The sequence below is a fragment of the Sceloporus occidentalis genome, unplaced genomic scaffold, assembly GCF_023333645.1.
Source record: "Sceloporus occidentalis isolate IW3139 unplaced genomic scaffold, rSceOcc1.0.p SCAF_4, whole genome shotgun sequence".
NCBI lineage: Eukaryota > Metazoa > Chordata > Lepidosauria > Squamata > Phrynosomatidae > Sceloporus > Sceloporus occidentalis.
The window spans coordinates 187,837,376-188,125,733 of NW_028316984.1; the positions used below are offsets into that span (position 1 = coordinate 187,837,376).

The 288,358-nt window shown below is 41.5% G+C and overlaps 1 protein-coding gene across 1 annotated transcript; it reads left to right on the plus strand.

Annotated features, from left to right (window-relative positions):
- The first annotated feature begins 1,772 nt into the window (after positions 1–1,772).
- KIF26A (kinesin family member 26A) lies at positions 1,773–238,571 on the plus strand. Its single transcript, XM_089522653.1, has 16 exons — positions 1,773–1,910; positions 14,165–14,428; positions 96,311–96,826; positions 138,976–139,133; positions 181,152–181,335; positions 205,153–205,362; positions 211,447–211,540; positions 214,935–215,197; positions 215,456–215,639; positions 216,983–217,142; positions 218,577–218,739; positions 220,067–223,394; positions 230,621–230,811; positions 231,323–231,343; positions 236,010–236,160; positions 237,950–238,571. The coding sequence occupies exons 1-16, from the start codon at positions 1,773–1,775 to the stop codon at positions 238,126–238,128; spliced, it is 6,204 nt and encodes a 2,067-aa protein (XP_089378779.1). The 3' UTR covers positions 238,129–238,571.
- Positions 238,572–288,358: the final 49,787 nt, after the last annotated feature.

Genomic DNA, 288,358 nt, shown 5'->3' on the forward strand with positions numbered 1-288,358 from the left:
TCTTAGTACACACCTCATCTGGAGTAAATTCCAGAGAACTGGATCAGGTGTCTAATTCAACCTGGCCGCCTCAGAGGCTGAGAGAGTGTGACCTCCCAAGGCCATCCAGTTGGTTTCCATGAATCTTGGATCTGAAACTTGGTTTCCGTGGTTGGAGTGTTGGACTATGACTGTGGGAACCATGTTTCAAATCCCAAGTGGGTCCTGGAAAACCCATTGGGTGACCTGGGGGCAAGTCACATTCTCTCAGCCTCAGAAGGAGGCAGATTTAATTAGAAGTCTGATCAAGTTCTCTGGAATTTATTCCGGACTAGTTGTGTACTACCACACCAGAGACCAGGGTTTGATTTTCAGCTGGGCCATAGAAATCCACTTGGGTAAGTCACACTCTCTCAGCCTCAGAGAGTCAGCTTTGATTGAATCACAGAACTATAGAGTTGGCAGAGGGCCATCCAGTCTCACCCCCTGCCATGCAGAAACTCACAATCTAAGCATCCTCGACAGATTAAAAGTCCGATCCAGTTCTCTGGAATGTACTCCAGGTGAGGTGTGTGTACACTGGAGACCAGGGTCCAATTCCCAGCTCAGCCATGGAAACTCACTCGGGCAAGTGACACACTCTCAGCCTCAAACTCTTCTCTGAACACAACCTGGCCAGAAAAACCTTAGGAGAGGGTAGCCACAAGTCAGAAGCCCAATGGGGTGGTTCCAAGGCCCCCTTTCCCTCCTCTGCTGCATTCACACTGGAGAAAGAACTCGGTTTGACTTTAACTCTGTCTGGCTCAAGGCTATGGAATTCTGGAAGTTGGAGTTTGTTGTGGGCCCACAACAAACTCCAGCTCCCAGAATTCCATAGCCTTGAGCCAGACAGAGTTAAAGCGGTGCCAAACCGGGTTAGTTCTCCAGTGTGGATGCAGCTGATCCTGTTCTCCTTCCTCTGCAGGGCTGGGCTGTCCCTCTCGCCTGATGTCACGGGAGGCAGCTGCGCTCCAAGGCAGAGGAGGAGGAGGAGGAGGAGGAGGGCTTGGCTGGGAAGGCAGAGGAGGAAGGAAGGAAGGAAGGAAGGAAGGAAGGGGGCTGGCAGAGGAAGGCAGGCTGGCCGAGCCTCTCTCCAGTCTCCCTGGCAGGGCAGAGGCTGCTCCTCTCCTGGGCCAAGAGGAAGCGTCGAGGATGCCCAGCCCTGGGCAGGGGTCGGATCTAGGGGGGGCAACTTTGGGAAGGGCGGGGACTGGGCTTGCCCAGGAGAGAGGCTGAAGGAGGCAAAGGAGAAAGAAGGAGAAGGAGAAGAAGATCCTTGGGCATCTTTTTGGCAGAAGATCTTCCCCTTGCTCCTCTGCTTCCCAGCTTGGAAAGTGCTGCCTTTTGTTTCCTGGAGCAAGCCAACTCTCTAGCCCTCCTTTCTTGCCTGCCTCTGCTTCTTTCCTCCAGCAAAGAGAGAGAGAGAGAGAGAGAGAGAGAGAGAGAGAGAGAGAGAAGGAAGCAGGCAAAGGGGGCTGCTGGGCTAAGGGCCCCTTCTCTGATGGCAAAGAGGGCACCTTTCTTGCCTGCTGGAGAGTCTGGATGGGAGGCTGAAGGGAGGAGAAGCCCTCCTGCCCTGGTCCCAGGGACCCACCGAGGCTGGGGGCACTTCCCCAGGCCAAAGGGCGATGGAGGAGTGAGTCCTTGGAGCCCTTGGACCCAGCCTTTGGAGACTGGCTCAGGAGGGGCCCCTCTCTCCCCAGAAGAAGATCGGGCATAGTTTTGAATCGTTTCTGAAACACTTTTTAAAAAGCATGGCTTTGCCCAAACCCAGCGAGGTCCCCCCCGGCGCCCCGCGGAAAAACCCCACGCTCCTGGAGATCGGAGCCCTCTGCCTGGACTCCGAGATCATCTTCGGATTCACCAGCCATCTCCTCCGGAGGAAAGGGAAGGTAAGCAAAGGGAAGAGAAAAGAGGAAGGAAGGGAAGGAAAGGGAGGAAAGGGAAGGAAGGGAAGGGAAGGAAGGAAGGAGGGAAGAGAGGAAAAAGGAAGGAATGAATGAATGAATGAAGGAAGGAAGGAAGGAAGGAAGGAAGGAGAGGAAGGGAAGAGCAGGAAGGGAAGGAAGGAGAAGGAAAGAAAGAGAAGGAAAGGGAGGAATGAAGAAGGGGAAGAGAAGGAAGGGAAGGAATGGATGAATGAAAGAAGGAGAAGGAAGGAAAGAGAAGGAAGAGAAAGAAGGGAGAAATGAATGAAGGAAGGAGAAGGAAGGAAGGAAGGAAGGAAGGAAGGAAGGAAGGAAAAGGAGGGATGGCTAGTAAACAGGCTGGCTGGCTACCAAGGAGGCGACTCAAGTGGAGATAAGGAAGAGACTTTCAGTGGTCTCTTCTTTTTTAAGAGAAGCACATGGAGGGGAAAAACTTCAGCGTCTTGCTAAGGGAAAAGTTGAAGCTTTGAGCGGCCAGCGAAAGCACGGAGCGGTTTCAGCACCAGGGACAGCGCCCGGCTCAATGGTTCTCATGCGTTGACTTGGGTTTGGGAGCCTCCGGGGCAAATCACGCTCTCTCAGCCTCAGAGGGATGGTCAGGGCCAAACTCCCCCCCCCCCCTTTAAGCAAATCTTGCCAAGAAACCCCCCGACCTTCGGGTCTGCCTCCATAAGGCACACAACCTCTGGAGCGTGAGGGTCCCAATCCTGGCTCAACCGCAGAGGGGCGGTCACGGCCAACCCCCCCCACCTCTCAACAAAGAAAGGGATGGCCATAGCCATGGCAATCTGAGGAAGTAGACTGAAGTCTAGGAAAGCTTTTGCTGCCAACTTCTTTCTTTCATTGAGTCTCAGAGGTGCTGCAAGATCTCTCTGCATGCTGATTCTACAGACTAACAGGGCTATGTCTTTGAATTCTAGCAATAGCAATGTCCATTACTACACCTCTTTTCAGTGAAGTAGCGGAGCAGTCACCTGCCTTGACCATGTCTTCCTGCATGGCAGAAGCGGGTCAGACTGGATGACCCTTGAATCCACACCCTGGCTTCCACTCCCCCAAAATCATCTGAAGAAGGGGACTGAAGCCTACCAAAGCTCTTGCTGCCAACTTCTTTCTTCCAGTCAGTCCAAAGAGGCTACAAGGAAGGAAGGATGGAAGGAAGGAAGGAAAGAGAAGGAAGGAAGGATGGAAGGACGGAGAAGGAAGGAAGGAAGGAAGGAAGGAAGGAAGGAAGGAAGGAAGGGAAGATGGAAGGATACCATAGAATCCTATTCTCAATGAGGCTAGGAACCACCACCATTTCCCCCTTTTGCTGGAAGAGCTACTAAGGGGGTAAAGGGTTGTGGGGGGTTGGGCCAGGTGACTCTGGAGAGTAGGGTTCCAATCCTGCCTCAGCCCCTGGGTGAGCTTGGGCAAGTCACATTATCTCAGCATTAGAGGGATGGCCATGGCAAACCCCCTCTGAAGGAATCTGGCCAAGAAAATCCCAGGTGGCCAGGTGTCTGAAAGGACACATCAGTGGAGAAGCCCAAGGGGGTTATTGCCCCACTGTTCCCAGGCCATCACCTAGAGATTCCTGGAGGACTTGTTGGAAGAGAATTGTTTAAAGCAAGTTCTGAGAAACCTGTTTACCATAACGACCATAGTTGAAACTGGTCTGGCTGCTTCATTCCCACACACAAAGGATGTTGAATCTGAATAGCCATTCTCCCATACCAATGGCACGTGTGTGTGTGTGTGTGTGTGTGTGTGTGTGTGTGTCCCTGGCTTCCCCTTCACTAAATGTCTCTCATCGAAAGTCTAGGAAAACTCCTGCTGCCCGCTTCTTCCTTTCATTGAGCCTCAGACGTGCTGCAGGGTGCTTCCTGCATGCTGTTCCTACAGACCAACAAGGCTATATCTTTGGATGTTGTCTGTCTTTGGTGAGAAATGAAGAGTCTGGGCTCCTAATATGACATGCCTGTGCCAGCCTACCTCTCTTTTCCCACCTCCCAGGCCAATTGAAACGATGGAAAGGAGCTGGGGAGAAGGTTGAAAAGGAGGGAAGGATTGGGTCTTCCTGCATGGCAGGGGGTTGCACTTGATGTCCCTTGGGATGTCTTCGATCTGGGATGACTCTTGGACCTTAGGGGCAGCACAAAGCTCTTCTGGATCTCTTGGTCTCAGCTTTTTGCTGGATTTCCTATGGAAAGTTTGCTCAGCTCCCTAGAAAGCTCCAGCCTTGAGCTTCCTTCCGAAGAAACAGCTTTACCCCCAGCCTCAAAGCACCCCCCCCCCCTTTTAGGGTCACCATAAGTCAGAAATGACTTGAAGGCACAACCTCTGTGTGCTTCTTAGCCTTTGCAAGATGGTCACGGCCCCCCTTTCAGTCCTATAGATGCATGATTTAGAGGATGGGGGCACGGGGAGAAAATAACCCTCTGCACATGCTCAGAGACACCTGGGTCTTGAGGGCAGCCTTTTCCCATAATCATAAAAGTTATCGGAATGATGATGAGGGACTGCTGTTGTTTAAAATGTGGGTTTCTTGGCAAGATGATCAAGACCTAGGCTTCCCTTTCAATCCTATAGATACGTGATAACTTTTAGAGGATCGGGGCAAGGGGAAAAATGACCCTCTGCACATGCTCAGAGGCACTGGGGTCTTGAAGGCCACTTTAGGAAGGACTTGGACCCCCATGTCCACCCAAGCGAGACTGAAGCTGCACCCGCACTGCAGAAATAATCTGGTTTGACACAGCTTTATTTCTGCAGTGTAGATGCATCCTTTTTTCTCCCCAGGCAAAAGGGGTCCCACCAAAGATGTTTTAGGAAAGGAGACAAGGAGGAGAGCCAGGGTGTTATCTTGATCTGAGTGCTGGGGCTTCTGGAGACCAGGGTTCAAATCCTGACTTAGCCATGGAAAACCACTGGGAAACTTTAGGCAAGTCACACACTCTCAGCCTCAGCGGATGGCCATGGCTAACCCCTCCCCCTGAGGAAACATGCCAAGAAACCCCCATGATGGGTTGGCCCTAGGGTGGCCATAAGTGGGAAAGGACCTGAAGGCACACAACAACAACAACAACAGGGAAGGACAATGAAGGAAGTGTTTGCCAATTTGGGTGGCAGGAAAAGTTGGGAATGAGGAATTGGTCATAATAGCAGGGTCAGATCTGTCCAGTGGGGATGGTTTGCTACGATTTGGGGCCAGGCTATCCCACCAGGCAAGGCTTTGTCTGTCTGTCTTTAATGGCCAGAAAAGTAACTCACTTTGGGCTCCTTTGCCTGGCTTTTCTTCTTGATCTGGAGCGTTGCAGATTCTCCAGCCGCCGCAAGATGGCGCTCTAGTAAAAGAGACCAGAGAGCCTCTGGCTGCAGAGTGTGTTGCCCAGCTCTTCTTCTCTCTGACTTTTATTTCAGCTCTCTGTTTGTGCCAATTTAGGGGTAAGACCCCCTTGGTTCCCCCCTCCTATGCTCTGCGAAAGGCTATCTTGACATGCAAGTGTTGCAAAAGCTGCAAATAATAATAATAATAATAATAATAATAATAATACTTTTATTTCTTACCCGCCTCTCCTCACGGCTCAAGGCGGGTTACGACATAAACGCAATCATTACATAAAATACACATATTAAGCTGCATCTTTACACAATGTCTATATTACAATACGTAGGACAATAATGGAGAGCCGTAAATATAAAATTCATGATTAAAAACTGCCTGGATAAGCCTGCCGGAAGAGACAGGTCTTCAAATGTTTAGCTGTCAGATCTCTTCTGGGGCAGCCAATGAGAAAGTCCTCTGGGTGACGGCTGCCAGTCAGGTTCTCATTCTCCAAAAAGTGCGGGGTGCAATCCTGAAAGCACTGATTCCTTCTTTGAAGGGCTAAAATGAGACCAGGCTGGTGACTCTTGCTATAGAGTTGCACTTGCAACTGCATGGCACTCCTGCAGTTGCATGGCCCAGTGCCTACAGCATCAAGTTGTTGAGTGATGTAGCTGATGAAACACACAACAGAAGGATGCTTTGCTATCATTTCACACCTCTCTGGGTACAAGTTTTTCCCCTTACCCCCAGTAGGGACATTTGGAGGGTTCATCAGTGTGAGGAGAAATGAAGCATATACAGTATGCAGGACTTGTGTAATAAGTAGCCAGATTTGCAGAAAGTTCAAGACCATGTTCCTGGACAAACAGGCAGGATGACATTAGATACTCATCTGGCATGGTGCAAATGGAAATAAACTGTGGTGCAAGGAAGCTTGTAGTACCTTTGAGACTGTGTGAAAGAAGTTGTAGCATAGCTTTCCTAGATGTTCTGAGGAAGCAGACCTCTTATGGGCGGCCTGCAGCCACATCCATCTTCCCCAGATCAGGGCTGTGGCAACCCCATACCACGGCCCTAATCTGGCTTGTCCAGGGCACAAAAAGCTGCTCCTTTTTGTGCCCTGGAAAGGGCGTGATAGCCTTGGCGCCATGACTTTAAGGCACTCATTTGGTGCTGCATCATGTAAACACAGCGCCAGAGGAGCGCCGTGACACTATGTGCCGTGTGGAGCGGTACGCAGCATCACACCACCATGGAGGTGGAGTCAGGGCATGCATCATATGGACACCTTGCCCTAACTTCACCCCAGGCCAGCCTTAATAGCCGGTCTGCACATCCTCCAAGTCTCCGAAAGCTTATGCTTAGTCTTTTGCACAGATAGTCTCAAAGGTGCTGTGGTTTGTTTGCACAGTTCATCTCAAATCCCCTTTGCATGCTGATCTTCCAGACTAACACAACTATGGTCCAAATCACACTGCAGAAATAATCCACTTTGAGACCTCTTTGACTGCCCTGGCTCAGTGCTACGAAATGTTGGGAACTGTAGTTTTGTGAGGCATTTAGCCTTCCCTGCCAGAGAACTCTGGTGCCACAATAAACTACAATTCCTAGGATGCCCTAGCCCTGAGCCAGGGCAGTTAAAGCGGTCTCTAAGTGGATTAATTCTGCAGTGTGTTTTGGATCTATGTCTCTGAATGATGCAAGGAAGTACTGGATATCTCCTTAGCCTCCTGGATAACTTAGCTTACGCTTTGTAAACCGCTTAGGGAGTGCTTAAGTGCACTGATAAGCAGTATAGAAAGGTACTTGCTATTGCTATTGCTTACACAATAGTCTAAAAAAAGATTATACTTGCCTTTGTTTATTGAACTGGAAGTCATCAAGAGGATTCCAGCTATAGGCAAGTTGTGGGTGGTGGTTGTCAATCTACTATTGAATCACACACACACCATCAAATGTAATGGAAGCAAAGAGGATCAGGTGATGACTTTCAAATGGGGATGCTTTAAAACTATCTTGCATGGCACGGCTAACCCTGTCGCTCCATCTGTGATGCACTACACCACTACAAGTCTCATCATCCTTATCTTGCCTGGTGGGGATGATGAGAGTTGCAGACCAGGTGCCACGCTGGGGTAGTCTAGTCATACTCACTGGGTGGCTGTCAGTTCAGGCCATGTGACCAATCTTATCCTGAATATGCTCAGACTTCCCTTGGTATATTGTTTGAAAGCCTAACTCCCTGCATTCAGAAAATCTGTCAGGCCTTTTCATCTCACTCCCTTCCCACTCCCCTTGGGTGGACTAAAAAACAACACAGTAATTGTATTCAATAGGAAATAGCAGCTGACTAGGCAATTAGTTCCCTATGCTAATTTCTCCAGCTGCCAGGTCAGGGTGCCTCTGTAGAAATCATCTCCATCCATTGATGCATTGCTAAGGGGGACGAGGGAATCAGGCAGATCTCACAGAGTAGGTGTGACAATGGAGAGATGCATGCTGCAAGGAAGGGCCCAGGGCCACATGTGTGTCTCTTTATTTTGAGGCAACCTCCCAGATAGTGGTACACAGCATATCTGATGGGAAGGCCCAGGAATCTCTGGATTCCTTACTTCTAAGGAGGTCTGTGCTTGAAAACAGTGAAAGGCAACTCTGGTGAGTAAAGATGCTCAGGAGGAACCCCCCTTTGGGCCTGAAATTACTGACATGAAGAAGTTAGCAAGGTAATATTGCTGGCATAAACGATCTGGGCCACAATTCTATATCACCATCTATATTGTTAAACTTTACACATACTTAGCTACATAGCAGAGGCCCTACATAACCCTCCTATTGAACTGTGAAGAGGTATACCAGGGTATATGCAAGTGCATCGGCACTCCCTAGCCAGTGTCCACAGAGGCACTGGGAGTGCCCAGTTTGCATTGGCACCTATTGCAAGTTGATCACTTAGGCGCATTACAGACTGCCCAAAACAGGCAGTCTTGTGCCGGTTGCTCCGTGAGGGAGCCACAGCAGCCAAACCGCGCGACTCCCTCACAGAGCAAAAAGAAGCCCCAAAATGGCACTTCTTTCTGCGGCATGGACATGACGCCGTGAGGCGCCAATGATGCACTTGCAGCATCATATGCGCTGTGCAACATGCAGGCGCAGCACGTCCGCTACGTAAAAATGGCAGCCCCCGTGTGGAACGGGCGCCGCCATTTTGTACAGACTCGGTCCGTATTAGGGTTAGGGGCGTCCGGAAGGGACGCCCCTTTCTAACCCTAATACGGACCCAGTCCATACTATTATGCCCGTTTGTAATGGGCCTTAGATCAACTTGCACCACCTGCACTTCCCCTCCCCACTTTTTAAAGAAAGGTGGATCACAAGTTGCACCCTACTTAGTAAATGTCATAGAATCATAGAGTTGGAAGAAACCACAAGGGCCATCCAGTCCAACCCCTTGCCATGCAGGAAATCTAAATCAAAGCATCCCCAACAGGTGGGCATCCAGGCTCTGTTTAAAGACCTCTAAGGAAGGAGACTCCACTACACTCCAAGGGAGTTTGTTCCACTGTCGAACAGCCCTTGTCACAGCAGCCCTTTGAGGAATATGAATGTCACAAAACTGCTCAGTTCTATTTCCTGCGGACAAAAGTCCACTTTTCTAGACACGTCCTATCCTGAATTGCAGCACTCTGTATTGTTTAAAACTAACTTTTCTGACAAGCTTTTCATTCCTGAGGATTTCCTTCGAACAGTTTGAATCCACTGTTTTACCTTGTGGGAGTGTTTGTATCCAACTTGCAGCCAAGGAAAAATGCAACTTCCCCTCTCCACTTTTTAACGAAAGGTTTCAGATCTCTGCACACTTTCCTAGGTGTGTTCCTGGGCAAGCCCCTTGGAAGACTATGAGATGTACTTTCAACCAAACGTGTTTAGGATTATGTTGTTAGTGAGCACAATTGGTGCATAATGGGTTAGATGTAGTCTCTTTACAGTCATGAAGTTCTCTGGGTTTTCTTAGGATGGTTACCATCTCACAGCCTAACCTACCTCATAAGGTTGTTGTGAGGTTAAAAGGCAAGGGGAGAGAAAACTGTGTAAATTTCTTTGAATATTTTGGCCTTAAGTTGCAATAGTTACATATGACTGAACTCAAACCAGGGCCTGACCATGGCCACGCTAGTGGGGGGATTCTAGGAAACATAGTCCAAAAATTAACATTTTTGGTTTGATGTTGTGCTTAAATGAAATTCTTGAATAAGCACATTTGAATATACATCATGAAAAGTATGTTTCTTTCACTAAAGTATTTTCATTTCATTCCAGCCACCTGCTGGAATCAGGGTCCTAACACATATACAGGTGTGATTCCAGATGTTTTCCACTGAAGGTCGCAGTGCTAGCTGTGGCCTCTTTACTATGTTTCTGTCAAGGAATAATGATAGCCATCACTCCAAAATTAAAGCTGTTTTATACAATACAATGGAATAGGCCAATCTGCTATCATGTATACCCCAGAGAGGAAACTAGGTGTCTTCTCATATTGGGAGATTGGTGGGATACAAAACAAGCAAGCAAGCAAAGTAACTAACTAACCGGAGCAAAACCAGAAGGATCACAGTTATATTTATTTAAAGTGTTTCTAGGCTGCTTCTCTCAAAGTCATGCTCTCCTGAAGCAGAATGTTGTTGCTGCTTCTGTGTGCCTTCAAGTTGTTTCTGACTTATGGCAACCCTATCATGGGTTTTCTGATTCTGAGAGTGTGTGACTCACCCAAGGCGTAGTGGGTTTCCATGCCCAAGCTGGGAATCAAACCCTGATCTCCAGAGTCATAGTCTAGTGCTCAAACCACTACACCATGTTGGGTCTCTAAGAAGTATTTGTTGTTGTGTGTCTTCGAGATATTTCCAACTTATGGTGACTCTAAGGTGACCCCATCATAGTGTTTTCTTGGCAAGTTTCTTCAGAGGCTGTTTGCCATTGCCATCCTCTGAGGCTAAGGAGTTTATCACACAAAGGAGATTGGGAGTTTATCCCATGAACATCCTGGAAAAATCACATAATTACGTGAAATGATTTCACATGATGTCGCACAAAACCCACAATTAAAGTAGTCACAAAGAAGTATTAACACACATCTTTTTACTTTTGGGATTTCAGCAACAATGCATTTCTGATATAACTTTATTTGTCCAATTGCGTGTGATAATCATTCGCGCTATTACTCGCCATTTTCGCTTTATTTGTGGAATGCTTTAAATGTGCTTTAATGCTGAAATTAGCTCCAGTGTGATTACCTCCTAAGAGTGTGTAACTTGCTTAAGGTCATCCAATGGGTTTACGTGGCTGAGCAGGGATTCGAACCCTGGTCACCAGATCCATAGTCCAATGCTCAAATCACTACAGCAAGCAGAGAAGAGTAAAATTAGAGCACAGACAATTTGGTTGAACCACACACACACACTTAAGCAGTTGAAATGTGTTATCATCATTACATCCCTAGGAGGAGGCAACATAGAAAGCTTGGCTGAAAGCCTGAACCGAAGAGGCCAAGCTGAATTCATGCAGAAGCTACTTTTAGAGATAAGGAGCCCTCCCTAAGAAGGCCTTGTCTCTTGTATTCACCAACTTGATCGCTCTTACTGGTGGGTGTGAACATGGCCTCCAAACTGGACCTTAAAATACAGTGGGCCCTTAGTATCCACTGGGGTTTGGTTCTCTGTGGATAGCAAAATCCATGGATGCTGAAGTCCCATTAAATACAGTGGCACAGGAAAATGGTGCCCTTTATATAAAATGGCAAAATCAAGATTTGGTTTTTGGCATTTATATCTTTTTAAATGTTTTCAAGCCGTGGATGCTTGAATCCATGGATAAGAAAATCCCTGGATATGGAGGGATGGCTTTACAAGCGTAGGATTTTAATGGCGAGGGTGGCTCTTTGGATGAAAGAACTTGAGTGGAAACTAATGATACAGTTTGGGTGATTTGCAGTAGATCAGCAAGAATTCACTATTTCCTCCTGTTCATCAATAGCAAGCAACCAAAGGAGTACAGTGTGAAACAAGGTAAAAACAACCTGGGGCTGAGGGCATGTCACTTGTCCAAGGTAACCTACTCTGATTCAAACCCTGCTCTCCAGAGTCACAGCCCAATGCTCAAGCCACTACACCACACTACTCCCAAATAAATCTGAAGGTTGGGAAAGGGAAAGGCGGAAAAGGTGGGAGAAGAGATGTTAATTCTCCTTGGGGTTGGCAAGAGGGAAGCCTGCAGCGCCATTGCTTGGAATGCCTGCTTTTCAGCTCCTGACTGCGATGCCTTGGGTTCAAGTCCCTGGTGCAAGCAAAGAGTCTGTAGGTCCAAAACACACTGCAGAGATAATCCAGTTTGAGACCGCTTTAACTGCCCTGGCTCAATGCTGGGCAATTCTGGGAACTGTAGTTTTGTGCGACATTTGAGCCTTCTCTGTCAGAGAACTTTGGTGCCAAAATAAACTAGAGTCCCAGGATCCCCTCGCGCTGAGCCAGGGCAGTTAAAGCGGTCTGAACCCGGATCACTTCTCCAGTGCGGATGCAGCCCCAGTCCGTCCCCTTTCTCCTCCCCTCTCTTCCCCATCTCCTCCCCTTTTGCTCAGCCAAGGACTTTTGATTCCTCCCCCTTTTAAAACTCTCCGACCCACAACTTTCTTAGCCTCCTTCTTTTTTGCCGGGATGGGAGGCAGCATCACCTAGCAGCCTCGGGCCCTGGCCTTCCTCCTTTCTTTTAAGGAGGATCCTCCTCCTCTGCCATGGCCAGCAGCCAGCAAGCGGCATCCAGGCGCCCCGTCTGCACCGCCGAGGAGGGCTCCTTCTCCTCCCTTGGGAGCCTCTTCTTCTAAGCTCACTTTGGCTTGGCTTGGCTTTTTTTTTTGGGGGGGGGGGAGGAGAAGAGAAAGCTGCCCCTGTTCGAGGCTGGGTGCTGCTGACATGCCACCGGGGGTAAGTCTGGGCTTTGGTTTATCTTCATCATCATAATAATAATAATAATAATAATAATAATAATAATAATGGGGGAGTTGAGGCTTTCAAATCGGGGCTCACTCCCTATTTGCAAAAAAAGGGGGGGGGGATCCAGAAGTGGTTACTCCTTGTCCTATTTTGGAGTTAGATATCTACCTACCTACCTACTTCATTGTTTGAACCATTGTTTAATATTGAATTGCATTTTACTGTGGGTGGGTTGGTTTGGGAGGGTTGGGATATAAGGAGGATGACTGTTTTGTTGTGTCTTAAGGGCGTTTTATTCTTGTTGGCCGCCTCGATCTCCTTGAAGAGGCGGGAGGCAAATATTTATTATTATTATTATTATTGTTGTTGTTATTATTAATGTCCCTTCTCTTCCTCCTCCTGCTGGAAAGACCTCTTACCCCTTGATTCCTTACTCCTTCCTCCCCTGTTGATTTGCAAGGCTGGGGTGTGTGTGTGTGTGTACGTATATAATATATATATGGGTCTCTGGTCCAGAGCACACTGCAGGAATAATCCAGTTCGAGACCTCTTCAACTGCCCTGGCTCAGTGCTAGGGAATCCTGGGAATTGTAGTTTCTTGTGGCCCCAGGGCTCCGGCTCGAGGTCTCACAAAACCAAATGCATCTGAGGAAGTAGACTGAAGTCTAGGAAAGCTCCTGCTGCCAACTTCTTTCTTTCAGTCAGTTTCCAAGGGGCTGCAAGAACTCTCCACCTACTCACAAAACTACAGTTCCCAGGGCTGCATCCACACTGGAGAAATAACCCAGTTCTACCCTCCCCCCCTTTGCCTCTTTTTCTGGCTCAAGGCTATGGAATTCTGAGAGTTGGAATTTCTTATGGGCCGAGAGCGTTTGCAAAGTGGGTTTGCCCCAGCCGGTATCCCCTTTGCAGAAGCCGGAGAGTGTGCTTGCACCAGGGGCAGCCCTTCCCCTCCAAGGAGGAGCAGGCTCTGCAAAATGTAACACCTGGGAGGAAAACTCCAAAACCCTCTTTATCAAAGCCAGTGCCTGCTTTCAATCAATATTTAAAGCATGCTTCTTAGTCCTGCTCCTCAGCATGGAGGACACTTTGGGGTTCCTCTTGGGGGAGACGGCGGGGAATGGAGGACAGGTCCTGGGTAAAGGAGGACGTTCAGTCACCCCTGGCCCCGGATCGCACTTGCAGGAGAAGTGGTCCGCTAAGATATGCACAGATGTAGGGTGGGGGACACCTGGCTGAACGAGACAACATGTGAAAAGGATCTAGGAGTCCAAGTAGACCACAAGTTGAACATGAGCCAACAATGTGATGCAGCAGCTAACAAGGCCAATATGATTTTAGGCTGCATCAATAGAAGTATAGTGTCTAGATCAAGGGAAGTAATAGTTCCATTCCATTCTATTCTGCTCTGGTCAGGCCCTACCTGGAATACTGTGTCCAGTTCTGGGCACCACAATTCAAAAAGGATGTTGAGAAACTGGAGTGTGTCCAAAGGAGGGTTACTAAAATGGTGAAAGGTCTGGAAACCATGTCCTATGAGGAACAACTAAGGGAGCTGGGGATGTTTAGCCTGGAGAAGAGAAGGTTGATAGGTGATATGATAGCCCTGTTTAAATATTTGGAGGGATGTCACATTGAGGAGGGAGCAAGCTACTGAAAAAGAGATTCCACTTAAGATTTAGGAAGAACTTGCTGACAGTAAGAGCTGTTGACACTAGAAGACAATCCCTCAATGAGTGGTGGAGTCTCCTTCTTTGGAGATCTTTAAATAGAGGCTGGATGGCCATCTGTGCTTTGTTTGTGATTTCCTGCATGGCAGGGGGTTGGACTGGATGATCCTTGGGGGTCTCTTCCAACTCTATGATTCTATGATTCTAATTGCCAACTCCTGCCTGACCCTCTCTTCTTTCTCTTTCTCTCCTTGGCAGGTAGCAGAAGGGAGGCACTCTCCTCCAGCCCTGGAGCTCCCAGCGAGAAAAAGGCTCCTCCAGCCGTCCCCAGCATTGCTGCCACCTGAGGACCGCTGCTCCAGCCGACCCACCCCAGAAGGTGCCGGTGCCTCCTCCTGCTCCTCCTTGGGACTGGAGCAGACTGGCCAAGGAGGCTGGTGCCAGAGCTGCCAAGCCAAGGTGGTCGAGCTCCAGAGGCAAGCCCTCCAACTGGCCGCTGCCAATGCCGCCCTTGTCCCATCGGTAGGTCTGCCATTGCAATGCCCAGCATCCCCAGCCTGCACAGCGCTTGGCCAAGGTTGAAGGACAGCCACCAGAATCCCCTTCTCCAGTCCCAGTCTAGAAAAGGAACACACTCTCCCTCTTTATCACACTAGGACTGATTTCAACATTAAAGAGCGATTAAAGCCCTTTTAAAGCATCCCGCAAATAAAGCATAAATGGTGAGAAATTGCATGAATGATGATCACATCCAATTGCACAAATAAAGCGATACCAGAAAGGCATTGTCACTGAAATCCCAAAAGTAAAAAGATGCACATCAATGGAGTATATCATACGAAGGAGATGGAGAGTTTATCGCATGAATATCCTGAGAAAATTGTGTAATTATGTGAAACGATTTCACACGACGCCACACAAAACTCGCCATTAAAGTGGTCACAAAGAAGCATTAAGACGCATTTTTTTTACTTTCCATATTTCAGCGACAATGCCTTTCCGATATCACTTATTTGCGCAATTACATGTCATCATCATTCGCACAATTACTTGCCATTTACACTTTATTTGTGGGATGCTTTAAATGTGCTTCAATCTCCCTTTAATGCCAAAATTAGCCCCAGTGTGATAAACTCCCATGCTTCTTTTTGTGACCACTTTGATGGAGGGTTTTGTGCATAATTACGTGTTTTTTGCCCAGGATTTTTTCAGGATAAACTCCCCAATCTCCTTTGTGTGATAAACTCTGCACACAGGGAATTTGGGACTTGCCACCCCCAAAGGAAGCATCACCAGTTCTGTTGTTGGGATTGTGGGAGGTAAAGTCTCAAAAAGTGGCTTCTCCAGTTTGGAGTTTGGATTATGGGAGGTGTAGTTCAAAAAGGGGGCATCCCCAGGTCTGAAGTTGGGAGTACAGGAGATGTGGTCCAAAAAGTGGTCTTCCCCAGTTTGTAGTGAGGATTATGGGAGATGTAGTCCAAAAAGGGATTTCCCCAGATCCATAGTTGGGGTTCTGGCAGTAGTAGTGCAAATAAGGAACCTTCCCAGCACTGCAGTCAGTGTTATGGGTGTGGTAGTCCAAAAAAAAAAAAAAAAAAAAAAAGGACTTTCCCAACTCTGCTGTCAGGATTCTGCCAGATAAGGAACCTCTCTACCTCTGCAGCCAGGATCCTGGGAGTTGTCATCCAAAAGGACCTTCCTTCTCTCTCTATTCAGGATGATGGGAGTTGTACTCTGACCTGAAGGAACTTCCTACAAGGATGTAGTCCGCCTGCCAAATTGTCAGATGAAGTTTATATTTCTTTGAATCGTGAAGCATGTTGAAACCTTCCCCGAATGTTCAAAAGTAACACAGAATAATAGAATCATAGAATCGTAGGCCTGTTACAGACTGCCAAAATAAAGCTGCTTCAGGTCTCTTTGGAGGTATGCTATTTAAATGATGCATGAGTCCTAAGAGTCCAGAGGTCGCGCCAAAGCCACACTCCATTCCTAAGCACTGGAGTGCAGCTTTGGTGCAGCTTCCAGATTCTTAGGATGCATGCATCATTTAAATAGCATACCTCCAAAGAGACCTGAAGCAGCTTTATTTTGGCAGTCTGTAACAGGCCGCAGAGTTGGAAGAGATTGCAAGGGCCATCCAGTACAACCCCATGCCATGCAGGAAATCTAAATCAAAGAATCCCTGACAGATGGCCATCCAGCCTCTGCTTAAAGACCTCCAAAGAAGGAGACTCCACTACACTCCGAGGGAGTTTGTTCCATTGTCGAACAGCCCTTACTGTCAGGAGGTTCATCCTAATGTGGAGGTGGAATTTCCTTTCCTGCAGTTTGCATCCATTGTTGTGCATTCTAGTCTCTGGAGCAGCAGAAAACAAGCTTGCTCCCTCCTCAGTATGACATCCCTTCAAATATTTAAACAGGGCTATCATATCACCTCTTAACCTTCTCTTCTCCAGGCTAAACATCCCCAGCTCCCTAAGGCATTCCTCATAGGGCATGTTTCCATTTTAGTTGGCCTCCTTTGGACTTGCTCCAGTTTCTCCACATCCTTTTTGAATTGTGGTGCCCAAAACTGGACACAAAATTCCAGGTGAGGTCTGACCAAAGCAGAATAGAGTGGCACAATACTTTTTATTTAAAAAGTAACTTTTTAGCTTATAAGTTACATTTTATGGTTTTAAAATTGACTGTTTGAACCGAGATGTGGTTGTGTGGGATGGGACCTGCACAGCACAGGGAATGCCTTGTTACTTTGAGACTTCTATGGTTGCCTTTAAGATCTAGATGTTTACTCCTTGGCAAAAATGCCTTCTTTATAGCCCAGTTCTTGGCATTGGTAGAAAAAACACACCTTCCTCCGTTGTGATTTAGGTCTTGCCATACTTTGTGTACTGTACATTTCCTTGCTATTAGTGTAAAGCTTTCCCTGCTCAGGATGCACTTTAAAGTTCACTGGCTTGTGTTGCAAAGGATGTATATCCCAGAACAATGTTGAGGCTGCCTTTTCCCTTTGGAAATGTTGCTTTCTGTAGCCTTGGGGATGATTCTGTTGCCGCATACATTCCTGCACACAAGATTTCTTTTCATATTGCATTTATTATTGGGCAGAGTGTGTCAGCTAATCAGATGCATGTGTGTGTGTGTTATGTGCCTTCAAGTTGTCTCTGACTTATGGCGGCCCTATCCTGGGGTTTTCTTGGCAAGTTTCTGCAGAGGAGGTTTGCCATTGCATTCCCCTGAGGCTGAGAGTGTGACTTGCCCAAGGTCACCAGTGGGTTCATGGCTGAGCAGGGAATGGAACCCTGGGCTCCAGAGTCAGAGTCCAGTGCTCAAACCACTACTCCATGTCACCTGCACACTATATTGTGGAGCCAAACTCATAGAAATACACTCATATCAACACTGTTATCTTTTGCCAGCTTGGAAAAATAACAACTCAGCTCATATTTGGAAAAACCTGTTGTTCCTTGTGTAGTTTGGTACCTTGCCACCATATGCCTCTGTGAATATTGCACTGTCTCTCTGTTGCTTCTCTTTGATCTCTGCTGTATGTTTATCTGTGCACAGTGCATTTTCTATACCCCCTGCCAGTCAGTAGCCACCTGTATTGCTAGGAATGGCTTGATAATCTGCGCATTGTACAGCGTCTCCCTTATCCGAAATGCTTGGGACCAGAAGTGCTTTGGATTTTGATTTTTTCCCCTGGATTTTGGAACACTTGCATATACATAAACCGTGATTATTTAATTGTAGTTTTAGCATTGGGAAGGCGGGGGGGTTGGGAAGGGATTAATTTTGAATTTTATTGTAATTCAATGTATTTTTTATTGTTGTAACCTGCCTGGATTCCTTGTGATTGGGCGGACTATAAATAAATCAATTATTATTATTATTATTATTATTATTATTATTATTATTATGAGATATTTTGGAGATGGGATGCCAAGTCTAAACACGAAATTCATTTATGTTTTGTATACGTCTTATACACATTTGTTGTTGTTGTGTACCTTGAAGTCATTCCTAATGATGATTGTAACGTGATCCTATCATGGGGTTTTCTTGGAAGGTTTATTCAGGGGGATTTGCCATTGTCTTCATCTGAGGATAAGAGAGTGTGACTTGCCTAAGGTCACCCAGTGTATTTATATGGTCAAGCTTGAACCCTGGTCTCCATAGAAATACAGTGTAATACAGTGTGCTCTTGGTATCTCCTGGAGTTTGGTTCCACGACCCCTTGTGGATACTAAAATCCTTGGATGCTCAAGTCCCATTGAATACAGTGGCATAGCAAAATAATATAATGGAAAAATCAAGGTTTTCCTTTTGGAATTTATATATAAATAAAAATATATAAATATTTTAAAAACTGTGGATAGTTGAATCTGTGGATAAAGCACCCATGGATATGGAGGGCTGACTGTAGTACAACAATTAGCCACTATACCACATAGGCTTATACACATAGCCGGAAGGTAATTTTATACATAATATTTTTAATAATTTTGTACATGAAACAAAATCTGTGTACACTGAAACATCAGAAAACAAAGTGCTCACTATCTCAGCACCCATGCGGACAATTTTGGAGTATTTCAGACTTCAGAATTCTGGATATGGGATGCTCACCCTGTACTCTGCTGTTGTCCATTGCAGTGGTGCACTCACCAAGTTTACTGGCCTTTGGAGAGTTGTACACTCCACAAGATCAGTGGTAAGGAATTATGGGAGCTGTAGTCCAAGGCTAGATGTATACACCCCTGGAAACTGTTTAGTTATATCAGCACATTAAGATGTGCGGAGGTGCCTCTGAGTCACCAGCTGACTTACGACAACCCTATTTATTTCATAAGGTTTTCTTTGGCAAGGTGGTTTTGCTAGTTCCTTCCTGTATTGTTGATATATTGGGCAAGTCACACTTTCTCAGTACCATACTTCTTCTTCTTTTTTTTTTCCCCCCTGGTGCAGCAGGGGATCTGCTGCACATTACTTACTGATTTTCTTGATTGCAGGAGCATGGTATAAATAGCCAAATGTATCTGTGGTTATTGCTGTGCTGCTTTGGTTAGAGAGCTGGGATGGAGCTCAGAAGATATGGGTTCTAGTCCTCACTGGACCATAAACTCTCCCTTGGCACCAGTCTCTTTCTCTCTCAGCCTCATCTACCTCACAGGGTTGTGGTGAGAAGAAACTTGAAGAGGAAGAGAGCCCTTTTTGAGCTTAATGGAGGGAAGGCGGGCTATAGCTATAACTCTTCGATCAATAAAGAATAGCTGCACACTGCAGAGGATCTCTGTGGAGCCCTGAATAAGTGGCAAGTTGTTTCCTGTGCCGAAAAAGGGTCTGCATGCAAATCTATGACTGTCATTTTTCTGTACAGTGGTGCTTGGTGTGTGTTTCTCCATGGTCTGAATATTATCTCTTATGTGGGGAAATTGATTTTAAGTTGGAGAATGCCCATCACTGTGATGAGTATGTTGAGGAATTGTCTGTGATTCCAGTATAGGGAAACATGGTGACCCCCCTCCCATTGTTAGAGTTGTTGGATAGGTTTTGTTCCTCCCCTATAATCTAGTCCTTTCATTTGCTTCTAGGGATTAATACTAGCTGTTCATTTATACTGAATCAACAAAAAGTGGTGAGTCTTTGGAAGGAGGTGGACATGGGTTAAACCACTATCCATGCTATCTGTAGGATTATGGCAGTTGTAGTTTAAAAAAAAAAAACTTTCCCAAGCTGTGATATTGGGGATGGTGGCAAGTGTTCAGGGAAAGATACAATATCTATAAACAAACAAACAAACAAGCTTCATTTATATACAACTTCATACTGCCTAAGCAGTGTCTAAGGCGGGTTATAGACTGCCACTTGGGACGTCCGAAGGACGTCCCATTTTAAAAAAGGGGCGTCTCTTCTAGACGCCCCTGGCTCTAGTACGGACTCTGTCCGTACAATATGGCGCCGGCTGTTCCACACGGCCGGCGCCATCTTTACGTATCGGATGCTGTGCGTCCGAACGTGTTGCGGCGCTAATGACGTTGCGAGTGTGCCAGCGACGCCTCGCGACGTCATTAGGGAGCCGCAGAAAGAAGCTTCATTTTGGAGCTTCGTTTTTGCTCTGCAAGGGAGCTGCGTGGTGTGGCTGCGACGGCTCCCTTACGTGGCAAACGGCGGCGGCGGCAGACCGCCTCAAATCGGCGGTCTATAACCCGCCTAAGTGGTTTACAACTGTAAGCTAATTTGCCCCCAACAACTGTAAGCTAATTAGCCACCTCGGAAGGATGCAAGCCTGAGTCAAGCTTGAGCTCCTTTGCTGGTCATGAACTCACAACCTTGTGGTTTTGAGTGAGTGGCTGCAGCACCAGGATTCCCAAACTGTGCCCTTAATTCTGCCCTTAATTCTGCTCCCAGAATTTTCAGCCATGCTGGCCAATAGTCTGGGATTCTGAGAGCTGAAGTCCAAAATCCCTTAAAGAGCACAGTTTGGGGACCACTGATCTCTAGAATAAAAACTAAATTATCCAATGATACATCAAACAACTTAGTTCTGCTTGTATTGCTGAAAATGACACCAAGAGTTATACAATTTATATCAACCCATTGTTCCATTGCTACAAAGTTGTGCAACTGTGGGTGTCATTTTCAGTAATATAAGAATTGAGTTGTAACATTAATGCTGTTTGGTGTATCTATGAAGTATTTTGGGTAATTAGTTGGTTTTTTCAAACTATAGATACTGTATCTTTCCCTGGGCATTATGTAACATAGTGCATTTAGAGTATTACTTGGAGTATTGCTTTCCAAGGTTTTCTTTGCTGATCAAGGCACGTGGGTATGATATATGCATCCTTATAGTGAGATGACTGTCCGTAGGAAGGGAGTTCCACTGTTCAGCGGCCTCTACCACAAACACGCCATGCTTCTCATGGAGACCAATCTGGTCTCCACATCAGTTGGTCTCTCAATTTCATACAAGCGTTTGTGGCATTTAGAGCGCCTGTAGTTGAGCAGGACACACATTTCATGCTCTTGAATCTCATAAGTGGTGTATGCTAATGATCGTTGAGCAAATTAAAAGTTCTCACTTTGTTCAAATAGCCACTTGGTAAGTCAGTTGTCCTGTTCACATGTTACTCAAGTGTAGGACAGTCATGCAAAGAAGCTGGCATGGCTATGTGTGCCTCTTTTGTCACACCTTCTGTCTTTTGATGTATGTGTCTTTACTTTGAGATCAGTATTTCTACAGACGTGTTCTTATGTGTGAGTAGCTCCTGTCTAGGTTATTTGAAGGACCTTAATTCTCCTATACGAAGCTGTCCATGTTTGGAAAAATGTCTGTCTCGCCACCCTCACAAGTATACAGTATTTGGTGGGAACATGGAACAGCTGCTTTTCAGGGGCTGCCCCCATGCTCTGGAACTCTATTCAGAGAAGTTAGATTTGCCTCATTGGTTATTATCTTTCTACAAGCAAGTGAAAACTTTCTTGTTCTAGCAGGCATTTGAAGACTGATACCTTGAAGGGAACAGGCCTTGTATAATGTGTTTAATTTTTATATAGTTTAATTACTTTTTGAAAAACTTTATATGCTGTGAATATTTAAAGTATGCTTGTTTTAAATGCTTATTTATTTAATTCCTATCCCACGTTTCTCCCATCATGGAATTCAAGCTGGCATACAGCATTTTAAAAAAAATGAGCACAGGTATATATAAAGTAAAGTAACACAACAGGTCAAATAGGATTCCAGCCAATGTGTTTTGAACTTTGACTTTGAATGCTCATCCAAGATGTCTAGTGACCATGCTGGCTAGGAGTGCTATAGTCCAGAAAAAGAATTTTTCCAAGGGCTGTAGTTAACCTTACAAATAATCAGGATAAATTTTTTAGCACTCACTGGTTTCCTAAGAGTTTTGTTGTCATGTTGTAGTGGTTAAAATTCTCTTCCAACACTTGTCAGGTGTCTATCCTCTGATAAGAATAGCTGTAGCAAAGGTATATTGTTTTAGCTGTTTGCTGTCAGAGATTAGCTGATGAGCCCAGGACATGATCTGAAAGCTCACAATACACCAGCCTTGTGGATGTTGAACAGATCTTGAGCTTTGCCCATCCCAAGGTGAGTGGCAGGTACAGCCCAAGATATTTTGCAGCCTGAGGCAGAGCAGTAGGATGATATCAGTGTCAAGTGTTGGCTTACAGTCATTGGGAGACAGTGCATATGCCCTGGATTTTAGTCCAAACAATATCCAAAATGATTAATTCAGCAACTTGGATTCTATGTTTGGACTGAATCTGGGACTGAGAGTCCAGCATAGTATAGTGGTTTTGAGCATGAAACTATGACTGGAGCTCAGGGTTCAATTCTCAACTCAGCCCTGGAAACCCACTAGGTGACCTTGGGTAAGTCACACATTTTTAGCCACAGAAAACCCCATGATAGGTTAGCCTTAGGGTCACCATAAATTGGGAATAACTTGGAGGCACACAACAATAATAAACATCTTGGAGCAGATTCACAGCCCCTTCAACATGGGAGTCACAACCCACCATTGGCTGGTGCCTCTCTCTCATCCAGAGCAAGATGCACAGCACCTATTGCTCCCTTAGTTATTTGGTTAATTTGCTGTCTTTTTATGACACCCCAAAACTGCTTCCTGGGGCAGTCACTTCAGCTTAATGGTGTGTCCCCAGAGGAAGACCATCTGAGGACCAATTTCATTTCTGCCTTTTTAGGCATGGAGTCTCTTGACAACTATTTAAACACAAAAATTGCATGAATATGCGCTGAACCCTTGATATCCGCTGGGGGTTGGTTCCAGGACCTCCTGTGGATACCAAAACATAAGCTGGGTTTCCTCCATAGAGGTAAGAACATTTGCAGAAGAAAAGTAAAACTGCGCAAAAGATATCAGCTTGTTTTTCTAGGACCGGAAATCTTCTACTTAAAGATCTCTGATAAGCTTTCATCCAAACCTACTGATAGTAAAGTTCATGACCCAGCCAAAGTAAAACACTTGCAATCCCCATTGATTTTACACAGAAGAGATGGGCTGTAATGATTTGTAGGATTGTGCTGTAAGCAAATACTTTTAAGAGTCTATCATTGAAATCACTGGTCTTAAAGCTACTCAGCTTCATGTGATTCAGAAGTGTGGAACTTTGAACCCTCCAGATGTTTTTAATTTCAACTCCCAGAAGCCCTATCCAGCATGGCCAGTGGTAAGAGATTGTGGAAGGCGTAGTCTAAATCTTCTGGATGACCAGTTTTTCCATCCCTAAAATCTCATGCCCAGTATCAATAAACAGACTGCATTATATTTTTAATATCCCTGGATTATCATGCCTACAGTTGCCTACATTTGTGATAACACAAATGCCTATATTTGTACAAACAGCAAGACAATTCATATGATTCTCAAGACCCGTATCATCTTGTTTTGAGCAGCAAGAGGACAAAACAAGTCTAAAACCTTTGCTGTCTGCTGTCAAGTGTAAAGCGTGGCTGAGTGCTTTTGGGAATTGCAGAGTGCTTGCACATTGTAAAAATAATACAGTTTGACACCACTTTTAAGTGCTGTAGCTCCATACTATGGAGTCCTGGAATTTGAGAAAGTCTTTAGCGTTCTCTACCAAAGATTGCTGGTGCCTTGCAAAACTCATAATACCAGGATTCTGTAGGATGGAGCCACGGCAGTTAAAGTGGTCTCAAATTGCATTATTTCTATAGTGTAGATGCACATGTAGTGTTAATAATATCTAAGCTCTGAGAAAGCATTTGAAGTTTTCTTCTACAGTTGGAATAACAACAACCCACAACGCAGTGAGAGCAATGATATTGTGTATTGTTTTCTGAACAATACACATTGAGCGATTTGCAAAATTGAGGAGGGGGGAGAAGGAGAGCCTGCAGCGGAAACCAGCTCCTCCCTGACCTTCATTTTCAAAGAGTTCCTGCATGATTGAGTGAAGTTCCCATAGAAGCTAAATATAGTTGCCTTCAGGGGTGGCATTATAATCCAGTGTTAGATGGTGAAGATCAGGTTTCCACATTTTAGAGGTTGATGCAAAGCTTAGTGAGAAGGGAGAACAGGAGAAATAGGGGTTGGGAAATCTTTTCATGGCTCTTCGAATCAGTCTCTTTCTTGTTCTTTTCATGTAAAATGAAGAAAAATGTTCAAGGCAGGGCGGCTAGATTTCCCATTGGCTGGTAGCTGAATAGAAAGTTAATTTCCCATTGTTCTCATAGGGACTAGAATGGCTTTGCAAAGAGCATATGATGCCAAAATGATTCTTCTAAAGAGTGGAGGGCAAGATAGCTTCCTGTTCATGGCAGGTAATGGAGGCCTTTTTTTGTGAACAAGTCGTTGGCTGCATCCATATTGCAGAAATAATCCAGGTTTGACACAGCTTCCATGGCTCAGTGCTATGGAATTCTGGGGACTGTAGTTTGTTGTGGCACCAGAGTTCTGCTTTGGTGCCGCAACAAACTATAGTTCCCAGAATTCCATAGCAATGAGCCATGGTAGTTGGATGATTAGAGTTCCTGCATGGCAGGGCGTCGGACTGGATGGCCCTTGTGATCTCTTCCAACTCTATAATTCTACGTCAAACCAGATTATTGCTGCAGTATGGATGCAGCCCTAGTCATGGAGAACAGAAAGAAGAAGGCTGGGAGTCCATTGGACTTATTTAGGTGCTTAGGTGGAGTGGTCCTTTCCTGTTTGTGTGGTCTCATTTGTGCTGTCTCTGAAGAACACCCTTTCATAAGTACTTGATGAGAAGGGAAATGAATCACCCCTTTTTTCTTGTGGTTTTCTAAAGTGTGCTGAGTAAAGTAATAACTTAATAGCTGCTGCAGGTTGTTCCAAAGATAAGGTTGCAGACCGCTTGCTTTTGAGGAGTCCTGAAGCATTCCAAGATCATTCAGGAGGCCTATGTGAGGTCATGATGAACAACCTGGAAATGGTGAATGCGATTTCAGATAAGTATTTGGAAGCCTCGCTCTCTTGGACCATGGCTTGTTTTCAAGTCACCTCTGACATATGGCACCTCCCTCATAGGGTTTTCCTGGCAAAATTTCTTGAGAGGAAAAAGAGAATATGACTTGCCTAGGGTCAATTAGTGGGTTTCCATGGTTCAGGAGGGATTCACACTCTGGTTTCCTAGAGTCCTAGAACAACACTAAGACCACAACACGATGCTGACTCTCATTGGAAATTTGCTCAAGAGTGGGTTTGCCATTGGTTTCCTCTACAGCTGAAAGGGTGCAACTTGTCTTAGGTCAGACAATGGGTTTCCATAACTGAGCGAGGATTTGAACCTTGGTCTCCTGGAGTCCTAGTCCAACACTCAAACCAATACAACATTGTGGTTCTACATCAGAATTATGGAACTAAAAAAAATAACAGTATATATATATATATATATATATATATATATACTCTTTCTGCTAATCAATAAGCCCTAGGAGAAGCATTTCCTCCCTTAAGAATGGATGGCTATAAAAGCTGGGAAAACAATAAATAATGGTGTCATTAGGAACAACACCAGTACAGAGGAGATGGACATTTTGCCTGTGCAGAAAAGGCCTAAAAGAGACCTACTGGATCATTGAATTATAGAATTATAGAGTTGGAAGAGACCACAAGGGTGGTCTAGTCCAACTCTCTGCCATGGAGGAAGACACAGTCAAAGCACTCCCAACAGATGGCCATCCAGCCTCTGTTTAAAGTCTCCAAGAAGGAGACTCCACCACACATACGGAAGCAGCGTATGCCACTGCTGAACAGCTCTTACCATCAGGAAGTTCTTCCCAGTGTTGAGGTGGATCTCTTTTTCAGTAGTTTGAATCCAAGCATCAGACTGAGTCCTGTATAGGCTAGGATCTTGCTTCCCACTTGTGGTCAGTCTGAGAACATGAAGAAATGAGCAAGGGGGCATGACAGCAACAAACTTCATTCACAGAGGTGAGAAATTTTGTATAGGCAGAATCATACTTAAAAGTCATTGATAAACTGCCATGAATTTGCTGAGCACCTTCTAAAAGGTAACAGAGTCAGTAGCCATTGGCATCGGGTAACCTCCATGTCAGAGGGTGAGTGAATTTGATCTGGGTTTTAGTTTGAAAGGGGACTCGGGCTGTGCAGACCGTCCCTAAAGGGTGGCCTGCAGCTGGCCCTTTTACACCCACATTGGGGCTGTGGCAACTGCACACCACGAGCCTAATTTGGCCTTTGCAGGGCGCAAAAAGAAGCCACAAAAAGTGCAAAGGATGCGATAGCCGCAGTGTTGCGATATTATGATTCTCTTTTGGTGCTGCGTCATGCGGATGCAATGCCAGAGGAGCGCCATGACTGTGCTGTGTGTGCATCATGCCGCCCTGGGAGCGTAGCCAGGGTGTGCGTCATATGGACGCTACACCCTGACTCCACCCCCAACCTAGCCTTTTTCACCGGTGTGCACAACCCCACAGCATCTTGGATAGTTCAGACTGAGTATATCCATGCTGCAGCAGTTTGACACCACTTTAACTGTGCACTAGCTACAGAATCAAATTTAAAAACAAATGAACTAAACCTCACTTGTGAGGTAACTGTAAGGTGCAACCTTAAATGAACTGGCTCAGAGATAAGTCCCACTGAATTCAATGGGATTTGATGCCTGATGTGTTTGCTTTCAACATTACAGTGTATTCTTCTAAATGGGTTGCTGGGGGGAAAAAAAGAAACCATTGTATTCTGTGACATGGGATTGCAGCCTTAGTTTATTTTCCAGTTTAATTGTTTTAGCAAGATATTTGAAGGAGGAGACGGAAATAAAAATGGCTACTTTCCCCTACCAATGACAAAAAAACGAGCAAGGATTCAAATAGGGGATAGTCTTTCATGCTTTCTTTTGGCTTTCTGGTAGGCCAAGTGAGCCCAGGGAAGTCACTGTTTGAACTTAACCCGTATCCTCAAAAGACTTGAGGGGTTTTTTTTTGGGGGGGGGGGCATAATTAAAGGATCTTTCACCACATGTTCAGAAAGGTCTTTGCACCTGGTCATGATGGTGGGTGGGTGCTTTGGGAGATGAAAGAAGGGCAGGTTTCTGCTGCTGATTATCATTATTGACGAAAGAAAGAGATTGTCTTCCTGGAGGATGGCCTTGAATTCAATCTTAGCAGATTAGGTAAATCAAATTATTCATTGATGGCTAAAGATGAGTTTGTGAAAAATAGTAGCCCTGTGCAGTGTTGTGGTTAGTGCATTGTCCTGGGAGATCCCCACCTTCTAGTTCCCACTGGAGCACGAATCCACATAGCATCCGGTCACTGGCTGCATCCGCACTACAGAAATAATGCAGTTTGACACCATTTTAACTGCCATGGATCAATGCTGTTGAATTCTAGGAACTGTAGTTTGTTGTGGCACCAGACCTTGGCAAACTACAGTTAAAGTGGTGTGAAACTGGATTATTTCTGCTGTGCAGATGCAGCCACTGTTAGCCTATGTCATAGGGTTGTGATGAGGATATAATGGGGAGGGCAAGAGCCATGTAAACCAGCTTGGACAAGGGAGGGTGGGGGAAGAGAGGATAAAAATGTAAGCAACTAGGTAATTTGTGATGTTCAGCAGATAAACAAGAAATCTATAGTTTAGTTAAAATAGGGGTAGGTGTCCTTTTTAAAAGAATAAGAATATGCAAGTCCGTTGTTGCCTCTCTTATTTCCAAAGTTAATTTCCGCTGTGCTCAAGAGTAGAACTATACAGATATAAAGGAGACATGACAATTAATGTGGAATCATAGTTCTATAATGGTATGGTGCAAAAAGATTGTGGTCTCCCCTTCTCCCAACAAGCAGAAAAATTATGATGTTCAATGGTGTTGCACTTGTACACCAAGCTGATTTGGGGGTCGAAATGGCATGCAGGTAAGCGTTTTCTGTATTTTCAGTGCCAAAGGAGGCAGAGCTTCAGTGACTCTCAGGCTGCATATACACTGAAGAATTAATGCAGTTTGACACTGCCTTGGCCCAGTGCTATGCAGTTCTGGGATTTGTAGTTTTGTGATCCTTTTCCATCAGATAACTCTGGTGCCACTAGAAAATCCAAATCCAAAGATTCCATAGAATAGAGCCATGACTGTTAAAGAGGTTCAAACTGTTACTTCCACAGCGTGCTATCAACCTCACATTGTCTTTCTGCTCATTCATAATGTTCAGAAACAGAATCAGATTAAACAGTGAAAGTAACTCTTTGGTTGTTTGCTGAATAGATTGCATCTTTAGCCCCAGTATGGTGGGATTTAATTCAAAGGCCAGGTTCCTGTTTTGGCCTTACACTGGCATAAATGCAGTATAATAGCATACTGAAATGGTGTCCCTTATACAAAACAGCAAAGTCACAGTTTGCTTTTTTGAATGTATATCTTTTGGGAATATTTTCAACCAGTGGATGGTTGAATCTGTAGATAAATAATCCGTAGATATGGATGACCAACTATATTTTAACTTTTTGAGATGTTTACAGTAATGTGCTTTTTTATCTTTCTGCATTTGGATTTTTGGAAGCCTAGGTGATCAAACTGGGGCTGTCATATTTTGGTCACATAATGAGAACAGCTGTGACTCATTAGAAAAGGAAATAATGCCAGGAAAGGTGGAGAGAAGTAGAAAGAGAGGAAGATGTTAGATGGATAGGCTCTATTGCAGATGTCACAGGTATGAAGTCACAGGATCTAAGCAGAGCATTGGAGAATAGGGGGTCATGGAGATGTCTCATCCACAGGGTCACCATGAGTCTGGGTCTACTCAAAGGCAGTTAATAACAACAACAAACCATTTTGATTTCCAGTGCTGGGGAAAAGACATCAAATAAACAAAGTTTCATGCTCCCTATAAAAAATTACATAAGGACTCTGTGTGGTCTTGCAAAGAGTGCAATGGAGTATGATTTTTTTTAAAAATAGGCTTCCTTGAGAAGGGTGCATTATGTAGTGTTGGCCTTAGGGGTTGGGCAACATGGACTGGAAGACTAGAAGAGATAGGAGAAAGACTGCAATTAATACAGGCCTCTCAGGCTGGCGGTGGGAGGGTAATTACCGTTGTTCTCTTTCTTTCCCTGGCTAATTTCTGCAGCACCCAAGCTTATTAGAGAGAAGGGAGGGAAACACACAAACCAGTTCAAAAGTCCTGGGGGATGGTGGGGAGGAGTGATCGGTGGAGGGAGAGTATGCAAGAGCATCTGCTCCTGACATCTGAGGTTACTTTGAACCTGTTGAAATATGTGCTGGGCTGCTTTATTGTTCCTGCCAAGTGTTCAGCTACGGTGATCCCAAACTTCTCAGACACGTTAATAGCACAGCTGCAGGAGGAAATATTCACCCGGTGTGACTGCAGATGCTTCTCACACTGGTTTGGCTCTTCCCTTCCAATGGAAACAGAAGAGACTCGAAATCACTTCAGTCGCAGATCCCCTGGGCTTATTTGTTCGCATTTCTTTTTTCTTCTTTTGGCAAACGTTGCCCTGCTGACCAGTGGCTGGAGTTATTGTGTGAGTCTGAATTAGAAAAACCACATGGAGGGCTGGTCTGTCGTGACTTCTGACTCATGATTAACTGGTTGTATGGCATCTCTGTATGGCAGTTGAATATCTGCTGTGGTCTCTTCATTGATACTTTGCTGGTGGGGTTCTTAGGTCTACTCAGAAACATTTTCCCCTCTCAGTTCAGGGCAAACCCCCCGGCTGCTCTGCCTTTTGTATTTGATCAGCTGGGTGGTGATCCTGTGCTGCTTTATGCCATATGCAACTTACTATGTTTTGGGACCTGCAACAGCCACTAGCAGTTTATATGCAGAGCTTAGAAAAGTATCATTTTTGGACTTTAGTTCCCAGAATCTGCCTAAGCACTGATCATAGGGTGCTAGAAGAGGCAAGACTGACCGCTGGTGGACCTGAAAATGCACCAGAACCCAGAAGTCAAGGAAATAATTAATTGGGCCAGTGGCCTAAATACCCTAAAGGCACCAGATCCCATCTGATCTTGAAAGCTAAGCTGGGTCTGCCCTGGCTAGTACTTGGATGGGAAACTGTCAATGAATACCAGGTGCTGTAGGTTATGGTCTCCCTAATAGAGTCTATCCAACTGACGGTCTTCCTCTCTTTCTACTGCCTTCCACCTTTCATTGCCTTTTCTTATGATTCATTTTTCCGCATGAAGTGGCCAGAGTACAATAGCCTTGGTATCATCATCTTGGGTTCCATGGGGAGCTCTGATTTGATCTGTTCAAGGACACATTTGTCTTCTTGGCTATCCATGGTATCCTTGGCACTCTTCTCCTTCACTACATTATGATTGTTTTTCGTGCACATAAATTGATCTTAGCCTAAATATAAACATATTTTAACCATGTTTTATTGTTTAATTTTATACTTGGGAGGGATAGTGGGGCAGGGGTCTTGTGGGGCTTGTTGTTTTTATTGTTGTGTATTGTGCAGACTTTGTTGTTACCTGCCTTGATCCCCAAAACTGAAGAGGTAGGAAATAAATAAATAAATAAATAAATAAATAAATAAATAAATATTATTATAAATACAGCTCAAGAATTTGGCTGTAGCTAGTGTACCGGTAGTTGAGAAAATTAATTAATTACAATGAGATACATAACAAAATCGGCTTCATGGAGACTAGCTCAAAAAAGGCATTGTTAGTGTAGGCCAGTGGTACTCAGAGTGGTGGTCCCTGGCATATTGGAAAAGAAAAGATCCTCCCACATCAAATAACTTACAGAACCCTGGGGTAGACCAGTTGAAATCTGATAGTCTCAAGTTATACACGATCAACTTAAATCTTAACTGATTTCAGTGGGGTCTGCTCAAAATATGTGAATGTGTGCAATTGTATGATGGTCTTTAATACACTATAATATGGTAAGCACTCTTCCTGTATGTAAGTAAAAGGGATAATGGATGGTTAAAGATTATGCCCTCTTCCTAAAATGGATGAATAAAGTGTATTTCCCAGTGTTTGAGCCCCATGACCCCTTGTAGTTTTATTGGGTGTGTGTCTGAAAGCAGGGACGTAGCCAAGGGGGGGGGATCTTGGGGTCTGGACCCCCCCCTTCCATTAGAAAAATGAATGGTGTGTGCTGCTGCGCCACTGCACCCAAGCCCCATTATAATGGTGGCACTTAGTCTGGACCCCCCCCTCCTAAAATCCTGGCTACGTCCCTGCTGAAAGGGAGAAGTGCTTCTCCTAGAAGTCTCCTGGACTGGCACTTCATCTTTTGAATGGCTTATTTTTTTGGCACACAAAATCTCCCAGTGGTCATACTGGCTGATTCTGAGAGTTGTATTCCTGCAAAGTAACTTTTCCACTGTGAAGCCGAAGGATTTCACGGTTGGCGTCCATAGTTTTTTGTGGGTTTTCTGGGCCATGCGGCTGCATTCTGGAAGAATTTATTTGTGATGTTTCAGAGAAGATGCAGGTGAAACGTCAGAAATAAATTCTTCCAGAGCATGGCCACATAGCCCAGAAAACGGTAACTTTTCCACGTTCTGTCATAAAATGCTGTCCAACAAGAACAAGAGAATGCAAGTCACAAAGAAACAAAAGCCACATTGGCAAGCCTGTTTGGAGGAGCTATTATGATAAGTGTAAGATAAGAATGATGTCCATTAAAGTTGGTGCAGTGGACCTTTGGTGTTTGCTGGGGTTTGGTTCTGGAACCCACAGTGGATGTGGATGCTCAAATCCCATTACATACAAGGGCATAGCAAAATGATGTCTTTTATATAAAATGTCAAGTCTAAGGTTTGCTTTTTGGAATTTATATATTTTAAAAATATTTTCAAGGTGTGAATGGTTGACTGTATGGATAAGGAATCTATGGATAAGGAGGACTGACTGTATTGAAGAGAAGTGTCTTCAAGACTCACCTGAATTCCTATACTGAAGTAGTAAGGCAACAGACCTTTTGACTTTTAGAACTTCCTTCTGAATAGATGTGCTTGAGCATGATTGCACAGAAAACCAGTGTAGCATGATTCTTGCTTCAATATTGTTGCCAGAGGCAGCCTTCCTCAATCTGGTGCCCTCCAGAAATTTGAGTATACAGTTCCCATCATCATTGAACATTGACTTATTTGGGTGGGCTGATGGGAGCTGTAGTCCAAAGTTTCTGGAGGGCACCAGGTTGAAGAAAGGTATTTTCTTCAAAGGGCTTCTTTTTATGAAATGTTGGGGCTCGACAGACCGCCCTGAAAAGGTGGGCTGGAGGCACTCATTTTTGCCCCTGAGGGATGCTGCAGCAGTCAAACTGCCTAGCCTCCTTCTGCACCAAATGCCATGAGTGTGCCATTGGCGTACTGTCGTGCATTGATGATGCAAGCACGGCGCCATGATGTGCGGGTGCTGCACTGCACCTGCATCATCATGGTGTCCCCATGTGGATGGGAGGCTGCCATGATGGCACTGCTGCTGCGCACTAGGGCTCGGGACCATGTGGTTGCTCCGCAATCCTGAGCTCTAAAATCAGCTCCAGACTGCAACTTTTTGGCAGTGTGTACCAGGCTGTTTTTTACTTCTGAGTTTCTCATGTTCCTCACATCCTGTCCAGATTTGAAATGAACTGTGCTTTAAAACTAGAAATTGGGGGGGAAAGAATCTTGTTTGTATTTCAGCTCCCAGTGGCTCTGATGTTCGAGGGATTCTGAGAGTTATAAGTCTAGAAAAGTAACTTTTTCAAGCTTTGTTTCAAACCAGGACTTTTGATCAGTGTTCTTGGATTTTAATAAATGTATCTCAACATCACCATATGCCTGTATTTGAACAGAATTGATTAAACAGAAGAGTAGACAGCAGGAGGTAAAATGATCAATTTTCATTTAGCTTTCAGCACAATTTTCATTTAGCTTTTTGGCCTAATACTGTTTGGATGCGATGTGAGAACCACTTTGAACAAACATGTAACATGATCTCTCTGTTGAGTTTTAGTAATGACTGATGGGAAGTGTGTAAACCATGAAAACAAAACCTTCATTTCAGAGGTTCAAAGGATTATATGTAACTAGGTTTCCTGCTTTACCAGGATACTCAATTTGTTATGATGCATTTCCATGCTGGCGTTAATGCCAGTCGAAGATCACCATGAACTGATGGAGGTTGAGTATTGATTGCTACTCATTACATGGAAAATGCAGCTTTAATTCCAACCCAGGTCATTAAATGCACAATCTTCAACTCACTTTGTCTTCTCTTTGGCATTTTGAGTACTCACAATTTGAGTTAATATTTTGCTCTGTGCTCCTTGCCTCCTTGAAGAGCAGCATGTTTTAGGGCTGCTTTTCACCGATTCAGATTCTGTGTGAGTAGAGAGAAATTGACTGAAGACATATAGTGATGTTTGTTTATTTGTAAATATACGAGTTGAGTTCAGACTTAACTGTAAATGACTTTTTATTAGCTCAACGTCTTTGCCTTATTACACAAAATCAAACTGCATCCTTTTGCAGGGACGTAGCTAGGATTTTAGGAAGGGGGGGGGGGGTCCAGACTAAGTGCCACCATTACAATGGGGCTTGAGTGCGGTGGTGCAGCAGCACACACCATTCATTTTTCTAATGGAAGGGGGGGTCCAGACCCCAAGAACCCCCTCTTGGCTACGTCCCTGCTTTTGTCTGTTTTAGTCTTTGTCAACTCTCTTATGTCTTAAGGAGTGATGCACTGTGAGGAGTTACATAAGTGGGAAAAGTTGTTGTTAGTTGCTGTGAAATTAGCTTTGACTTATGGTGACCCTATGAATGAGAAATGTTCAAGGCATGCTGTATCAACAGCCCTACTCAGGTCTTGCAAAGAGCTTGGCCAAGGCTGCCTAGAGTGATGGGGATTGTAGTCCTGAACTTTAAGCCTATTTTGCTGTGCATTGAACAACATTCGAGAAAGCACTGTACATGAGAATAAGTGTGTGTGTGTGTATATATAGGTCTGAAGATGATTGCAGATTCAAGGTTCATAAGAATCCTGTTAGATTCCTGTTGTTTTACATTAGGGTGGGAATCATGCATTCCTCCAGTTGTTGATGGATGGTGATTCTCAGAAGTCCTAGACAGCATAGGCAAAGGGGAAGAACCAATTGGTAACCAGAAGGCACACATAAAGACCCATTGCTGAGACTACCGTTGGCCCTTCACATTTGCAGCTTTGACTGCAGATATGATTATTTATGGATTTGATTAATATGTTAATCAAGGTACTCCAGTATGACTTTATGGCCAACTTCCACCAGAGGTTCTTCTAGAGGACCTAGAGATTACTAGAGAAAATATATTAATTAAATTTATACGTTCTCCAGCACAATTCTGTGGGCAACTTTCAGTGGAAGTTGACCATAGACTTGCTCTAGAGATTCCTAGAGAAGCTTTTCTCAGATAAAAAAAATACAGTCAACCCTCAGTATCTGTGGACTTAACATCCACGGATTCAACCATCCATGGATGGTAAGCCCACATTGTCCCTTAGGAACAGCCCCTGTTGAAACCCCATTGTCCCTAATGGTGGCATGGCCGCATAAATGCATTGCCATTGGTGACAACGGAAATCAAACATCTGCAGATGTTGGTTTCTGCAGTGGGGGTTGCAGAACGGATCCCCCGCTGATACCAAGGACCAACTGTAGTGTTTTTTTATTTGCAGTTTTTCCATTTTCAAGGGAGTCCTGTGTACCTAATCCCAGCTAATGTGGAGGTCCCACTGTACTTATTGGTTTGGCTGATCTCTGCTCTTGCTTCCTCCTTAAGAAAGATCATGTGGATGGTGCTCAGCCTGAATTGTTGGATGGGAATCATGTCCCAGGTTAAGGACACAAAAGAAAGAATATTGTGCCCAGCCTTTCTTCAGTAGGCTTGTCACAGGGTTTTTTTGCCTTCTGTACAGCTGAATGGCAATGAATTTCAGTGCGCTGCTGTGCTTTTGTGGATTTTTCTAAGGAGAAGCAATTTATAATACATCCAGGATCTTGGCAATCTGTTGGGAGAACCATTTCCTCCAGCAATTTACCTACGAGATAAAGTAAAAACCATGCATTATTGATACCCATGTTCTGCATATTGCAGATATTTCTCCCAATGTTGTTAATTTTTTATTTGCAGCTTTTGAAGGAACACAGGAAGGAAAGATGAATGGAGGGGATACGTGGGTGGGGGAAAGTAGGATATGTATATAAATGTGGATTTTGCATAATTTTGATGGGTATGGTGGATGATGGATAGGTGGCTTTTAATTATATTTAAGTGGTTAGTCTTTTGCATTGGGGAAGACCTGCCCCTCAAGTCTTGAAAAAAGGCAGTACAGTCAGCCTTTCACGTTTGCGGCTTTGACTTTTGCAGATTTGATTAATGTTTTCTCTAAGAATCTCTAAGGTCTATCAATGCAACTCTGCTGGAAGTTGACCATAGAATTGCATTGGAGGATCTAGATATGTAGGTCCTCCAACATGATTCTGTTGTCATCCTCCAGCAAATGCTAACTACAGGGTTGTTTTGGAGGAGGAACTAGAGATTCCTAGAGAGGTGTTCTCTCAAGTAAAATGAAAAAAAATTATTTATGCTTTCCCCATGTTCATGGGGGTCCTGTGCCCCTAGCCCCAGCAAATGTGGGGAGGCCCACTATCATTTTTTTAAAATGCGTTTTGATTGAACTGGTTGGCATTCTGTATGGTTGTTAAATGCTTTCAACCTATTATAAGGTTGCCAGTTCAAGATCATCCCAAGCCCTGAAGTTTCCAGCCCCAAACTTGAGACCTAAGGCCTTTGGTGATGTCATTAAGCATTATGCAGTACAGACCAACCAGAGTTGCTCACAGCTTGTCATTCATATACACACTACAGAATATATTTTCCAGTTTGGATATTAAAATAGAACTCTTAGCTAAAGGGGATGTTCCCAGTTCTAGGTGAAATGAAAACATTTAATTCCTTCTTACTGATTTAGAGAGATAGAATAAGGAACCTTTAATCTAGACTACTTGCTCCTAGACAGGTAGATGCGGAGTGGAGGGGGAGCCCTGGCACTACAATGACTGGGGCAGAGAGGAGGAAGTTAACCAAGTAAAAAGAGATCACTTTGAGAGTTTTTGGAAGTTGCAGCAATAAATCGAGCAAGTGTTGCAAAGTATAGCAAACTGGTGATCTCCTACCTGAGCTGAAGATTTGCATAGACCTTTTTAAATACTGTAAATACTGTGGCCTAATTAATATTATCCCATTTGTATATGTGCAATAGTTTGCATTACTTTAAATTCTTCTATCTGGTTTTAAATGCTCTTGTTTTAAATCATGGATGATTTCATATGTGTTTACTTTTTTAAAGTTGTTGGCATTGTTTTCAACTTTTCTAAACTGATTTCACTGTATGCCATCCTGAGATCTTTGGGTATAGGTCAGGATATAATTTGAAAATTAACAAACAGAGTGATGGATGGCAGATTAAGATTTAGCTCAGTGAAAAAGCAGATCCAGTTTCTGTCTCTGTTTGCAACCTGAAAGAATGCCTGCCAGCCAGTGTTGACCATACCTGCCAGCTGTCTCAATTTCAGTTGGACATTCCTGATCAATCTGCTATCATCCTACTTTTTAAGCTGCTTTTAACATGTCCTAGCAACTCCTTGTTGTTGTGGCTATTGTATGCCTTCAAGTTGTTTCTGATTTATGATGACCCCAAGGCAAGCCTATCATGGAATTTTCTTGGCAAGATTTCTTCAGGGACAGTTTGCCTTTGCCTTCCTTTGAGGCTGAAAGAGTGTGACTTGCCCAAGGCTACTCAGTGGATTTCCATGGCAGTGTGGGGATTCGAACCGAGGTTTCCAGATATTGTCCAGTGCTCACACTACTACTCTGCTGCCTCTCAACCACTCCTAGTTTGTGTATTTTCATTATTTTCACTTCTATCATTTACACCATTTTCTGATGTTGTTTGATTATGTGTGTCTCATTTTTGGCTTTGAAATCATTGTGAATATCGTGTCAGTAGTACTGGTCTAGATGGATCAAGGATCTGAATATAGTTGGCCCTCCATTTTTGTGGGGGATCCGTTATGGAACCCCGGCGAAAACGGAGGTTCATGCTGATTCAAGCCCCATATGCTTGAATGGCGTGCGCAGCCTGGGCAAATAACGGAGGCTGCCCCTCTGCGTATATTCAAGGGCATGGATATCGGATCTGCAAGGATAAAAATGAGGAGGACCATGTATACTGCCTTGAGTTACTTGCAGGGAAGGCAATTAATAAATGCTACTATGAGGCCTACTAATCCCATCATTAACACCACCATTAATAAAAATGTCCCTTTCTGTTGAAACTGAAAGAAATGGCTTAGTTAAATAAATCCAGTAATAACACAATCATCTGGATTTTGCTCCAATTACTTTTGATTTTCTACCAGTGAAATTGGCAAGGGAGGCCAGCCCACAGATTGTCTGTATTCCATAGCGATCCTCACATGTGTGTTTTTGTGCCAGCCATATGTCTCATTTCGGCTGACTGTTCCAAAATAATGTTCATACTGATTTTTAATACATTTTTTTTGCATTGGATAAAGATCACGGTAATTATGACGAACAATATGCGGCTGGTAAACAACGACATGTTGTAGTGTTGTAATGCCAAGTGGAGGAGCTTTAAAACAAAATGATTTAAATCGGTGATTGAAGAGTTGGTTCACACATAACATTCATTGGTAGTGATTGTTCATCGTTCACTGCTTTCTTGCTGTGGCTGGTGGATGCAATCTTTTACATTTGCAAGGTCACATACCTAGCCATTTTGCCACAAATTATTAAAGGAAGGCTTATTTCTCAAACTCACTTCATGCTAACCAGTGATGAGAGCCTATAAGTAGCCTGTAGTAAGATCCCTCTATTTCTCTCTTCAAAATCTATGCGTAGGTCACCATTTATGAAGCTTGGGTCTTTGGTGAATTAGAACTACATCACAGAAATGGAAATGAAACATATTGCTATCCTTTTCTGTCTAATGAAGTGCTTCCTTTGGCTTTGAGGAGGTGAATCTTTCAAAAGTATATAATGCCAAGCCAATACAGTGTAGTGGAGTCTCCTTGTTTGGAGGTTTTTAAACAGAGGCTGGATGGCCATCTGTCCGGGGTGTTTTGGCTGTGTCTTCCTGCATGGCAGGGAGTTGGACTAGATGGCCTTTTTGGTCTCTTACAACTCTAACTCCAACTCTTCTTTCTTTCACTTAGTCTCAAAGATGCTACAAGTCTCCTTGTAGCATCTCTCTACATACTCTTCCAACTCTAGTATTCTATGATTACATAATGGAAGACCTTTGAATTTTCTTCTCATATAATCTGCCCTGTATACTCAGGTCCTCTGGTGGACGTTTACTCCAGTCATCCAGGGCTAGCAACTGTCTGCTGAAGGGCTTTTCTTCAGCTGCCCCTAGACTGTGGAATGACCTGCCCAAAGAGATTCGACAGCTGAATGCACTGTCCAAATTTAAAACAACATTGAAGACCAGTCTCTTCTAGCTGGCTTATCCAGATGATTTTTAAAATTTACATTTTAAGTGATAATAAAGAACACATAATAAGAATTTATTTCATTCTCTTTGTATAATATCTATCATTCTATCCTTCCTAAGCTACCTATGCTTGGTGTTTATACATATTGTTTGGACTGTTCCTTACTTATATATGAATGATTTTTTATTCTATCTTGAATATATGGATCAAACAAAATTCCTAAGAAATATACAATATTTTCTCTTACTTAAGCCTGAAAACCAATAATTGACAATTCTCCCCACATGGTACTTAGATATTTCAACACCAATTCCCAATTATCCACAAATTTTGCTAAGCTTTTGTATTTCATAAGAATGTCAGTTTGTCTAGTTTCGTCCATTTCTAATAATTTTAATGACCAATCTTCTACTGAAGGGATTGAACTTTGTTTCTGTTTCTGAGCTATTAAGATTCTAGCTGCAGATGTCATATAATACAGTATCCTAGCATTTTTATTTTCTATTTCTTCATCTATCATGCCTAATAGTTATAATTCTGGTTTCATTTGTAATGACAAGTTTAGGATTTCTTGAATCACTTGATGTATGGAGCTCCAGTATTTCCTAATTTTTATAAATGACCACCATTGATGATATAGTATTCCTTTTTCTTTTCTTCTTCAGACCCAACCAATAGACAATATAAATGCAATTGTTAATCTCAATTAGAGTAGACCCACTGAACAAATAGCACTTGTGTAAATGCTGTTGGTTCAGTGAGTTTACTCTGGTTGAATACCAACAATTGGACTTAAGCCATTGTCATTAAAGTTACTGGATTTTTTGGCTGAGCTCCTACATCATACTTACATAGTGTACATCTACACGCATGTTGCATTGGACCACCCTTTGGATGAATATGGACATTGTGCGCTGTGTATCTGCTGGTTTGCTTGCCTATTGTGCCCCATTGTGCAATGGGAAACACACAGTAATTGTTTCTGCAATCCCAGTGATTAAAGTGATACATTGAAGACTGTAACAAATGGTTACACATCATCCAAGACCATTTCATGAGGCCATATTCTGTAATGAGTAACAGAGCAAAGGCTACTAGTGTTACTTGAATCTTGTTGGTTAACTAGAGTAGACCCATTGAATCATATGCTGAATGGTGAGTCAGTACTTCGGTAAATTCCATTGTTTCAGTGGCTCTACTGTATTTGGGACTAGCAATAGGATTTAGATTCATGTGAAATGTTTACACATCTGAAACTTTGCTTATGCAACCATGAACTGTTGAATAATGGCTACAGATGTGAAACCGCATGTGGAAGAAAACTTTCCAGTACTATAGCACCAACAAGATTATGCCTATGATGTTACTTCTTGTATTCTTGGCTAGGTTGGTTATGCTTGGTGTTTGTATTATTTCTGCAGTGGAGATGCAGCCCAAACCTGTTAGGAAGAGAAAGAGATGGACAGGTATATCTCTTCATGAAGCAAACAACAGTGGTGTGGGAAAGTGTTTGACTGAGGCCTCCTCACTGGTGTAAGGTCAAATCTCTCTCTTTCCCCCATCACGTCTAGTTTCTTTCTTTTCACAGCCAGTTTCTACTCGCCTTTCTTCTTCTCCAAATTCTTTCAATCTTCTCACTATGATTTTTGCCTCTCAGTCCATCTTTCACCCTCTGGTCTCTTTATCGCCTCCTTGCAACAGAACGTGAAGCAGTAGACTGCCATGTGTCAGTATTTGAACTTTGCGATATATCTCTCCCACCATTTCATGAGGCCATATTCTGTAATGAGTAACAGAGCAAAGGCTACTAGTATTACTTACATCACAAAAAGAGTGAGTTGATCCTTCATTACAGTTGCAATGTCCTTCCTTCATTATTGGGTGGGGAAAGACTGAATTCCAGTAGGCCCTTGGTTTATGCTGGGTTTGGTTCTGGGGCGTCCTGTGGATACCAACATTCATGGATGTTCAAGTCTATTAAATACAATGGATAGTAAAATGATATCCCTTATATAAAATAGCAAATCAAGGGTTGCTTTTTAGATTTTATGTATATACATTGAATATTTTCAAGCTGTGGATGCTTGAAGCTGTGGATCAAGAATCTGTGGATATGGAAGACTGACTGTACAAGCAACACTCCCCCCCCCCCCTAAAATGTAAAAGAATCCAGATAAGACAAATATAGTAACAGTGAAAAAATAACATAAAGAGTAAATCATTCACATAGTTGGAACGCAATAAAACATGTGCCGCAATTCTTGTTCCAAAATGTCAATGAGATGGATCTGCTTTTGTACTTTAGATGTATGCCATGAAATACATATTATTATTATTATTATTATTATTATTATTATTATTATTATTGCTGCTTCTTTCAGCCTGGAAGTTTCTCCATAAGCATCCTGTTGCCAATGAAAGGCAGTAAGCACATCAGTGGGAACTCTCCAGACAAAACAATTGTCAGACAGTGTGACAGGAATTTTATTCTTAGCAGCAAAGGCTGAAACAATATCTCAATTGTTGCTTGCCTGGGCTGAGGCGCTACCATATTTATAATACCCAGCGCTTGGGGTTTGATGTCCATTTTAATGTTTTGTTTGTTTGTTTCTGGGCCAAAGGAGTGACCCTTTGCCCCTCTTGGAAAGCAGCCCAAGGCATCTACTTTGTACTTATGCAAGCTGGACTCCCAGCTTCCTTTTTTGTGCTTAGCATAGTGAATGAGAGGGGGAAAGAGAAGCTTCTTATTAATGGAATATGATGAATCTAGGAAGCTGGCTTATGCCAGGTGTGATTACCAGTTCATTTGTTCCTTCATCCCTTCACATGATGATGGTGATCATGATGATGATTAAAATATATCTTTGCGGTTGTGTGCCTTGGTTCCAACTTACAATCACGCTAAGGAGAACCTATCATGGTTTTTTTTTTAAAGCCAGATTTGTTCAGAGGGGATTTTCCTTTGCTTTCCCCTGAGGCTGAGAGAGTGTAACATGTCCAAGGTCACCCAGTGGGTTTCCTTGGCTAAGCAGAACCCTATAGTAGATCAAGCCTGAACTATCCCTGCAAACCAGGGTGACTAAATTGAGACTTTCATACTTTGTCCACTTCATGAGGAACAATGAATCATTAGAAAAGGCAATGATGCTAGGAGGGATGGAAGGGAGTAGAAAGAGAGGAAGACCACATGCCAGATGGTTGGACTTGATAAGAGAGAACATAGGCCTGAGCCTGCAGGATTTTTTTTTCCATTGTCATCTTTATTTCTTGTTCATACTCAGTTTACATAAATTTTCTTCTTATTTGTAATCTTTTACATTTGTATCAACATACAGTTCCAATACTTTTTAAATTTATACATTTTATAAGATAGGGAAGAAAAAACACAAAATAGAAAAGGAAAAAAAAAAGATCCCCTGAGTTCCCATGACAAAAAAAAACAAACAAAAACCTAGTTTAAACTTAAGTTGTTCCAATTATTTACATAACTACTACCCAGCTTTTTGAGCCTGCAGGATTTGAGCAGAAAGGTTGAAGATGACATCTTGGAAATGTCTCATCCACAGGGTTGCCATGAGTCAACGTCAAGTCGAAAGTTAACAAGAATACGAACAGGGATGTCACAGCTGAGAAGGCCCTTTTCCATGTCCTCAGTGTATTGACCTCCTTGGTGGGAAACAAAGGAAACCCTCCAACCCCCCCCCCCCTCTATATTGGGAGGAGGTCAAGTATCAATGTTGAAATGTTGTTTGATTCCAAATCTGATCAGTCCCAAACACCATGGCTAGTGGTCAGAGATGATGGAAGTTGTAGTCCAGCAGCATTTAAGAAATTCATCACTCTGGATTTTTCTGACTATCAGCAGCTCTTCTGAGTCTGAGGCAAAGCTCTTCCCTGCCACTGGATCCTTTTGACAGAAAATGTCAGGCACTGAACAGGGGGACCTTTTGCATGCAGACCATGTGCTCTGTCACTGAGCTGTGGTTCCATCATTTTATACAAAAGAGACAAAAACCTATGAATAACAGTTACTGAAAATGCAAAACTAATTTCTCCCTAGAGATTGACAAGAGTATTTACACTCCTGGAACAATAGGCTTGATTTTGATTGCCTATGACAGTAAATGCAACGGTGCGGTAATTTTATTTTTTAGATTCTTGAGCAATTATTACATACTTTAAGCCACAGACGTGGGATGAGAAACAATAGATTTATGTGTGTGTGTTTGTGTGTCTGGCTGTGTATCTAAAGTACCGAGTTATGATTTTATTGAAAATAATTAAACTATGCTATAAGAAATAGAACCTGTTGTCCCTTCCTTTTTTTTTAGGTTTTTTTCCATTTTAGACTTCTGCAAATATTGAGGTTAACTTGGTTTCTTTGCAGAGCAATCTTAGCTGTAGTGCTAGCTGCATACACTAGTTGAGTTTTATTATTGGAAAGAAGGATAAGTACCTTAAGTCTTTGACAGTTGAAAGCCAAAAGCCCAACAAAAATGACCTTTTCGCTTATATTTGTGTTAAAGTTTATCAGAATTAAACACCAGTCTTATCACAGTACCATATCATGATCCCTTGGAGAGTTCACCCATGACCCCAGGGGAGGATGGCACCATGATTTGCTCCTTTCATCCTTCTCTATATGCATGTGCAGCACATATCAGTAGTAATGGCTATGGCCAACATATTTCAGTGGAAGTAAGACCAAGAGCTAGCGTGAAGTAATGATTTGATTACAATTTTGAAGATCAGGGTTTGATTCTCCACAGGGCGGTAGAAACCTGCTGGCTAACCTTGGACAAGTGACACACTCTCAGCCACAGTAAATCCTGTGATAGGTTTGCCTTAGGGTCACTATAAGTCAGAAACATTTTGAAGGCAACAACAACAACATAAAGAACTGAGATGTAGATATTTCACAGACCCAATACATTGAGACTGGCATCCTGTTAATGACATATGAATGTGTAAGTTGCACTACATATATGGGGTGAATTATTCAGTATTGTTGTTGTTCATAGAGTTGGAAGAGACACCAAGGGCCATCCAGTCCAACCCCCTGCCATGCAGGAACACAGAATCAAAGCACTCCTGGCAGAAGGCCATCCAGTCTCTGTTTAAAAGCTTCTAAAGAAGAAGACTCCACTCCACTTGTATGCAGTGTATTCCACTGTCAAACAGCTCTTACTGTCAGGATGTTGTGGAAAGTGTTGTGGAAAGTGTACTCAGTTGCATGAGATCTCAGCATTACACGTTTTTGTGATTCTCCGGCCATTCCTTTCCTGCCAAGAGGAGCCAGCAATAGTGGAGCAGTGTAGAATTTTATGATGTCATGATAGGAGATTTATTGAGGCAGATAGTCCTTGAGGCCTGTGAAGGTTTCCATTGGTACCTAAGTTGGACTTTTTCAGCCAGACGCAGATGAACCTACACAGAGCCGGCCTTTCCATTAGGTATGGCAAGGCACTTGCTGCTGCCAGGAAACATTTACCTTGGTTTTTCCAAATGTGGCACTGGTGGACTCTGGACAGCTGTGCTATCCACTTTCTTGTTGGCATTACCACAGAGGAGAAATGGCCAGTAAGTGGCTCTCCAATGTCAGCTTCAATGTCAGCTGTGACCCATATGGTTTGCTCTGAAGCTTCTTCAAAGGTATTCTGAGTGATCTCTGAGGGCATCATGCCTACAATTCCTGGCTCTGAGTAAGTGCCCCTTGAACAAGGTATTTGAGCCTAGCCAAATACATTATTATTTATAATAATAATGCAGGTTGAATCTCCCTATATGGAATTCTGAAATCTGAAATAGTCTAAAACTTTCTCCATGAGTGGCTGAGATAGTGACACCTTTGCTTTCTTATGGCTCAGTATACAAAACTTTTGTTTCATGCACAAAAATTGTATAGCTTGCTATCCACGAAAGATGGAGACACACAAAGTCTGTAAATCAGGAGGGATGATTGGTATTCTGAAATCTAAAAAAACCTTGAGCTTTAAAGCATTTCTGATCCCAGGTATTTCAGATGAGGGAGATTTGACCTGTGATAACAACAACAATAACACAACAACAACAACAACAACAACACAAAACCAATGCATTTTGTACAGAAACAATGTGTTTCGATGAAAGAAAATCTTCATGATATTTTTGCAATAAAATCAAATCCTTTTGGATTCTGGCCCAGTTGAGGGGGCAGGGATTTTGATAATGGTTTCTTCTTACATGTGACGATGGGAGAAGTCAAATTTTATATCCTTAAAAGTAGCATGTCAGATTTGAGTGCAGGGCTGTGGAGTCAGCATGCCAATTCTTTGACACTGACTCCTTTGTTTTTCTGCTCTCCCATTGTAATTCTGACTCATTTATAAATGGCAAATATATATTAATTAGCAATAACTAATTTGCTGTATTAAAATGGTAGCATGAAATGTTTCAGCACTATCATGTAGATCATCAGCTATTTAGATTGATAAGACATAAATATATATTCATTTGATTAAGTGATAGTTGTGTTGCTTCAGCTAAAAGTTGAGTTTTGAAAGGTGATGAGAACAGCGACTTTCATCCTGTTTGAAGGAGCTTTAAGATTCTTGGTTCTGCTCCAAAATCTATAAAGGATTAAAGTTCAGTGGCCCTGTAGCCAGTGTGGTGTAATGGTTCAAGTGCTGGACGAGGACCTTGGACACCAGGGTTCAAATCCCCACCTGGCCATGGAAAACCACTTGGGTGACCTTGGGCAAGTCATATTCATAGCTTTAGAGGAAGGGCAAGGCAAAAACTCTTCTGAATAAATCGTGCCAAGAAACCCCTGTAATAGGTGCAGCATAAGTTGGAAACAACTTGAAGGCACACAGCAATTATGGAGCCCTATCCCAGTTACAAGCTGTCAGCCCTACTCATACAACTGTGTGCCTGTCAGTGGAGACATTCCATGGCACATATATAGACTGAAATGGACGATTCTTTTGTGATTTTGCTTTACCCTTCTGCATGCTGGAGTTATTGTACTGTACAAATGTTTGAGTGCCAGTGAGGATAGACAATGTAAACTAATGTTCATCAGGCCTGGGCCTAATAAGACTATTGTGCTGTTTCTGACATTAAGAAGGTACAGTAGACTCTTGGTATCTCCTGGGGTTTGGTTCCAGGACCCCTCATGGATAACAAAATCTGTGGATGCTCAAGTCCCATTAAATACAGTGGCATAGTAAAATAGTGTCCCTTATATAAAACAGCAATATCAAGGTTTGCTTTTGGGAATTTATATTTTAAAAAGTGTTTTCAGGCCATGGATGGTTGAATCCATCGATAAAGAATCCTTGTATACAAAGGGACAACTGTACATGATTTTTTTGTTGACTGTGTTTCGGGGTGCTCCATTGTCTCGGTGGGGAACACCTCCACACAAAATGCTAGGTTGAGGTGCTCACTCCTGCTTGACAGAGCTGAAGTAGCCAGAAAGTTAGTGATACAAGCAGTGCTCTGTATTGACAGGTGTGGATAACAACGACAACAAAAATACAGGACCTCAAGTCCCATCAAAGTCAATGGATGCTGACATGCATGTGATCACACTGGCGTGACTGCATGCATGTGCTGCCATTGATGATAATGGGATGGGGGGCTGACTCTGTTGTGGTAGTTCTAAAGAGTTTTAAAGCATAAAATGTCAATATATATCCTTTCGAGGCTAGAGAAACCCCTCCCTTCCAAATGATGATGCCAGTTGCTCACCTCTGACCTAAGCAACAATGAAACTTGAGGATTCCAGTTTCTTCCTCCCCTTCATTTTCCCTTTCCAAGCAAGTATGGACCATGACCTACCAGTGCTATGGATGATGGTGCCAGCAATCCCCTGTGGTTATCAGTTCACAGTAGTGGTAATATACCATTTGGGAAGTGACTTCTGATAATCACATTTAAGAAGAAGCCTTCAGTTGCTTGTGGTTTTGTGTCTCTTGTGTCTTCAAAGAACCAGTTTATTAAAGGAGGTTATTTAAGAGAGTACACCAAAAGAGAGGCATCTTTGGGGAATTTGATTCTAAACTGCTTTTGTTACATGCAGCCTCAAGTGGGTCTTGTTACATGAAAGTCTTTTTGGATTGTTAATCTGGTGCTGAAAGGCTCAAAGTAAGGGTGTAACAGCTTTTCAGAGGGAGTGAGAGAGGCTATTGTGTGAAGGAATGGGAAGTGTTGGGTAGATTTTTTTAAAACTAAAAAAAAAATCAGTACCGATGATGCTGGTTGTTGGAGTATGGTTACCATAGGGTTGCCATCCCTGGGGACCTCCAAACTGGGAAAAATGTAGGACAAGGTTTAAAAATGTAGGACCTTTTTTAAAATTTCCTGGCCAGGAAATTAAAAAAAAAAGGTCCTACATTTTTAAACCTTGTTCAAGGCCTCGCTGGGGCCTGGGTGACAGCGTCCTCCAAGCCCATGCCAGGCCTGGGAGGACTCCACGATCGCGGAGCCCCATCCAGGGCCTGGCTAGGGCTTGGGAGGCAGCGTCCCCCAAGCCCATGCCAGGCCTGGGAGGACTCCGCGATCGCGGAGCCCCATCCAGGGCCTGGCATGGGCTTGGGAAGCAGCGTCCCCCAAGCCCATGCCAGGCGATCGCGGAGCCCCATCCAGGGCCTAGCTAGGGCTTGGGAGGCAGCGTCCCCCAAGCCCATGCCAGGCCTCGGAGGACTCCGCGATCGCGGAGCCCCATCCAGGGCCTCGCTAGGGGGGGAATCCCGGGGGAATCCCCCGCCTCCCCGCGCGCCTGCGCCACCTTCCCCCACCTCCTCTCCCCCTCCCCGCGCGGAGGAGGTGCTGCCTCCGTCCACCTTCGCCTCCTCCGCGCTGCCTGGGGGAGAGGGGGCGGAGGAGGAGGGTGGCGCGGGCGCGCGGGGAGGCGCTGCCTCCAAGCTTCGCCTCCTGCGCCCCAGGCAGGCCTCGCTGCCCTCCTCTTCCTCCCCGAGGAAGAGGAGGAGGGCAGCGAGGCCTGCCTGGGGCGCAGCAACCCAGGCTGCAACCGGGGGGCTCCCGGTTTTGGGGCTGCACCCGTGCCGGGAGGGGCTCGGGGCCCCCAAAATCAGGAAATTCCCGGTTGCAGTCGGGTTATGGCAAGCCTAGGTTACCATCAAGTCACATCAGTTGTCTCATAGGGAAGAATGCTTGAACATACTTATCTGAGAAAAGGAAGGCGTAGCAGTTCTGAGAAAGATTTCCAGGCCTCTCATGTCAGATATGATACTCCTGGAAGTAGGGTGGTTCAGAATGGAAGAAGGCAAGTGATGGATCAGTGCAACAGTTGTGGGCACACACATTTGTCTTGATCCAGGGTAATTTCCCCATCTGACTTTGCTCTTTGCTGCATGAATAGGGAGAGAGAGCTAGAACCCCTCTTTGACTGGCCCTTGAAATGATCTAGCAAAATTGGACCACCAAGGCTCTTATGTAATTGGGCCTCCTCAGGTATCATCAGCCAGAAGTGAACTAAATGATCAAATCAAAAGAAGTGCTAAGGCAAGTACTGACACCGAGCCTTTCCAGGAATTAATACAGGCTGCCTGCAGTCTATCCTATACTTGGAAGTAATCTACACTGAACACATGTGCACATGGTGCTTGTAGGAGTCTTCATATTTTAAGAGGTCTCAATAAAAATGGATGGGAAAAGTAATTTGCCTTTCTCCTGCAAGTTGGCAAACTTTAATAACAATCTGCCTGCCTTTACGAAGTCTGCCATCTTAAAAACAGTTCTGGGTTCACTATTTGCTAGGATCTGGGGGAAAATCTCTTTGGAGAAAAGCCCAAAGTGCACAAAGATACAAAATGTGTGATAGATTTCCCTTTGTCTGTTGGAAAATATTTCTAGAAACTTCTGTTTTTCATGATTTGTTACAATTAATTAATTACAGTCTTTCCTCCATATTCACAGATTTAACCATCCACACCTAGACAATATTTTTTGTTTTTGTGTATGTGTATATATGCAATTCCAGAAGATCCAGCATGGTGTAGTGGTTTGAGTGTTGGGCTACGGCTCTGGAAACGAGGGTTCGATTCCCAACTTGGCCATGAAACCCACTGGGTGACCTTGGACAAGTCACATGTTCTCAGCCTTAGGGAAAGGCAATGATAAACCTCCTCTGAAAATCTTGCCAAGAAAACCCCAGGATAGGTTTGCCTTAGGGTTGCTATAAATTGGAAATTACTTGAAGGCACACAACATCAACATAATTTCCAAAAAAGCAAACCTTGATATTACCATTTTGTATAAGGGACACTATTTTAGTAATGGGATTTAAGCTTTCATGGAGTTTGGTATCCTAGATCCAAACTCCAGTGGATATTATGGGCCCACTGTAATACCCAGCCTTTCTCCCAAATGGGATGCTAAGTGGTTCACACCATGAATTAAAATATTAAACCTATTAATGAGAAAGTTAAAACCCTCTCCAAATAAGCTACCATATTAATCAATCAATACAATATTGACTCATTTTAAAGTGATTTTTAAACTATCACCCACTTCATTGGTGCATGTATAACTGATGGGATATGTCAAAATCAAAGGAAACCCTAATGATGTGTAAGAAAAAGATGTCAAAATCAATAGCAAAAGAGGAAGAATGCACTTCAGGTGGACTATTTCAAACAAGCAAGCTAAGGCCTTGAATTTTCAAGACTTGAGCACAAGTTACAGTAGTTGATGATGAGGGCTTTTTGAAGTCTCTCATTTCATACAGTTGCCATAACTAGAAGTTGATGTAATGGCAAATACCAACAACAAGTCCACTGCATGGTTGCTTATGTGTTTTTGTTGTTATTGAGAAGGTTGGTATTCTCTTCTTCTACTTGCAATGACCAAAGCCTTTTAGGACTCACTGTTTTACGTTGATAGACCCCTGCTCCATAGCCATTCAGTGGCTGGTAGATAACCGAGAAGTGTCTGGCTATATTGCCATAGCGAGACACCGAATGATGACATCATTTGCTGAGACCTACCTCACAGGTGATGCCATTGCTCTGCATCTGGGACTGGGGACAGAGCCAGATGCTCCTCTGGTCCTCTCACTTCAGCAGCTACTGAATGACCACAGAATATCTAATCAGCTGTGTTTCGGTTGGCAAAACCAAACACGTGGTTAGTGTGTGTCTTCTTTCCATGCTGTTTGGTAAATGAATGGATGATCCAGATCCTGGAAGATATGCGCATTGCAGTTTCAGGTATTATGCAGAAGCATGGAAAAAAGGTGTGTAAATTAGTTGTCTGTGTCTGGGTAATAAGCTGTGTACTGTAGAACATCAACACATAGGATTGCAAGAAATCTTCAGAATCATGTAATCTGATCACCTAATCAGGTGCTTCAACCTGAGATCATAAAGCCTATAGAACATATAAGTACATTCAGTAGCAATTATTTTGAAATGAATTCTGTTGAGCCTGGGGAGCGTTTCTTGGGAAAACTGGATAACTTTTCTTACAATTGTGGAAGTCTCCAAATCTGAACCTTCTGAGACTTGAATCCATTGTTTCTTGATCTTCATGTATAGGTTTTAGTCTCTATCCTACCATTTTTTAGTATTCTTGGTGATATACTATGATTTTTTGCCCTTTCTGTAATTTAAGCACGTCTGCTTCAGCCTTTAGCCTTCACTCTGAGATCCTCTGTTCATCTCTGGCATCGTGCTCTTTAAGTAAATACGTGGCACCCAGAATTCTGCTCTGTATGTCAGTTGAGACTTGAGCAGTGCAGAATTCACAGAGTGTAGGTTCTGAGGTCAAGACCCAGTTATCCTCCCAGGTATCAGCTGAATGCACTTCAATTTTTCTTCTTCCTCTTTCCAATGAGAGGAAAACAAGAAAAATGTGAAGCTAGACTCACTCACCGAGTGCTTAAAGAATATCCTCTGAATGTGCTTTGTACACTCTCGCTACCTGATTTGTCTCCCTTTCTCAAATCCCCAGTACAAAAGTGAGTTGCATAGGGTGGGAGAGTACCTTATATTAATTTTCTTTCATCTCACATGGTGCTTGTTAACAGGTATTAGGATTTTGGAACGGGGCTGCTTGGTAAATGCTGCTTGGTAAATGAATGGATTGGACCTGTGGGTTGGCTGTTGTCTTCCCTGGTTTAGAACATTTTGCATCAGTTCCTTCTTTTAATGCAATCCAAAATAACATAAATATTTTAAACTGGAATTGTGTCATATACTGTTTTATAGCCAGTGTGTGATCTGTCCTGGTTTTTATGGTCACTGCATCTGGTGAAATGGTGCATATGGGCCCTAGCCCTGCAAAGATTGGAAATTGCTGATGTCTGTCAATGGAAGCAGCATGGCCCCACTGTCCCAAATGGTATCCCATTTTGGGGAAAAGGCAGGATATAAATCCAATAAATAATGAAAATAATAAGTGACTTTTGGTCTGTCTTTGGGGCAAAAGATTTAATGACTTTGTGTGAGGCACAAGCGGGCTTCTCAGATGAGTGCAGTCTTGACAGAGGTCACGAGTTCTGGTTCAATTGGGTGAATTGTATAGCAGCATGAGGAAAGTTGGTTATTTTGGTGATTGTGCTCTGAATCTTTTGATATGTAGAAAAACTCCCTAGGGAGCAATTTTTCAAAAATCTGCTGGAATATGTCTTAGTTAGGTGCAGCACCTTCAGGTGTGTTTTGTTCGTTCCATGTATTGCTGTGAAAGAAGCGTCAATTATTATCTTGTAATATTTTCAAGAGCAAGGTGAGTACACATACTCCAGTTGACAAACTGTGTCTGTAGTAAGATTAGAAGATGTGTTTAGGATTAGCAATGAGTGCAAATACATAATTAAAAAATGGAAACTGCTTGCATCTTCAGTTAGTGGGTTGAAAACAGAAAACAGTCTAACACAGTAAAGTGAGGAAGAACAGAACGTATGTTCTACATTTTAAACAAGAAGAATCTCTCTTGAAATGCAAGCATTACAGAAGCAATTGAGTTATTTGCCTGGGACTTTAGTTACTGACTGAACAATCTAGCAGTGCACTGCCTATTGCTGTGCAAATGACATGCTTCATGTCTTTCTATTTAAGACTTAGGGAGATGGGTAAGTTTAGCTTGGAGAAGAGGATGGAGCAAGCTTGTTTTCTGCTGCTCCACAGACTAGAACATGAAACAATGGATGCAAGGTACAGGAAAAGATATTCCACCTCAACATTAGGAGGAACTTCTTGGCAGTAAGAGCTGTTCAACAGTGGAACAAGCTCCCTCAGAGAGTGGTGGAGTCTCCTTCTTTGGAGGTCTTTAAACAGAAGCTGGATGGCCATCTGTCGGGGATGCTTTGATTGTGATTTCCTGCATGACAGGGGTTGGAATGGATGACCCTTGGGGTATCTTCCAACTCTATGATTCTATGAGATCATTATTGATTATGGATGTATCTAGTTCAACATTTATTCCCTTTCTGTCTGGGAACCTGGGAATTGTAGTTCTGTGGGTACACCACTGAGAAGGCTCTTTCCTGTGTCTTCATCAGGTAAGCCTGTGATGCTCGCAGAACTCAGAAAAAGCCTTTCCTGTGGATGTTAAAACTCTGGCATGCTCATATAGAAAGATATACTCTTTCGGATAGCCTGGAGCTAAGCCCTATAGGACACAGACTATGCTATTCCAGTAAAAACTTTCAAGGCTAACAAATGCGATACACACGCACACATACACACTTTCTGGAGCAGATAATTAAACAAAGAGTCTGTGAACATCTAGATGGCAATTCCATAATCACAAAAACTCAACATGGGTTTCAGAGAATCAAGTCATGCCAGACAAATCTACTCTCTTTCTTTGATAAAATTACCAGCTTGGTAGATGAAGGGAATGCTGTGGATATAGTATATCTTGATTTCAGTAAGGCCTTTGACAAAGTTTCCCATGACATTCTTGCAAACAAGCTTGTAAAATGTGGGCTAGATAAAGTAACTGTTAAATGGATCTGTAATTGGTTGACCGGCCGAACCCAAAGGGTGCTCAACAATGGCTCCTTTTCTTCCTGGAGAGAAGTGACCAGTGGGGTCCCACAGGGCTCTGTCCTGGGCCCAGTGCTATTCAACATCTTTATCAATGACCTGGATGACAGAATTGGGAGCATACTTATCAAATTTGCAGATGACACCAAATTAGGAGGAATAGCTAATACCCCAGAGGACAGGATCAAGATCCAAAATGACCTGAATAGACTAGAAAGCTGGGCCAAAGCTAACAAAATGAAATTCAACACGGAGAAATGTAAGGTATTGCACTCAGGGCGGAAAAATAAAATGCACAGATATAGGATGGGTGACACCTGGCTGAATGAAACTACATGTGAAAGGGATCTAGGAGTCCAAGTAGACCACAAGTTGAACATGAGTGAACAGTGTGATGCGGCAGCTAAAAAGGCCAATGCAATTTTAGGCTGCATCAATAAAAGTATAGTGTCTAGATCAAGAGAAGTAATAGTGCCATAGTATTCTGCTTTGGTCAGGCCCCACCTAGAATATTGTGTCCAGTTCTGGGTGCCACAATTCAGAAAGGACATTGAGAAACTGGAGCGTGTCCAAAGGAGGGCGACAAAAATGGTGAAGGGTCTGGAAACCATGCCCTATGAGGAACGACTTAGGGAGCTGGGGATGTTTAGCCTGGAGAAAAGAAGGTTAAGAGGTGATATGATAGCCCTGTTTAAATATTTGAAAGGATGTCATGTTGAAGAGGGAGCAAGCTTGTTTTCTGCTGCTCCAGAGAACAGGACCCGGAACAATGGATGCAAGCTACAGGAAAAGAGACTCCACCTCAACATTAGGAGGAACTTCCTGACAGTAAGGGCTGTTCGACAGTGGAATGCACTTCCTCGGAAGGTGATAGAGTCTCCTTCCTTGGAGGTCTTTAAACAGAGGCTGGATGGCCATCTGTCAGGGAAGCTTTGATTTGGATTTCCTGCATGGCAGGGGGTTGGACTGGATGGCCCTAGTGGTCTCTTCCAACTCTACGATTCTATGATTCAAGGCAGTGCTCCTGTCCTGGGATTCCACACTCTCATCCTGAAGACTGGAGAAGAGGGACTAGACCCTATGACACTAAGCCAGTTCCTTTAATTTGGGAACTCTTTAAGGCAGAATAAGATCATGGTACCTGCATGGTTAATATTTCTTCTCTCTCTATGCTCCAAGAGAATGCTGCTTTACGTGCATCATCTTAAATCCAGTGTTTGTTATATAGTTTGAGCACTTCATCCCCAATGGCCATTATAAAGTTGCCATATGCCTAAAAATATGCTCGGCACAACTGTGACGGTTTGGGCTGTGCATTCGTTTTCCCTTTTATTGCGTGATCCTTAGTTGCAAATAAAAATCCTTCCTCTGCACTGGCTTGAAGGCTATTCGGGTACATATGGCTTGTTATAAAATGAGGGGAGAACTTTTGACGTGTTTAAAACATTGTGCTAGGTTTTATTGGAGTTTTTCATTTGGGTTTTGGAGGTTTTGTTTGTATTTTTTGGGCAAAACACTCAAATGTAACATGCTGTCATTTTTGTCATGATCAGTCCATTAAAGCTGGATATCTTCCTCTTTGGTCGGACTTATGAGCGCATAAAACTGAAGCAGATGTCAGACCAATAACCAGGTGCATGCTGTGACATTCTGGCTGCTTTTGTAATTGTGAGGGAGGTTGGGTAAAGCACTTTGGAGTAACTTCTGTCACTTGTTCTGTTCAGGCTGCTGAATATGACTCACTGTGGACATAATGCAACCAGTTTTTTTTGTTACAGATAATCAGAGCATGTAAAGTTACTTTAAAAATAATTAAATTACATTTCCATGCCCCAGAAAAGTAGTTAGTTGTGATTTTTCTTTTTTTAAAAAGCAATTCATTAATTCTCTGATGATGCCAGCCACAGATACTGGCGAAACGTCAAGGAGAAACTCTTCTAGAACATGGCCACTGAGCCCCAAAAACCCACAAAAAACTATGGATGTCGGCCATGAAAGCCTTTGACTTCAAATTCATTAATTTCTTGGTATTAAGCGGTAATGCTCAGAAGAAACAAATTACAACTAATGTAGTTATCTGTAACAAGTGTAACTTTTCTTATTAGGTAGAGTTACTTTAGAAGGTGCTATTTAAGGACATTATTAAAGACATTTTGACAGGAATTTTTTGAGTTATATGCCATGCTGTTATTAATTCTTACTTTCTGGAAAAAAGTAATGTGTAATTCAGTGAACTGCCTTTTCTAATAGTGTTAGAATTCATGCCAGTGGTTGCGTTTTTAAATATTACAATGAGTAATGGGAATAAACTACTTGGAAAAAGCAATTTTCCAAGCTGTGTTCAAAAGTAATTAATTTCTTGTAGCTATTTCATTTTTCTTTGTGTTGATTCTATGCTGGTTTGCAAGGATGTGATTGCTATGGTTGATCATTGCTGTCTTCCCATTCCTCCAAGAGCCAATCCAAGAGCCAGATAGAAATAATTTTGATAGGTTATGATGAATGTGCCTTCAAGTTGTTTCTGACTTATGTTGACACTAAGGCAAACCTATCGAGGGGTTTTCTTCACAAGCTTTGTTCAGATGAGGTTTGCCATTGCCTTCCCCTGAGGCTGAGAGCGTGTGGCTTTCCCAAGGTCATCCAGTGGGCTTCTTGGTTGAGCTGAGATTTGAATCCTGGTCTCCAGAGTCATAGTCCAACACTCAAAATTATGAACTATGCCATGCTGGCTCTATATGATGAGTGACAAGGGAGCAGATTCTTGGCTGATGGTGGAGTTGTAGGAAGCAGATAATTCTGAGCATGTGGATGAGAAGGCCTTCTGGATCTGCAGTCAAGATTTTGGCCTCTGGAGGAGGAGGTTGCCTGGGCAGTCACTAGCAAACACGTTAGCTGTAGGTGTTCAAAGGGAAGCCAAGGAATGGTAGGTGAAAAGGCAAGGTGAAACTAAATATTCAGCTTCCTTGAAGCCCAGTAGCTTGGATCTAGATCAGGTGTGGACAACTGTAGGAGGCCCGGAGATCTTGGGGGAGGGGGGCAGCATTTCCCCCACACCCCTGGAGGAAAAAAAGCATCAAATGTTTGCCCTTAAATGTGTTCTAGTAGCCAAGGGGGGCATTTTAGCTATTCTATTTTAGCCTCCTCTGCCATTTTAGGTCCAAGAGAGATTTTTTTCAACATCATGAAGTGGCTAGGATCACTTCCTGGACATGGACGGCATTTTAATTATATTTTTTTGCCACCTTGGGCCTTTTAAATTTTTTTTTTAAAGGAATTGAACAGGATAATGGCAGTAACCCAGAACTCATTGGAAGTGCTCAGGAGTGGCATGAACTTTTGAGTCCCTAGCAATAGGAATTGGATGACACTTACTCTTGAAGTTTGTTGAATTGGAATTCAGGTAGAGCCATTTGTGTCTTTCAGAATTGCTTCTCCCGTCAGAGCTCCTATTTTTGAAACCTTTCAAAAAAATTTGATGTGTGCATCATGCCTGCCATGGTGAGCATTATGTATTTCCATTGAATTCACATTCTTATTTCCAGTTGGTTTTCACGGTATTGTTGAGACTCTGAAACCTCTGATGCGCTGCAATCTCAGATCACCCGTGTTTGCACCCAAGTGGATGTTTATGAAGACGTAAGGTTGCCAAATGATTTAAAATCAATGAGGAGGCCCACATAGCCATGTAATTTCTGTGTCGTGCTGCCATTTAATGCGACCAGTGTTCAGTTGCCTCTAGCAGCGCTGAGTGCTTGGCAGTGATTGGGATGGTGATTAAAAAGCACTGACTTTTTAATATTGGATGCTTCAGGGTGAAGAGGAGTCACTTTCGTTAATGGCTTTTGCTCTAGGAGGACAGAAGTGGATTAAAGCAGTGCCTTCAAGGACATGGAATTGGCTGGAGTGTCAGTGCATGAAAATATTTTGATCCCGTTGTAGCCCATAGCTGCTAGTTCCTGTTGTTATTTCCAGTTTGATTGAGTACCCAGCCTGTTCATTGCAGGAGTGGTATGAGGACTGGGCGGGATGGGAAGTAACTCTCCAAAATACATGTCCCAGAGGAGAGCAAAAAATGTGATTAGAGTGGTGCACTGGGAGTGTATTTTGTTTTTCAAAAAATGATTTCCCCCTTTTGGTTTGTAGACTCGATCAGTCATGTGTACTTTCCACACTTTGCCCAATGGAATATTGGGTGGCCCCAAAGGAAGTCCTCTCAATAAATCAAATTTGTGATTGGAAAAAATATTACACATATAACACGCGCACCATTCACTTCTGGGTTATTAACTGGTATGCAGGATTGGAATTTCCTTTGCTGGATGATAACTTAACCATCCCTCATTTTTGTTTTTCTTTTTCTCTTGGCAGCATGTGTGAGCAGACAATATTCTTTCCTGGTTCTGTTGTTAACACAGGAAGAAGCATCGGGTCAATTTAATTACACCCAACTTGCCGTGTGTTTTTGAATGAGAAGGAAATACCTTTTTTAAAAAAGTGCCAAAGAAAATGAAAAGAAAAAATAAGGAAAGGAAGAAAGTTTTTGTTTAGAATCCTGATGTCACTGCAGTGGTGATTCTGACAAGTTTACAGCCTCACAAGAAGGACCCAAACTCATCTGTCAATATTTTACATCACTTGGCTATGTTAGTGCAAATGTTACCACAGCAGTGGCAGCAACATCTGGCTTGCTGGTAAATTTGGCAGTTGATTTGATGGCTCAGGGGATGCCCTTGGGTGACTCTATTGAGGCGGTTCCACAACTGTGCTAGACATCTGCCCCCAGCTCACCCCACCCTGCATTATTCCTTCTTTATCCCTTTCTACCCTCTTCTCTTTCTCTGTGTCTTTCTCTCTCCTTTTTAAAAAAACTCTGCACCATGCATTTTGACCTGATAAATGGTTTTATCACTCTTGCAGAAATAACAATAGACTTTACTAGACAGAATTAAAGGGAAACAAAAATCTGAAAAGGCACCTGAAAGTATAAAAGCCACAGCAGAATGACCTCTTTTCAGTTGTAACCCCAAACCATGGTTTTATCTGCACATGAATTAGACTCATGTCTTTATGCACTCTTCATTCCTGTGCAGGTGCTGAAACTCTGAGCTAATTTTTTTTTTACTTTGTGAAAACTTTGCTTCCTAGATGGGTCTACAGCTCCAGCATTGGCTTACTTCTTAACTTTGCTGAGCTCTGTTAATGTGGTCTTTTTTTTTGGTTCTAGAGTTTCATCAAAATATGGTTTGTCAACTCATAGCATGCCTGGTTTTTTTGTTGTTGATAAAACATGATCTGCCAAGAAACCAACACTGTTAGTGGGGGGGGGACGACAGTTTTTAGAGGTGGGAGCATGCAGCTTGTTTATGTAATAATGGCATTATGTTGTGTTTGAACCCGCACAGTTTTGTCTGCGAGAACCTGTGCTTCTTTGAACTTAGGGCTAGCCATCTTATCAGGAATCCTAGCTTTGCTTCTGAAATCTTCACATGCTGTGTGTAGAGATAAATGAGAATTTATTTGGTGCAGTTTTGATAAGAATATTCCAAAATTTGCACCACAGATTGTGATTGTAAATTTGATGGAAACAATTTAAGATTAAAAATAAATGGATATGGGGGAAAGTGGAATTGACAGATTTCAACCATCTAGACATCTAGGTTGTAACCATCTACTTAGCTCTTGAAAGTCTGTGTTGGATTAGGTTTGAGTCACTTTCCAAAATTTGCAAATTACTTTATAAATATGACAGAAAGAAGCTGGTTTTTTTAACAAATGAGGAAGAAAGTGAAACTGTAAAACAAATTCACCCCTGATTCAGGATTCCTGACTGTAACCATAGCAGCTTATGTGCAAGAAACATAGATCTGCATGTAATTTAATAATATTCACACATTTCTTTATACATCTGGTGGAAAGAACCTGGGAATGAAAACTATTTAGAAATGGGGAAATGTGAATGCATCCTTAATTCCTAATTCTGTTTATGTGTGAGTACCTTATACAACTTTTCTTTACAAGAAGGATTGTGTTTAGTGAAGAATATTCCAGTTTTCTTGTTCCCTCTGCTTTCTAGGCACAAAATCTTTCTCTCTTGATTGAACACTTTGAGAGGGCATGGAGATGATCCTATTAGGATAATGTACATATGAATAAACAATTCAGGTGAAGTACCATAGATTTTTTTTATCTGAAGAGGAATCAATGGCTTCAGCCCCCTTTACATTTAAATATCTTTCAAATGGGGTTTGGATGTGAAGCTTTGCTTTGCTGTAAGTCCAGAGCGGCCTTGTATCCATGTCTAGTCTCCTGCATGCAAATGTTGTCATGGTCATTCCTTTTCAGAGAAATGTGCTCAGGCCAGATATTTTACAAAAAAGTAACTCTGGGTTTATATACCTTATCATAAAGGATCTTCCGTATAGTATTCTTGCACTGTCACATTCATTCAGTAAAGTCTTTCAGTTAGTAGAGTCCTCATTCAGTAGAGTCTTCCACCATCTTCCCCTTCATTTAGTAGAGTCCACCTTGCTTTGACTGCACCAGTACAAATTAGAAGGACACATACACTTTCTCACACATTTCTCTATCATCTTTCTTATACCACCATCATTGAAAAACCTGGTTCATCTCTGCAGCCAAGAGGCATACCTGGCAGGCAGAGAAACTCTGTTTTTGGCTAAAAGAATGCCTTTGAACTTAAGCCTGTCTGCAGATACTCTTCCCTCTCCTAGACTTTAATCCATTTTATAATTCCAGTAGAATAGACCCGTTAAAGCAATAGAAATTCTGTACATCAACAGTTATGTAAATTCTGTGTATGTCATGAGCCTACTTTAGATAGAACTAACAGCTGGATGATTCGGGAGAGCAGGGTTTGAATCCCGGCTTGGCTATGTAAACTCACTGGGTGACCCTAGGCAAGTCACTCTCTCAGGCTCATAGGATAGCAGTGGCAAGAAACCTGCCAAGAAAACCCTATGCTAGGTTCACCTTAGGGTCAATATAAGTCATAAATGACTTGATGGCACACAACGACACCAAAGACAGCTGGATTTAAGCAAGGGTGGCTGGCCCTCCAGCTGTTGTTGAGCTTCAACTCCAGCGTTCTTCTCTATTGGTTTTGTTAGCTAGGCATGATAGAAGTTGGAGTTCCTCAACACCTGAAGGGCTGCACAGTTCCCACCCCTGATATGGGTTATAATTCCTTATCTTCTAGAAAATCTTTCTAGGCATCATAAAACACAAAGCTTTTTCTCTCTCAGAAGAGCTCCTGCATATGTTTTGTGTCTTGATGGCTGAAGGAACAATCACCCTATTTTAGGCTTACTATGGGAATGCTTTGAAGGCCTGGGTATTTGATTTCTTAGACAGGAAGCCTGTCCATTGTCTTGCCAGCAGTGCACATGGCCCATCCATTTGTGATTGGCAATGTGTGTGTGTCTTCAAGTCGCCTGTGGATTTATGGTGACCCTATGAATTTCAGAGGGTTTTCGTAGGCAAAGAATATTCACAGGTGGTTTTGCGAGTTTTGCTGTGTGGCCTACAGCACCTGGCAGTCTCCCATCCAAGTATTAACTATGGCTAAACCTGATTAGCATCCAAGATAAGACAGGATTTGGTGCCTTCAAAGCATCATAGGTTAGCGTTTGATGGCATGCATGTGAACTATCCCTGATTCCCAGGGTTTGGTCCTAATACATCTGCCCACAGGACTTGTCCTACTATTGTATATAGCCAGAAGGAATGGACAGACCACCTTTTAACAAACTCCATGGCTAATTGCAAATGTACGAAGTGATATACCTCCTTTTTTTCCAACTAAGAAGTGGTTTTAAGATTCTAGACACAAGTGAAGCGATTTTTCTAGCTGTCAGACTGAATCATTCCCGTGTTAGTGAGCTACATTAAATGTACATGCTGCTCTCCTTAAAAATATATATGAATATTTGCCTATAACAGCGGGAAGATACTTTAAGGAGTGGCTCTTAGAGTGATTTATTGCACAGTTGAGACAACATAATCTAGTGCAGCAAAAACCCATTTGCAAAGTAGGTGGAAATTTCTATTTTAATTCAGCCCGACATCTGAATTCTGTACATACTTTACTGCATAAGATCCTTATAAAAAATCAATAGGCAGTCCAAATAAAACCAGCAGTGTTTGCCATTATAATCTCAGGGTGTTTGATCTTGAAAGCTGGAATGCATTTTCCCCTAAGACATCTCTATTGCCTATGACCATTTTTAGATGAACATTTATTTATTAAAATCAAATAATTGCATAGTTGGGCCTCAATCCAACTGAAATTAGTAAGGACCAAGGCTTGAAATCTTTGGCAAACATACCCGGGAGGGGTTCTAATGAACACTTTGTTTGTTTGTTGTTGTTATTTGTCATCAAGTTAATTGTGACTTATGGCAAACCCCCATTGTCAGCACCCCTGCTCAGGTCTTGCACACTCAGGGCTGTGGCTTCCTTGATTTGAATCAATCCACTTGTACTGTGGTCTCCCTCTTTGCCTTCTGCCTTCCACTTCATTTAGCTTTATCTTCTTTTTCAGTGATTCTCATTATCTCATGATATGTCCAAAGTACAACAGCCTCAATTTCATTATCTTCACTTCTAAGGAGAGTTCAGGCTTGATTTGCTCTAGGACCCATCTGTAGAACTCTTCTGCAGTATCACATTTCAAATGAGTTGATTTCCTTCTTGTCCACTTTCTTCACTGTCCAGCTTTTACAACTATACATAGTAATCAGAAATACTGTGGCCTGGATGTTTCTGAATTTGGGTATTTAATGATATATCTTTACATTTGCGAATCTTACATAGTTTCTTCATAGCTTCCTTTCCGAATCATAGTCAACTTCTGATTTATTACTAGGGTTTCCATTTTGATTAATGACAGAGATAAGGTGTAAGATTTTTTTTAATTATTTCATTGTCTTCATAACCTAATTTATAGTTAGGTAGTGATGCTTACTTCTGTGTAAAATTGTTTAGGATAGTACTACATCTCATGGGCCTAAATACCCTAATGGCACCAGATCCTGTTTGCTCATGGAAGCTAAGCAGGGTCAGCCTTCGTTAGTATTTGGATGAGGGAATGCCAATGAATACCAGATGCAGTAGACTATATTTAAGAGGAAGGAACTGGCAAAACCTTCACTTGAATATTCCGTCCCTAAACCCCCCCTATAAAATGTATAGGCTTGCCATAAGCTAACAGAAACACACATCAGAGGTTATTGTGTTTGGGACATATCATGAGATGACACAACTCATTGGAAATGATTATAATGCTGAGGAAAATAGAAGTCAGTAGGAAAAGAGGAAGACCACATTACAAATGAATTCACCCAATAAAGCCTAGTGTTTGTATGACCTGAGCTAGGATGCTGATGATAGCGTTGCCATAAGTCACAGTAACTCTCATACATATGATCCCCATGTCAAAGCCAACTTGTATGGGAGGTGGCCTATGTATACCAGGTGCTGTAGGCTATATCTCAGAGGAGGGAAATGAAAACCACATCAGAGTATTCCCTCCCTAAAAAAAAAAAACCCCTGTGAGATGTATGGGGTTGCCTTAAGGACAGGCAGCTTGAAAACAGACAGACAGACAGACACACGTCTCATAGAAAGCAGTGGAGTGTATTTATTGATGAAATTTGTTATCCTCTAGCATGGTAAGAGATGAACAAGTTTGATTTGTCATGTCAGTGGAGTTGTGAATCTGCTGTCTTTTAGTCCGAAGTTCAAAGGAACTATCCAAGATGCCTATTCTAAAAAGAGATTCAGCATCTTGGATGACTCCTTTAAGGTCAGACTTAAACCTGGTGTGGATTCATTGCTCCTCCATCTGAGCTATCAGCCATTGCTGTAGCTGACTTCCTTATTGGTGAGAGAAGATGCCCCTTATGTTCAGGACATATGTAATTTTATTTGAATATAACATTAACAGCAGCTCTCACGGCATAATTGCATTCTGAGGAGCAAATGATTTTTTTATTAACACCATAAAATTAGCCAATATGATTTTTTAAAAAGGCCTTTTAGCCAATATTTCAGTTTCTCCTTCAGCTTTTTACGGGAGGGGGCATTTTGATTACTCACACCACCTGCTCTGTGTATGTTGTGTGTGTGTGTGTATGTGTGTATTTTAAAGAATGATGCAGGCAGAGATGGAAAATGTGCTTTATTGGAAAGATATCTCTTCCTCCCCCCCTCGCTGCTTGTGAGCTTCAAGCAAAATATCTCAAGAGTCAAGCTGAGCAATGTGTTTACTCTGCAAATTCTTCACAAAGATACCACAAACTCCAGCAGTGAGAGTAGAGCCCTGCCAAATGGGTTCATTTTCCTCATTCCAGCATATAGGGGTCAATGTGATCAGTACCTCCCAGTAAGTGACTTTTCCATTTGTTTTGGAAACTGTTCTGTTGGCAACCAAACCCTTTCCAATGTTTTCCCGGAGCCTCTCCTTGATAGATGATGACATTCAAAGCAATATCCTGTGCAGATCAACACACAGAGAAAGCCCCGTCCCTATCACCCTTCTCCATTCTCAGAGTCAATGCAGGACCTAGCTTATTTGAGAACTTTGGTGCTTAAGTGTAGAACTTGGGAAGATGCTTTTAGGGAAAATGCAATATAATGATGTGGTTAAATACCTTTCAGATAAGGTAGGCAGAGTGCTGCTCACAGGTCCCTTAAGCGCATCTCTTGGACAACCCAGAAGTCTGCCAAAGTTCCCAGACCCTCAAAACATTTTGAAAATTTTAGGGGCCAATTTTTGGGCCATGTTTTGCCCCCCAAACTGGCCAAAATCATTAAGAAATGCAGTGGTTTGGTTCCTCTAATCCCATCCTAGCCCACCCAAACAAAAAGAGAGAGAGAGAGAGAGAGAAAAGAGAAAAAGGGGGAGGAATGGTCCAAAATGTTAGCTGAAAGTGATGCTGCATTACCTTATGCTCAATTAAATGCACTGGTGTGACCCACCAGGTGGGCCAAGAAGGAAAGCTGCCCCATCTCTTGTGAAGTTGCCCAGTCTTGCTTCAAGAGATGTTGTGCTACTCAAAGTGGTGTTCTGTGGACTGGTGCCAATCCATGAGCTTTGAAAGAAAAAGTTGTAGTTAATGGGCACAACTAGGGTGCTGATCCATGACACGTTGTTGATTCAGGGATTCTGGGAGTTTTAGTCCATCAAAATGTCTTTTCTGAAATCTGGTTAACACACCTAGATTGCATCTATATCACAGGCTAAGCTTGTTGAGCCCTGGTCAGCATCTGGATGATAAATTTCCTAAGAACCCCACACATGTTCTCTTGAGAGTCTGAGTACATTAGATAAAGTGCTGCCAAATTTTCACAATGTAAATTGTCCCTTAAGGTAGGTCCAAAACACAATGCAGAAATAATCGAGTCTGAGACAGCTTTAACTTCCCTGGCTCAATGCTAGGGAGTCCTGGGAACTACAGTTTTGTGAGACATCTAGCCTTGTCTGTCAGAGAGCTCTGGTGCCACAGTAAATTACAATTCCCAGGTTTCCCTAGCACTGAGCCAGGGCAGTTAAAGCAGTCTCTAACTGGGTTATTTTTGCAGCATGCTTTGGACAGTACAGTTGGCCCTCCTTATCCATGGATTTTTTATTCATGGATTCAAGCATTCACAGCTTGAAAATATTCAAAAGAGACATAAATTTCAAATAGCAAACCTTGATTTTCCATTTTATATAAGGGGTACCATTTTATTCTGCCATTATATTTAATGGAACTTGAGTATCCATATATTTTGTTATCCACAAGGGATCGTGGAACCAAAACCCAGTGGATAACAAGGTCCCAGAATCCCAGACCACTGACCAAAATGCCTGAAGGAGAAGAGTTTGGAAATCAATGAGTTAACATGAGAATAATGCAGTTCTAAATCACATATTGTGGTAGAATCAACAAAAGCTGATTATGCCAGCCCCAACGTTTCAAAATGCACACGTTTCTTCATCAGGCAAAGAAGGTAAAAAGCATGCAGCGGAAAGTCAGTGGTGGGGAAACGATGCTGTTACTGTATTGTAGTGTCCATGGTGGGTTTTTCACCTCTTTTTTAAATGCAAAAAGAATTCTCAGTCTGTCATATTGACAGTGAAATTAGCATGCTGGATGTGTGTAAAAGATGTAAAATTAGCACCGTAGAAGCAGGTAAGTGACATGCATCCAGAATGGGAATGGGAGTCAAAATGGGCATAGAGAAAAGTTACCCTTTGTACTGTGAATAATGTTTTACAGCTTGAGAGAGGAACAGAAAATGGGTGGCCCACCTCTGCATCTGTGTAGTTTCTTCCCCTTTGTGTCATTTGAGGGCTCATTTATTACAGGAAGTCATAAAATGGGCATGTGAAAGGTATGTTAATACCTTTTCCCTTTTTAGGTGCATTTTAGAGACTTGAGAGAGGACCCCTCTGAGTTCTGTGAATGGAACTAATTTAGGAAATGAGCCTCAGCTTTCTTCCAGGATTTTGAGCTTCCTGTGCATGCTGGCTTTAGGCCTGTTGTTTTTTTGGTGGTGGAAAAGCAAAGGAGAGGGCTGCCCCAGGCCTTACACATGTGCACAGCAGGAGTAGGGGGCCATCAACCTTGAGAAGAGGTTATTTTACTCATACAGAGAAAATAAGGGAGATGAGCTCTAGATAAACTTTAGCTACCAGGCATCTCAGATGCTTAACAGAGGCCTTGGTGATCCGGTTTCTTATAGAACTGAAAACATCACTGGAGTCTTATCAGTTTTAGTGAGGGTAGAGTTCAGGGACGTAGCCATGATAGTCTGGAATATCAGCATGCAGAGGGATCTTGGAGCACCTTTGAGACTAGTTGAGCAAATGTTGTAGCATTAGCTTTTGTAGACTTGGTTTACTTCCTTAGATTTTGTAGACCAAGTCAATGAAAGCTTATGCTACAACATCTTTTGATCAGTTAGTCTCAAAGGTGCTACAAGATCCCTTTGCATACAGTTATATTGAGGGATATGCCAGCAGAGGCAAAGTATATATACACCCAACTTTTTCCAGGCAAAGCATTCTCTGAAGATGCCAGCCATCGATGCTGGTGAAACGTTAGGAAGAAAATTTTCTAGAACATGGCCACATAGCCCGAAAAGCCCATAAAAAAACCATGGATGCCGGCCATGAAAGCCTTAGACTTCACATTGGCTCTGGATTTTTTAGGGCCCTAGCAGAATATGCTCTGGCAAGTCTCTCCTCTATTGGTGGGTCTTTTGTGATTTTACATGGTGTTGAATGATGGAGTACTATCATTTCAGTTTCCCCCAGTGGCCCAGAATAATTTTCTTAGGGGGCGTTGGAAAATGAAGTGAAAATGCTAGAAAGCTGCATTATTTTGAGTCAGACAATTGGTCCATATAGAGCAGCATTGCCAAATCCAACAGGCAATGGATCTCCAAGGTTTCAAGCAGAATTCTTCCTAGCCCTACTTGGCAATCTCTAGTATTTCCTGATGGTTCCCCATCCCAGTATTAATGAGGCCCAATCCTTGCTTAGTTTCTGAAATCAGACCAGATTGACGACATTCATGGTGGCAGCTAGTTGCTGCTTGATGCTGTTCAGAGCAATGTTGTTATTTTAAAAAATGCTAAAGGGGTTTCAGGATAGGGGTTGGTGAAGGTCCATGCCAGCATCCTAGGCCTCCAGCATCTGCTCAGGTATGCCATGTGTGAGTGCCTCCTCTGTGGATGGGAGCTGTCAGGCATAGAAAGTTGTTTTATATGGATTCAGAGTATCCATATTTAGCTTAGTGTACAAAGTTTGGTGTTGGTTCTTCAGATTTTCAGTGTTTTTCTCAACCATAGCTGGAGATTCTGGTGATTCAGCTTGAGACACTTTGCATGCAGATTCTGTGTTCTGCTATTGCAATGCAGGCATACCTCAGTTAACAAAGACTCTGACAAACAGGTTCCTTTCTACTGTCTTCTTTATAATAATAATAATAATAATAATAATAATAAAATGTTATTTCTATACCGCTATTCCAGCGATCACAGCGGTTTACATCAAAGAGTAAGACAATTGAAACATTAGCATGAAATAATACAAAGTTAATAATTAAGAACAGTTAAAAAAAAAAAAACCTAACAACACCCTATACAAGTGGCTGTGTAGAATGGAATACACAAAAACATTGCCATGGGGAAAAGAATGACCACAAGGCTCATGGGGGGAAAGCCTGGCGGAACAAAAAAGTCTTCAAGGTCTTCTTGAAAGCATCGAGGGAGGTGGAAGTACGGAGCTCATTGGGGAGGGAGTTCCAGAGCTGAGGGGCTGAAATAGAGAAAGCCCTCTGAGCTGATACATATCGAGCGTCTGGAACTCTTAAAAGATGTCTTTCACCCGACCTGAGAGTGTGGGGCGGATTGTATGGGGAGAGGCGGTCCTCCAAGTACCCTGGGCCCAAGCCATTTAGGGCTTTATAGGTGATAACCAACACCTTGTATTCGGCCCGGAAGCGAATAGGCAGCCAATGGAGATCTTTTAGGACTGATGTTATATGGTTGGCCCTGGAACATCCAGTAACCAGCCGAGCAGCCATATTCTGCACTAATTGAAGCTTCCGGGTTTGGTACAAGGGTTGCCCTATGTAAAGCGCATTACAGAAATCTAATCGAGAGGTTACCAGAGCATGTATAACGGTTTCAAGGTCCCCCCGGCCAAGGAAGGGTCGCAGTTGGCGTATCAGCCGAAGCTGATAACAGGTGCTCCTGACCGCCGCATCCACCTGAGCAGTAAGGTGAAGCGACGAGTCCAGAAGCACCCCCAAACTGCGAACAGAGTCCTTCACAGGAAGCGTGACCCCATTTAGGACAGGTGGAAAAATTTCCTTACCTGGGCCAGGGGAACCAATCACCAGTACTTCCGTTTTCTCTGGATTCAGGCTGAATCTTTATGCCCAGCTAGTGCTACTTTTTCTCCTCATCCTCTGACTAACTGGGATTTTTTAGCAGCAACATTAGGAGGATGGTGAAGGGGATCTGGAGAAACACAGTCTTTCATTACTGCAGTGCACCTGCATTGAATAATGCAATAAAGCTTGACCTGGGAAATGGTGAGATTCTAATTCAGCCAATCTTATTCTAGTCGCATGGGCCTGCCTAAAACAGACAATTAAAGAGCAGCTGCCTTACTAATCATCCGTGAATAGCAAAGAAAAGGAGAAAGCAGATAAGCTTGCCTCAGCAGTTACCTCCAACATGTTAAAAAAGCAATGGTCCATACATTTGACTACCACAATGGAAATAAGAAAAGTGATTTTAAACAAATTATCCTGAATGCATTTTGGTAGAAACTTTCAAGTGGTCTCTAGACACTTAGAAACTAGAAGACCCTAGAAAATTCATGAGGTCACCATAAGTCGACACACAACTTAAAGGCAGACACACACACACAAAAACAAAGAACACCAGTCTCCAAAGCAATGTGTTTTGGCCATTGTCTGCCTGTTAAACTCTTGTTTTTTAAAAAGCAGATTTCAGTAATGCTACTTTTTTTGGATTACAGATTACATTTCTAGAATCTGCCAACTAACATGGTCACTATATTTTCAGAATCCTCCAGTGGTCAAGCTAGCTGGAGTGATTCTGAAAGTAGTAATATCCATCTTGGCTGGGAAGTTACACAAGTTGAAGTTAAAAAAAAGAACAGTGTTTCTAAGTTCTGAAGTAAAAGTGACCAAGTCCAGATCAATTCCACTCTTTAACAGACCTTTCTGGGAGTATATGTGTCATTTTTAGATTACAGCTGTCACAAACCCCAGCTTGCATGACCATTGATGGCCATGTTGGCTAGGGGCTCTGTGAATTCTAGCCCTAAAGTAATGTTTCTGTCTTCTGATAGCATTTATGGTGTGAAATTACAGCATTCGAAGTGAACCAGCTGAGTGTTCTCCCATCCCCAGCCTTGCAGAAGAAAGCAACCTTAAATTAGAAAATCTTGAGACTTCTTATTTAAAATTCTGCCTTCTGAGGGAACTGTCTCGGAGAATGTTACTAAAATGCAAATTTAGAGGGAAGCATTTGAAAACACAGCAGGCGAGGTTTAAATGCGGAGATGGCTTTATCATTAAATTTCCAAATGGGTATGCCATAAATGACAGTACTGTGATACTGATAAAGTAATATAAATGGTTATTGCAAAAAATATTGCTGTATTTCTCTACTCTCTCTCTCTCTCTGTCTCTCTGTCTCTGTCTCTCTCTCTCTCTCTCTCTCTCTCTCTCTGTGTGTGTGTGTGTGTGTGTGTGTGTGTGTAACCAGTAGTGTAAAAAGTTACAGGAAGTGAAGGAACAGGGAAAGGGAAAATAATGCAAGGATTACTTAAAACCAACAATAAATGTACAAATTAAAACTCATAAAATTTCCAACTAGTTTTGGTGTGCAGTTTATAGAACACGTGGAATGCTAAAATTGATTCAAATTAAGGTGGGGGATAACATTTTGCAAATGCAAAGTAAAATATCTATTTAATTAGGTCGTAAAGAAAGGAGATTAAAAGTAATATTTTGTAGATAGTAATTACTTTTTGTTGTTGTTGAGCAGTCTCGGGTTCTGCATTTCGCTTTACATTTCAACATGATAACTGATCTCTTTGGGGTTCTGGGCTTTGTTTGTGTCTCTTTAATTACTTTAAAACCACAGCCACTGCCTCGATTTTGTTTTCCTTCCCCTAAATAAACTTTACAATGGCTTTGCTGAAATTCCCTGCCTGTTGAGTGAGTGGGAGGGTGGGGGACAATTCAGAAAGATTAGCTCCCCATCCACCCCCAGCATGGCTTGAGGTTACAAAGTGAAGTCATCAGAAGGGGGACTCGACAGCAAGATAAGAGGAAAGGATGTTATAGCAATCAAGTTACTGACAGGCGTCTGAGATGTAAAGATACCACCTTGCTCTCATTTCCTGCTTCCAGCGCAGTTCACATTCCAGTAGCAGGGCTCAGGGTGTTTTTTTTCCTCCCTGTTTTTTTTTTTTTTACAATGAGACATATAACTTCAAAACTTTACAGGAGACCACCAAAGTACATGAAAGCCTTTGGGAAGCTTTTGAGTAACTGAAACACATCACAACGGGGTTGAATTACCAGCTTGACATTAAAAAAGAGTAAGTAAGAAAGAAAGACGAAGAAGAACTCCGCCAAAACAAAGCACATTTCATAGCAAGGCTGTGGGAGGTGACATTCAGAAATCTCTGATCAACCGGTGAACTTGTACAAATGTTTTGATCCCATTTTGGTTTGCCTTGTACCTTGGATTTCAAGAAGCGAGAGAAGGAAAGTATGCAAACTTGGACTTGTTCACATTACAAGTACAAGGACTCCTTGGTCCAGCTGAAAATGTAACATTTTAAGATTGGTTTTTTGTTGTTGGTCTTTGCTATCAAGTCAACTTTGACTTATGGAGACCCTAAGAATGAGAGACCTCCAAGACCACCTTCATCAGCTCAGGCTCAGTCTGGCAAACTCAAGGCTGTGGTTTCCTTGATTTTGAGAGAAAGGCAGGATATCAATCCCATAAACAAACAAACAAACAAACAATTGAATCAATCCACCTGTACTGTAGTCTTTTGATTTCCCTACTTTCCCAGTGAGTCCTTTTGTTTCATGATATGCCCAAAGCATGACAACTTCAGTTTAACCATCTTGGCTTCTAATGAGAGTTTAGGCTTGATTTGCTCTAAGGCACATTCATTTAAAAAACTAGTTGATTGTGTCTGTAGAACTCTTTTCCAGCACTATGTTTTAAATGATTTTCTACTTGTCAGATTTATTTTCTAGCTTTCATAACCAGGCCTGTCCTGGATGATTCTGAATTTCATGTGTATTCATACTTTGTTTTAGCATGTGTTTAGTTACCCTGAATGAAGATCACTGTTCTTGGATAGGTGCATTTCAGTAGTGACCAGGGTCAAGGACAAAATGGTAGGATTTAAGTCAATACATTTTTTTTGTCTTAAGGCTCTTAGTGCTAGTAACTAAGCTTTAGCAAAGGCATTTCAGACTTTTAGAATGGGTGTGTTTGGAGGGGGCAGGGGTGAACTGTGCAAAAGCTGGGAAACCACCAAACATTAGGAAAGGGAGTATGGTCTTCTGGGAATCCCAAATATTTTTCAAGAAGGGCTGCAGCCTCTCCTAGTTTGTTCTTAATATCTTTTGCCATCTCGACAACACTGATGTTGCTTGGCTACACATGTGTTGTTTTTCATCTGTGAAAAGTTACAACCAGGATATGTGAAAAGAAGAAGATTTGGGACGGTTATTGTGTTATTTTCTCCTTGACCATAGAGATTAGGGATGAGAAACATGCAGCCTTTCAGATGTAGTTGCAGTATATCTTGCCATAGGCTATGCTGTTTGGTTTTGCTGGGAGTTACAATCCAACAATATCTGGGAGGCCATGTGATCTGAAACCTTGTGTAGGTAATGGACTAAATCCACTTATTATTCCAAGACAGAGGAAACCTATTAAGTCATTGAAAACTTGATAAATCGACACTTGTGTAAATGCATTTGCTTTCACCAAAACTACTCTGCAGATTGTCTGCATTGTCTAAGGGATGTTGAGACAACTCTGCTTGTGCAGATGAAATCCAGTGGAAAAGTGGATTTGAGCTTGGGACAAGCTTATTTTGAGGTCTGGTTGCAATATGTATTGTTAACAGTAATGTCTTATTATGCTAGACTGCAGAGGTGTTTTGCATGTGTTTCTATAGGATCTAATATAGGACAGAGATGAAGGCTAATAGATGTGGCCAGTGGTCTACAATAACTGGTTCTGCATCTGCAGAAGGCTTCTTAGTGGTTCTGTGAGCAATGGCTGAACAGGTGAACTCCACTGCAAACAGAAGGAAAGAACAGTGATTTTATATATTTTTGGTATATGATTCAGATTCTGTTTCTCCTTTGTATACAGATTTTTATGGCTTTTAAATCCCTCACCCATGCATTTACTGGATCTTCTTAAAGCAGTGAAGGGCATGAATTTATAGCATCATTTACTTTTAGACACATAACTCATATTCTTGGTCTCTTGGGAAAATTGGCAAATGCCTTTTGATGCCACTTGTGTGATGCATTTGGTAATCTTTTTTTAAAAGCAAACCATTAATCCTCCTCTTTCCCTGATTGCCCAGAATTGCCTCTGGTTTTGCTGATCGCTCTACTCTGTTTTCTGTCAAGGAATAGATAGCGGGAAGCAGGCTGCCTCTTTCAAAGTGTTTATCAATACAGAGGATGATCATGGATACTACAGCATGCCATGTTAGGTAGAAACTAATTTGTAAGCAGTCCAGAACAAAACCAGATAGACAATTAAGTTTAAAATTAATTTACCATTGATCTTTCCTGCAAAGGAGAGAGATACTTTTGTGTGTGCATATGCCATAACAATTTGGGAGGGAAATTAGACTTGAATTACTCTTAACATTTTAGAGAAATAGACTTAGTTTTCTAAAATGTTTATCATTTTAATGATTTAAGTGAGTCTACTTAGGGATGTGCAGTACTCCCATCCCAGAGAATTCATAGGTCCAGAGGAAGCTAGTTGCTGTCTCGGTACATAGAAATCCATGGGATTTAAATTAGTTGCAACCAGCTTTTCTTATTTATTTCTCTATAATGTGAATTAATTTCTTTGGACAGGAAACAGAGAAGGAATTCTGTCACCACATCTTACACAATGTGCCCAGAGCAATGAATTTCTGCAGAAAATCTGGAGGCTGAGAGATCATACATTCCTCTATGGGTTTCATGATTTCCCAATTGTTAGAATAAATGTGCACATTTATTGACAATTGTGGTTGCACTTCATTTTTTTAAAAAAAATTCTACTGGTTTATTTAATGTTGTTAATGCTTTTATGTATTTTCATCTTCACGCACAATCATGCTGTGTATGGAGTTGCGCTGTATCAACATGAATTTTACAGCAGTGGTGATTCACAGAGGAGCCCCACAGGCTTACAGATGAACAAAGACCCGTGTGCATCTTCATTTTCTCTCTGTGTTTTTTCTGCCTACCAAGTTATGGGATAACTGGATATAGAAATGGAGACTGAAGTCTTTATCTAACAGCAGAGGTACTATTTTGACAGACCTGCACAGTTCATGACCTATGAAAACAAATTCTGATCTGCTGCCTTGCATTCTGATAACTGCATAAGAGGAGTCATTGTGGGTTGTACCCAAGAGCCATCAAACCCATTGTTCTGTTCCCATAGTGGCCATACAGGTGGCTCTGGGAAGGGTGGATTTGATTAAAATCACTACTCAGAAAGCCTCAATTTGATCATGTGATCTCCCCCCTCAAAAAGGCACCTTTCCTTGCTATAAGCTTAATGCATATTTTATACAATCAAGTGTTATTGAAGACTTATTTTTGCTGGTATAATTTTAATATTTACAATTGGATGAAGGTTTCATTTTTGGAATGAAGCTTCCTTCCAATCCATCTTTCATATTCTTAATAGTCCCTCTATTTTTGGAGTATCAGGTTGGAACTAAACTTGGAGACTTATCAGACTCTCTGGTGGGCTGCCATGTGTTGCTCACAGGGTACATACGACTTGCTAAGTCACAGATTGTACACAATGTGGTCTAGTCTTGCTCATACAGAACTAGCAACAACAAGACTTTTAAACCCAGAATTTTAAAAGTATATGTATGTATTTACTAGCTTTCTGTGCTGATGGCAGCACTGTAGGAAAGAGCCCGTGCTGATGATAGCGTTGCTGCTGGTAGGGTTTCCTAAACTAGACAGAATATTGCTAATGAGCCAGAATAAATGTGCCAAACAGCTGCTGAATTGCAGTAGTGGGAGGTGCCACTGGTGGAGGGTCCCTCAAAGACAATCCTGGTGGCACTTTAGTTAACTTTTCCTATTGCTGTGCAGAAGAAAAGCTGTGCAACCCCCTTTTTAATTCCTTTAATTTGAATGCAAAGGGGTTTTGTAGCAACTTTGAGACTAACTGAAAGAAAAGTTGATAGTACTAGGAATCAATAAACCAACAGGAACAGATGGCATACCAATAAAAGTCCAAAATATCTAGAGAACCAAAGGTTGAAAACAACTGCAAACATGACATGGCCCTGAGTTTGTAAGACCTGACTGAAGACCTGAAGAAGGAATGTTGATGACTGGGGCTCTTGGAGGTCTCTTGTTCATAGGGTTGCCATAAATTGAATCTGACAGTGGAAAATATCAAAAGAAGAAAACTTTTGACAGCACCTTGAACAAACAAATGTCTTCTTTTATTTTCTTGTCCTAAACCCAGGAGCAGCTGTGCTGAGCATAAGAGCATATGAGAAGTCCCAAAATGTATATTACAATAATACCTTCAATAGGACAAATCAAGAGAGATTTTTGTGCCTTTCTAGTTTGCCAAAGAGTGGTGTTACCACAATATGGAATTTGGCATTCTCCAGCCAATTGTGTAACATTACCCATAATGCGGTCCCTTTCTATTGATGGGGAAATTTATTGTTGTTTCTCTCCCCCGACCCATTCTAAAGGGGTTGAGCTAATGATCAAATTAGTTTGATCCAAGTATGTCAGAATGTCTGCTTGGGAAATTTCACACTTGGAAGTAGTTTAGCTGCAGGGGGATGGATGGTGCTGTTTCTGTGTTTTTAAGATCTGTCAATTTGTCTCTTCTGACTTGATCACCTTGCCTGGTGGTCCAGATGGCTCCTTTAAGACCTTTTGGTGCTGGCGTGTGACTGATTTTTCTTATGCAATTTGTTACCTCGCTTATCAGTGACTAATGATCCAATTAAAATATACATGCTACAGTTTGTCAATTATATTTTAGTGATACTTATAGGAAAGGTTTTTTCTCCCTAATTTTGACTAGATACTGTGAGAGGATAATGAAAAAACAACAATGCTGTTCTATGTAAAATATAGCTAACATTTATTTACAAGGCTCCCATGGTTTTCTCAAGACACAGCAGTGTGCCCATCACCGGAATTTGAAGGGACAAACCAATCTAGCTGAAGTTGACCAGATTCCAGTGGGGAGTATTTTAACTATGTGCTTTTAGTCCATGCCATTAGTTTCAGTGGGACGTAAGTGGTGAAAAAGTTGGCACGGCTGTGACCTTGTTTACAACAGTTGCCAGCAGCCTTGAAATCACCTTTACTGTTTGTTTTATTTCAGGCAGCATTGTTTGCCTGGGAGGCCAGCGCTAAAGACCACAACAAACCAAGTTGGAAGAAAGGCTACAACTTTTATTAGCAACAGCAAACCAGAACAGAAGGGTTGGCACAAAGCATAAGGTCAGGATCTGAAGCATCGAATAACCCCACGGTTAATCGATAAGCAGCATACCTGGTGACCGCTAGGCATTGGGATGACCTAGGGGCTAAGGAATGCCATCTGGCCGCCATCACACCAGGCGCTCTCTCGTTCTCAAAGCCCCTAGTCACCGGGAGGCTTAACCATGTTGTGGGCCCTGCAATGGCCACAACGCATGCCCTGCTCGCCCCTGGATACCTCTTGACTCCCAAACCAGTGCTCCATAGCCCTGATATCCAAACCAACCAGATCCTGGCCAATGCTTCCACCCCAAGTTGTGACATTAAACCCACTAACCCTAGGGAGGGCGGGTGGGAGAGCCGAGCAGCAAATGGCTGCGGGGTCTGGCCGCACGGCCCTTAAATAGGCCAAGGCCCTGCCTCCTCGCCCAATGGTGAGGCTCCTCCTCCAGGGCAGCTCCAACCAATGAGCTGCCCTGGAGGACCGAAGCCTCACCATCGAGTCCTCCTCCGCTCCCTACCAGAGAGGCGTGGGCAGAAGGGGCGGGCCCTTCTGCCCAGCGCCACCAATCAGGGCGGAGGGCAGCCCCAACCAGGAAGTTGGGGCCCGGGAGCCGTGCCGGCTCCTGGCAGCAAAGCGGCCAGCCCATGCAGTCGGGCTGCAGCGTTTTTTATCCCTGTTGAAGCTTTTATCTTGCTATTATCTTGGTTTTGTCTTAGGCAGCTTGTTGCAGTGTGCATTTTACATCTTTAATGTATCTGTATACTGGCAGGAGGATTTAGATTGTTGGAAATGTAGCTTAAGCAGATAGCAGACAAATAATCAAGCAAATGGCTCATGTTATTCTTCATGTTCCCTCTGAATGCCCCCTCTGTGCTTCCACAAGTAAACCATTAGGGACTTGCTAGAAGAGTTGAAACTTACATATTGGTCATCATAGATTCTTCTCTTGAGGAAATTTTAGGTTCCTGTGTACATACCCTGGGGCCCATTCACACCATAGAGTTATAGAGTTATTATTCCACTTTAACTGCTATGGTTCTGTCCCATAACATCCTAGGAATGGCAATTTGGGAAAGGGCATTTAGCTCAGCCATACCACTCCAGTGCCTCACCAAACTACAAGCCCCAGGATTTCTTAGAATGGAACCATGGCTGTTAATGTGGAATCATAGTGCTATAACTGTGTAATGTGAATGGGCCTCCAGGCTGAAACCGCATTGAGGCACTGTGCATAATTTAAAAAGCAGACCTTGTTGCTTACTGCCAGCACCAGTAAACCTGTTGGGGCCACACTCATGTTGAAGGGAGGGTCCTGGTGTAGAAAGTTGCCAGAATTTTCTTCTCTTGGATCTTTTCAAAGCTGTAGCAAGTTCTAACCTTAGCAGAATTCTAAATTTCAGTTTACTGTTTGAGCTCTAGTGTTTTGCTGGGGAGGTGGAGATACCTCAGATTTTATAAGTAAGGTAAGTAGCAGCAGTACTGCATGTGAAATGGGAAAGCAGCGGTTAAGGCTTGGCCCTGTGCTATAGCCAACCACACAAACTCTCCTCTTTCTGCCCAGATAGGTAATCAACAGTACAGCACATCTGCACCATATGTGGATTCAAGTTCACATGGATGGCGAGCCCTGGCCCTCTTAATAGCATGCACCCCTGGGAGTGCGCCACCATTAAAATCAATGGGACTTGAGGTCCCGTGGTATTTCCCTTACGCAGGGGGATCCAGAATGGATCCCTCCATAAAACACAGGTCCATTGTAATTAGTTTTAGTTATACACTGCAGAGTTTAAAATGTAATACTTTGCCTCTACTTGTTGCACTGGTTGTAACTATTCTATTACCTTCAGATTGTAAAGAAAATGACATAAAACTTGATTCAAAATGCCTCTAAAATTACATTTGTGAAGTAACTTCCGAAAATAACTAAAATTCCTACTTATTGTCTCAGCGAAGTAACAATCTGATTCATCATTGCGTTCAAAGATAACTTGGTTGCAACCTCTTAATTCCTACTTACAGACAGTACCGTTATTTATTACTTCTAAGCTTTCTTCCTACTTATTCCTACTAGTAACTGAAGAACTTGGAAATGTTAGTTTATGACTGTCATTCCCAGAATTCTTCAGCCAGTTTATCCATAATACACACAAATATCAATTCCACCCAAATCTATTGACTTTTATTCTGATTGCTTTCTAAGATTCCTGAATCCTGTAGTCAGCATGACCACCAAGTTGGCTAGGTAGGGGATTATGGAAGCTGTATCTCAGAAAAGTAACATTTTCACTCCTTGCAGTCTGGCTGCCAGTCCTATAGATTAACTATCCATGTTCAAATTTAAATCTGGCTGGAACAACCATTCTGTCTGAAATACAGCAAATCCACCGATCAATCATATGGATGACTGGTTTTCTTTTTCTGTACTGACTGAAAAGAGAAGGCCTGTCACACAGTGGTAGATTTATAGACCTTTATCAAAACCACATCTGCATGCAGTTCAGATGGGCATGCGTGTGAACCGTTTTGGCTGGGTGTGCATTCAAGTGCATTTTGAATGGGCATCCTGATTTGCAGCAGTGTAGAAATATTGTTAGTAATTGTATGGCTGCAGACAAGGAGCACTGTGATAATGTGGCATTCTCTCCAGCCATTGCACTGTATCCAATATAGTGATCAAAATCCTTCTGTTGCGTGTCCTACAGTACAATTTCTCTGCTCACTCAGGAGTAAAGCCTATTGAGTTCAGTGATACTCCCAAATAATGGCCCATCATGTTACAGTCATGATAGTCTGATCCTGTACATCTCTAATAAGAAATAATCCCCTTGTGCTGTGTGCAGCCTGGCCATCTGGACCAGGAAATTCTGAGAGTTAATAGTTCAAAAATAAAACTTTCCCAAGCTTATGGGCCTAATTCCCCAGAAACAGGAACATCATCAAAGAGCAGTGGGCTGCTATCTTATTAGTGACTAAGGCTCTGTGCAGACTGGGGTGGAGTCAGAGTGTAGCGTCCACATGATGCACACCCCCAACTCTGCCCCCACATGCCATCACAGTGCTCTTCTGGGGCTGTGTCTGCACAATGTAGTGTCGAAGGAGTGCCATAAAGCTGCGGCACTGTGGGTATTGCGCCCTTTGCAGGGCACAAAGAGGAACTGCGGCGCCTTTTTGTGCCCTCAAAATGCTAGATTGGGGCCACGGTCCCAATCTGGCTAAAAGGCGCCTGGAGGACGCCCCTTCAGGGCTGTCTGCACAGCCCCTAAGTTCCCTTTCCATATGTTCTGCACTTTTTGGCGCATGGTGCAATCAGCTAAAGGAAACAGAATTCAGCATGCAGTGCCATAGTGCATGTGGTGCAAAGGGCATTAGGCACTGAGATGTGCAGTGTTCACTGTGTTTTGCAGGTCTGTGCAATTGGTTTATCCAAACCTTCAACCCCAATTCCTCTCTGTTCCTGCTGTCCAACTCTTGACCCCTTCATTTATGGCAAATACATGTTAATTAATCATATGTAATTAATTCACTGTAGTAAAATGTTTTGCGTGTTGTATGTCTTTAAGTCATTTCCAACTTATATCAACCTTAAGGCAAATCTGTCCTGAGGTTGTCTTGGCAAGATTTATTCAGAGGACTTTTTGCCATTGCTTTCCCCTGATGCTGAGAGCATGTGACTTGCCCAGGTCACCCAATGGGTTTTATGACCAAGCTTGGAATTCAGTCCTGGTCTCCAGAGCTGTAGACCAACACTCAAACTACTATGCTGTGCTGGCTGTCATAGTAAAATGATAGCATAAGACATTTCATCACCACCACATGAATCATATTTGTATCAAATACTTACCATCATGTGAATCAAATGTGATCAGTTATAACATAGATTTGATTAAAGTTTGGGTTGGAGCCAGTATATTTCTACTGAGTCCGATTCCATGATTCTGACTCTACAGCCCTGGTATATTCTACATTTATATGTGCTTTGCACATTGCAGTTGTGCATTTCACATTTTATTTTTTTTTAGTTTTATTATATTCAGTTGTGCAGTGTTGTAGTTCACTGATGAACAATCACCACATAACTGTGAATGAAAACTGAACTGTCTCCTTAACACAAGGTCATAGCTTTGTGGTTTTTTTAAAAAAAATTATTACATTTTCCAAAACAAAACACACACGATACAGTACTTATGCAGATCATCTAACAAAGCACAAATACAACAAATATCAACAAAGAACAAAAAACCACTTATGTTTTACAACGTAAATTTTAAAAAATAAAACACACATCATGCAGTACTTACACAGATCATCTAACTACATAGATACAACAAATCTCGACAAGCAAAGAACTGAAATCACATAGGATTGTATTCCTTTACTTTCATTCATTGAGATGTGGTTTTTAAATGTTGAGCTGTTTCCTGGCAGTGTGCTAGGTGTCCCTTGTCTGGTTTTTTTCCCCTTTGTCAGGAAGGTAGTTTTGGTAGAAAGCTTTCTTCTTTCCCCCAGCCACCCACACCTTCCCTGGCCCTCCTAGCACCTTTAGTAGCATTTGGTTGAGGCCCTTTTAGTGCCTTCCTTGTGTAAAACGAGAGGGTGTAACTTCCATGCAAGACTGTATGGAAGGAAGACTATTAAAGTGAAGATTCAGTGGGGGCAGGAGGGTAGGAAGCTTATGTGTGGAGGGTAGGGCAGGATAATAAAATCCCTTTAACAGGGCTGGCTTTACGTTTTTAAGTAACATTTAATGTTTCTAACAGTAACTTGTGTTTCCTTCACGCCCATCCATTAGCCAGGTGTTTTTGTTACACAGAGTGGGAAAATAAAAGTAATCGCACCTCACAGCTGGGGCCTCGATGGGAAGAATGTAGGGTATGGTGGTGGGAGGGGAGGGAAGAGAAATAGTTGGGGAATGTTTCTATGCTCACAGAGGTTTTCTTACTATTTTTCAGAGTTTAAAGGAGTTTTGCTTCTTCTTAAGTAAACTTGATGGCCTTTTGGTGCCTTCGCACACACAGTGCTGCCTACATGCTTCTCTTGTGAATATCTAGGGTTGGCTAGTTGGCTAGTTTTGGAAGAAAAACAATTGTTGGATGTTAGTGTGATGCTTTTAGCTTCTTTTCTGAAATGTTGCTGTACGGCGGTAAGTAAAGATGGGCCTTCATAGAATCATGGAGTTGAAAGAGACTCCAAGGGCCATCCAGTCCAAACCCCTGCCCTGCAGGAACATAGAATCAAAGCATCCCCAACAGATGGCCATCCAGCTTCTGTTTAAAAACCTCCAAAGAAGGAGACACCACTGCTCTCAAAGGGAGTGTGTTCTACTGTTGAACATCTCTTACATTCAGGAAGTTTTTACCTTCAGGAAGTTGAGGTGGAATCTCTTTTTCTGTAGTTTGAATCCATTGCTCTGGGGCCTAGTCTCCGGGTTTTATTTCTTTCACAGAAATGTTGATACTTGAGGCAAAAATAACACTGAAAGAAAATGATAACTTCCTACACCACAAAAAAGAAGAGCAGTTTAACATGTTTCAGCAAAAGTTTTGTCCAAAACTAACAATATGCATGTGTGAAATGAAGCAGCCAAGTAAGTCTTGCAAAAGTAAACAAAAACATTTGTAAGGAGTCTTCTAGAGACTGCTGAAAAGATTGTTCCAAAATGCATCCAGTGACGATTTTTTTTCTTTCACCAGTCTCCACCTATCTTATGATTTCCATTTTGGTGGCTAAATATATAGATCTTTGCTCTTTTCTAAAAAGAAAATGAAAAAGAAAAAGAAAACCTACTTGGGACTAGTAAGTGAGGCTTACTTATTCTCCCCCCTTTGCATTTCATGCATGCTTAATAAGGGATTCTGGAGGGAGCTGCTGTTTACATGTTGTTGGCAGTCACACACACAACTGCAGTAGGATTGGCTACAGTTGAATCCCTTGTTTATTCACCTAAAGCTTCATTGCATTGTTTACCACAGACATTCTACTGCAAACACAGAAAATCTGGGCTTCTCCAGTCCTCCTTCACCATGGTCCCAATGCTGATGCTGTTAAAAACCTCCCAGCTAAAGAAAGAGAATGAAGAAATGGGGGGCTGGGAAGGCATAACAAGACTTTGTGAAAAAGGGGCTTCTTTGTCAGAGGCTTTGCTAACTGAGGCATGCCCAGTCCCAGTGTGATTTTCTTTCCTGAATCCACAATCGTTGCTCAATCAGCATTTTGTATCCCTAACCTCATACAGCTCTCACTCGCTGAGGTTTTGGACACTTTCCCCTTAGTTTTCCTCCCAAAAAACTATTTTAAAAATATTTTTGCAGTTATGAGAGCCAGTGTGGCTTAGTGGTTTGAATGTTGGACAACCAGTATCTGGAGACCAGGGTTTTATTCATGGCTGAGCCATGAAACCCACTGGGTGACCTTAGGCAGGTCACCCTCTCTCAGCCTCAGGGGATAGCAATGGCAAATCTCCTCTGAACAAACCTTGCCAAGAAAACCCCATGATAGAGTTGCCTTAGGGTTGCCTTAAGTCAGAAACAACTTGAAGGCACACAACAGCAACAACAAGACCTTGAGTCATCCTCATGTCTCCTGATACCTTTCTGTTGTGCATGGATAATATTTTGGCTATGTATTCAACAGCACTTACAGCTAGAATATCAGAAGTAGAACACATTATGAACTTCTAGCCTGAAGTGGCAGAGCCTCAAATCTGTGAGACTGAAATGTTGGGGTTGGACTACATGCTCTTTCAGGGTTTTTTTTTTTTAATTTGTTTTTACCTGAATGCTGGAGAATTCTGGAATCACTTCTAGTGATACCATTAACATTCATAGGAAAGAGTAGTCACTCTCGCTTATGTTCCACCTATGGAGATTATCACCCTGGGAAAAGGATGTTCCGTTCTTATCACACAAAGGACTTTCATACAACATCATGCTTATCCTGACATTGAAGTGCAATTGACCACTATCGCGCGAAAGACTGACAACGTAGCACTGATCCTGTCATTGTCCTGTCAGTGAGGTGGAATTGTCTCATCATTTCCCTTCATTTTTCAGTAACAGAATAACCTGTTAATAATACTGACAGGACAAATCCATTTTGCTGACAGGATAATCACTGGAGAAGTGCAATGTGTATGATATTTTTTTTGCTCAATCGCAATAAGGAAGGGATAGGAATGGGAGAGATCTGCTTCGCTGCCATTCCTGTCCTCCGTCTGATCATCTCCTATGAGTTGCAGAATAGGTGCCAATAGCTTCTAGTTTGGGTCTGTTTTGCAGAAGTCCCATTGCTGGGTGTGGCTGTATTTCTAGATCAAATTGCTCTTTCGAAATAAGAACTGGAAGACGTGTTCCTCTAAGCAGGAAATAAAAACTAAGGGCAGTCATCTCAAGCATCTAACAAGAGCAGGTGCAACAAATATTCTGCATGCCTGCCTATTGCAAGATCAGACTGACTCTTGCTTAATCTTCTGCAGACACATTGGCCCTGATCCAGCTGTTGCTGCAGTTTGTTCTGCTTTCACTCTCATTGGATGCATTTGTCAAATGAGCACTGTGACACGTGTTTAGTGTTCTCCCTTGCCTGGGCCAAATACCACAGGTTTCCCCTAGAGCTGTGGACATGGAGAAATATGTCCTATGGGCTACACTTTTGTCCCTCGACACTTGGTTGTATTCCACAATCCTCCAAAGCACCTACAGCCCTATTTTTTTTTTTTGAAGAGGGGCCTGTCACACAGCCTGGAGAAAACCATCATGCAAAGTGGTGCTATAAACCCATCTACTACATATCCTTCTATTCACAGCCATAAGGTTTTAGGGAAAGTGTGGTTCAGGTGCAAAGTCTACAGCTGGTCAGATTCCAAGCTTGTGTGGTCAGTTTAGAGCCAGTGGCTAAAGATTTTCCTCCCCTGCCCTAAAGAAGAATGTTTGGTGCATGTACTTCATGTTGCGATCCATACTGCTGAAATAATCTAGTTTGACACCACTTTAACTCCCATTGCTCAGTCCTATGGAATTCTTGGAATTATAGTTTGTTGTGGCACCAGAGCTCTCTGGCAGAGAAGGCTAAATAGCTCACAAAACTACAGTTTACAAAATTCTGTAGTACTGAGCCAGGGCAATTAAAGTGATGTCAAACTGGATTATTTTTGCAGTCTGGATGCAGTCCATGTCTGAAATTCACTTCCTCTCCTGTCTCTTCTGTGAACCTCTTTCATTCCTTTTCCTGTGTAGCCAGCATTTAGTCGATGGAGGCTAAACATGGGTTTGTGATAACAGCTTCATATGAATGAATTAATTAGTATCTGCTTTCTGTAGATATATTTTGGGAGTAGTTTACGGAGGAAATTGCTACTGATGGGATCTCCCGGTGTTTCTATTTTTAGTTAAAAACAGCTGAGAGAGTAGCAGAAAGATCAGGGGATTAGAGCAGTGGCGTTTTCTTAATCTCCTCCACCCCTAGCACCCAAGATGGCATTTACCCCCTGAGGAAAATGTTCAGGTGGCTGTCAAAATGGGAGCCCCACATGAGTGATTATAACTAAAAAAAGATACTTGGGCTACCCATTGGGTCTTCTGTGCATTGCATTATTTGTTTGTTTGTTTGTTGTTGTTGTTGTTGTGAGCCTTCAAGTTGTTTCCAAATTGTGGCAACTCTCACGCAAACCTCTCAGGGGGCTTTCGTGGCAAGATTTGTTCAGAGGAGGTTTGCAACGCAGTCAGCTGTGTGGAATGATAATAACAACAACAACTTATTTATTTATAGCTCACCCAATCATGAGGAATCCGGCCAGGTTACAACAGTAAAAATACATAGAACACAATAAAATCCAAATTTAGTCCCTGAATGATGGGAGTTACAGTTCAATATTTTCTGGAAAGTGCTACTGTTGCTATTGGGTAGTCTGGTTTTTACTTGTCATTTTATGAAGTGGATTCAGGTGATTCTCATGGATTATCATTGTTTTTACAGTGCCCTTATAAGATGATGGAAGTGAGAGGAGTGAGTGTGAGAGATAGAGTTAAAGGAATACAGGTTGAGTCTCCCTTATCCAAAATGCTTGGGACTAGAAGAGTCTGGGCTTTTGGAGTTTTTCAGATTTTGCGGTATTTGCATACACATAGAGGGTTGGATGGACATGTTTCAGGAGTGCTTTAATTGTGTATTCCTGCATGGCGGGATGTTGAACTAGTTGGCCCTTCTGGTCTCTTCCAACTCTTAAGATTCTAAGATACTGAAGATGGGACCTAAATCTAAACATGAAATTAATTTATGTTTCATACATGTTATCTTTACACATATACGTTGAAGGTAATTTTATGCACAGTATTTTAAACAATTTTGTGTATGAAACAAAGTTTGTGTACATTGAGCCAGGAGATTATCAAATGAGGGACGTCTTGTCTCTGTCCCATCATATTCCTGCCATTTGTGCACGATTGCGGGTAGGCCTTTCAGATGGGATTCGCGCTTATCCCATCCAGGACAGCGATCACATGACAGGCTTTCATATGAGTCTTGCAGATCCCATTATTATCCCTCATTAACCTGTCATTAAAGTGACATTGGCCAACATTTTGCATTAACGGAAGTTTGTGCTAATGCATTGCCGCTTTAATGACAGGTTTATAGTGGGATCAGCACTACAGTTAGAAAGCCTTTTGCACCATCAGAGTCATGGATGGGTTAAGGACGGGGGAGCGATCCAGTCTGTATCCCATTCCCGTGTGAAAATCAGCCACTTGTGTGGACAATTTTGGATTTTGGAGTACAGTGGGCCCTTGGTATCTGCTAGTGTTTGGTTCCAGGACCCTCTGTGGACAACAAGATTTGTGGATGCTCAAGTCCCATTAAATATGGTGGCATAGTAAATAGTGTCCCTTATATAAAATGGCAAAATGAAGGTTTGCTTTTGGGAATCTATACAGTTTAAAAAATGTTTTCAAACCATAGATGCTTGAATCTGTGGATTAAAAATCCGTGGATATAGAGAGCTGACTGTATTTCAGAATTTTGGATAAGAGAGATGCAACCTGTGATGAATTCCCAGTATTTTGCATTTGAAGGGGAGGTGTAGTGAGATTTTGTAGTCCCATTCGGTCTTTCATATCCTCTGGAGGGATCTTCTCGAAGTGCTATATTCTCCTGATATCTGCTCAGCAGTCATTCAGAGAAGGGACTTAGTAGTGGCACAAATTGTGTGAAATGCTCTTCTATTAGGATTTTGATGTGATCGATTTAATCTTAATTTTTGAGACAGATTAAAACTACTTAAGCCAGTTTTCCTTGTTGATTCTGACGTGACATTTTTTCCACTCAGACTTCATAAAGATTATGTATGTTGTTGTGTGCCTTCAAGACATTTCTGACTTATGGCAACCCTATCATGGGGTTTTCTTGGCAAGGTTTGTTTAGAGTGGATTTACTTTTTCCTTCCACTGAAGCTGAGAGCATGTGACTTGCCTGTGGTCACCCAGTGGGTTTCATGGCTGAGTGGGGAATCGAACCCTGGTCTCCAGAGTCATAGCCCAGCACTCAAAGCATCATGTCACACTGGCTCATTTTTTGTATACTTGAGTATATTTAATGGTTTATTGATATATTCCACTTTGAAATTCTTTAATCTAAGCATAATATAAATATTTGTAAATAATGCAGATGCAGGGAGAAGGAAGGGCAGAATTTTGCCCTTCCCAGTAGGTTCAGGCAAAACCAAACTGCTGCAGCCTCTCCTAGCTTTGGTGGTCTTCCTCATTAATAGCTTTTGCCATTTTGACTGCACTCTGGTGTTGGTTGTCTCAGTTTTCATCTGTGCTGAAATGTTGAAGGGTATGCTCTGATCAAAATAAGTTGACAGAGGGAATGTAAACCTAAAAGAGAGCCAGCATGCTGTAATGGTTTGAGTGTTGGACTAGGACTCTAGGAAGTCAGCATTTGAATCCCTGCTCAGCCCTGGTAAGCTAATGGGTGATCTTGGACAAGTCACACTCTCTCAACCCAAGAGAAAGGTAGTGGCAAAACATCTCTGAATAAATCTTGCCATGAAAACCCATGAAAACCCTGAGACTGTTGGGGGCAAATTAGCTTACTTGCTGTTCACCGCTATGATCGTTGGAATAGCGGTATATAAATAAAACAAATTATTATTATTATATGATGACTGTACATTTTTCATCCCTGTGCTATTCATACCAGGTGAGCAGAGGAGTAGAAAATACATGGGTATACTAGCAGTGGCTTCCATGTTAATAGGATGTTGAGTCTACTCTGTGATTATTCTGAGCTCTATCCCCAAAATACAGGGTGACCAGATGTCCTCATTTTCCAGGACATGCCCTACATTTGAACCATCTGTCCAGGAGGAATTTCAAAATGTCCTCCATTTTGAGCATGACTAAGAAGCATGAATTAGCAATAGCAGCTTCATTTATACATTGCTTCACACTGCACTAAGCAGTCTCTAAGTGGTTTATAACTGTAAGCTGATTGCCCCCAACAAGCTGGATACTCATTTTAGCGACCTCAAAAGGATGCAAGGCTGAGTTGACCCGGAGCCCCTGGCTGGGATTGGATGCAAAACCTTGTGGTTTGTGAGTGGGTGGCTGCAGTACAGACATTTAATCACTGTGCCACCAAGGTTCCTAATTTACATTTATATGAGTGTTTTTAGCTTTTATTTCATAATGTCCTACATTTTTCTTGGTCACTCTGCCAAAACAGGCACCTTAAGAACTCTTTTAAGGTTCAGTCAAAAGCCAATGTGGCAAAGTGTTGGACTGTGACTCTGGAGACCAGCTCGGCCATGCAAACCTTGGGCATGTTACACTTTCTCAGCCTCAGAGGATGGCAATGTCAAACCCCACTCTGAAGAAACTTGCCAAGAAAACCCCCACAATCGTTTCTCCTTAGGGTTGCCAGAAGTTGGAATCGACTTGAAGGTACACAGCAGCAACAACAACTAAAACTCAGAGTGCATTCACCAGCCCCACTGCTTTGAAAACTCCTATGCCTCGTATTTAATTTTATTTTTCAGGTTTGAAAGATCATTCCATGGCACATGCTCACTGTTTACTGCTGGAAGTGATCCTTAACTGAAAGTGAGGAATATGTAACACTGAGAATCAGTGGAGGGAGAAAAAGAGGGGTGGAAACAAAGCTTTAGACGTATGTCCTAATTAAAAGTGGAAAGAAGGTGGGCTTTTTAATGGGATATTTGGTTCCATCCTGGAGAGCATTTACAGTTTGGCATTGAAGCAAGCAAGGATTCGGAGTTGTTTGTGTGTCTCTCTGTGTATGTTTTGAGAAGGTTGCTAATTTGGGAGGACGGTTTAAATGCAGTCTTAATTCAGAGAGGTGAGTTGCTTTGCATTAGCAGTAAGTGAAATTTAAACATCCCCTTCCCTCCCTCCTTTCTTAGAATTAGACACACAAACTCTCAGCTGAACTGTGATCTCCCATTTAAAACCTTAATTGTCTAAAGAACTCCATGTGAAAGCCCTTGAAATTGTCTGGATTGGTTACAGGGCATTAGGATTAAATGCAGATTTACAACTGAGCCAGATTTAATCTTTGGCTTTAATCCACATGATACTCCCATTTGGGAAATCAAGACTAAGTGTGTTTTTGGAGATAGGCCTCTGCCTTTGCAAAATGAGGGATTCAGAGGGGATATGGTGCCAAAGATTACGCAAAGAGAAATCTGTGGAACTCTGAAACAAACGGAAAAGACACAGGACCCTTGTTCAGTGGAAATCAAAATAAGGTGACACTTAAATCATTTGCACATGGCAGCACCTCGGATGACTACTGCACAGTCCAGTTGCATTTCTCATCAAATCAATTGTAGCATAAGGATGTGCGGGTGGAAAATGTGTAGGTTCCACAAATTATTGAAACAGACTTGAGAAAAGGTCTTTTTTTAAAAAAGGGGGATTGAAAGTACAGTCAGCCCTCCACATTTGTGACTTAATTTTTGCAAATTTGATTATTTGCAGATTTAATTAATAAATTTTCTCTAAGAATCTCTAGGTCCCCCAGCACAACTCTGCTGGAAATTGACTATAGAGTTGTGCTGGAGAACTTAGAGATTACTAGAGAAAACACTTCTCTAGGCATTTGTAGGTCCTCCAGCTTGATTTTAGGGTCAACTTCTGTAAATGTTGGCCATAGAGTTGGGCTAGAGAACCTAGAGATTCCTAGAGAGGTGTTCTCTCAGGTGAAAAACATAGTGTTTTTTATTTGCATTTTTTCTACTTTCATGGGGGTCCTTTGTCCCTAACACTAGCAAATGTGGAGGGCCCACGACTTTGGGAGCTGGGGATGTTTAGCCTGGAGAAAAGATGGCTGCCCAAATCCCCCGGGCTGGCCATGTTGCCACCGGGGGCCAGGTGCCATTCTGGGCCTTGGCGCACCCCAGCATGCCTTGCGGGGGCGCGCTGGCTCCTGATTGGTGGCCGGTGAGGGAAGGGGAGGGACTTCCGCCTCCTGCGCGGTTGCTCTGGGAGGTGGAGGCCCCTCTCTGTGGTCGCCCCGGTCCTCCAGGGCAGCCATTGGATGGCTGCTCCCGGGGGCGGGGTGACTCCCTTCCCGGCCCCCACCGGCAGAAGCAGCCTATAAATAGGCCACGTGGCATCCAGGGCAGCGCCATTTGCAGCTTGGCTCTGCTATGGAGCAGAGCCGAGTATTCAGGGAGGCGAGCACAGGGGGCTTGACCCCCGCTCCCTGCTTCAGGCCGAGGGTCTCCGGCCTAAATGACGAGACTACGGCCATGGTTCGGCCTTCGTTAGTTGTGTCGTTTTCCAGCTCCAGCGACTCGGCTTCATTGTCAACCTCAAGCTTGGATGACAATGCGATCATCAGCACAGGAGGGACCAGAAAACAGAAGTGACGCAGAAAGGAGCGCAAGGCGAATAAAAGACGTTGGTGGGCTTGTTCCCCCCAACTGTTCAACCTGCTCAAACTGCGGCCGGCTTTTCCTTACCCTCTGGCAGAGATTGCTTTTGGATCAACCATGCTTTGGCCCCTGGATTGCCGCGTTGGGCTATCAAGTGTCGTAAATGGCAACCCGGTCTTCAGGGGGTTTGGGTTGACCAGCAAGCGGAAAGATTGCCAGTTTGTGCACCTGGATCTCATCTTCCTTGAAAAACCCAAAAGCTTATTCTCAGGGGCTGTTTTGTTGACATTTTTGATTTGGTCCCACCTTCGGGCTTTGAGTCTTTAGCGGTCATTTCCTCCCAAAGGAATAGGAAAGGCCCCCTGGCTCCTCCGGTTGAACGTAATTTTGATAATTGGCTGGAGTGCTTCACCATTTTCAGGGCTGTCATCGCTATGGCCTTCCCTGAGCAAGCCTGGCAGCTCGATAGCCATTTGCTTCACGTTCTTAGGGCTAGAGATTTTGCTGGTGATTCGGCTGCTATTGCTTACGATACTGCTTTTCGTCAGCATGCATCCCAAAACTCTAAGGAGTGCTGGGACCAACTTCACGCAGAAATTTGGCTCCTCGAAGTTGGCACCCAGGCTGCCTTGCGAGCCTCTTCCCCTGGCGTTGCTTCCCCTGAGCATATGGGCCTTTTTTGCCGGGATTTCAATGTTGGAAGGTGTTCCCGCAACCAGTGCAGGTTTGACCATATTTCTGCATCATGCAAGGGCCCTCATGCTAAGTTGTCCTGCTCTTTTCTCCCTTCTCCTCCTCCAACTCGGGTTAAAACTCCCATCAATCTGTCAGTGGGAGCTTGCCTTGCTCCTAAATAACCGTGCCTGGGGGCCTTCTGCTAGGTTTTGCCTTGGCTCTGTTTTCCAGGACCTAAATGCCTTTGTTCAAGTTTCCGTTTAGCATACCCCACATAGTGTTCATTGTCTCTGGGTCGCTGCCTTTGCTGGCAGTCATGCCTTACGGCCCCTTCCCACTTGGATAGCGTGGACTTTTCTAGCTGTTATTGTTTGCAACATGCTTCAATCTGCGATGCCGTTCAACAAGAGTTTATGTTGTTTTGCTGGTCACTATTAGTGTCTTTTGCATCATTGCACTTTGCTTGCTCAGCTGGTCAGGCAGCTCTTCGCTGGTTCATTTGCTTGCTGCGTTGTGTGCGTGGGTAGGGTTGGCGGTAGGCGTTTCTGTGAAACTGCCTTTTGTGGCGGCAGCAGAGGTTCTGGATCTGGTAGGCATGGTCTATAAGGTTGCTTAGCACTGTATCGGTAGTCCCTATGGGACACGGGAGCGATTAGGGCATGCGTTGTGGCCATTGCAGGGGCCATAACGTCACACCGCTTCCCAGTGACTAGGGCCTTGATTTAAAATGCAATCAGCTGGTTGCATGGTTCCAAGAGGGCTTTACATTAGCCCCTAGCTCATCCCGATGCCTTGCGATATTTGACATGCCATTATCTTACAACGGCGGGTTGTACGATGATCCAGACCTCTTGCTTTGGGCCAACCCTACCTTTGGTTGCTGGTTTGCGTAAATAAAGTTGTTGCCTTTCCTCCACATGTGGCTACTGTTATATTTGTGGTGCCGCCCTCACAGGCAAGAGAAGGTTGAGAGGTGATATGATAGCCCTGTTTAAATATTTGAAGGGATGTCATATTGAGGAGGGAGCAAGCTTGTTTTCTGCTGCTCCAGAGACTAGGACCCAGAACAACGGATGCAAGCTACAGCAAAGGAGATTCCACCTCAACATTAGGAGGAACTTCCTGAGAGTAAGGGCTGTCCGACAGTGGAACACACTCCCTCAGAGTGTAGTGGAATCTCCCTCCTTGGAGGTCTTTAAACAGAGGCTAGATGGCCATCTGTCGGAGATGCTTTGATTTGGATTTCCTGCATGGCAGAATGGGGTTGGACTGGATGGCCCTTGTGGTCTCTTCCAACTCTATGATTCTATGATTCTAGTTTGAAACTAACCTCCCTCCCTCCCTTCTTATCACACTTTTCTCCCAGTATGGGACCTAACGCAACTCACAATATAAGTTAAAAGCATAATAAAAAAATGTTAAGAAGGTATTAAATAAAGTATTATGTTAAAACCATTTTATTTAAAATAATTAATAGCAATAGCAATAGCATTTACATTTATATACCACTTAATAGTGAATTCAGCATTTTCTAAGTGGTTTACAATCTGTAAGCCAATTGCCCACTACAAGGTGGGTACTCATTTTACCGACTTACAAAAGGATGGAAAGCTGAGTCAACGTTAGAGCCCTGGGATCAGACATAACAATGTTGTATTTGCAGTACTGGCATTTAATCAATGTGCCATCAGGGATCCTTTAAGTTAAAAAGTTAAAATATTTAATAAGAATAAAAATACAGTATACCCAACTTAAAGACTTTCTGCAGTGGTCAGTTAATAGTCAAAAGGCCTGGGTAACTGATTTGGAAGGGACAGCCGCAATTAATCCTCTGTCATCCCATATTTTAAACTGCTTTTAAAGTATCCTGGTTTCTCTTTCCTCCCTGACTTTTCCTTTATGTCCTCAGCTTACTTCATTTGGTGCAAACTGAGTTCAGAGTGCCCTTCCTTGTAGTCTTAGGCAAAAACAAACTGCTGCAGCCTTTCCTAACTTGTGTGTTCTTCCTCATTAATAACATTTGCCATCTTCACTGTATTCTGATTTTGTTTGGCCACAAGTGTCCCAGTTTTCATCTGTGAAATACTGGAGGAAATGGCTGCCCATGGGATGAAATTTCATAGTCTGGGGGCAGGGATCAAGAAATAATAATAACCTAAAATTAAAGGGTTTAAATTTGGACTCCCTACTCTTACTGACGGAGCATGAGTGCTTTAAGACAATTAAAGATTGTTTTCTGAGATGGGAACATAAAGAAATTTATTCTACCTCTCCCAGAGTTTGCTCCCCTTTTGTGTTTGGCATTCCCCCCAGTTGTGGTGTGATACCAAAGTATTTTCAATCACTGTCTCTTCAGGCTGCGAGGAAAGCCTTCCTTTTTGCAAGGCTGAACATCCATCCGTCAGGTGTTACTAAGGGGAGATATATGAAAATTCCATTTGCTAATCGTCTTTGTATATGTGAGGCAGCCCCAGATACCCTCCAACATATTGTTTTTCTTTGTCCATTATATCAACAACCCAGAAAGAAACTGATAAGGAAACTAATGGAAATGAACTATTATGTAATGGATATAACTTTAGTGCACTTATTGGAGGATTGTAATGAGCAGATTACACGATTGATGGCAAATTTTCTAATGGAGGCAACAAAAATCTGGCATAAACTGAATAACTGTAGTGCACAGAATTACATGTTAGAAGGATAGAATTTTAAAGTAACTATGTTAATAATTTTAGTTAAAATTTTAAATTTTGTATGATTTTTTTTTTGTGATGCCTAATAAAGGTTTTATGGTATGGTGGTATAATAACAACAATAATAATATGATTTATTTATTGGCCTCAAGGAATCAAGGTGGGTTACAACATCTTAAAAACCATACAATGCAATAGAGTAAAATATCAGTTACCATTAAAACAAATCTCCCCCAACCCTCCAATCCAATTAAAAAATTACAGTCAAGGAACTAGAGTAAATAAGAACAAATATAATAAAAGACAAAGAGGGCCAGGATAGTCTATATTTGCAGGACAGACAGGTGACTTGCTCGGGAGTTGGGGTTGGTGACTAGTTAGGAAAGGCCTGCCGGAAATGATCCGGCAGCTTTCCAACCTGATACCCTAAAGGCACCAGATCCCATCTGATCTTGGAAGCTAAGCAGAGTCAGCCCTGGTTAGTGTTTGGATGGGAGACCACCAGCAAAACACAGATGTTGTAGAGTACTTCAGAGGGAGGAATAGTCAAAACCACCTCTGAGTATTCCTTGTCTAGGAAAACCCAATGAAATTCATGGGATCACCATAAGTCAGCAAGCGACTTGAAGGCACATACATACACAGAGAGCCATCATGGTGCAGTGGTTTAAGCATTGGACTACAACTCTTGAGACCAGGGTTCTAATCCGAGCTTGGCCATGTAAAAACCCACTGTGTGAGCTTGGGCAAGTCACACTGTCTCAGCTCAGAAAATGGCAGTGACAAACCCTCTCTGACAAATCTTTCCAAGAAAACTCCATTATAAGTTCACCTTAGTGTCTTTCGGCCTTAGGGTCACCATAAATCAGAAACGACTTGAAGGCCCACAACAACAACAGCAGCAAAAGCATATACAATAGACCTGCACACGTACAGTTAGTCTTGTCATTGCCTTTGTGTCAAATAAGTTTTTCAGGGTTTGGGTGGTTTCTGTCTCCATGATATGGTGGGTCTGCCCTGGATTTGATTCCCAGCTTCCAGAACCCATCCAAAATACTGACCTCTATCTTTCAGATAAGTTCAGCACCTTGAATACAGTGCCTTTAAAATCTGGAATGCATCCCAGAAGAGATTCATGGTACTGCTGGCATGGACCTCTCCAGTCTGCCCTGAAAATTTTTGCCAAATATTTAGTAAAGGTGGAAGTGGGAGGATGGTATATATAGGGTGTGACTAGTAGTCTCTTGCTCACATCACCTTTGACTGCCTGAGAAAGGGTATCTCTAACTTTCTATCCCTACCTTACCCCACATAAGCTGGGCAAACTGTGGGTGGCTGTCTTTCTGATTCATTACTGAAGGCAAGAAAGAAACAATAGCCACAATTAAATAGCTGTCCATTAGGCAATGCCATAATCTCTTCTTAACGCTCCAAGGTTCAGTTTTCATGGTTTGGAGTGCGTTATGAGCCTTAGAGAATGAGCTGTAGTATTAAAGCGAGGTCTTGGCGAGTAGGAGGGTTGGTTTTTAATATGAAGAAGTTGTGTGCATATTAGATCTTGGTTTTTTTTTTAAAAGAAATTAACGGAGCACTAATTAAATGGCAAGTAGATGAGCAGTTATCGAGTGTACCACAAGTTCCACTGTTAGCATCTGATAATCATATTCATGCTGGGCATTAAAGAGTGATGCAGCTTATTATGGCATATTAATCAGCCATGGAGAGTCTGCCAGGGAATTCAAGTAATGCTTGAGTGGGTGATAATGTCATACACAGAAGAACTATCATGGAAAGAGAAAGGTTTTGGTAGATCCATGCTTCAGAGATTGTTGGTGGTTTAATTAAAATAAGAGGCTTAGCACACATGCATCCAACACAATTTCTGGAATCACAGAACATAAGGGTAACTCAAAAGTCATGTAATCTTATCCCCACCAAGCAGGGACGTAGCCAAGGGTCCGGACCCCCCTTCTATTAGATACAATAGAATTTTTGCGACCTGCAAAAATGCATTTTATCACACATGAAAACATTCTCCAAAAGGCCCTGTTCTGTCCCCCAGCGCCCAGCCGTCCCCGTCCAGTGCTGATGGGCGCCATTTTGCTTGGTCGGAAGACTGCTGACCACGAGATTTCACGTGCCTCAGCACTAGACGGGGATGGCTGGGCTCCGGGGGATGGAACGGGGCCTTTTGGAGGACATTTTCATTTGCGATAAAATGCATTTTTTGCAGGTCATGCACGCACACAAGCATCCTCTTTCCGTACCTGTGTAGCCGAGGGTCCGTTCAGGAGAATTTTATTATTGTTGTTACTCAGTATTGCAAGCGGGAGCCGGCTACAACGACCCTATGAAATTGCCCTCCCGATTTTTATACCAAGAGACCAGGGTTTTCCAATAAATACTGTATAGCTGAGACAGATTTTAATAACTAAATATCTAATTTATTGAAATAGGGGAAAACACATTCGCTGCGCATACACACTCACATGCTTTCAGGACTCAGGAAAATCAGGGCTGAGGTTTGGAAAAGATTTAAGGCTTTCTAATGGTGATATGTACCAGAATGTAGACTTCCTCCGGGAAGCGAATGGGGTGTGGGATTGTGGGACAAGTCTGCTCCGCAACCTGGGTTTGAGCAGAAATGCCGGCTACCAAAGCAGAGGTCTGACTGATGTGGAGTAAGTAGACCTTTAAAATGGCGCACTGACTAGCCAAAGTCTATACTTTTTATAGGGCGAAACCTCGCCTGAGGCAAAGATGTTTGATGGCCAAAACAAAGGTGTTTGATTACTTTCTTTTCACCTGGATGTCTGTCTGATTGTCTTAAGCTGCCTGGACAACAGACTTGAGGAGGGGGTGATGGTTTTGGGGAAGGCAAACATTTACTCTTCCTGCCTTCATGATAATCTGCTTATGTGACTTCCTAGACCCTCTAAAATGTTAATGATGGAATTTTTTGCTAGCAATGGCGGACATTCTACTAGAGTTCATCTAGGGGTCATTAAGGGCTATCATTTATACCAAAATTTATATACAGCAGCATGGGTAACACCTGAAATGGAGAAAAAAACAGGTGCAACAAAGTCCCTTGTCTCTGGTAGGAAGGATTTCCACTTCTGTGTGGGAGCAGCTACTGGGATGGCCCTCTCTTGTGTTCTCACCAGACATGTCTATGAAGTTTCTGTGATGGAGAGAAAGGCTTCCTCTGAAGATCTAAAATCGGGTGTGTTTCTAGCTTTAGAGGTGAATCACCATTTCGGGTGGTTTCCACAAACAGGAATTCTCCTTTTGATGAATTTTACTTTCAGCTGTTGGGGTGTTAGCTCAAGAAGCCAGACAGATAGTATGTTTGTTGCCATAAGTTGCTTTGGTTTGGCTTTTAGAGAGAGGCCATAGCCCAGTGGCAGAGTACATACTCTTCCATACAGATAGTCTCAGATTCAGCTGGTCATATCAGGTAGGAGTTCAGAATCTGGGGATCTGTACCAATTCAAAGTGGCCACTACTTGGGCAGATTGTTGCTGTTTGTTGTTAATACCTTCATTGTTGTTTATACCTCCTGCTCATGATGATCTTATTGTAGGGTTTTCTTGGTAACATTTATTCAGAGGGTGTCTGCTATTACTTTCTTCTTCGGTTGAGAGAATGTGACTTGCTCAATGTCACCCTAGTCTCCTGGAGACTTAGAGTCTGTACTGACAGGCCAAAATAAAGCTGCTTTGGGTCACTTTGGAGGTATGCTGTTTAAATGATGCATGCGTCCTAAGAGGCCAAAAGCCGTGCCAAAGCCACGCTCCAGTCCTTAGGCGCAGCTTCTGGCCTCTTAGGACGCAAGCATCATTTAAACAGTATACCTCCAAAGTGACCCAAAGCAGCTTTATTTTGGTCTGTCTGTAGGGCCCTGAGTCCAGTACTCTAACCACTACATGACAGTGACTCTCTCTTGCCTATTTTCGTTGTTTGCTTTATGCCTTTCAAGTCTACTCTTTTTATTGTATTGATTTCATTGCAGAACTTACTTGAGAAGATTTATTTCAGAGTAGGTTTGTCATTGTCTTAAGCTGAGAGAGTGTGATTTTGCCCAAGGCCCCATTCACTGGGCTTCCATGGCTGAACAAAGATTTGAATAATAGTCCTCTGGAGTTCTAACTCGCCACTTTGACCGCTATTAATCTGAACCAATATAAAGCTACTGCATTATAGTCTCTTGTTATTGATGTAGATTGTATTACCATGGCTTTCTTTAGCTTAGTTTCTCTTTTTCCTTCTTTTGTGGCCTTGACTAATTTTGTTTCTGCTCTCCTTATGTTTCAGGATCCACGATTATCAGCTTTAATTTTTGACAAGCTTCAAGTGCCTGAATATTTACAGAAACCTAGGAGCGAAGGGGAGAGCAGGTGTGATGTTTGTGCTACCCACTTAAACCAGCTGAAGCAAGAAGCTGTCCAGGTCATCCACCAGCTTGGCCAGGCCAACTGCCAAGAGACGACGGACCCTGCCCAAAGTGCTGTGGCAATGGCTGCTGTGTTGCCAAGGCTGACGTCCCAAAATGTGGTCACTGTGTCTTCTCACAGGGACTTGTCTCTCATGGCTGGGCAGGTGGGGAGACAGTCTGGCAAAACCACAAACCTCTTCTCTGGGTCAGAGAGGAAGAAGGGGCTCGCGTGGCCTCAAGGTACAGGTGGATTCCCAAACTCCAGTGTTCAAGTGACTGTGGCTCCCAGTGGCCTTAGTGGGGCCTTGAGTTCAGTTACAATCCAGGCTCAGCAGTACCTTGAAGGAATGTGGAGCATCTCCAGAGTGAACAGCTTTCTTCCTCAGGGTTGTCTAGTAAGTAATGGAATACATGGTCTTTAATATTAACAAGAGTTAAAATGTTTTTTTTTCTTCCTGCCCAGTATCCCCACCATTCCAGCTCCACAGTCTACTTTCAGATCATTGGTTACCCTGTTTTACTCTCAGAATGCATCCCTCTGGAAATGATCCTAGGAGTGTGATCACAGAATGTTACAGTTGGAAGGGACCACAAGGGTCATCTGGTCCAACCTCTTGCCATGCAACTAAGATACTCCTGAGAGATGGCTATTCAATCTCTGTTTAAAAACCTCCAAAGCTGGAGAGCCCACCACCCTTCCAGTTTTACATCAAAATTTCTCCTAAAGTTTGAGTAGAATCTCCTTTCTTGTAATTTTAATCCACTGGTTTGTGGTCTGGTCTCTGGAGCAGCAGAAAACAAGCTCCCTCCATCTTCTACCTGACAGCTCTTCACATGTTTTAAGGACAGTTGTTGTTGTTGTTGTTGTTGTTGTTGTTGTTGTTGTTATTATTATTATTATTATTATTATTATTATTATATTTTCTTATATCCTGCCTTTCTCTCAATATAGGGACTCAGTCTTCCTCTCAGTCTTCTCTTCTTCAAGCTAAACATACTCAGATCTCTCAGTAGTTTCAGACCTTTGATCATCTTGATGAACCTTCTCTAGACACGTTCCAGCTTGTCAATGTGCTTCTTGAACTGTGATGCCCAGAATTGGATACAGTATTGCTGTTGAGGTCTGACCAAAGCAGAATAGAGTGGGGCTACTACTTCCCTTTGTCTGGATACTGTACTCCTATTGTTGCAGTATAGAATTGCATTGGCTTTTGCATCACACTTTTGACTTATGTTTAGCTTGTGTTTACTAAGACCCCTAGATCTTGACTTTATTTATTTATTTATTTATTTATTTATGGTATTTATACCCCGCCCTTTAACCCTAAAGGCTATTACTGTCATTCCTGGAGAAGTGCATTCCACCATCCATTGGTGCATTCCATCAACTGTACATTCCACAATTCCCCAGCCCCATTTTCAACTCAGTAGAAAGAGAGTGAAGGGAAAATTTCCATTTCTTCAGGAGCCAAAGCTTTTTTAAAAAAAGGGGTGGGTGGGATGAGAACACCTTCTACACCTCTAAAATGAGCCAAATGACTTCCGACTTCACTTCCCAAGTTGTGACATGCTCACTTTATCATCTGTGAACTAGATAGGGAGAGAGTTTTACTACAAGCCTGCTGGAGTATCAAGCCAGTATCAAGCATGCTCTGGGCTTTCCATACAGAAACCCCTTGTGTGGAAGCCGGCTTTTTAAGCCTGCCTGTTTTGGACCTATGTGGAACTGTTCCTTTTCCTGAAAGTATAAAGATAGGGAAATTAATATAGTGTAATTTTCATTCTCTTGCAAGCAGCTTCTGCACCACAAGTTATTTCAAATGCAGGATAGAGGCCAGGAACCTGTTTACTTGCTTCTTCACCATGCAGAAGGATGACTCCATCGTGAACGCTCTGTATAGTGGGCAAAGATGTTTTGGTGAAGTGGCAACCTTAGGCAGCAACCTGCTTGGAAGTAAATTTCATTGAAACCAATGAGAATTACTTCTGAGCACAGTGGTTGGAGTATTGGTCTATGACTCTGGAGGCCAAGGTCTGATTCCCAGCTCAGTCATGAAACCCAGGCTCTGTCATACTCAGGGGAAGGCAATGGCAAACCTCTTCTGATCAAATCTTGCGAAGAAACCCCATGATAGGTTTGCCTTAGGATCACCATAAGTCAGAAATGACTTGAAGGCACACAACAACAACAACAACTACTACTACTATGGATTGGTTTGGAACTCTGTCGCCTATAGACAGAGTTCTGGCTACAGCTGGCTACAGCAGGGCTGGGGAATAGAGAGCCCCTTCACTTGGTCTCATCACCTTCTGGGGCTTGTTTAGTGGGACGAAGAGAGGGTCTTCTCAGAGGCTGCTTCTAGACTTTGGAACTCCTTCCCTAAGGGTTGTTAGGGTGGTCTTCTCTTCCCTGGCCTTCTGCCTGAAAATCTAGACATTCCTATTCCATTAGGCTTTAGGAATTGACTGTGATAGGATGTTAATAGTGTGCTATGTTGTTTTGTTGGTTTTGATTGTTGATCTCAGACTATCTGGAACTCCAGTCATACAACAGCATTGAGTGTGGTGGCAAAATATGATGAGAGTTGCAATCCAGCAATATCTGGAGGGCCAGGGTTTCTACAGATAAAATTATGGCATTTCGTTGTCCCTGTCTTAGGTTTACATCTCTGGCTGAAGTTGGTTTTAAAATTTTTTGGGTGAATACAGTGACTGGGGTGGAAGAGAGGTTAAACTAGCTTTTGTTGAATTTTACTGATTTGAGTGGTCGCAGAGCATTCCCAGCTAAAATATCTCTCCCTGTTACAGTTCCACTTTATGTGATCAGGCTCTAAACTTGTCATAAATGTAGCCCCATAATCCCTTTTGACGCCTGTGTAAATAATTGCTGTCTAGAACTGCTGCATTTTCTTTGTCCACTGAAGAGTGTAATTATGAATGCTACTTTTTCGTAATAGCTTTTGATTCACCTCGAAGTTAACAAACTGGAATACAAATCGTACCGTGGTTTAGAGATAATCCTTGGATGAAGTATGACAGCTGTTCAAATCTAAATGGCTTCACTAAATTCTAGGAAAATATTGAATTAAAAGTGCAGAAATGTGAAAAAGAATATGTAATTACATGAGCTGGGCTTCAGTTGGGATTCTAATAGATATCGATATTAATCTGTGAATCTACTGGAAATGTGTAAATAGGTAGTTATGAAAAAAAATGTCCTTTTATAATATTCTGAGGTAGCTGCACTTATATGCTACAGAAAATAGCAGGGTGGGAGGAAGGATAATACGGCTATCATGAGAGCAGTAAAATCTTCATAGTAAATAGAGCTTGGTTTGCAGATGGCTTTTTCATGCATTATGTGTCAAGACAAAAATAATGTCCTGTTTTATGGGATTGAAAGGAAAACTGGCTGCGTGGTTTCCCTTGTAGACATGAGGCAGGGCCAACCTAAGATAGTTGGCTGCTGAGGATTAAGACAAGATGGTAGAATGGCACTGCTTTCCCTCATACAAACACAGATTGGACTCCAAATACAGTCTGAGTCTTCCTTATCCAAAATTCTTGGGACCAGAAATGTTTTGGATTTTGGATATTTTTGGATTTTAGAATATGTGCATATTTGTATATACATAATAAAATAACTCTGAGATGGGACCCAAGTCTAGACTTGAAATTCATTTATGTTTTGTACACACCTTATAAACATAGCCTGAATTTTATTCATAATATTTTTTAATAATTTTGTGTATGAAACAAACTTTGCATACACTGAACCACCAGAAAGCAAAAGTCATCTACCTATGCTATCTCAGCTACCTATGCGGACAATATTTGAGTATTTTGCAGGCTCTTAAGTTCTCTTTTAAATATTGGCAATTTGATGGCATCTTTTACCACACTTGGAGGCAGCAAGCCAATCGAGGGGGCCATTGTTTAGGAAGATTACCTTTTTGGACTACATTTCCTAGAATCCTCTAGTGGTTCTGCTGGCTGGGGGAGTCTGGGTGTTGTGATCTCAAAATGTGATGGTTCCTAGCTTTGAGTAGGACGGACTGTGTGGCTCAAAAGAGACGGCCCAGGGAGTGTTGTTCTGAGGTTATTGATCGCTCCAGTCTTCACTAAGAAGCATAGTGTCTGGATTTTCCTGCATCATTCCTTAGCAGCCAAATGTGAGAAGGGAGTTGGATGAATTGGCTCAGAAAGCCACCCTCACTTTATTACTCTTTTGCCAGGGGTTTGTTTGTTTGCTTGCTTTGGCTTGCACCATGGCCTCAAAGCATTGTGTAAGGGCAGACCCCCATATCACTTTACACAACTGTTGGAAGGTTTATGACCATTGACACAGATTGCATCTTTATGAACCCTGTTATGCTGTGATCTCATCCCACAGCTGTGTAACTGCTAATATATTTGAGGTTTGATATCTGTTCCATCAGTGCATCTGAAGAAGTGGATTGAGATCAATGAAAGTACATGCTGAAATTAATCAATAAGTCTTAAGGGTGCTTTCTCCTCCTCTCCTCTTCTTTTCCTTTGATGCTGCAACAGATTAATATGGCTATTTCTGAAAATAGGTTTAGGGGAGTAGTGCTGAGTAGATACCACGTAATTGGATGGATTAGGTATCTGTGTGGGATTTACAAGGTAAATATAATGAGGTGATACATCTTTCTTGTAGTTTGAGGGTAATGACATGGAGGTAATGGTGATGAGGACATCGTGTTGACAGTGAGAAGAGATAAGATGACCACTTGCTGTTCACAAGGCCAACATTCTGGGAATCCTTAAAACCTATATTGCAGGACCTTGAGTCCAAAGAGAAAGCAGTTACGATAATACCGAAACTAACATTTTATCATGAAACCCTGAGAGGGCAGAATTGTCTGTTGATATTTACCTAGTCAGCAAGTACAGCCTGGTGGAAGGATTTAAGTTAAAGAAAGTTCCTGCGGGGACAAAGAAATAATAAGAATACAGTATGTGCATAACTGCATAGAAACAAAATATGTAAGATAAGATACTTCATTACCTTCAGTGGTATTAATATCTTGTGGAGTTGATAAGGCAAACACAGACATTATGGCTTGGTTTGAATGAAATTCACAAGATGTAGGAAGTACGCAGGGTGGATGAGTGAGTTTGTGCTTTTTTACTCTGTTCACTTAGTGTGCCTGGCCAATCTCAGGGTCCACCACATGTGTGAAAATAAAGCATTTACCTAATAACGTCTTGATGCATTTGATAATGAACAGTGGAGTTATTCATTTTACACAACATGGTGGGGAATAAAGATTATTATTCAAGTTGGTAGGGTAAAAGTAAGGAAAGTGAATTGCTTCAGGTCATGTTTTGGATGCTTGTGCTGGCTGAAAGACACTGTTCTTTGCAAATGTAATATTTATTAAATGTTGTCATCAGAGAGCTCTGTGCCAGCAGTAGCACACATAATGGTGTGGTCTTTCTGAGACCATTTGTTTCCCCCTTTCCCTCCCCATCCTTTTTTCCTTTGGAGTCATGCCTGTCTGGACTGTAAGCATTGACTCTGTTGCTTGTATAGACTGTATGTAAGCAAACTCCCTCTGAATAAACCTTGCCAAAAAAACCCCATGATAGGTTTCCTTTAGGGTCTCCATAAGTCAGAAACAGCTTGAAGGCACACAGCAACAGCAGCAACAACAAGCCATTCTGGGAGTCTCTTTGGCTGCGAAGTGGGATTAACATGCTTTAAGTCCATAAACAAATATTTAAAGTCAGGGGGAGGTTCATTTTGAAAGTATGTTAGTCCAGTGGACATGTTCATAAAGATGAGGCAAGATCAGCAGTTGTATAAAAAGAATTTACTTTACGTCATCTTGTCCAGTACAGTCAGGACAAGGATGAATGTCTCAAACAGTTCTTTAAACCGGGCATTTGGCCAGAAAGAAATCCTCTTGAACAAACACCTCCCCCCCTCACTCCATTTGATCTTTTTTTACCTGCAGCCTGCAGGCCAAGCAGTTATTAGTACAGTCTCTCATAAAAAGATGTGCCCAAACAAGCTGTAACAGCCAGTTGAGCCAACAGAAGCAACAGTAATCTTATGAAAAATGGTTGCCCCAGATTTCACCTGTTCCTTTCAGAGAGGTTTAATATTCAGTGTGGATTAGAGGTTATTTGCAGATAATCTGTGCAGTGGGACCAGAGTTTGAAAAGAAGTTTTAAAAAGCACATTATTTGTAAATAATATCAGCTTCTTCTTCTTCTTCTTCTTCTTCTTCTTCTTCTTCTTCTTCTTCTTCTTCTTCTTCTTCTTCTTCTTTCTTTTTTTTTTTTTTACTGAAAAGGTGTTGTAGCTGTTCTGTAGACTCTTGCCTGGATTAAGGGAGTATGTTGCATTTCATCCAAACATTATTTGTGAAAATGGGTGGCTGGTGGAATTGTTCCTCCTGAGATGAAGAATCCACTCTTATTTTTAGGACCACTCCTCCTGTATCTGGGTTGTATAGGAACTCTTCTGGCACAGAACCTCTGTTGGGAATAAGATCAAGTAGTTGGGTGCCTCCTGCACAACCCAGAGCAGTTGCAACTGTAAAACTGACAATAGATTTGTTGCCCCAGCCTTGATGGCTTCACTGGCTGCCTGTGGCTGTGAGTATTTCTAACAGAAGAATATAAGAAGAACTGTGTTGGATCATACCAAAATTTCTATCAAACGTCTTTCTTTGTATGTATGTCCACACTAATTATATGTCAGTAGTTGGATACCAGAGATTGCCAAAAATTCAAATAAATGAATCTGAGAGTAATTGAAGATTGAACTCCCCCTGAAAGGCAAAATGAATAAATGGAGGATATCGTAGTTTACACATATCATGAGACCACATGAGTCACTGGAAAAGATGATAATACTTGATAAAGTGGAAAGCAGTAGGAAAAGAGAAAGATCGTATTATTGAAGAGTGCTCAAGAATGGCTCGCTTTCATCCTGAAGAGAAGTGACCAGGGTTCTGTCCTGTGCCCAGTGTTATTCAACATCTTTATCAATGACTTGGATGACAGAATTAGGGGCAGAGTTATCAAATTAGCAGATGACACCAAATTAGTAGGAGTAGCTAATACCCCAGAGGACAGGATCAGAATTCAAAATGACCTGAATAGACTAGAAAGCTGGGCCAAGCAGAGAAATGTGAGGTACTGCACTTAGGGTGGAAAAATGAAATACACAGATATAGGATGGGGGACACCTGGCTGAAGGAGAGTACGTGTGAATGGAATCTAGCAGTCCAAGTAGACCACAAGTTGAACATGAGTCAACGATGCGATGCGGCAGATAAAAAGGCCAAAGGCTGCATCAATAGAAGTATAGTGTCTAAATCAAGGGTAGTAATAGTCACACTCTATTCTGCTTTCGTCAGGCCCCACCTGGAATATTGTGTCCTGTTCTGGGCACCACAATTCAAAATGTATGTGGAGAAACTGGAGCGTGTCCAAAGGAGGGTGACTAAAATGGTGAAGGGTCTGGAAACCATGTCCTATGAGGAACAACTTAGGGAGCTGGGGATATTTAGCCTGGAGAAAAGAAGGTTGAGAGGTGATATGATAGCCCTGTTTAAATATTTGAAGGGATGTCATATTGAGGAGGGAGCAAACTTGTTTTCTGCTGCTCCAGAGAACAGGACCTGGAGCAGTGGATGCAAGCTACAGGAAAAGAGATTCCACCTCAACATTAGGAGGAACTTCCTGAGGGTTGTTTGACCGTGGAACACACTCCCTCAGATTGTAGTGGAGTCTCCTTCCTTGGAGATCTTTAAGCAGAGGCTGGATGGCCATCTGTCAGGCATGCTTTGAGTGAGAGTTCCTGCATGGCAGGAGGTTGGACTGGATGGCCTTTTTGGTCTTTTCCAACTCTATGATTCTATAATTCTTTTTTTTTTTTAATTTTTTTATTGGTTAAAAAGAAATTCTTAACAACCTTTATTCATTATAACATTACAAAAAACATCAGCAAAACATCAAATCCTCACATATAACAAAAGAAAAAAAAAAGAAGAAAAAAAAAAGAAACCAAACAAAAAATAGGTCAGAAAAAAAAGAAAGGAAAAAAAAAACCTTAATTCATATCAACCATATAAAACCTATGGCATATATCAGCCATACTATCTTACTTAAACTTCCTGAAACGCTGGTCCTTCCTGCTTTTTATACTCACACCTATTAATAACTTACTGAACTCTTAGGAGTTTACAAATTCTCTTACCATTACCCTTAATTGATTTTCATTATCCTCCTCCTCTTTATTGTCTTTTGTTGCCTTAATAGCTTCTGGATTTCTTATTTCTAATATGTGTCATCACTTATCAATCAAATCACCGCTATTCATTAATTATTCTTAGTCAATATCTATAAAGATGGCTCTGTATATAATAAAAGTTATTTCATTTTTCTAACGCCAGATATCTTTGTTTTGTACTGCTTTTTTGCATATGCTCTGTCCAGCTTTCCCACTTTTTATAAAAATTATCTACCGATTTAGGTATTTCTTACCAAATGTGTCAATTTATCCATCTCGTATATATCCATCATTTTATTCCTCCATTCTTCTAGTTTTGGGCATTCCTTATTTCTCCAGTATTGGGCATAGATCGTTCTGGCTGCGATTATCGCAAATTGTAATACCTTTTGATTTCTCTTTTCAGTCACCAATTTTCCAGTTATATTCAGGAGATACATTTTGCTATTCATTTCCTCTTTAATTCCAAAAAATTCTTTTATTTCTGAATGAATATTCTTCCAGAATAGTTTAGCCTTCTCACACCTCCACCACATATGCATGTATTTACCCACTTCCTTTTCACATTTCCAACATATATTTTGATTGTTTTTAAACATTTTTGCCAATTTAAAAGGTGTAAGGTACCATCTATACATACTTTTATAAATGTTTTCTTTCATCTGTACATTTGTAATTTGTTTAATGTTTGTCTTCCATAGTCTCTCCCATTCTTCTAAATGAATTTCTTCTTTCATATCAATTGCCCATTTTACCATAAATTCTTTAATTGTCTCTTCTTCCAATTCAAAATTTCGTATTAATTGATATAATTTAGAGATCTGTTTTTTCGGGTGTTTTAATATTCTTTCCACTTCCACAATTCCTTCACCAATCCCGATGTCTCTTTTATCTATCAAAAATCTATCTCTTATTTGTCTGTATGCAAACCAGTTTGTAGTTAAGCCCTCCATTGTCAATTCTTCCTGTGTTTTGATATTTACCTCTCCTCTATCCATTTTAATAATATCTCTATATGTTATCCATCTCTCTTTTTTAAATTCCTCCCTTTTGAAAAAGGCTTCGTTGGTTGAAACCCACAATGGAATTTTGGGAAACCACAGTTTTTTATATCTTAACCAAATTTTTAACATGACTTTTCTTATCCAGTATGTTTTAAAGTTGCTATCTTGTCTAGTTTTCTCATACCATAAATACCCGTGTAATCCGAATTTCAAATCCATTTTTTCCAAGTTAATTTTCCGCTTATTTTCAAGTTTAATCCAATCAAATATCCAATCTAACACGCATGCGTAATAATACCACCTCATATTTGGTAATGCAATACCTCCTTTGTCTACTGAATCGAATAGTATTTTCTTTTTTATCCTGGGCTTTTTATTGTTCCATATAAATTTAGACAGCTCTCTATCCCAAATTTTGAAAGGCGCCTCATTAGCTATGATGGGTAAACTCTGGAAGAGAAACACCATTTTTGGTAATACTGACATTTTCAAAATGGCCACTTTACCCAACCAAGATACATTCAATTTTTGCCACTTTTTAAGATTTGATTTTATCTCTTTCCATATTCTCCCATAATTATTTTCAAAAAGGTCCAAGTTACTTGTTGTGATATTTATACCAAGATATTTTACCATTTTCCTGTTTTGAAATCCAGTTTGGTCTTTAAACTCTTTTACTTCTTCTGTTGTCATATTCATCGTTAATACTGCCGTTTTTTCTCTATTAATTTTATACCCTGCCACTATACCAAATTTTTCCAATATGTTCATTAATTTACTTATACATTCCAAAGGGTTGGTTATTGTCAAAACTAAATTGTCCGCGTACGCTCTTAATTTATATTCCTCTCCATTAAATTTGAACCCACTGATATCTTGATTTCCTCTAATATTATTTAATAATATTTCCAAACTCAATATGAATAGAAGCGGGGATAGCCGTCATCCTTGCCTTACCCCCCTGTAAATATTACATTGTTCTGTTCTTTCGCCATTGATCCAAATTCTCATTTCCTGTTTATCATATATTGTTTCTATCCAATTTTGAAATTTATCGCCAAATTTTAACTTTTTCATTAGTTCAAATATAAATTGCCAATATACATTATCAAAGGCTTTTTCAGCATCAATGAAAATCATTGCCAATTTTTTATCTATTCTTTTCTCATGAATTTCTATTAGATTTATTAAGTTCCTTATGTTATCTTTAATTTTCCTATTTGGTAAAAAGCTGGTCTGGTTGTCCTTTATCCAATTTGAAAGAACTTTTTTCATTCTTGTTGCCAATATTGATACAAATAATTTGTAGTCCGTGTTCAATAATGCAATTGGTCTATAATTTTTTAACATTTGTGGGTCCTTCCCTTCTTTAGGAATCAAGGTAATATCAGATTGTGTCCATGTCTTTGGAATCTTCCCTATTTGTATTTCATTCATTATTTGCAATAGTGGGTCTTTTAAAAATTTTTGACATTTTTTATAATATTCATTCAGAAACCCGTCCGGACCAGGGGATTTCCCCGTTTTACTTTTGTTGATTGCCTCAGTCAGTTCTTCCATTGTTATCGATGCGTTCAATATTTTTCTTTGTTCCTCAGTCAATATTTCTATTTTTTGAGCTTCCAAATACGAAATAATTTTCTTTTTATCTATTTTTGGTTCTTTAAATAATTCTGTAAAATACTGTGCAAATACCTTTTTTAAACCATCTTGATGTGTATACATTTCCCATAACATGCCTTTTGGCTTTTTCTTTTCTAATTTGATACGCTAATAATTTACCCATTTTATTTGCCGATTCAAAATATCTCTGTTTTAAAAATTTCAGCTTTTTGTCCATCTCTTCAATTAATAATATTGATATCTGTTTTTTTATCTGCTTAATCTCTATTTGCACTTTTTTGTTTTTTGGTTGTTTCTTTTGGATATCCTCTTTTTCCTTTAATTCTTTATTTAATTTATTTAATTTTCCCTCCTTCTTTTTCTTCATTTCTGCTGCCTTTTTAATCAACCACCCTCTGATCACCGCCTTATGTGCGTCCCATACAACCTGAATTGAGGTACCTTTATCTAAGTTTTCTTTGGAATAATTTTCTATGGCTGTATTTAATTCTTTAGTCAGTTCTTCATTCAATAGTAAATTTGAGTTTAGTCTCCAATTATACTCTATTCTTTTATCCAAATTTAATTTCAATAGTACCGGACTATGATCTGATAAAACTCTGGGCATTATTTTCACCTCCCTAATTTTAGAATTTAAATGGGCAGATATCAAAATCATATCAATTCTGGACCAAGTTTTATGGGGGTTTGAATAAAACGTGTAATCCCTACTGTTTCCATATTTAGATCTCCATACATCCTCGATTACTAAAAGTTCCTTTAAATCAAAAAATTCTTTGGGTAGTTTCCCCTTCTGTTTCTTAATCTTTTTTTCCGAAAATCTATCTAAATCCGGGTCTATTACACCATTCCAGTCTCCCATCAATATAACCGAATCACATTCTTGCTCTAAAATTTTAAGTTTCACCTTTTTGTAGAATCTATTTTTATTTTCCATAGGTCCATATATCCCGACTACTATTATTTTTTGTCCTTTAATTAATAATTCTACTATTTCAAAATTTCCTTCATAATCACTGTATATCTCTTTTGCCTCATATTTCGAATTTATATATATCGCCACTCCTTTTTTTTTAATTTGGAATTTACTGAGAATAGATCACCTAATTTCATGCATCTTATATGTTTTTTATCTTTCTCTTTAATTCTAGTCTCCTGCAAGCATATTATATCCAATTTCTGTTTCTGTAGGAAAAGGAAGATTTTTTTCCTCTTTTGAGGTGTATTCATCCCCTGGACGTTCCATGTTAATATTTTTAATTGTTGTGCCATCTCCAAAATGTATCTCCTGAAAAAACTCTCGAGCCAAATAATTCAAATATAAATTTATTTATTATTACTTTCTTCCCGGTATATGTTAAAAAGCTGAGTATCTTTCCAATCGGTCACAAACACAAACCTATCTATAGAAAAAAAAGATATATATGTATATATATAGTTTGTATTCTAAAATCTTTGATATATCAAAACTTGCTTCTATTTTCCAATTCTTCCCTTCTCAATCTTAGTTCTTCTTGCAAAAGGTCTTGGTCATCATATTCCAGATCCAAATTCAATAAATCCTGTCCCTCTTCCAGTTGATCTTTCCCATTGTTCAATGATGTGGAGGAGTTTCCCAGGTCTTTCCCATCTCTTTGTTCGTCTCTTTCTCTTTTGTCTTCTTTTTTCCTCAATTGCTCTTCCTTTATTTGTCTCAAAAAAACCTTGGCTTGCTCAACCGTAAAAATCCTAATTCTTTTTTTCTGCCACCAAAACGTCAGACCTTCAGGGATCTCCCACCTGTATGGAATTTTTTCTGTTCTTAAAAATGATGTCAATCCGTTGTAGTCCTTTCTTTTCTGTAGCAGTCTACCTGGGATGTCCTTTAGCACTTTCAATTCAATTCCTTCATATTGAAAAGCTTTTTTATTATGTCTATTAAGAAACTTATCTCTCATTGTTTTCCTTACAAAAAATACAGAGACATCCCTAGGTAGCCCTTTTTGTCTGGCCACCAACGAATGCACTTTATGTAATTTGTCTATTTCATTTTCGAACGTTTCAGTATCTCTATCTATAAATTCAGCAATTGTCTTAATTAATTTCTCTTTCCAATCCTCATCCTTTTGTTCCGGGAAACCCCTAATCTTTACTGATCTTTCCTTAAATTTTAAATCCCAAATTGCTTTCTCATCCAGCTCAACATCTTCCTTATTCTTTATTTTTATTACGTCATTTTCCAGTTTTTCATTTCGAAATTCTAAAATTTCAACCCTTTGTTTAGTTTTCTGTACATCTATGAGCAATTTGTCCACTGTCTGATTAATCTCCTTCAGGTCTTCTCTAATCTCGTGTCTAATTTCTCTCTTAAAACTTGACAGTTCTTTTGAGAGGTTATCTGTAAGTTCTTTTGACAAATTGTTCATATTAACATTCAGTTTTTCTATTTTTTCCAGAATTAACTCATTCATGTCTATAGTCTTATCTTTATCCAATGACAATCTCCTCTGACTTGCATTTAAAGAATTAGCTTTCTGTGTCTGTTTTCTTGTATTCAATATCAGTTAACACCTCTCAACGTTCCTTACTACTAAATATCAAAATATCAGCTAAGCAGGTTTAACAAACAAACAAAAAAAATTCCTACAAGTTTCTACAATTCGACAGTTTTGAACAATTCTAAGACTTAAGGAGATTTCAGATCTTTCACTTTAAACCAATATTACCAATAGGAGAGAAATATGGCAAACAGAGACAAGCAGTTTTATATATATATATATATATATATATATATATATATATATATATATATATAACTCCCCTTGGGTTATTGTTCTCGTCTACCCACAGATTCTTCCCACCCCAACAATTATTTTTATTTGTTTTTATTGTTCCACTAATATTGATTTCTCCGTTCCTACTATCAAGACTCTATCTTTACTTGACCTCTTTAATTACCGTCCTCCGTGTCTTCCTCTTTACCTCTCCCTCAAGTCCAACAGTATCAATCTTGTCGTTGTAACTCTCTATCTTATTAATATTTACTTTGGTCACCAGTCCTTCTGTCGTTCTTTCTTCCACCGCTTCTTTGCTTCTGTTGCCCTTCCCCTTGTCGTTCTTTCTTGTCTGCTCTCAGTCCTCCACTCTTTCTTCCTGTTTCCTTTCTTCCGCCCGTCACTTCCGGCCTTATCGCTCTGACTCTCTGTACTAATCGTTGTCTGCTCTCATGCCTCCCAGCCTTCTTCCTTCCTCCTCTGTCGGTTCCGTCACTTCCTCCCACCTCTTGTTTCTTCTGGACTCTCTGGGCTCCGTCTCCGTCTCCTCTCTCCTTTCTTCAGTCCTCCAACGTTGCTCCTCCGCTGCTCCTCCCTCCTTCCTCAGCCGGCGCGTCTTTCACAGGTGTGTTTCAAGGGCAATCCAATTATTCCAATTTACTCAAGGGCGGCGGTGTTTTTCTATATTCTCTTATCTTCACAAAAAGGTAATCTCCAACTTTAAGTCTGTCCCTTTTATTAAGGTAGTGCAGGAAGCCGTTTTCCTTTCAAAAAATCCCCCAAAATCAGTATTCAAGACTATGTAAAAATTAGGTTATCCGTCTTTCTTTCTCCACCGTAAAAATCCTTATCAAGCTTATGAAAAGAGTCTATTCCATATTTCCTTCGGTTTTGCAGCGCCTTCCCAATTTTATATAGAATTCCAAAGGTTCCAAATATACAGAGTCCCAAAATCGAAGACAAGTTCCTTCCCCGTCACCGTAGCATTCAATTAAACTTTTTAAATTCGTTCTTTCCTTCACAAGTCCCAAATTATCTCCAAAAATCCAGGTGTACCGTCAAATTTCATTAATAATCCAGAAGAACAAAAATCAAGGCAAAAGATTATTTTTTAAAGAAAAGGAAGAGTCTTTCTCTAACTCACAGGGTCCTGGTTATGTACAGCAGTTAATTTCACAGAAAGCAGTACCCCGCGTTGATTTATTCCTCCTTTGTTCCTACAAATAAGTTTATAAAGCTGGTGGTCGCCTCTGTATGGGAAGCCTAATGCTGCCCATTAATGTTTGTAGCGCGGGCATGGATTGCTCTTCAGGCTCCGTTCCCCTGCTTTCAACCCACGTCTTCGTGGTGGGTCTACTTCTGTTACCAGCGCTGGGGTGTCCGTCAAGCCCTCCGTCGAGTCCCCTCTGCTCCCCCCCTTCTCTGGGGAGAAAGTCTGAGACCCCAAATTTGACTTTTGGAGTCCCAATCCCGCGTTCACACAGAACGGTCCCTGAGCTATCAGGGATCCGTTCGCTGAGGTGCCATTTCCCCAACCGGAAGTCGATGGATTCTATAATTCTAAGATTCTATGATTGGTTGACTGAAATCAAGGAAGCCAGGGTGCCGAGTATAGAAGACTTGAGCTGGGTAATTGAGACTTTAACAGGGCTCCTGGAAATCTTATTCATTCCATAGAATCGAATCATAGAGTTGGGAGAGGCCTTTCAAGTCCAACTCCCTCCCATGCAGAAAGACACAATCAAAGCACTCCCAAAAAGATGGCCATCCAGCCTCTGTATAAAAACCTCCAAAGAAGGAGACTCTACCTACAAAGAAGGAGACTCAAAGAAGGAGACAGTGGAATACAGGGAGTGTATTCCACTGTCGAACAGCTCTTACTGCCACAAGTTCTTCTTAATGTTAAAGTGGAATCTCTTTTCTTGTAGTTTGCATCCATTGCTTCAAGTCCTAGGAGTTTATTATATTGACTTTGCTCCCATGATAGACCTGGGATGTAACTTTAAGAAGGCGGATCTTATTGCATTTCCCCGCCTCTAGGGCGTACACAGTCCATATGCAACCTGGACTTCTGCTGCATCTTTTCAAGAATGGGAAAATTTTGTTCTTCAAAAGATGTGGAAAAAGCCTGGAGAAGTCTGGGTTGCAAATGGGCTTTGTATTCCCTGACAACGGGGAAATACGATAAGATCCGTCTTCTTAAAAGTTACATCCTGCATCTATCGTGGGAGCAAAGCCCATGTGATAAACTGTCTAGTTTCTGGAACAGCAGAAAACAAGCTTGCTCCATCCTCAATATGACATCCGTTCGAATATTTAAACACTAAGGGCTATCATATCACCTCTTAACCATCTTTTATTCAGGCTAAACATACCCAGCTCTCTTAAGTCACTCCTCAGAGGGCATAGTTTCCAGACCTTAAAATGTGTTTTATTGTTATTTGCCAATCCAATTGACTATACAGTGATGGCATTCCTTTTAGGGACCGAGTGCCCAAACTAAAAGGTCTTCCTGCACCGAGTGTTACCTGGTGCTGGGGGTGGGGCTTCTGCCCTTTGGAGGCAAGACTTCCGGGGTGGGACTTCTTCTCCCCACCCTCCAGGGCCTTCAGCTGCCTCTCTAAAAACAGCTGAAGGCCCGGGGAGCGAGAGGGAAAGAAGAGGAACAGGTGTATGCCTCTTCCTTCTCCCCTGTGCTGTCCCCAGCCACTAGCTGCCTCTGGAGGGGCCGCTGGAGGCCGGGGAGGGTCCCCACGTGCCATCCCTAGCCTTCAGCTGTCTTCTGAGAGGTAACTGGAGGCTGGGGAGGGCCGGAAAGGAGAAGGAAGATGTACGCGCCTCTTCCTCCTCCGTCACCACCATCTCTGGCCTTCAGCTGCTTCCCGAGAGGCAACTGGAGGCCGGGGTGGGTCAGGAAGGAGGATGAACAGGCACACGCCTCTTCCTCCTCCTCCCTCTGCCGCGTGCTGGAGGAAATGGCATTGTGTGCCAGCTCTAGCATGCGTGCCATGGGTTCACCATCACGGGACTATGACATATGGTGATACTCCAAGATTTCCAGTCATCAATAGCATTGCTTAGGTCTTAAAAACTCAAATCCATGGATTTCTTGATTGTCCAAAGTAAAGAAAGTCCCAGTTTAGTCATTTGGGCATCTAGTCGAGTTCAGGATTAATTTAACTTTTTGTCAGTCCATGGTATTTGCAGAACTCTCCTCTAGCAGCACACTTCTAATATGTCAATTCTGTTCCTGTAAGCTTTCGTCTCTGTCCAAGTCATACAACCATATATTGAAATTGGAAATGCTTATTTATGTTGTGCGACTTCAAGTTGTTTCTGACCTATAGTGACCCTAAGGGGGAACCTATCACAGGGTTTTCTTGGATAGATTTCTTTAGAGTGGGTTTGTCATTGCCTTCCTCTGAGACTTGGAGAGTGTGACTTGCCCAAGGTCACCCAGTTGGTTTCCATGGCAGAGTGGGGATTTGAATTCTGGTCTCCAGTGTCCTAGTCCAGCACTTAGACCACTGTACCACACTGGCTCCCTAGGCTTGTTCATAGGTTTAACATAAATTAAAGACTTGATGGCACATAACAAACAGAGTAAAGGTATTACCGGTGCCTCAGGTTTCTTGGATACAGTTATATGAATTTCACTGATGTTTAGGTTTTTATGAGTTTTTCGGGCTATGTGGCCGTGCTTTTGAACAGTTTATTCCTGATGTTTCGCCAGCATCTGGTGAAGATGCCAGTCACAGATGCTGTGGAAATGTTGGGAATAAACCTTCCTGACCACGGCCACATCGCTCGAAATATCCACAAAAAACTATGGATGCCAGCCTTGTCACTGATGTTTCTTGTTTGATTCAATGAGTGTTCAGCTAGTTTTGAGATCTTTGGCTATATAATAGGAAAGGCTGACCAAGTCCTACTTGTAGACTTCCATAGACATTTCCAGCATTTTGTATTCTTCCATTTTAAAAAGAATTGACTGCCATCCTAAAGAAGAGTTTGGCTGTGCTAATTGGAAAAGATTTATTGTAGTCCTGCTAATGATTTGCCATTGTTTCTGGACAGAATGTGTATAATACAGTGTAGTGGGTTGCAATAATATTCCATGTAAGCTTTAAGATCCCCCTTTTCCCTCCCATTTATTTGTGGTATTGATTTTATTTCACTGTTCAGGCAGTAATGGATTTATAATTAGAATACAGTTGCAGTAATCAATGGTGAGATTATTGGACATATAAATAGAACTTTTGAGACTAAAGATGAGGTAATTTCCTGCTGTAATTGAGGATCAATCATAGTGGTCTTGTGAATTTTAAAGCAGCAATTGTAAGATTTAAGATGGAAGTGCTTCTAAAGAAGTAAATCTCATCCTACCACTTGCCTCTTCCTCCACCATCTTTTACTAACTGAACAGATAGATTTATACCCACAGAGACTTAGTTTTATATACTAAATTGTATGTCTGTTCACCTTCTGAATACACATTTATATGTTTCAGAATTTCCTTCTTGAAAGAATCCTCTTAAAGTATCCCCTAAAACCTTTTTAGGTCTTTAAAAATTCTAAAATGTACAGTATTTTGGATTAGTTCAGATTAGGCTCAGCAAGCAATTAGTTCAGACCACAGTTTGGAAGCACATCATTACAACTAATAATTTTATCTGTTAATTGTAGACACATTACTTAGGGCATAGAAAGACTGTATGATAGTAAATAACACTGTCATCCTTGTTTGGTAATGTCATTATATTTTTCATGGTATAGCTAGTAATGTATGCTGTCTACTCCTGAAACCTTGCTTTGGTAGTCATTTGGAGGAATTTGTAGCTATTTCTGTAATTTAGATTTTTAAGGGCATGTTGCATCATCTGGGTTCAAGAATGGCTGAGTTTGAAGAATAGACATCTGTTAAACCTAGAAGCAATTAATTTAAGATACGGTTGGCATGCCTATATATGGTATAACAAGGACAAGATAAACAAAGACTTTCATAATCACTCAATCAGAAAAGCTCTATTCAAAACATGGGGAATGATAAAGAATAAATTCTATTTAGGGATTCCTCATTGGGTATCCATGCAGGAAGCATTTTTCGGGAGATGGGAAGGTAACCCAAATTGGATAAGATATAAGGATCTATTAAAAAGAAATCAAAATACTGATATAGAAATAATTTCAAGAGAGGAACTAAACAGCACAGGTAAGACAACTAACTGGTTCGGATATTTTCAAATTAGACAGAAGTTCAAAGAAGACTTACATAAAGAAGGATTCGAAAATGATCAGAACGAATTGGATAAAATTATTGAGGCAAAGGATAAAGGAAAAATATCTAAGTTATATAATTTATTTCTTCAGAGGGAAATGGAACAAGAAATAGTATCGGCATACATGATAAAATGGGCAACAGAAATAGGACATGAAATACCTTTAGAATACTGGGAAAACGCCTGGGAAAAATCTAATAAATTTTCAGTCTCACAAGATTTAAAAGAAAACTACATAAAGATTGTAAAAAGATGATACTATACGCCAGCAAGAATTTCCAGGTTATATAAATTGAGAAACAATAAATGCTGGAAATGTCAAAAAGAAAAAGAATCCTATTTCCACATGTGGTGGACCTGTCCAGTAATAAAGAACTATTGGTTAAAAATACACAAAAATATCAAACAAACTTTAAAAATCGATTACCCTTTTGTACCCGAATTGTATCTATTAAATATGACTTCAGTTATTGACACAGGAAATGAGAAACAATATTGGAGAATAATATTGAATTTAGTAACTTGTGCGAGAATTTTGTTGGCTAAGAACTGGAAATCAACTTATATACCCATTATTGATGATTGGTGGTTAAAGGTTATAGAAGTTAAAGATATGGATTGTTCAATGGTACGGTTTAATGATAGCTTGAATGATAGCTCTAAGGAAATAAGTGAAAGAGAAAGGGAATGGGACCCAATTATAAAACATCTTACCACAAGATGGGAAATGGATCTGTAGGGAAGCAGTATACAGATTGCAAGATAGGTTCAGAGAGGGGACTATGTACGAAACTATAGAAATGTAAGGTTTAAAACCAAATATAGATACCTTAAGACAAATAAATCAAGGGTACTTGGAATATGCAGTATCTAGTACACCTATAAGGAAGCGCTTTGAATAATGTAGGTTAGATCTGAAGATTGTTGAAGATGCATATATACGGATGTTCAAATTAATTTGTATTAATAGATTTCTTTCTTTTTCTTGTATTGTTTTGTATAAACTTTTCATAATATTCAATAAAGATTATTGGAAAAAAAATAGATTTTTAAAACTGCAAAAATTGACATACAGTTGGCCCTTCTTATACACGGATTCAAGCATCCACGGTTTGAAAATGTTCCAAAAAAGTATAAATTTCAAATATGAAACCTTGATTTTCCATTTTTTTAAGGGACACCATTTTGCTATGTCATATTTAATGGGACTTGAGCATACATGGATTTTGTTATCCACGGGGGATTTTGGAACCAAACCCCAGCGTATAACAAGGGCCCACTGTATTAGTGATGCATCATCAGTATGGCACACTTTAAACAAAAAGATACCAAAAAAGAACCTTTTATAATAATGTTTAATGGACATTTTTAAAAAAAGAAACCACATTGCACACTTGGTACATACATTGGGGGTTGACTGAACAATGTACTATTTGTATTTCTAAATATTCTGGGAAGTAGGTTATGTTGAGAGGGAGTGGTATGTTGAGATTTCAGTCAGTGTCTCCCAATTCCTGGCCTGATAGCTTAGCCACTACACCACATTTGTCAGAGACCTGAAATCAGAAGATGGGCTCAGGGGAGAATTAAGTCAATTTTTGCCCAAATGTTAATGACAGCTTGGTTGACCCTTTTTGGGTTTTTGTTAATAAAAAGGTGATGGGAGTGAGGAAAGGGGTATCTTTTCCTTAACTTTGTTGTTGTGTGCCTTCAAGTCATATGCGACATATGGCGACCTTAAGACGGCCTTATCATGGGGTTCCTTGGCAAGATTTGTTCAGAGAAGGTAGGACAAATGTAGGACAAATGTAGGACATATTTTGTAAATGGAGGACACAAACAACTAAATTTTTAAAATAAATTCAGAAAACATTAATATACACATCGGGAAGCCTTCTGCGAGGCAGAGGACAGTCCTCCGCCCCAGAGAAGGCTTCCCCAGCCCGGCTAGGCTCCCAGAAGAGGAGCCCAACCTGGCGGGAAGCCTTCTCCGAGGCGGAGGACATGCCTCCGCCCCGGAGAAGGCTTCCCCAGCCTGGCTAGGCTCCCAGAAGAGAGGCCGCTGTCGTGGCTTCTCTTCTGGGAGCCCAACCCAGTGGGAAGCCTTCTCCGAGGTGGAGGATGCGCCTCCGCCTGAGAGAAGGTTTCCCCAGACTGGCTAGGCTCCCAGAAGAGAGGCCGCTGTTGCAGCTTCTCTTCTGGGAGCCCAACCCGGCGGGAAGCCTTCTCCGAGGCGGAGGATGCGCCTCCGCCTCAGAGGAGGCTTCCCCAGGCCGCATGCATTAGCGGCCGCAGCGATGGCCGCATGAGCGCACCCAGCCCGGGGGCCAGTCCCGAACCCGGGATTTGGTGGCAGCCGGGACGGGACGGGCCCGGTGCTGCCAAAACAGGGACTGTCCTGGGTGCAGGCGGGATATGGCATCCCGTGGGGCAATAGTGCAAGACCAAATCTGCACAGAAACCTTATTTTTTTTTTGAGCAAACTAATTAGAGAAAACAACAACTGAAATGCGATGTGTGAGTTGGGACATTCTTTCTTGCTGTGAAGGGGGAAATATGGGAGTTTCATTTCCATTCATAATCCTGACAGTCATTTCTAGAATAGCCGATGGTATGGAATTCTGAGACTATTAGTTCAACAACATCTGGAGGGCTATCAGTTGCCTGTCTCTGGTTTAATGTGCCACCAAACACCATAGAAGCCTCTCATCTGAGAACAAGTGTTGATGACTGCACCATGTTCTTCTTCATGGTCTCTGTAACTCGCACACATGGGTTTGCTGTGCCTGCATAGAATATCCATGTGTGCGAGTTCACAGATGACCACTCGGAGAACTATAGCTTCAGGTAAGCAACCTGTCCTTCTTCTCCTTCATGGAGGAGAAATCAAAAGAGCCTCTGTCTTCCTTGTTTCCTTCTTGTTCTTACGTGTTTTCTAGTCAATTTTGATCAATGGTGACACTCCCTTAGGGTTGGCTTGGTGGGATTTCTTCAGATGGGCTTTGCCATTGCGTTCCTTTTAGGATAAGAGAGTGGATTTCTCTGGCTGAGTGGGGATTTGAACCCTGGTGTCCCATAGTCCTAGTCCAATACTCAAACACTGGCATCACGCTGGCTCTTTTGCTTCCTGTTACCATTGAATCGTGATACTATAAAGTTTTTACCTGTTTGCAAGGAACTGAGCAGAGGGGATGGTGGAATTTGAGGCAGTTTGACAAAGCTCCTTTCTGAGGTCTGGGTCTGAGTCAATTCCACTTGTAAATCCATGGTGCACTCCTTTACAAATGGAATGACCTCATGCCACCTCTGTGGGATCCATTTCTGAGTCATTATTCCATGCCATGTGGAATGACATCACAACATGATGAGCATCACTATTTCTCTCTTTTCCTCTGCCTCACCTTTTAAAAGTGCGTGCGTTACATTTATGAATTGTCTTTTGAATTCAAGACAGTTTGGAAAGATTCATGCAGAGACAGGCTGATAGGCCAATATGTCTGTATCTGTTTATAGAAGTTGTGCAGGTTCCTTCCATAGATCTTGCTCAGCATCTGACATCTAGCATAAAGCAGCTTGCTCAAGAACTCAACTTCAACAATTTCAACCTTATGCTAAGAAAAACAAGGAAGATGAGAGCAAACAGATTTTCATTATAATCTTTTTGTGCTGCCTTTTTTGTTCTCTTGCTCACACGTCTGCCGTTGCCAGTAGCACGAGACAAGAAGATGGGTGGCTGTGTATTTTTTGTCTGCCTTGGGTAAGTGGTTCATTTTGATCAAAGTGATGCCATGAAAGCATATTGAATGGCAGTTGAAGCAGCTCCATCTCAGATTTGGAAGAAACGACTCTGCAGTTGACAGAATCAAAATTCAAAATGACCTGAATAGACTAGAAAGCTGGGCCACAGCTAACAGAATGAACTTCAACAGGGAGAAATGTAAGGTACTGCACTTAGGGCGAAAAAATGAAATGCACAGATATAGGATGGGGGACACCTGGCTTAAGGAGACAACATGTGAAAGGGATCTAGGAGTCCAAGTAGACCACAAGTTGAACATGAGTCAACAGTGCGATGCGGCAGCCAACAAGGCCAATGCGATTTTAGGCTGCATCAATAGAAGTATAATGTCTAGATCAAGGGAAGTAATAGTGCTACTATATTCTGCTCTGGTCAGGCCCCACCTGGAATATTGTGTCCAGTTCTGGGTGCCACAATTCAAAAAGGACATTGAGAAACTGGAGCTTGTCCAAAGGAGGGCGACTAAAATGGTGAAAGGTCTGGAAACCATGCCCTGTGAGGAACGACTTAGGGAGCTGGGTATGTTTAGCCTGGAGAAAAGAAGGTTAAGAGGTGATATGATAGCCCTGTTTAAATATTTGAAGGGATGTCATATTGAGGAGGGAGCAAGCTTGTTTTCTGCTGCTCCAGAGACTAGGACCCGGAGCAATGGATGCAAGCTGCAGGAAAAGAGATTCCACGTCAACATAAGGAGGAATTTCCTGACAGTAAGGGTTGTTCGACAGTGGAACGCACTTCCTAGGAGTGTAGTGGAGTCTCCCTCCTTGGAGGTCTTCAAACGGAGGCTGGATGGCCATCTGTCGGGGATGCTTTGATCTGGATTTCCTTCATGGCAGGGGGTTGGACTGGATGGCCCTTGGGGTCTCTTCCTACTCTGTGATTCTATGATTCTATGAAAGTGTGTCAGCAAACAGAGGTCAGGCAAGGTTTCTTCCTCAATTCTTCTCTCCCTCCCTTTGCTGCTATTGATGAATCCAAGACATTAGAACAGACAACTTGCTCTCTAGCAGAACTCCTCTGTATTTGCCCATAGCCTTTGCCAAGTAAGGATTCTAAAATGCAGCGGAGGTTAGTGGTTTTCAAATCAATGGGGTGGTGAGTCTGTTCTGGACTTTAGTCTGACACTAAAAGGACCTGTAAAGTGTTTCAAACTTATTTTAAGGATAGAGTTCATCACCCCAAATAGCTTATTTAAAGTTGTAACCCAAAACTTAGATAAATTTACACCAGCCACCAACTACTACTGCTAAGGAAGGGATATTTGGAACAAAACCAGTGTGGTGTATTGGGCTGCTAGTTGCTTGAGGTAGTTCCTATCAAATTGGTGATGGGGCTAAACAGGGGCAGAAACCAAGTGGGATATAAGAACATAACAGAATTATACAAATTGGATCAGGTTGAATGCTGATCTGGTCTAACATGTTTGTGTGATGGCAACACGACACTCAAGGGAACCCCATCTTTCCACACTTTCACCTCAGCAACTTATGTTGAGAGGCATATTGCCTCTGCTTTGCTGTTATTTGCCATAACGTTGGCTTTCACTGATGGTGACCCTATGCATGAGAGGTATGGTGACTTATGGCAACCTTATTGTCAACATCCTTGCTCAGGTCACACAAATGCAAGGCTTTATTGAGCCAATTTATTTGTAATGTGGTATTCCTCTTTTTCCTATTGACTTCCAATTTACTCAGCATTACCTTTTCCAATGAATTGTGTCAAAAATACAAATGTGTCAAAAATCCAATGTGTCAAAAATACAATAACACATGGCCTTCAAGTCACCTGTTGGCTTATGGTGACCCCATGAATATTCTGATGCAGACATACTCAGATGTTGTTTTGTCAGTTCCTTCCAGCTGAAATATAGCCCACAGCTCCTGGTATTCATTTAAAATTTCCCATCCAAGTATTAACTGGGCCTGATCCTGCTTAGCTTCCAAGATCAGACAGGATATAGTGCCTTTAGGTTAGGCTATTTAGTCAGACTTGCATTAAGAGTACAAGAGATAGTACAGTGGGCCCTTGTTATCTGCTGTGGGTTGGTTCCAGACCCCCCCCCCCCCCTGTGGATACCACAGTCTGTGGGTGCTCGTGTTTCATTATATACAGTATTGTAGTAAAATGATGTCCCTTATATAAAATGGTAAAATAAAGTTTTGCTTTTTGGATTAAAAAAAAAATTCAAACTGTGGATGGTTGAATCCCATGGATGCAGAATACTCTCTCCATATGTAAGTTCAGTCTTCCCCAACCCAGTTCTCTCCAGAATCTCCATATCTCTCATCAACCCAAGCCAGTGGGGGCTTGAATTTCTTCCAGATCTTAGTCCAGATTTCTGAAAAAGCTGGCCACTATGATGAACCTATTTCTCCCAAATAGGTTTATTACCTTTGGTAATTCCTTCAAGATTTAGTCTAAACCTATGGTGGATTTACCACCATACAGACTTGGAAACCATCAGGAGCCATTGGCCCTAGCTAACTTTGCAAGTAGACAGGGATGATGGGAGTTGTAAAAAAAAAAATCTCCTGGGCATCAAACTGGAGATTTTATTTTACTAATCTTGGGAGAACACAATGAGGATGATGATGATGATGACGATGACGACGAAATTGACAAGATCAAGAATAGCAATGTGTTGGGGAGAAGTAAAAGAAAACTAGAGCACTCCACTTTGAGATTGGAAGGATGACTTCTGTGGGATAGTTAGATTCCCCTGAGGTGAATTATATACATAAAAGCCTGAGAGGTGCATGTTTAGACACATCCAGCAAAGACAGTGTTCTTGTTACTGGGCCACAGCTGCAGGTACTAAAACCACTATAGAAGTGAGTTTTAGTCATAAAGTGCCTCTTACGCTATTTTATAATGAGCCCCGATGGAAACGTTGGCTCGGAGCAGTAAAAAGTTAATGCTGCGAAATGTTTCACCACAAAACGGCATTGACTGTGCATTTCCCATCGTTTTTGTGATGATCCACTCGGTTTGCCAGAGGAGACGATGCCAAGTGTGTGTGTGCCTCATCTGTACTTACAGAGAAAGAGGTTTTATGGCCTTTGAAATTAGCCATGGAGAGGTGGATTTGCGTCACATTTGTTCCAGTTGATGGTAATAGTTCATAAGAATTTTAAGGTGAAAACATTTTTGAGGTGAGGCTATTTTATTATTATTTTTCCATGTGCAAGCAGTTCCTTTTTTGAGGACACATACTCTTTACATTTCCCTTCAGTTTAATGTGGCTGCAGCAGAATGTATCAGATCAGCAGGCAAAAGCCATCATTGTTTACATATTGGCATGCTGGTCAAAACTGGATTGAGATCTGTGAAAAAGTAAATCATTTGTCATGTTATTTTTCACACAGCTTCCTTTTGACTTACAGAATCAAGTGGGCAAACAACAAAGACTGTAAATAGCCTTCCCACCTTGGTGTTTTCCAGAAATATTGAATCCCATAATAATAATAATAATAATAATAATAATAATAATAATAATAATAATAATAATAATAATAGGATTTATTTATATGCCGCCCAATCACTGGGAATCCAGGTGGTGGCTGGTGACAATAACATCTTGGCTTAACACTAGTATCCTGGGAAAGGTTGCTTTAGAACATGTTTTTCAAACATATGGAGGTGTCAGGTTGGTTCAACATATGGCCCTTGGTATCTGCTGAGGTTTGGTTCCAGGACATCCCCCTCCTGGTGGATATCAAAATCTGTGGTCGTGTGGAAAGAGGAATTTAGAAGTATTCTTTCTTTTACATCTGTTTCTTGTTAGTGGTCTTTTTAGGTTTCTTGTTGAAACAAAGCAGGTCCAAATTAGATCCTACAAACCTGACATCTGTCCACCTGTGACATATTTGCTTTATTTATCAGAGGCTCTGAGTCCATATTTCAGCCAAGATCCTAGACCTAGGAAAAAGAGGATAGTACTTTTAACGATGGGCCATAGTTCGAATTGGTGAAATGCATGAATAGTATGCAGACAGATTCAGTTTGAGTCTTCAGTTTAAATGCATTTCAAGTAGCAGTTCTGAGTAAGATCTCTGCTTGAGACTGGAGATCTGCTACTGGTTCACCTGGCTTCATCAAGGATCTGGTGGAGAATAAGATTCTAGTATCAGAAAGAATAACATTTCTATGTTTTTGTACTTGGTTAGAAATCCTGGAAGCTGTGGACTTGGCTTTGGGGAATAGGCAAATGAAAGCCCTCCAGGCATTTTAGACTATAGTTCCCTCAGTGGTCATGCTGCTTTGGACTCATGGGAGTCATAGTTCAAACCATCTGGAGTGAGCCAGATTGCCTACCCTGTGATTCATTGCTGGGCTTTCCCTTTGAAAAAGTGGAACCACAACTTAGCCAAAAGTACTAGACACACTTGTCAAAATGAGATGGGGGAGGGACATGGAAGTCTTGCTAGATCCATTCCTGCCAATCATGCAGGCATCTGTCATCAGTTTCTGAACAACTAAAGCTTGAGCCCATCAGCGCATATTGCTTTAAGCCTTATTACCATGAATGATATTTGAATATTACAATGATTGACAAGCAGTGGCTTCTCTCTCTTTCATCTCCCCTCTCTCTTTCCTTCCCTCCACCCCCATGCTACTTTTGCTGATTGTTGGCTTTCACTTATGTGTGATGTGGGAGATGTTCAGTACTGGTTAATTCTAGCTAGGTTTCTCCGTTTCATTTTCTCCAGCCAGTAACAGGATACAGGATTTCATCAGGATGTGGCTGTGTGTAAGAAGAATTAACCTTCCTCCCTGCACATTGCAGTCTTGTCCCTAATCACTTCATAGCTGCTGTTTAATAACAATAACACCCATCCCCACAACACCCCCTAGACATGTGAAAGGAGATCACACATTTATTGTAATCTGTAGTGTAGTACAAAGGTATTTTATAGCTACAGGTTTATACCTGGGTGGCATTTTTATGGTGCTTTACAGGCTGTTGGAGTACAAGTCCCAACATTCTTCAACCTTGGCTATGCTGGCTAGGGCTGCTAAAAATGCCTGTTGAACAATACAGAATCAGAGCATAATTGAATCAATTTACCTGTCAATTTATGGCAACCCCATGTATTTCATAGGTTTTTTTAAAGACAAATATAAAGTTGGTTTTGCCAGTTCCTTCCTCTGCCTGACCAACTATCACCATCTCTGGGAAGAGGTCTCATGGGCGATTGAGTGCAACCCTCCACTCAACACAGCAACTTCAGCTAAAGCATCCTCAGCAGGTAGCGGTCTTTTTTTGTGTGTGTGTCTACCAGCTCTCTAGGCAATTGGTTCCATGGTCGAACCACACTTACAAGAGGTTCCTTTCAATTTTCAATTGTAATCTACCCTTCTGTAACTTAAAACTTAAAATACCTTGAAGAGTACACAGTTTATCCATGGGTTTATCCATACGTTATCTCAGCAACCCTTAGAATGGAAGATGGGAATGTCTCATGGCCCAGAGGAGGTCTGGAGGAGATTCTTACATCCTTTGTATGGATTCCATCCCATGTCTTCCTAATAGGGAAGCAGAGTGATGTTAGTAGTGGAAAACACTTTGTTAGCCCCTTGCACAGCCCTTATCACCCATTTGGAATTATCTTGTGCTTCTGCTTGCACAGGGAAAATGCCAATGGGAGTTGGAGGAAGAAGGGTCAGATGACACCAACAATTAGAAGTGAAACTTGGAAAGACAATGGGAGTGGTGGTGGTGGTAGTGGTAGTGGTAATGATGGTAGTGGGAATCCTGCCCATGAAACCAAAACGTTATCCTTAGGACTCTTTCACAATGTACAGTTACAGCACTAAGATTCCATTTTAAATCACTCAGGTGTCTCCTATGGAATCATGGGGCTTGTAGTTTGCTGAGGTACTAGAGCTGTGTGGCTGAATGTTCTCAATGCACCTCTTTAGACTGCAGATCCCAGGAGTTCATGGGAAGGAACCATGGCAGTTAAAGTTGAATTGTAGCGCAATAATTGTGTAGTGTGATAACACCCTTAGAATCAGCCCAGGGTAGGGTGTACGTGCAACATGGCAGAGAGTTGGAGGGACATTTTTGGTGCATCTTCGCTATGTGTGGGCCACACTGTCACTATTAGAGAACCAGAAGTGATACTTAATTCTGATGATAGTGTTTGGCTGTCATAGGATGGGTCCCTGCAAAGCAGCATTTAGGGGCAAAATTGCACCCCAAGAGGCATGGAGAGGAAAAGAAAATAGTATTTTTTTCAGCTACTTTGTTCAGCTGATTCTCCCTCCCACCAGTTGTTTTTTTTCTGGGTCTTTACAGCTTTGTATGATTGTAGTGAGATTCCATGTGTCTGTGTTTGTCATCCCTCTACTGCCAGTTTGCTTTGTGTTCACATCCTTGGACACATTGACAGATTCTTTCTTTTTCTGGTTAGAAATCCACTGCCTCATCACACCTTTGCAAATCTGTTAGAAAAGATATTTCAACTTCAGGGCTGGAAAAAGTATTTAATTTCCCTCATACTTTGTCATTTTATGGCAAAACTTGTTTAACCTCTGACTTTAAGGATGTTAATTGAGTAATTAAAGATTTAGTGGAGTGATATGGATCATCTGTAGATGTGTGATTTTGTTAATTAATTTATCTTGGCAAGGCTGATTCCATTCAGACCTCCCCCCCCCCCCCCCAAAATCAATGCATGCTCTTGCAAAATTTTCCTCTTGGTATGAAACACATTTGTAGCACAGTGTTTTGTTTTTAATGATTACTAGGGCATTGCAGAACTTTCATTTTTCATTCTATAAAAGTTGTTTTTTTTTAGTCTCGTACTCATTTAACACAGTTAAATTCATGAATTCCAAGTATCTAAAGTAAAAAAAGGAGTCAGCACGGTGTAGTGGTTTTGACGTTGGACCTGACGGCTTTGTCAAGCTCTCTTTCAAGGTTCTACTTTTAATTTCTATGTGTTCAATCATATTTTGCAGTGTTGAATTCAGGTCAGCACTTATTTAAAACAACAACAACAACAACAGGTCTCCATCTTTGAAAATGGTGATAGGGCAGTCATGTAGACAATCCTTCAGAGGAAGGAACTGGCAAAACCAGCTGAATATTTCTTGTCTTAAAAAAACCTATGAAATATATGGGCTTGCCATAAGTCGACAGGTAAATTGTGAAAGCACCACACACCTCTTCATAGCAGGAATAGCTGCACCTATTGAACGAGGCCAGTGCAGAGGGAGGAGAATTGTGTTTAACTAGTTTTTCCCCAAATTTGGCAATTATTTCAAATTTTTTACATAAAGATCTGAAAAAAATTAATGAAAAGGAAATATTTATTAATCTATAAGTGAGAACCCTGGTGTACCAGTCATGTGGAGGTTTACATGGAAGTAGCTGGTCTCACCTAGGGTTCTTCACTGCAGATGACTGTGCTGACATGTGAATATCTTGAGAGAAGACCACTGGTATGGTCAAGGAGCACAGTTGTGATTTACCCCCTCCTGTAATTTTAAGAGGACTCCCTTGTATGAGTAACACACAATGAGGCCAACATCTCTGGGTAATAACTGCAGACGATTGTATGTAACTAGCTATGGAAAAGCTCTAGCGTGTCACCATAGGAGTTGGTTATAAAACAAGATCTATGGCGGCATGGAATTTAAAATTTGGTAGCATCCCGGGGAGTATTTAATTGCATTTGTGTTTCATTACAACACTGCCTCTTTTTGGCTAAATTTATTCTAACTAATTAGTTTGAAATGTCAGAGTTGTATTTCAGATGACAGAAACATCATACATTATCACTCATTCAGCCATTAACCCTAGTGACAAATATGTGTTGTGGCATCTAATCTAATTAAGCATTTTAAAGAAGTCCTGAATGCTACTTTCTGCAGTCCTCCTTAAAAATAGTGATTACCTTTACATGCACATGTAGAACTACTTGTGTTGGGTCTTCTACTTAGAAATCACAGTATATCTATGCTGTGTAATTGTAATAGTTTGATACCACTTTAACTGCCATGGCTGTACCCTGTGGAATTTTGAGGTCTGTAGTTTCAGGAAGCATTGAGGATTCTCTTCCAGGTGGTGACCAAGGAAGGGACTTTCTCAGTCATCCTACTTATTACAAAATTATTTCCCTAGAGAGCTACCTGGTACCCTCTCTTACACTGTTCGGATGTGAGGCCTAAGCTCAGATTCTTTGAACATCTGGCCAGCTCATTGAAGTTCTGGTCTTTGCTGTTTTCATCAGTTGTGCTCTTTCATTGTTGTTTTAATGTTTTAAATTTCTTTGGAAATATTTTGGAATACCAGTTCTGAACTGTGCTATATACAGTACATAAAAATGAATAAATAAGTATTTTGCCTTGGGAAGGACATTTTTCATAGAATCATAGAATCATAAAATAATAGAGTTGGAAGAGACACAAGGGCCATCCAGTCCAACCCCCTGCCATGGAGGAAATCCAAATCAAAGCATCCCTGACAGATGGCCATCCAGCCTCTGTTTAAAGACCTCCAAGGAAGGAGATTCCACTACACTCCGAGGGAGTGTGTTCCACTGTCAGACAGCCCTTACTAATGTTGAGGTGGAATCTCTTTTGCTGTAGCTTGCATCCATTGTTCCGGGTCCTAGTCTCTGGAGCAGCAGAAAACAAGCTTGCTCCCTCCTCAATATGACATCCCTTCAAATATTTAAACAGGGCTATCATATCACCTCTTAATCTTCTCTTCTCCAGGCTAAACACCCCCAGCTCCCTAAGTCATTCCTTGTAGGACATGGCTTCCAGACCCTTCACCATTTTAGTCGCTCTCCTTTGGACATGCTCCAGTTTCTCCACATCCTTTTTAAATTGTGGTGCCGAGAACTGGACACAATATTCCAGATGGGGCCTGACCAGAGCAGACTATAGTGGCACTATTACTTCCCTTGATCTGGACACTATACTTCTATTGATCCAGCTAAAATCGCATTGGCCTTGTTAGCTGCCACATCGCACTGTTGACTCATATTCAACTTGTGGTCTACTTGGACTCCCAGATCCCTTTCACATGTAGTTTCATTCAGACAGGTGTCACCCATCCTATATCTGTGCATTTCATTTTTCCGCCCTAAGTGCAGTACCTTACATTTCTCCGTGTTGAATTAGCTGTGGCCCAGCTTTCTAGTCTATTCAGGTCATCTTGAATTTTGATCCTGTCCTCTGGGGTATTAGCTATTCCCCCTAGTTTAGTGTCATCTGCAAATTTTGAGTGTTCGTATTTGATGATACTTGAAACTCAAAGTGGGTTTTACGGGGAGGGTTATCCATTTTAATTTCAATTTGTACATCTGTGCCAAGGTGCACTTGATCATCTTTAAAGGCCATTTTAATGGCATGTAATGGGGATCCAAATAATTCTTAAAGACAGCCTCCCTTGTAACAGTAGGTGGTAGTTTGAAACTATATTCTTCCCTTCCTTCAAGTTCTCAAAAAGAGATTGCCAACCTTCTTATTTCAGGCTTTTCTCTGTAACTGCTTAGAGAACTCTGGCTTTCTTTCGGCTGAAGAGGATTTTAGCTTTGCAGTTGGATTGGTGAATGCAAGCCGCAGGCATCACCTTTGTAGTATGTCTCTGAGTCCGGTAGGACAGCTCTGCGTTGTCTCCTGTGTAAGTTTAAAGATCTAGTAATTCTTTATGGCTGGGGGGGGGGGGATAATAGCACACAGACTTTTATATGAACACATGGTAGTCCTCTGACAAAGATTTGTAGTGCTGTTTGGCAGAGAACATGGGGGGGAGGGGGGACCCTACAATAATATTCTCATTTCATGTTTGGAAACAAGGTAGCGTTTACACTTTCTTTGGTTGTTAATTAGCAGGATTTGTTCTCTCTGTGTGTGTACCTCCAGATATTATTGAATTGTACCTCCATCTTGCTTCAAGATTGGTTGTGCTGGTTAGGGCTGATGGGGGTTGCAGTTGATCAGCAGACTTTCAGTGCCCATGAAAGTGAATCTAAGGGATTCTGTTGCTGATTGGACTACAGTCCAGAGAAGATTCACTGCTAGCACCGTCACATTGTCAACTGCTGGTTTATAGTATAGCATGCAACACGGGGGCGGAGGGGGGGCTCAGCAGTTCAGATGCTGACGCTGTTGATTGCAAGATCAGCAGGTTGGCAGTTCAAGGCCCAAGTGCTGCATGAGCTCCCATCACTAGTCTCACCTTCTGCCAACCTAGCAGTTCGAAAGCATGCAAATGCAAGTAGATAAATAGGTACCACTTCAGTGGGAAGGTAAAAAAGTTCTGTGCAGTCATGATGGTCACATGATCACAGAGTTCTCTTTGACAATGCCGGCTCCCTTGGCTTAGTAACGGACATGAGCACCACCCCCTACAGTTGGACAGAGCTTGACAACTTTGTCAAAGGGGAATATCTTTACCTTTACCTTTATTAAAAAGTTACCTTTCTGGACTATATCTCCTAGAATCCTCCTGTTTAAAGTATGCCTTTCTGGCTTTATGCAGTCTGGACCTCTCTGATATTTACTGTGTCCTCCTTCCTGCTCCTGCTTTTGATGTTTGATAACCTTGTAGTAACTGTATTTGACCATCCAGTCAATGCAGATTTATTTGTGCACTCAAACAAAGTCACAGAATTGGAAGGGGTCTCATAGACCATCCAGGCCAATGCTTCTACTAAGGCAGGGGATTAGACTTAGATGGCCCTTGCAGTGCTTCTGGATTTTATGTCTTGTTGTTTTTGTTAGTAAAATAATATATTTGCTTGAGCTGAAGGCCTCTTTTGCTTTGTGTTGTAAGTTCCTTAAGGAACATGTTGTAAGCTGTTGATGGGTTAGAAATCCCAGAGAAATCTATCATCATCATCACCATCATCATCTTTATTGCCATCGTTAACACCATTGGCATCATCTTTTTCTTCTCTTTCTCTGTAGCCTATGGTGCAATCCTAGGCCATTACCACATTATCTGAGCAATCAAGTCAGTACTTCAAAAATGGAAACATCGCTTTCAGAGCACTGCACGTCTTCTCAGTTGCACGACTGGGGCTGTTGCTCTCATTGAGCTCTCTTCAAGACTCTCCCTTAACCCCACCTCCTTGCACTCTACCCTTCCCACCATGCCTTTTAGTTACAGTGGATCCTTGTTATACGCTGGGGTTTGGTTCCAAGATCCCCCATGTATAACAAAATCCGTGTATGCTCAAGTCCCATTAAGTTTAATGACATAGCAAAATGGTGTCCCTAATAAAAAGTGGAACATCAAGGTAAATTTATACTTTTTTGGAACATTTTCAAACCGTGTATGCTTAAATCCGTGTATAAAAAATCTGTGTATAAGAAGGACCGACTGTATTTTACATTTTGATTTACCCCCACTTATTTCACACAATTCTGGAGCTCTGTTACTGTGAGCTAAGTTTTTTTTTTTTTTAAAAAAAAGAAGAAATAGAAATGAAATGAAATGAAATAAAGGGAATCAGGCAGTTTGGGAATATCAAGGGTGAGGGGGACAGGGGAAGAGAAGGGGACATTGACACTATGGGACTGCCAATCTCCCAGCTGCCTCAGCAGTGACGTTTCACACCTGAGGACTTGCACGATTGCGAGGTCACTGATGAGTTTCCATTGTCATAGAAATGTGATGCATCAGTTACGGGTTGAGACAAGAGCTGCTACAGGTTGGAGGCATCTACTCTCCCTATGCTCGGTGGATTTGTCTAAATAAAGTAATCGTGTGGGTAGGGTTGATCACAAGGATCCTTCCCAAGCTCAGGTGACCCAAGTTTTGTATGCAGAATGTGCTTTTCCAGTGACTACATACCTAGATGCTTCCCAGAGGTCTAAGAGTACACCACTGGGTTTCCAAGCTGCATGAAAAGGGGAACAATATTAGAAATACACATTCAACAGAATTGCCTTTAGTGCATTGTACAGGGCCATAGAACCTTTTTGTTGTTTTTTGCTCCAGCAGTTTTACCCTTTCACCCAGGGTCAAGTCAAACATTACTCCTTTCAACAAAAATCTCAAAATTTCAGATAGTAGTGATTTAGGATAATGCCACTGCTGGCATGTGCTTCTGGTTTGTCCGTGCCAGGTTGCAGTGCCAGAATAGGCAAACAGAGATCAATTTCTGTATTTTTCTTTCTACAAATAACATTTTCAGGTTAGAGAAAAGAAAAGAGTGAGAAACAAACAGTAACCATCTCCTGTGAGACCCTGAGAAAGAAATGAGAGTTTTATCAAATGCAGTGTGTCTGTGTGTGGGCACGTAGACACTTTTTTTTGTCATTTTCTTTTCCTTAAAAAGAAATCAATGTTTTTCCTCAGTTCTTTTGGCCGCTCATGCGGAAAGATGCTACAAATGTGACTGTTTGGTTAGTTCCTCTTAAAACAGATAGAGCTTGTAGATGATGCGCCACTGAGAAATAATTCCTGACAGTTATAACTGAAGCAGATAAACCGTTCTGCCAGCCACTGAATAACGCCGTAAAACAAAAAGGGTTCTGCTTATCGTTTTTCGTGTTTTCATGCTTGTCAGACAGTTTAGCAGTGCATTACCAATAACAAAGGGTCTCTGCATTATTCCTCTTGTCTGCCCCTGGTCATGGTTTTAACCTTGTCCGGCACTGGGTCTTCGCTGACATGCCTTCCTTTTATTACTTATTACGGTGGTTGTATACTCAATACAGGTAAGACATGGGCTTGTCAGGCAGATGTAGTGGGTTAGGAAATATCACAGACCAATCTATGGAAGGCACATACGTCTCCCAAGATCTGATGATAATGATAGACTTGTGGATAGCCCTCTGTTTAATCTTATACCTCTGATGTGTCCCCTGAATCTCCTGCTAGACTCTCAGAGTGAACAGGGAGAGGAGGGAAATTCTATTTTTTTCCCACCCAAAGTCTTTTGTCTCCCATTTCTCTTGATTATAGTGGAAATACTATTCTCTCCCATGCCTTTGAGAAAAACAGCTTTGGAGTCATCTTTGATTCTTCACTTGTCATCAGTGTGTCTTGACTTTTCACCTTTTCATCAAGCTGCCTTCTGCTCTTCTTTCAAGTGTCTTGTCAAGGCCCATGTCTCTACTGTACTGTTTCCTGAACAATCACTATCCCTCACATTGCTGTTTGATGCTCTCATACACTTTCATCACCTCCATTCCTTCACATCCTATCCTCCTCCCAGTTGCGTTGATCTAATGTAGCTTGTAAATCCCCACGGGCAGGAAAGTACCTCATATCTGTTTCTCATGCATTGCATAGTAGCCTTCTCCAACCTGGTGCCCTCCAGATGGGTTAGATTACAATTGCCATCACCTGAACCCAACCTGGCTATTGGTCATGAAAATTGCAGTTCAGTATATCTGGAGGACATTACAGTATCTTGAAAAGAGGGTGTGTAACATTTGCACCAAATAACTATAATGGTAATATGCAAAATGATCTTGTAGTACCTTTCAGACTAACTGAAAGAAAGAAGTTGGTAGCATGAACTTTTGTAGTGTGTGCATCTGAGGGGGTAGGTTCAAGTCTCCAAAGCTCATGCTACCAACTTTTTTCTTACAGTTAGCCTCAAATGTGCTACAAGATCCCTTTGCATACTGATTTTCCAAACTAACATGGCTATGTCTTTGAATTCTATAATAGTGCACGCAGTAGTAAGAGACACTGCTGTTTTGTTATTGTTGTTAACTGTCCTTGAGTCTGTGTCAACCCATAGCGACCCTGTGAGTAAGACATCTCCAAGACTTCCTGTCCTCTACTGCTCTGTTCAGTGCCTATAAATTCATACTCATGACCTCTTTAACAGAGTCCATCCATCTAGCATGTGACCTTCCTCTCTTTCTACTTCTCTCCACCTTTCCTAGCATTATTGTTTTCTCCATTGAATCGTGCCTTTCCACGATGTGTCCAAATTATGACAGCCTCTGTTTTGCCATCTTGGCTTCCAAGGAGATTTCTGGCTTGTTCTGGTCAAGGACCATCTATTTGTCTTTTTGGCTGTCCATGGAATGCTTAGCACTCTTCTTCAGCACCACATCTCAAATGAACTGTTTTTCTTTCTGTCCGCTTTCTTCACTGTCTCTCATATCTATACATGGTGATAGGGAATACAGTGGCTTGTATGATTCTATCTTTTGTTCTCGGTTATATATCTTTACATTTTATGATCTTTTCTAGTTCTTTCATAACTGCCGTCCCCATTCCTAGGCTACTTATGATCTCTTGACTACAGTCGCCGCCCTGTTCAATATTTGATTTCAGATATGAGAACTCTTTTACTATTTTTATTTCCTCATTGTCTAGGCTGAATTTGTATAGATTCTCTGTGGTAATTATTTTGTTTTCTTTATGTTCAGTAATAAGTCTGCCTTTGTACTTTCTTCCTTGGTTTTCCTTAGTAGTTGCTTTAGGTCTGTGATGTTTTCTGCTAGTAGTGTGGTGTCATCTGCGTATCTGAGAATCCTGTTTACCTACTTAATAAATCACCTACATAATAAATGGCAATGTCCCATACAGATCCAATGTGGTATAATGGTTTAAGTGTTGGACTACTACTTAGGAGATCAGCGTTTGAATCCCTGCTTGGCCATAGATACCCACTGGGTGACCTTGGGCATGGCATACACTCTCAGCTACAGAGGATGGCAAAAGCAAACCCCCTTTTAAACAAATACTGCTAAGAAAACCTTGTGATAGGTTTGCTTTAGGGTTATCAGAAGTCAGAAGTCACTAGCTTAACAATGTGTGATTGTCCCTTCCCAGTCATCGACTTTGGACTTGGCTTCTCAGTTTTGCTTTTTCGTGGCAGAACCCATGGTTTCCTCCCAATGTCCCTTTTCATCTTCCACTTCATCAGATAGTTCAAATGTCTGGTTGAATCTTGCTCTGTAGTTTTTAAAGCCTTCCTTCATTAATCTAAATTCCTCCAAAAGCTCCCGCCAGAACTCTGCAAATGCAGCTTGAGAAGGCTGCATTTTTAAAATTTTCTATTACACTAACTCTTGGTATACAAAGAAATAACAAACCCAGTTCTTCAGTGCCTCCTCCAGAAGTATGTGATAATGGCACACTCTGGTAGTTAGTCTCTGCTATTCCTATTGATTTCACTGGAAACTTCTCGCAGCCATAACAATTCCACTTTCTCAAAATAAACAATGTTTCCTTAATCCCTTATTACTTCCAATGCTGTGACAAACACTCAATTTTCCAACTTTAAAAATCAATTCCAATTTAGATCTTTCTTCACAAAATACAAACTTCTGTTAGGCTTTTTTTTTTGTTTGCTTTAAACTTTTGTTTTTTCTTATAGTCTTCCAATCACATAGGTAAAAAGAAAAAGAAATCATAGTCTTCCAGTCACATAGGTAAAAGAAAAGCAGGAAAATCACCCAGATGTTGATGAAACCGCTGTTTTGAATATTCTTTTTAATCCAACAGATACTGTTCTTGTTGCAAAGATATTTAAGAAAAGGAAGTGCAGTAAGCTGGTTTGATGTCTGACAGGGACGTAGCCAGGATTTTGGGAAGGGGGGGGGATCAAGACTAAGTGCCACCATTTTGAGAGGCTAAGAGCCCCCCCCCGACACAAAAAGAGGGTCGAGCGTTTACCACTTTAACTTCCGTTATGGCTTCGTGCTATGGAATCTTGGGATCTGTAGTTTTGATGACCTGTTGAGTCATCTGTCAGGTGCCAAACAAACTACAAATCCCAGCATTTCACAACATGGAGCCAAGGGCAGTTAAAGTGGCATCAAACTGGATTATTTTTTCAGTGCAGATGCAAACTGAGTCCTTCCTCTGAAGGTGTTTACATCAGATAAATTCAGCTTGATAAAGCAAAGTGCAGCTGCTCAAGCAATGAGCGGCAGCCACTCTGCTCATGCTCAGAGACACTCTGCTCATGCTTTGAGACACTGTATTCCAACTTCTGAGCTGAGCTAAGAACCCAGGCTGCATCCACACAACATTTCATTCCCACTTCCAAGAGGGATTTTTAATTCCAAGACATACACACACACACACACACTTTTTAATTCCAAGACTCATCTATCTATCTATCTATCTATCTATCTATCTATCTATCTATCATAATTTTAAATTCCAAGACATTATACCTTCCTTTCTTTTTATGAAAAACAAACCCCTTTAAGAGTATCCTATTTTGGGAGAAAGGCAAGATATAAAATCAATCAATAAAAAATTATAGTGCAATAGTCCATCAGTGCATGGCTTGCATTATAAGACTTTATACCTTTATACATTTAAAAACAATTAAAATCACAGTAGGCTCAGAGTGCTATAGAATCATGGAATCATAGAGTTGGAAGAGACCCCAAGAATGGCTATCCAGTCCTACCCCATTCTGCCATGCAGGAACTCCCAGTCAAAGCATCCTCAACAAATTATGTAATGGAGGTGTCCATCTACATTGTAGAAAGATATACTATAGATTGATGCTATGGAAAATCACCACCTTGAGTCCGTATATTGGGAGAAAGGCGGGATATAAGAAAATAACAACAACAACAATATCTGGGTATTGTAGTTTTGTGAGACATTTAGCATTCTTTGTCAGAGAGCTCTGGTGGCACAACATACTACAAATCCCAGGATTTTCCATAGCATTAAAGTAGTGTCGAACTGGATTATTTCTGCAGTGTGCAGCCTTATTAGACTGCAGTTCCCAGCAGTCTGTGGTGCTGCTGGATGATGGGGTCTGCAGTCTAGCATTGCCTGGAGCAGGGCCATAGGACTCCACAGCCCCGATTCATCATCTTAGATTGATTCCATATATTAATTAATTAATCATAAAATCATAGAGTTGGAAGAGACCCCAAGAAGGGCCATCCAGTCCAACCCCATTCTGTCATGCAGGAACTCTCCATCAAAGCATCCCCATTGACATGCTAAAAAAGGGCCAGCTAACTGTATTTTATTCTATTTGTCTTTTAAAAAAGAGAAAAAAGAAGGCTGGAATGAAGCCTCTTGCCTTTTTGCATCACAGACCCTCCTCTTTTTTGTTGTTACAAAAATCCAGAAATGACTGTTTTTGAAAACATGAGTCCATTCTCAGGAGAAATGTCCAGAGTAGAGTCTGAGTCTCCTTTCTCTGGACTTCCAAAACCCAAAACTGACCCTGAGAGCATCTAGTCTGACCCCAACTCAAGGAAACTTGGGAATCCTGAAGGTTTAGATCAATTACTGAATTATTGAATTATACAAGGAATAGTGGTCTCAGAGTTTTGCTGACAGCTCAGTGTACAGAAGCACAACATTATTTTAAAAATATTGTGTATTAAATTACCTTCAGTCTATGTCTGTGAGATGCATAAGAAACATACATGGATCCCATCTCCCATTATATCCCATTAGACATATATAAATATAGCAAACTCTGAAAAACTCCAAAATCCAAAATACATCTAGTCCTCAGCATTTTGGGTAAGGGATATTATTATTATTATTATTATTATTATTATTATTATTATTTTACCATATTGTACATGGATATAACTGCTGAAAGTTAGAAGTCACCTTTTTCTTTCTTTTATATTTCCTTTTAGAAGCTTCCTTCCTTCCTTTTTCTTTCTTCCTTTCTCCACTTCCTCTTCCTCCCTTTCTTTTTCTTCTTTTCTTCAGTTCTCCCTCCCTCCCTCCCTCCCTCCCTCCCTCCCTCTCATTCTTCCTTCCTTTTTTCCCTTCTTTCCCTTCTTCTTCCTACTCTCCTTCTCCACTTTTATTATGGCAAAAGCACAAGGGAGGAGGGGGGAGGAGGAGGAGGAGGAGTGGAAGTCGGACTCCGATGGAAACGAAAGAGAAAAAAATCACAGGGACCCCCTCCCTCCCCCTCCCTCCCTCCCTCCCCCTCCTCTCTCTCTCTCTCCCCCCTCTCTCTGAGCTTGCAACTTTTGTTTTGTCTTTCCCCCTTTCCCTCTCCGAGTTCTCTGTGGTTTTAATGGAGAGGAGGAGGGGGGAGGAAGGAGCTTGAATGCCCCCAGGGCCTGAAGGGGGGGGTCCGGACCCCCCAAACCCCCCTCTTCCTTATGTCCCTGTGACTGAAAGTACTTGGGTGAAGCGGGAATAATTGATATCAAATGTTCCTGATCCCCCCTACTTTGTACATGATTGACTGTTGTAGTCTTCATAGTCTTGATGGGATTCATGTACCCAGGTGGACTATCTTTCCATTCTCTCCTATTCTAGGGAGAGAGAAACTCAGTCAGAGTTTATTTCAAGACTGGTAATCACCCCACTGCCACCCTTGCCTTCATGGAGTTCTGTGAAAACTGTCAGTCAATCATTTCCAGCTCAGTCAAAACCCATTTACTTTTATACTACAGGTAGTAGACTTGTAGATCATACTGACATCAATATAATTTTGCAACTACTGTTGCTAATATTGGTGCTAATAGTAGCTGCCTCATATCCAATTTTGGAAGAAAGGCGGAATGGCCATCTGTCAGGGATGCTTTGATTTGGATTCCTGCATGGCAGGGGGTTGGGCTGGATGGCCCTAGTGGTCTCTTCCAACTCTACGATTCTATGATTCTATGATTCTATATAAATCCAATAAATAAATAGTTCTGGGAGTGTCTAGTAGTATAGTGGGCACACTACACCTGGAAGCTAGCAATCTGTGGATTGGACCATCCACAGATTGCCATGCCCTATATTGTTCAATGGTAGTGTGTGTATCCTGCCATGCATTGAGTAATATGCGGCTTGAGTGTCCATTTTTTTTTTTTTTTTGTGTGTGTTCTGGAGTGAGGGAATCAAACCCCTGTGGATGGAAAGAGTCCATTGCAGTAGTTAGAAGTTGGACTTGAAACAAAAGATTGCATTATGGAGTTGCTCTGGTTTAGGGTTCCCAGAGCTTGGGAATTTTACCTTTTTGGACTGTAGTTCCTCTTATTTTCGAGCCAGCGAGGCTGCTGGCCATACTGGTTATACTCTGTGGGGGTTGTAGTGAACAGTAGCTTTTCAGAGGCTTGAGAGTTTCACTAGCCTTCTGTGCCGCCTTCTGAGATATTCCAATCCATTTCCTCCCTCTCATCTATTCCCCTCCATCAAAAATAAACAAAAAACCCACCAACTACAGCAGCTAAAATAATTTCTTCCCAAGTGGGAATACTTAGTTTTGGGTTGTTCTGGATTATTCCTCCACCTTTCGATATTTTTCTCCCAAGAAAGAAACTTTATGTTCGTGCTTTTGAAATCGTCTGCCAATACCTTTTGTGCATATTTGGCACCATTTTGGCTACACAAGGGTCCAGGAATATTGGGGGGCATATTGTGTATGAGTTCACTATGGAAATATATACTGGTTCCAATGCAGAAAACAGTTCTCCCTCCATTTGAGTCTGCAGTCTCAGTCCTTCATGGACTGGCAAGCAGGGAGAGTTAAAAAGGCACGCTTTCCTATGGCGCACAGCCATTCAAGCCAATGGGGCTTGAATATGTGCACATTTTTATTTTCATGGGGGTTGCAGAATGGATCCCCGTGAAAATGGAGGGACGACTGTATTTTGTTTTATTACTTTGGAGACAGGGCAGTAACTTAGAAAGGTGATCTGAAGTTATAACTATGTCCTCCATTTTGTTTTCAGTTCTGTCCAGTTTCATATTATTTATACACTAATTCATCTATTATATAAATAATAGATTTTTAGATTGTAAGCCTGAGGGCAAGGAATTCGTCTAACTAAAACGATTGTATGTACAGCGCTGTGTAAATTTGCAGCGCTTCATAAATAAAGGTTAATAATAATAAATATAAACTCTGTTCTAAATTGTGGTTTTCCTTCAGGAGTCAACAACTGGAGAGTGTGGAAAGGAAGGCTCTAACGTTCAAGTTACCTCAGGACAGAACACCTGTGACCAAACAGGGGTTGGCAGTTCCCAGAGTTTGGTCACCCCTGCGGGCGTCTCTGCGGGTACTTCAGCAGCAGCATCGTTCTTCATAAGGTAGTTTTCATTTTTATGATTTACCCGTTGACTGTTGGGTATGAAATGGCTACAAACTAATAGAAGGTTCTTGAACTAGTTTAGCAGATGGAAGCTCAGGTAGTTGAATATGGTAAAGATCTTTGGATGGATAAAGGGACTGTTACGCCATGAAAACACAAGTCTGGAGCTGCTCCTGTGGAAAGGTATGGGTGTGTTGTGACAGAGGTGGTGTGGGAAAGAGGTGGGGAAGGAAGGTTTACACTCCTTGTTTCTACCTCAGTGGTGGCGAACCTTTTAGGGACCAAGTGCCCAAACTCAAAGATTTCCGGCACTGGGTGTTATCCAATGCCAGGGGCAGGACTTCCGGGGGTGACACGGGATGTCCAGGCTTCCAGGGACAGGACTTCTTCTCCCCACCCTCCCAGGGATGACTGCTCTGGGGGAAAAGCCCTTATAGGATTACTTGGTTTTTTTTAATGTTCATGTTTTTAACTACTTTTCATTCTGTTAATTGTTAGTTTACTTATACAGCTGGCCCTCAACTTGCACAGAGGTTAGGGGTCTAGTCCTCCCCCGTCCCCATGATAGTGGAAAACCATGAATATAGGCCCCCCCTATTTATTATATTATTATTATTATTATTATTATTATTATTTATTTTTTACCTGAGAAAACACTTTTCTAGGCAACTGTAGGTCCTCCAGTGCAACTCTGGTTGACTTTTGCTAGATGTTGACCATAGAGCCGTGCTGACAGACCTACAGATGCTTAGAGAGAACATATTTTTTGACGGCAAGGATAAACACAGTAATCTGTGAATAATCAGATGTGCAAGTGCTTAACTTGTAAATATGCAGGGACAACAATACTTGTGAATTTTTTTAGCTGATCTGTTTTAACCTTTTTAAACTGCCTTACAGTTTACAGTACCCTGGCGTACAGCTTACAATATACAGGTTGAGTCTCCCTTATCTGACGTGCTTTGAACCAGAAATTTTGGATTTTGGATTTTTTTTCCAGATTTTAGAATATTTGAATATACATAATGTGCTATCTTACATATAGGACCCGCATCTAAACATGACATTAATTTATATTCCGTATATACCGTATACACATAGCCTGAAGGTAATTTTATACAAAATATTCATAATAATTTTGTGCATGGAGCAAAGTTTGTATATGCTGAACCATCAGAAAGAAAAGATGCTGTTGTCTCAGCCAGCCATTAAAAAAAGTTTCGGATTTTGGAGCATTTTGGATTTTGGAATTCTAGATAAGGGAGACGCAGACTGTACTGGGAAAAGGTAGGAGATGATGATGATGATGTATGCAGAAAGCCCCACCTCCCCTGAGGTTCATGCTATAAACATGCATACCAGGAAGAGGGACAACTTGACACATGATAGTAGAGATGGTGAGGCTCCTTGATGTATCACTGCTGCTGTGCTCTTCTGCACATGTGCTATAATACTTAAATATGGCTTCTGTAGTCACTTGAAGCTCAGAAATAGTCTATTGTTAATTCCAGTGTATTCCCTCTTTCTTTCTCACACTGACTCCATCTTTCTTCTGTACATAGTACCTGCAAGTTTTTAGATAACTTAGACAGACTTTTCTTTCTTATGCTCTCTAAAATGCATGTGCATTTACATTTTGAGTCAAGTGACCTCATTTTAAAGTGGTTGCCCAACTTCGTCAAAGGTAATTATATTACAAATATCTGCTCTTATATTTGATTAGATATTTTGATTCATTAGCCTCTAGGTGATGTAAAAAGAGTTGTCTCTCTCATTCTCTCTCTCAATTTCACAGACAAATAAAATAATATAATATTTTTTGAAATAGACCAAAGAGCCCAAATTGTTCCCTCTCTCTTTAAAGGAGGGGGGGGGGGAGTAAATCAGTGTTACATTTTGCAGATGTTTGTCAGAATATTGTCTGTGGGGTTTGGCAGAAAGAATTGCTTCCTGGCTGGGAGCTGGCAAAAGAAGACTTTCATTTTAACAAAATTAAAAAAGATAGAGGACAATATGCTCTAAGGAGCACATTGTCCCTGATTTTCCCAATTATAGGAACTTAGGAAATTCTGGTGCTATGGAGGAAAAATGTAATTCTTGTTCAAACCTTGGAAGCCTAATAGTGTAACAATATTCTTTTAGCAAAATAATATAACAAGTAGTAATGTTACTTTTAAAGTGTAACATGTACTCACTACTTGTATTACATTGTGTTTTATAAAGTCATTTGGAGGGATTTGGGTCCTTTGATGGGATATTTTTCTAAATTTTACATACATTTTAAATTTATTTTGTAAAGGAAATTATAATTAATTATTACCATGTTACTAACATGTTACTAATGAATGTTCATGTGTGTTCACATAACACACTTGTGTGATTATGAATGCGTGTAATAATTTTGCAGCCTTGACTGCATGTCCTGTTCTGTGCTAGAGACAATAGAAGATCCTATGCTTTATGAATGCTTTTTGCTAGTTTGGATTATTAAACAAGCCAAAGACAAATCTTTCTCTGGTTGTGACAAAGCTCTCTGAATCCATCTATCACTTTGCACATTTAGGCCTTCGATGTTCACAGATGCCCAGAATTGTGCTTCAGTGATTTATCTTCAAAAGGAAGCTTTTGCTAGACTTATTCTTAGAAATGGGATGCTCAATCATATTTGCATGCCTCTGAGTTTGCGGATTAAAGAATCTAATTATTCACTAATGAGCATTAATGGTACATATAAACGGAGGGTCACTCTCCTATTACCAGCACCTGATGGTTTGCTGATAAGCATTTGGCCATTACATTGACCATAAAATACAGTCAATAATTGAGGTGATGGGGAGAGCAGACACCTTATCAGCTGTAGGCCTAGCAGGACAGCTTGTCAGGACTCAAGATACTGATTGAGCAGTGACTGAGCATACGATCAGGCCATTGGAGCTGTGCGCCTCTAATGAAATAGCCGGGTATTAGCACAACTGCTAAATGACTAATGTGTTTTTCTTCCAAGCCTCAAACGTTTCAATTAGTTCCAAGAAATTGTTCGCTTGGCTATTCATTGTGAGCTGCGGGTGGTCATGGTTTCCAGGGGGCTTTGAATAATACCTTGTGAGCCATTTGGGGATTGTTCAGGGGCTGGTAGTAGGGCTGGCTCAAGACATTTTGCTTCCTGATCAGAACAGCAGGTCTCATCCACCACCAACCACCAGAGTCAAAATGCAGAGTACCCAAAAGTCAGCTGTGTTATTTTGTGTGTTAGAAAATCCCATACATTCCTTTCTCTGTCACTAGGAGTAAGGTCAAAGAAGAACGTGCAAAGGTAATCTTACTTCTGAACATAAAGAAAACAAAAATAATGACCACAGAGGATTTGCATAAAGTCAGCCAAGGCAATGATGAAATCAAAATATTTAAAGATTTCCTGCACCTTGGATCAAATATTAATCAGAACAGAGGCTGTTGTCAAGAAATAAGAAGATGACTCGGAATGGGAGGGGCAGCAATGAAAGAACCAGGCAAGATCCTAAAGAGTAAATCTGTCCAACTGGGCACTAAAGTTGGAATTGTCCAATCCATTGTATTCCCTTTACTATGTACGGATGTAAGAGCAAGACAGTGAAGAAAGCGGGTAAAAAGAAAATAAACTCATTTGAGGTGTGATGTTGGAGAAGAGTGCTGAGAATACCATGGACAGTGAAAAGACAAATGGCTGGGTTCTTGAAAAAAAAATCAGGTGTGAGTTCCCCTGGAAGCCAAGATGGTCAAACTGAGGCTGTCGTACTTTGGCCATGTCATAAGAAGGCACGACTCATTAAAAAATACAATAATGTTAGGAAACATAAACAGTTAGCAAGTGGACAGTGGTCTGACCAGACATTTTTATCTTTAAATTGGACTTAATTTAAACTGGTTCCCGTCTTCTACAATGGTCAGATGCATTTCAATTATAGTAATTGTTTCTAATGGTTACTATGACCTACATAGTGAAATGTACTAGATTTAAATTTAGAGTCAGCATAGTGCAGGAGTATGAATGTTGGACTCTAACCCTGAGAGACAAGAGTTCGAATCCCTACTGCATGGAAAGCTACTGGGTGGCCTTGGGCAAGTCACACTTTCTCTCAGTCTTAGAATTAGCAATGGCAATCCCCTTCAGAACAATCTTTCCATAATACTTTTGCCTTATGGAAACCGATATGAAAGCACACTATCGCCACTTTATTTAAATTACAGCAATGATTTCTGTAGTAGTATGGTCAACACCAGTAAGTTTTCAGTCCTGAGACCCAGACTCAGATGGCCAAAAAATTGGGAGGAGGGAGGCAAAGCTGGAAATAATGTTTTTTATTGTTTCCATACTGAGTTAATGCTAATGTTCTCTAGTTCATATTTATACCCCTTTACCTATAGTTGTCTGGGCTGTTGGACTGCATTCAACCCTTTAATGAAATAGAATGTTGGTTTAATTGTACTGAATCAGACTTTTCTCAACTTGAAATGTAACTGATAAGTAGTGTGGACAGTGCATGTATCCACACTGCAGAAATAAAGCACCATTCTGTGGAATCTTGGGATTTGTAGTTCGGTGAGGCACCAAAGCTATCTGACAGACCAGGCTGAATACCTCATCTAACTACAAATCCTAGGCTTCAACAGGATAGACCCATGAAATTTACAGTGATGTCAAACTGCTTTACTTCTGCAGTGTGGACACACACACTGAGTGAGTGATGCTGAAGGCACTCCAGGTATATGTCAGCAAAACAAAGTTAAACCGTTGATATAAGGCATGGCAAGTGCAGCTATAATTAAGTATGTGTCCTTACAAATAGAATTCTTTCAGATGTAGCAGTTTAAATGTAATATTTAAATCATGTGTGTCAAATTATAGCACTGGAAAAAGATATTTCTAATCTTTCTGGAAATCCCATATCCTGAATTGCTGGTGTGTCCTTTTGCTAGAAAAATTGCACTTGTGGGGTTGTTGGGGCACAAAAAACAGCATTGGGAGCCATAGTGCTTCACTTTGGTTGTCCCAGTTTATACTGCAATTAGGATATGCACATGCGATGCAGACTTCTCCTGTGAGCCTGCATAGAACAGGAGTGTGTGTCTTTTGAAAGGAAGTTGGAGGTGATCTCTGACCTACTCTGCTGTGTGTGTGGCTGGGAAAGCTTGACAGTGAAGAAAGCTGACAGGAGGAGAATCATCTCATTTGAAATGTGGTACTGAACAAGAGTTCTACACATATTATGAACCAGCCAAAAGACAAATAAATGGGTCCAAGGCTGAACTGTCCTTAGAAATCAAGGCTGATCTCTCCCTAGAAGCAAAAATGACTATACTGAGAGTTTTGTATTTTGGACAGATTATGAACAAAAAAATTGTCTGATTGGAAAAGATAGTACAGTGGGACCTCTCCTTCAGTACCACATTTCAAATGAGATAATTCTGTGGGGGATCTGTTCCAGACCCCCCCGTGGGTACCAAAATCTGCAGATGCTCAAGCCCCGTTGTCCCCAATGGCGGTGCATTCATGCAGTCGTGCTGCCATTGGGAACAATGGGGGCTGTCCCTAATGGCAGCGCAGCCAGGTACATGTGCCACCATTGGTATCAATGGGGGTCTGCTGTCCACGGATGTTGAAATCCGTGGATGGCAACTCTGGATACCAAGGTTCCATTGTAATTCGTACTAAAGTGGAAGGCAATAAAGAAAAGAGGAAGAGTATATTACAAGTGGGTTGATTCAGTTACGAAGCCATCCTGAATTTATAAGACCTAAGCAGGGTTGCTTGAGGGCTGGGGCTCTTGGAGGTCTCTCATTCATAGTGTTGTCATAATTTGTCGACTTGATGGCAATTAGCAACAACAACTGTGACCTACACAGCAAAGGAATCTAATTAGTCCTTTGCCCTCTACCCCGAAGTCTACTTACACTATAGTTGCCCCCTCTAGGCACTGTCTCTCCTTTGATTCATTCTGCAAGCTTAGACAGAGTACTGAGTGTTTGGCCCATGTCGATCTGAAGTATATTATATGTCTATATATATATATGTGTGTGTGTGTGTGTGTTCAACAGCATTGTGTCTCAAACAGAAGTTAGTCAGAGCACTTTAAATTATTAGCATGCATTCTGTGCTGTCTGATAATGGAGACCCCTGGACTTGGGTGTGCGTACTGTTTTCTTTATCAGCCCCGTCCCCCTCTATGTGAGTGCCTTAACATTCATACATTATTTAATACAGCAAAGGATGTGAACTGCCTTTTGTCTTTCTGAACCGCTTGCTGTCCAGGCTTCTATGATGTGACCTTGAATAGTAACCATAGAAACATGTTAAAAGCATCAGCCCTTTAAAAAACTGAGTAGTTTGGAATGACAGGGATTCAAATTCCATGAAAGAAGGTTATGATGTATTAAGAATTCTGGAAGCCTGCATTACTTCTAACCTGTTAAACCTGATTACATTGGGATGATCAGCACTTCTGCAATTTTTAGGCAGTTGGGGGGTAGAGAAAACAGAGAGAAGCATGCCATATATTTTAATGATGGCTTGTTTTTTTGAAATATTTACAGTCAAGTCTTGGAAAGCATTAATCTTAAATCTTATAAAATACAGGCATTGTTTCTCTATTGAGTTGATGATGTAGTTCTCCTCTTTTCTATATTTAATAGCTAGAAACATTTACTCATCCCCATACCTCTGGGAATAACTGGCATTGCAGTTTTCATGTAGAGCTGGCATGATTTAAAACCTATCTTGACAGATGGAGAGTAAATAACTGGGTTAGTAGTTAAGTAGGTCAGTAGAAGCAAATGGATTCTGTGACTCATCAGATACTGAGTTAGCCCTTTAACAGTGCTGGATGCAGAATAACTGGAGGCTATGGAGCGAGCTTGTAGACTTCTCTGGCAAAGTTTATATGGATGTCTTTGAGTGTTACTAAGGCTGACAATAGCTATGTCTCTTTAAATGAGGTATGCTTTGTTCAAAAAGGGTCTGGGTTTTATTATGACCAAAGCCTCAGATGTCATTTTTAAAAAGCTAGGAGGTAAATGGTAGTGTTGCATTTTTTAAAAAATAATTTGTTTCCATTTCTTGCTGGGTGAAAAGTAACATCTTGCTTTCAGATGAGGAGATGGAGTATAACTTTATACTTACAGAGTTATGCAGCAATCACAGAATGCTATTTCATTGGTGAATTGTGACTTTGTGCAACCAAATGCCATTCACATCTGTGTCCTTTATACACATCACGAACAGCCATATACACAAGTTTGTTACCACAAACTAGAACTGAATATGGACGTTCCACATTGGAGACAAATGGCCATCTGCTTCTGTAGGTGAATATACACAAGCATAAGGTGCCAACAGGAATCCAGTCTTTAAAATATAAAAACAACACCAATGTATTTCTAAAGTAACATGTTAAAGCAACAGATGACTTGGTGCACTGAGAAGGAGTGCATTAGAATTAACAATAAAATATTGAACATTATTACTATAATTATCCCACATGGGTAAATCATTACAAGGAAAGTTATAGCAAGTAGCAAGTACATTTCTGTACCACTTACTGATGTACTAAGCGGTTTACAAAGTGTGAGCTAATTGCCCCAATAAGCTGGGTACCCATTTTAGCGTCTTACGAAAGGATGCCAGGCTGAGTAGACCCAGAGCCCCTGGCTGGTATTGAACTCACAAACTTCTGGTTTGTGAGTGAGTGGCTGCAGTACACTGTGCCACCAGGGCTCCACATACTTGTAAGGTGTTACTTTCATGTTTTGGAAGAAGTCATGCCACCAGGTTACCCAGGGTGACCTTTATGTCTCGTATGTAACTCATTCTATTGATAATTTATTATATTTTAGTTTCTGTATATTTTTATTGCTGTGAATTTTTATCTATACCAGTTTAAAGTTTTGTAAGCTGTCTTCCCTTCCTGAGAAAATGGTAAAAGGAAATGATGGGGATGATGGTGGACTGCCCAGGTGGGGGACTCTCCTTGGATGTCTTGAAACAGGTTGTATGGACATCTGTCAAAACTGCTTTAGTTGTGTATTCCTGCATGGCAGGGTGTTGATTTAGATTGACCTTGTGGTCTCTTCCAACTCTTAAGATTCTATGATTCTGTGAAGCACTTTTCTACAGCTGAGGGTTTCAGATTTATCACACCCTGAAAGACTGAAACTATTGCAGGTTGTTTCAGATCCCAGTTCTTCCTGTGCAGTAGATGTGAGGTGTATTCAACAGGCAAAAGCAGCCTAAGCATCCCCAGTTGTGAATGTTAAAATTTACCCAGGTTCAATCACAGAAGAAAATTCCTTCCATGTTTTCTTCTGGGGGCATTGTAGATCAGAAGGATTGAACTTTCCCCTTTCTTGTTTTTATTTGTTTATGTAGCAATGGGAAGACTTGACAGCTAAACTCTTTCTATACCAGATTGTTTGGGAGGATTTCTTTGCCTAGCAAAATTGACATCCAACGCCTTTGAATAGTTCTGAAAAATTTCCCAGAGGGCTTCAACCTCTGTATCTCATGTGTCTGATAAAGTGAATAAAGCAGACCTTAAAACATAGCATGCACCCTATCTGGTGGCACTTTCACAGTTGTGTTGGGTTGGTCTGAGGGAAGCTGAAGTTAAATTTCCCCTGCATCGTGCAGGTCTCAGGTGGCCTTGGGTGAGTAACTTTTCTAAAAGAGACTGAAATCGCTTCCTAATTTCCTTGGAGGTGGGCAAAGATTTAAGTGTTATCAGGTAAAATGATTAGTTTTCAGAAATTAAGAACTATGTAACAAGATGCTAAATGACATGGCACCAAGACCTTTACAGCCTCATGGTTTTGAGTCCGACATGGGTCTTGTGGAATTTGTGGCTTTGATCACCATTCCATTTCTATGTAGCAAGAAACATTTGGGTTCTGGAATTTTTCTGGAATGTTCCTCTTGCAACCTGAAGATTTCTGTGAGAAGAGACTCCACAAAGATTTTAGAAACCATACAGCTGTAAATTCTGACATCTTCAGGCAGCAGTGATCAAGGAAACCTACAAACCTCATGTTGATATACTAGCAGGGAGACTTCCAGTTTGTGTTTGAATCATAGGCTCTTACTTACTTAGTAATTATGAATAACATTGCAGCTAACATCAGTAGCTAAGCCTTAATAGGGATCCTTTGATGCTACACAATTACAGCACTATGATTCCACTTAGACTATGATGGCTGCATCCTGTGGAATCTTGGAATTTTTAGTTTGGAGAAACTGTAGATCTCTCTGGCTAAGAATTCTAAATGCTGTTCCCTAAACTGCAAATCCCAGGGTGTTGGGATGTTGCCATGGCAGTTAAAGTGGAACCATAACACTATCATTGGATGGTGGATTTGTCCAATCACATGGTCTATAGAAGGATGATAAATTCAGTGGTAGAACACATGATTTGCATTCAAAAGATCCAAGGTTTAATGCTTGATAGGCATTCAGTGTTGAATCTGAATCTGTATTACCTGTTAAAAGGATCATATAGGAGATAGTGTGAAAGATCTCCTGTTTTGAAACTGGATATAAGTCAGAGGAAGCAGTGTTAGACAAGGTTGGCCAGTTAAGTGATTTTAGTATACCGTGGGGGGCCACATTCACTGGGGTTAGGGGCATAGGAATCTCGTGAAAGTGGAAAAATTGCAAATAAAAATGTGTACCTGAGAGAACACTTCTTTAGGCATCTCTAGGTCCTCTAGTGCAATTCTGTGGTCAACATCTGCCAGATGGTAACCATAGAATCATGCTGGAGGACATACAAATGCCTAGAGAAGTGTTTTCTCTATTAGTCTCTTGGTCCTGCAGTGCAACTCTCTGATCAACTTCCAGCAGAGTTGCTTTGTAGGAGCTAGAAATTCTTAGAGAGAACATATTAATCAAATCAGCAAAAGTCAAAGCCACAAATGTGGAGGCCTGACTCTAATCAGAAGTTTCTTTGATGGACCACCCTCCCAGTGCATGGCCACTGGTTAGAAGAAGGTAGGTTTCTGTGTTCTTATAGTATTGTCCATTCTGTGCATTTAATTCATATGAATTAAGAGCTGGTCCCAATGGCCTCGTTCAGTGTACTTAGGGATGGGAAAATCTGTCAGTTTCCTCATTCTGTTTTTTTCACCTTCACATTTTTTAAAAGTTGGAAATATGAAGAAATGTGCAAATTTTGGTAATTTTTTCAAGAATAAACTTCTGTCCTGTCTGCACTGACCAAACTGTTCCCTTCATGGGGAGGACCATGTTATATCTATGTACCCCACCAGTATTAAAGATATGGAGGCTGTAAAAAGAAAGAGGTGACAATCCTAATTGAGCACCCCAAACTTGACCAAAGACAGTGGCGGGATATAAACCACCATATAGTACGTATAGGATACGTACTAGGGTTAGGAAGGGGCGGTGCTTCCGCACCCCCCTAACCCTAGTACGTATCCTATACGTACAAGATGGCGGCGCCCCTTCCACATGGGCGCCGCCATCTTTACATATCGGACGCTGAGCGTCCGGACGTGTCTCAGCCTTTATGACGTAGTGAGTGCGCCCCTGGCGCCTCGCTACGTCACAAACGCGACTGAAAAAGAAGCTCCATTTTGGAGCTTCTTTTTCGGTCCGCGTGGGAGCCGTGCCGTCTGAAGGCTCCGGCTCCCCCATGGACCTATTGGCGGCGGCGGCAGACCGCCGCAAAGCGGCGGTTTGTACCCCGCCAGTGATTCAAAGCTAAGCTTTTGAAAGCTAAATGCTCAAAGCCCTCTGGCTGGATGCAGGGGAGATAACAGTTTTGGCTTCTCCCACATTCACTTTTTTTGGGGAAACAATTCAAGTTCTTTGAGACTGCGGTAACTGAGGCTGACAGGTTTTCAAAACAGCAATAAGGGACAGTTAAAATTAATGACATGCAATGTTGATGATCACAAAATAGCTGTTAAGAAGTTTGTGTTCTACTGAATTAACAAATGAAGGTATTGATTTCAGTTAATTTAGTCATGCCTTTCTCTGTAAAAGTAACACATTGTCTACATTCATAAATTTCATTTCTGTCTTTATGAAAGGCCCACACCCTAAAATACAGGATTTTTTTTTAAATAACAAAAACAGAAAAAGCTTTCCAGCCCACAAATAGAGGACAGAAGAGGCTGCAGCAGGTTGCTTTGGCATGAGTCTACTGAGAAGGGCAGAATTCTGACCCCTGTCCTCTCCCCTCTGCTCATTTAATCAAGTGCATACTGTTTTTCTTCTCTGAACTCACTTTGCAACCACTGAAAAAAGCCAAGGGTTGAAAGGCAAGAGTGGGAGGAGCACAGAGAAACAGGAACATTTTTAATGCATCTGATAAATTGGGACAACAGAGGATTAATCGGAACAGCCCCTGCCTAATTGGTCCAGTTGGAGGGTATGCTTTAGGCCAATGATTCCCAAACTTTGGTCCTCAAGCTGTTTTGGACTTCAATTCCCAGAAGCCCCAGCCAGCTTGGCCAACAGTCAGGAATTCTGGGAACTGAAGTCCAAAATATCTGGAAGTCCAGAGTTTGGGAATCACTCTTTTAGGGAATATCAGCACATGTTGCTTATTACCTGGTTGCGTGGGAAGCAATACCTGCTTAAATCCTGTCTTCTATGCAACCATTCGGGACCTAAATACTCTAAAGGTACCAGATGATGTCTGAACTTGGAAGCTAAGCAGGGTCAACCCTGATTAGTACTTGGCCAATGAATACCAGATGCTGTATGCTATATTTCAGAGGAAGGAACTTGCAAAACTACCTCTGAGTATTCCTTGCCTAAAAAAACTATGAAATTCATGGTATCGCCAAGAATTGAAAACACATGCACACACACTCCTATACACATGCAACCATTCAAGTTGCAAGGAGCTCTCTCAAGCTTATACTCTGGCAACCCTTTATTGACACCACCCTGCACTTGTGGAAACAGGCATGAAGTTAGCTCTGGTAGTTTTACTGTCTTTTGTATCTCTGTAATTGTGTGGCCTGAGTTTCTTTTGTTGCTGTGGTAGCCAAGTGGCCTCTCTCTCTCTCTCTAATGAACACAAAATGGAATAATGTTTGCTTGGCTTGTATTCTGCTTTGTTATGCCACTTGAAAGGTGGCAAAGTGGGTGGCGCATGGGAAGAATTTTCCTTTGCCCTTTTTTTGTGTGAAAAAAGCATAATCTGTATAAGCTTTTGGGCCCTAACATAAAGTTAGAAATGAGTTTCCAAAAAGTTTAACCTCTCTAATGCAGCTTTGTACATTTCCCACCATGCTCTCTGAACACAGAAACGAGAGCAGCTCCCTGCCATGAAGAGTTTGCATTCGGAGGGCAGGTGAAGCAAATAAAGAGGATATGTGGAATAATAACCTGGCGAAGGCACAGCGGTAGTGTGGGAGGAGAAGGGAGATTAGGGGGAGAGACCTGCAGCAGCGTGCAGGAGTGGGAAGGCTGGTGCTGAGCATGTTTGCAGATGGCAGTCAGGAAAGGGAGGGATTCTGAAGGCTGACAGCAAGAGAGAAGTCAGAGAGGTTAATAGACTGAATATCAGGAGGGGGATGGAGGGACCAGACAGAAAGGAGAGGTGGGAGAAAGAGGCAATTTCAGGCAGGAGCAAATGGATATCAGCACAAAAAAGAACATCCTGGGAGGGGGGACACGGGGTGGTCGGTCTGTGACAGAGGATGGGGGAATCAATCCGAAACTGGAGATGGGGGTTAACAAGGGGGCATAGGAAGGCAATGAGATCAGAAGGGTCCATTGGCATAGAGAAGGAAAGCAGTCAGGCAGAAGGAGTGTGTGTTTGTGTGTGTGTATGTGTGATAGTAGCTTCCAAGATACCATACACACACACACACACACACACACACACACACACACACGGTGGGGGACAGTTGCAGTCAGGAGGTAGAGAGATGGAGCAAAGGATGAGGTGTCTGAGGAAGTGTAAGAGAACTAAGTGTAAGACAGTGCACATGAGCAAAAGGAAACTGGAAGAAGAGAAAAATTGTGTGTGTGTATTAGTTAGACTGCCTGGGAGATAGGTTCAGAATTCAAACCATGATTGTAAATAAGTGTGGGTGTCTATGACTGTCTTTAAGCCTCCTCCCCCATGGAAATACTTGAGGTCTACTTTACCAGGAGACAATAAAAGGAAGGAGGAAGTGGTGGATTTTTATTTTTAACACTTCCAGCTATTTGTCTTTATGTGTTTTAGAATTCTGGGCATGGAGGAAGTTGGATGTCTGGATAAAGGTCAATGCCTTTTTCTTTTCTTTTCTTTCTTTTTATAATGTCCTGGCAGTTTGATGGTCCAAGTTAAAACAAAACAGTGTAGGAACTTAGGAAGCTTCCATGTACTCAGCCAGACCTGCTAGTTCACCCTGTTAAGTGTTGCAGACACAGAATGACAACACCTCTCTGGGGTCTTGTGCAGAATTCTTTGTCAGACCTACTTGGAGATGCCAGGATTTGAACCTGGAACTTTCAAAGCCTATCCTCTACCACTGACTTATCTATGAAAGCTGGAATATGTATGCTTGGTGTAAAGCCCAGATACAGCTCTGCCACTATGACTCTTATCTGATTTGTGTGGGAGGAATGATTGGGGCGCTTCAGTATTTCTCTGTTACTGTATTGGTGGTGCAGAATTTGCAAATTTTCAAGAGGACTGAGCTTTTTTGATTGTTACTAGCTTTGTAGCTCAGAAAATTAATGCACGTAGCATAGTGATGTGGCTTTACTGTGCCTAATTGTGAGGTTCTGATGCAAGCTAGTTATTACATGTATCCTGTGGTTCTCTAGATGTTGTTGAACCTGTTTGAACATTCCTCACCATTGGCTGTGCTGGCTAGGGGTGCTGAGATCTGCAGTCCAAAAACATCTGGAGGGTTGCATGATTCCCAACTTGATTTTAAAGCAAATCATGTGATCCTCACACACCTTGTTTCCAGGTGGAATCACACTTCCAGGAGGTCTCTTAGGACATGTAAAACAAAAATATGAAAGGGGGGGGGGGGACTGCTTGTTTTGAAGCAAAGTTGAGAATTTTTCACCACTGCAGCAGAAGTACAAAATTCAGCTGTGGAGACCTAGGGCAAAGTGGGAACAGTTTTGCTTACATATGACATTAATAACCTATGGAGGGATACATGGTTTTCCATGATTGAAGAGGCCTAAATGAGAAGGGAATCATGGCAAAGCACATACCACAGCCTTATGGGTAGCTTGATAAACAGTGATGTAGATTCAAGTTGGTTGACTTGGACTCAAGTCAGACTCAAGTTGCTTCAGTCTCTCAACTTGGATTAAACTCTGCAATAACTGGGGCACTGATTTGACTTGACTTGTGACTTATATATTTTTAGTGACTGACTTGCTGGCCTAACATCATCCAGAAATAGCAAACACATTAGGCAATGGGCTAAAGATGGGGGTTAAGTGGCACCCAGTCCCCACTTTAGAAGATCCTTAGAGCATTGGTTCCCAAACTCTGGTCCTCCAGGTGTTTTAGACTTCAGCGTCCAGAACCTCTAGCAAGCTTGGCCAACAGTCAGGAATTCAGGGACCCAAAGTGCAAAAGATCTGGAGTATCAAAGGTTGGGAATCATTGCTTTAGAAGGATCCTTCCACCTCAAGTCTGTTGCCTAATGTGTTTGCTATTTCTGGATGATGTTTTTTACTGACCATTGTGCATGCTTTCTTGATGTTCTAGTGATCGAAACTTCACCTCCACACCCCATCACCAACTCCCTTTTTTCTGTTAAAGTTGGCTCCCCAACTTGAGACTTGACTTGAAAGTATCTTGCAAAGATTTGAGATTCAGCTTGAGACTTGAAGGTAGAGACTTGAGACTGGACTTGAAACTTGGAGTAAAATCCTTGAATTACATCACTGCCGATAGGCTTGATAGGCACCAAATTCAACAGTGAAGACCCAAGGCAAAATGGGGACCAATTTTGCTTACATATGATAGCAATAATCTGTGGTGGAATACAGGGTTTTCCATGACTGAAGAGGCATAAATGAGGAGGGAATTGTGACAAAGCACACACCACATCCATATAGGTAGCCTGATAAATTTGAAAAGGCTTCTCTTATTCTTTGAAATATTTTAATTCCTAGAGAGCCATTTGTTAGAAGATAGCTTGAGTATATCTTTTCTGTTATATATTTGCAAATGAAACAGATACAGATTCTTAAAATAAAAGCTGAAAACTGCAAGGGAGAGCAGCGGAGGCAGGCCTCTGTCTCTATCACCCTGCAAATTTGCAACCTTAGCTTTCCTCTCCCTCTGCCCTGTTTCCTTACTCATTTTCAGCTGCTCTTCTCAACCATCAGTCTTCATTTTCCTTCCATCTTGCATTTGTTGCCATCAACATTTCCCCTGACCCAGTTTGTAAACCTGGGGCCAGTGGATTTTAATTCCCCCCGCCTCCAAGCTTCAACTTCATCTCCTGTTTGCTCTTGAAACAACCTGTTCATTTATCTGGATTTTCTTTTCCTCCTTTAACTTTCCCCTTCTTTAGCCTCATTCCTGTATTTGCTGTGTTAATTTGGGCATCTCTTTTTCCCCCTCCCAGCTCCCGCGGGTTTGGGAGCAGCAGCTGTTGTGCTCAGTGGCTTTGCTGTGCTGGGGACTATGGCATTCCATAGTTAAAGCGATAATCGTGACTTTCCAAGCAGGCGGTAATTTGACAGCGTGCACCTGTTTCGCCTCCTTTTTATTGGTGACATTCCGGCTCTTTGGTACCATTATATATTTAACTATTGTAATGCCTCTCCAGCGCTGACAGCCTTGACAGTCCAAAGCGATAAAAATTTCTGCCTGCCGCTCAACAAAAATAATTTGGGGTTTCTTAGTGTTGAATGGTAGAAAGTATTTCAGCCTTCATAATATAGACACTTGTAGAGCCTGGAGGGTGGCCTGTTTTCCTAGTGGCTCCGGTTGGATGTTGCTTGCCCCCAGGCACTGTTTGTAAGGAAAGATATTAATCTTGGTAATACAAATAGTACTGTAGTAGCATATCTCGCAGCTCTCCCATGTTAGAGGCTGCATCTGCACTGCAGAAATAATGTAGTAATGTAGCATCTTTTACTTGCCTTCTTCCTCTGGGCACTTGTACAGCTGGAGCTCAGAGGAGATGCAAATGTATGAGGAGGGGGACAAAAGCTAGGAGGTTGCCCATGGGCCTGGACCACTGCTCCTCCAAACCCTGCTTTTGGTGCTGATTTTAGAAAAGTCAATTTCATAGGACAAGGACAGCTCCAGTTAATCCTCTGCCATCCCACTTTTTCAAATGTTAAGAGTCTGTGAACATCTAGATGGCAATTCCATAATCACAAAAAGTCAACATGGGTTTCAGAGAAACAAGTCATGCCAGACAAATCTAATCTCTTTCTTTGATAAAATTACCAGCTTGGTAGATGAAGGGAATGCTGTGTATATAGTATATCTTGATTTCAGTAAGGCCTTTGACAAGGTTTGCCATGACCTTCTTGCAAACAAGCTTGTAAAATGTGGGCTAGACAAGGTAACTGTTACATGGATTTGTAACTGGTTGACTGGCTGAACCCAAAGGGTGCTCTTCAATCCTGGAGAGAAGTGACCAGTGGGGTCCCACAGGGCTCTGTCCTGGGCCCAGTGTTATTCAACATCTTTATCAATGACCTGGATGACAGAATTGGGAGCATACTTATCAAATTTGCAGATGACACCAAATTAGGAGGAATAGCTAACACCCCAGAGGACAGGATCAAGATTCAAAATGACCTGAATAGACTAGAAAGCTGGGCCAAAGCTAACAAAATGAAATCCAGCACGGAGAAATGTAAGGTATTGCACTTAGGGCGGAAAAATAAAATGCACAGATATAGGATTGGGGACACCTGGCTGAATGAGACTACATGTGAAAGGGATCTAGGAGTTCAAATAGACCACAAGTTGAACATGAGTCAACAGTGTGCAGTGTGATGCGGCAGCTAAAAAGGCCAATGCAATTTTAGGCTGCATCAATAAAAGTATAGTGTCTAGATCAAGAGTAGTAGTAGTGTCACTGTATTCTGCTTTGGTCAGGCCCCACCTGGAATATTGTGTCCAGGTCTAGGCACCACAATTCAAAAAGGACATTGAGAAACTGGAACATGTCCAAAGGAGGGTTACTAAAATGGTGAAAGGTCTGGAAACCATGTCCTATGAGGAACGACTAAGGGAGCTGGGGATGTTTAGCCTGGAGAAAAGAAGACTAAGAGGTGATATGATAGCCCTGTTTAAATATTTGAAGGGATGTCATGTTGAGGAGGGAGCAAGCTTATTTTCTGCTGCTCCAGAGAACAGAACCCGGAACAATGGATGCAAGCTGAAGGAAAAGAGATTCCGCCTCAACATTAGGAGGAACTTCCTGACAGTAAGGGCTGTTCGACAGTGGTGGAGTGTCCATCCCTGGAGGTCTTTAAACAGAGGCTGGATGGCCATCTGTCGGGGATACTTTGATTGTGATTTCCTGCATGGCAGGGGGTTGGACTGGATGGCCCCTGTGGTCTCTTCCAACTCTATGATTCTATGAAATGGTCCTAGTTTCACTCTCTTCCTCCCACTTTACCCCTTTGTCTTCAACTTACTTCAGTTTTTGCAAACTGAATTCTGAATGCAAATGTAGGTTGTACTCAGTTCAGTGCTGGGGGGAAGGGAAGGGAAGGAAAGGGAGAGGAGGTGGCAGAATCTTGTTATTCCCAGTAGATTTGGGCAAAAGCAAAGTGCTGCAGGCTTTCCTAGCATGTGTGTTCTTCCTCATTAATAACTTTTGCCAACTTGACTGCACTCTGATTTTGTTAGGCCACATCTTCTGTGAAAGGTTGGGGGGGCATTCAGTCCCATTCTTTTTACTGAACATAGGCGTACACTGGACATTTCCTCAGTAAATGTGTTGTAAACTCCACATTTGCAACAATAAAGGTGAGACAATTAATCATTCTTTACTGCAAATTTGTTCCTTGCTCTATTATGTCTTCTCTTTCAGTTGATCTCATCTGTGATGCTGCTGCATGGCTTGAAAGTGGTAGTAGTAAAATAAATTTTGGATATGTTTGAAGGAGAAAATCAGCAAGTGGGAAAAGGGTTAAACATTCCCTTTCTGCCTGTTATATCTTTCTACAGATACCTCCCTCCTACCAAGTAGGGACTATGAACCATATGATTCCCTTCCTCCTTATGTCTAGCTAGGCTTTCAAGACTACCCAATTTCCCTTGGACTGAAGGGTTCCAGCTACTAACATTCTTTCAGACGTGTTCATGCTAGTAAGGAATATACATTCTAAAGCTCATGAAACAAATGGAAAACTTGAGTATAGGATTTGATTTTCCATGTCACAGAAAACAGATTTTAAAAAATGCAAAACATTGTCTGAACTTTAGTTTCTGTAGTGCTCATATGCAATCTTATAGAACTTATCAGTGAGGGAAAACACACAATTTAGGAGATAGTGCAGCAGTTTGCTTTGGCCCGAGGCTACTGGGAAGGACAAGATCTCTCCTCCTGCTGAGTTGAGTGCAAACTGCTTTTGCATATTAAACTCAATTTGCAATACTGTACATCCAGTAAGCTGAGGGCAAAAGGGAAAAGTGCGAGGAGAAGACAGAAAATGGGACATTTTAAAAGCTACTGAAAAAGTGGGAAAACAGAGGATCAGTTAGGACTGCCTCTGCCAAAATGAGACAGTTGGAGGGTATGAAATTTCATCGTGGCTAAGTCCCATTAAAATCAGAACAGAATCAGAAGGGCAGAATGGAAGTTTTAGGTCCTGTTGATTTCAGTGTGGTATAGTCTCTCATAATTGCCTTTTGCATTGTATCCATTGTGTTTGGAAATGACAAGAGCAAATGAAAAGAACTATCCAAACCTATGTAGTATGCAGAATTTGAACATTAATGCATTGATGATTTGTGATGCATTGTTTATTGCTGTCAGTGCCCATTAAAGCCTATAAATCTGAGAATAACTTAAGGATCCCCTTGTGTAAACTATTTGGCTGTCAGTCCAGAAAATGCCAGTATTGTGATTAAAGACTTGCAGGCAAATTCAAATAAAGCTAAGGGCTTGTCCTCTGTGTGTGCATGTGTGTGTATGAGTGAGAGCGAGAGAGAGCAAGAGAGTGAGCATATGAATTGTTCATATTTCTGATTCATTTAATGGTAGCAAAGAATCTATTTGATGCTAAAGTTATGTCTGATTTATAAATGTATGCTTGGGACAGTAGCCCCTGTCCTGTCTATGTGTGCTAGCTCTTCCAAGAAAAGCCTACTGGATCTCCTTATTTGGACAGGCTGTTTTTATCACAATGGGGCACCTTCAGTGGTTATGTGACCAAAACATCCCTTCAATATTAACTTGATATCAAAGGTTGACTAGAGATAAAGGGGGGCTATTCCATGTGATAACACTGAATTTGCAAAACCTGAGCAGATGACTCAAGCTCTTGGAAGGATTCATAGGGTCACCATAAGTTGAAGTCAACTTGGTGGTATTTAACAGCACAAACGCAATTAAATATCCAGTGGTTTACATTTTTAAAGCCTCCACATAAGTTTGTGGATGTGCAGTGTACCCCATACCTCATAAGTCTGCAAATTTCTGTGGCATGACACATGATTTCACAATGATCCATGAAAGGAGCCAAATGGGTAGTTTTAGTCAGAATCTTGCAAGCCTTTTTATAATCTCTTTCCTTTGTTTGAATAAAGGTGTGCATAAATGGCTTAAGCTATACATGTATCAAATGTGAACTCTTACTACTCCCTAAGATGTGACTTCAGAAGGCCTTGGTTTTGCTCATTGCATGTGGATTGACTGGGGGACACTTCTCATCTTACAATTTAAATACGCAAGATAAAGCCCATGTCTTTAGAGAGGCATGCAAATGCCTTTTTGGAATGGGGGTAATATGCACATCTGGCTCCCAGCCAGTCTTATGAGCTGCCAACTCTTTGCTGGAGTTTTGAAGTTCATGGCTGTGGCTGAGAGCCAGGTAAATTTATTTACTCAAACAAAATACTTTGCATGTTTTATTTTGCTTCCCAAAAGGAGGGGTAGGTGAGACCCACATCTCTGAATAGTAGTGACCTCAGAAGTGGTCTTTGTCAACATACAGCATCAATCAAAAATGCCATTTTAGTCTCTGTCATGCTGGCTGTGCTTTGGGGAGCCATTTAATGTAAGGCAACAACTTGGTACAACAAGCAGTTGAAGTGCCAGTAAACTTTTGTTGGAAATGGCTTTCCTTTCAGTGCTGCATTGCAGGGTGAAATGTCAAGTGCTCTGTTTGCGGAGTTGACTTCATTAGACAAGGCTTGTTACTAATGCCACTGTGCCTGCTGTTTTCAAAGAGAGAGCTGTGTCAGTCTGTTTCTGTATAAAAAGAAAGGGAGGAAGGAAAAAAGAAGAAAGGAGTCTTGTGGCATCTTAAAGACTAATGGCTTGGTAACACACTACGTATATTAATAGGCTGGTTTTTGTTACAGTTGTGAACCCATAACTCAACAAACCTTACCTGAAAGCAGAATGTATTGCTTTCACCCTTCAGTAACAATTAACAGCCTAGCAGCACAGCAAATCTGTGCATTACTTAACAGGTGCCATAAGTTTTATGCCAAGCCAACTCTTTACGACAATTGTTTCCTTTGTCTTTTTCTCTATCTCAGTTCACTCAAATCACACCTTCATCACTGCATAACTTTGCATAAATATCTAAATATGTACTCCATTAGTGCAACTGAAGACAAGAATCCTGATCCATCAAAGCTCCTGCATAAATAAATTGAGTAATTTTAATAACAACAACAACAACAACAACAACATGATTTATTTACAGCCAACCTTTTCACGAGGAATCAAGGTGGGTTACAGTATCGAAGAAACAGTAAAAAACAGTACATCAAGGTCAATCATAATTTAAAAATAGTCCCCTTCCCATCCCCCCTTCCCAATCATAAAAATAAAACAATATAAAATATATTGCAATGTAAGGTTAAAAAATTATAAATAGAAAACAGAGCTAAATAGGGGTAAGAACCAGTTAAGGCGAAAATTATGTTAAGGTAGATGGGGGCATCAATACTCATCGGGGAAGGCTAGTCTGGAAAGTTTTGAAAGCAGTATATGGTGTTTTTCTCTCTGCACCCCTCCTTCTTTTATATTATTAGTACTATTTCATATCCTCACTTGAAACCCCCCCCCCCCAAACAAAACAAAACAAAACAAAGTTCATTACAGAGAAATCTAAAACAAGGAAGAACAAGAATGGGGAAGATTCTTCAGTCCACACATTATCCTCTCTTTGGTCTATCACTTAGGCACTACCTTTCCTATATTAACCAGTTTCCCAGATGTACAGTAAAAGTGAAAGGATTTCCCAAAGCTTGGCTCAAACATTGATCAGAATTTGGATTTCAGTCAAGAAATTAGAAGAAGACTAGGATTCAGCTCTCAACAGGTATGGGAAAATCCTACTGTGTCTGCCATTCTTCTAGTCATCATGGGAGCTCAGTCCTCCCTTCACCTTCTGTCTTTTGGGGGAGAAAAAACCCCCAGGAGAATATACAATCCCTACTAGAGTCTGTATCAGGTCTTTTCATTTGTTTGCCCCTGTGTGCATATTATTATTATTATTATTATTATTATTATCATCATACTTTATATAGCGCTGTAGATTTACACAGCGCTGTACATACAAACAATAAAATTGATAAAAATGAAACCTGCCAATGGCGTACATTCTACAAAATACATATAAAACAATAGATAATAATACAAGATAGAATCAGATAAAAAAGCAGACAACAAATTAAAAAGATCAAATATCAAATCAAATATCAGATCTCAGATAACAATCGGATAAACAATCACACAATGCCTGGAAACAAGTGAAAAGGGACGAATCTGGGACGGGGCAGTGGAAATCCTGGGCTGGGAGAGCAGACCTTGACTACCAGAACGGAGGGTACGAGTGGAAATGTAAGGAGAAAGAAGTTCAGATAAATGGGGAGGGGCCAGACCATGCAAGGCTTTAAAAGTCAACAACAGGAGTTTATACTGAATACGGAAGGGGAAGGGAAACCAGTGAAGGGATGATAATAGAGGAGAAACATGGTCAAAGCAGCGAGTGGGTGTAATAATGCGTGCAGCTGAATGCTGGACAGAAATCAATGGATGGAGGTGTGAGAGAGAAGGAGGTTACAATAATCTAATTGCGAGACCACCAGGGCGTGGACCAGGGTCTTGGCAGTAGAGGCTGAGAGAAATGGATGGGTTTTAGTAATATTGTAGAGAAACAAGCTACAGGCTTTGGCTGTGGCCTGGATTGGGGGGATACACGACAGAGAAGAATAAAAATAAAACCAAGACTATGGGCTTCCTGGAATGGTCGAATAGAAATGTCATCAACAGAAACAGAAAAGGAGTATTGAAGAGCATATGAGCTTCAAGTGTCGATGCTGCATCCACTGACAGATGGCTGTAAGACAGGAAGAAACTTGCTGTTCAAGACCTGCAGAAAGGTCAGGGCTGGAAAGATACAGCTGAGTGTCATCGGCGTACAAATGATAGGAAAAGCCAAAAGAACTAATGAGCTTTCCTAGAGACAATGTGTAGAGAGAAAACAAAAGGGAACCCAAAACAGAGCCCTGGGGAACTCCAACAGATAATGGAACAGAAGACGAATCTTGAACACCCTTGACCACTGCAATAGATCTATCTGACAAATAAGATCTAAACCAATCAAGAACAGAGTCCTAGAACCCAAGGTCAGAAAGTATCAACTAGAAGACAGTGATCAATGGTGTCAAAGGTCTCTGACAAATCAATGAGAACAGAGTAAAGGCCATTAGCCTTGGCCCGTAAAAGATCATCTGAGATCTTAGTGAGAGCCGTCTCTGTAGAATGCCCTGGGCGGAAACCGGACTGAAAGGGATCGGGAATGGAGTTGGCTTCAAGAAACTCAAGACAGCGAGAGTAAACAATTCGTTCCAAAACCTTAGAAAGAAAGGAAGAAGAGAAATCAGACAATAGCTAAACAAAGAAGAGGGGTCAAGAGAAGTTTTTTTTCAGAATAGGGGAAACTAAAGCATGACCATAAGGAAAGAACCTGTAGAGAGAGAGAGAGATTAAAGATATAGAAAAGCAAGGGCAGAAAAGAGGGAGCTATAGAAAGTAGAATATGAGTAGGAATTGGATCAAGAGAACAAGTTGCAGGTTTGGAATAGTTCAGCAGTGTAGAGAGTTCATCCAAAGAAACAGGAGGAAACACAGAATTTTTTTTAGGTGAGAGCAATAGAAGATTAGTAGTAGAAGAAAAATCTGGAGGGACTATCTCAGAGCGAATAGTGGTAATCTTTGAGAAAAATAGTTAGCGAAATCATTAGGAGAGAATGATGAAAAGACAGGAGGAGAGGGAGGTTTTAGCAAAGTGTTGAAGGTGGAAAACAAATGCTGTGGGCGCCTCTCATTGGAGCAGATCAATGATTTATAATAATTCTGTTTTGCGATGGACAGGGTGCGTGAAAAGGAAGAAAGAACAAATTTGTAATGAATAAAATTAGCCCACTCCCTGGACTTTTTCCAAAGGCGTACGGCTGCTCGAAAGCAGGACTGGAGAAACCTAACAATAGGGGTATAACAGGGCTGTGGCCTAGTCATAGAGGAAGATGCGTGTACAGAGAAAAGGGGCAAAGCTGTCAAAAGTTGAAGAAAGACTGGAGTTAAATAAATACATTGCTGAATCAGCAGAGTCCCCAAGATTTAGAGAAGAGAAAGATGAATCCAAGGTCTGACTGAGATGGTTAGAGTTAACAGACTGAAGATTGTGAAAATAGCATTGAACAGAATGACGAGGAGGTGGATTATAAGTAAGAGCAAAAGAGATTAAATGATAGAATCATAGAATCGTAGAGTTGGAAGAGACTGCAAGGGCCATCCAGTCCAACCCCCTGCCATGCAGGAAATCCAGATTAAAGCATCCCCGACAGATGGCCATCCAGCCTCCGTTTGAAGACCTCCAGGGAAGGAGACACCCTTGAACAGCCCTTACTGTCAGGAAGTTCCTCCTAATGTTGAGGTGGAATCTCTTTTCCTGTAGCTTGCATCCATTTGGTGTCATCTGCAAATTTGATAAGTATGCTCCCAATTCTGTCATCCAGGTCATTGATAAAGATGTTGAATAGCACTGGGCCCAGGACAGAGCCCTGTGGGACCCCACTGGTCACTTCTCTCCAAGATCGAAAGGAGCCGTTGTTGAGCACCCTTTGGGTTCAGCCGGTCAACCAGTTACAAATCCATGTAACAGTTTCCTTGTCTAATCCACATTTTACAAGCTTGTTTGCAAGAATGTCATGGGGAACTTTATCAAAGGCCTTACTGAAATCAAGATATACTATATACACAGCATTCCCTTCATCTACCAAGCTGGTAATTTTATCAAAGAAAGAGATTAGATTTGTCTGGCATGACTTGTTCCTCTGAAACCCATGTTGACTTTTTGTGATTATGGCATTGCCTTCTAGATGTTCACAGACTCTCTGTTTAATGATCTGCTCCAGAATCTTTGCTGGTATAGATGTCAGACTAACTGGATGATAATTGTTGGGTTCCTCTTTTTTTCCCATTTTGAAGATGGGGACAACATTTGCCCTCCTCCAGTCTGCTGGGATTTCTCCTGTTTTCCAGGTGTTTTCAAAGATTATTGCCAATGGCTCCAATATTACATTTGCCAGTTCTTTCAATACCCTTGGATGGAGTTGATCTGGTCCTGGAGACTTAAATTCATTTAGATTAACAAGGTATTCCTCTACTATCTCTTTATTTATTCTGTGCTGAAATTCCCCTATTCTGTCCTCTGCTCCATTATCCTCAGGTTGAGCACCCTTTGCCTTTTCTGAGAAGACTGAGGCAAAGAATGTGTTGAGTAATTCTGCCTTTTCTCTGTCTTCTGTTAGCATTTTGCCATCTTCTCCTCGCAGTGGCCCTACCATTTCCTTCTTCTTACTTTTGCTGCAGACATATCCAAAAAAGCCCTTTTTGTTGTTCTTAACCTCTCTAGCAAGTCTGAGTTCATTCTGTGCTTTAGCTTTTCTGACTTTACCCCTGCACATGCCTGCTATTTCTTTGAATTCCTTTTTCGTGATTTCCCCCTTTTTCCATTTCTTATACATGTTCTGTTTCAAACTTAGCTCAGTTGAAAGTTCCTTAGTCATCCATCCTGGTTTCTTGAGACACCTCCCATTTTTCTTTCTCACTGGAACTGTTTGAAATTGTACCTTCAGTATCTCCCTTTTGAGAAATTCCCATCCGTCCTGAACGCCTTTATCCTTTAGTACTTCTGACCATGGAATCGCCCTCAATACTTCTCTAAGTTTACTGAAATCCGCTCTCCTAAAGTCTAGAATGCGTGTTTGACTATGCCTGGCTTCTCCTTTCCATTGTATAACAAACTCCAGGAGAGCATGGTCACTTCCACCTAATGGTCCCACCACTTGCACCCCATTAACCAAGTCATCCTTGTTGGTTAGGATCAAATCTAAAATAGCTGACCCCCTTGTTGCCTCTTCCACCTTTTGGACAATGAAATTGTCTTCCAGGAAAGTGAGGAATTTGCTAGACCTTGAGGATTTTGCTGAGTTTGACTTCCAGCAAATATCAGGATAGTTGAAGTCACCCATCACTACTACATCTCTCCTTTCTGAATGTGTGGTCATCTGTTCTAGAAAGGCATCATCCAATTCCTCAGTCTGACTTGGAGGTCTGTAGTAGACTCCCACCATAACATCCTTGTTGTTTCCCTGCCCTTTAATTTTTATCCAGATGCTCTCCACCTGGCTGTCAGTATTGATGTCCTGGGTCTCTTCACTGGTGTAAATATCTCTGACATATAGTGCTATTCCTCCTCCTTTCCTGTTTGGCCTATTTCTCTTAAAAAGGTTATAGCCCTCTATTTCCACATTCTAATTATGAGACTCATCCCACCAGGTTTTGGTGATGCCTATTATATTATATTTGCTTTGCTGTACTAGGAGTTCGAGTTCATCTTGCTTATTTCCCATGCTCTGTGCATTAGGTAATGGAAAGTCAAATGCTAGGTAGCCAGAAATTACACACTTTGCAGCAAGAACAAGGTCAAGACAGTGATCGAGAGAATGAGTTGAAGAGTTGGAATGTGGTTGAAGGCCAAAAGAAGCTAAGAGAGAGCTAAAGCAAGACATTATAGGATTATTGGAATTGTCAAAGTGGATATTAAAGTCACCTAGGATCAAAGATCATAGAACCTGGAGAACATGAATAGGAACACATTGGCTGGGGGAGTTATAGTTTTCTAGCATCTGGTTCATTATGTTTTTGTGCTTCCCAAAATAGTCTACTTGGACAATTGTATATTTCTTGCTGGAACTAAAAACTAGACTGAAGCTCTGTTCCTGTCTGTGTATAATATTGCAAATGGGGCGCTAAGTGCATTAAAACAGCAAATACAACAACAAAAAGTCATGTGTACAGTTTTTATTTATGGCCTAGAAGAAGCATGTTTGGGTTGATGTGGTTCTGCCCACTTCAGCTTGGCTCCTTTCATTTCACATTGTGTGTAAACATTTCACAGTAACTGCTTTTTCAGTACCCTATTAAATGTTCTTTATGCAGACCAGGAACTGACATTCCCATTTATATTAGGTGTTGACAGCTTTGCTGCTTACCTGAAGATTAAAGTACATGGGCTTTTTCTTCTGTAGTTTGCCTTGTGGTGAATAAGTGACCAAAATGCATTTTTCCTCTCCTCTGGGTTTGTTTTTTTAAAAAATGTGTAGACTGGTTGTGCAAACTTTAAAAAAGTAGAATGCTCTTTGCTGTGTTTATAGCAACGATTCTTTGTTGTTGACCCTGTGTCTTGTAGGGAATCAGAAAGCTGTTATGGCAGAAGAGCTTTCATTCAGGTTAAACGTGGGGAGTCATGTAGGTAACACAAACTTGTAGTTCAGTCTTGTCTTTATTGGTGAAACATCCATGAAATCTATAGACAGACTCAATGGTTTTCATTTTTTTCCTGTCTTTAACTTTCTCCCTGTTGTCTGTTTATGTGGATGGGACTTCAAGAGAACACCTACATGTTGGCCATGGAACAGGGATGGACATAATATTGTTTTTAAAATAGGTTTCTCAACAGTTGAACAAGCCCTGAGTTTTGTCCCATTACAGATGTACCTTAGGTCTAATCTGCACTGCAGAAAGAATGCAGTTTGAAAACACTTTAATTGCCATGCCTATATCCATTTGAATCCTGGGATTTGTAGTTTGTTATGGTGGAAGGCTAAACTAAAGATACCAGAATTCCATAGCATTGAACGATGGCAGTTAAACAGGTGTCAAACTGCATTATTTTTGCAGTGCAGATTAGACCCCAGTTAGCCAAGTCTCTGAGAAGTAACTCCTTTTTAAAAATTCTTTTTACACCTCCTCAGCCTCCATTTCTTCCTTGACTTCTGTCTAATTGGAACTTTTTCAGCACATTAGCATTGGATGGATGGTGAAGGGGAGCTGAAGAAATACAGACCTTTGATGCTTGGTTGCAGCAGTTTGTCAACAGTAAACAGTGCAATAAAGGCTTGAACTGGGAAAGAATGGTATTCTGTACTGGCTGATCCTACGGTAGCCATGTGTGCCTGCCTACAACAGGCAAGGTAAACTGAAGCTGCCTCTAGAATCCCTTATTGAACATGTGTAAAGAGCAAAATAGAAGGAAAATGAGGAAAAACATAGAGCTATAAGTTTGGCCGTCAAAATGGAAACCATAAGAACAATAGAAGCTGAAAGAAAGAAAAAAAATTTCTTCCCCGGGTACATTTTGAAAGATGATTTAAAGTGCTTTTTTTAGAAAATGCAAAATGTTTTCATTTATTCACCTTACTTGGTTGGTTAATTTTATGTATGTATATTATTAGTTTTGAGTTAAAAAATATGTTGAAACATGTTGAACTGCTCTTCTTTTTTGTGGTGTAGGAACCTATCCCTATTCTTTCCATGTTATTTCTGCTTCTGGTAACAAACTTTCTGTAAGAGCAGTAATACCCAGGAACACTTCTACTTGTTTAACTTAAATATACCTGTATCCTTTGTCCTGAAGTGTTCTGGAAAACTTTCCCTGTAGAAAAACATGTGGGAGTGGTGTTTTTTAGCCCCCCCCCCATTTTAAAAATGCCATGCAACAAGGCAGCGGTAATATGTAATTTGCATACAAAATGTTTGTAAATTTGTGCAAAAAGTTTGTCTGCAAATACAAACATTTCTTCAAAAATGCAGAAAAAACACCTGCTGCCAAGAAGGAAGGGGAAAAATGAGAGACCCCTTTCATGAGGCCTCAGAAGAATAAGATAAGTGAGGATTTATACCCCTGCTTCTTGCAGGTTGCATAATTTCCATGCCAGATGTACATTCTAGCAAGTGAAATAATGGGCCAGGCATTAATTTTGCACCTCTCCCCAGGTTTCCTTTCAGATCTACTGTCTGACTTTGAAAGAAGCAACCTTTCTCAACCTCGTTCCCTCTAGATGTTTGGGACTGTAGCCCCCATCATCTGTGTCCTTTGAGGGCTGGAGTTAATCAGAATTGTTATTTGGGAACTGTATTTATAATTAGGAAGGGACTGGGTTGGAAAAGGTTGTTGATTTAAAGCACTGTGTGTATTTTTAAGTGTATTTGTAATATACATCCTTTACTTTATTTAAAAAAACAAAACAAAAGTGGAAGCATTTATAATACAGTTGTAGAACTGCTGTAGAAATTGGTGCATGCGTGCTTCTATAATGTAAAGACATTACAGATACTAATCAGTTGGTGCTGTCCATAGCTACCTTTTGCTTCAGACTTGCATAATTCTTTCTGTTTGTCCTGAACTTGATTCTAGATAAAATGATATTGCTTATATTGAATGAAGTATAGGGTGCTTCAAAACTTTCCCCCCAATCTTACAAATGCCATCACCATTAGGAGAGTATTCTGAAGGCATGGTTATTGATACAAAGCTAAGGATCTGGCTTTTTGGTTGCTTAATCAACTACTACTAATAATCTAGTAATAATAATCATAATCATAATAAAATATGAAGCAGGGTGAGCAGAAGGTGAATCACCATCTACTGGTATTTATCTGGGTAATATGCAGTAAATTGGCCTTGGCATCTGACTGCCAATAGTTTAAGAGTAACAACAGGTTTTTTATATTAGTTCTGGTACAGAAAACAAATTTCTACACTGAGTATCTGATTATGGCTACCCTGGGAAAAAATACTTTATACCATCTCAGACTGTTTCTACATCTAGCCTAGGAGAGGACAACATATTTTAGATGGTAGTTCGCCACTTCCATGTTCTCTCACAGTTGAGTATGGCCTGAAACAGATGGGCCAAAAGTGCTGCCTTCAGGCCGATCTAGGGGCATGGTTTTTAGGATGAAGCTGTGTTGGGGTTGCCTAAGGTGGCCCAAACCTGACTGCAAAAGGAGCACAAAAAAACTGTTCCTTTCTGGTGGTCTATGGCAGACTGTGGCGGTTGTCGAAGTCGGGACCTTGGCGTTTGGTGACTGGAGATGGAGTGGCTGGAGGCCTCTCCAAGCTGCCGGCCTGCTTGACCCTATCTTGTCTAACACTGGTAGAAACTGGAGCCCCAAGAATAGAGGTCCTCAAGTTGTTCACATCTTGGTCTGTATTGTCTGCATGACTGAGAGCAGTTATCCAGCCAATAGCAGAGGAAGTTCCTTGCCATCAATTGTTCACTGATACTTTAAAGTGGATATCCCAGCAATTAGATTTGGGATCTTCTGCATATGCAAACAAGTGTCCTGTCACTAAGTTATAGTCTCTCCTTCTTTCTTCCTTGATTCATGGTGTAGAGCTGTTCTTCATAAGGTGCTCTTTTGTACCTGGTTCTGGTTGGGGGACCTCATGGTTTTGAGGTGGTTTTGAGGTGGGAAGAGTATGGCTTTTCAATGTTATACCTCATCTGTCCAGATTTTGGAGGAGGGCTGTAATATTTTACACCCCTGGTTTGGGGAAAAAAGGCCTGTACAGGCCTAAAAAGGTGAAAGGTGGGATGAAACACCTGAAAACATTGTGAAAAAGCCAATAACATTCTATCAGAGACTTGGGAGACACTGTCAATTGTTTTGGGGCAAAATATTGTAGCTGGGTTTGCCTTCCTCCTCTGTTCAGGTGTATGTGAAACACAGAGAGGTGTCGCAATGTGGGTCCTCCAGAGCACTGTGATAGCTTATTCAGTCCCTCAACCCCTGTACTTAGTAAAGAGATCATCCTTGTACTAGTAAAAAAGCAACTTTGATCCCCCAGTGAAGAGGTCCCTCCCCCAGGGATCCAAAGCATGTTTCATTATGGTCACCCTTAGAATATCAGGGGTGCATTGATCATGTATCCCTCCATTTTGTTCTCCAGATGCATGCTATTAGTTAATTGGCCACCCCATGCTCCCCCCCCCCCTTGTCTCTGTACAGCAGAACCAGCCGACCTGAGCAATTTGAAAATTGTGCAAGAAGAAAAAGCAGGTTAGAGGCCCGTCCCTTGTCACTTGATATTTGAGTGCTCCTCTATGTGCCGTATATTAGTTTTTATTTTCTGCTGTGACACCTAGCTATGAGCAAAGAACTCTCTGGAGCATCTTAAAAGACAACTTCTATTAAAGATGAAAAGAGTTAAGCAAAATGCAGTCAGTAGGTCTCACAGTCAGAGGGGAAAATAATATACAGCAGCATTTCAGAAGCATTAATTGGGCAGGGAGAGAATCATTGGCTGGTAGAACCTGTGGCTTAGCTTCTTTTGTTGGAGTCTTTTTTTAGATGACTAGATAAAGATAAGGAGAAGAAGATACATCTCAAAATGCTGCCCTGATTCTTGACAGTGAATCAGAAAGGTGAGCTTGCATATGATGGTCTATTTTCACCTCTGAAATTGCTTGTTTGATATATGGTAGGGTCTCTGCTGCAGAATTTTGAACATGACTTCGCTTGCATGGGAGGTCAGTGCTATGGTAGTCTTTTGTGTCTTGGTTTTTGTGGATGGAAATTGTGTGGATATTGATCATTTCCAATCTGCTGGCCACTGTTTCATTTTCTGTATTTGTTGGCATATTTTAGTTAACACTGATGTTGATTCTGTCTGTGTGGATTGTAGCAGTTCAGTTGAGATGTCCTCTTTTCCTGGTGATTTATTCCTCCTGGTTTCTCTTAGTGCAGCTTCCATCTCGCTCTCCAGAATTTGTGGTTGAGCTTCATATGGTTCTTCATTTCATGTGTCATTTCTTTTATTTAGCTGCTCTATGCATTGTTTTTTATTTCTTCTTGATCATGTAGAATATTCCTCTTATTGTATTGCAGTGGTCCCCAAACTGCCTTTTAAGAGATTTTGGACTTCAGCTCCCAGAAGCCTCAGCCATGTTGTGCAATAGTCTGGGATTCTGGGAGCTGAAGTCCAACATTCCTTTAAGAGAACAGTTTGGGGACCACTGTTGTAGAATATCCCCTTTCTTGGCTTGAACTCCCAACTTCACTTTGAGTTCCCTGATCTTGTGGAAGAGATCTCCTGTTTTTCCTTTTTGTTGCTGTCTTCTGCTTCTCTGCATTGATTATTATAGTAATTCTCTGTATCCTTGTGCATTAGTCATTAAACAGTTGCATTTATGCTTCTGATTTTATTCCTATTTGCCTTTACTTTTGCTACTTGTCTTTCCTTTGCTGCTTGAAGCATTTTGTCTGTTATCAATTATTTCTTCTCTCTCTCTCTTGCCTGCCAATAGCATCTTTCTGCCTTCTTTCTTGACTGTGTCCCAGGCTTTTGACCATAGATCTTCTGGCTCGTGGTTGATTATGCTTAATAATGCAAATCTATTCTTACTGTAAATTCTGTTGAGATGTTGTTTGGCTCATATTTTGATGATGACTGGCTTTGTGTTATAAGTAGTTCATGATCTGTGCCACAATCAGCACCCGGTATAGTTTTGGCTGCAAGAATGGAGCTTTTCTGTCTTCTTCTTCCAGTTATGTAGTCCATCTGATTTTTGTATTAACCATCTCCATGGGTGTACTCTCCTATCTGTTTGTACGAATAGATCATTACCTTCACAAAATTATATTAATCGCTCTCCGGATTCATTTTTTGTACCCAATCTGAATCTTCTTAAACTTTTTGATTCTTCTTTACTTCCCACTTTAGCATTCCAGTCGCCTATTATTAGCAGGCAATCCTGTTTTGGAGTGTTGTCAATTTTTTCCTGGTAGACCACATCATAGACTCTCGCAAGGAGGTTCACTTTTGGTCCCTTTGTGCAGTGCTAACATTCATTAGCTGTGATGCCATTTATGTTGTCTCTGTAATGTTGTCATTCATCAATACTGTTGCTGTTCAACTTGCCAAGAAAACCCGATGATAGTTTCGCCTTAGGGTGTCATAAGTCAAAAAAATGATTTGGTGGCACACAAGAACAAATCTAGCATAGAGTGTTGGGCTATGACTCTGGAGACCAGAGTTTTATTTCCCCACTCGGCCATGGAAACTCATTGGGTGACCTTGGGCAAGTTACACTCTCTCAGACCCAAAAAACCTTGTGATAGGTTTGCCTTAGGGTTGATATATGTCAACAAGTGTAAATTTAAGATACCACTTTGATACATGAGTAATAAATGACCACTTTTCTGTGCAGAAATAGTTAACTTAATGGGCTTTTAAGTTGCTTTTTCATGTAACCACAATATAGTGGCACTTTCCCCCTAACTTGTGTCTTCTCTGGAACACTTTATGAAATTATGTGGATGATTGCACAATTTTAAAAAATCACATGGAATCACCCTACCTCCTAGAATTGCTAATGTATCTCTTTTGAAATGATATTTCAAGGTAAATTGGCATGTTCTGACACTGGTGAACTTCAAGACATTTCAAGGACAATGAAACGAGCCCCCCGCCTGCCTCCCCGCCCAGTGATTTTCCCCAGAGATCCAAATGCCTTCCTACTTGCAACATGTGTCTGTGTTACAAAAATGTTCTGGAATTGGCCAGCGTTCTGGGAAAGAAAGTGGATTGCACTGTGTTGCTGTTTCAGGCTCAGTGCCATGTCAGTTTGGGTTACAGTACCGTCTTCTTAATTCGTTCAAAGATGGCCACATAGATAACAGCTGTTCCCCTGCGGTGTGTGTGGTACATATTGTGGTTCTGGCTCCTTGAGATTGGCCTCAAATGCAAAGCCTGAAGAGTCAAAGAAGGTTGAGGGCTCAGCTGTTTTGCATTTGATATATAGATAGCTTAGGTTTAGGGTCTCTTGAGGCTGTTGAAAATCCTGTAGGTATCTGGTAATCCTTTAGTTTAGATCTACAGGTTTCATTAATCCAAGTCTTCAGACCCATTTCAGTCAAGAGTACTTTCTTTAGTACTGTGAATCTGCTACTACTTGATATTTTTGGTGCTCTTTGGTCTCTACAGAAGTGGTTATAGATCCCTCTAAGATGACAGGTGATGCCTCTCCAAAGGCTTTCATGCAGAAATATTTTAGAGTGCTTCCCTGGCATTACAAAATGTCTCTGTTCTTGATAAAGTAAAATTACCATTGCATTTGGCACTGCTTATGGCTATTTACCATCTGTAACAGCTGCTTCAGCGCCTCCCTACAAGGAAAGGCAACATCCTCTGGGGCTTTTTAGTTTAGAAAAACATGACTCAGGGGAAGATGACAGAGGATTAGAAATGTGGAAGAAGTGAATAAAAGAAAAAGGATTTTTATCTTTTCATAATACAAGAGCTTGGGGCCATCTGAAAGTTTAGTCAGATGAGATGAACTATTTTGTTACAGAGTTTAGGAACTTGTTCACTGCAAGATGTGAATATGGCCACTGGCCGAAATGGCTTTTAATAGGAACTGGACAAATTGGTGATGGGGAATAAGTCTGTCAATTGCTATTAGTCATGTAAATTAGATCTCAAGGTTCAGAGTACCAGAGCATGGGTGCATCTACACTGTAGAAATAATGCAGTTTGACATCATATTAACTGCCATGACTCCACCTTACAGAATCCTGGGATCTGTAGTTTTGCGAGGCACAGGCACTCTTGGGTAAAGAAAGCTAAAGATCTTGTAAAACTAAAAACCACAGGAGTCCATAGGATGCAATTACAGCACTTAAAGTGGTGTCAAATTGCATCATTTCCACAGTGTAGATCCAACCTGATCCAGCTTGAATACCAGTTGTGGAGGAATAACAGGAGAAGGCTGTTTGTACAACTATCAGGTCAGAATGCACAGAGAAGTCATTGAAATCCACAATCACCTGGACAACTTCAACAGGAAAGAAGAAACCCTGAAAGTAAACAAAGTTTGACTACCAGTCCTGAAAAACACCAAAATCAAGACTCAGCACATAGAAATAAACATCACCCAAGGTCAGGCGGTTTCCCAGCAGACAATGGAGATTATCAAATAGAAGCAAGGCACACTGCTCCATTCCTTAACCTGTGGTATTTGTGCGGTCAGAGGGAAGATTATCATCCCCCCCACTCGTATCCCGTTCTTCCATCCATAAAGAGTAATGGACCCGTCCTTTGATATTAATGGAAACTCTTGTTAATACCAAATGATGGGTCCATTACTCTTTATAGATGGGAGAAGAATGGGATAAGCCTGCAGGGGTGTGATAATCTCCCCCCCAATTGTGTGAATACCACAGGTTAAGGATGGGAGCAATCTGCTTTGCTCCTCTGTATGATAATCTCCAATGGATCATTGATTAAATAGATACAAATCCTCTTCACATATCCTCCAACCCTGAGGCCTTGCCAGTCACCAACAGACCAACACACAGATTAATATGTAAGTCACTTCCTCTCAACCAAGGGTCACACAGTATATATACCATACACACCTCCATGCCACCATTCTCTAAAGATGCAGCCAAAGATGCAGGCGAAACGTCAGGAATAGATTCTTCCAAAACATGGCCACATATGTAAAATCGAAAGCTTTCATGGCTGGCATCCATAGTTTGTGGGTTTTTTGGGCTATGAGGCTGTGTGCTAAAAAAGTTTATTCCTGATGTTTCACCAGCAGCTGTGGCTGGCATCCTCAGAGAATGCTGGCATGGAAGACAACATGGCCTAAAAGCCTGAAAAACCCACAAAAAACTACAGGTACGTAGCCTGAAAAACCCAACAACAAACAGTTTGTTGCCTTTGCATTGAATGTGGGCTTCCTTGAAATGTCTGGTTGGCCATTGTGAGAATCCAGATGCTGGAGCACATAGAACTTTAGTCTAGTTTAGGGATGTCCCTGCAATTTTTAGGCTAACCCGGTGTCCTTCTTTCCCTGGATATCCACTGCTGAATGCAGTGCTATTGCTGTAGTGGTTGGGGGGAAAAAAACCCTTCAAGCCAAAACCAAAACCAAAACCTCTATTTCCCCCTTTTAAACAAATGTTTTTCATGTGCTATGCTATGTTTACTAGTGGAAATGTAGTCCTGGATGCCTCCTGGAAGTGGGATTTCATTGGTAAGCAAAGCATGGAAGGACTGCACACTTTGTTTTAAAACAAGGTTGGGAATTACACAGATGCCCAAATATTTGTGGATTGCAGGTCCCAGGAGTGCTACCCAACATAGCCTGTAATGAGGAATTCTGGGAAATGTCACCCAATGTCTGGAGACCCCTCATGATTCCCATAGCAAATGGGGCACCAATACAGCTTAATGTCCTCTGAAATTGGCTCAGCCGTTTTCAATCCAACAGAGCTCTGCTTACTGTTCTTGTAGCAACCTCATGACATATTTCCCACTATATGACTTCTTTTGTATACATACATATTTGATGAACCCTGGGAAAAGCAAGGGCTGTGGAATTGGTATCTAATGCTAACTACTCTCTCCCCCTAAATCTGATCCCAACTCCTACTGTAGGATGGCACTTCATCGTTTCATTCTGCAACCTTAGGGGTTGCCAACCGTAGACTGTCACAGATCCTGAAATTTCAAGAACTAAACAGAGGACCTAAGAAGGACTCCTCACAATGTCGTTAAATATGTTTAAACATTACAGACCTAAAGCACATTTATAAAGAGTATGCAATTCTACTAAAGAAAAAAGTCAAACAATTGAGGAAAACTGGTGGGAGGGAGTCATTATTGTGAATCGTTAGGTTATTTAGATTGATAAAACATAACATACATTTATTTGATTAAAATGTCTGAACAAGAAAACTTTCCTAAATTCCTAGGACAGTAAATATGCAACAAACCAGACACTGTAAGTTTTTATTTAGAAGCCAGAGTCAAGAATCAGTCCATGTCTACCAACTCCGACTCCACCCTAAATTTCTTCTGATTCCACTCCATGTCTCCAACTTTGACTCCACAACCTTAGGGAAACCATGAATTAGTATGCACAGAGGTCCCTGCGGCTAATAAGTGGCAGATGTCATAGTATTATCTTAGTGAAGTGAGGCAATATGGGAATATCGAACCTTTTCATGTATGTTTCCTAGTTTTGTATATAGTAGAAAGTTTTGGAGATCTCAGGGTCTTTCCCCCTTCCAGTCCTCAGGGCAAATGGGAGGAATCTCAGAGTAAGAGGGCTGTCCTGGAAAGTGTGTGTGTGTGTGTGTGTGTGTGTGTGTGTGTGTGTGTTTTCCTCGGTAGTTAACTTTTTCTTTAGTGGAATAGCATACTCTGTTTGAGATCTTAAATGTGAGGAGTCCTTCTTAAGTCCTCCATTTAGTTCTTGAGATTTCAGGGCATGTAATAGTCGAGAGCTGGCAAGGCAACCCCTAAGGTTGTGTCTGAATGTACCACAAACAGGGAGCTTCATGTAATCTTGGCTACTGGATGAATGCAAGTATATGGCATGTGTATTTGAAAATGCCTGTTTCTGGCCTTTGTGTTTTCAGTTTCCAGGTATGCACTCAAGGAGAATAATTTCCCAAAGAAATGGGAAGATGCTTTATACTGAATCAGATTTTGGTCCATTTACTTCAATCTTGCCTACACTGACTGGCATCACCTTTCATGAAGGAGACTTTTCCCAGTATTATGCTGGGACTATATTCATACAGTTCATGTTCTTGCCTTCCTAAATTGATTTATCAAGGATTTTTGGAATGATCAGCAGAATTGAAATGCATTTCATTTAAAAAACAAAACAAACCTCAGTTGCAGAATGGTTCGCCCAGTGAACTTGGCAGTTCATTTTAAAATTTAGACCATTTTAAAATAAATTTTACTATAAATTCCAGTACAGAGGTTGATGCATTTCAGACCAGTGGGTTGAAAAATGCCCAATTTTGTGTTGGTTTGTGGCCTTGGTTTTTATAGCCCATCTCATACCTTTGTAGTATACTTGACCTACATCTCTCATCCGGTGATCCCCTTGTGTATGTTAAACGTATCTGGCTATTAACACTCAGCCTGGGTGTCTGAATAAACATTGGATGTGTAAATTCAATCTTGGCATCCTTTCCTCTTTTATATATTTCTCCCAAGGGGACTCCAGCTGCAGACTGTATTGAAGCAATCATTAATCTATCAGGACTTCGTGTATCCCTTCATAGAGCTTTAAAAACATTCTCTAGAGCTATTCCTTCACCCTCAGTCCCGTTTGTTATTTCCATGTTACAGCACATAATGGAAACCAAAATGTGTATAATATTCCCTATTAATCAAAAATATGGGAAATGTCATTTGCAAAGCAGGGAACATTTCAAGAATGACTGTTTGGCCATAGAGAATAATCCTAAAGATGAGGACTAAAAAAAACAAATTACAACAATAGTATCCCCAAACTGCAAAGCACTCTCATGCCAGTTGTCAATCATGTTTATGTAAACATTATGTAAATTAAACGGCACTATTAAGATGGAGCTATTTGGTGTGGCCCTTGGTTCATGCTGCATTTCAATCTTACCTGTGGTGCTAACTCATCCATTCTGTTAAAAAGTGGTTGCCACCCAAAGGGAATACATTTGGCAAATCCTCTAAGAAGCAAATGTTATGCTAGTTGAAATAAGTATGCACTGAAGGGCAGCAATGTTGGGCTTGGCCACTGGTCTTTCTGCCTAAGGGATTCTGGGAGTTGTAGACCAAAAAGGAACATTTGCTAACTTTAGGAGTTCATGTTTGCATTCCTGCCTGGCTATTTAGTACAGTTTACATGTGACAGAGCCAGTGATAGTTTAAAATGTTGACATATGGTTCCATCATCTTGCCCTAAAATGGGAGAAAGCTTGGTTGGAGAAGAGGAAAGTAAGTCAATTCTGATATCATTTCTTATTTACCAGGCTGGGTATTGTTGCTTATAGGGCTTTAATAGCTTTCCACATCTGGTAGTTCAGGGGTGGGTAACAGACAGAGAGCCAGTGTGCTGTAGTGGTTCGAACGTTGGACTACAACTCTGGAGACCAGGGTTTGAATTGGAAACCTGCTGGGTGACCCTGGGCAAGTCACACTCTCTCAGCTTCAAAGGAGGGCAAAGGCAAGCCCTCTTTGAACAAATTTTGAAAAAAACAACAACATGTGATAGGATTGCCATAAGCCAGAAACAACTTGAAGGCACACATCAACAAAACAACAATGAATACCAGGTGCTGTAGGCTATATTTCAGAGAAAGGAACTGGTGAAACCACATCTGAGTATTCCCTGCCTAAGTGACCCCTATGAAATTCATGAGGTCACTAGAAATTCACACACACACACAACTCCCATAGGGAAAGGAGGAATAATAATATGTTAAATCAAATAATTTTTACAACTGATTCTTTAAAGTTAATGACATTTTTTTCACAAGAACAGCTTTTATGGTTTGTGGGGGATTTTAAAACTACAATTAGCAGAAATAATAATCCACTTGATGAAACATATTCAGGAGTAGTCGTGTTGGTGGTGCAGCAAAATACAAGACAGTCTACAAAGGAACGAAACCTTTATTGCCCAGCAAAAATGCAAAAATTAATCATGCAAACCTTTGAAGATTCACTGGCTTCCTCATCAGGCAAAGATGTTAAAAATCATACAGGAGAAGAAGAGTGATGATGTTAGAGTCACAGGCCTACATTTTGTCTCAGATGTTATTTTTGTTCTCAGTTAAGATGGTCTAGAAAGGAATATCAATACAGTCAGAGACCACTCCCTTTCTTGGCCATGTGAAGACTGAAGACTGAAGACAAATGGCAATATAAAATTTCAGCTGAATTAGCAACAGAAAAGTAACTTCCCTTGAGATCCAAGCTACCCCTGCCCTGTGCAAAGCTAACTGCCCCTTTGACAAGGAACACTAACTTTCTCGAGGAGTCTCAGCGCTGTTACATCTGAAAAAACTTGTAGATGCTGTATAAACAAAACTTGGCAATTGTAGTTCAAATGAAAAAGTTTTACCTTTGTTGGAGGTAAAAATTTCAAAATAATTAAGTCCCACTCTATTTTCCTCTTGTTAAATTTTCCACGGTTGTGGCAAAATTCAGTACTGGTTGAGTCTCCCTTCCAAAATCCCAAATTTGTCCATATGGGTGGCTGAGATAGTGACACCTTTGCTTTCTAAAGGTTCAGTTTACACAAACTTTGTTTCATGCACAAAATTATTTAAAAATACTGTGTATAAAATTACCTTCAGGCTATGTGTATAAGGCGTATAGAAAACATAAATGAGTTTCATGTTTAGATTTGGTTCCCATCTCCAAGATATCCTATTATATATATATACAAATATTTCCAATATATATATATAATAATCTGAAATCCAAAACACTTATGGTCCCAAGCATTTCGGATAAAGGAGACTTGACCTGTATCTCCAAATCCAGGAAACATAGGACTTTATCACACAGGGAAAGTCAGGGGAAATCAGGAGTTTAAACAATGATTATCCCATGAATGTGCAATTGCGATTAAGATTTTCACACAATATCGCGATTTAAGAGCCATTATCCCTGGAATAACCAGGCGGTAAACAGCAACAAATCATTCACGGGATGAAGGTGAACAAACTGAAACTTAATCTGGACAGTTGGAAAGCAGAGCAGGGAATAGAGACTCAGCCTGTGTTGGATGAGGTTACACTCTCCCTGAAATCTCAGGTATGCAGGTTGGGTGTGTTTCTGGATTTGGATCTGAGCCTGGATGCCCAGGTTTTAGCTGTGGCCAGAAGTACATTTCCACAGTTAAAATTAGTGCACCAGCTTCACTCATTCCTTGAGAAATCAGATCTGGCTATGGTGACACATGCCTTGATTACATCCCGTTTGAACTACTGTAATGCACTTTATGTGAGGCTGCTGTTGGAATCTGCTTGGAAACTTCAGCAGGTCCAAAATGCTGTGGCCAGGCTTGCAACAGGGATCATGGAACTCCCCTGTTGAGACATCTGCACTGGCTACCAGTCTGTTTCCTGGCAGAATTCAAAGTGCTGGTTTTGACCTTTAAATCCCTAAACAGCTTGGGTCCAGACTGTCTGAAAGAGCATGTCTCTATAGAAGCCATCCCAAGACTAAGATCTGCAGGAGAGGGCTTTCTGTCAGTCGCACCACCTTCACAGGTGTGGTTGGTGAGGACTAGGGAGAGAGCCTTCTCTGTGGCTGCTCCCAAACTGTGAAACTCCCTTCCGTGGGAAATTAGGTTGGTCCCTTCCTTGCTCTCTTTTTGCTGATGGCTGAATACATTTTTGTTTAGGCAGGTGTTTGGTGGATGAATTTTACTTGTGTTGTAAATGCCTTTTATGGGTTTTACTTGTTATAACTGTGTTTTTAACTTATGATTTAATATTAATAATGTTATTGTTATCTTTTTTAGATTATTGTAACCTGCCTATAATCCCATTGTGGGAGAAAGGCATGGTATAAATCCTTGAAATCAGTACATAAAATAAAAATATCATGTGTTTAGTCATGCATGAGCTCACCTTCCTTGTGCATGAAAATCAAATCTTTCAAAAGTGACTCCTGCAGATCTTAGTCTTGGGATGGCTTCTGTAGAGATATGCTCTTTCAGACAGTCTGGACCCAAGCTGGACCCATGAGTGAAGCTGGTTAGTGTACTGAAAAGTGCTTTCTTTGGAGACTTCCCCCAATTACAAGTATATTCTATTATTCCTCCATTGAGCTCAAGGCAGTTGATATGGCTTCCATCTCCTCACTTTATCCTTACAGCAACAACCCTGTGAGATAGATCAATCTGAGAGACAAAGATAGAGTCACTGGCCCAAGGTCACCCAGAGAGTTTCATTGCTCAGTATAGACTTGAATCAGGACCTTCTAAGTCCTAGTCCAGCTCCCTAACAGCTACATCATACTGCCCTCTTTTATGTGGGAAAACAATATTAATGACAAATATTGCACCCTTGTACTTATTTAAGATGCCTACATTCTACTTGGCTTCCGCAGCAACCTAGCTCTGCACCTGATTGCACTCCAAAAGCTATTTCTCAAAAAGAAGTTTCTGATGTTCTTTTGTTATTTAAATTCAGCTAGGGTTCCCTCCACCCACAACCTGTTTGGCTAGTACTGCAGCCAAAAGTCATTTTCTCTCTGTCTCTTCACTTGTTTGGGTACAATATGTAACTTCCATGTAAATGTTAGCAGCAGCAGAGTCCATCTGCCCCTACAAATGACAACGGGATGATTTAAGCATTTTTATGACTTGAAGTTTTTGGCAACCTTTGTGTCTTCTTTTCAGCTCTTGCCAGACGTCTTCTTTTTAAGTTGGGGGTATAATTGATATTCTGCTGGAGAGAAAAATGGCACATGCAATCTTGCCAGCCATATTTTGGCCCCTGGTTCCTTCTAATAGTCTCCTGGCATTAAGTTCTTAAGAAATCTGATTATAAATGAAATGGCCCGATTTGTTAAACATGTAGTGATAGTGCTGAACATCTGCTTTACTGGTCTCAATGGCTCCTCATGGATAGTAATGCTGTACTTTTCCCCCCTTAATATTACTTTGTTCAGGGCTGCACAGAAACTTAACCTGTCCTCGAAGAGAAAGAAGCACCATGCGCCTTTGCTGCACTCTCACGACTTCTCCATCTATGCCACGAATTTTAGTGGCATCCTGCAGATGTGTCCTCCTCCAGCACCGCCATGCCTTTTGAGAGCTGTGTCAAAAGTCAAAGACAACCCAGGGATTGGAAAGGTATTTTTTAATCTCCTATCTTTTCATTGCCCTTCAAAAATGATTAAGTATCTGTAACTAAGACTAAATAGCAACCAATATCGTTGTAGTGGAGAGGTTGCCTAAATACTCTGTAGGCACCATCTTGTCTGATCTTTGAAGCAAAGCAGGATCAGGCCTGCTTTGTACTTGGATGGAAAAGAAATCCCTCCTCAAAATTAGGAAGAACTTCTTGACAGTAAGAGCTGTTTGATGGTGGAACGCACTCACTTGGAGTGTGGTGGAGTCTCCTTCTTTGGAGGTTTTAAACAGAGGCTGGATGGTCATTTTGTCAGGGGTTTTCTCAGGGCTCTGTCTTATATTAGATATACTCATGAAACACTGAACTATGCTGATTTAAACCCAGCTCAAAGGACTGAGATGGTCCACTTAGTATAGACCCCAAAACACCCCTAGCTTTTTGTCTTTATTTGGTTCTGCCGCAATTGGAAGAGCCCTTTGCAAGGCTCCCTGCGCAGTATGTCCCTTAGTGGGTCACAATCCCATTCCATTTCAGTTTTGAAAAGCCTTTTCACTGTCTGTTCTACTTTTGTGTAGACTTTACCCAGCCCACTGTCCTTTGCTGAACACATTATGAGTTAGATCTCTGTGACCATTTCCTGGGCATTCAGTAGACTGGATCCTTAGCTCCTTTTTTTCTGGAAGTGAATGTAGATTTTCAATATCCCAAAGTACGAATGGAAAAGTATGGCCTGCAGATTGCAGGCAGGTCCAAGATTGTTTTTGAAGCTTTCAGGCCTCCCTAGTATCCTTCCAATGCTGTTTTGCTCCAAAATGCCCCAATCTCCTTTAGGGCATTGATCCTAGACTTCAAGGTTCCTTTCTGTTGAACACAAGCTGCTCTTGAACTTAAAATGGCTCATAGGGTCCAAAATCCACAAAACAATGATACCTTTATTGGCCAACTAAAATGCACAAAATACATGTTGAAAGCTAAAGCTAAAGCTTGCAACATGTATTTTGTGCATTTTGGTTGGCCAATAAAGGTACCACTGTTTTGTGGATTTTGAATGTTATTGCATTTTGGTTGGCCAATAAAGGTATTACTGTTTTGCGGATTTTGAATGTTATTGTTTTTCAATGAAGGGGGGTTGCCTATTGCCAGCTATCATAGGCAGTGCAGTCTACTAGTTTCCCCTATCCCCTCCAGATTGCAGAGCCGTGGAGTGGCTGACAGAAGTGGGGTAGATGCAGCAGCCAAATGGGGATGCTTTCCAGTTGCCTGGTCTCATAGCCAAAGATGGGAGGACCTCCTTGCTTGGTTTCCCCAGCCTCTCCCACTTGCATGGCCACATACCTGGTGATATCTCAGTGATGCAGGCAGCCCTGAAAGTTTCCTTTCAGTTTGCTTCTCTTCTCTAGACATGTCAACAGACTGATGTGATTTTTTTACTCCTCCTCCTCCTCCTCTCTCTCTCTCTCTCTCTCTCTCTCTTTCTCTCAGAGCACTGAATTTCTATGTTGGATGTTACATATTTCCAGTGCTAGGCTGCAGTTGGCTACAGTCAGAATCCTATTGGGGCAATAGGGTATGTGTATTGGGGCAGAGTCTTTCTGAGTGTCTGTCTTTGGTAGGGAGCATTTACACATCTTTTGCTTGGGTAATGTAATGCCACCAGCAACAGTAGGACGGGTCCCTGCACAAATATTTAGGTCTAACTTTAGCTGTCTTCCTCTCTTTTCATGCCTTGGATTCCACCCATTTCCCCCCTTTATGTTGGAGTTTCCCACTGGCCATAAGGGTTGCACATATAGCTGGTGCAATTGAGTTGTTATACTGGTAAAGGTATTCTACATGGGCATATTTTCAGGCTTTGCTGATAAATCAAGAATGGTATTTCACAGCTGGTTGTCTATCACAAAGCTGCAATCCTTTGCTATGCATACTGCCAGAAGTTTCTGAAGAAATTATTGTTAACTATATAAACATATATGCAGAAAAAACAATCTGGGGGATTTTTCAGTTTGAGTGTGGAATCTAAACATATATGATTCCTGAGCAAATTATATCTCTATTGATTAGATTACTGTCATTTTCATTCAATTTTTTTTCCCTCTGGTGAAACTCTGTCTCAGAAAAAAAAAATCTAATCAAGGAGCACAAGAACTAAAGAAACATATTACAACTTGCAAGAATTTCCCCCCAGTGTATGTAACTCTAAATTACCTTGTCAGATGAAAGCTTACTCTGTGATTGAGCTACAGAAAAGGTTACTGCTTTAAACTTCAAAAACTGTGAGTGTTCTGGGAAAGCTAAAAAAGGAGTACAGACATGTTAACAGTTTAAGCACATTTATGGCAAAATTAATTCATGAACTCATAAAACTGGAAAGAGCTAGCTCAGTGTCAATGTCAACAACTAGATTTTCTGGAGGGCCACTTTAAGAAGGACCAAGGATGCATCTACACTGTAGAAGTAATACAGTTTGGCAATACTTTAAGTGCTGTAGCTCCATCCCATGGAATCTTGGAATTTGTAGTTTTACAAGGTCTTTAGCCTTCTCTATTAAAGAGTGCTGATGCCTCACAAAAACTACACATTCCAGGATTCTGTAGGATGGCACCATGTTAGTTAAAGTGGTGTTAAACTACATTATTTCCACAGTACAGATGCACCTTTAGGCTGCTCCTACACAGCAGAATTAATGTAGTTTGACACCATTTTAACTGACATGACTCAATTCTGTGGAATTCTGGGAGTTGTGTCACCAAAGCTCTGACAGAGAAGGCTAAATATCTCACAAAACCACAAAGCCCAACATCCAATTGCAGTGAGCCATGGCAGTTAAAGCAGTTTCAAAGTGTATTAATTATGCAGCATAGATGCAATCTCAATCACTACTTAGTCTTGGTCCCTACGAAATTCAAACCTGACCAGCCAGGAAGTTCCATTGACCATTATCTGTGTATGTTGTGTGCCTTCAAATCATTTCCAACTTACAGCGACTCAAAGGCAAACCTACCATGGCAAGATTTATTCAGAGGAGGTTTCCCCTTGTCTTCCCTTGAGGCTGAGAGAGTGTGACTTGCCCAAGATCACTCAGTGGGTTTCATGATGGAGCAGGAAATTGAACCCTGGTCTCCTGAGTTGCAGTGCTACACTCAGACCACTATGTCATGCTGGCTCCTTGACCATTATCTGCAGAGGTGCAAATGTGATATTAAAATAATGGCAAGAGGAGGACAACAGGCAAACTGCATACTTCTTTTCCTGTTTTTAAGTCTGTCCCCACCCTTCTTTTGCCACTGCCAATGAGGGGGGAAATAACTTTTTGTGCATTTTTTTTTTTTTGCTTTAAATCAACACATATGGAGAAAATGCACCTTTATTTTACAGCAGATATCCAGAAGCACAGATCTATTGAAAAATAAAGAACACCCCCCCCCCCCCCCCACACACACACATCTTGGTTGCAAAGGGAGATGCTTTATAAAGCTTCTCTCTTTCTATCTCTCCCCTTCTTTTCTTCTGGCAGTACTACTGAAATTTGGTCATGCCATTTGGCACCCTGTGAGTTTTGGTACTGGCTTTCCATCAGGATTTGTGAATGTTGTCCACCCCTGAGCTAAATTACTGTGAAACTGTAATCACGGTGATTTCTAACTGGGAATGTCAGTTTTGTTTTCATGTGCAAGAGTGAATAATTTCAAAACCTGCTTCCTTACTGGGCAGTATTGCAAGACCCCCCCCCCCCCCACAGGTTCCAATGATTTTCACATTTTGGGGCTTTTTTGTAAATTTTTGTTTCCATTAAAGTTGCTTTTTCCTGTCTTTTTTGGGAAGAAGCAACATTATGGCTCAAAATACACTATGTTCTATGAATAAAAATTATTTCTGTGCAAAGCTAAAGGTTTTTTGTGGGGGTTTTTTGCAAAAAAAGCAAGGGTTTTTTACTTTGTGCAAAAGAAATTTTTTTCCCAGAAGTCAGAAAAATGTGAAAAAAAATCTCTCAGCAGCTGATTATTTTCTTAACAAGTGTTTTCAAAGGTCAGACTACCCATTCTCATTGAGGAGAGGAAAAATGTCAAGTATCCTTTATATGCATATTTCATACTGCAGAGGTAAAGAGGGCATGCTTAATTTTGTGGCTCAGTCCCAGTCTTACTGTTATCTCAGCCCAACACTGAGTTTGTCCCCACTGCAAAACATTATGACTGTAGCTGTGGATATGGGAATCATTACATTTGTACTCAGCATATGAAACAAAAAGTGGTATGGCCACTCCTAACTCAAACCTCTGAAAGCACCAAGGCTCCAGAGTGGATTCTCTTGTCACATTTGGCCCCTCAGTGTCAACCACAGTTAATGTCAGCACATGAAGTGAAGGATGGATTTGGACGGGATCTGGGGGAAGGGAAAGCATTCACAGGTGGACTGTTTTCAGCATATTAAACCATGCTCAAGGGATTGACAGCCTTGTATCAGCATTAGGCCACACAGACACTCAGTAGAACATTTGTGGTCTTGTTGCCATGATGAACGTTATGCAGCTAATTACACATCTTGCTCCTGAGAAGTGCCAGCCTTTCAATGTTTGCATCAATTTGTCTGGAACCTGGTTAAAAGGCAATGATCCATCACAGTAGATTTTTTTCTTTAAAAAAAAAAAGCCTGAATCATTTTTTGTGTGGTCTCATTGGGTACTATTACATTTAATGTCAGAGTAGTAGGAAAGATGTTTGAAAGCCATTTAATATTGCCACCGAAAGAAGTTAGATTATGCTCAATTTCTGACATTAATGTGCTACTTAAGATAATTTATCAGATTGTGGTATTAAGAAAAAAAAGACATCCTTTTTATAATGGCTGCTGTACTGCATTCTAATTTGTCTTCCCATGCCCCTTCTAGAGTAGTAAGGAGCTTTTCCTTCACATGCAAAATTGTATTTTTAATGGGGTACCATGCAGAACATGTTTGTTAATGCAGCATCACTTACAACAGGAATTCTAAATGCTTGTCTTACTCCTAAACTCCTGTCAGCTATCTTATTTTATTTTTTTAAAATCCACAATAGTTATTAGAATGACAGAATCTTTTCACACCAGACAGTTGAAGGCTCTGTGTGTGTGACAGGGATGTGGAAGAGAAGCTGAAGCACTGAAGAGGCATGCATAAAGAACTTGAATCAGACATCAGAGTACTTGGAAAATCACGTGTGTGGCCTTCAGTCAGTACCTTAAAATGTCATTTGTTCTGTTTTTATTTGTGGTGACTCCTTCCCATGCGCTAACATGATTTACTCATCCTGTAGACATTTTCTTAAGCTCCTTGTGTGCTCTAATTTCTCTTTATGATAAGTTGTTTGATGGATAACAAATAGCTACTTAATTTTGTCATCTTTACTACCACTTGTTTCCTAATGACTGTAATTCCATTTGAAATATAAATCATCCAACTTGCTGAGAGGACTTCTGTCAAGCCCTGCATTTTGGCTGAATCTTTCTTTTTCTTTCCCTTTTACTGAATGGCTCTTGGAGAATATTAGTGATCTCCCTCAGATAATCAGTTAAGTATGCATAACTAAAAAGAACATATCCAGGGGTAGCTGTGTACAATGACATGCAAACTCCACAAAACAGTGGCTGTTAAAGTACACTGGGGTGACATTTATGTACTCTTACAGTAAGACTATGCAGTCTTACCGAATACAGAACAGTTACAGATTCATAACTCTAGGTTACAAATCCATAAATGCAATACAGAATGCCAGCTAATAATAATAATAATAATAATAATAATAATAATAATACAAAACAAACAATAAAATAACAACAAAACAATAAACAACAGAAGAAGAAATAGTAGAAGTAGTGAAGAAGTAGTAGTAGTGCAACAACACCAAACCATTTTGCATCCATTATGTTGAATAAATGATTAATGCACACAGAAACACATGAGACTCTCCACTTAATACATAGAAGAGGCAAAAGATGAGAAATTACAGAGGGATACATATTTTCTTTCTATTGTGTTCCCACTTTGAAAAAATATATAATGGTTTTTGTGTACTCCTTTGGGGGAAACAGAGAATCAATTCTTGCTTAATAGAGGCCACATTCTAAAGAGAACAATATAAAACTGGTTCTTTTAGGTTCTCTCCAGAGAGTTAGATAGTCTCTCCTAGCATAGCAATTTTTGCATATAAATTTGCGGTTACGTTACCAGTATGGAAGGCATCTAAGAACTATGCACAGTAAACCAATTTTGCAAGGGTTATATGTCTGTCAGTTGCAATTAAATCCACCAAACATTTTAGCTGTGAACTAAGGCTCTAACTGCATTGTTATGGTGGCATGACCTATTTGGTGTGGGTAATTTAAAGTGGAGACAATATGAAGCACAGAATAAACAATCAGGAAGGGGATTGATGAAATCTTTCCCCTCCAATTGCCTCCTGAACACTTTATCATAACTATTCTCCCAATTTGGAAAAAAATCAACTGGGGAAAAGTGGTTGGGGGTGGGGAGTGATGGCAGAGGATTTAGTGCCCTTTTGCTGCCATTGGTTTGCATCTCTGTAATTCATCTGTAATTAAATCTCAGAAAAAGTAACTTCTTTGACCACAGGTCACAGAACCTCACATCTAGCACAATGCATTCACAGGTCTGGGTTCTGGCCCCCAAAAAGAAACTTCCCCAGGCTCGAGCCAAAGTTTTCCTCATTCCAGAAACATACAATAATTCTGTACTTGGTGTTGTGGCCGGACCTGCCAGAGTGGAAGAATAGAAGACTTGTTCCCATCTTTGCCTCTATTGACCCTATTGCTCCTTAAGGCAGACTGCTTCCCATAGGTTCAGTACTGTGTGAGCTTACAAAACAAAAAATGATTACTGATCACAGCTGTTTTCTTCCATCCCAGGACCTTCTTTTTCCTGGCTGCTGAGGGATATAAGGCAGTGCAGGCCACTGGCAATCTGACTCTGACTCAAGGAAGCCATAGCCCTGAGTTCGCAGGATCTGATAACAGGGTGATTTGTAGTCTCTCATCCATAGGGTCTTCATCAATTGAAGCTGACTTGACAGCAGTTCATAACAGTAACAAAGCCACTGGCAACAGAGTGCCAGCAGTGGGCCAACACCAAGGGGACGATCATTGGGGAGACCGAGGGGAAGAGACAGCAGCTTTCTCTCAGATTAGAACAAGTTCTCACAATTTGGGTGAGAGGCAAAGTCTGCTAAAACAGTGCCAACCACAATGAGAGGATGGATTGACTCTGTTGAGGACACTGTTGGGGCTAGTGCCTAGGTGAGAGGCATTGATTGAAAGAAAGAATTCAAGTTACTCAGGTGAGAGCTGGGTAGTCAGCCCCCCACATTTACAGCTTTGACTTTTGCGGATTTGATTATTTGCGGATTTGATTAATATGTTCTCTCTAGGAATCTCTAAGTCCCCCAGAGCAACTCTGCTGAGGTAGACCATAGAGTTGTGCTGGAGGAGCTAGGGATAGCTAGAGAAAATATTTCTATGAGTATTTGTAGGTCCTCCAGTGTGATTCTGTGGTCCACTTCTGGAAGATGGTGACCACAGAGTTGCACTGGAGGACCTTGAGATTCCTAGCGAGGTGTCCTCTCAGGTTAAAAAAAATACTATTTTTTTATTTGCAGCTTCTCACTTTCACATGGGCCCTGCTCCCCTAATTCCAGTGAATGTGGAGAGCCCACTGTATTATGATAAATGTGTGTGACTTGCTGCACTGGCACCCTACCCAGGGCATAGCTTGATGCCACACTGTGTGATTGGCCCATGCTTATTCAGCCCGCTTTGGGAGTGGGCCATGCAGACAATGGGCTTTTGATGTGCTTTTGGAAAAAGCAGGTTTGACCCGCTTTTTCCTGCCCACCTGTTTCTCCCCACATAATGCTATTAGAAATCATGGAGAGTTCCTACCAATAATTTTAGACTTTTGACCCTCTAGATAGGGGTGGGCAATTGTCACCTTATGGCAATCCTATGAATTTCACAAGGTTTTCTTAGGTAAGAAATATTCAGAAGTGGTTTGCCGTGGCATTTTTCTGAAATAAAGCCAAACAAACCAGCTGAAGTCCCTACAAACCAAAAAACCCCAAGATATAAAACTAAACCAAACCAAACCGAAGGGTTCTAACAAAAAATGTAAATAGCCAGGATAAATAGAAGAATAACTGAACCCTGGAGCAAAAAAACGAATATTATTTCTAAAAGGTTATAAATACCCCACTGAGAAGTCTGCAAATGCATAGAGTGAATATATAATGATATTAAAAATTTCAAAATTCAAAGCCAGAGTAACTAAACTGTGGAAGAAAAAAGCCAGTAAGCTATCAAAAAAGGGTACAAACAAACAAATGATCATTGCTACTTTTGAATTGAGTGCAGTCACATTGTGTGAACTGAGGAGGTGATATATTAGTTATATATATACTGCTCAGCTGGATGCGACGGTCAGGAGCACTTGTTATCAGCTTCGGCTGATACGCCAACTGCGACCCTTTCTGGGCCGGGGGGACCTTGAAACCGTTGTACATGCTCTGGTAACCTCTCGATTAGATTTCTGTAATGCGCTTTACATGGGGCAACCCTTGTACCAAACCCGGAAGCTTCAATTAGTGCAGAATATGGCTGCTTGGCTGGTTACTGGATGTCCCAGGGCCAGCCATATCACGCCAGTTTTAAAAGATCTTCATTGGCTGCCTATTCGCTTCCGGGCTGAATACAAGGTGTTGGTTATCACCTATAAAGCCCTAAATGCCTTGGGCCCAGAGTACTTGGAGGACCGCCTCTCCCCATACAATCCGCCCCGCACTCTCAGATCAGGTGAGAGACATCTTTTAAGAGTTCCAGATGCTAGATATGCTTCATCCCGGAGGGCCTTTTCTGTTGCAGCCCCACAGCTCTGGAACTCCCTCCCCAATGAGCTCCGTACTAGCACCTCCCTTAAAACTTTTAAGAAGGATCTGAAGACCTTCTTATTCCACCAGGCTTTCCCCCCCATGAGCCTTGTCTGTTATTCTTTTCCCCTTGGCGTTTACGATGTATTCCACTCTACACAGCCATTTGCTTGGGGTGCTGTTGGATTTTTATTGTTGTTGACTGCTAATTGTTCTTAACTGTTGTAATTCTGCTGGGGGGGTTGGGGCTCGTGCTGTTTTAACTGTTTTATCTTTTATTGTTCACCGCTGTGATCCTTGGAATAGCGGTATATAAATAAATTTTTATTATTATTTATTATTATTTTGAATGTTGGCAGGCCACTGAGGAAGACCATAGTTGAAACGCATCTGGCCTTGAGTTTTTAATACTATAGCAGTTTATTTTCTGCATTTGCATAATTTTAAAGGGGTTTGTTTGTACCCATTTTTGATATTTTACTGGCTTTTTTCTTCCAGGGTATTCCTTGATGGTCTCCCATCCAACGACAACAATTTCTTACCTGCCTCTCCCCCATGGATCGAGGCAGGGAACAACAACAGACCAACAAATACATAACATCAGTTAAAAACATATATCAATTAAAAGAACATACAAGACACATAAAGCAATCCACATTTAGAATTCATCATTTAAAATTTACAATTTAAAATCATCAGCCTAATCAGGGCTTACCATTTGTAGCTTCCAAGATCAAATGGGGTTTGGTGCCTTTAGTATATTTAGGCCCTTAAAGTCCAGAGACCTCCATATGTTGAGATCTCTTCCTCCGCAATGTCCCACAATACCCACTGGGCTGAAGGGTTGTTTTGACTCTGTCATGCCTGTTTTAGTCCCAAGAGGGGCTTTTTTTTTTCCTGAACAGGAAGTGATCTAGAAGTCTTTTTCCAACTTTGCTCTAGATGTTGCTGGATTTCAACTCCCATGAGCCCTAGGCACTCTAGAGCCAATGGGAATTGTACGCCACAACATCTGGAAGGTTATACATTGCCCACCCCATCATAGACAAGTATCTGATGCATCAAATTAATTTTCTACATTTCATATGAGTGTTTAATCCAGTAGAGTGTTTTCTTCATTTATTCCCCCAAAGGCCTTAATTCTCTCACAAAGGAAAAAAATGGTCCAGTGGTCTCCTTGTTGCTGTTTGTATGTCTCCTCTAAACATTTTGCTGAATATGCATAAATGAGTGTTATCATTTATGGGATGAGGGGAAGATGCTTTCTTTGTTACTTTGCTTGAAGCAAGCAAAGTGAGCATCTGTCCACTTAATTTGTCGTTAAAATGATAGGCATAGGAGGATTCCAGCTTATGTGCCTCTGTATATTGCTTTTTGTAACCTTTCTTTTCCCTGACTCAGACTGTATGTTGACAGCCAGATAAATGAGATCAAAAGACATTCCTGGGATGGCTGTGATTGTGTCTCCCATCTATTCGATTGGCATTTACATAAATGAGCACCCATTGTTAACACTGACCAGATGCACCCTGGCCCACCGCATGTTCAATTTCCAGGAATTTTCCAAATTATTTGTAACACTTCCCTGGCTTTTGAGGCTTTGAAGATATGTAATCTTTCCTTTCCCTTCCCTCCTTCCTTTCTCTCTCTATCTCCCCCCTTTATTTTTTAATCAAACAGGTTTGGCTTTTAATAGGATTTCCCTTAGTATTTCTGTTGTCTCCCTCCTCCCTTTCCCCAGATTGAGACTGAAACATAAATCTGGGAAGTTCAGCAGTTTAATGTTAACCTACAGTGTACAAAACCCACATGAATTACAGAGGCAGTTAATTAGCAAGATAGTTGTGTGATTTGCATAATACAGACGGCCTCATGAATAAAGACAAGCATCCATTCTTATGAGGATGCATGGGGGGGCTGCTGTGCATGCGTTTGTTTTAGGATAATTTACAGGAATTAAAACTTGGTTGTAGCGGAAACCTTCCAGTTTGGTTTCTAAATAGACAAGTTAACGATGTTGCAGCCCAAACGGATAACTAGTTGAGAGGTTTTTCTGTTATAATGTTCTGTTTTCATAGAGCAAACTAGAATAAAGAATTTATTTATTTATTTTTATACTCTGCACATCATAAAAAATCCCACAGCGGATGATCTTAACAATATTCGAGCAATCAGTTAGTCATATTAATATATTGATGTACAATGACATAAATAGATCTAATGCTTTGCAAATAAAAATAAGCAGCAGTAGCAATGGCTAACTGCTAGTACAAAGTATGTGCTTATCCGCAAATGCTTATACATACAGCTATGGGGGGCAGAATGAGGCCACTGTCCCCTCCATAAGAATTTTGTCCACCCAAATGATATTTTTCTTCATGTTTCAAATTTCTTGCACTGCAGAGAGTGAAATATTGAAAATCATTCAAATCCAGAAGTCTTAGATTTGCGGCATTCATATTCCTTCAGGAACTTTATCTTAGAACAAAGGGGAAGAACCTGTTGGCAGTAACAACAACTAAATATGCTTCAATTTCCCAGAGAGCCTTCATGGTAGATGCTCCAAGATTGTGGAACAGCCTCCCGGAAGAGATCCGTCTTACTACCTCCCTGGAAAACTTCAGGAGGGCAGTTAAGACGGAGCTCTTCCGGTGAGCATACCCACCCAATTTTATGTATGACACCGATCCACCTCCTGAATAGGATTACATCCTTACTCCTTATTCCAACGTCGCTTTGTGATATTCAGTTTGTAATTGCTAATTGTTATGTGCCTACCGTTTTTATTGAATTGCTGTGTTTTATTTTGGATTGTATTTTAAACTAGGTTGTGATCCCACCTCGATCCAACTGGGAGAGGCGGGAAAATATAAATTATTATTATTATTATTATTATTATTTCTTTGATAGCTTAAACTGTATTTTAAAATGTTCAACTGAAATTTTAAATTACTTCAATGCTAAAATTTAGGAGTGAAGGAAAATTTCATGGGGGGGGGGGGCAGAATTCTTATTTGGCAAAACAGTGCCCTCATTCTCCCATCCCAGTGTAGCTAAACCCCTCCCTTTAAGTTTCGTTTTGACAGCAGGGAATGCAAGGTTGTTGAGTGATGGATGTGAATAAATGCTTTTAGGCTTATCAAGGCAGGCTTACATAACCTGGCTAAATATTCATCATAGTCCAACAGTCATGCCTGACAGCCCACCAAGAGTTTAGTAAACCTCCTATTTTTACTGCCTGCCTTGGACCTGGAGTCATCTCCATTTGTCATATGTGTAGCCTACCACACTGTGCAACTGAATGGCTGTGTGACATCTTGTTGCACATGATGCAGGCAGGCATTGCCTTCTGCCATTTGAGTCTACAGTGAATATTTGAGGCTCTTCTGGCTGCTCTACCATCTCAAAATAGGTGGTAGTGATAAAAGAAAGAATCATATTGTTCATGACTTCCCATATCCATCCTCAGTTAACAAAGTAGATGTATTCTTAAGCTTTATTTCCTTAACAGAAAATCTGGTACCAGAGGCAGAAATAGCAGGAAAAGAATAGGAATAGATTAGTACACAACAGCAAATAAGAGCAATTCCACAATTTTCAGCAAACTTTATTCGGAACTAATAATATACACTTGAAATGAAACAGCCAGGTTAGGGTAGCCTTGCACAAGGAAGCAAAAATGTTTTGAACCTTAGAGACCACTGGAAAGCTTCTTCCAAAATGTATCAAGGGATGACATTTTCTTTCACCAGCACCCACTTTTCTTAGAATTCAGTTTTGGCAGCAAAATTTATATATCTGTGTTAGGGTTTTTTATATGCTGGGGTAGGTGATAAGAGTGAGTGTTGGTCTGTCCGTGGCCTCAGGACTGCTCTGGATCGGTAAATGAAGCAACTCTGCTCCCCCTCCTCTCTTTTCGCTGTTCACATATGTTCAGTAAGGGATTGTGGAGGCAGCTGCTGTTTACCATACCTGGCTCACACATCTACAGTAGGATGAGCTACAGTATAGTCCCATTTTCCACCCAGTTCAATCTTTATTCACTTGTTTCCTATAAACATACTGGGACGAAACAGTAATCGCTGGCTTGGGGGCAGTGTGGGGGACATGGCATTTAGATGATGCATGCCCTGATGCCATCCCCAAGCTGGAGTCATGCTGCCTGCCCAGTCAGGTGGGCAGTGTTGCGGCACCCCAGCAGCGTGGTGTTTAGACACCACATGCCGCAGAAACACAGAAGAGCCACCACCGCAACAGAAAGAGCTGTTTTTTGCCACCCCCAAAAGGAGCGGCATTTTACCACTTCTTTTTGAGCTGGAAGAATGCCTTTAGGGCCGTCTGTACCAGCCTACTTTTGCAAATTATAATCCGCCCCACACACTCAGAACATCCAGGAAGAATCTGTTGGAAACTCCATCTTCCAAATATGTTTCCACATCCCAGATGGCCTTTTCAGTAGCGGCCCCGCAGATCTGGAATAGTCTTCCCGAGGAGCTCCATCTTATGACCCCCCTAGAAATATTTAAAAAGAGGCTTAAAACCTTCCTCTTTTGTCAAGCCTTCCCCACCCGAAGAATGAAGTTGAGTGTTCTTGATGCCATCAATTCTCTGCCTTACCCTGTGAATGATTGTGTTCTGTATAATTGTATTACTGGATTTTATCTATTTTTTGTTAAGGAAAAAGCAACATGGGATATACAGTGAATGAAATAAAACATGTATGTGAGAGTCAGGATGACTCAGCAAAAGCAATTAGGAGCCACACAGGTGTAAAAGGTAATGTAATTAACAAGTCCTAAATGCCAAGGACAGAAATGCAAAGTGGGTAATTGAACACACCTGAGAATTGTTAAAGTGGACAAGGTGAAATGATGAAATCATTAATCATGGGATGAACCAAGAGAACCAATGAAAGTGGATGTACACGCCCACTGGGTGAAAACTGACAAGAGTGGGTGGTGTTTTCCAATGACTATAATAATGGCTATGAATCCCAATGTATTTTGTGGGTAGTAGTGGATAGTTGTGGAGTATTGTTGTTGTGTTGGATAGTTTTGGAGCTGTATATAGTAGAATAAAGTAGATCTTTTATATAAGACTACTGAGTTGTCTGGTGTCTTGAGTCAAGAGCCAGCTGGATCCTGAAGAAGTGGGAAGACTTCTGTGGAAGCAAGAGTGAGAAGGCTTGGAGAGTTTGTCAGGGTCTTCAGCCTATTCTCTGTAACTCTGCTGCTTTAGAGCAAAGCTTTAACCACTGGCCAAAACTGGTCAGCGCCGGTGCGTAACAAGGTGGTGAGTTCGAGCCAGAGGTGAAGAGCTACAACTCCCATCATCCCTGACATTTTTATGTGTAATAGTTTTAATAGTCTGTAAACCATTTTGATCTATGGAAAAACGGTATACAAATAAAATTTATTATTATTATTATTATTATTATTATTATTATTAACTTGGTACTGAAAGTCTGTGTTTCTCCAGCCATCCCTCTCCATCTTCCCAATGCTGATGTTGATAAAAACTTGCAGCTAGACAGCAGATGAGGAAGAAAATGAAGGGGAGGGCAGGGATTTTAAAAAAGTTGTAAACATGAACTTCATTGTCAGAGACTTTGTTTACTGATGCATGACTGTTTAGAATTGCCTCCCCATGGAAGCTTATCTAATAGTAATTTATATGTAATTTTAGTGCTATGCAAAAGTTGGTATCAATATCCAGTTTATTATTTTCATCATCTGAATAGCTTCCATCAGAATAGTAGGGAATTTGAGGACGACCCCTGTCCTTATTATTGCTTTCCTGCATACCTTCATCCCTTTTCCTGAAGGTAACCATCCAGAGCATATTTTGTGGGGAATGCTAGGTATAATGCCTTGGTGGGGAGGAGATTTGTTGAGCAAGTAGAGGTTTGTTCAGCTGATGCTGGCTTCCACCTAAAGACTTTTTATATTCATGTAGCATCTCGACATTTCAAATGGTTTTAATTATGCTTTTATCCATTCTGTTGAATTTTATTGATTTGTTATTGACTTTGGCTCTACTGTGTTCGTTGTCTGCATGTACTGCTTTTACTATTGTGGTGTACTCGGAACAGCCTGAACATTTTATGCTGAAAGCTAACATAACAGTCTTCTGACTTGGTTGTCCTTTTTTGTCTTGGTGAAGATTGAAGCGCTAAGCCAGAAAGCATATGTGATGTGAGCAATTTACAATTGAAGGTTGGGGGGCGGGGGGGGAGGGGGCGGTGAGGAAACGAAACCCAAAGAACATTGAAGTATGATGGAAAAATGTGACCATATGTTTCTCTTCAGACTTCAGTATTCATCCAATGCACAGATGGGTGTATGTATGTATTTATTTAATTTTTTAGAAATACATAACCCTTTAAGAATTTGGGACAGAGCTGCTTTAGAGTGACGAAGCATAGAAAGTGAAAATACATTCAGTTCAGTTGAAAAAGAACAATTCCTGCACTAATTCATTTACCACCCGGGGATTAGACTAGATGACCCTTAGGGTCACTTCCAGTTCTATGGTTCTGTAACTGAGAAATGGAGTGAAATGATATCAGGTGCAGAATGTTCTGCTCCAACAGGGTATTCCTGTAATGATCTGTTGTCCAAAGTGTAATTATATGTGTGTGCGTGTGTGTGTGTGTGTGCGCATACACACTTTCAAGTTGCCTGTCAACCTATGGTGACTTTATGAATTTTATAGAATTTTCTTAGACAAGGAATACTCCTTCTTCTGAAGTATAGCCTACAACCCCTGATATTTGTTGGCAGTCTCCCATCCAAGAACTAACCAGGGTGCCCCGATTAGCCTCCAAGACTGGAGAGGATCTGGTGCTTTTGGGGTATTTAGGCCCTACAAGTGTAAAGTCGCCCCTCTGTTTTTTGGGGGGGGATCTGTTCCGGACACCCCCATGAAAACGGAAATCTGACAACATTCAAGCCCAATTGGCTTGAATGGTGGCACATCCTTCCATTTGCTCCTCATGTGTAATTTAGGAACACGGATTAGAAGTCCGCACAAACAGAGGGATGACTGTAATCATAAATCAGGCCTAACTCTTTGTGTTTCTGTATAATTGGTTGTCTTTTACCAGTCTTCTCACTCTGGTTTTGTTCTCCTCAGCTTAGTTTTCTGCTGTCTGAAGGGCCTTATCCACACATCTCTTCTTCTTTTTCTTTTTTTTAAACTTATCTCATTACTCATCCTTCCATTCTTTATCTTTGTAGATACTGTTCCTTCCACAATAAAGTTCATTTTTGTTTATTTCTGTGGTTGGATATGCGTTGATTGGTTAGACATATAACTCAACACAACATCCAAGGTCAGAGCTCTGAATAAATTTCCCCAAGAAAAACTGATCACAGGGTCGCCATAAGTTGAAAATGTCAACTTTGTCTTGACACTTCCTTTGGGGTGGCCATAGGTGGCACTCTGTCAAACATGTGGGAGCTGCTTTAGAGTGACAGCAATGTTTTATGGTCATTAAATAGCTATTGAGGAAATATGAGAAAAATCCAAGAGTGGTTTGCATGCAAATATGTTGCAGTAACTTGTGGAAGATGGCTGCAATACCACATGAACTAGCTTCCTATCCTATCTCTCAGTAGTCCTCAGCATTCACTCATTTGATGTTCTTCCTCTTCCCAGTGTCGTCCTTAGTGTTGGTGTCACCTGGGGCTGATGGAGGGCACAACCTGCCCAAATATCTACCCAGGCTGCTGAGGAGGTGGGTGGTTGGGCAAATGAGGCACCAAGAAAGATGGGAGTGATGCATACATACTCATCCCTCCTTCTCTGGCGCCTTGGCTGGCTCAGTTAAGTAAACCAAGGGGGAAGGCGGTGCAGGCCTCAAGAGCCATGGCAACCAAGAAGTGGTAGGCCCTGGCAGCAGCACACACACTGTGCAGTGGGAGGAAGGATCTACTGGGTGTCACTCCTTCTCTGAGGTGTCACCCAATGTGGTCCGCACCCTCTGTACCCCTAGTGATGCCACTGCCTCTTCCTCCTTCTTTCTTCTATTCCACCTTTTTCTCAGTCCAGGTCACAAAGCGACTTACAATATATGTCATGCACACTTTAGTATTACTGAATTAATAACAACACTTGAAGCCATGGCAGATCTGGTGTTTTCATTCCTTGAAATTTGGTCAGTCATCACTGTGCATAACAGAGATTTTGTGCTTCTGAGAAGAGTGTGGAGGTGGGTGGAGAAGATGCAATGAATTACAAACTCAGTGGTGGAAATACAACACAACCTATTTGTACTCCTCAAAATTGTTAGCTTTGTGGTGCTGACTTTGCCACTGTGTGTTTGATTTTCTTTACTCTGCCTGTGTAGGTGACAGCAGCCTTAAATGCTCTGGTCTTGTCCTTGGTGACTGGTCTTGTTGAGATCTCTGGAGAGGCATGTTCCTCCCTAGGGGAATGGATTATGATTGAGAGGCTGTAGTCACTACAATGACTTATTGGCCTGTAGAGTTTTAAAGAAATTGTTTTCCCTCTTGAGATGTCCTTCTCTTGCTTTTCTTCCCAGACTTACCTGCTTTAATCTGGCCCCAGTTTATGACTTCACATCTCCCTTCAAAGAGCCATAGGGCACCGCAGGAAATTGAGACAATGTGTTTATTTCAGCTCTCCCCAAAAAACATGGAACATGCTATCTTTTGTACTCATTTGGCTTCTTTGATTATGCTTATCTGTGACAAAACACAGAACTGATAAGCTTTAGGTGATACTTTGTAACCAGGGGGCTCTTCTGATGTAGCTGAAGACATGATGCAACATAACATGGATTTATATCCTTATGGAGAGTGTTTATGTGGTAAGTAGCTACAGTGTTGTGTGGGTGTGGACATTTTACATATGTAAAATGAATATTAGTGTAAGGATGGAGATTCACAGGAAAAGAGGGGAAGTTGCAATTTGGAATGGTTTATGAGGCAAATAGGGACTGCGTTTTGGAGATGTGAGTTAGGAAAAGAGAACAGAGGGATTTTGATATGAGCTGAATAAAGAATTAAGAGTAAAGGTGAATCTAATAGTTCATGGCAGCTCAGCATTGAGAGCCGGCATGGCATAGTGGTTTTAGCGTTGGACTACAGCTCTGGAGACCAGGATTCGAATCCTCCCTTGGCCATGAAAATCCACAGAGTGATCTTGGGAAATCACACTCTCTCAGCCTGAAAGGATGGCAATGACAAACCTCATCTGAAGAAATTTTGCCAAGAAAACCCTGTGATAAGTTTGCCTTAGGGTCGCTATAAGTTGGAAATGACTTGAAGACAGACAACACACACACAACCCCCAGTATATCTTATAGTAACCTTATATACTTTGGTATATACTTTGATAATTAAGAATGGGATGTGAAGGGCAAGAGAATGCTAAACCTCTGTTGGGCACAGACCATTTATAACTTTGAAAAGGTATCAGAGATGCATTACAAAATGGCTACTATGGTAAGGTTGCCCATTCACGATGGTTGGTGTGGTGTTGGAGCCAGTCACAAAACACCCCAGAAAGGAAATTTGCTTAAATTTTTGTAAGTTGCTTTGAGTGCCAGTTTGAAGAAAAGACAGAATATAAATGAATTGATCATAATCATGAGAGACAATGTGGTGTACTGGTTTGATCATAAGTGTAGGACTCTGGAGATCAGGGTTCGATTCCCTGCTCAGCTATGAAAACCCACTGGGTGACCTTAGGTGAGTCAAATACTCTCAGATTCAGAAAACCCTGTGATAGTTTTGCTTTAGGGTCGCCATAAGTCAGAAATGATTTGAAGGCATACAACAAAAATAATTATCATATTAGCTGGTAATAAAAGACAATTTGCCCAAGAATTTGAGCATGGAGATAGGAGGAATCAAGATGACAGACAGCTGATAATGCTTAACATTTAAGACATCCAACCTAATTAAACATAAAAATAAAACCAGGAGGATCTTAATGACCACCACAGAAGAGTATCTGGGTACCATGGCACTCACAGCCACCTTGTTTTCTTTTAATCTGCTTTAAATTTAGGACACTGAACACTGTAGAATTAGATAGGAAAATACGATTTACTGATATGTTTGGAGACATGCGAGTGCTTCTTAATTCCTTATAATCCAATGCATTTTTGAAGTGGCTTTCTCTTCTTTGTATATTTTTCCACAGAGAAGATTGTTTTCTCGCCCCTTAGGCAATATGTCAAGGTCGGAAGAAGCTCTCTAGCATACACTGGTAGTAGCTTTGTGCAGCTTTTATGGGAAGGCGGCCTTGAAAATGTCACCTACAATTCACTTTTTCCCTTTTGAAGCAACTGCTTCTTTTATTTTAAGGTTTGCTTATTTTCTAAGACTGTCTTTTCATATTCATATCAGCAGAGGTAGTGGTGGGCAAGATGGAGGAAGGAGAGAAATGAGCACTAAAATAAGACAACCACTTTCTAAAGATACTGTGTTTGAAGTATGCTATATTTCTAGCAGCAAAGTATTTCTAGTAAGAAAAGCTTCCATAGATATTTAACCTCTTTTTTCTTCGGGAGACAGATGTATGACATGTCAAAAAACATTACCTGAGATGCAATTTTATTTGGGTATGGTATCACATACAGCATTGGTCCTTCTTTTGATCCAGTTCTCTTTTTGTATGTGCAAATACACTGATCTTGAACACATTTGTGTTGATCCAATCTGAGGCTGAGGCTTTCAACAGAGATGAGGATGCTCTAGTACATTTTATTGCTAGGAAATGTGTGTTGGGGATGTGAGCACATGCGATATTTCTGTCACTTCTTGAAGGGAAAGGCTATACCTTACCTTAGTGTGGAAAACATGGTTCTCATACAGAAGGTCCCAGCCTCAACACCTGGCATCTCTAAGTAGGATTGGAAAAGATTTCTATCTGAAACGCTGAGGAGCTGCTTCCAGTCACTTTAGATCAGGTGGTGTGCAACCCATGGGTCATATGAAACCTGAAACCTGTTTCTGTGGCCTTGACTGTTTCCATTTGCTTTTGTTGTCAACACTTTACCACCCCGACCGTGATGTTTTGGGCTTTCCCTTCTAGAAAGGAAAGAGACACTGTCTGGACTGTATGGTATAGGAAGGCACGCTGGCCACCTTCTGTTACCATAGGTTTCTTGAGCCCTATCCAAGGAGAGAGGTGGGTTATAAATTAAATAAACAAACAGATAACTAGAATGCTGATATGTTTGGAGATGTGTGAGTGCTTCTTAGTTCCTTATAATCCAATGGATTTTTTGAAGTGGTTTCCTCTTCTTTATACATTTTTTGACAGAGAAGATTAGTTTTGGCAGCAATTGTGGCACTGGCGGAGAGCTTGGCAGCATCTGATAAATTCTGAACCTCACTTGTGGTGTGGGCCTTGATAGGTTCTGTGCCATATCTATTCTGGGGGTTACTGATGACCACAGGTCCATGGTCTCATTTGATAAAAGGTATCTTTCTGATGTGTTTTGTGCCTATAGCAGTCAACATCTGACTGGTGGTTGAATGCATGATGAAACTTGAAAGTGTTTTGAAGTGTTACGAATATTTTCCTGGTTTTTCTCTCTTGTCCCATTCATTCAAAGTGTGGTGGAGTCTCCTCCTTTGGAGGTTTTTAAACAGATGCTGGATGACCATCTGTTGGGAGTGCTTTGGTTGTGTGTTCCTGCATGACAGGAGTTGTGGTCTCTTCCAACTCTGGTCCTTGTGGTCCCTTCCAACTCTAGGATTCTGTGATTCATGAAAGTCCTTATGGATACCCCCTTCAAGTAATGGATGTGTATGTATGAACCTGTGCTACATTCTGTTTCTTTAATGCAAAGGTGCACCACCTGCAGCATTGAGGATGGATGCAACCTTCATCTGCTCTCTGTTTAGCCCCTGAAGTCAGTGGAGTACCACCCTCTTTCTCTCTGTAACTCAGCTGGGCTGATGGGTTGAAGGGGAGAAAAAGGAAGTTCCCAGATTCTAAAAGAGTTGAGGTCTAAGGCTTTTTCCAGTCTTCAGCAATCTTGCTCCCATGGTTGCTGTTTTCCAACCACTTGTAGAGTTAGCATGCATACATCTTACAGTTCCCCATCTGACACAAGAGTTTATGCATACCTTAGTGCAGGAATGAGGAACCTCTGGCCTTGGGCTGAATTTGGTCCTCCTGAAGTCTCAGCCTGTCCCTTTGTAGTCCTCAGACAGCCAGACCCCCTTCCTTGTGACATTATAACCAGGTGGTTTTCCAGCTTCTCTTCTCCCCGCCCTATTCTAGAAGTTTGAACTTTCTCTCACAAGGCTTAGTTATTATCGATAAAAGTAAAATACACTGGGGGTTTTAAAACCCACTTTTTGCCATTTGCCCATCTTGATGACTAAGAAATTTTCAACTAAGCTAAGTTTTAAACAGGACATGTATGAGAAATGGAAAAAGGGGGAAATCACCAAGGAAGAATTCTAAGAAATAGCTAGCACACGTAGGGGTAAAGTGAGAAAAGAAAAAGCATAGAATGAGCTCAGGTTTGCTATAGATGTTAAGAACAATAAAAAGGGCCTTTTTTGCATATGTCCATAGCAAAAGGAAGAAGAAGGAAATGGTAGGACCACTGTGTGGAGAAGATGGCGAAATGCTAACAGGGAACAGAGAAAAGGCAGACCTGCTCAACACCTTCTTTGCCTCAGTTTTCTCACAAAAGGAAAAGGATGCTCAACCTGAGGAAAATGGAGCAGAGGACAGAATAGGAGAAATGCAGCACAGAATAAGTAAAGAGGAAGTACAGGAATGCCTGGTTAATCTAAATGAATTTAAGTCTCCAGGACCAGATGATCTAAATCCAAGGGTTTTAAAAGAACTGGCGACTGTAATCTCAGAGCCATTGGCAATAATTTTTGAGAACTTCTGGAGAACAGGAAAAATCCTAACAGACTGGAGGAGGGCAAACGTTGTCCCCATCTTCAAAAAGGCAAAAAAAAAAAAGGATCCCAACAATTATCATCCAGTTTGTCTGACATTAATACCAGGAACATTCTGGAGCAAATCATTAAACAGAGAGTCTGTGAACATCTAGAAGGCAATTCCATAATCACACAAAGTCAACATGGGTTTCAGAGAAACAAGTCATGCCAGACAAAACTGATCTCCTTTTTTGATAAAATTATCAGCTTGGTAGATGAAGGGAATGCTGTGGATATAGTATATCTTGATTTCAGCAAGGCCTTTGACAAGGTTTCCCATGACATTCTTGCAAACAAGCTTGTAAAATGTGGGTTACACAAGGTAACTGTTACATGGATTTGTACAGTCCGTCCTCGCCTTACGCGGGGGATCCGTTCCGGATCCCGCCACGTAAGGCGAATTCCGCCTATGCTCGAGCCCCATTGGAAACAATGGAGCTCGTGTGCAGTGGCGCGGGAGCGCGTGGGGCGCAATGGGCGCACGCGCCCATTCAATTGAATGGGACACGCTGCCCCTTCCGCCCCGCGTGCCCCCCGTGGCTTGAGCGCGTATGCTCAAGGCTGCGTGTGGCGTGCCCGCGCTGTAATTGGTTGCTGGCGGAACCCAAAGGGTGCTCAACAATGGCTCCTTTTCATCCTGGAGAGAAGTGACCAGTGGGGTCCCACAGGGCTCTGTCCTGGGCCCAGTGCTATTCAACGTCTTTATCAATTACTTGGATGAAAGAATAGAGGGCATGCTTATCAAATTTACAGATGACATCAAATTAGGAGGAGTAGCTAATACCCCAGATGACAGGATCAGAATTCAAAATGATTTTAATAGATTAAAAAGCTGGGCCAAAACTAACAAAATTAATTTCAACACAGAGAAATGTAAGGTACAGCACTTAGGTAGAAAAAATGAAATGCATAGATATAGGATGGGGGACACTTGACTTAACAAGACTACATGTGAAATGGATCTAGGAGTCCTAGTAGACCAGAAATTGAACATGAGTCAACAGTGTGATGCAGCAGCTAAAAAGACCAATGGATTCTAGGCTGCATCAATAGAAGTATGGTGTCTAGATCTATTTTTCTTTGGTCAAGTCTCATCTGGAATACTATGCCCAGTTCTGGGCACCACAATTCAAAAAGGATGTTGACCAGTTGGAGCGTGTCCAGAGGAGGGCGATCAAAATGGTGAACAGTCTGGAAACCATGCCTTATATGAGAAGAGACTTAGGGAGCTGAGTATGTTGTTTAGCCTGGAGAAAAGATGGTTAAGAGGTGATATGATAGCCCTGTTTAAGTATTTGAAGGGGTGTCACATTGAAGATGGAGCAAGCTTGTTTTCTGCTGCTCCAGATAATAGAACACGGACCAATGGATGCAATCTATGGGAAAAGAGATTCCTCCTCAACATTAGGAGGAACTTCCTGATAGAGCTGTTTGACAGTGGAACACACTCTCTTGGAGTGTGGTAGACTCTCCTTCTTTGGAGGTCTTTAAACAGAGGCTGGATGGCCATCTCTCAGGGGGTGCCCCAATGGAATGTCATGCCCCAAGAACATCCTGAAACTGAGTTTGGTACATGGGCTGGAAGAAGTTTCCCCACCATTGTCTTAGGTAGAAAAAAGTCTGTTAGATTACCATGTGCAAAAGTCTTAAATTCGGTCCCCAGGTATTTCCAGATAGGGCTGTGAAAGATCTCTCTCTTGGAGAGACATTGCCAGTCAGTGGCAACAATGCATAGAACAATGATCAGACTAACTATAAGGCAAATTCTATGTAGGAGATGAAATGTCTGAGAAATAAAGCAAATTGTACATGTATCTGTGTGTGTTGTGGATTCTTTAAGGTTTTTTTTAAGCACTTAAGAAGAAGGCGTGAGAGAGATACAAGATCCAGATTTCACTTGACATTAAAGACTAAATAGCCTTTTTTCTTCTCTTTTCTTTTTTTATATAATGACTCACAGGTAAAAGTAATGGTGAGAATCTGCCCATCAGAAGGAACACATGACACGTCAGAATCCATGTCTTTTTTAAAGGTGGATCCACGAAAAAAGCAGATTACACTTTACGACCCATCTACAAGTGGTCTTTCCAATGCAGGTCACCGAAGAGGAGCTGTGGCTGTCCCAAAGATGTTTGCCTTTGATGCGATATTCCCCCAGGATGCTTCTCAGGTACTAGAGCCAAGTATATAATGCTAATAGTTTGGGCTGCTGCCATGGCATTTTAAATCCAGCAAGAGAATTCTTTGCAGCTTTTAGAGGAATTCCACCCCCCCCTCTCCTTTGAATTAGTTGGTTTAATTACTGGGAAGGCATGCTAATTAATAGACAGTTCGCAAGGTCTCACGCTGTTTTAATTTAGCCCAGATGTGAAATTAAGAAGCAATATCTATGGAGATAATTCTACTGAGTGAATGCATTCACCCTGTACTTCCGTATGCTATTTAAAGCAACAGATACACACATAACTTGTGACTCACTGCTGCACCTTTCAAAATGATGTGTTCCTCTTAAGCCTCAGTTTTGCTAGAGCTTTTATAGGTATCTCATTATCTGTGACAGCTTCTAGTGCCAAACTGAATAAGGACAGAATTGAGCTGTGGTTTTCATACTGTGTTCCAAAGAATACAGCCATGCCTTTTCAGGAAGATCAGTAATGGTAGACTAGTCTTCCTGAAAAGCAGTTGCTTATCATTAACGTATGTGCCTTCAAGTCACATGTCGACTTATGGTGGCCTCATGAATTTCATAGGGTGCAGATGTTAGAATTGCTCCTTTTTTGTTTTCCTTTCGGCAACAGGTTCAGACCTTTCTTTTCCAGCAAGCTTTTGGAAATTGATTTTAACAAAACAGCTTTTTTTTGCATTGTACTCTTTATAATATGTTTTAAAGTAATATTTCAATTTATTTTAAACTCTGTTATCACTTAATAATGTTTAAATCTTGATTTTGTATTTTTGAAAAAACGATATGCATTTTATTGAATTCTGTATTTTTGTAAACTGTCTTGAGTCCTGAATTTATATGTTTTTAAAAACTATATGTGTTTTGTTGTATTCTGCTTTCTGGCTTGAGTCCTAGCCTGTAAGAAAAGCAGTATATACTCTATATACTCAACTATAAGCTGACCTCATGTTAAAGTTGAGGGCATATTTTGGGGCCAAAATGATGGATTTTGATACGACCCGAGGTTAAGTTGAGGTTAAAATCTAGGAACATGTAACAAAGGATCTAAAGGAAGAAGGAAAGGAAAAGAATGCCAAGAAACTTACAGAATTCCAGCAGTCATTACTGTTCATGTTCACACTAAAGGCTGGATGGGTGAGAGAGTACAGGAGGGTCAGTGCTTTGAGGACAGATTGCACTCTTGCCTTTCACCAGGGAATGGTTCCTTTTTAAAAAATAAGAGTTAAAGTACAGTACTTACATTGATGTTGACTAAGGTTTTTTGGGTCAATTTTTTGACTAAAATTTCTAGACTTAAATATGACTATATACTGTAGATAAAGCGATGAATGGATAGATGGATATGATTTTCTTAGGTAAGACTACCTAACAAGTTAGTTTCTTATTTATTTATGTTATTTTATAACTTGCATTTCCTACAGTGAGTACAAGGAAATGTTTTTGGCTCTTCTTTCCCCCAGCTTATCCTCACAGCTATTAGGCAGGCTATTATTTTGTTAGGACAAACTGTAGTTTAACTCAGGGGTGGAAGGTTCGAGGGAGATATTCTTCACCCCCACATGCCTTAGGAGGCTGCACATGCTGGTTTGACGCAACTAGAAGTGATATTATGTCCTTCTAGATTCATTCTTGGCTGATCCTCTGGCTATTTTTTGGCGGGGGGTGGGTGGTGGTGGTGGTGGTAGTTTTTTATGTTACTTGGGGATCTTGGGGATACTGGCCAAAACAGCCATGTTTTGTGGGTTTTTAAAATCATTTTTTGGTGATTTTTGTGAATTAACAATAAAAATATAATGGGGGTAGTGTCTGGGGGATTTGAGAGTCCACAAATTGCGAACCTGTGGTTTGTTGTTGGCCTGCGGGCCATACTTTCTTTATCTCTGGCTTACTAGAACAAGAAATTCAGGGAGGGAATTCAGGGTGAAGGGAGAGTGAGGAAGGGTGAAGGGAGAATGGGGAGTCTGATGTATATGTGCCAGAGGCACAGCTCTAAAATGCAAGTCATGTTTTGAGTCTTACGTGTAAACCAGAATCCTGCTTCCCTCTGATAAGATCTGGCTTTGCAAGTGTGTATTAGGAAGGTTCCTTTTAGCAGCAGTAGAGAGTGGAAAAGAAGCCATCAGAAGCCTGAATTAAAGTCTTGAATTTGGGATTTAAACACTGCCAAAATATATATATATAAAAAAGATTAAACATTGGATTTCTGATTTCATTTAAACATAGATCTGGGTCAAAACCTCACGTGGAATCAAATCTGGCTTTCACAATGTTAAGTATCAGACCAACTTGAGTATTTGATTGGCTTTAAAGCAGAATATTTCCAGAATATTAGTTTTCTGACATTTAAAAAAGAAGAAGAAAAAAGAATTGAGCACAGATAACAGCCCATATTTCCCTCTGACCTTTTCCCCATTCCTCCCGTATCTATGCCCCCTGTCTGCTCATTTATTGTGCCTGCTGTGTTTCTGATTGCTTGTGGACAAGTGTTTTGCCAATGTTCTGGTCGGTTCCCGTATCATCTGCAAGTACACCTGTACAATAGGTGACCAGTGTTGTAGTACAGCCAAGATCTGCAAAATTAAAATGCTAGTCTTTTCCCATTAGTAGGGGTGATGCCATCATCTGACACTCTTATCAGACTGCCCTTTCCCCTCTGAGATGAGCTGCAATTTCTCACAGGAGTTGAAGGATAATGGATTTCCCCAGAAACAATATATTGTGTGATATCCCTCTGTAGCCAACCAGGACTGGAATTCTTTTAGGGATACAAGCACACAAAGTGTCAGTTTTATGCACATTATATCTCTTTTTGGATGGGGCACAGGAGGCTATTCTCAACTCCTTGCAACCCATTTCAACCCTCCCCACCAAAGCTGTCAAGTCCTGGTGAGGGCGCTGTTGCTGTTTGCCAGTGAGGAAGAGGGGTGGGAGGGAGAAGGAAGATGTGGCTGGTCTCAGCTTTGAGGGGAAGAGAAATGAGGACCCTTGGGAGTGCACCCTCATTTTTTTCACCTTACAAACCAGGCCAGCCACATCCTCCTTTTCTGGATTCCCTCCTCCTCCTTCACACTGATAAGTAGCCACCCCCCCCACCTGCTTTTGGGACAGGTGAAGGGCTCAGCACTATATAGGTAGAGTGTTATGTTCCAGCCACATGGTGTAGGATCTAGGATAGGGTTGTCATGGTCCTGACTGGGCAATTAAGATTCATTAGTTACTTAAGGGACTGCCTCTCCCTTCATAATCCGCCCCGCGGATGACTCAGATCATCAGGTACAAATTTAGTGGAAACAAGGAATCCCCAATATGCCTTCACTTTGCAAAGAGCCTTTTCTATAAGGGCTCCGAGTTTGTGGAATAGCCTTCCTGAGGACATCTGCCTAGCGACCTTACTACAGGCATTCAAGAAAGTGATTAAAACCAAGCTTTTCCACCAAGCTTACCATGATATGATATAATATACTGACTGACATGTTCCCTGAAAGAGATGCTGCTCTATTCCCCGACTGTATTGTTAACTGGTAATTTAACTGATAATTGTTATTGATATGCTGAGATTTTAATGTTAGTAACTTGTTTAAAGATTTCTATGTATATGTTGGATTTTATCTAGTTTGTAACCCTGCTTCAATCCAATGGGAGAGGCGGGGAAACATAAATATTTTTTTTTTAATTAGCATTTCAAATAATCTGTTCCTGGTGGTGATGAAAACTGCTCAGAATTGATTCATTGATATATATCATCAAATGTATGAATTTTTTTCCTCTGCACATGACAAGTATCTGCATGATGAGCATCTGCATTCCAAAATACAATATTGCAGCTAAAGTTGGAAGGTCTTCTGGTTCTGGAATGTGCCTTTATAGAAACTTTCTCAAGCCTAACCAGCTTCCCTCTCACGTTGGCCCTTAGAATTGTAACAATTTGGCAACATGTCATATCTCTAGCCATCCAAGAAAAGAACAGACCAGAATTTGAAATGCAGGCTCAGAAAAGTGGTTGACAGACTTTGCTTATGAAAGAACTTGCTTATGTTCTAGTAACTGTGGTTAATTTCAGCATATTACTGGAAAGCACACATTCAGACTTGTTTTCAGATCCTGTTTTAAGAGAGAACCTGGTTAGCATTAACCATAAGGTCTTAGTGGGTGCAACTTTTAACCATGGTTAAGTTTAATGAGAAAAGGATAGCTGGAAATGGTGTGGGAGGAAGTAGGAAAAGGGTAAGGGAAATTGCCAGAGGTTCAAGTGGGATTCAGGAATGGAAGAGGCACTAAGCCAAAGAATTCCAGAAAAAAAATCAGCATGTGTTTTATAGATCATAAAAAGCTTACGGAGGATGTATATAAATTCAACCTAGATAATGAGGAAATCAAAATAGTTAATAGAATTTCCATACCTTGAATTAAACATCAGAACGGAGTCTGCAGTCAAGAAATCAGAATAAGATTATGAATGGTAAGGGCGGCTATGAAAGAACTAAACAAACGCCTAAAGTGTAAAGATATATACAGTAGTTGAACACTAAAGTTAGACTCATCCAAGCTATTGTATTCACCATTACCATATACAGATGTGAAAGCAGGACAGTGAAGAAAGCAGGTAGGAAGAAAATCAACTCATTTGACATGTGGTGGAGGAAAAGAGTGCTGAGGATACTGTGGATGGCCAAAATGGCAAACAGTTGGATCCTAGAAAAAAATCAAGCCTGAACTCTCCCTGAAAGCCAGGATGACTAAATTGAGGCTGTCATATGTTGGCCACATCATGAGAAGGCAGGATTCATTTAGATTTCCTCATTACCTAGGTTGAATTTATATACATCCTCCGTGGTCATTATTTATGAAAAAATATTCATTGATATTCATATTCTTGAGGAGAAAAGGGATTCCGTGGTGTTAAAGATACTCTGCTGAGGAAAAGGAGACAAGCTGCACAAGTCAGTGCACTTTGGAACTGGATATGTAAAAAATATTTTGTTCAAAAATAGACATGCTTTTCCTACACAGAAAGGTCTTTGTAGGCAAAAAGCATGTATTTGATGGAAAATGCATTGATTTCTGTGAAAAAAGGTTTTTACTCACATTTTACAAACACATGGATTCCTGCTGAGAAAGGCCATGTTTAGTTTTCCTACATACATTTTCTGTGGAAAACCCCAGTGTTTTTGCAAAACACACTTTTTCTGACCCAAAACATGTTTTCTGTTCAGTTAAACTGTATGTGTATGTATATTTGCAGATGAATTTTCCTGAACAAAGTTCTGAAGTATGAATGTCATTTGGAAATTGTGCAGAAACTCTCACATTCTTAAGAATAGGAAGGAAATTGCTCAAATGATTCTTTCTTGCATGTGGTAATGAAATAAATGAAAATGTAGAACCCTGTGCCATGGTTAAGAGACTGGAGACTTTTACTTGTTCAAGGCCAAACACATTAGCTGGACTTTCTGACCAGCTAAGGAAAACATAACAGCTGGGTAGAAATGGGAAAACCACAAAAGGCAGTGATAAAGTAGCAGCAAACAACTTGCACTCCTATTTCCTATAATTTGATCTTGCTTGAAACATAAAAGTGTGAGGAGAGGAAGCACATGTGACTGAGGCAGGGCAGATTGTCCAAAATGCTCCTCTTTCTTTCTTAAATGATATGGTTCTCATAGCCAAGGTAAAATACTGATCTTTCAAAAGGCTTTCATTCAGGAATCTTGAATTCATCCTCCTCTCCTGAACCAATGTCTAAGGAAACTCCTTTGCAGTGAATCTGTCGCTATTACTGGGAAAGCATGTATGAGATATTATATTAGTCCTATGCTTTGACAGATAGCATTTCCTTTGTTACCATGGTCATAAAATTGATACTCTACGTGAGCCAGGATAATGGGATAGGAAACTATTGTGGGCTTATATAGTAGCTTTTATTAGAGGGAGGGAAATGGAATATAGACATTAGAATAATATGACTAATGCTGTGAAATGTGCAAAAATATTTTGTTCAGAACAATTTTATCTCATGTCAAAGGCATGCTGATAGATGCTCTGTAACTGCTTTTCCAAATTCTCTTCCAGGCTGAGGTGTGCTCTGGAACGGTAGCAGAAGTAATCCAGTCTGTCGTGAATGGTGCAGATGGTTGCATCTTTTGCTTTGGCCATGTCAAGCTTGGTGAGCTCCCAAATTCATTATAGTTAATTACTATGTCAGCCTGGTAATTACATGCTGTCAGCCCCTGGAACAATAAACCTGGAGTATATGAATAGATTAGAATTTCTTTTTAATTAGCTTTGCAAACTTCTCCTGCTTTATTTCAACAGTGGGACCTTAAGTTGTGTGTGTGTGTGTGTTTTTTTTTAAATAATCCATTTGAGGAAAGAAGGTAAAAAGCAGTTCTGGATATATATTAGTGTCTTCAGGAACTGGTTTTTGTAGCGACAGGTGTGACAAAATTCAAAAGATCCAAAAGGCCTTGAGAAATTAATTGGCTCTGGGCAAAAATGTTAGCCAAGTTGGAGAAATTAATTGAGTAAATACCAGAGGATTAATAATGAAAGATGTAAAAGCCACTTTTTACATCTGTTCTCTTCCATTCACTGTTAAAGTGTATGTTATTAACTGTAATCTAAGGCCATGTTTGAACAGGGTGTTCTTTCCAGGGCCCTGTATAATATTGCTTCTAGCCAGAAGATACTTGCTTATGGAGAATTGCTTATCTCCCACTTATGGAGAACACCATGTGAAATTCAAAGGAATAATGTGGGTACTAGAGTTGATAGATATATAAAAGCTGACTTCAGAACTGAATAAAAATGCTGCAAGCTTTTAGAAGGCAGTCCTTAACCTACCCATTCCCATTGATGAGGTTTAGCATGGGGCAGGAGCTATGCTCCACCACTGTAGAAGAACTTGATAGGCAAGAGGAGGAAGACATATTTGACACAGAGGTTCGTGGTAAGCCTGTAGAAACTTCCAAAGGCATAAAGTTGTCACTGGCAATGTCCTCAACTGGTGGTATACCCCAAAGTGGTGCCATTGAGAAGGTTGCCTTGCATCCAGTGTCCTTCCATTTCCGTATGAGGCTCTAGAATGAGGACATCTTATATATGCCAGGCTCAGGGGTGGCACTGGCATTTTTTCATCCGTCAGAAGCAAGAGAAAGAAAGCACAAAGTTTTCAACACAAAAAATGAGTGAAGAGGGGAGTTCAACCCATTCTCCTTTCTGCCCTTCCTGAAAGAACTTTGAAAGTCATGCATGATCTGCCATCCTAACCCAAACCCATTTGGCCTTGTTTCATTCTGTCCCACTTTTAAGTTTATAGGGCCAACAATTGGCAGAAAGTTATGATTTGTTATACTCTGTTCTTTGAGATATCTAAGCAGGCGTCTTGAAAGATACATACTCTTTTCATTCCAATCAGCAAAATATCTGCTGAGCGGGCTTGACTGAAAAGCTATCAGATGTTTGGGCTCTTACACAAACTTTCCGTCTTTCTTTTCTGAGGGAAGACCAGGGATGCAAAACCTCACACCTTTCATGTTCATATACAAAAAAGTTTTCTCTCCAGTGGATTAGTGGAATTTTTGTGCATTTTTAATTTTTTTAAAAAAACTTTTAAAATGGAAATTTTGAAGAGGTTTTTTTTCCCTTTTTTTGGAAGATGCAAAAAAAAAATAATCTTTGCTCTCAGGCAAAGCAGTTGGTAGTTTGTTTTTTTAATTTGGTCATATGTCAAGACACCTTTTCCCTGTCAAGGAAATTTCCAAACACTCTTTACATCCTTAGGAAAAAGTGCCCATGAAAGAGTACATCTTGCCCTTTGATGTGTCAACTTTTTTTAATCAAATGCTCTGCAGATGAGGGAGGATCTTCTGATAGGATGTGTTGCATGGAACATATTGGGTTGGTGCTGGAAACAGCTTTAGCTCTCCCACAAACATGCCTGTTCCCTTTTTCCTTCACTAGTAAATATACAAGTAAACTTTTTAGTATCTCTGGGCTTGTCTGCATTACTTATAATCCCCTGAATTCCCCCTGGGCATGCTGTATGTGCTGTTTATATTCTATAGACCTAAACCTCCAAATCAGGTCTAGGTTAGTTTTTTGTGGATTTTTCGGGCTATGTGGCCATGTTCTAGAACAGATTCTTCCTGACGTTTTGCCAGCATCTGTGGCTGGCATCTTGGTTGTTTTCACAATGCCCAGACCCAATTTGGGTCCCTGCATTTAAAAGACTTATTTTTTTGCTCCAGGTTTTCCAGAAAATTTGGAGCAAAACATGGAGACAACAGTCAGCTCCCTTCCTATGCGGTCCCTGCAAGCATCCCTGCTGTCACTTTGTGGACACAAGTCACTCTGAGTTAGAAGAAGGCCTTGCTCTAACCTCAGAGCAACTCATGCCCACAGTGGCAGTGGCAGCTGGCTTGCAGGAACTGCATGGGAAGGCAACTGCCCATGACTCACCAAAAACCTGCAGTAGGTAAGTAGTGGGATTCAGGGGGATTCTGGGCCAGAATACTCTGGGGGTATTCTGTCAAATGTAGATGAGCCCTCAGTTATTTGAAAGAAATTCTTTTGTTTCTTTCTGCACATGGGATGCTGGATGATGAGCTCCTGGGTACTTTTCTGTGGTACTCCATCCTTATGAAATACCCTACCATGGGCTTTAAATGGGCTTTTAAAGCCTGGGTGTTCAGGTTCACTTTTAACTAAACATAATCCCATCTTTTATAACAGAGACTGTGTGTGACCTTCCAGATGTTGTTGGACTGCAAGCACCCAGCACGTCTCCCTATTGGCTATGCCAGCTAAGTCTACCGGGAGTTGCAGTCCAACAGCATCGGAGGGCTATAAGATTACTAATGTGCTTTAAAGGTAAAGATAAAGGTAGTCCCTTGACATGAATGTTAAGTCATAACTAACTGGGGGTGGTGCTCATCTCTGTTGCTAAGCTGAAGAGCCAGTGTTGTTCAAAGACAAGTCTGGTGGTCATGTGGCCAGTGTGACTGCACCAAATGCTGTTACCTTCCCATTGAAGTGGTACCTATTTATTTATTTGCATTTGCATGCTTTCGAACTGCTAGGTTGGCAGAAGCTGGGACTAGTTACAGGAGCTCATCCCATCATGCAGCACTTGGGCCTTGAACTACCAACTTTCCAATCTTCTGATCATCAGAATTGGTGTCTTAACCACTAAGTTACCACATCCTTTTAGAGTTATCCTGTGTGTGTTTTTCACTGTTGCAGATTGTGCTCTTTTCCTAAAACGTATTTTGTGTTTTGTTGTTTCATCTTCTACTCTGCCTTGGGAAAGCTTTACCCAGTATACCAATATTTTTAATAGTATTCATGTTAATGATAATACTATAGAGAAAAAGAAAAGCCAGTATTTTCCAGGACAATAAGAAAGGGTTAATGGGACAGCATTCTAGCATGTTTTGCCCTAGTAAGAAACACTATGTTATGCATTACCCTCCATGTCAGGGGGCAACCTGGCACCCAAGCTCCTGCTGTTTACTTGATGAGCCAATACATTTTCTCTCCCTCCCTGCCTTCCCTTCTAGGCAAATCATATACAATGTTTGGAAAAGATAGCTCCACGCAGAGCCTCGGGATAGTTCCCTGTGCTATCTCTTGGCTTTTCAAACTCATCAACGAACGCAAGGAGAAGACTGGGACTCGTTTCTCGATTCGAGTATCTGCTGTGGAGATCAGTGGCAAAGATGAAAATCTACAGGATTTGTTAGCTGAAGTGGCCACTGGCAGTCTTCAAGATGGGCAGTCTCCAGGAGTTTATCTGCGAGAAGATCCGATATGTGGAACACAGGTAAAAGATCCTAGGGCAGCTTTGGAAGTCTTGCTTTCTCCTTTTTTCCTGATATTTTTTTTTCTGAGAAAAATCTTTTATCTGACAACAATTACAAGCATTTTAAAAAAATATATTTTTAATTGCTTTTTCACTTTTAATCCCCAGTCCCAGAGTGGCCATAATTTTTTTCCACCAGCAGCCTTGAGGCTTGCTCTGTTCAGAGAAGAGGGATGATCCATCCTGTTTTAATTGGTTGTTTCCTTGTTTATATTCCAGCTTCAAAATCAAAGTGAATTAAGGGCCCCGACTGCAGAGAAAGCTGCCTTCTTCCTTGATGCAGCTCTGGCAGCCAGGAGTACTAGCAAACCGGGGTGTGATGAAGAGGACCGGAGGAATTCACACATGTTCTTTACCCTCCATGTATATCAGTACCGCATGGAGAAGAGTGGCAAAGGCGGAAGTACGTTGAACTGACACAGATTTCCTTTGTTTTCTTGGTGACTTTAAAAGAGCCATTTAATATTAGTGAGAATCTCAAGCAAATCCCAAACAATTTTCTGAACTTCCATTTTGCAGAAGCCCAAAATGTATTAGCTTGCCGTTCTTCCAAAGGTTCATGGATGGTCTCTCCCCCATCCAATATCCCCCACCTGTCCAGTTTGTAAAAATTCAATTTTCAACCCTGATTCTTACAACAACCCTGTGTGGTAGGTTAGGCTTGGTGAATGGCCCAAGGTGACCTAGGGTGATTTTTGGATGGTTGTGGAACTGAGCTTTAGCCTAGCCCTTTCTTCTTGTTAACTGCCCTCGAGTTGCCCTCAATCCATGGTGACTGTGGATGAGGTATCTCCAAGACCCCTTGTCTTCCACTGCTTTGCTTAAGTCTTGCAGCTTCATGCCTCTGACCTCCCTAATTGAGTCTAATCATGTGGCATGAGGGCTTCCTCTCATTCTATTACCTTCAACCTTTCCCAGCATTATTGTATTTTCTAAGGAGTTGTGACTTGTCATGATGTGGCCAAAGTATGAAAGCCTCAATTTGATCATCTTGGCTTCTAGAGATATTTCAGGCTTGATCTCTTCAAAGACCCATTAGTTTATCCTTTTGACTGTCCATGATATCCTCAGCACTCTCTTCCAACACCACATCTCAAATGAGCTCATTTTCTTTTTTATTCAGTTTTTTCACTGGCCAGCTCTCATATCTGTAATGTTAATACTGTAATCACTTCATCACACTGAATTTCATCATCTTGGTCTCATGCTAACTTTGCGTGTGGACAAATAGATAAGCACAACAAGTGGTGGCCCTGGATGGAGGGGTGAATTTCCATGTACTGTATGTCAGAAGTTATCTATAGGGGAAGATTTATCCCACCCATTCATTGGGATCTAGATCATGGAAGAGAATATGCACCTCCAGGAGAAGGAACATGTGCATGATCTGTCGTGTCTGGGGAAATTGGATGGGATTGCAGGTTGCCCTTACGGCCCTGTTGAGCTGGATTTTTATAAAGTTTTATATACGTATGTTAACAAGCTCTTGCCCTTACATCATGTTAGTTCAAATTGGCCCTTGCAGCTTGAAAACAATTAGAATATTTGGGAATATGGAAGATCTTTGTGATTCTCATTTGATTTTTGGTTTTGTCTTATTAATCTGAAGATTAGTTAATGTCATGTTTTTTTATATTTGCATCCCTCTATGCAGCCATCCACATTTAATTTCTCTAGCCTTATTCTTCCTGAAAATCCTGTTAGAGTTGGATCAGTAAGTAACCTGTGTTACTTTTCCCATTGCAGTGTCTGGTGGACGCAGCCGTTTACATCTCATTGACCTGGGAAGCTGTGAGAAGGTGCTAAGCAAGATTCGAGATGGAGGGGGTTCACTTTGCCTTTCTCTGTCTGCCTTAGGCAGTGTCATTCTGGCCTTAATCAATGGTGCCAAGCATGTCCCATACAAGTAAGTAAATTAATGTTGAAATCACAGTTCTGTTCATACTGCTTTTTCAGAATACTAATCTATAGGCCAGGGGTTGGAATCATGTGGCCCTGGGGCCACATATGGCCCTCAGAGCATCCCCATATATTTCCTCCCAAAACTTGGGATATTTTTTCACAGAATCCCCCTGAGTGCCTGCATTTTGTTTTATCAAAATCTTCAGGTTTTTTTTTAAAAAAAATCCTCAATTCTTTTTCCTCTTGGAGGGGCTGTTGATGCCAGCTAAAGATCAGGAATGGTGAGGAATGGCCCTTGGGCCCTCTGAGGTTGCCCACCTCCAGTATAGACAATGTCAGTGTCTTGAATGAGGGGCACTATAGAATGTTCTGCAGTTTCAACTTGCTTTCTTTTCTAAACAACCAGAAGAGATTTTGCTCCACCCAAGTGAGACACATAGTTGCTTCCTTTGCCTCTTGCAACAGTATAGACTACTTTCAAAGATCTTATTTGATGAAGTTTTGTAAACTCTGCACTGACTACCAGTTAACTACCAAACCATGTTGAAGGTGTTACTTTACGCCTATAAGGTTTTAATGTGCAGAAGAAACCTGAGCCATGTCGTTTCTTTTTCTACAGTAAATGGTGTGAGGATTTCACGTTTAGAAGTTTCTGAAGTTACATTTCAAATAGCCTCTGAAGGAGGCCTTGAGGGCAATATAGGCCAAAATCTGATTTATTTATTTTTTTTACCAATAAAACATCTGCACATTTCTTCTTCACATTTTATTGGGGCCTGTCCAATCTTTGGTTCTTATATAGTTACAAGCTTCTCATGATAAGTTCATCTGAGAGTATAGACTGCCACAGCTTATACACTCAGAGTGGAAGTCCAATTCATTATACTTCAGTGTACTGAGATTCATTTTGCACAAAATCTTTCTCCCACTGACAGCAGATGGGCTCACAGCTTTCAGTTTCCATGCTACCAACTGAAGATTTCTTTGCTTGCCCAGGGGTTTTCCTGATTGTAAACTAATCTTGTAAGGTATCCCTGATAATGATTATGAAACACTTTATTATTTGAACTTTGTTTTACTAGTTGATTTAATTGATTTTCTTATTTTTCTTATTTTTGTTAAACTGCTTTGCTTTGTTTTGTTTTGTTTTGTAATAAAGAGTAGTGTAACATTGTTCTTTAATAAATAAATGCCAATGGTCACAGTTTCCTCATCCTGCTTAATATAAGAATAACTGTAATAATTGCTTAAAATCTCTTCTGTAGAATCCAGGCTGGATTGCATTCTTTTTCCTGAAAGATCAGCCCCTGATTTCATGGAAGCCCAAGGTTTTTCCTGTGGGGGCTTGCATTAAGACAGAAGTAGCTTGCCTTGAAGGACTATAGAAGGAATTGTAGATATTTCAGAAGCTCATTTGTGCCTCTGTTGTGTTCCATAGAGACAACAAACTGACAATGCTGCTGAGAGAATCACTTGGGAACATCAACTGTAGAACAACCATGCTAGCTCACATATCGGATTCTCCAGCAAATTATGCAGAAAGTCTCATGACAATTCAGCTTGCCTCTCGTATCCACAGAATGAGGAAGAAGAAATCCAAGGTTGGCATGCAAGAGCAATGAAACAGTATTTGATTTTATCAAGAATTGTCTCAACCCCAAAACAGGGAGTGATAGAATTTTTTAGAGCCAGCATGGTGTAGTGGTTTGAATATTGGACTATGACTCTGGAGACCAGGGTTTGATTCCCCTCTTAGCCATGGAAACCCATTGGGTGACCTTGGGTGAGTCACACACTCTCAGCCCCAGAAAATCCCATGATAGGTTCAACCACTTTAGGGCTGCCGTAAATCATAAATGACTTGAAGCCACACAGCAACAATAACAAATCAATTTTTGACAATAGCTTTGGGTTGCTAGTTCTTGACCTGGAAATAATGCCTGTAGTTTACTCCTTCAAAGAAGGGATTATATGGAAACAAATGACACAAGCTTCCTTTCATTAATTTTATCTTTTTTGCCTGCCTTAAGTCAAAGCCTAATACAGGCATGATGTCTTTTTAGAAGCACAATATGTTGTGGAACCCTACTTTGACTGTCCATTACATGTGGCAATAAAGTAACTGGTTGAAGAGTAGAATTGTATCAGCCTTTGAGACTAAATAAGGTCTTTTCTGGAGAGCTTTCTGTTTCATTGCAGCTTAAGTTTGTCTCAGAGACAGTAGTTAGCATAACTTTCTAAAATGGTTTGAGAATGCTGTGGCGCTCCAGATTTTGTTGGACTGCAGCTTCCATAGTCCCTGATAATTGGGCATATAGAGTGGAGATCACAAAAAGTGGAATGTAACAATGTCTAGATCAGGATGAGCAATTGCATGAGGTGCCAGGGCCAGCCTTCCCCTCACAGGAAGTTCAAATGCTTCCACTTTCCACTTCTCAGCTTGTTGATAGTGACATTACATCCCATTGAGAGGGAGTGCTGAGGAAAACAGAGGCATTTAAGAATAGCGTAGGGTTCTGAGGTTATTGTGTGGGTTGGTTGGTGGTATTTCTGTACATTTTCATTTATTTGGAGGTTTTCAGCATGATTTAAGGGTATAAATCACCCCCAAATGTGCAGTTTTTTAAAAACTTGTGAGATTCATGGCTTTCAGGGGTAGAAGGGCTCAGGGACCAGCAAAGTGGGATCCTGAGGTTACATGAAACTGATGGGCCACCCTTTGTCCACCCCTGGTCTAACTGGAAGATGTGCCCCTTCTGTTCTGTAAATGTCTTCTTAAAACCCAACAAAACAAAACTCCACACACATCTCCTCACAAGTTTCTCATAAGAATTAGGGTTCTTGTTGATTACAAGAACTGGGTTGTGAATCACGAAATTTTTAAAAGGGACTTAATGGCATTTTAATTATTATTATTTCTATTGACAGTATGCATCCAGCTCATCGGGAGGAGAAAGCTCATGTGAAGAGGGCCACATACGAAGGCCCCCTCATTTGAGACCATTTCATCCAAGGACCATGGCCCTTGACCCTGATATTCCTATCCTGAATCTTTCCAATGAGCCTGATTATTCTTCAAGCAGTGAACAATCCTGTGACACTGTCATTTATGTGGGTCCCAATGGTACAGCATTGTCAGACCGGGAGCTGACAGATAATGAAGGCCCTCCAGAGTTTGTGCCCATAATTCCTTCCCTGAACAAGAAGAAAAGCAGAGACAATGGGGGTCTTGCAAAAAGCTCTGACAAAGACCATTTCAAGTGCAACACTTTTGCAGAGTTGCAGGAAAGGTTAGAATGCATTGATGGGAGTGAGGAACCTGTTAAGTTTTCTTGCGGGGAGGTCTCTGCTGCATCTTCGAGCAGCACAGTCCCATTAAGTAAAGAAAATGGACAGTCTAAACCAAAACTATCCTCTCCTCCTGGGGGATTTAAAAAAGCAGCATTGCTGGAAACTGGGTCTCCAAAAAAGGGGCACAATCTTTATCCCCAGCACAATGACACTTGCCCTGAGAAGATCACTTCCTTAAAAACAGACTATGTCAAACCACAAGCCAAACCTGAGGGTAAAATAGCTGACTCGGATGGAGAGAAGGAGACAGTTACTGAATCCAGCCATTTACCAACTTGTAATGGTACTAGAGGCCAGGAGTCCAACCAAGCTGCTACTGTTGAACCAGTTGTAAAAGAAAAATCTTCATATGTGAAGAGACCTTTGCCCAGCCCTGCACCTCCACCGCCACAGCAAAAAGAGTCTCCACTGAAGAGCAATCCAACGTACATGAAGTTTGACCACAACACAATCAGGACTCCCCCTGTGGGAATGAGCAAGCAAGTGACAAGTGAATCTGGACCTAATACTGAAGGAAACAGGTTTTCAGGAATAAACAACACAGAGCACCAAGGAGATGGGATAGAGGTACATAGGTTCCGGTCATCTTTCCGAGGCAAATGCTTTGATCGGGATATACTGACAACGACAGTGACGTTGCAGCAGCCTGTGGAGCTTAATGGTGAGGATGAACTTGTCTTTACGGTGGTGGAGGAACTCTCCATCAGTGGTATCTTGGATAATGGAAGGCCTGCCAGTATCATCAGCTTTAACAGCGACTGCTCTCTACAGGCCCTTGCATCTGGCTCTAGGCCAGTTAGTATAATCAGCAGTATAAATGATGAGTTTGATGCCTACACCTCCCAGGCAACTGCCACTGGAGTCAACATTGACATTGTTGTACCCTTTGCTGAAGAACCATTCTCTAGCAGCAGCAGACGGTCCTCCATCAGTTCATGGCTCAGTGAAGTCAGCATCTGTACAATTGAAAGTGAGGGAGTGAGGGCTGGTGATGGTTTCCTTGCACAGTCCTCTTACAGCTGTAGCAAGTCTGAGGAGCCCTTTAACTTGAGTTCTCCTAATGCCCCCCTTCCACTGAAAAGCACTCTGAATGACAGTGGGTTTTGCTTTTCAGAGCTGGACAGTGAGAGTGTGAATTCAAACAAATCATCGAGGATCAACAGTAGTCCTCAAAACTCTGACTTAACCAAAGCATCTCAGATGGAAAGTGCTCTTTGTGTCACCGACCAACCAGCAAAGGTTAGGTCTTCTAACTCTCAAAACACATCAGTGATAGAAACAATACACTCCAGTCTTCCCCGGAGAACAAAAACTACCTCATCCTCAACCCAAAACAATAACACCCTCAGTTACAAGGAACTGCAGAAGTCACGTGCAATGTTTGAAGATCCCTGGTTGGTTCGTACAGATGATCATTTAGAAGCAAATGTTGCAGACCCGTTGTCATCTCCAAATACTCACATGTCCAATACTGAGAAACAATCAGTGAAATCCACCCAACAATATGGTGGCTTGGCTACGCCAACAAAATCCCAAACAATGCTTGCATGTTCACAGAGGGTGGTTGATGGGTGTGAAATGGCCTCCAAAGTTTCCAATGGAATGGCTAAAAAACCTGAAACTGTCACAAAAATGCCACAACTCAGAAGAGGTGCCACCACACTTGGTGTGGTTCCTGTGTCCCATAACAGCAGTGGAGGAACAGACAGTATAGGCAGGGGAAGTTCGGAAGCTGGTTTTGCTACTGGCAGCCTAAAAAAGAAGAGTGTACAGCAAAAAAGTAGTCTGTTGCCAAGGCCCAATGGGATAGTACCTCCAATGCCCCCTGTGCGTAAATCAAGCCTTGAGCAGAAAAATGGGGGCATCACCAGTGGAGGTGGGAAAGCTGCAGGACTAGATCCAACTAGAGCCACTACAACAAAAAATGAGGATGAAGTTGATTTGCGATTGCGAACTGGATCTTGTGCTACAGAAAATGTTAATAGCAGATGCAACCTCAAAGGAGACCACTCTTTACCCAAAGCAACCTCAAGTTTAAAGTCAAAGGCATCAAAAAGTGAAGCCATCCACCGCTATGGGAGCCACATGTCCCTTGAAAGATGTGATAGCCTGACATCTGTTGGATCCAAGGCCAATAGTAGTAGCAGTATTAGCAATGGCAGAAATGGTCGGTTGGTCCCAAGGTTGGGAGTTCCTCATGTTGCTTCTGGTCTGACATCACCTCCATCGTACACCACACCTTTACCCTGCAAAAACGGTCAGACAAAAAATGTGGCAGGTCAGAAAGCTGTCACCAGTGGCAATAAGAGCCGCAGTCTTTCAGCCAGTGGATCAAAGTCTCTGAGCTCCTCAGTGAAATCATTAGCTCAGTCTGTTGGGAAGACCTCTGGTGTTCCATTGAGTGGGAAAGCAGCCCCAAGGTCCATGCAAGGTGTAAGTGGCAAGCCTGGTCGAGGGACTATTATGGGAACCAAACAGGCCATTCGGGCAGCCAACACTCGTGTTAATGAGCTGGCATCGGGCAGTTCAGCCAAGATGAGCCACTTTAGGGGCTCAACAGACTCTGATAGTGGCAACGACAGTGGAATTAATCTAAGTGATGAGAAGTCACAAGTTCTTTTGCTTCCATCTCCATATAGCAAAATAACTGCCCCGAGGAGGCCTCAGCGCTACAGCAGTGGACATGGGAGTGACAATAGCAGTGTTCTGAGTGGGGAGCTACCACCAGCAATGGGTAGGACAGCTCTCTTTTACCATAGTGGTGGCAGCAGTGGTTATGAGAGTATGATACGTGACAGTGAAGCCACTGGAAGTGCATCCTCGGCTCATGATTCCATGAGTGAGAGTGGCATGTCCTCACCTGGTCGCATGAGAAGTTTGAAATCTCCCAAGAAAAGATCAACAGGTAATGCAACAAAAAATTCAAATTGATGTATGGATAGGATGGATGTAAATGGAAAGCCAGATGTATAAATGTGAATGTGTGAATGGGCAGATCTGAATGTGGTGGATGCATTGATAGATGGGTGTGAATGGGATGGAGGTGGGTTAGGGATCTTAATGCTTGACTATTTCACCCTCATATGCAGCAATGGATAATTATGATAGTTTTCTCCCTGTTGCACAAGAGAAAATGAATATTTCCCCATGATATTATTCCTGGGTTTGTTTGTTTTTATATGCTGAAGTGTTGCAGAATAATTCTTTTGCTGAGAATAACATATCGTTTTTGTGCAGTCCCCTGGTTTTCTGTACAGAATATAGGGTTTCTTGTACTGAAACCCTGAATGTCTCAAGTAGCCGACATCAATGGGAATATAGTGATTGAGGGGAGTAATAATGCCACTCTATTTCCTTTGGTCAGACCTCACCTGGAATATTATATCCAGTTCTAAGCACCACAAGTCAGGAAGAATGTTGACAAGCTGGAATTTGTCCAGAGGAGGTCAACCAAAATGGTAAAGGTTTGGAAACCATGCCCTATGCGAAGCGGCCTAGGGAACTATTTATTATTATTTATTGTTTATTTACTTCATTTATATGCCACCTTTCTCCCAAAGTGGGACCCAAGGCAGCTTCCAAAAACAGTAAAATCAAAAATTAAAAATGTTTACAATGAATTTTTATAGCAATTAAAAATCTACACATTAAACACTATAGGAACACTGTAAACGCCATAAAAAAGTTAAAAAACAAATAAAACACACAAATAAATTAAAAAATAAACCTTCCCTGATTAACTATTAAAAGCCTGCTTAAACAAAATTGTCTTTGCCTGCCAGCTAAGGAAAGCAGAGAGGGCCGAGCCTTACCTTCTGTAGAAGGGAGTTTCAGAAGGTGGGAGCAGCCATTGAGAGGGATCTGTCATCTTCTCACCAAGCAACCTGTGATGCTGGCAAGACTGAGAAAAAACTTGCCCCTGACGATCTTAGTGATCTTGCAGGTTTGTGTGGGGAGATACAGTCTTTCAGATATTCTGGACCCAAGCCCTTTAGGGTTTTATAGGTCATGACCAGCACTTGAAATTTTGGCTGGAAATGAACTGGTAGCCACTGAAACAGTTTTAACAAGGGAGTTATATGCTCCCTATATCTGGCCATGGTCAGCATTCTAACTATTGAAGTGTCTGAACAGTTTCTAAAGGCAGCTCTGCTTGGAGTGCTGGCTACGTTAGCCTGAAGACGCGAAGGTTAAGAGATAACATGATAGCTCTGCTTAAATGTTTGAAGGGATGTCATATTGAGGATGCTCTTCTGCTGCTCCAGAGACCAGGACATGGAGCAATGGATTCAAATTACAGGAAAAGAGATACCACCTCAACATTAAGAAGAACAGCAAGATGGCAAGAGCTTTTCAACAGTGCAGTACACTGCATCAAAGTGTGATGGAGTCGCTTTCTTTGAAGATTTTTAAACAGAGGCTGTATGGTCATCTGGCAGGAGTGCTTTGATTGTGTCTTCCTGCATGGCTGAGGGTTGGACTGTGGATGGTCCTTGGGGTCCCTTCCAACTCTGTGATTCTGAAATACAATTCTATGATACATTTTTCTGTGCAGAATAATTCTTCTGCAACACTTTAGGATGTCAAAACACCAGGATACAATTTTGCAGAATTCTCACTGGTTGATTATTCTACCCGATAGCATTGTCTGATTGTCAGGAAACCTTTTTTTTTAAAAAAAAACCAAAACAAAACCTGGGAGTTAATCAATTATGAATATTATTTCTACTGTAGATGGATATGAAATTGGGTTGATGTATAGATGGATGAGGATGTAGGGGACATGTGAATGGATGGATGCTCATGGTGGTTGGAGGGATGATGCTAATATTTATGTAAGGATAGCTGTGAGTGGCAGGGGTAGCTCTGGATACCAATGGATGTGAATAGGGGAGATCTGTGCTTGGATGTGACAGGTGGATGGATGGATGAAGTTAATGCCTAGGGCATATATGAGAAAATAAAAAGAGGAGCAAGTGGGGTGGCAATGTGAATAGTGTACTGATGTAGGGATGATTTTTCACATCAGGGAATACATCCCTAAGGGTGGGAATAAATACTTCCCCAGCCTTGCTTTAAGATTCTGTGTTTATTTAGCAGTTACAAAGTATCATTCTAGTGGCTCTTCCTACAAACCTTTGATTGGCAGGTCCCCAAGTGAAAATCAAAGGGTTATAAAAGAATTTGGCAAAAACAATGCACTAAACTTTGTGATTAATCTGCTAATTAACTACAAACCTAAGGCTTTCATTAGTTTTACAGTGCATTTAGACAATCAACTGAAATTAGAAATAGATTGGAGATTCACTGGTGTAATCAGTTCCAAGCGGCTTCCTTTCCCAGAAGAGTCTACAAAGACTACTGTGTTCTCTAGCTTTGGACAGAAATGGATAAGGGCTGATTTGATATGACAATGGAGAAGCCCACTTAGAAAACAAACCATTTCCACAGAGTCATGAGGCACATCTTACGAAAGAACCATTTTTAAACAGTTTTATTTTTGCAGGAAAATGCATCTTAGTAGAAAAGTAAAAGACAACAGTAATAGCATACCCTCTCCCAGTCTCATTTTACTGTTTACAAGATTAAGATAATTTGTTCTAATCCTTTTATGCATTGCCAAAGTAAATATCTTTATTCATGTAATATATAAATGATTTGCCAGCTTCAGATTGTTCTTTATCAATCAACAGTTTTCTAACTAAAAATCAAAATGGGGGGTCTGATTTTCAAATGTACTTTTTAACAGATATGCATGCATATTTGCATAATTTAAAAATGTATATATCTAGCTGGGTCCTTTTGTGGGTAGAAAAAGTGCTTTTGCCTCAGCGGATTCTCCCATTCATGTTTTCAGACTTGTGTGTTTTCTGGCAGTGCTGTTGTGGCCTTCCACAATTCGAGAGAATACTGTACTGTATCCATGGTTGTGTCTTTGATTTAGTGAAGGCTTCCCTGCTCCTCAGTATTCTCTGGAAGACTGTGGATTGTCTTAAGTCCAATGTGGAAAGTTTCATTGAGGAGGAATGAGGAATAGATGAAAATAGCTTCTCCTCCTGTTCTGATAGGAGCTATTAAATAGAACCTTGTGCTTCATCACTGCCATAAAACATTTACTTTATTGAAACACTAATATTTTCAGCATTGTTGTTGTTGTTAGCTGCCTTTGAGTTGACCTTGACTCATGGTGATCCAGTGAATGAGATGTCTCCAAGACCCCATATCCTCTACCTCTTTGAAATTTTAGTGCTCACATGGCAGGATTCACTTTCTAAGGCAGGAGGGTGAGACTGTGTTGAGATAGCTACAAGAAGCAGATCAGTACCAGAATGAAGTGATCATTCAGGCCTAAAATCAAAGGGCTAGAGTAGAACCATTGATTTACTGGCCCTCTTCCAGTTGGGACTACTGTATATATTCAAGTCTAAGTCAACTTCATGTTGACTTCCAGTTGACTCTGGCCCCCAAACCTGTGTCAAGGGCAGGTTTGGAGGCCAAAATCAGGGATTTTGATACAGTCCATGGATAAGTTGCTGGTAAAACCAATGGGCATGTAACAAAGGATCTAAAGGATGAAGCAAAGGAAAGCAATGCCAAAAATCCTTCAAAATTCCAGCAGGCATAGCTGTTTGTAGGAAGGAAGGTTGAGTGAGTAGAGGGGGATCAGAGCTTCCAGAACAGATCATACTCATGCCTTTCACCAGGGGATGGCTCCTTTTTAAAATGAGAATTAAAGCACAGTACTTACAATGACCCATGAATAAGTTGACTCAGTGGTTTTGGGGTCATTTTTTGACTAGAATTTCTAGATTTACACAGAAGCCTATGCAGTAACCCTTGGATTTATGCCTCAGTTTTCACCAACAACCAGTAAAAAGTGGCATCCCATATTACAAAGAAGGTGGAGTGGGGAGCTTCTTCTTAACACAGAATATATGAAGTTGCTTTTAGTAGAGATGGGACACACAAGGAGGTTCAGTCCAAACATGCCCTTGGATTTATTTGTTAATCAGCAGAAGTACCCAACCTTGCATGATTTAGATACCCTTCAGTCTCCACCTGGGTTCTTTTTCCCTCCCACTTACATACCTACTCCCTTTATTTACTCACATATCCACCAGTCCAGGTGGGCTTCCTCTCCTGCCACTGATCCACCTCTTTCCCATGCTAAATGCTTTTTATCTCCTCTCACCTGCCTAGGTGCTTCCTGCTCTCTTTCCTCCATCCCTCATCAGGAAGCACAACCTTCTTTTACATTTTAGAAAGTTAGGAAGGTTTGCCATGTACTAACTGAAATTGGTGTTTAAAGCTGCAGTCAAATTTCAATTAATTAAAATTAATAATCCAGTAAAAAAGAAAGTAACTGTGAGATGCACAATCATTGGCTAGAATCTTGTTGATGCACTGTGCTAGCATAATAATGCAATTAGTGGTTCCACTCTCATCCAGAGCCTTTAGCAGCGACCGAGGAAATAAGGCAAAGGCCAGAATCCTGTTATTGTCTAATGCATGTGTAACTTCGTCAATAAAAGCAGTTGGATGTTTCCAACTGTATGTTGGAAGAGACCTCAAGGGCCATTGTTCAACCCCCCGCCATACAGAGAAATGTAACCAAAGCACCCCTGACAAATAACCACCCAGCCTCTTGTTTAAAAACCTCCAAAGATGGAGACTCCACCATGCCCCAAAGGAGCATATTCCACTGTCAAATAGGTCTTACCATCAGGAAGTTCTTCCTAATGTTTAGGTGGTTCTTCCAGTAGTTTGATTCCATTCCTCCACGTCCTGTTCTTTGGAGCTGCAGAAAGCAAACTTGCACAATCTCCAGTATGACATCTTTTCAAATATTTAAACAGGGCCATAAATATCACCTCTTAACTTTATTTTTTCCAGGCTAAACATACCCTAAGATATTCCTCATAGGGCATGATTTCCATAGTTCTGTCCAATGTGGAAAGTCTACATTCAGTCCAAAGTTGTGGAAGCAGAATGGCCCGCATGTTGCATTGTGGATGGATACATGTTGTGTGTAGATGTACATGGATTGAGTATTTCATTACACATTTGCAATTTTGATTCATTTGCACAGTGTTGCCATTCAGCACAAGGGGTTTATAGCACAATTAATTCACAACTACATATGGAGATCTACTCTGTGCTTGCCATATGAAGGGTCTTCTTGAAAGCTTTGGTTCTCATCATTGGGAGAAGGCTGCCAGCACTGACCAGACTATTTTGCAAATGCCTGGCTTCTAAATTGGTCCTAGTGGTCTGCTCTAGTTAGTCCTGTCCCATCTTCTCCAAGTTGCCTTTGCATGATGAGAACGACCTACAGGAGTGCTATAAATGCAAGTAGTTGTCTTTATTTGGAGTGGAATACTCATGGCTTTGTTAGGACTGTTTGTGGATGAAATTTGGTACCATTTCAGTACATCCATAGTTCTGAATATCTCTGTATGTCTGAACACTTGAAACACCATTTTAGAACATCCCATTTTAAAATATCTGTACATTTATTACAGATATGTAATAAATAATAATAAATAAACTTTATTCTTATACCCCGTCTTTCTGCTGCAGCAATCAGGGTGGCTTACATGACTAGAATATATTAGAATAATACATACTCTCAATAAATAAATTGACCCCCCTCTCCCCATTAAAATAGGATTAAATACAATACAGATATGTGTGTGTGTGTGTGTGTGTGTGTGTGTGTATTTTATAAAGATCTGCTTCCTGGTTTGTTGTGACCAGTCTGCTTCCTTGTGCACCCAATCTGTTTAAAGGCCCAGTTTCAGCCTTTGCAACTATTCTCTTTTCATAGCACATCAACCTCTTAAGTCTCTTCTACAAATCAATATTAACAGCTGTGTAAAGTTGCACACATATTGAGAAGGTATTACTGGCTGATGGATTTGTATTTGGCTTTGCCCCGGGAAATGCTTTATAAGGTCTTTCTTTTTAAAATGACAAACAGTTCCTTTCCTCAATTGGAATTGTCCACTGTCAATAAATTACAACTTACCTTTTGGAGTGCTTAGTGCTTTGCCACTCCTAATGTATTCAGAAGCTGTTTGAGGAAAAGGAGGTTTAACGGTTGTGATGGGAGAAATGACTTGCAGAAGAAGCCTGTGAATGTTTGTTCACTAGGACTTACTCCTAGGCAAATGTGTGTAAAGAAGTAAGCCTAAACCCTAGGTGGGGGTGACTTTGGCAAATGTTCAGTTGTTACTTCCAGCTAGAATGTATCACTGAAATGGGGGATGCACATGAATCTTTACTTACCAAGTTCCCATTGATTTGGTCAGCCTACACTAGTTGGGAGTAACACATCCCCGTATTTTCTGTTGGTTGAGAGCCACATTCCTTTTGGCATAACTTGTTGGGAGCTACATGTGGATGAAACCACACTTTCCCCCCTCCTTCCATTTCTCCCGTGCCTCTTTTTGTGTTCCTCCTCTTTCTCCCTATCCAGTGACTAACTGAAGTATGAACAGTTTGGACTCAAAAGATTCATAGACACATAGAGTTGGAAGGTAGTGAAGAAGACATCTAGTCCAACCCCCCTGCCAGCATTTTTTATGAACTGACAGTTTACAAAGAGTGTTTGAAATTTGGAAGAGCTAGCATGATGTTGTGGTTTGTACATTGGACTATGGAGACCAGGGTTCAAATCCCCACTTGGCCATGGAAACCCACTGGATGACCTTGGGCAAACTGCTCCCTCTCAGCCTCAGAGGAAGACAATGGCAAACCCCAACCTCCTCTGAACAAATCTTGCCCAGAAAACTGAGTGATACCCATAAGTCAGAAACAACTTGAAGGCACACAATAACACAGTTTGATACATAATTTGAAATAGGATTAAGGACTGCCATTGGCCTAATGCTGCTGTTCTTGTTGCTGCATCTGTTCCTTCTTCTTATTATTAATTCACTTTTACTCTGCCCCTGAAATCATACAGAAAGCTAAGGAAGTGCATTTCCCGTCCCATTTACTCCCAGCCTTCCTAGTCTGGTGGAGCAGGTCTGTAAGGGTGATGTAAACACAAGCTTTGTCATTGGGTTGGGCTTGACTTGGACACAAATGCGCCCAAGCTGAAACATTTCTTTTTAAAAAAACTCTCAGGTTTCCAGCGACGTCGATTGATCCCAGCTCCTCTTCCTGATTCTGCATCCCTGGGGAGAAAGCAAAATGTTGCTGGTCAGTGGGTTGATCTACCACCCTTGCCAGGCACTTTGAAAGAGCCATTTGAAATTAAAGTTTATGAGATTGATGATGTGGAACGATTACAGCGACACAGACAAGAGGAAAGTGAGGTCAGTGCATATTTCACGGCAACAGCAAACAATTTAAATGGCATACACATTTATACAACACACAAGGCTTGAAATCTAGTGAATGGTGCTAGAGGAGAATGGATTGCAATTAAAAACACTGTCGTTATGTGTGTTTTTTTTACCATTCATATGTTGGGGTGCCTCACCCATTGAAAATAATTGCTGCCTGCCATTAATTGTGTTTAACGCAGCTGATGAAGTGAATGGAGAATATCAATTAATACGTTACGAGAAAGCTTTATAATCATTGCCTGCCTGATGAAACTTTATGGGCTTTCCTTCACTACAGGGTCATTAACTCTTTATGTAAATGGCATAAAATATCCCGGTTAGAATTCTGTTAAATGCAAGAAGTTGTGAGTTTAATTTACTTGTAATTGGCAAAACAATCCAGTTAATTTTGAGTTGGTGCTAGGAATGGCAGCTATTCCTCTGGTACCTTATTTTAACAATAAAGAAAATAACTTTTCTTCTCTTGTTTCTTTTGCAGCCTTTTCAGGATGTTGAAAAGGTAGGTCATGTCTTCCTTATATCATCCAGAAGTAGATATTTTGCAGCAAACATAGAATCTCTAGGGTAGTTTTTTTAAAAAATCAGTTCTTTATTGATACATTTCCATCATCTCATACAAATAAACATACGGGATTCAGTGATACTAGATGTGTGCAAAACTCAGTAATATACATACATCCAAGCATACCTATTTCTGGCCTAAATCCTATTGATAGTCCTATATAGATTCACTGAAACAGTTGTTGATTAGTGCATCAAAATTTATGTCAGTCCCATTGATTCAATGGTCTGCTGGAGTTGGGAGTAACAATAGGATTCAAGTTTGTTGTTGTTCTGTACTTTCACATTGTTTCTGCATTATGGCAACCCAATGTCAGACCTATCACAGAGTTTTCTTGGTTCAGAGCGGGTTTGCCTCTGCCTTCATTTGAGGCTGAGAGAATGTGATTTACCCAAGGTCACCCAGTGGGTTTCTTTGGCTGAGTAGGGATCCAAATCCTGGCTTTCAGAGTTGTATTCCTACACTCAAACCACTACAGCAGGGGTAGGCAACCTTTTTGAGCTGGGGGCCGGGTTGCTGTCCCTCAGACAACTGGGGGGCCGAAGCCAAAAAATAAATAATTAAATAATTTTTAAAATTGATAAAGAAAAATCAGTGATATTAACAAAAAACTTGAATAAAGAGGAGAAGGGAATGTTAAGACAAAAAACGGGTTGTGAAGTGGCCAATAAAGTGAGATATCTGGGTATATGGATTGCAGAGAATAATATGAATCTGTTTGATAATAATTAGAAAAAAGCCTGGGAAGACATTAAAAAGGATATGCAAAGATGGACACATTTAAACCCATCTATATTAAGCAAAGTATATGCCATAAAAATTAATATCATTCCAAAACTTTTGTTTCTGTTTACAAATTTACCTATTCCTATTCAGGACAAAGTGTTGGACCAATGGAATAGTGAATTTAAAAAATTTATTTGGAAAGGAGGAAAGGCCAAGATAAGGTGGAATAATTTGAAAGAAAAAAGAGAGAATGGTGGGTGTGGAATGCCAGATATTAAACTGTACAGATAGGCTTGTAATATGATGTGGATACAAGATTGGATTAGCTTAAAGGAAAAGGATATGTTGAATTTGGAGGGGCCAGACCTGCGTTGTGGCTGGCACGCATATTTATGGTATAACAAATTAGAAGTAAATAAAGATTTTTATAATAAACCTATTAGGAGAGCTTTGATAGGAACATGGAATCGGGTTAAAAATATTTTTTATTATAAAATCCCGGGCTGGGTATCCACACAAGAGGCATTTGCAAATAAATGGGAAAACAAGGATAGATGGTTAAGATACAATGATATATTAAAGGTGAATGGAAAACAAGAAGTGGTAATAAAATCGAGAAAAGAATTGGTAAACGAAAATAAGGAATTAAACTGGTATAGTTATTATCAGATACATAATAGATTTAAGGAAGATGTAAAAAAGAGAGGAATAGAATTAGGCAAAACGGAATTGGATGAGATAGGATTAAAGGAGGAGGAAAAGAAAATATCAAAACTGTATAAATTGTTCAGAGAAAGGGAATTGGAGAAAAAACCAATCAAACAATATATGGTGGATTGGGCAAAAGATATAGGTCGTGAAATACCATTAGAAGCATGGGAAAAAGCATGGTCTAGAACAAACGCTTTCACTAAAAGTCAAGATTTTAAAGAAAATTTTCTTAAAATACGTAACAGATGGTATTATACCCCAGCTAGATTAAAAAAGATTCGGAAACTAGAGTTAGATATTTGTTGGAATTGTCAGAAAGAAAGAGGTACAACATTACATATGTGGTGGAAATGTGAAAGAGTAAAAGAATTTTGGGATGAAATACATCAAATTATACAGCAAATATTTGGAATAAGCTATAAAAAAAAGCCGGAAATATATTTACCAAATATGACATATTTTTTGAAAAAGGAAGATGAGAGCAGACTGTGGAGAATTATGTTATATATGATTACGCTTGCAAGGTTAATAATAGCAAAAAATTGGAAATGAAAGGAGAAATTACAGATAGAGGATTGGTTATGGAAGCTAAACGATATAAGAAAATTAGATGTGCTCTCATGTATAGTAGATGACAAAAAGAAAAATAGGATTGAGAAAGATTGGGCTCAAATAACAACGTTCCTGGAAAAAAGATGGTGTTTAGATAAGGGCTGGTTTGCTGAGAATGATTAATTTATGGGATGGAAGATTCGCAAACGGGAAACATGAAATATATAGTTGTAAGATTGAAGTTATGAATTCTATTGGAATAGTTATTTGGAGAATACATATGGTAGTACCACAAAGAAGAAGAAGAAAAGAAAGAGAATATGATTAAGAGTTTTATTTTTCCTTGTTGTACAGATATTTTGAAACAAGATACGAAGAAAATATAAAAATATTCCAATAAAACCTTTAGAGCTAAGGAAGTAAAGAAATATGGAGAAATATGGAGAAGAATTAAAAATAGATGTATATGTTAAATATGGATATGTATTTGTATGGAATAATGGAATGTATATATGATTTATGTAAAACTAATAAAGAACATTTGAACAAAAAAAATTAATTAAATAAATAAACCAGGACAAATGTAGGACAAAATTTCCAAATGGAGGACACACAAAAAAAATTGCTGATTTTTAAAAAAATGTTAATATAAATGCATGTTTCTGAGGCTTCTATAGACAATTGCCCCCCTTGCCCGCCGCTTGCCCCCCCTTGCCCGCCTCCTCCTGATAGGCCAAAGGCCCCACGCCCTCACGCGAGAGGCCAAAGGCTCCAGCGGCAATCGGCAGCAGGACCAGGCTGGGGCCGGTCCCAAGGCCTTGCCGAGCCACATCCGGCCCGCGGGCCGCAGGTTGCCTACCCCTGCACTACAGGGTTCAAGCTTTCACCAATAAAACCAATGGCTGGGACATCGTATTGTATTTACTTCTGTTATGAAAGTAGAGAGGGGGAGTGTTTCAGTAGAGAGTTCAGAACTTGGACTAATACACACATACACACACACACAATGTCCAGAATCCCCATACCATGATGATTAGTAATTTATCCAAGCTCTCAGGGCATGACATGTTTTACTATATGGACAATGATGGAAGAAAGTTGAGGAAGGATCTGTGAAGTCAAAGGCTTCACAGTATATATATACCTGACTTTTTTCTAGGCAAGCATTCTCTGAAGTTACCAGCCACAGATGCTGGCGAAACATCAGGAAGAAACTCTTCTAAAACATGGCCACATAGCCCAAAAAACCCACAAAAAACAGAGGAAGGATCCCTTTAACCTTCTAGTTATATTTTAGAATGATTTTTATCTCTTTGGATACTTTAGATTTTCTGTGGCCTTGTTTGCACTGAACAGGTTACTCCAGGAATGGCCTGGAGTATCCTGCCCCCAGAGGTGCCACAACCTCATTCCATTCCTACACAGAGGTAGCTGTTTGCAATGGGGTCTCATTGAGCCACCCAGCACATATGCTGCCACCATAGGTTGCTTGCTTCTGAAGTCAGAAAGAGGTCCCCAGCAATCATATGGCTGGGTGTCTTGTTCTGACCTCAGAGTAAATGAAACCCCTGCACAAAGTTTCCCTGGTGCAGGAACAGAGGTCACTGGATCTTCCCGAAAGATCCGGAGTAAGTTTTTAAAAATCTAGTGTAACATGCCAGTGTTGATGCTGACCATGCTGGACATTGTCAGGACTATTCACCACAGAACTGGGCTTTGGTTGTGTATCATCTAAACAGGACACTTCCAGAATGGGGGGAAATGGGCCATTTGGCCGATGCAGACAAGACCTATGATAACACTGCTTTTAAAGTTTTAATTTCCATAGTAAAATGTGTCATGTCCTGAGAGCTTTCACAACAGAGAAACCTCAACATGGTGCCCTTCAGACTACAGATGGTTTGGACTACAACTGACATAAGGTATGACTGTTGCCCATGCTGTTGGAAGTTGTAGCCCCCAAACATCTGGAGGATAGGGTGTTTCATAAGCCAAACAAATAATAAAAATAATACCTAACATTAGAATGGAATTTTTTGTAGTGGAGAAGCCACACTGGTGTCTGCGCATAACCCTTCTCCTACTCTCTGCTTCTTCTGTGCAGCTTCTTTCAGTTCTTATGCAAGGTTCAGAAGCAGAAGTTGCGGGGGGAAAGGAGAGGTGGTAGAAGGGTTAAGCACGATACTGGCACTTAGTCTCCAGTTTTCTTCCTCCACTGCACTCCACCTCCACTTTTCAGAGGCAGATTTTGCTGTTTTAGTTTTGCTAACTAAATTATATTTATCCTTTGCAGTGGAGGAAGAAACAATTTTTTTTACATATGGTTGTAATTTAAGAGAATCGCGGAGAAGTACATTAACACAGGGAATGGTAATAAATGCCTTAAGTGCTCAGCACATGTTGTTTTTATTAGGTTAGTATCTATGCAAGTCCATTTCCTGCAAGTGTAGCAGAGCTGAGAGAGGATCCTTCCCTGGTTTAATGTTGCATAATTGTGGTAGCTGATTCTGAATGACGAGGGCAGTGGGTTTTTTAAGATGAGAAAGACATAAGCAGATGGCAAGTGAGTCACATTTGGTCATTCTTTTTTTTTTTTTTTTTTGTCTCCCCAAAGGGCCTGATATATTTTAATACAAAACTGAAAATCCTGGAGAGGCGACACCAGAGGATAAGAGAAGTGAAAGCAAAGCACGAGCTCTTGAAAGATGAGTTGGAAGAAACAAAGTGTAGGTTGATGTTGGATCCAAGCAAGTGGAAAGGAGAATGTAAGTATGTCTTATTCACTAGGGCAACAGTTCCTGGTTCAGAGAAAATTAGTCATGCAGGGGCACAGACTCCCAATAGCTACTGGCATCTAGGAAAAAAAGGAGTCTAATGCTTTTGATCCTCTATTCTTAAAATACTGAAGAAATAGATGTGAATTGGTTGCGTGTTTCTCTTGTCATAATTTAACCACGTGTTTCTTCTGCTCTGTTTTCTTATGGTTTAACACAGAGGTCTAGCAATGGGTGTGTGTGAAGTTGTTGCCTCCCCAAATAAGAATTCTGTCCTGCCATGAAAGTTTTCTCCACTCCCCAAATTTCTATCATTGCAGTAATTTAAAACTTCAGTTGAGAATTTAGAAATAAAAGAAAAGGGACAGGCAAAATTACTGAAGGAATGTGAACACAGCATCTAAGTATATAATCTATAATCTAATAATTATAGTTGTGAACAGTTTTCAGAGACTCACTCTGCAATGCCAGAAATTTGGGAGTGGAGCAAAATTGCATTTGGAAGGACCAGAATTCTGACTTGGAGAGGCACTGCCCCCACCCCCCACCCCCGCTCTTGTAGCTATACCCCTGGTTTAACATGTTCAAAGAGTGACTACAGACATTTATAGAAACACATGGCCTGTGTTAAATATATGTTAACTGATCTTAAGGATGTTGGCTCCTTTGATACTTCTAATGGTCTGCTTCGGACTCTGGTGCCACTCTTAAGTGCTCCTCTTTGATCTTTTCCTAGCTTTTCAAAATAGTTCCAGCTTCTCTTACCAGTCAGTGTTTTGGATCTTCAGTGAAATCACTGAGATTTCTGTGTGTTTATTATTACCTGTCTGGTACACCATGTTAAAATTTGGTGTTGTGTACACAGATCACAATGAAGTGTTTTGTTTTCACCTTTCAAGATGGAACTGCCTTCTGTGCTTGACATGAGGTTGTCTATATTGAATCCTCCCCCCAAATCTTCTAGGCACTTTTACCTGTATAATAGTGTGACTAAGTTTTGAATCTCCTTGCCTTTTCTTCATCTTCATGAGGTTGATAGGAATAAATGGAATATAGTACAAGGTGATGTCAATGGATATTATCAGATGGAGGAGCAAAGTACCCTTATTGCGTCCTTAATCTGTGGTATTCATGCAATCAGAGGGTAGATTATCACACACCTCTGTGCTTATCCCATTGTTCTCCTGTCCATAAACAGTAATGGACCTGCCATTTGGTATTAACAGGAGTTTCCGTTAATACCAAATGGATAGAAGAAGAACGGGATAAGTGTGCAGGGGTGTGATAATCTTCCTCCTGATCGTGCAAATACCATGGGTACTTAGAGGTGGTTTTGCCAGTTCCTTCCTCTGAAATATAGATTTTCCTTGGCTAGGTGGTTATAATAACCGTTTTCAGAACAACAGCAAAATACAAACAAATGAACAAAAATAATACACAAAATTATCTTGTATTATTACTCTTCTGATCAACAAAACATGCTGAGTTTATTGCCTCTTGTACTTAAGTCCATGCTGGACCAAAGGTCTATTCACATTCTATAATGCACACCACCTTGCTATAGGGGTCTACTGCCTATCTGCAGGCTTCTGGTTAAGGTGCCTGGTCATGTCATACAGAAGGCTGATATGAGCGATTCAGTACCCTCCCTACCCTTAGGCAGATTTGAGGTACTGACAAAAGGCAAGACATTACCAAGTGAACAGTGATAACAGATAGGTTTCCAAAAGATTAGAGCTGAGATCCTCAAATACTTTTGTTTGTCTTTTGATGCCAACAGTTGAGGTTGACCCTGATCTTGATAAGGAGTCGCAAGATTATCTGGAGGCATTGGAACAAGTGACTGATGAATTGGAGCAGTGTGTGAATCTGTGCAAGTCACATGTCATGATTGTCACCTGCTTTGATATTGGAGTAATCTGTGACACCCAGGATGCTGTACGTGAAGTGGAAGTTTGAAGGTGGTTTGCAAAAGGACTCAAGGAGGTGATGCCCAGCTATCAAAAGATGAGAGGAAAAAATATGTGTGTTGGAAAGCAGAGGTGGAAACATGAAGACATGTGATGAAGAATGTTGTCAAAGCCTGAAGCTGTCGAGGAATTAGAATGTTCTAAACCTTTGTGGTGCCTCAGCAACCTATGAATTGTACAAAGTTCAACCTGAGATTTCTAATGAATGAAAGGAGACAAATAAAATAAACCCTATCAAGAACCAACTCTGTCTGAAAAGGAGAAGTGCCTTTACCGCTCATGTGTGACTTGTTTCCTTGATTTTGTATTTGTTGCTAGAATTGAAACCAGCAAACTTAAACAGACCATAAAATGTATTCCTTTGAAAGTTTTTATACTGTATAGTGTAATTTATGACTATATGTAAAAAAAAAATACAAAAACAGAAATTGTAGGAAAAGCAATAAGTAAATTATGTTTTCATACCTGAATTTGCCTCCTTGTTTAATGGAAAAGCTGGTTTTATGTAGCAGAACAGAAAAAATAAATAAATTGTATTATAATTGCTTTTTTGTGGTTTAGGATTTAAGATATTTTTATGAACATTTATCTATTGGAAAGGTGTATTATGAAATTTCAAAATGCTTAGTTTGTATTCAGTTTTTTATACTCTTCCTTTTTCAGATCATGCGGAACATGTTTTTTTCCATGTTTTCTACAAAATATTAGGGCTGAAATGTTTGGTCAATTAATCAGTTAGATTAGTTGATTAAAACAACTGTACAACTGCTTAAAAAGGTGCCTCCTGATTTACTGAATAGCAGGTTTTTAAAATGTTGTTTAAACTTAGTTTTTTAATACAATACTTAACAGAACCTGATGGTGACGGACACTGTCACAGATGAAGCATTCCATGTTACTTGTTACTTCTTTCTTACCTTTTCAGGAATGCCTCTTTCAAGATGGCACTGGCTGCAACACGTGCAGTCATAATTTTAAAATGAAAGGAGTGTGTTTTTTTCCTCTTGAGAGTTGTTGTTTTTGTTTGTCTACAAAACTATGCTGTTTTAATCCATTTACTTAATTGGTTGATTAATTAGATGAACAATCTACCATTAATGGTGTGATCAAGATTTCTTCCATCAGACGAGGGTCCTAATAAATGAATCCCATACCGTTCTCCCATGGGCCATGTTCCTTAAATCCCTTACTTATTGTATTGGGGCAGATAACTTTGGGTGTTAGAGTGGCAACATTGTCTTGCTAAACCAGCTGGTGCTGTGTCCTGCTGCTGCCATGATCTTTGTTGCCACACTGCTAAAATCTCACAGTGTAACAGTGGTGGCATAGAAGCTACAATTCAGCTTTGAAACAAGGTGCATGCAGGAATCTAAACCTTGTTTTGAAGTTGAATAGTGCTTTCAGGATCACAATTCATTTTGAATATAAGATATGGACTGCCTGTCTTCTTCCTTTTAAAGGTAATAGTATCTCCCCCCCCCCCCCCCCGTGCCAAAAATTAGCAGCACAATCTTGGGGGGCAGTGGGGACCACAAAAATAAACTAGGGTGGGGCCACATGTAACCCATGGGCCATATGTTGTCTACCCATGCTTTAGATTCTTGAAATGGGTTACACATCAGTAAGCAAGTTCCAATAGAGTAACCAAGAGTAAGCAGTGAGAGCATTGGTTACAGGAGCAACCTATACACCAGGGATGGAAACTGTATCGCCCACAAGTTTCATGTAGCCTTGTGAGAGGTCTTGCCAGACCTCCCCAGACCTTAATATTTTGTGATACCCTTTTCAGCTGTGGGAGAAAAACACACTTTGTTTTTACAAATAATAGTGTCCAGGAGCTTAATTCCATAAATGAAGTCTGGCCTCACCTCACTCAAAAGCAAGAAAAACAGTCAAACAAAAGTGACTCCTTGTTACCAATGAGCACATTCTTGTGGCCTGCTGGGATTCTGGAGGAGCCAAAAATGGTTCTCCAACCCTCAGTGCATCCTCACTTCAACTGTACATTATAATGCACAAAAGTGTCTGCATGAAGCTGCTTTGAGAATGATTTCCAGAACAGGAGCATTGATGGGGAGTGTGCTTTAGCATTACCCTACTTGCTGTTTTTCCATGGCAGTTCCCTCTCCAGTTGCTCTGGAGGTGTGTGTTTAACATAATAAACACATCTTTTAGGCTGTTGTAGGATAAACTGCTAAATAGGGAGTTACAGCAGGTGGGTGCAGATTAAGCATGACCCCCTGACACTTCCTGTGCTGAAAATTGCTTCCAGTAGCCTTGACTAGAAGAAACAAGTGTTAGGACTTTTATACACATTTTTGATAATTTTGATAACTGACCTCATTTATCACTGGCTTTTCTAGAATTCCTTAACCCAGGAGCATTAAATACCCTAACACAAAATGTCCAGCTTCCTGTTAGTGACATATGCAATTCCACAATATACTTGTGTATGTACCTTATTGGCCGTTGAGTATTCCCTTCCTCTTTCTGCAATGCCCAAAGCTCCCCTTGACTTACCATGTCATTCCTATGGTCACCCCTCTCCAATGCTTTTGTATTTGGAGAGCTGAGAGGATTAGAGAAGCATCTGGCTGTGTTCACATATCCAGATGCAGTCTGATGGCATCATCTACCGAGATCTCCAGAGGATCCTGGCAGATTTAGCAGAAGATGTACTCAGTCTGTGTTTAGTTATGGACACATAGCCAGACACCTCTCCAATCCCACTTCTTCTGCTCCCCATCATCTGTGGAATGGCTGTTGGTATGGTGCTATTGAAATGATATGTTGAGTCCTGTGAGGTTTTTTCTCCTTGAAACTGGCTTGCAAATTATGACCACTCTTGTTGCAAGGCCTGATAGCCTGGGGGCAAAAACCTTGAGCTGGGCATAACACACAGGACTTGACGTTGCCGGCCCCTGCCTTAAGCTAACTCAAAGAAGTCTGTAAACAACACTGTGGTTTTGTTTCATTTTTCTTTTTCTTCTGAATGCAAGAATTAAGAACAAGGGTTTGGATCCAGACTTTTAAAGGAATAGAATGGAAACTTTGGGCAGTTCCAGTTGTCAATCTCCCCCGGTCTCTGGGACTTTCTGTGGGCTGCGTGGACTTCCTTAAATGAAACCAGTCAGCAGTCCACTTCTGATTTTGAAAAACTGAAATTTTGGGATGTGAAACAATCCAAAGGTATGGTATGACCTATGGGAAGGTTGCATCCCTGCTCTTGGAGACCACCAGGAAAGATAATTCATCTTTCTTTTGCCATAAAAGGAGTAAATCCAAGGTAGCCCAAATGCTGCAAGACAGCTTTGGAGAACTGGATGCATTCCTGGGGCCATACTTTACTCACAACTGACTTTTAAGTCCTACTTAGGAGTGTGTCTGCCTTCAATTTGCCAGTCAACTTATGGTGACCCCATAAATTTAATGGACCTACAGTACTCAAATCATTTAAGTTGATCGTGATGAACAAATCCATCTGCTCCATTATTAAGTCTTGATCCAACCTAATGTTCACTACCAAAATTACAGGGAAGTGGGAGAAAAAGTTTTCCGTTTTTTTTTTTTTTGGTTGTTTTGGGTAAATATTAAGTTACATCCATATTTTTGTATTGTTTTGACAAGAAATATAGCATTTGCATTTTTATGAACTTTGAAAGACAAATATATCTTTTTACAGTTTTTCTAAGGAAGGCAAACTCTCAGGATTGTTTCTAGACATGCTGCATGAATCTCGTGCTTTCTCGCCCTCCCCCTTCTTTTTTAAAGGAAACCACTTTTCAGGTGGAGACTATTGATACATTGTTGCCAAACAAAATGACTTTTGAAAACATTTGATAGTGTATGTAATAAGTGCATTTCATACGGAACCATATTTTCTGATCATTTTGCTTTGTATGGGGTTGTGTCCCCCTCCCCTGAAATCCTTTGTATAAATTGTATACTATAATGGTTTGCTTCAGCTTTTCCTGTGAATAAAAAGATACATCTATTGTTAACTCTGTCTCTTGATTTTATTGCTTTTGTTTTCTGCTGGCAGTGGAGAATGAGACATTTATACTTATCACCCTTGAAAAGGTAATATACAGTGGAGATGTAAAAATCTCTGCCTTGACTCTTGTTTCATATTGACTTGTGTCTTAGCACATGTACAAGTTTGCTTACAAATATACATTTTTGTCCCAAGATGGCATGTCCACATGTGGCTCAAGGTTGCAGAAGCAGAGTTGCACATGCAATTCTGTTGCCCATGCAGAAGTGCATTGGGTTGTGCATTCAATGAACTGTACATTTAGCCATGCATTTTGTAGCTTTGGTTGCCAGAATAAAAAACTAGAGTGTAGAAGAGGGAATTTCAGCAAGAGTTACTGGGTTACCTGGCTGTGTGGCAAGGAACATCTGCTGAAATTCCCTATTCTATGCAGCCATTCCGAGTACAGGTTGAGTCTCCCTTTTCAAAAATGCTTGGGACCAAAAGTGTTTGGGATTTCAGAATTGTTTGGAGTTTCCAATATTTGCATATACATTGTGAGATAGTGAGATTTCTTGGTGATGGGGCCAAAGTTTAAACATGACATTCATTTATGCTTCATATACACCCTAAACACATAGGCTGACGGTAATTTTATACACAATATTTTAAATAATGTTGTGCATGAAGCCAACTTTGTATACGTTGGACCATCAGAAAGCAAAGCAGTCACTGTCTCAGCTACCCATGTGGATGACTGTAGAATATTTTGGATTTTGGAATTCCAGATAAAGGCAGTCCAACCTGTACTGGAGTCCTTTCCAGTTTTCAAACTGGCAGCCTTATTTGGAACTAATGTTGAAAGTTTCACACATCAAGGATAGAAAGCCTTCTGTGTGGCTGTGACAACAGATAGACAAGACTTGGTGACACAAACCTTTTGGTAAAACATGGTTCATGAAGCCCCCTCTTATCATTTTTTGTGGTTCACGACCCCCCCCCCCCAACTGTATATGTGTTCTTACAAGCCTCCATTGGATGCACTTCTTTGTAAATCAAGAGGCGAATCTTCTTTTCAGTAAGGCAGCAGAATATGTGTGCATGTGTGTGTGGGGAGATATTTGGTTTTGTTTCTTTGTTTTAAAGTTAATTTCTAGTCCCTTCAGTTTTTGGAGAAATACAATTCCCCTCTTCAGATTTTGAAGTGAGTGTGCTCATGGACTATAGGTTAGCTTTCTATTTGTAAAGGCCCAGTGAACATAATTTACTCTATTTTTATGCCATCATTTCTCATATTCCACCCCACCTCCCACCCTGCCCCATTCCTCATCATTTACTACTGTGGGACTCTGTAGTGCAATAATGTAGCACAAAGGGTTAAATCAGACTGGATGTTGCAAAGGCACAGACAGGGGAGAACTTGACATAAGACCCGCTGGTCCCAGGGTGCAGGTGCAAAAATGGGTCACAAGCATGTGAAGCTTGTTCACCCTTGAATTACCTCATCTTGCAGCCTGATTCAGCATGAGGTCAATATATATAGATTCATATGAATCACACAGACTCCTGGCTGTTGTGAGAAATCTTCATAAGGTCATTTGCAGAACAATGCTAAAATGTTGAGGGGTTTTGTGATGGAAGATTGTATGGTGGAGAAATTGCCACTTTGTAAACCCATGCCAGCAAAGGTAAACATCTTTAACCTCTCCTTCCAGTTTGGCCTTCAAAAACTCTTCCATTGACAGTAATGGGAATGAAAAAAATCAGCTCCAGTGCTGATTTTAAATTTTAGGTATTTAGGTATTAGATATTAGCTTACATGACATCCCCTGTGTTATATATGGGGCTTGTCAATTCCATGAGAAAGCACCCAAACTCTCTGTACTTCATGTAGGAATGTTAAGTACTCCTCCAGGCTAAGATGTCAGATATAAATAGCTTCACTCTTTGTACACAGACACTGACTCCACTGAATACATTGCCCTCAGACACTGAGCTACATCCCGCTTTCTGTGATTTCCTCTTTAGGACAGGGATATATGCCCGTCTCTAAAGCCTTCATTATCCAGTTTCCATACATCTATTTCAGTTAGCTCTTGATGGTGTTTTTGTTTGAATTGCTATCATGTGATTGGTTTTATTCTTGCATATTTCCAAATACAAATCTTTATTCAGCAAACTTGGAGTCCCCCTACAGTTAGTACTAGTATACATAGGTGAAGACAGTCCTTAAGTTACCCAACCTCTTGCAACCCTCCTTGAGTTAAGCAATTTCTCCAACATTTAAGGAGACACTGACACAGTTGATGGGGACCCCAAGTCCCCCCCCCACCTTTTTTGGGTAACATAGGATGGGGTAGAACTATTGGAATGAGTGGGCTTTGGATGTGGTGAATCCAAGGCCACTAACCATCACAGAGGTTTCAGTGACAGTTGCCCAGCTATCCACACCACATCCAGGAGCCCTCCAGTGGTGGAGCCATGAAGAGGGAGGTCTGCATCTTTTAAAGTCCCTTTAGCTGATCTCTTCAGGAGTTCAGACTTTCCACCTTGTACCAGAAAGTCATTGTTTCCCAGCTCACCTTTGAAAGTGGTCTTAGATGAATGGTTCCAATACTTGGGGCCATAAATGTTGGTGGACTTCAAGAAGGTACCAACTTCATAGTCAGTAGTCAGAGATTTCAGAAGATGTGGTCCATCAACATCTGGGGAGCCAGATTTAAGGAGCATTGCCTAAGATGAACCACAGTTATGTTAGCCTTAGGCTGCTGCCACACTGTATAATTAATGCAGTTTGACACCGTTTTAACTGTCATGGCTCCACTGCATGGAGTCCTGCGATTTGTAGTTTGTTATAGCACCATAGAGCTCTAACAGAGAAAGCTAAACATCTCACTAAATATCTGTGATTCTTACTTTTTCAACAATATGTATTTGACTTTGATCCTGCCATTCTCTCCCTGCTCTCAAAATGAGTGTACAGCAGACTGAAATGAACAACAAAAACAGCAACAACAAACCCCAACTGATTTCAACATAAAATAAGTTCAGATATTAAAGCATAAATTAAAAACACAAGTAAAAATACAATTTAAAACACTCCAATAACCCTTCCCAACAACTGGTCTCATTCTGCTGACAGACTGAAAGCAAAGGCGAGGCCATCCTACTTTTTCTTGGTAGGAGATTCCAGAGTAGTCAACAAAAAATGAGTAGTGAACAAAAAAGGCCTGGACCAAGGCAGATGGACTGGAGGGAGGGTTCTTCTTCTTAGTTCAGGCCAGGCCCAATGGAGCTGGGCCTGCATCTCTCCCTCCATGGCTGGATGGCACCAGATGAACTGGAAGGAGGGCTCTGCTTCATAGAAGGCACTTGGAAGGCAGAGATCCAGGTAGCAGTAAAACCAGCAGCTTCTTCTTCCCAGATAGTCACTGTGGTGTATATACTATATATAATATAGTATATTAGTATATACTATAGTTATATACTAATTAGTATATACTATACTTATATACTAATAATAGTTTAACACTGTTAAGTGAAAAGGCTCATTGAACATAATTTATACTTTATTTATGCCATGATGCTATTAATCCTCCTTCCCACATCCCTGTGGGGGAATTCTAGCTTCATGATATACACGATCATGGCGGACAATGTGTGGTCTATGGACTGCATGTAATCCCTGGACCCACTTCTGCTGTGCTTGAAGCCCTCCACTAGTCCCCTCAACTCCTCTCAATTTTTAAAACATTCAGTGCAACTTTGAGGCACTGCCAAGACAAGGCAGAAAGTCTTCCAAACAGGAGGAAACACATGAAAGCATCTCAGAACTCTGTACTACTCAAGAATAAGCTCCATTTTCCTCTGCATGGTGACAGGAAGTGATGGGATGTCACTTCATGTTGCCCTTCTTCAGAGAGGGACTGAAGAGGAAAACATGCTTGGGCTTGCCAAAGGGTATGTGTGGCTCACATGGGATCAGAAGGAAATTGGCCCCTGACCCCTACTTTGTTGACCATCTCTAATGTGGAGCACTGATTCTCAAGCATTGATCCCCCAGGTGTTTTGGACTAAGCCCCAGAAGCCCCAGCAAGCATGGCCAATAGAAATTCTGGAAAGTCAGAAACATCTGGAGGACGAAGGTCTAAGAACTGGTGTAATCAGGGTGACCAGGCATTCTCCTTTTCCGGACATGTCCTACATTTCAGCCTTCAGTCCAGGAAGAATTCCAAAATGTCCTTCATTTTGAGCATGACAAAGAAGCATGAATTTCTATATATATGGGTATGTAGAGAGATCTTGTAGCACCTTTGAGACTAACGGAAAGAAAGAAGCTGGCAGCACGAGTTTTCGTAGACTTTAGTCTACTTCCTCAGATGCTTTGTTTCAATGAAAGCTCATGCTGCCAGCTTCTTTCTTTCAGTTAGTCTCAAAGGTGCTACAAGATCTCTCTACATATTGATTGTACAGACTAACAAGGCTATAACTTTGAATTCTATTTATATGGGTGTTTTTAGCTTTTATTTTGTAATGCCGTACATTTTTTCTTCAGTGTTCTACATTTCATAGTGCCTTGTCCTCCTTTGCTGTTAGGACATTTGATCACCCTGGTTGAAATGGAAGAAAGAGTCATACTAGAGAGAGGGGGGATTCAACACAAATCAACCATTTTGCAGTGGTAGTCTTGTCTTTTCCCCCTTCAAGAACCTTTCCAGTTCTATTTTGTATTTTAAAATAAAGGTGGAAGAGGTGCTTTCTGCATTAATCAGTTCACTCACTGTGTCAGATTTGCCCCTCCAAAAGCAACAGAGCCACAGATGGAATAATCAAGGCAAAAGAAAGGCAAGCAAAAGCAATCTATGGGTGCATCTGCACTGTAGAAATAATGCATTTTTATGTGCTATAGCGTCTTCCTATGTAATCCTGGGATTTATAGTTTTACAAGTTCCTTAGCCTTCTCTGCCAATGAGTGGTGGTGCCTCACACAATGACAAATCCCAGGATGGATCCATGGAAGTTAAAATGGTGTCAAACTGTGTTATTTCTACAGTGTACATGCATCCTAGGATTAGGAAGGATATAAAATCAGGCTGGAAAGAGAATGGCATTCCATGTCCTTGTTGCATAACAGTTGGGACATTTATTACCTCTGGATCTGGACTGGATCTGAATCCAGATCCAGGAACTCCCATGGCACTCTGAGATATAAGATCTCAATCAGATTAGACAAGTTGTCAGAGGCAAAGGAAGAGGCAGCAGCCTCAAGAGGGCATTATAAAATTAAAGCTGTGTAATTTTAACCTTTAATGGGTTTAATCTCCTCATTCTGTCTTTTGTTTTGAATTATTCACTATATGGCATTTAATTATACATGCATATCCAGAGGCATCCAGTACATTTTTGGATAAGCACACTTCCCTAATATGAACATATGAACAACTGCTCAGAAGATATACTCTTTGGACTGCAACTCCTAGAAACTCCCAAGCAATTTTTGGGATTTGTCAAACAAAAAAGTAACTTTTCCAAGCGTTGCTGTAAACACCCTCAGCACAGTGCAGATCAGAATAAGTAGTGTTCTATTTACAGTGCACCCATGTCATATGCAGACACGATATACATGGCTTTCAGAATACGCTGAAAGCCATGCCAGAAGAAGTGCCACCATGCACCGTCACACACCGCCACAGGCATGAACCTCATTGTCTTTAAGATCTAGAGTCTGAAAACCATGTCCTATGTGGACTTAGGGAGCTGGATATGTTTAGCTTAGAGAAGAGAAGGTTAAGAGGTGATATGATAGCCCTGTTTAAATATTTGAAAGGATGTGATACTGAAGATAGAGAACACTTATTTTCTGCTGCTCCACAGAATAGGATTCTGAGCAATGGATTCATACTATAGGAAAAGAGATTCCACCTCAACATTAGGAAGAACTTCCTGACAGTAAGAGCTGTTTGACAGTGGAACACACTCCCTCAGTAAGTGGAGATTTTTTTAAAGCAGAGGCTGGGTGGCACCTGTTGGGAATACCTCGATGGTGTTTTCCTGCATGGCAGGGGGTTGGACTGGATGGCTCTAGTGGTCTCTTCCAATTCTGCAATTCTAGAGTATTTAACCAGATATGTTGGGCTACAATTCCCATAACTCACTAGCCACTATGGATTAGGAAGGCCTATAGGGAATAATAGAATAGGACAGGGCTAGAGGATTATTACATGAGGTTTAAAAAGAGGAATTAGAGCAGAATAGCAACATCTGTGGCCATACCTTATCATATGATGCTGGGTTGGTCCAATAGTTGGTCTGTAGCCCCTCCGTTGCTGGAGAACTCATTCACTGGCAAACCCTGTCAATGCCTTCCAGCCGTTGTACTGTTCCACTGTTGATGCACTTGTGAAAAGTTCCTCTCACTGCAGTACCAATGTGCAGACAGTCATGTTGTGCAAGCGGGCGTGATTCTGCTCCCCTACCCCTCACTATTCCTAAGTAGGTTGTTTTTCTCCCTCCCCCCAATTTCTTTTCTTTTCTTTTTACTTAATGTGTTGCCATAATTGTACTATTGCTCTAAAAAAATTAAAATAACATAGACCAGAAGGCATGCTGGGAGAGGTTAGGTCAAAGAGGCTGGACTATGGACACGGGCATGTGGAAGACAGAGACCAGGACAGAAGCAGCATCATGGTGATTTGGAAGAGCTGTGCGATAATGATTGTCCCCAACTTGGTATGTTTGCATTTCCTAGACTAACCTGATTGTGATGCCTTACAAGCCTGGTGTGATAAAGTCCCTAGAGATCTCTAGATGTTGTTGAAAAGCAATTGCCTTGGTTTCTTTTCACTGGCCTCACAACCCCACCAACATCTGAAGTGCCACTGGGACAGAGGTATCATTAGGGGAGTGCAGTGGATGCAAACCACACTAGATGACACCCTAAGGAGGGGTGACACCACTGCTCCCTAAACCTCTGCCTTTTGGAAGACATGGGCTGTGGTGTTCACCTATGCCTCTTTAAAATGTTGAAGAGATGACATGAGTGGGGTGAGACTCAGTGGGAAGAGAAAGGAGAGATACTAATTTTAAAAAAATAAATAAATAATTTAAATTTTTTAGAATTAAAAACATCCTACCAAATTTTCACTTTAACCACATGAAACAATGTACATGTAAATAAGTGATATAAAAGATACAGAGATAAGGGAAAGAAATCAAGACAAGAAGGAGGAAGAAATAAGAAGGCTGTAAAAATCATGTATAACACAATAAGAACTTTATGGGATGGAAGGGGTAGGGGTAGAAAAAGATAGGTTAAGATAATAATGTATATACTGTACATAAGATGTTTGTTATTTGTATTTTTAAATTCAATAATAATGATAATAATAATAATAAAAAGAAATGCATACAATAAGTCAGAATCCTGTTGGTCTCTTATGAATGTATAAGTTCCCCTTCAAAGTGACTGGATATTTTTGTTCTATGTGACTATAATCAGTTCAAGGTTGTAGAAGAGGAGTTCTGCATGTGGTATCATTGCACACGAGAGCCAGTGTGGTGCAATGGTTTAAGTGTTAGACTGTGACTCTGGAGACCAGGTTTTGATTCTCAGTTTGGCCATGGAAACCCACTGGAAGACCTTGGGTGAATCACACTCTCTCAGCCTCAGGGGAAGGCAATGGCAAACCTCCTCTGATCACCAAGATGAAGGGAAACCATTGGCGAGTAACCTTTCAGTTTGATCGTCAACCAATTACAATGGGCTGCACAATACTAGCAATAGTATTGTGCAGCCCACATTTTACAAGCTCCCCTCCCCCCCAGAATAAAATAGGGGATCTTTTCAAAAGCCTTATGGAAATCAAGATATTCTACATCCACAGCATTCCTTTTATCTATCAAGCTTGTAACTCCTTCAGAAAAAAAGACTGGCCCTGCTTAGCTTTCAAGATCAGATGGAATATGGTGACTTTAGGGTATCTAGGGTGACTTTAGGGTATACACCCCATTATTACTACATTCCAGCTAGGTTTCAGTGATGCCTATTATATCATAATTGCTTTGCTGTGTTAAGGTTTCAAGTATGTCTTTTTTTTCCCATTTCCCATGCTCAATGCACTAGTGTAGAGATATCCACGACTATGGGTCACTTCCCCTATTGTTTTAAGGTTTCTTTCTTCCCATTGTTCAGTTTTGGTACCATTTATCCAGTTCTCTCTTTAACCTTCAGGTTGGTATCTCGAGAATTTGATGAACACCTGCCCTCAGGATTATTGTGTCCCTCTTGCACGGAACTCAGTTTAAAGCCTCCCTGATCAGATCCATGAGATTCTTAGCAAAAAATATTCCAACCACCTGCTGTGAGGTGCAACTAATCACTTGCTAGATGTCCATATTCATGAAACCACAAACCATGGGCCAAGAGGCCAAACCATTCCCAGGGGCACTATCTGTGTAACCAATTGTTTACCTCTACTATTCTTCTCTTCCTTCCTGGGCCTTGTCCTTCAATTGGGCAGAGAGACAAAATGACATCAAAGTCCTTTGGCTTCCTATCCAGAACCCTATAATTCCTTGTGATGCCCTGAAGGCTATGGCTTCCATTGTTATTGGTTCCCAATAACTCGAAGTGTAGTGGAATCTCCTTCCTTGGAGGTCTTTAAACAGAGGCTGGATGGCCATCTGTTGGGGATGTATGATTGAGAATTCCTGCATGGCGGGGAGTTGGACTGGATGGCCCTTGTCTCTTTCAGTTCTATTATTCTATGATTCTATGAAATCTTGCCAAGAAATCCCCATGATAGGGTCACTTTAAGGTTGTCAAAAGTTGGAAACAACTTGAAGGCACACAATAAACAAAAAACTATTGCACATAGCTATATACACTGATGTACACTGTGTATTGCCGCTGCAAATGTGCATGCACTTTTAGTTGTGCAACACTGATATTCTTTGGTGAGGCAGCACAGTGTAACCACCATGCAATTTTGTGCATGTAAAGTTATGCTCCATCTCTTTGATGTATGATCTTAGCCACTAATATTTTGCACATTTTTTTTCATATGTGAACATGTTGTTATAGCATCTTCTTTTTCTTTGGACACTTAGAAATGTACAGATTTCCAACCACATATTGCACCCAGTTCTGTGTCACATCTAGAAGTTGTGAAATCCAGTAAATCTCTTAAATGTGGAAACAAGTAAACAAACCACAATAGAATAAACCTCTCATATATTCCCTCGTGGTCACTGTTCTAATTCTGCTACTTGGAGAATGACCAACTGGACTCATAACATATATTAGAGCGAATCCATGCACATTGCTTCATATGGGTTTCTAATGCTCTAAATTTACCAGTGATGAATGACCTGATTATATTGTGAGAAAAAATGAATTGATCAGCTAGAGTTTACAGATTTTTTTTTACAAAAATTCTTTGTAGGACTAATGTAAACTTCCAGCTGTTTTCTGTGGAGTTTGCCCCAAGCCCATGTCTAGAAACATAAATTCCAATTATTTATCCTTTTGTATTCATACAGTTATTTGCAGAGATGGCAATTACTCAGAAGGTAATCAGTCTAAATTACAAAATCGTTATGCACAAGGCTATCAGTTAATAGAGATCAATCCTTGTTGCAAAAAAGAGAGAAAAAAGAACACTGTAGAGACAGATAGATCAATTGGCAGATATCTGTTAGTGAGACACAAGAGAAAGCAAAGGAGTCTGGGACGTTTCGAGGGATGTTAGGAAAAAAGAACAGCAGAAAAAGGAAATCTGTTCAAGGGCATGCTATACAACAAGGAACTGTGGATGGGACATTAAGGTAGGGAGAAGACAATGCATTTCTTTTGGCTATTCAGGTGCCACAAGGAGCAGTGGAGAAATTCCCAACACATCAGACTTCTCAGAGAACCCTATTTCAACAACCTGAGAACAGTTGTTCTCGAAGCAGGCCAAGGGATCTCTAACAGCAAATCATTTCTTTGACTTAATGACATAATTAAATTTATATATTGCCTTTCCTCCACTGAGGTCCAGGCTGTATATAGTTCTCCTCACATAATTTATCCTCACAACAACTACAATCCTGTGAGATAGGCCAGGACAAATGTCTGACCCAATAACATCCAGTGAATTTTAGAACTCAGTGAGGAAATAATCGAACATCTTTAAAAATTCAGTTCAAGACAATAACCCAGGAGTGTGCAAAGTCTGGAATTAAAATGTTCTGTGACTGGAACTCATCAAAAGGACGTTCCTTATCAATGAACCTGGACATGTCCAGAGGTCCACTTCTAGTTTCATACAACTTACCTAATGTCCCAATTTGGCAGTAGCAGTCCTGATTAATCCTTTGCTGTCCCATTTTTTAGCTGCTTTTAAAATGTCCCAGTTTCTCTCTTCTGTGCACATCGGAGCACCAGGCTTGCATCATTGACGTGCCACAGTGTGCTAATGGCACACTGATGGTGGAGTCCACCCACACCAAAAAAACCTGATTTTAGCAGGTTCTTTTTGGTATGGAGGGAGCCTGTGCGGTTTGGTTGCTGTGGGCCCCCTTGGGAGCAAAAATGTGCAGCTCCAGCCCGCACTTTTGGGGCGGTCTGTCGAGCCCCTGAGTTCAAAGTAATCTGCTGAAGCATCTCATAGTTTGTGTGTTCTCCTTTGTTAATAATTTTTGCCATCTTGAGCACGCACTGATGTTGCTTGGTCACATGTGTACCCAGTTTTCATGTGTGAAATGTTGGTTATGATACAACCCTTGAGGGTGGGCTAAACAAGGCACAAAGGGGTGCAATCACATTAAACTACAGAAGAACCGATGATTCTGGAGCTTACCATTAATAGCAATTCCTTTTTCCTGGCTATTTTTTTTCCCTTTGGTAAAGAAGGGGTAGTCTGGAGAGGGTAAGGAAACATGAAAGGGGCAAGAGCTTGCAGCTAATCTTGAAAGCTATAGTCTGGTTCCTGTTGTTAGTCCCAACTAGAGTAAACATGTTGAATCAATGCAACCTTCAAATAGGTTGACTTACTAAGTTAGCATTGATTCAGCACATCTACTTGGGACTGACAATAAGATTTAGTTTGGCCCAGATGTTTTCCATGCCTGCTATATCAATTGCACCACAATGGTTCTCACTTAGGTCAAGATTTTGGAGATGCACAGTGGTGTACCTAGTATATTATACCGAGTGTAGCAAGTACACTTGGATGTGGATCATTTTTAATACTTCTTCTCCTCTTTCCAACAGCCTTTTCGAGGTCTGATGGAGCTGCTGGACATTTTCCCACCTGGCCAGTAGATCTGCCGGACCTGGAAGGCAGCCTGTTCTCACCAACCACCACTGGACAGAGGTGGGCTGCAGCTGCCATCTATCATCCTTTTCTCTGCCCAGCTAGCAAACCCACCAGACTCAGAAAAGCTGTGAGACAAAAGCAGCACCCCAACCTCAACAGTGGCGGCCACAGCCTATGAATAGTAGAGCTATCCTAGTTGGTGGGAAATAAATGTAAATACTGTACATTTTACTAACAAGCAAAGATGGCAAGCTGATGGGCAGCAGTACCCTTCTGGTGTGTAGACAGAAGTGCTGTATCTTGGCAGTTACTTGAGAAGGTACTTCCACTGCTTCTGACTGCTCTTGACTATAAATGGTAATCCTCAAGCCTGTTTGGTGGGGACAAGGAAAAGGGCCTTCTGGGGGGCTGCTCCCAAACTCCGGAATTCCCTCCTTTTCTAGGGAGGCTAAGGGCCCGAACAGACAAGCCAAAATAAAGCTGCTTCAGGTCACTTTGGAGGTATGCTGTTTTAAATGATGCTGGATGCCACACCAAAGCCACACTCCAGTCAGTCCTAAGGACTAGAGCGCAGCTTTGGCGCAGCTTCTGACCTCTTAAGATGGGTGTGTCATTTAAACAGCATACCTCCAAAGTTACGTGAAGCAGCTTTATTTTGGCCTGTCTGTTCAAACCCAAAGATGCCCCCCATTGCTCTTCTTCTGCAGCCAGTCAAAACATTCTTATGCCTTGGGGTTTTTAGAAACTGACTGGGATGGGCTTTTAAGGGTGGACTGTACTGTTTTGTGGTTTGAATATTATCTTTTAATGCATTTTGATAGTTTCAACTGTATAAATTTAATTGTCTTTTAAATAACTTATGTATTTATACATTCTATGGATGCTTTTGTACAGTTTGCAATCTTTATCATTTTTGATATGTAGTTAACTGCTGTGACACCCATAGTTGGGAGATAGGCAGGATATAAATTAATAAAATAAATAAATTAATAAAATAAATAAAACTCCTGCTTCTTCACAGTAGATGTCGGCAGTTTCCATAGAATTTGGAAAAGCTAGTTTGGACCACAACTCTCAGAATTCCCCAGCTGGCCCGCACTGGGAAAGCCTAGAAAAGTAGATATTTTTTCCAAGCATAGATTCACTGGCAGACAGTTTTGCTAGTCTCTGCTTGAGTGTAGTGCGATGTGCAGACCCTTTTTCTGTTTGATACCTCCTGCTTCATCTGTCTTCGACTTACATCTGCTTCCCTTCCTACAGCCCAGCCACTGATCTATTAAGCTACTTCAGAAATATAACATGAAGATGCCAAGTGTGAGACACACAGCAAATGAGCTTGGCTTTCTCCATGCAAAGCCTACCGTTTATCACACTGTAACTGCAGACAGTAAATTATCACTGGGTTTCCTTCTTCCAGTTATCCTTTAATTTATAATGCTGCTTCCCTTTCTAGTTATGTTTGCTACTCTGTCCCACCATGAATTTACACACATTTATTGTGAAGGGATGAATCAAACCTCTGCTGTAGAAGATCTAATTAAAAAACAGAGTGGGGGGATTTTAGTTTTTCTTCATTTTCCTGCTGGGCTGAAATGACCTACAATTGCACCCTCCCCAAAACTAATAATGTATACAAAGATATGGCCTACTCATTTCTATGGGCTTGGGGTAGGTACACAGCAAAAGGGGGGGACACTTCATTCAAACAACATTTCATCATAAAATCTTACTCAACTTTAAACTCAAAGAGTAAAGCTGTGAGAAGTACTTGATATGAGATGGAATCACACTATATTGTTGTACTTTACACTTTGACACCAATTTGACTGTCAAGGTTCCACCCTACGGAATTCTGGGATTTGTAGCTTGGCAAAGTTCTTCGAAACTCTGCTGGAGAATAATGCTTATGGTTGAGAGAGTGCAGTTGACTATTCTATACAGTATGTAGAGAGATTTTGTAGCACCTTTGAAACTACCGTAACTAAAGAAAGAAGTTAGCAGCATGAGCTTTTGTAGACTTAAGTCTACTTCCTCAGATGCATTTGGACAAATGTATCTGCGGTTGTAGACTTAAGTCTACAAAAGCTCATGCTGCTAATTTCTTTCTTTAGTTATTCTCAAAGGTGTTACAAGATCTCTCTACATACTGATTCTACAGACTAACATGGCTATACCTTTGAATTCTACCTTTCTATACAGGTTGACTCTCCCTTATCCAGAATTCTGGAAATCCAAAATACTCCAAAAACCAAAACTTTTTTTCATAGGTGGCTGAGATAGCTACATCTTTGTTTTATAATGGTCCAGTATACAAAGACTTTGGCACACTACATGCTGCCCCTTTGGGGCGGCCTGCACCCACCCCTTTTATCTCCAGGTTGGCAGCCTCACTGGCAGTCCTGCAGCCCCAATCTGGAGTTTTTCCAGACCATGAAGAAGCGGCAAAATGCTGCTTCTCCATGGTGCAGAAAAGGGGTTTCCTTGAGGCTTCATGCCCTTGTACACCCCAGGAGCTGCAGCCATGGGAGAAAGGGGCCACTCAGCCTCTTTCTCCACAGTGTCATTCCTGTAGCTGTTTGGTGGCTGCAAGAATAAGGTGCACTTCCAGAAGGAGCTCCATTTCAGGGCTCCTTCTCGCGCTGCAGCCAGGCTGCTGTGAGCGGCCTGGGGCAGTGCACAGATGTCACGCACATGCCACGCCATTGGGACACGGCTCTTGTGTGATGTAATCATGGTGGTCCCCGTGTAGATGGGAAGCCACCATGATTACGGTACCGCCACATATTAGAGTTGCGGGGCGTGCAGATGGTCCGGGCAACCCTAGTACGTGGCCAGGCCAGCACAAAGCAAAACATTCAGAGAAGATGTGAAGATGCCCGTCACAGATGCTGGCGAAACATCAGGAATAAACTCTTATAGAACATGGCCACATAGCCTGAAAAACCCACAAAAAACTATGGATGCCAGCCATGAAAGCCTTCGACTTAACCAGTATATTACAGAAGACTAAACAAAATATGAAAGATACAGAGAATGGCTGGAGATAAAAGGGGTGGGTGTATCAGCTAAGTAAACGTATCTGAGGAAGCAGACTCAAGTAAGCACATGCTACCAACCTCTTTCTTTCAGTTAGTCTCAAACATGCTACAAGATCCCTTTTTCTACTTAATTGAGTAACTTCTGGTCCAGAGTTCCCAAACCTAATGGAAATGTCATTCAACTGTGCTCCAATCACTTGCAGAATGGATCTCTTTTTCTCCATGCAGTTGATGCCTGGTAAAACAGGTTGGGGAGGAGAAGTAAGCATTGTGACAATATTGTAAAAATTGCAGGTAAGTAGTGACTATGAAACAGTTACCTGGGTTCACTCACCCATGGCTGTTTTGTCTTCACAATTATTATTTAATCACGTTTATGACACTGTTGCTATGATTATAACTCGCTTACCAACCAGCTTTACTAAGCATCAACTGCATGACTAGAAGTAGATCCATTCTGTTGGTGACTGGAGCATGATTGAATGACAATGGCAAGAGGCTGAATGACATTTCCAACAAGTTTCATAAGGGGATAGGTTACAAGATGTTACTTACGATAGTTAACTGCGGCCCTGGACAGACGGGGCTATAGTGCGCCCTCGTCACATGCTAGGGGTTGGCTGAGGGTGCACCACTCATATGTGCCTCACCCCTAGCACGTTACGAGGGCATCAAAATGGCGGCGCCCTGTACACATGGGCGCCACCATTTTGACACAACGGACCTTAGCGTCCGCACTTCGTGCCCCCTTGTGATGTCATGAGTGCATCATTGGCACACTGTGGCATCACAAGGGTGCAGCAGAAAGAACCCACTTTTTGTGGTTTCCTTTTGCCACGCAAGGAAGCCACGCGGTTTGTCCGCTGCGGCTTCCTTGCACGGCAAAACAAGGTGCCAGCAGACCGCCCTTTTTGGGCGGTCTGTACCCCGCCTAAGTATACTTAACTAAGTAGATGATACAGTTTTCCACCCAAAATACATTGTGAAACTGCTGTCAATCAGAATATGTAGTACAGAAATTCGTACACCAATAAAGTTGCTCAGTATAAAGGAGGTGCTTAAGTCTAGAAATCCAAAAGAAAGCCAGCCACTGGGATAAAGATTTGTCCCCCTATCCAATGTATGAAAGTAGACTGACTTATGCAGAGTGTAACCTGCAGGAATCTTGTTTGTGAAATATGTAGAGTAAGACATAACCCCTGACAGGGTGTGTGTTCCACAAGATTTATGTCTGTACCTCCAGGGAAACTGCCTCAAAGAGGTGTGTGCTCACACTGTAGATCTTCACGACAGCTCTCTTTAGAGTACATTATCTCCTTCATTCTTTCCATGGATCACTGCGCCTGAGGAAGGGGAGTTGGGGGCATGGGTGCCAGGACTCTCTATTTATGTATTTATTTATGTAATTGTTAGATTGATATCCCACCTTTCTCTTCAAAATGAGACTCAAGGCAGGTCACAGTAGGACTGAAAAAAATTACAGTTAAATCACAAAATGAGGTCACAAACCTAAATGAAAATAAACTTGAAAACACAAATACATTTAAAAACTACAACAGCATCTACGTGTGCAAAAGCTCTATAATTAGCAACCAGTTAGTTGTTAAGAGATTTGCTAAAACAGCAAGGGCCTGTTTTAGGATCCATCTACACTGTAGAAATAATGCGGCTTGATACCACTTTAACTGCCATTGCTCCATCCTACAGAATCTTGAGATTTGTAGTTTTGTGAAGCACCAGTGCTCTTTGGCAAAGAAGGCTAAAGATCTTGTAAAACCACAAATCCCAGGATCCCTAGCATGGAGCTATGGTACATAAAGTCATGTCAAACTGCATTACTTTTACACTGTAGATGTACCCTTACTAAAATGAAATTATGGCTGGTATTCAGGACATTACCACATGAGCCCCATCCTTGCCACAGTTGGCTTAGTGAAAGAAAATGAAAACATACTGGTTTGGGAGTAGGCATTATCACACATCTCTGCAATAGAAGTACTGGGACTGTTTTCTTTCTTTCTTTCTTTCTTTCTTTCTTTCTTTCTTTCTTTCTTTCTTTCTTGCCCTGATGGTCCCTTGTGTTCTCTTCCCCTTAACACCACCTCCCTGTCCTATGCTACAACCAGTGTACCTTGCAAGCTTTTTAAAAAATTTAATTTTAATTTTTAATGCAATTCTGGAATTCTGCTAATATGATTTAAGTAAGAAAAGAGAAGAAATAAAGAAAAGAGAAAAAAATTAAAGCAATTCAGCTTGCTTGATAGTAAGTAAGGGAGAAGGGAGACAGGGACAGAGAAGGAGACACTGACACTATATGACTAATAATACTGGAACTGCTGTAGCAGTGACGTTTCACTATTGGGGCAGCCCTGTGATTGGGAGCTTATTGATGGGTTTTCCCAGTCCCATGAAAAAGGAACACTCTTGCAGTGCTTTAACAACACTTCACAGACACAGCAATAATAATATTTATTTATTTATACCCCGCTCTTCAGCCAAAAGGCTAGCAGAGTGGCGTACAATTTGTTAATTAGACATTTCCCTGCCCTTAGTCTAAAGAGTCTAAAGAGACAAGACACAAAAGGAGAAGGGAAAGGCAGTGGGGAAGGGGAAAAGTCCAGCAGATCTTCACTCCCTCTGATGCCTGGACCATGGCAGATGGACTGGAGAGAGGGCTCTTCTTCTTACCCTGATTAGGACCGAAGGAGCTGGCCTGCCCTTGTCTCCCTCTGGATGATGGTGGATGGGTGGAGGGCCTTCTTCTTTTCAGGCAAGGCCTGATGTTGCTGGCTTGCCCTTCTCTCCTTCTGGATGATGGATGGAAGGGGGGGGGGCTTCTTCTTTTCAGGCAAGGCCTGATGGAGCTGGCCTGCCCTTCTCTCCCTCTGGATGGTGGTGGATGGAGGTATCATACAACACAATACAATGACAACATAAAATAAGAATGTTCAGATTTGCAATTCTCTAACTTTAACTTCAGTTTAAAATTCCCATCTGATAATGTCCTCAGTATCACAGAGTTGCTGTTGTTGTTTTGTGCCTTCAAGATATTTCTGATTTATGGGGACCTTAAGGCAAATCTATCATGGGGTTTTCCTGGCAAGATTCGTTCAGAGGAGGATAACCATTGCCTTCCCCTGAGGCTGAGCGTATGTGACTTGTCCAAGGACACCCAGTGGGTTTCATGGCCAAGCGGGGAATTGAACTCTGGTCTCCTGAGTTGTAGTCCACTATTTAAACCATTACACCATGCTGGCTTTCTAGAGTTACATGTTCATAATTGCTCCATATTCATAATCCCTGTATAGTCACCATCATGGTACTATTGCTCTTACTGTAACTGCCCTCCCAACCCTATTTACTGGGCATCAGCCATGCTGAGAAAAGGAGCTCAGTCCTTCTGGCAGTTGGAGCATGGGCAGATGACATTTCAACCCTGCTCCCACCAGCAAGTGAGGCTGCAACAAGGAATTGCAACAGAGGTCCTGCTTCTGATTGTTGCAGTTTCACTTGCTGTTGAGAGGGGAGTGGAAACATCATCCACACACAGCATCATCACCAGCAGAATGGACCTTATTCTCTCAGTGTGGTTGATTCCTGGTAAAGTAGGTTAGGGGGATAATTAGGCTAGGACTGGGACAGACCGCCCCAAAAGGGCGGCCTGGCGGCAGCCTATTTCCTTCTAAAGGGAAGCTGGAGCAGCCAAACTGCCCGCCTCTCCTCCGTCCCAAAAAGAAGCCGGGAAAACCGAGTTCTTTTTGGGCCACGGCTCACACATCATGAGTGTGCCATTGGTATCACCAATGCCACGCCTCTTTTGGCCTGTCTGTCTCGGGCCTTAGTTACACAAACATAGCTAAATAGATGATGATGTAGAATACGGTATGTGTATGTGTACACACCTATGCAGGGTTTGGCTAGCATTGGTTGAACACAGGAGTGGAAATCCTGTGACCTTCCAGATGTTGTTGGATGTCAATTTCCAGCAGCCATAGTCACCATAGCCAGTGGTGAGGAATGCTGAAGGTTACATTCCAGCAACATCTGGAGGGATGTACAATTACTACCCCTGGTTAAACAAGACATTTCTTTGCATTTTGTGGAAGAATGCAGTTTCTTACTAGAAAAACTTTATGGAACTCCATAACTCTCTAATTATTATTATTATTATTATTATTATTATTATTATTAAATATTTATATTTCCCGTCTCTCCCCAGGGATTGAAGTGGGAGCACAACAAGTAAAATCAGCATTACAATGCATTACAATGCATAAATTTCACAACTCATAATTTCATACATATATTGATTACCGGTCAATTATAAAACAACATAAAATGGCTTACAAACCGACGAAGAAAATCCAGCAAATGTTTTGCTCAGACAAGGACCAGGGAGACCCTCTCACAGCCGCAGGAGTTTACCGAATACCATGCAGCTGCGGACAAGTCTACATAGGGACCACCAAACACAGTGCGCAGACAAGAATCAAGGAACACGAGAGACACTGCAGACTGGGCCAGCCAGAAAAATCAGCAGTAGCAGAACATGCCACAAACCATCCTGGGCATAAAATACTGTTTGAAAACACTGAAGTTCTGGACCATGCCAACCACTACCATGTCAGGATGCACAGGGAAGCCATTGAAATCCACAAACACCTGGATAATTTCAACCGGAAAGAAGAAACCCTTAAAGTGAACAAAATTTGGCTACCAGTCCTGAGGAATAGCAAAATAAGGACTCAGCAAATGCAAATGGGAAACCACTCAGAGGCAGGGGCTTTTCCAGCAGATAATGACCTCCAGTTAGCAGACACTAATCCTCTTTTGCATTAGCCTCCCAGCCTGAGGCCTGCCATCAGCAGAGAACAATACACAGGCAAATCACTCCTGCCTTCCCAGGCTCACACAGTATGTATGTATACACACACACACACACACACACACACACACACTTTTTCCAGGCAAGCATTCTCTGAAGATGCCAGCCACAGATACTGGCGAAACGTCAGGAAGAAACTCTTCTAGAACATGGTCACAGACCAAAAAACCCACAAAAAATATAAAAATTATTATTACAATCTATGTGCACATCATCCCTAGGAGGTAAACATTTTCAGGGTTCAATCGTAATAGATCAGGTGGGTACGCCCACCGGAAGAGATCCGTCTTAAGTGCTTTCTTAAAGGCATCTAGAGTGTTAATAAGACGGATCTGTTCTGGTAGGCCATTCCAGAGTCTTGAGGCAGCAGCAGTAAATGCTTTGTCAAAAGTTGATCTATATAAATATACTTTAAAAAAATAAAATATAAATATTAATGAATTGATTCATTTTTCAAGTATCAAGATAACATTTGGGATGTTCTTAGAGACCACAGTCTGTTGACTGCTCAGTTGAAAGTGAGTTCTACCACACTTGCGTGGGCTTATGTCTCAATAAACATATAGAGGATTTGGCTCTTCATTTTGAAAAGGGCAAGGCAAATTATTGGATACTGTGGAATGTTTTCTTTGGCAACCAAAGCTGGGGTGGAATAAATATCGAACTATTCCACTGATCTTATTAAACCTGATGCAGAGTTAGTTTGTTGTCAGTTTGTGTAGCCAAAATGTGTCCATGAGTGTCACTAATGACACTACCAAATATTTCCAGGGTGGATAGCTATAGTGGATATACTTCAATTTTTTTGAAGAAGATATATGCATGCTGAATGTTTGGGGGAGGACAGAAGTTCCCTTGTGGCTGTTTGGGAGAGAAATAGGCAAAAGCTCAAAGTTTAAATAACCCATAAAAATAAATTCATAAAGAAGCAATGCCAATTGCTGATGTCTGCACATATTTATCCAAGATCACGTGGTTCTTTGAGTCACTTGGACTTATTTGACTCCCTGTTGTATAGGCATCATCTTTCAATGGTCCCTTGTTGCTAGGGCAATTGTGACTTTGTTTGTGTATGTTCAATGTCTTTTGCTTTTCTGCACTGACTTTGCCAGCTCCCTCTTTGTAATGCCACAGAGCTCCATGGGGAACTCACAAATGTAGGTCCTAGGATGGCACACTGGTTTCAGGTATCCTTGCATTAGGCCTTCTTGGTCCTGCAATACTCAGTGAGATACTACAATGTATACCCTCCAACATCTGAACAAGTAACTTCAGAGTGTGTTCAAGATGGTAAAGGTTATTAATAAGGAAGAAAACAGAAGCTAGGGGAGACTGCAGCAGTTTGCTTTCACCTGAACCAAGAAAGACAACATTCTGCCCCCCTTCTGTCCTCTCCTCCCTGTTGAGTTAATGGAGTGAAAATTACTTTTGCACTTTGAATTCAGTTTGCTGCAATTGAAGTCTTGTATATAGCCAACTATAAGTTGACATCATGTATAAGCTGAGGGCAGGTTCTTTTAGAGTAAGCTCTTTTGGAGTAAGCTTTCACCTTTCATCACTCTGCTCAGAAAAGAGAATGGTTCCTTTGTTGTAAGAGTTAAAGTACAATACTTACATTGATCCTCCCTCCCTAACTGTCATCTTTCGGCCTCTGGGGGAGAGAGAAGGCTGGCCCAGTACCATCAGGGGCTAGCCTGAAGAAAGAGGCTCCTCCCTCCCCAACTGTCATCTTTCGGCCTCTGAGGGAGAGAGAAGGCTGGCCCAGTACCATCAGGGGCTAGCCTGAAGAAAGAGGCTCCTCCCTCCCTAACTGTCATCTTTCGGCCTCTGAGGGAGAGAGTAGGCTGGCCCAGTTCCATCAGGGGCTAGCCTGAAGAAAGAGGCTCCTCCCTCCCCAACTGTCATCTTTCGGCCTCTGAGGGAGAGAGAAGGCTGGCCCGGTACCATCAGGGGCTAGCCTGAAGAAAGAGGCTCCTCCCTCCCCAACTGTCATCTTTCGGCCTCTGAGGGAGAGAGTAGGCTGGCCCAGTTCCATCAGGGGCTAGCCTGAAGAAGAAGAGCCCTCCCTCTGGTCCATCTGCCTTGGTCCAGGCCTCAGAGGGAGAGAAGAATGCTGGACCTGATTCCCTCCCCCCCCTCACCATTTCCTTCTCCTTTTGTGTCGTGTCTTTTAGATTGTAAGCCTGTGGGCAGGGAACTGTCTGTTATCCCCTCTATTGTAAACCGCTCAGATTCCCAGTGATTGGGCGGTATATAAATAAAACCTATTATTATTATTATTGTTATTGTTATTAGTCATTCCAGTTTTTTTGGGTCAATTTTTGGACTAAAATTCCTAGACTTATACATGAGCATATACAATAAGTTGATGGCAAAGTGAGGGAGGTGGGAAGCTGACTGTTGGGAGAAAGGTGAGATATAAATGCAATAAATAAATAAATAAAGTCCACCACACCTGAAGTTGCAGGCTAGTTTAATTCCAATTTCCAGTCTCAACTAGAGTACACCCACTGTATAGGCTATGAAGCACACACAGCTCTCTCTTCCAATGGGAGGAAACAGCTGGGGAGTTCAGGAAAAAGAGCCAGTTTGCTGCCCCTAGCGTCTGTTACATGTCTCATTCTGATTAGTGGTAGAGCAGCTCTTCATAGATCCTACCATTCCCTTGTAAGGACATACAGGAGGCTGTGAGTGGCCAGGATGAACTCCCAAGGTTGCTGATTGGTTAATGCAATATTTAAAATTTTCCAAGTGGAAAACATGACTGGAATCCTGTTGCTGTCATACACCAAGGACCTTATCGCACTCACTTTCATCCCCGATCTGGGCAAGGGCAGGGGACGCACACAGCTGAGGGAGAACGTGTTTTACCACACGCCGCACTGTCCTCAAGCTGGCCCTATGCCACTGCCCATCGCCAGGCCAATTCCATTCAGGGCTGAGCCATGTGATTTTGAAGCGTTCCATCGGATCAAAATCACGCAGCTGAGCCCTGATTGGGGCTGGCCTGGCAACAGGTGATGGTATGGGGCCGGCTTGAGGACAGTGCGGCATGCAGTAAAATGTATCCTCCCTTGGCCGCATGTATCCCCTGCCCATGCCCAGAATGGGGACAAAAGTGAGTACAATAAGGTCCCATATATATCATTTTTGGATGCATTGAGTTAACAATTTGTAAGAAGAGTTCCTCAAGCAGAACTATTTCAATTGCACATTCTTAGATGGTACACAGTTAGTTGTCAGTGAATCAGAGGGTCCACTGCAGTTGGAACTAAGGAATTATACAGCCCTCTATATATTGGTGGACTGCCACACCTCGCATTTGAGACTATTGGCTTTGCTGGATAGTGCAATTGGGTCTTCCAGTCCAACAACATTTGGCAAGCCGTATGATACCCACCTCTGATATAGGATGAAGTTTACAATTCTTCAGGTGATAATGCCACAAAATGTTACTTGGTAGGTCTAGTTCTGTGTGGATTCTAGAAAAAACATGACTCTGGGGAGCTCAAATATCCTAGATTAGGGTTAAAACCAGTTCACCTTGTTAAATGAAAAATTACATTGACAAAACTGCTCTTAAAGAACCTTTTCTTAAAGAAAATCTTTGAGACAGAAGCATAACCATTTGAAAATAAATGTTAGGCCAGTTCATATCATCTTCATGTGACTGCTTTAGAAAGAATAAATTTAGCAGCTATTAAGTGCAGTGTTTGGCTCATGGAAACTAACTGGCTTCTCAGCTTAAGGATGGGCTTGATTCCTTTATTAATGTTCCTTTTGCAATGAAACCGCAAAGAGAAACATTGTGAGTCAGCAAGCTCAGGCGGAATTCATTTTATGCTCTTGGCACATGCAAATCCAAAAGTCTTGGAAAGAATTTATCATTTATTTTATTATTATTCCCACCCCTTCTTACTTCTTTTTGCTGTGGGATCCTGCCAGAGGGAGGAAAATCATCTGGCTTTATAATTCTCAATCCCAGAGTCTTTACAGAACAACATCCCCAGGGCAGGAGATGTGGGTGATATACATCTATAGAGATATCTCCTGCAGTCTCTTTGCTCTTTACAAAAGACCACACTCTGTCTGCAAAGAAAATGAGCAGAAATTGCATGCATTATCTTTTCCGGCATGTTGAAGTTATATCCTGGAGATTCTGTCTGTCTTTTCATGAGCGCTGCTATAGCAGTTTTACCCACCTCATTTCTGCTGGAAACCATGACAGAGATACTGCACTGGGAGATATAAAGTTCAACCCAAGTGGAACTGTGATATTTCTCCTCTCTTCCCTCCCTCAGACTCATCTTCCTCCTTTACAACCCCTTCCACATCCATTTAGCAGCCTGTGGAATCCTTGTCTAACATTCAAACTATTACACCAAGATTGCTCTCCTAACTCATTTACCACTTACCCAATTCCTTACTTTGCCTGATGGTAGGGCCTAGGTTCCCAGATCTCAGGACCTGGCTCTAATGCTTAAGGACCTAGAAGCTTTGCTTTGGTCACCAGGGAGAGGTAGAGGAACCTCAGGGCAAGAGTACCACCTTGAAAAGTGTGTGTGTGTAGATGTTCCTCATTTGTTAAATTGTTAGATGGTGTTTTTTTTTTAATTTGACTGGCATAGTCTGTTCAACGGTGACTGATGCTTAATGTAACTGATGCTTAATGACACCATCAGGGCTTGTCCACTATGACAGTGGTCCCCAACCTTTGGTCTTCCATTTGTTTTGGACTTCAGATACCAGAAGCCCTAGCCAACCTGATCAACAGTCAGGAATGATGTGAGATGAAGTCCAAAATATCTAGAATCATAGAATCATAGAGTTGGAAGAGACCGCAAGGGCCATCCAGTCCAACCCCATTCTGCCATGCAGGAAATCCAGATCAAAGCATCCCTGACAGATAGCCATCCAGCCTCCGTTTGAAGACCTCCAAGGAGGGAGACTCCACTACACTCCGAGGAAGTGTGTTCCACTGTCGAACAGCCCTTACTGTCAGGAAGTTCCTCCTAATGTTGAGGTGGAATCTCTTTTCCTGCAGCTTGCATCCATTGCTCTGGGTCCTAGTCTCTGGAGCAGCAGAAAACAAGCTAGCTCCCTCCTCAATATGACATCCCTTCAAATATTTAAACATGGCTATCATATCACCTCTTAACCTTCTTTTCTCCAGGCTAAACATACCCAGCTCCCTAAGGCGTTCCTCATAGGGCTTGGTTTCCAGACCCTTCACCATTTTAGTCGCCCTCCTTTGGACACGCTCCAGTTTCTCAATGTCCTTTTTGAATTGTGGCGCCCAGAACTGGACACGATATTCCAGGTGGGGCCTGACCAGAGCAGAATATAGTGGCACTATTACTTCCCTTGATCTAGACACTATACTTCTATTGATGCAGCCTAAAATCGCATTGGCCTTGTTAGCTGCCGCATCGCACTGTTGACTCATGTTCAACTTATGGTCTACTTGGACTCCTAGATCCCTTTCACACGTAGTTTCATTCAGCCAGGTGTCCCCCATCCTATTATCTGTGCATTTCATTTTTTCGCCCTAAGTGCAGTACCTTACATTTCTCCCTGTTGAAGTTCATTTTGTTAGCTGTGGCTCAGCTTTCTAGTCTATTCAGGTCATTTTGAATTTTGATCTTGTCCTCTGGAGTATTAGCTATTCCTCCTAATTTGGTGTCATCTGCAAATTTGATAGGTATTCCCCCAATTTTTTCCTCCAAGTCATTGATAAAGACGTTGAACAGTACTGGGCCCAGGACAGAGCCCTGTGGGACCCCACTGGTCATTTCTCTCGATGAAAAGGTGCCATTGTTGAGCACCCTTTGGGTTTGTCCAGTCAACCAATTACAAATCCACGTAACAGTTGCCTTGTCTAGCTCACATTTTACAAGCTTGTTTGCAAGAATGTCATGGGGAACCCTGTCAAAGGCCTTACTGAAATCAAGATATACTATATCCACAGCATTCCCTTCATCTACCAAGCTGGTAATTTTATCAAAAAAAGAGACCAGGTTTGTCTGGCATAATTTGTTTCTCTGCAACCTGTGTTGACTTTTTGTGATTATGGCATTGCCTTCTAGATGTTCACAGACTCTCTGTTTAATGATCTGCTCTAGAATCTTTCCTGGTATTGATGTCAGACTAACTGGACGATAATTGTTTGGCTCCTCTTTCTTCCCCTTTTTGAAGATAGGGACAACGTTTGCCCTCCTCCAGTCTGCTGGGACTTCTCCTGTTCTCCAGGAGTTTTCAAAGATTATTGCCAATGGCTCCGATATTACATTTGCCAGTTCTTTTAATACCCTTGGATGTAGTTCATCTGGTCCTGGAGACTTAAATTCATTTAGATTAACAAGGAATTCCTGTACTATCTCTTTACTTATTCTGTGCTGAAATTCCCCTATTCTGTCCTCTGCTCCATTATCCTCAGGTTGAGCACCCTTTGCCTTTTCTGAGAAGACTGAGGCAAAGAAGGTGTTGAGTAATTCTGCCTTTTCTCTGTCTTCTGTTAGCATTTTGCCATCTTCTCCACGCAGTGGCCCTACCGTTTCCTTCTTCTTCCTTTTGCTGCAGACATATCCATAAAAGCCCTTTTTGTTGTTCTTAACCTCTATAGCAAGCCTGAGTTCATTCTGTGCTTTAGCTTTTCTGACATGCTAGCTATTTGTTTGAATTCCTCTTTGGTGATTTCCCCATTTTTCCATTTCTTATACATGTTCCGTTTAAAATTTAGCTGAGCTGAAAGTTCCTTGGTCATCCATCCTGGGTTCTTGCGACACCTCCCATTTTTCTTTCTCACTGGAACTGTTTTAATCTGTGCCTTCAGTATCTCCCTTTTGAGAAATTCCCATCCATCTTGAACTCCCTTCTCTTTTAGTATTTCTGACCACGGGATCACCCTCAATACTTCTCTAAGTTTACTGAAATCCGCTCTCCTAAAGTCTAGAATGCATGTCTGACTATGCCTGGCTTCTCCTTTCCACTGTATAACAAACTCCAGGAGAACATGGTCAGTTCCACCGAAGGACCAAAGGTTGGGAACCACTGCACTATGACATCATTGTTGTAACATTGCTAGGGCCTGCCCCTGTGTCTCACAAGGTGCCATCCTTGGAGTCTTAGGTTTTGGCCATGAAATGTTAAGGTGTGGGATAATCCTGACCTGATGACCCCACTAGGACCAGCATGATTGTACTGGGTTTGAATTTCTCACCAGATACATCCGGTGACATCATGTCAGCGCAGCTGCTGGGGTCCAACAACCCTTGTCAGCAACTCAAATGAGTCCTGGGGTTAAATCAGACCCTTGGAGCAGAGCTGGCAAATTTCCAGAAGCCGAAGCGTCCAATTGGGATGACAGCAACTGGATGTCTTCCAGGAACTGCAGCAATGCAGGAACCTCCAGGGACACACAGCAAACCGATGCTGTAGCTTCTTCTGATAAACCACCAGAGAAACAAAAGTCCCCAAAGTGCTCTTTATTCACAGTGCTATAATACAAAACTAGATCTCTCAAATGCCACAGCATACCAATCCAACTCCTACTTCAAACCCACACCACTCCCTTGCAACCCCTGGGTTTATATAGACTCCAGACCATGTGGTCTCCCAAACCCAGTGAGTTCAGGTGTGTAGCCATGTCATGTGTCTCCTGTGCAATCCAGACACATGTTTCATCATCCATGGCTATGTGCACTTGGACACTGAAGAGTCCTTAACACAATGAGCATCAGCTGTGGATGATCAGCCTTGCCACTGTGCTGAATGCTCATGGCCAAACACACACACACACATCTAGCATTTCCCTGTGTGCTGTGTTTTAACCCTTCAAGTCCTGACAGGGATGGTGTCACCCCTCCCATTGTCCTACCATACCACACCATACAGAATCCTTAGTCATGTTTTTTGTACTAATGTTACTCATAAATTGCAATCACTGAATGTAATGGTAATAGCTGTGACATAAACAACGAGAATAATTAAAATTACACCTTTAATTTACAGTGTCATGCACACAGCTTAAATGAATTTATATGCATATAATTTCAAGTGGTTAAAGAGCAAATATGGTAAGAAGTGATGTTTTCAAAGAAAAATTTAAAAGAATTTAAAAAATTAATTTAAAAATAAATCTTTCTTTATGGATTAAAATGTTTTTTTACAGAATTAAAAACTGAGCCTCACCCCACTCATCCCATCTCTATAGTGTTTTAAGGGTGGCAGGTGAATGCCACAGCCCATTTTTGTCAAAAGGAAGATATTTGGGGAACAGTGGTGTCATCCCCCTGTTTCACATGTCACCTGGTGTGGCCCACACCCTCATAATGACACCGCTAGCTACATTTCACCTCCTGAATCAGTGGATACAAGTTCTATGGGTTCCTTGAAGAGATATCACTGGACAGAGGAACCCAGTACTTCAGAATCCCTCCCTGTGTTGTGGTTGCTTGGTAGGCTTCATGCTGCCTCTTTGAAGCTCACCTCTCCAGTGTCCTGTCACCAACCAAGAGCAGCTAAGTATGGGCTGAGACACAGTCTTGTTTTCACAACTCCTACTGCCCTTGACACCTGAGGGATTCTGGAAGTTGCAGTTTAAAAATGCTTGGACAGATTAGCAATAAACCCTTGGAATGATAAATAAATATATTTTGCCAAAATAAAGATATTTTGCCAAGCTATACGCAGTGAAACCAAAGGACCCAATTCTTATATTAAAAGGCTACCTAGAAGCTTGTTGGGTCCTCCCATTAAGAGATGTTTGCAAGAGCTGGCACCTACCATATCTTTCTGTAGGCCAATCTTGTGCTGATTTCACAGTGGAGAGGCATCAGTGCATTTATTGTGAATATTTTAGACTATAGATTCCAGAATCAGTGACCAATCAGTGATCATGATTAGTCATGCTGATGAATCTTTAATCATCATTAGTCATGCTGATGAAAATTATCTGATGTTGATGTCCATGTTGAAGAAACATGTGGTGAGCACCAGGTTGGGGAAAGTGGTTGTTACAGTTATGGTCTGCTGAATTAGCTGTCAACCCTAGAAAGGATAAATGTTTCAAATATACTGCTATTAATAACCATGTTTAGATCTTGCACTATGACTTGCTACAATCTAAAATAATGTTTGTAAAATGTTGGTCCTTCAGATAGTTGGTCCTTCAAATAGTTGGACTTCAGCTTCCAGAATCCCCAATCATTGGCCATGTTGGCTAGAGCTGAAGTTCAAAACATCTGGGGGACCAAAGTCTAAAAAACACTGATCTATTCCTTTCTCTTATGGTACATATTCAGTGTGTGCAATTATTATGTCATAGAGATATCCAGCTGTTGTATCATTCCAAGGGTTTATTGCTAATCTGTCCAAGCATATTTCTTAGTAGCTTCAGAAGGAAGGGGGAGAAAAAAACCTTGTCCCACTAATTGTGGAGGCCATCTGCTCTGACCAAATTGCGAGGTATTGTCTTAAGTGTGTGTAATCCAATTTTTGTGTGTGAATGCTGCCTTTAATCTTTGCAAGGCTCACAAAACAAGGCATCTGTTTCTGCATTTAAGTAGCTGAGACTAATCAGACTAATTTGACTTTTTTTCGCCCTGCAGTAGATTTAATTGATCAACCTAATTTTACTGCAAAAAGAGCAGAAATTGTTATTTACATATTTCAGGGTTCTTCTCCCTGCCCTCCTCCACTGCAGAAAAAGCCCAGGGACAAATCTTTTAATCATGTTACATAGGAATATTCACTGGAAATCTGGTGTTCACCTTTTCTTTCTAAACTTTCAGAACAAACTCAGATTTGTGTCTCAGTGTTCCAGATTTCCATTGTATGTGGATATGCCCATGCTCGTTTTCACTCATACATAATTTGACTCTTAAAGTGGGTGTAGTCTGTCTTGGAATAGACCATGCACTAAATTCGTACAGACACCATTATGATTCTACCTGGAGATAGCTGAACTGGCAGTTCAGAAGAAAACTATTTCTTGACATTATTGAACATTTCAGAATAACTTTAGAATCACTGGGCTTCCTGTTTGGAATTGGGGTGGAAGAGTGATGGACATAAGTAATTTGTATTCCATTGCTGAATTAATTTAGATTTATATCTAGGGTCAATGAGCAAGAAGAAGATGCCTCAACTCAGTTTTTTTGTGGGAAGAGTTCTCCTGCTCCAGTTATGGCTCCCCTATATTTGTTTCATGTCATTTACTGTCTTTTTTCCTGACATGGAACTTAAGCGGCGGGGAACGGATTTTACCGCACAGCGCGAACGCTGCCGCCACTGCCAAGTATCTCCATCCCATTCCAGATGTGTCCCAGAGGGGGCGATTTTTGGGAATGGTTCCTGGAAATCACCCCCTGGGGAACACATCCGGAAGGGGATTGGGATGCTCGGTGGTGGCAGCGGCGGCAGCGTTCTCGCTGTGCAGTAAAATCCGTTCCCTGCCGCCAAGCGTCCCCAGAACGTTCCGATTTGGAACACTACAGGCCCATTCCAGGGCCAATGCAGTAAAGTTCATAGTTAAGACAGAGCTAAAAGGAACATATACAGCGGCCCCTCCACATTTGCTGGGATTAGGGGTGAAGGATCCCAGTGAATGTGGGAAAACTGCAAATAAAAAAAACCACTATTCTTTTTACCTGAAGAATACCTCTTTAAGAATTTCCAGGTCTTCCAGTGCAACTTTATGATCAACATCTGCCAGAAATTGACCACAGAATTGTGCTGGAGGACCTACAAATGCCTAACGTCTCTAGGAACTTCTAGGGTCTCCAGCACAACTCTAGGGTGAACTTCCAGCAGAATTATGCTAGAGGACTTAGAGATTCCTAGAGAGAACATATTAATCAAAACAGCAAATAATCAAATCCACAAACGTCAAAGCTGCAAATGTGGTGGGCCAACTGTAAAATACAAAGAATATTGTAGTATCTTTGAGACTGAGCGAAAGACATTGTAGCATATGTTTTTGCAGACTTGGTCTATTTCCTCACATCTGAGGGTGTAGACCAAGTCTATGAAAGCTTATCTTACAATGCCTTTCCCTTAGTTAGTCTCAAAGGTGCTACAAATTCCCTTTGCATATTCCAGGCTAACATGGCTATGTCTTTAAATAATAAAAAGAGTTAGAACATAATTAACTAAGTGATCACATTAAAACACCATTAATTGAAACAGATAAAATCATTAAAAAAAAACACCCCAGGACTTACTACCTGGATTTTAAGTTGATATAATTAAGGGGATTAATCCAGAGGGAAGAATGGGAATTTTACTCATCCCCTCCAATACAGTCCCTTGATGCCACAGACTCGTACATCTATAGAGTTTTTGTGGGCATGATGGAGTTTCCAGGCATATTTGTAGGTCCGCTGGCAGAATAGAAACTGATTCTAAGTAGGATCACCAGAATTACTTCTTTGATTCTCAAGGTTGGAGTGTGAGGTGGGGAGGAATCTCAGGGTTGCTGCAGCCCCGATCCAGTGAAAATGGAGATGCCTATAGGATAAAAACTGTGTTGTTTACATGGAAGAAGTCTGGAGAAGGCCAGTTTGGACATCTGGCCTGGAAAGATAACCTAAATGTCTGCTAGAAATGTTAGTTGGATGGGAAGTTACCCTGATACATGCACAATGTATGAATGACCTGGCAACTTTAAGAAGCTATATTAGGATGTATGAGTGCTAAGCTCAGGACCTCCATTCTTTTCAGATTCTGGTCTGTCAGTGTGTGGAACAGAAAAACATATCTTTAAATAAAGTTGGTCCCTTGATTCACCAGCATAGCCTTCTCTTATTTCCCAGAGCTATGGGTGAAAAAAATCCTCCTAAATTGCCAGGTTGGTTACAGGGCAGGGATCCTGCAACTAATTCTGAACAGATCATGGATTTGGTATCATAGGCGCTTTACAGAGGGGCCCTATGGGGCTCCATTGTGACGTGCTAGGGTTGCCTTGGGGCGTCCTTTACAGAAGCCCCGCAACCCTACCACGGCGCCCTGTATATGTTCGCCACCATTATGATGCCATGACTGCGCCACAGCCAAACGGTGCGGTGTGACATGCTTGTGCCTCTGCAGGGCGCTTGTGGCGCCCTTTCAGCAGCGCTGGAAGGAACTCCGAAACAGAGCTCCTTGTTCCCACAGCTGTGGGAACAAAGCCGGGGGGAAAGGGGCTGAGCGGCCCCTTTCTCTTCCAGCAGTGGCTCCCTGGGGTGTCCTGGGGCATGAAGCCCCAAGGACAACACTGTCCAGGATGGGGGAAAGTGGCATTTTGCCACTTCCCCAAGGCCTGGAAAAGCGGCGGATCGGGGCCTCCGGGTCTGCCACTGTGGCTGCTCATGGCCCGATCCAGCAGGGATTGCAGTGCCTGCAGGCCTTCCCAAAGGGGCGGTCTGTATCCCGCCACAGATCACCATCCAGCAAGACAAAGGTCCCTGTCTTCCATTACCTTCCAAACTCCACATCAACAGCTGAATGTTCTTTTGGCTTGAGTCCAGTTGTGTTATTAGCCACAGTGCTACTTGTAGTTGTCCTCAGCTGTACTCTAGTAGCTTGTTTAGTGCCTTTTGACCTTGAAGTATTGCCTTCTGGCACTATCTCTTGTTTCATTTTGGATTGGCTCATCCTAGGGTTTTCATGGTAAAAGACATTCAGAAGTAGTTTATGGCTCTGCATTACTAACAAGTGTTAGTTAATGTTCCACTGCCATTGTCTCTGCAAGATTCTCTGCCAATGTTACTCCTCACAACTGCAGGTGCCCAGCAGCTGTTTGACACATTTAGTCTGGCTCCTCAGCAAAAGCCTCTTTGACATCAGCAGCACTTCTGCCATCAGTGTAGTCACTTGCTTCACAAGAACACAAAATCCCACCACCATGGAAAGGTAGTGCATGGCTGGAAACTTCTAAATATCACTCCTTAAACTGCAAATCCCAGGATTCCATAGGATGTTGCCATGTCAGTTAAAGTGGCATCATAGCGCAGGCCAGGCTGTTCAAAATGAGGTGGATGGATCCGTGAACTGGTACCAACCCATGAGCATTAACTGTGACTCCTTTATGAGTTTCCAGGAAAGAAAGGAGCAATTGTACCCAATGACACAAATATGATTCTGGTCCTTGCTCACTGATGTACGGGGGATGGTTAGTCCTCCACATCAGATAGTTTAAGAAACCATGGTGTAATCCATCTCATCTGGCACGCTGCTTCCTAAACTGTCTATCCAGATGTATCCACAGTGCAGAATTAATGATTCTGACTCACTTGAACTTCCATGAACTTGAACTTCACTACTAATGGAATTCTGGGATTTGTAATTTTGTGAGATATTTAGCCTTCCCTGCCAGACAGCACTAGTGGCTCAAAAAACTATGAATCCCGGAATTCCATAGCATTGAGCCATGGAAGTTAAAATAATATTGTTGCTTTATTTCTGCAGCATGGATGCAGCCTCAGTCAGCCAAATGATAGGGCTGGCCTTGTCTCCATGTTGCAAACATAGCCAGTAGAAAACTGGGCCCAAGCTTTTTTCTGATTCTTTCTTCACACATTCCATTCTGACTCTCAGTCAGCACAGCGTCTGATGCAGAAAAGTACACAAGGAATAGATACCAGATACCCAGACAGTCTCTGCTCAGACAGAAAAAAACTATTTCTCCCCAAATGATCACTGTGTTCTTCAGTTGTCTTTTTAAAATGCTTAAAGCTTCCCTTGGGGTGTAAGAATATTTGGCATTTATGCAAGCAGCTGGGAAGTGATGTGAGATTACGAGGAGTAATTACCATGGATGCTTGTAAGCAGGGTAAAAAGAACAAATATATAGGTTTATTGTTTCAGGAAGTTTATCAGATACGCTGCAGAGACCCTAAACCTGGTCACAGATGCCCCTAAAACTAGCTTTCACATGCACAAGTCTGCTCAGGGTGGTGCCATAGTGACTTTATGTTCTGCCCGACTGCCTCCCCCTCTTTAGCTTGAAGAAGCAGCAGGAAGTAACCTCAGAGAAGAGAAGACAAGCCTAAGCATAGTAATCTGAATATAGATCTAAAACAGACAATCTATGGAAATACCAGGAGCCATTTATCTGCCTATTGCCCCCATTCACTGATTCTGATTACTTAAGCCAGTGTTGGCATCTTTAATATCCAATGCCAGCATGGCGGAGGAGTTTGATTTATCTTACAAAAGATAATCTGAGTTAGAGTTAATTTCCCCCTTTTTTTCTTTCTTTTTTCTTTCTTTGCTTCTTTTTGCTGCATTACATCCAGAGCTTGTAAAAGATTCAAAATATCTAATAAAGGCTGCAGCTACACTGCAGAATTGAAGCAATTTGACACCATTTTAACTGTCATGGCTCAATGCTATGGAATTCTGGGATTTGTAGTTTTGTGATATACTGCGGGGTCTTGGTATCTGTCAGAGTTTTGCTCCAGGACCTCTCATGGCTAGCAAAATGTGTGAATGTTCAAGTCCTATTAAATATTATGGCATAGTAAAATAAAATGCAAGGTTTGCTATTTGAGATTTTTTTGATGGGGGGCAAATGGTTTCAAACTGTGGATGGTGAAGTCCATAGATCAGAATCTGTGGATATAAAGAGCCAACCATATTTAGCCTTCTCTGGCAGAGATCTCTGGTGCCACAACAAACTATACATCCTGGGATTCCATAGGATGGAGCCATGACAATTAAAGCAATGTGAAACTGCATTAATTCTGCATTTTGAGAGCAGCCAAAGTAATGTCTTTTTCTGCACCTAAGAACAAAGGGAAGAGAACAGGCCACATGGCATACACAGTTCTATGCATTCCATGGCTTGCAGCATTGGTTGCCCAAGGTAGCTGCCTCATTTTGTCTCATGGCTGTCATCTTTTGCTTCTGGAAGCTGAATGTTCTGTGCTTCCTTTGACATGCTGCATTATGTTCAGAGCTTGGGAAAGTTATTTTTTAGACTGCATTCTCCAAGCCAGCATAGCCAGTAACTTTGCCTGAAACTAACTTCCTCAGTCTCTGTGCCTTATGTATGCTTACATTTTTCTATAGAAGTGGTTGAACATTTTTGGTGTGAGACAGAGCTTCCACATTCAGTTCAAAGCTATGCATCCAGTGCTGTTGCATATGTGGACATGTATTCTTGACATATACTTGGAATCATAGACTAATGGGGTTAAAGGACCACAAGGACTATCTAGTCCAACAGCATTCCACAAGATCTTCAAAAGAGAGTCAACCACCACTGAACACCTCTTACTGTCAGGAAGCTTTTTTCTAATCTCTTTGAATCTCTTTATTTGTAATCTGAATCCAGTGATTCATGTTTTAGTATTTGGGGAACAAACAACACCCCAGCTTGCTCCATCTTCGACATCACATCCCTTCAAATATCCCTCAAATATCCTCCCGAGCTAAATGTCTCTTCTCCATATCCATCTACCACCAATGAAATTGACAGTGGGACTTCTTCATTCTGCATTCAGTTGCACTAAGTTGCCATTCAACATAAGGGTTGCATATCACAATGAACACATAACTCTGCATGTGAGATTTATGCTCTGCCATGCTGATGGAGAAACTCAGCCACTGAGCTAAGGGGCCATAAAATTTGCAGATTAAAGCTAGTGATACCTCTGTAGCCCAATGAAGCAATGTTAGGATCATAGCTCCTGTCCAGCTTGCTAATATATATTCTGTATATGCTTTGCATAGCATAGCAATATCATTTGCATTTCTATACCATGTATCAGTGAACTCAACCTTAGAGGGAGCAACCCATGGTGATGCCAACTGAGGGTGGCACAGTGGGACATGTGTTCAAACAGCCAACCAATGTCACTCCAGAGTGTCCAGGTAACAGTGGGACATCGGGGCAGTTTTGGTGCCAGGCTGTTCCTGGAATATTCTAGCTTCTGTAGACATTATCCTGGGAACAGGAATGTTTTGATGTGAAGACAAATGGGGTGTGAGCAAACAAAAATGCTTGGATAAGTGCCTTTACTATGCCTTGTAACCAAAGTGTATCATTCCTGAAAATGTCATTATGCTGTGAACAATTTTAGTTTACTGAATAAAGCTTTCTGAACCTGCCGAAGCTTGTTGTTCTGAACTGAATCAGTATGAAGAAAGATTGTGTAGCACCTTTGAGACTAACTGAAAGAAAGAAATTGGCAGCATGAGCATTAGTAGACTTAAGTCTACTTCTTCAGATGCATTTGGAGGAAGTAGACCTAAGTCTACAAAAGCTCATGCTGTCAATTTCTTGTCCTTAAAAGGACATCTCGACAATTCAATACATATATAACAGATATTCCACCTTGTACTCAACATGTAAGACAAACATTACAAAACAAGACATTAAACACTACCTACATTCTAAACTAATCTAACAAAATCCCCTTAAACCCCTATTTGTATTTGCTAATTTTCAGAAACCTAATATAATGTAGGTACTATCTGTATATCAGTACTTCCATGGACCCTGTCTTCATGTTGTTGTAGTATATGATTTTTTTCCTGACTTCCATTTAATACATACTTAACTAATAACTCAAACTTTCCCTTTGTTTTTTAAATTCTTCCTAGAATCTATATCATGTAATTTCCAAGTAGCCTATAACATCCAGATTATCATATATGTTTTTCAAGAGAGAAAACAAAAACCAGAAAAAAAGAAAGTTGTTTACTCCATAGTGTGTCACAATATGTAAAGATAAGCTTCCAATTTTCATTGCTTTCAGGTCTCCCTTTCGGTAGTACCTTCTAAAATAACCATTTCTGATGCCTCAATAAGTTTGTATAAGCAGCTATCAATCGTAGGCACTTCATCGGTTTTTCACTTACTTGCTATCAAAATTCTTGCATTTGTAACCATGTAAAGAATTATCTTCCAGAATCTTTTCCTATCTGTTAATTGTATATCCTGAACTATATTTAACAAATATAATCCGGGTGTATGCAGGAGATTTTTAAAATTTCATAAATTTTAACATGCAAGTTTCCCCAAAATTTTGTTGTAAGAGGGCATGTCCACCACATGTGAAACCATGTGCTGTAATCTTTTTTTTACATTTCCAACAAAATGAATTGTTAGATCTATATATCTTTGCCAACCTTACTGCTGTTAGATACCACCTTTTCTCCATTTTAAAGTCGTTTTCATGTAATAGCTGATTTTTTAGTAAATTTATATGTTATTTGTCTAGCATTTATCCATTTTTCTAAAGATATTTCTTTACCAACATTTCTAGCCCAAGCTATCATATGATCTTTCACAATTTCATCTTCCAGTTCAGTATTCAATTTCTTTCTTTCACTTAGTCTCAAATGTGCTACAAGATCTCTCTACATAGTGATTCTACAGACTAGTACAGCTATCTTTGAATTCTACCATTTCTGAAGTTAGCCATTACATGACACAGCAAATAAGTGGCCCAGGCGACAGATCTGGCCAACCCAGTACTGTTTGGCAGGGATACAGCCTAGAATGCTGAAATGGAGATGGCAGGGCTTCTAGTTGGGACCATCTGTCTCTAAGGAGGGCCTTTTGGCAGTGGGGCTGCAGTCCCTTGACAACTGCTTATTGTAGCCACAGATCACACTCACTGCATGTAGAACACAGTCCTTGCCTAGGAAGCTGCCAGAGCGATGCTGTTTTTTAGTCATCCTCCATGTGGTTGATCTAACATGGAAGATCAGCCCTAAGTGCCCAGGGCAACTGCTGTTTAGCTTTTTAAGGCTGTCAGTGACTGGCAGCAGTACCACTAAACTAAAGCACTTAGAAAAGTGATACCCTCTGGCAGGCTTGGCACAGTGCTAACAGACTCTTAATACTATTTGCTTTGCTTCTGTCATTTGATGCCGAAGGGGAGGATCGTTCAACAAACTTGGCAGTGGCACCAGTGTTGAGATTAGCCAGACTAACCTGATGCTGCTTATAACTCCTCCTGTCCAACATCAGACCACTGTCATTATTATTACAGACTCAGTTTTATGTGAAGTGGCCATGGATCTTATTTTACTTGAAGCACAGTCTTTTGTTTGAAGTCACTCAGTAGCTGAATGTTGAATGGTAATTCTCATGGCAGTGGGCTGGGAAATCTGCTCCAGGTTTCGGTCAGAACTTTAAAAAGGAACTTTCCAAGGTATTAAAACTATTTCAGGGATACAGCCCAGAAGCTTGGGTAGCTTCTATAAAACCAGCATGGCGTAAGAGTTTGAGTATTGGACTACAACTCTAGAAACATGGACTGGATGGCTCTTGCGGTCTCTTCCAACTCTATTATTCTATGATTCTATGATTTGATTCCCAGCTTGGCCATGAAGCGCACTGGATGAACTGGGAAAGTCACATGCTCTCAGCCTCAGGGGAAGGATGTTTTCTCCTGTTTCCACATAATAATTGTGCCCCTCTTCTACAAGACTTAGCATCCTATGGCTACAGAACCGGCACATTCCTTGTGAGCTGATTTCTTTCTTTCTTTCTTTCTTTCTTTCTTTCTTTCTTTTTTTTTTGGGGGGGGGGAGGGTTCCTTCTCCATTAGTATTTTTATTATTAATAATTTTGGAAAACTTCAAAACTTTGGCTCTGAGTGGGCTAGGAAATGAAATTGTAAATACTACATTAGGATGAGAGGCACCACAAATGTTTACTGTCTCCAGATAAAAATATGAGAGAGAGAGAGAGAGAGAGAGTGTAGGAAAGAACTTCGAAGCCTGGAAAGGTGTTTTAGGCAAGCAAGGGGTTGGAAACTGTAATGATAACGGATGCCTCCTGCTAGACTTTTGTGCAGAACAGCAGCTGACTATTACAAACACCATCTTTCAGCAGAAAGACAGCTTGAACCTGGATGCATCCCTGATCCAAACACTGGCACCTCATTGACTATATCCTAGTGTGCCAGAGTAATATTCACGATGTCCGTCATACCTGAGTGATGCCCAGTGCAGAATGTCAAACAGAATGTCATCTCGTAAGATGTAAACTAAATCTTCATTTCAAGTTTAAACCTAAAAGGGGTGGCATCCTAAAGAGGAGACTCCAAGTCAACAATCTTCAACAAGCTGCCATGAGAGACATTTTCCAGGCAAATTTGCAAACAAAACTTGAAGACCACCCCATAGACCCTTCTCCTACAGTTCTTTGGCAACATATCAAAAACAGCATCCTGCAATCTGCGGAAGGATCCTTAGATTCTACCTCAAGAAAAATCAAGACTGGTTTGATGAAAACAACCAAGAGATCCAGGAGCTGTTGGCAAAGAAGAGAACTGCTCACCAGGCACACATCGCCCAGCCATTTTGCCATGTAAGAAAAGCAGCCTTTCACCTTGCATGTAGTCAACTCCAACAAAAACTCCGAGACATTCAGAACAAGTGGTGGATCAACTTAGCAGAAAAGACACAATGGCGGGGTACAGACCGCCGCTTTGCGGCGCTCTGCCGCCGCCGCCAGTAGGTCCGCGGGGGAGCCGGAGCCTTCACACGGCCCAACTCCCGTGCGGACCGAAAAAGAAGCTCCAAAATGGAGCTTCTTTTTTCGTCGCGTTTGCGACGTAGCGAGGCGCCAGGGGCACGCTCGCTACGTCACAAGCGGCACGACGCGTACGGACGCTCAGCGTCCGATACGCAAAGATGGCGGCGCCCATGTGGAAGGGGCGCCGCCATCTTGTACGTATAGGATACGTACTAGGGTTAGGGGGGTGCGGAAGCACCGCCCCTTCCTAACCCTAGTACGTATTCTATACGTACTAAATGGCGGTATGTATCCCGCCAATGTTGTGCAGACCTGGGTGATTCCAGAGGATTTTACGAAGCTCTTAAAGTAGTGTTTGGACCTACATATCAGGACCAAAGCTCCCTATACAGTGAAGATGGTCAAACACTAATTAGAATAATAGAATCATAGAGCTGGAAGAGACTGCAAGGGCCATCCAGTCCAACCCCCTGCTATGCAGGAAATCACAATCAAAGCATCCCCGACAGATGGCCATCTAGCCTCTGCTTAAAGACCTCCAAGGAAGGAGACTCCACTACACTCCGAGGGAGTTTGTTCCACTGTCGAACAACCCTTACTGTCAGGAAGTTCTTCCTAATGTTGAGGTGGAATCTCCTGTTCCTAAGGTCTTCTCTGTGTTTTGTGTGTGCTTTCAAGTTGCTTCCAATATATGGTGAACCTATTAGGGGTTTCCTTGGCAAGATTTGTTTAGAGGATGTTTGCCTTTCCAAAGCCTTTTTAGTGCCAACCGAGTAGTCCAAGGCTCAGCTATTCAACATATGACACAACAACCGATGAAAAATGAATTGGACATAGCTTCCACTTTGGAAGAAACCCTTAAGGCCATACAGCAGATGAAAAAAGGTAAGGCAGCCGGTATTGATGGAATTCCACCTGAAGCTTGGAAACATGGAGGTCATGTACTCCATGCTAAACTCCATGAGCTCCTTGTGAGTTGCTGGGAAAAAGGTGAACTGCCATCAGATCTCCAAGATGCTGTCATCATCACCCTGTATAAGAAAAAAGGAGCAAAATCCAGTTGCTCAAACTATCGAGGTATGACACTGCTCTCCATCACTGGAAAAATCCTTGCAAGGATACTCCTGAACAGATTAGTTCCTGCTATTGCAGAAGAACTTCTTCCTGAAAGCCAATGTGGCTTTAGAGCTAATAGGAGCACTACAGATATGGTATTTGCCCTTAGACAACTGCAAGAGAAATGTAGAGAGCAGAACAAAGGACTCTATATAACATTTGTTGACCTCACCAAAGCCTTCGACACTGAGTAGAAAAGGTCTGTGGCAGATCCTGGAACGACTAGGATGCCCCCCCAAATTCCTCAAAATGACTATCCTGCTACATGAAGGCCAGCAAGGTCAAGTCAGATATGGCGACGCTCTCTCGGAGCCCTTTCTAATAACTAATAGTGTGAAACAAGGCTGTGTTCTCGCTCCAACTCTATTCACAATCTTCTTCAGCATGATGCTCCAAAGGGCTACGGCAGATCTCGAAGAAGACGGCATTTATATACGCTACCGTACTGATGGTAGACTGTTTAACTTAAGCTGTCTGAGAGCTCACACTAAGACTCTAAACTATCTAGTCCGTGAGCTGCTTTCTGCTGACGATGCTGCCTTTGTTGTCCATACAGAAGCAGCTCTGCAGCGCCTAACATCTTGTTTTGCTACAGCTGCAGAGCTCTTTGGGCTGGAAGTCAGCCCGAAGAAAACGGAAGTTCTCTACCACCAGCATTGAGGCCATGCTATTGAGGATGCAGCTGCGCTGGGCAGGAAACGTTTCTAGGATGAAAGACCATCGCCTCCCCAAAATAGTATTCTATGGTGAACTCGCACCGGGTCAGCGTAAGAGGGGCGCTCCAAAGAAGAGATATAAGGACTCCCTGAAACAACACCTCAGGCTTGGCCAAATTGATCACCAGCAGCCTTTTTTGAAAACTCACGCTGAACGAGTCCCGAAGAGAAATGACAGCGCAGAAAGAACCACAACCCGGCAACATCACCCAAGGAGACTTTCTGCTGTACTTTTTGCAACCAGACTTGTTTATCTCGGATTGGCCTTTTTAGTCATCAACGTGCTTGTAGAAAGCGCGGGATGAGTCCTTCCTGAATCTTCATTTGCGAAGAAAAGCCAGAGAGATAGTATTTAATGGGACTTGTGCATGCACAGATTCTGGTATCAACCAGGGTGTGTGTGTCCTGGTACCAGACCCCAGTGTACACCAAGGGCCTGCAGTAATAGCTGCCACACTAAAGTATAGGGAGCAAAATTAAAGTCTCTCTCTCTCTGTCTCTGTCTCTGTCTCTGAGTGTGTCTGTGTATAAAACCTCTGTAGTGAAATTCAGGGCTATCTCCTCACCCCCTGCCTCTTCGCCTCCCTGACTCCTGCAACTGTGCCATTAACACATTCATCTTAAACCTGCCGCCCCAGCAGACAGATCCTTTTAATGTCCCCAGTATTTCTAAGCCTCCTGGGAATACAGTGGAACTTAGTTTTGCTCAGCTCAGCAGCCTGCAAAGCCTGCGTGCCTGTGTCTGTATAAGGTAAGGAGCGTTTCTCACTCTGAATAAATTACGACATGTGTTGGGAAAATCAGGGTCCTAATTAAAATTGGCATTTTGGTGCTGCCTGCTGGTTAGCAGCCCCTTGCTGGAAAGTAACATAATTTGTGACACTAGAAGTCTCTAGCAGGCAGTGTGTTGTGCTGGGAGCTGATAAGAAAGACACTCCATCTTACTTTATTTCTGGCTTAATCATTTTCCAAGCCTGTGCTCTGGACTTTAGGAATGTAATGACATCTTACACAGTTACAGCCCTTTGACACTACTTTAACTGGCATGGTTCCATCCTACAGGATATTGTAATTTGTAATTTGAGTAGGTCCATAGAATTCTCGGCTAGAGAGCTTTAGTTTAGGGGAATACAACAAAATCCAAAATCAACAAACAGAGATACCTTTTTTGAGCCAGTTCTAAAGCATAAAATACATTATGAAATCTTTTGAAACTTCACTGGCTTCTTCATCAGGCAAAGATGTTAAAAAATCATATAGGAGAAAAACGATGGTGGTGTCAGATGCTATTTCAGGGGAATGGACAAGAGATCTCTAGCAGTAAGACTGACTCAATCAAGGAGGCCAGTTAAAGAAGGTTGAGTTTGTAATACCTGAGCATGGCTCTTGACGAACAGGGACTTTATCACACAAGACTGTAAGCTGGAATTAAAACAAGATATTAGTATATTTGTCCATTACTTATCACATGACATAATGTCTATTCAGTTGTTGCTTTTTAATGCCTTTTTTTCTGTAGCGCACATTTTCATTGACAGGGAAAACCTGTCAATAGGCTCCTGGTAATCTCTTGCTTAGACTTCTGTAACACACTCTACTTGGGGCTACCCTTGTACCAAGTCCGGAAGCTTCAATTGGCAGCCAGATTGGTCACCGGCATATCTAGGTTTGACCATATAACACCATTACTAAAATATCTTCACTGGCTGCCAATTACCTTCTGGGCACAATACAAGGTGTTGGTCATTACCCTTAAAGCCCTACATGGCTCAGGCCCCAGTTACTTTCAGGAACGCCTCTCCCTACACAATCTGCTCCACACTCTCAGAACATCAGGGAAGTATTTACTGGAACACCATAGTAACAGGTTAATGACAACTTCCCATAGGGCGTTTACAACAGTGATCCCAAAATTATGGAATAGCCTACTGGAAGAGATCTGTTGTATCGCTACCTTAGAGACCTTCAAAAGGCACTCAAAACGGATCTCTTTTGGCGGGCTTATCCATTAGATTCTATATAGAAGTTGATGATAATATCCCACTCTCGACTGTGATCACTGACTACTGACAAATTGATTTTAAGAATACTAATAGGAAGTGGTAAATTCAATATTAGTGTTTATTGTTTGTATTAATATTTTGTACCATTTGTATTAACTTGTATTATTTTATTGCTGTAATCCCACCTCGATTTTTGGAGAGGTGGGAAATATAAATAAACTCTATTATTATTATTAATATCACTCACATACACTCTCTGGTATGATAGATCCCTTTCACAGCAGTAATGATGGTGGATATCACATGGCACAAAGTGGCATTAGTCTCTTCTTCCCCACTATTCCCAAGCAGGCCAAGGTTGGGTTTATTCCCTTTGTTGCTGTTGTTAATTACCCTAGAATTGCTCCTGATTTATGGTGGATGAGAAATCTCCAAGACTCCCTATCTTCCACTGCTCTGCTTAGGTCCTGTAAATTCATACCTGTATTCTCCTTAACAGAGTCCATCCATCTGGCGTGAGGTCTTCCTCTCTTTCTACATCCTTCCACCTTTCCTAGCATTATTGTCTTTTCCAATGAGTCATGCCTTCTCATGACGGGACCAAAGCATGATAAACTCAAATTTATCATCTTGGCTTCTAGGGGTAATTCAGGCTCGATTTTTTCTAGGACTCATTTTTTGTCTTTTTGGCCATCCAGGGTATCCTCAGCACTCTTCTCCAGGACCACAAGTTGAATGACTTGATTTTCCTCCTATCTGCTTTCCTCATTGTCCAGATCTCACATCTGTACATGGTAATGTCTTTTGTTTTTTTGTTTTTCATTTTTGCTGTGATTGCATTATTATAGCAAAAATAAAAATAAGAAACCCCAAAAAGGAATGATGTAAAAATAACCTTGGCAAAGGCACACATGCACTGAAAGACGCAGAAGGTGGGGTTATAGAGCTGTTGTGGAGGGGAAATTCACATGATTGTGATACTAAATGTTTTCCAATTGGTATGTTTCCATTTGCTTCATGAATGTGACTGTTGCAAGAGAAAAAAAGCTGGTGTGATAAACTCCTAGGTCTCTTGGAAGCTATAATTGAAGACAACTTAATGGCAAATAATAGCAAACATCAACAAATGAAAAAAAGACTGCAAAGTCTTGAAACGTGCAAATCAAGAATGAACTTTTTATACTAAGTTGTTTACAGACATGTTGTCTAAAGGATTCTGAGACTTGTAGTAAAAAAGAGAACTTTTCCAAGATCTGGTTTTACTCAGCAAATTGGTCAACTTTAGATTTTTGCTCAACAGGCTGAAGAAGTAGAGATGGACAATGGCCTCCAAAAATTATGATAGCTGAAGATGCAGTTGGCTAATATGAATGGGGAACCAGTGTATACATTAAGGAGACTGTTTAGCTTGTAATCTCCCAAAGAGGAAATGTATAATCAAAAAGAGAAGAAAAAGGGGCACAGATTTGTATGAAATTAGTAAATTGATGAATGAATAGAAATGCAAATGTAGAACTAGAAAACATTAGAAATTTAGAATACAGAGTGCATAAGACCACCGGGCCCAATGTTTCTTTCCTGTAAAGTCAATTATTACATATCTGGCAGATCTGCGCAGTGCCTCTGGTAAATTGCCCTTTCTTTGGACAAGGTTCACTCCTCTGCACCCTTTAGGACACTGATGTTTTTCTTTTATCATAAGGCAATTGACATTGACACCCCCTTCTTTTTGCTTGGCATATATGGCTCTGTAGGAATTGTGTTCCTAGCCAGAATTGTAGAAAACAAATGTATTGATCCTCTAAACATACACTAAAGCAAGTTTTTAAGACATATTTATACTGCCAATCAGAAGATGTAAAGACTGGATATGTGTTAAATATAAATTCTGTTTGGCTATTCCTGCATTCAGTGTAAATTATGTGTGATGGTTGAAAGATGAAGAATGTATTAGGCTTAAAGCCTTCTTTTGATGTTACAGGATCTAACGAAGTCTATAATATGCTGGGTGTGATTGCACCATGTTTGCTAAAGTCTGAGATGTGGCCAGGTGTTTCATTAGATGCTGCTGCTTTGAACATTGGGCCAGATTCTACACAGGGATGTTTTTACTCAGCTGTAAATTAAAAGTAAACCCAAGAGACATGAATTCCATTATAGTTGGTGAGGTACTGAGACTGTCTCAGCAGCTGTCTGTCTGTTCTGAACAAAGTTCTTGAATTCATTGTCTTCAGAATAGAATGGGAAGAGTTGAAAGATTGAAGAAATAACCAGATTGGGTCACTCGACACCTAAAAATTATTGAGGAGCCTTTACTCTTGATAAGAAAATGGGTCAGTCTGTCCTACTACATGTCTAACAAAGAAGGTTGGAGGCACCTCAGTTGCATCTACACTGTAGAAATAACTTAATTTGACAGAAAAAGCTAAAGACCTTGTAAAACTACAAATCTCAAGATTCCATAGGATGGAGGTGTAGCACTTAAAGTGATATCAAACTGCATTATTTCTACAGTGTAGATGCACCCCATGTCTCTATCTTCCGCTTTTTGTCTGTCTTTCTGTGTCTGTGATTTTTCTCATACACACTTTGGGGCTCGACAGATGGGCAGCTCCATGCCACCCATCTTTGCCCTGAATTGGTGCTGCAGCAGCCGCACATTGCAGCACCAACGCGCTGCCGAAAAGAAGCTGCCTAGAGTGGCTTCTTTTTGCAGCACTGCAAACAGGAAAGGGCACTGCCATGACGCCACTTCTCGCCTGCGATGTGCGGATTCTGCGCAGCGCTTGCATCATTATGGTGGCCCCCGTGTGGACTGGAGGCCGGCATGATGGTGCCGTCACCATGCACTAGTGTTTGGGAACATGTGGATGATGCTGTGTGTTCCTGAACCCTAATTTTGGCCCTGTTATGGCACTTCCTGCCCATCTGTACCGGGCCTCAGTTGCCTTTATTGCCACAACTGAAAAGACTAATGTGACTTCAGGCTTTATTAACAGAACCATAGGTTTCAGACAAAGGTGGGTCAAAATTTTATTTCAGTTTTTAAAAATGATGGCTGGAATTCAATTGGGGACTTACATCTTCATAAATGGACTTAAGCTGCCCAATAGAACTGAGCAGTTTTGTAAAGTCTGTATTCAACGAGGGGCTGCTGTTATGTTACTAAGTAAGGAAGCCAATAAAGCTGTTGCACATTGATATACAATGGAACCTGATGTGCATCAGGACAGTTTTGTCAATGTCCTGTTATGCATCTTCACAATTCACAAGCAGGGTTCTTTTGCACCTCTGCTGTGTAACTAAGGCCTGTTACAGACTGCCAAAATAAAGCTGCTTTGGGTCTCTTTGGAGGTATGCTATTTAAATGATGCATGGGTCCTAAGAGTCCGGAGGTCGCGCCAAAGCCACACTCCATTCCTAAGCACTGGAGTGCAGCTTTGGTGCAGCTTCCGGATTCTTAGGATGCATGCATCATTTAAATAGCATACCTCCAAAGAGACCCGAAGCAGCTTTATTTTGGCTGTCTGTAACAGGCCTAAGTATGTGTAATGTTACACAACAAAGATTGCAACACAGAATTCCAGCCAAGAGTTTATCAACATTTGCAAACGTTTTCATAACTGTAATTGAAATAAATTTAAAAGCTTGAGGGCTTTGAGTGCTAAACTTTTTTTTAAAAAAAAACCTGGCTTTGAATCCCTGTGAATT

Excerpts from the sequence above, each read along its gene's own strand:
- KIF26A (XM_089522653.1), top strand. The coding sequence starts at position 1,773 with ATGGCTTTGCCCAAACCCAGCGAGGTCCCCCCCGGCGCCCCGCGGAAA. Across the intron at positions 215,198-215,455 it reads ATCCGATATGTGGAACACAG|CTTCAAAATCAAAGTGAATT; the intron begins GTAAAAGATCCT and ends TTTATATTCCAG. Across the intron at positions 231,344-236,009 it reads CTTTTCAGGATGTTGAAAAG|GGCCTGATATATTTTAATAC; the intron begins GTAGGTCATGTC and ends GTCTCCCCAAAG.